At 38.7% G+C, this 288358-nt stretch overlaps 1 protein-coding gene and 1 long non-coding RNA gene across 2 annotated transcripts; both read left to right on the top strand.

Moving 5' to 3' along the window:
• The first annotated feature begins 73458 nt into the window (after positions 1-73458).
• Positions 73459-75205, top strand: LOC101272198 (importin subunit alpha-1-like). The gene is given in 2 exon segments (XM_033440312.2): positions 73459-73596; positions 73599-75205. Coding segments are annotated over 2 exon segments (1587 nt in total). The 5' UTR covers positions 73459-73577; the 3' UTR covers positions 75167-75205.
• A 69299-nt stretch (positions 75206-144504) lies between these two features.
• Positions 144505-278409, top strand: LOC125961423 (uncharacterized). The gene is made up of 2 exons (XR_007472137.1): positions 144505-144987; positions 278257-278409. It is a non-coding gene; the product is annotated as an uncharacterized LOC125961423 (long non-coding RNA).
• The last annotated feature ends 9949 nt before the right edge of the window (positions 278410-288358 follow it).

Genomic DNA, 288358 nt, shown 5'->3' with positions numbered 1-288358 from the left:
TGCGGAGCTGCTTCATCTCCGTGGCCAAGAAGACCCTGAAGGGCAGCCGTTAGAAAGGACGGAGTGCTGCACTTATCCATCTGCTGCCGAGGGACGCAAAGCCCTGGGCCCGGTACTGATGGCTCCAAGGGTACAACATCTAAAACCTCTAAAGCTCTTCTGGCTAACAGGACCGGAGACGTGTTAGGGCAAGAACAGGCAGAGGGGGAATGGGTTTTCCAGCATTGCATACATAAGAATTCGGGTTAGAATTAGATGCAATGAACCAACAATAAAGACCACTCTAAAGCCATGGCTGAGGTGTGCATTTATAATTTTAGTAAAAGGAAATAAAGAATTGGGGTGAATTTTTAATCTCTGAAGCCACTGAGAGTAACTCCTTCCTAGCCAATCCTTTGGGCTCTGTCCAGGCTTCTAACCTCAGTGAAACCCACTGCATTCAAGTCCAGTCAAGTTTTCATACATTGTCATCTGGCTTTTCCATCAGAAAGCACGGGGTGGAGAAAAAGAGGGGCGAAACCCTTCTAATCGTAGAGTGGCTCCACCTTGGTGATGGTCCAGAACGATGACCAGTACAAGAGAATCACACAACCCCAATGGTTTCCTGTGTTCATATAGGAAGAGAGCCAAGTGGTGGTTATTTAATATAGTTCAGTGAGGTTTTTAATTTATAGGCCAGAGCAATAAACATGATGTTGGCTGCTTTCCCAATTTGTTCTTTAGTCATAGCAAAGGAGATTTCCATTAAGGGGATCTAATGCCATCTTGAAGTTTTTGTAAAGTTTAATAAGTAATCTCAGTTTCAGAGTTAAGTTTAATCACCTCTAACCCTTTAATAAGTAACTATTCTTTCCACATAGAGGCCAGAGGAGGTTGTTGCTGTTGTTTTTCTCTGTATTTGGACATTTTGCCCTTTGCAAAATAATCTCAGAGTGTATGGTAAAACCTCCTGGTGCCCCAATCCATGTCCTCTCAGCCAACTCCTGGATTCACAGCAGCTGTAGTTCACTCTGCTCACACCCTGGACCATCCACACCTCTCTGCTGGCCTCTCTGCCTGGAGGCTTCCTTGGCACTAAGGGAGTTTTCTCAGCCTGCATGGTGCATGCAGGGAAGCGTTAACACTCTCAGTAGCAACCTTCACCCAGTGAACTGGAGCCTGTGCAGAGACACCCCTGCTTCCCTGTCGCTCAGTGGGGCACATTTCTAGCAAGACTGAGGCACCAATAATCTGCTCATGTGCACACACTTACTGCCTTCCCTTCTCTCCCTTAGTCCCCCCTCCCTTGTGGCACTTCTGGAGTCACCTCCCAAATAAACCACTTGTAGCCATATCCCTGCCTCAGGGTCGGCTTTTGGAGCAACCCAAACTAAGACAGGTCATGAGCAGAGAAAACTGAGGGTGTTCCCTGAAATGCACAAAACTCAGAGCACGTAAAACAATAAAGTAATTTATGTGAAGATAAAAAAATGGCTGGCAGATGGCATTGCTCTGCCAGAGATGGAAAGTTAAAATAAGTAGCAACCAAATACCAGAACTGTGAATAGAGAGAAAGAAAAACTCCCATCCAGGGGTTGGTCTGTGTTTGAAGCACAGAGAAGGTGTTGGTCCTAGGCAAGGGCAATGCCCCCGATGCCCTGGCTTCTTCTGCTCCCAACTGGTTTCTGTCTCTGGCTGCCCCTTGCTCTGAGTGCCCCTTTCTCTGACTTCTGTCCAGAAAGGATGGGTATAAGCCTGTGCTCATTATTTCCAGAGCAGACAGATTTTCATTAGACTCATGTGCTTTTAAGAGCTGGTGTCAGCCGCTTCTCGTGCCCCAGGTCACATCCTCTTGACCCGAAATTTTACAGCAACCAGCTTGGTGAAGCCATCACCTGACAGCACCTTGCATCAACAACAGCAACTATCTCATGCTTTCTGCCCTGCAGCTTCTCTTTGCCATCTCTTAAGATGCCTTCTGGAAGCCACTTAGTTGTTCTGAAACATGTGCAATCCTGGTAGTGCAAGGTCATGCACACCCCCTGGGGCAACTCTTGATCTGTGGGACAAGGAAGCTGATGGATAATTTCTCGCTCGTCCTTCTGGAGGACGATTTTGAGGTGTACTCTCCGCAGCTTCTTAGAGCGCCCCCTGGAGGATTGAGCCGCAATTGCCCAAGGTGACGCTTGGCTTCATAACCCACCTTCTTTGTTATACCCTTTCGTCTCCTACTCCAGTTCCTTGGGATGGAACCACACAGAGTAAACTTCCTGCATACACACTCTGTGTCCAGCTCAGCTTTCTGGGAAACCCAGTACTTCTTAGGTCCACATTCCAGAATGACGAGGTTCCCCGTTTCGCCTTTACCAATGGTTCCTCAAACACCTTCCCAGCCTGATTGCTCTTCTGAAACCATCCTGATCTCATCTTGGCTTCCAATGAACAAAGGTGTGAACATCTGAAAATTAGATCATTGCTGCTGACTCACTACTGGTAAGGAATTAACCATTCGTAAAGAAATGAAGAAATGTTTAGAACTCTTCTGGATCTTCTTGTTGAATTTTTGAGAACTCTGATAGGCTCATTCCTCAGCTGATGATTCTCCTCCTTTAACTTCCACATTTCCTTGGGATGTACAGTATTTATGCCAGTGGCTATAGATTTTTGTAGGGATTTGTGGATTCAGAAAAATGTTTATTGATATTCACAGCCCTTGGATGGGCACTGTTGAGAATACAGAGGAGCTGAGATGCAGTTGCTAAATTTTAGGGATAATCTAAGGATGAAATAGGAAAAACTTCACACATAATCAGAGCAAGTAAAATACAGAATTCTGTAAGTGTGACAAGTAAATTATTGACAGGATGTTATTGTGGAGAGAGAAATCACATCTGGTCAAAGCTAGAAAGAAGCTGACTTCACAAATTTCTTCACTCAGGGAGTAAAGGATGCTCCTTGATGGATCATGATGAGACCAACAAAGGCAATGGTCAGTTTTGCCACAATGGCAAAAACGCTCGTGCTTGGTTGGCTAAGGCATTTTGAAAGAATATTTTTCAATTTAATTCTTAAACATTTTGGTGGCTCTAGATTTCAAGCTCCAAAGACATTTGAACAAGTGTTGGAATGCTATAGCGTTGAATGACATGTTTATCCTCTTCAAGGTTGAGCTTTAGAGTTATGAAATCTATGTTTTCTGAGGTTATAATGTCATAATACATGCATTATTCACGCATTATAACCCTCCATGCCTTTGGGTGTTTCGGCTTGTTTATGAAAATTTCATTGTTATGCACGTGTAGATGGCAGTTTGAATGACCTAGAAAGAACAAGACATTAAAAGTAATGATTACATATTTCATGCCATCCCTAATTAACTTTGTTTTATTTTCTAAGAGCTACAGATGTTATATTACTCATTACAGTCTGTTCAAATATTATTTATGTCACGCAAATAGGATGTTTGTTGGCTTGAAATATTTAAGCAAATTCTGTGTGCTTCTTTAAATTAAAAAACAGATAGCAGGGTGTATTATTCATTTTTTTGTGTGTCTATAAAATGAGGAGCTAAACTAGTTGAGGTCTTTAATGCCTTCTTAGCTCAGAGTGTGGTCTTCGGACCAGTGGCATCAGCATCACCTATGAGTTTTTGGAAGTGCAGAATCCTGGGCCCCACCCCGGAACTACTGACTCAAAAGCTGCATTTTATCAAGATGTCCAGTGATTCATAAATACTTTAAGGTTTGAGAAGCCTTGAACTACTTTTTTCTAGAGCTTTAATTCTACAGGTTTGAAGAGCTGACATTGGCCTTAATTGCAATAATGTCTGACACATGAGATGCTCTCAAGCCATCTGGTGACCAATGGTACTTAGGTTTTAGAACATATATATTTTGAAATATTAATTTCTAGTATACTTTTAAAACAACTATGTTTTTTTCTTTTGAATGGCTTCCTCCTACACTTAGAAGATTGGCTCATAAGTTTCGGAATATGTGGGCAATCTAAAGAATTACAAATAGAGTAAAATTCAAGAAGAGTCACTCAAGGAAAGATTTCTTAGCAATTCTCAGCTGTAGGTTTTCTGAGAAACATCTGAATTCTGAATATGTTTTCTATTACTAGGTTAAAATATTTTGCTCTATGAACAACATTTAAACTCACAGGTAATTTTCAAAATGCAAAGTAAAATGAGATATCGTTTTCTACTTATCAAGTTGAAAAAATTTGCCAGTATTAAAAAGGTTGCTAATATTCAGCAATCATAAGTAGGTACATAAATAACAACCTGGGAAGATGTACATTTTTAAATGGAACAATCAAGTTTTAGTCCAATATGTGTAGCCTGATACCATTTTATTAATATAAATTATATATATATATTTATAATATACACAGATTTCAGAATAAGCATAAGAAAAAGTTGGAAAGAACAATATCACACTCTTAATGGTTACTTCAAGGATAGGGGATACAAGAACAGACTTTTGAACACGTATATGAAACGACTGGTGGAGGTGTGGGGAGACACTGGATTAGCTATCAAAGGGAATAAAAATACATGTTAGAGTAGGCTGTTAAACCATTATCTTTTTAAAAATTTATTTTAATTTTTTAAATTTAATTTTTTTTATATTGGGGTATAGTTGATATACAATGTTTTGTTAGTTTCAAGTGTACAAAAAAGTGACTCAGATATAGATATACATATATACATTCTTTTTCAGATTATTTTCCCATATAGGTTATTACAGAATACTGAGTACAGTTTCCTGTGCCATACAGTAGGTCCTTGTTGATTATATATTTTATTTAATTAATTAATTAGTTTTTATTTATTTATTTTTGGCTGTGTCAGGTCTTTGGTGCTGTGAGCAGGCTTTCTCTAGTTGCGGCGAGCAGGGGCTACTCTTTATTGTGGTGCGCAGGCTTCTCATTGTGGTGGCTTCTCTTGTTGTGGAGCACGGGCTCTAGGTGCACAGGCTTCAGTAGTTGTGGCACATGGGCTCAGTAGTTGTGGCTTGTGGGCTCTAGAGCTCAGGCTCAGTAGTTGTGGTGCACAAGCTTAGTTGCTCTGCGGCATGTGGGATCTTCCCAGGCCAGGGCTCGAACCCATGTCCCTTGCATTGGCAGGCAGATTCTTAACCACTGCACCACCAGGGAAGCCTGATTATCTATTTTATATGTAGTAGTGTGTATATGTTAATCCCAAACTCCTAATTTATCCCTCTCCCCCACATTTCCCCTTTGGTAACCATAAGTTTGTTTTCGAAGTCTGTGAGTGTGTTTCTGTTTTGTAAATAAATTCATTTGTATCACCTTTTTAGATTCCACATATAAGTAATATCATATAATATTTGTCTTTGTCTGACTTACTTCACTTAGTATGATAATCTCTAGGTCCAGCCATGTTGCTGCAAATGGCATTATTTCATTCTTTTTTATGGCTGAGTAATATTCCATTGTATATATGTACCACATCTTCTTTATTCATTCCTCTGTCGATGGATATTTAGGTAAAACATTATTTTAAATATAGTATACTTGTAGGGTATTTCTTATTCCTACTGGACATCAAGGAAAGCTGCATTCGTTATCGTGACAGATCACTTTGGGGTGGTGTAATTCATTCTTTTCCAACATTAAATGTTTCTGTTTTTCTCATTACTTGTTTGGAACTCAAATATGGTCATATATAATATCCATGTGCTAGATAAAATGAAGTTATATTTAGACTTAATTCTGTCCTCTTGACATCTTTTCTGCTTTCAATACTGTGAGTTTAATTGAACCAACCTTTAACTCTGCAAACTAATATTCATCTTATTAATTTTTTTTATTTGGACTCTTCACTTTTTGAAATTATTTAGCTACTTCTTTGCCAATGGCAGAATCAGGTTTCTAGTCCTAAGGTATAGGACAAAAAGACATTACACAAGATTTTCTGTGAAAAAGTACTCAAGCCAAAGAATTCTCCTCAAAACTAGAGAACCAATGTGAGTCTGAGCAAATCTACCATGAAAAAATTACTGCGGAAAAAATAAAAACAAAAGCAAGATCTTCTAAACTAAGAATAATAATAAGTAGGTATTACTGCCTGAAAGTTTATGAGTCAGCTGGGTGTGTCTTATGGTCTCAGTGGGCTTCCTCATGCATCTGTAGCTGTTGTGGGTCAAGTAGGCCGCTCTGCTGACCTTGTGGTGGCACTCTCCCATGTTTGGGGTGTCAGCTGACAGTAGGCTGGTCTAGCGTGGCCTCAGCTGTACATGTGCTGTCATCCTCCAGCAGTCTGACTGGAGCTTATTCCCAAGGTGCTGGCAGGACTCCAGAAGAGCAAAAGCACAAGCTCCATTCACACTTGGGCTGGGAACTAGCCCACTATCACTTCTGATACGTTCTCTTGGCCTAACCAAGTGCAAGGCCAGCCCAGATGCAAGGCTGGAAAACAGACACAGCCACCTTCTGGTGGGAGGAGTTGTAAAGTCAAGTTAAAAAAACATGAAAGAAGGCTTCCCTGGTGGCGCAGTGGTTGAGGGGCTGCCTGCCGATGCAGGGGACACGGGTTCGTGCCCCGGTCCGAGAGGATCCCGCGTGCCGCGGAGCGGCTGGGCCCGTGGGCCATGGCCGCTGGGCCTGCACGTCCGGAGCCTGTGCTCCGCGACGGGAGAGGCCACAGCGGTGAGAGACCCGAAAAAAAAAAAACATGAAAGATTGGACAATTAAAACACTTTAGTAATTGATATGTCACTACTTGGAATTAAACTCCTTTTGCATTCAGATCCTCTACTTCACGCACCCCAGGCTTTCTCAGAGGCTTGAGCATTCTTCATTAATAGGAAGACTATTTCATCATTTAAAAAATGGAACACAGTCCTATTGTGCAGCAATTCATTGGGGGTATTTTATAATGTGTTGTCTATGCCCCGATGTCTGCATTTCCACTTTGAAGTTTAGAGGTTGTCTTAACTCTGGGAATATTGAATATGTTTACATAGCAACTTACGAACTTTGCAAGAGTCTATACTTTTCAGACTAAAAAAAATGGAAAAAATTAATATTTGCTCACATATTGGTGTTTATAAAACCCTAGTATAACTTAAGAAAGATGGATTTTACATAGCTACTGATAGGTTTTATTATAGTCATGTCCATGTTCAAGAATCATTCTTTGAATGATTCATTTATATATCTGAGATTTGTGAGCATATAAATACAGTCTCATGACTCCATGAAACTTATGTTTATATCATTTCTCTCAACCATATGATAGGCCCTCTCCAGTTAAATAAAACTAGCTGTAAAGGGCATAACCCTTAGGAATAAAAAGCCTTTCCAAATATAGTTTTCTAAATTTGGCAGGCTTATTTCAGAAAATGAATCTTGTTTTTAAAAAAATCTGTGATTTGCTTTTGTGAACTTCTCAAGGCTAACAATGACATGAAATCATAGTGTTTCATAGAGATGTTATTTAGTAAAACTGCTAAAGATCAAAACTTGAGATTGAAAAAAAAATCCAGAATGTATGCATCATTTTTTTTCTTATCCAGCAAACCCTTCATATATAAAGTGAAATGGGGAATTCTGACAATTCTTAAATAAGAGTGCTACTTGATTGAATTTTAAGCCTCGAGTTATATATTGGGATAATTATCACATATAATAAAAATGAGAAAAAATTACTTGCTTCAGTATGTTATATCCTTTTTGGTCAATATGATATGAAATGGGAATTTTGAAACAAGTATAGTATACTGTATTATTAAAGCCAAATTTAGGGGAATTCCCTGGTGGTCCAGTGGTTAGGACTCAGCCCTTTCACTGCCGTGGCCCGGGTTCAGTCCCTGGTCAGAGAACTAAGATCCTGCAAGCCACACGGCATGGCCCAAAAAAAAAAAAAAAAAAAAATTAATAATTAGCTAGTTGATAACTTTTTTTTTTTTTTTTGTGGTATGTGGGCCTCACACTGCTGTGGCCTCTCCCGTTGCGGAGCGCAGGCTCCGGACACGCAGGCTCTGCGGCCATGGCTCAGCGGCCATGGCTCACGAGCCCAGCCGCTCCGCGGCATGCGGGATCCTCCCAGACCGGGGCACGAACCCGTGTCCCCTGCATCGGCAGGCGAACTCTCAACCACTGCGCCACCAGGGAAGCCCTGATAACTTTTATTATAATCTATTTCTGTCAGTGGTCTCTAAGAACAATTAACACAAGAATGCTATCAGCTATTTATCAACAAATGAAAACTTTTGTTCTTAGTGACACAAGTGACACTAACTAAAGTCAAATTTAATTGAGTAAATAAACACAGTGGAAGACAGCTATGATTGAGAACTTATATGCTTTAAGTAATTTTTTAAATGCCAAATAATCTGGATCGTTTACCTCTACAAAATGCCCCATGAAGAGCATAATTCCTTACAGCCTAGTTTTTATAGCCAGGCCAAAAAACAAAAACAAAGAAACAACAACAGAAAAACCTACTTTAATTTGTACACTGTTCTATATATTGATTCAGAAGCTAAATATCAATATCAAATTTTGCCAAGGTTACAATTCCTTTATTTTTTATTATTGTTTTTAATTGTGGTAGGATATACATAACATAAAATTTACCATCCTAATCATTTTTAAGTGTATAGTTCAGTGTCATTAAGTACATTCACATTTTTGTGCTAACATCACCACTATCCATCCACAGAACTCTTTTCATTATGCAAAACTGAAATGCTATACCCATTAAACAATAATTCTCCATTTCTCCCTCTTCCCAGTCCCTGGCAGCCACCATTCTACTTTCTGTCTCTAAGAATTTGACAATTCCAGGTACCTCATATAAGTAGAATCATACAGTATGTGTCCTTTTGTGACTGGCTTATTTCACATAAGATAATGTCCTAAAGATTCATCCAAGTTGTAGCATGTGGCAGAATTTCCATCCTTTTTAAGGCGGAATAATATTCTATTGTATGCATATACCACATTTTGTTTATCCATTCATCTGTCAAAAGACACTTGGGTTGCTTTTACCCTTTGGCTATTGTAAGTAATGCTGCTAAAGACATGGGTGTATAAATACCTCTTTGAGGGACTTAACTGGAGGTCCAGGGGTTAAGCCTCCGTGCTTCCACTGTAGTGGGCCCAGATTTGATCCCTGGTCAGGGAACTAAGATTCCACATGCCGTGCAGCTCGGCCAAAAAAATTCTCTTTGAGACCCTGTTTTCAATTATTTTAGGTATATACCCAAAAGTGGAATTGCTAGACCTTAAGGTAATTCAATTTTTAATTCTTTGAGGAACCAAGATACTGTTTGCTATAGAGCCTGCACCATTTTACATGGCCACCAGCAGTGCCCAAGGGGTCCACTTTTTCCACATCCTCACTAACACTTGTTATTTTCTGGTTTTTAATAGTAGCCATCCCAGAGTGAGGTGTATTTCATTGTGAGTTTGATTCGCATTTCCCTAATTAGTGCTGTTGAGCCTCTTTTCATGTGCTTATTGATCATTTGTATATCTTCTTTGGAGAAATGTCTATTCAAGTCCTTTGCCTATTTTTATAATCAGGTTGTTTGTTTTGTTGTTGAGTTATAGTTCTTTATACACTTTGGATATTAACCCTTTGTCAGATACATGATTTATAAATATATTCTTGCATCTCATGAATTGCTTTTTCAATCTGTTCATTGTGTTCTTTGATGCACAGAAGTTTTTTTTTTATTTTGACGTAGTTTGGTTTATCTATTTTTATTTTCTTTTTTGCCCGTGCTTTTGGTGCCATATTCAAGAATTGTTGCCAAACAATCCATTTATTTTTAGCCAAGTCTGTCTTCTAAGGCAAAAAGATGCTTTACAATGCAAATCAATTGGATAACCTGAATTAGTTTGCTTATTAAAAACACAGGCTATTAAAAATGAACAAAATAAAATTGGCGAGCTGAGGTTTTATTGAAACTTTAGCTTTTGAAAAGTAGTAAATTTTATTTAACTAGTAGATGACTTTGAGGCTTTGAATTCATGTCTAGCTCATGGATCCTTTCAAATTGAAACATAACGGAAACCCTTTGAAGTCAGAGTCTATGTATTAGGTTTCTTTGTTTTGGCAAACCACTTCCTACAGTGAGTAGCAAACAGCCTCTATTCAATAAACCCTTACAATAATAAAATAGCCCAGGAGCGGCTATTGATATTATTTACACCATGTTTTCATTTTATGAATGAACAAATTGAGATCCTGCAGGAAAAGTAATCTAAGTGTTCAATATTGAGTACAAAAGAAGTGACTTGCAGATACAATAAAAATGCACAGGTTTAGAAGTTTGGACAGCCTGTCAGAATTAATTGATAATTAGGGGTAATTGATGCCTGTGGGATGCAGGTGTGCATATGATGTCACCCTTTAATTGTAAGCAGGTGGTGCAATGGAGACATGGAGATAAACTTTGGGTCTCTAAGAAAATTTATTACAAGAGTTTTCCCTCAATTCTGTAAATGGTCTGAAAACGGTCACCTTGTCCCTTGGGGGCTCCCACATCGCATGCTAAGAGATCGTCTGTGTAAATTGCCATCTTGGCTGACCACATTTTATATTTCTAATTTTATTCTGTAAAATTTACAGTATTTTTGACTGAAGGAGGCTTCTGTCATTGGGTTAACATCCTCTCTTTTTTCAGATGGGAGAACAGAGGCCTAGGAAAGCAGTGCCTTGACACCAATAAACTGCTGGTAATGGGTGTGGTAAAGATTCTCATTAGATTCCCAGATCCAAAAGCTTATATTTGTTAGAAATGTCAGCAGAAACAGAAAAGCGATAACAGTTTCACAATCCAGGACTTGAGTTTCCTCCTTGTCTTGTAGCTTCTGAGAGCTTCTCTCCCTCAGCCATCCACAAAGCCAGAGAATCTTTGGTTTCCAACACTCAAATGCCCCCAAACCTAGTCACAAAGCCATGGGGATCCTAGTCATGGTAACTTCCCCTCATCAGCCCTACCTGTCCTTTGGCTGGTTCCACTGTCACCAGAAACAGGTGAGCTGGACCCCTTTCCCAAGATCCTCCACTCTCAGCTGTCTTTGATAAAAGTGGCTTCATTCTCTAAAGATTAGCATAGCTTGCTCCTCCAAGCATTGCTGTTTCTGGAGTCCCAAAAAAATTGTATCAACAAGGTTGCCAATTTTACAAAATGTTCAAATTCATCTGACTTTCCAAATAGTGGACTGGAAATCTCCACTGGAAAATTAGTGGACATCTGTGAGAGTCAATCTGGGGTTGAAGTAAAATTCTGATGTACTGTGAAATCAGGTCAGTGCATTAGGATTATATTTTAATAGTTATGAATGTGCTAATACATTGCTGTTTTTCAGTGCAAATTGGCAACACTCCCAGACTTCGGGAAACTCTGAAGGAAAGAATTTCAAAATTCCTGTCTAACAAATACGTACAAGAAGTCAAAAAAGACATATTAAGAACCTTGTATTAAAGTACACAGTAGGGCTTCCCTGGTGGCACAGTGGTTGAGAGTCCGCCTGCTGATGCAGGGGACGCGGGTTCGTGCTCCGGTCCGGGAAGATTTCACATGCCGCGGAGCGGCTGGGCCTGTGAGCCATGGCCGCTGAGCCTGCGCATCCGGAGCCTGTGCTCCGCAACGGGAGAAGCCACAACAGTGAGAGGCCCGCGTACCACAAAAAAAAAAAAAAAAAAAAAAGTTCACAATAACCCTAGATTTATGAGTTACGATTTTTTTTTTTAAATGAATTTATTTTTGGCTGCTCTGGGTCTTCGTTGCTGCACGGGGCTTTCTCTAGTTGCAGTGAGCACTGCATTATGATCTTAAATGGGGTCTATTTGCACTGAAAAAGGCAACATTGTTCAATGGTGCAAGTAGCAAGGAAAAAATTCATAAGGAGAGAAGCTCCTCTTTCTTCTTAGAATTTATGATTCCAGTGAAGTCATTGTACTTCCTCAACTGTTTTCAAGATTGCTTATTACAGCAAAAATAGGACAAAGAGATGGGAGGTGCAAAGACTCAGATTTCTGTTGGATAGTATAAAGAACTACTTAACAAGAGGCTGCCTTGAGCATCTCATGAAAACTGGGTAAGCAGAAGTTAGAAAACCATCCTTCAAGGATATTGTAGAAGGTATTTCTTAATTGGAGGAGAAGTATACTCAATGACTTTCAAGGTCGTTTTGAATTTTAAGATTGTGCTGCTACTTACTATAAGATAAAGCCAAAAGGAGCCCTAGTTGAATGGCTGGTAAATAATATGCCTTAGAAATGAATTCTCACTACCCGCATTTGGAATTTAGCAGAACTAAATTTGAGTTTCTGGAACCCACATAGAGGCTAAGGGATGTCACAGAGTTGGATGCGAAAAGGGAGCTGCAGGAGCCTGGCAGGGTTTGCAAATCCACTGCCCCGCAGGGCCAGCAAGTTCTCTGAAGGCAGCTGTAAGATAGTCATGTGGTGGAGGCAAGCCTCAAAAGATACGTATTCAAAATGTAAAACACTTTTGGTTTTCTGTCTTATCAAATCCTTACCCTAATCCTTTACATTCAGAACACATAGAGATAAGAGAACTCTGAGACAAATGGCAAAGACCACAGAAGCAATCTTCGTTGGGGTACAACTGCGGCCCATTCCCCCTGAACGTTAGCACAGTTCAATGTAGGAGTTTCCCTGGTATCCAAAAGCTTGTGCAAGGCAAAATCATGTTTGCCTTGGTACGCTTCAGTTTAATCCCACCCAAGGCTCATATGTCATGCCACTTCTCCCCTTTTGCATATGCTCCTCTCTAGGATTCCTGATTCTGGGCAGTGTCTCACATATAGGACCTGGTCTTCTGCCTCCTCTGAATCAAAAGTGACCTAAGCCATATCCTCTTCCCTCTGGGCCTTTTATATATGTCACTGAGTGAATTAAGATTTAAAGACAAAAAGAAACATGCTGTGTACCTCTTCCAGGATGTTTGCAAGATAATTGAGTTTTCTTAGAATGCAACACCATTATCACAAAATCATGCTTCTGTAATTGTAAATCCCATGCAGGTGGTCTGCAGTTAGGGGCGAGAGTCTGACAGTTGAAGGTGTGGTCTGGTTGTGCAGCCCACACCCACCAGATAAGTCACCCCCTCTACATCTAAGTATAAAGTTGAAACTATGTAATGGAGAATTATTTAAGAATCTCTTACTACAATCTTACTGGTTCAACAAAATGTATCTATTTCTTCTGTGGAGCAGCTACTGTTCTCTTGAACAAATGCCATGATTGAAACAGGGATAATATTATACTAAAGCTAACTCATTGTTTTCTAAAAGTTAAAATATTTTTCTTTCTTTGGGCTTTTATTAATTTTTGACACATTTTCCCTATTTCTTTTTTTTTCAGCTTATTGATTGGAAATTGTATATATATTTAAGGTGTACAATTTACTCTCTATATATTGATATAGATGATTTTATATATAGAGAGAGAACATCAAGTTGTACACCTTAAATATATATACCATATATATAGTGAATATATATGTACATTAAATATATACAATATGTATAGTGAAGTAATCACCAAAATGGAGCTAGTTAACATATCCATCACCTCACCTAGTTACCATTTTCTTCTATTTTTTTCTCTTTTTGCTTTGTTGTGGTGAGAACACTCAAGATCTAGAAGTTTAAATATTTATTGTCCTTGGGGCTAAGCTTATTATTCGTCCTTATTGAGTACAGTTTTGTTACCTTTTTGGTAAGAAGTGCATTTAAGTGTTACCTTACATATAGACTAAAATAATTTTTTAGTTTTTTGAGGAGAAATACTTTAAAAAATTAAGATGTCAAAAGTCTATAATTCAGTGGAGATGAAGTATGAAGACAAGAACTTGGTTTTAAGAACTTGTAATCACAACTGCTAAAATTAATTTACCAGAGTCTTCTGCAAACTAACCAGATATTGCTCTTGAGAAAAATGTATCAGTCTACTATAAAATATTTGGATTTATACCATAAAAACCCAAACACAGGGGCCCTATGGTGGTCATTTATCTGACAAAAACCAGGACAAAACTTATCCATCTGCTTCCACTGGACCAAAGCAGTGGAATAAACAAGGAACCAAGTAATTCCAAATGAGTCCAGTTTCAGGGTTTGAAGTGTTATTAGAACACTCTGAACTGCTTCACCTTACAATCTCTAGTGTTCACAGGACACCAAACCAAAAAGAGAGTAAATCTACATTCTGCTATTTCCTATGCTCACACATTGTTTTCACTCCAAGGACCCTTTTGGGTTTCTTTGTTTGTTTGTTTGTTTTTAATTTTTTATTATTTTTTAATTGAAGTATAGTTGATTTACAATGCTGTGTTGATTACTGCTTTACAGCAAAGTGATTCAATTTTATATAAATATATATATATATATATATATACACACATTTTAAAAAATATTCTTTTCCATTATGGTTTATTACAGAATATTGAATATAGTTCTCTGTGCTATACAGTAGGATCTTGTTGTCTCTCCATTCTATGTACACCAGTTTGCATCTGCTAACCCCGAACTCCCAATCCATCCCTCCCCAACTCTCTCTCCCCCTTGGCAACCAGTCTGTTGTTCCCTAAGTCCATGATTCTGTTTTTGTTTCATAGATAGGTTCATTTAGGTTGCATTTTAGATTCCACATATAAGTGATATCATATGGTATTTGTCTTTTTCTTTCTGACTTACTTCACTTAGTACGATAATCTCTAGGTCCATCCAAGGACCATCTTGAAAATACACTGTCCTCTCAAGAACAACTACTAATTATGTTTAAAGTCAAGGCAAAAAACAATTCATAGACGGAAAGAACATCCATTTTTTCACACTTTCTCTTCTACCAAGCCTTTTAGCCCAACTGCCAGAGAAGATTGAAACAGAAGTTTCAACTGTTTATGAGCTGTGTCTAACCAATGTTTGGGAGAGAAAATATCACAGGTAGGACTCCCTAACTCACTGGGTAAATGGGGCTTTCAGTGGAAAACAAAATTGCTTGTAGTCCCTACAGAGGCCACCAACCTCATTTTTGAAACATGGAAGGCAGTGATAAAAGGCATTTGCTTGTTTTTCTCCTCTCACCTCAAACATGCATGTATCACCTCATTCGCAAAAGGGAGAAATAAGCTGAACATTCCACATGCTAACCTTAAAACATACTTCTTAGTTGGGTGGGTGAGGCATCTGGCAAGGCTTCCCGTGTGTCTCCTCCATGGCAGAGGGCTCCTCGCTCTTTAGAAGAAAGAACGGCCCTTCTCTTGGGGCTGGAAAATGGGCAGGAGGCGTCCTGGAGCTGATTCTCTCTACGCTGCCTGCAAATGGCTTCCTAGGAGCATTGCTGAAATCCAGTATCCAGACTGCCCTTGCTGAAGTCATAGTTTATTCCCATCTCCCATTTGAAAATATAGAAAAGGAGAGAGATGAAAATACCTGTGGCTGCTATTAAGTAAACAGCATACAGGATAGCAAAAATGGCCAAAGCAAGTGTGAGATCCACAATGAAAATGATCAGCTTTGTCAACATGTCTGCATTTCTCCTAGTTGACAGAAGATATTTAAAAATTCCCAAAGGCATGCACCATTCACTTATGTCTTTATAAGATGTGGGCAGGAAAAAAGACATTTCTAAACATGTTAAAGTGTGTTGTAATTCCCTGAGGATCTACCAGGAGTGCTGCATAATGAAACTTTTGATTTCCCAACTGATACAAAACAGTGGCTAAAGGTAAAGTATGAGATATTGCTTCACCATGAATACGCTAATGGAGAGATGTCCAAGAATTTTATTTCATCCCCTAACTGTGTAACTGATTCACTTGGATTGTAATTTCCAAGGGTAGGAACACACTAATGTTATGCATTTATAACATACAAGGCTATTATAGAAATCTGATGTTTTTCTTGGAAAATTGAAATGTACCAGTCCAGTGTTAAAGGAAAATAAAGCCATTTTCAAACATGCAAACACTCAAAAAGTCTACCTCTCTTGCGTGTGTTTGGAAAAAAAAAAATACTAGAGGATATACTCCAATAAAACATCTTTACTGAATGTGGAAAACATACACTTTGTATGTAAAAAATTGTGAATTTAACTAAGAGCAATGAAATTAAATCCCAGAATCACAGCTCAGCAGCAGATATACAAGATAATAAATTCAAATTAGAAAAGGAAGTTAGTGGGCTGCCAGAGATAGTCATTAAGAAGACAGTCACTTTCTTGTATTAAATGGTATGATTAGAAAGCGTGATAATCTAAAAACAAAATGGCCAGTATATTTCTTACTTAACAAGGTAAACGAAAGGTAATAAGAGAATCCAAGAAGAACATAAAGTTGAATAATGAAGCCATGGTACTAAAATGAAGCAAACTAAACTGAAGCATGATTCTGAATAAGTGATGGGATATAAGAAACGAGAATCTATTTGTCCTTAATATTCAGAAACTTCTGCTTCAAGTAGCATTAAGTGTGGGATTGCATTTCCAAAGGGTTTAACCACACTGCTTGATTTTACAATGAATATTTTCAAACTCATAATATTCTAAATGCTATCAACTAGTTTTACATTTATAGAAATCTAAAACACAACAAGAATGTTTAAATTACGATAGTGACAGAACAGAATGTTTAGGTTATAAACCTTGACAATTTAAAAGTAACGATATAGCCAAATAAAATTGGGAGGCATACTGAGAGAGATGACAAGAAGTGAAGAAGTATTGATTTCTGTATCTTGCATGTGGAATTCAAGGGATACTGTCCAATAATTGGTGTGAGAAATAAAGATTAGGTATACTTTTAAAAATAATAAGACATAATAATATGTATCCTCACAACTATGTATGCTCTTTTTCACCTAAGGTAGAAATAAATCGCTTCATGATAAGAAATAATAATGATAATAAAGAAGGTCAGTGGGAGAGTTAAAAATACAAATTTAAGAAGATTTGTAAGATAGAATGGGTTATAGAAGGTGTTGAATTCTTTTTTTTTTTTTCTTTTTTTTTTTGGCCTCGACCCACAGCTTGTCTTTGTTCCCCAACCAGGGATTGACCCTGTGCCCCCCTGCAGTGGAAGTACAGAGTCCCAACCACTGGACTGCCAGGGAATTCTCAAAGGTATTAAATTCTTGATTTTCATGGTAGGAAATCAACAGATACTGTTTAAAATTGGTAAATAACAAACTAGACTAAAAGTTTATTATCTAGACCTGTGTTGTCCAATCTGGTGGCCCCTAGTCATATGTGGCTATTGAACTTCTGAAATGTTGCCAGTCTGAATTGATGCATGCTCTAAGTATGAAGTAGACTTAACATAAAAAAGAATATAAAATATCTCATTCATATTTTTATATCGACTATATGTGAAATAATAACATTTTGGATTGTGGGATTAAATAAAATACATCATTAAAATTATTTTCATCTATTTCTTTTTACTTTTTAAAATGTGGCTAGACTTGTTAAATGTGGTTCACATTACATTTCTATTGGATAGCACTCATCTAAAATTTTAGAGCTAAAAACCAGGAGAACCCAAACTAAAAAATGTTAAAAATAGTTCTCTCTGGAGAGTAGGATGGGGTGGAGTGAAATATTTTATATTTTCATTTTGTACCCTTTGTATAGTCTGAATTTTTATTACCAAGTCCATTCAGTATTTAAATAAACATTTACTTAAATACAAATAAAGGATAACGTTCAGTAAATAAAGATTATGATATATTTTAAAAGAGTGGATTAGGTGGAGGGATGAGAGATAGAAATGGAAAGAACAAAGTGAGATGAGTAAAGTAGATTAAAATGTGAAAACAACACAGCTTTGAATATGTAGGGAAAGAAGGAAAGGGTTGGTAGGTAATTATAATTGGGAAGGGAGGTTAAAATTATAAAATGTATCATTATTGATCAATAGTGCACTTTTCAGCTTACAGCTCAATTTTACAAATCATTGGGTAGTTTCCTACAGATTAGATTATGTAAAATAATTAGTAGATGATGGCATTGTGATGTTTAATACAGGTGTATCTAGCTTTATGCTTAAGTAATACATACATGCTCCAATTTAACAAAGAGAGAGACTTGGTTGTAATGGGTCACTTTACTAAAGAAGCTTGGCCTTAAATAAAAGAACCAGCAAAGAACTTCAGAACTATACATCTTTAAATATTATCTTGTAAATTCAAAACCTTTATTTTACAAAGCTTCTAGAGAAGTAACAACATCAGGGGAAGAATGTGGGTTTTCTATTATAATTGCAATTAAAAAAAATTAATAATATTAAATTTACAAACAGCATTTAATAAAATAAAGTGTATATTCAAAATTTCTCAGACACATTAATTATGTAAAATTAATTTTAGTACTAATTGGAAAAAGTATTGTGAGTTCAGTCTTTTCTTCATAACAGAGAGTATGTTTTCAGAGGTCACTTTGGGGAAGAAACTTCTCCTCCATTTCATTAAGGATTTGTTCCATCAAAATGTCTGTAAATTTTTCAGAAGGGTGGGCAGAAATGTAGCATTGATATAAACAAACTGTCATTTTGAATCACTGTTTTTAAATTTTCTCCATAGTGTGATTTTACAAAAGAGAGAAATACATTCCACTTTCATTTTTATTTGTCTTTAATTTCTCATTAGAACATCATTTCTTTGGCTATTGTATTTGTATACCATGGCCTATGTTGACAGATTAAATTTCCTCAGTCTTTGACATATTGAGATATGTTGGTAAATTTTTACAAAAATAATTTATTTTAAAGAATACGTTTTGTTAGGAAAAGGGAAACGGGAGATTAAGGCATTAGAGGACATCAAGAGATTCAAATAAAGGAAGGAATATGGAAAGGGTTGGGCTAAGAGAAGAGTATATAGCAAATCTCACCAGCTCTGCAGGCTTAAAGCTCAGTGTGCCTGGCTAGTGTGAGATCATGAGGGCATAAATTGGAATTGTGGCTTTTTGTGTCTCTCAGTGTAAAAAAGTGAAATGACTTTATATGTAGATTGATATCTGGCTCAAGACTAAAAGAATCAGAGAAATTCTTGTCATCAGACACAAGGATCTCGGGTTCTTATCCTAGAGAAGATTTATGTAGAAATCGTTAGATCTAGAACCAGTCAGAGAAGAGAATAGTGCTTTATCGTATAAAGATGCTTGCTGACATGCATTTTTATTGATGGATAGGTTTCTTCTTTATGAAAATCAGATTTTATTTTGACGGTCAAAAATCACATTCAACTCTTCTTCCTTAGGTACTCCCAAGATACATTTCCAATTATTTAAAACACATTTTAAACCAGCTGCTGTCGAGACTTCAGTCGATTTTGAACTACTGCAGTGTCTCCTGGAGCTAAATCATACATTTAGTATCTCTTACCTTTCAGATCATCAAATCCTATAAGACTTACTATAAATCTCTGCACTTCCACTCCATAATGACCTGGGCAGAAACATTCTGAATTAAATGATGCTATGACTTGATTTATGTACATCTGGACTTTCAACCCAATGGCTTCCCAGCACTCTATCAATCTCCATAAAGTCCTGGTAACATACTTGAAAAGAACTGCAATGCAGTGAGTTAAAAATGAGGCCTGGGTTTTTGCCAATGTTACAAGATAAGAAGCCGTGTGACCTGGCCCATGCGGTGTAGCTGGTGGTGGAGGAGTGATTGTGCTTGCCCTCTGCTGCTTGCCCTCTCTAGTTAACTGCCACAGCCTGAAATGACTTTTTTCCAACATGCCACTGCTGAGAAATGTTGAGAGGAACTTAGGTGCTTGGACTTCTTTACTAATTCTTTTATGATGTTAAGTTGAGGCTGATAGAGCATGCTTGCATTTTTACCCTATTAATTTATTCAGATAGGAGCCTCCCTAAGCGTAATATAATATAATTCAATAAGTCTGAGGATTGTTTTATTGTTCCCAATATTAGGTGACCTTCCTCTCTCAAAAGGGATTAAACCATCTGATCCCACTGATATCAGGCTTGACCACGTGGCTTGCTTTGGCCAATGAAATGTGATCAGAAATGCTAGATGCCAGTTCTGAGCAGAAGCTCTAAGAACAACTGTGTGGTTTCACCATCATTCTTTCCCCACAGCCACTGAACTGTTAGGTCCTTCAACTACTCCTTCAGCCTGAGTGGGTTCTGGATAGAAGAGCCGAAGGTCTATGATTGATGTGTAAAATGATGTGTAAAGTGTTGTAAGCTACTAAGATTTAGGGGTAGGGCATGTCTCTTATAGTGTAACTTAGCCTAAGCTGACTGACACAATCAGCATCCTTTATAGAAACTGTAAGTACAGTCTGAGCGTGAATAAACCAAAAAAGGTCAGCAAAGTCACTCTCTTTGGCCAATGAGAGTGACAATCTTCTTTCTCAAACTCTCTGCATTCCTGGCCTATCCTCCTTGTTTGTCCTTTGGAAAATATTGGAGACTGGGAATACTGCATTCAGGAATGCTAAATGTCTGTACTCGAAGGGCCCTGGTAATCTCCCCTTTTCTTATCAGATTGGAGACAGGTCTGGAGTCCCAAAGTCTGGAGATCTTTCTCTTCCTGTTTCATCACTGATGCCAGCACTAAGCCAGCCACAAAAGACTTCTCAGGCAAGAACTTACAACTGCAGAGATTCTTGGAAGAGTAGGCTGACTCAATTTATAGTGGAGCCTGCAGAGATAAGCATGGGCATGCAAATCCAAACAGCATACTAGTCAAGTGAAGAGAATTATCTGTGGGAGACCAGCTAGACTGGTACAGTCTACATGGCACTTAAGAGTCAAGGGGAATGTAATTCTGACAATCTGGGATTGTCCAAATCAAAACGGAATGTCATTCAGGGAAGACCATCAGGCCACAAATCATTAAGACCTTAGGTCTAAATTTAACTCCATGTTTCATAGCTTATGACATAAACTGTAATGCCCATTTTTATCTCTAGAAATGACTGCACGAGTCTTTCAGGCTGCCTGGGTTTTCATTCCAGCTAGGCCACTTTCTGGTTGTATACCCTTGGGAAGCTACTTAACTCTTTTGTACTTCAATGTCCTCTGTTGGGAAAGGAGGACAATAATAGTACCTACCTCATACGGTTATTGCAAAGATTAAATGAGGTAATAGAGGTAAAATGCTGGAAAAGTGCCTTAAGTACTCAATGAACGTAATCATAATTGGCTATCTTGCCTATCTCAAAAGGTTGCCAAGACGATCAGGTGCCTAGAAAGAACTTTATAAACCTGATGAAGCATTATTTTTCTTGTCTCTTATTTCCACTTGGCGGTACAACACAACTTATTTTTCTCTGACTGGGACTCTTTGAGGGGTAGTGATAATTTAGGATGCTTCATGGATTCATTCAAGAAGACCAAATCTTCTTTTGAGACCATTGGCGTCAGAAACAATTTGTCTCCACAAATCAGTCTTAAAATGCATGTCAAATGTGGTAAAATCTTCACAATCTGGTTGATTATTTGTGTCAAAGTTTTAATCCCAAGGTGACCTTCTTTCCACACCTGGAGCTCTTCAAACCATGAGGACAGATTTCACAAAACTAACACTAAAATGATGAATCCCATCACAGAGAAAAAAGAAACAAATCCATTCTCCATGCACAGAACAATGCTTTCAAGATTCTTTGCTATTTATTAACTATCCATATTGCTCCCCTTTCCTCTAGCATGGCTAATGCACCTTTTCAAAGACATTCTGAATTTCATAAGATTTTATTGAAAATTGCCTTCATCTTACTTTAGGAAGTTAAAGAATTATTTCATACTCATTTTTTTTCCCCAAAAGATAACTGTGGAATAATTCCACCAAAAGTTGTAGAAATCAGATGACCTCTGAGGAGATTTCCACCATTCTGGTTTTTTTTTGGTTGTTTTTTTTGTTTTTTTGTTTTTTGTTTTTTTTTTCAGTACGCGGGCCTCTCACTGTTGTGGCCTCTCCCGTTGCGGAGCACAGGCTCCGGACGCGCAGGCTCAGCGGCCATGGCTCACGGGCCCAGCCGCTCCGCGGCACGTGGGATCCTCCCGGACCGGGGCATGAACCCGCGTCCCCCGCATCGGCAGGCGGACCCTAAACCACTGAGCCACCAGGGAAGCCCTATTCTCTGTTTTTAAAGACCTTTATCCCATCAGGTATTTACCTCTTCTGCTTGTGGATTAAGACATCTTTTCAAGCCAGTTGAGAAATATCAGGTATCTATTGAATAGATATCCTTCCTTGCAACGTCCATGTGAAAATGACATGTTGTCTTTAGGGCACAAAAATTGAGCACTTAAACTCAACTCAATGAGAGAATGAGAGTGATGGCTCCAGTTCAGACAAGAGAAATGAAAAGAAAAAAAAAAAATAAACCACTGCCGTTTCTGGAAGAATTCGGAAGCTAGGGGTATGTTTTTGTCCTGTGTTGTCTTCCTCCTCAGATTTTCCGGGGCATTATACATAGCAATAGCGCCATCTATTGGCCTGTTCTACCTGTTGATTTGCTGTCCTGAAGATTTTTGGCAACTACTGAACTGACAGGTGTGGAAGAACAAAGCTCATGGTTTCACTTTGAACACCCTACTCTTGTTTTCTGCTGAGCAGCTTCATTGTGCAGTTTTACAGTTAGTTCAGTAGCTCACCGCTATTAAAAAGAAATGTTAAGATAAGCCCATTTCTTAGCTCCTAAACTCTCTCTTCTTCAAAACTAAGTTGTATAAGTACCATAAATAACAAATTCTTATTAGTTTTTCTGTTACAGTATAGTGTGAATAAATAAGCCATCTTGGCGGCACATAAACTTCACTGTTTAATAACACTAGCTAATTAACTAACCCAATTCAGTTTTATTCCCTTATCCTCAAGTGTTTCCTGCTTGCAGGAATAGACATAGTAAACTTAGATTTATCAGTTCATATTAACTTCTTGTTTAAATGGAACTAGAGAGTTCACTTGGTACATGCATACAATAGAATCTTGGAAGAACTTTATAAATATATTATTAATTTAAAGATTCCCCCCAAAATAAAATAAAATAAAATGGATGCATCAAGGGGAAAAAAAAAGATCCCACTAGGAGAAAGTATGGAAATTCTGCTTTCTTCCTATTTTTGCTGCATTGTGAAATTGATTGACCAGATGAAATATAAGTCAAAGATTCTTTTGAAGTTCAGTGTAAAGATCTCTGGACCAAGACAGACTTCTAAAGAAATCATCAAAGTGAACGCTAACAACCTCACCGCAGCTTCCTGATGTTTGATTACTAAAAGGCAATGACTCACACACAATAAGGGATTGATGAATATTTGAAAAACAAGGGAAGGGAAGAAGGAACGCAGACAAGGACTATGTAACCATAGTGCATGTAGATCAGGCTCAAAGCAGAGCCTGAGAGAGAGAGATCCATGTGTATATGAAGTACCGAGGGCACACTCTTCAGGAAAAAGCCTGCAACGAAGGAGATAAAGCAGGATAGCAAGGATGTGGTCTTAGGTAAGAGCTAGCCTCTGCCCAAATCCACAGGTGAGCTCTGGAGTATAAGCTGCATCACAGATTTGAATTCCTCTATCAGTCAATCAGTGGTTCTAAGTTTGTCTCTGGTTGCTTAGGGGAAAGATATAAACTTCCTTGGCAAGGCATTCCTTATACATGCTGGGCAATTGTCTACAGGAGTAGCTAGTAGCCATTAACATCTAATATTCATAGCAAATCAGATGGGCACACTGGCTCATCTGAGGCATCTGGGTGGGGCTCTGAAGTATGTTTCCACAGTGTGCCATTTGTCATTAGCTCTACCTTCATAATAAGGGGAGCTCTTGGCAAATGCTGTGTGACATGTTGTTAGTCTCTGACGCTCATCACCCTTATCTGTCTTCATCCCATACTTGCCTCTCCTGTCAGTCCTCGCCTGTGTCCTTTGCCTTCATATGGTCCCTGAGTAGCAGCCTTCTGCTTTCCACTGCAGGGTTGTCTCAAGTCTGCCCTCAGACCCTAGGCCTTCCTCCTCTTTCCTCTTCCCCTTCACTCAAAGGGTCCTGGTTCATACCCTTTCTTGCATATCTAGATATAATCTAATATATTATCAGTCAGTTAGATTTACAGAATAATATCAAGCCAATTGTTTAATCCATAGCAAGCTGATTTCTAAATTTAACCAGACTAGTTAGAAAAAGAATCCCTTCAACCCCGGTGATTAATTAGAGGGTCTTTATTTTCTACCAAAAGTCATGAACAGGGGCTTCAACTGTTTCTTCTGTAAACTATAAGCGCCGAATCAAATTTAACCCTAGACTAGGAGGCAAGGCAACATAGAAAAATGACCCTTAGGCCTAGAATCATATAACTTATAACAGTTTTAAAATAGATGTAAGAAAATTTATCCAAACTACCTCACTGTATTAATCAATGTCTCAACAGCAACCAAATAGAATATTCAAAAAAGGATACTTCCAGAAGATTCTGCTAACAAAGAGGATGTCTACAAAACTGTGGCGGTAGGGAACCATGATAGGGAACAGAGTTGGTTACAGCCGAAACAACAAAAGAAGTGCGTGGTCAACAGAACACAGGAGAGAGTCCTATAGAAATGACTTCCTTTCTGACAACAGGTCTCAAGCTGCTACCTAATTAATACTTATTTTGAATAGGGACAGCTATGTGATAGATGATATTGTAGGGGAATAGGGAAAGAATGTTCTGGGACAGGCTGTGGTTCTAATCAAATCTACCTCTTCCTCTTAACATGTTTTTCTTTGTGCCTCACATGTATGTCTGCATTTCTGGGCTTTAAGAAGTTGGTATGGTTCACAACTAAATTCCTAAAACCTAAGTTCTTATTTGGAATCAACAATCTCTGTGTCTGTCCTCCGTTAGTACTGCCACCAGACTTCCTGTAACTTGTTTTGCAGCTGTGATAGTGCACAGTCATTTTACTGCAGAATTCACAGTTTGGGGCAACTATATATCATAGTCTAAGGTTTGATATCGTAGCTCCTCTCTTCTTTGTTTGTTTTATTTTTAAAAATAGAGATGCAATTCATATCATAAAATTCACCCTTTAAAAGTGTAAAATTCAGTATTTTTTTTGTATGTACATGATGTTTTATAACCATTACCGCTAATTCCAAAACATTTTACGATTTCAAAAAGAAACTTTATACCTATTAGCAGTCACCCCCCATTTCCTCCTCCCATAGTCTCTGAAAACCGCTAGTCTACTGTCACTATGGATTTGTTTATTCTGGGCATTTCATAAAAATGGAATCATACAATATGCTGTATTTTATGTCACTTATGGTTTATGTCACTTAGAATGATGTTTTCAAGGATCATCCGTGTTGTAGTACATATGAGTACTTTATTTTTATTGCCAAATGATACTTCATTGTGTGGATACATTTTATTCATCCACTCATCTTCTGATCAATATTTGAATTGTTTCCATTTTTTAGCTATTATGGATAATGATGCTATGAATATTCATGTGCAAGCTGGTGTGCACATGTTTTCAATTCTTTTGGGTACTCTTTTCTCTTTATAGATGGAATATTGTCCCTTCTGTTTATCATTCTTCCTTTTCTGGTGTGTTTCAAGAGAGAGGAAAAAAATAAAAATGCTTTTACTATTCCTTTACTAATCAGAAATACGCTTATCTTATCTAAACCAGAGATATGAAAACCAAAGTCCAAAGAGTTTACATAAATCGCTCCAGGGCACCAGCCAGTTAGCAATAGAGCTGAAAGTAGAAGTCTCTGACTTTACGAGAGCACTTTATTCCCATTTTCCCTTATGTTTCTCTAATATCTTGATTCATTTTTAATTTAATTTTATTTTATATTGGGGTATAGTTGATTTACAATGTTGTGTTAGTTTCAGGTGTACAGCAAAGTGGTTCAATTATACATATACATATATCCATTCTTTTTCAGATTCTTTTCCCATATAGGTTATTACAGAATATTGTAGAGTTCCCTGTGGTATACAGTAGGTCCTTACTGATTATCTATTTTTTGATTCATTTTTTTCTCTTAAATCCTTCAGTTAGCTATTGTTTCCTAATAAAATACCTCAATACCTAGTGATACAAAACATCAGCCGTTTCTCATTTCTCATGAGTCTTCTGGGTGGTGTTGCTGATCTGAGCTGGGCTTGGGGGGAGCTCCCGCATTCATATCAGCCCACTGCTGGTCTGCTGGGTAGGGTACTGATGGTTGCTGTGCTCTGATACACCTGAGATCTTGGCTGGGATGACTTTTCGCTGCTTCTCATGGCCTCTCATCCTCCAGCAGGCTAGCTTGGATTTGTTCTCATGACAAAGGCAGGGCTCCAAAAGAGAGGAAAAATTCACAAGTTCTCCTGAGGCTCAGATCTGGCAGGCCATTACTTCCTCTACATTATATTGATCCAAACAAGTACAAGGTCAGGCTCAGATTCAAGGTGGGGAAGAAATAGATTCCACCTCCAATGGGAGGAGCTACAAGCTCACATTGCAAAGGGTGTGGATATAGGCAGAGTGAAAAATTGGGGCCATTTTGCAATTAATCTACCACAGTGCTCGTGCTAAGAAGTATCTTGTAATAATCATATGAAAGTTGACAGGGAAAACAGAGTATCAAGCATAAGGTATAGAGTTCTTACTGGAGTAAAATACCTATTCAGGCTTTTCTATGAGCACTTGATTCTAGACAGATTAGCATGCATGATGTCTTCACACCTACCCTGCATTCTCCTGGTCTCCATCGTTGTTTTGATGGTGACTGTTCTATGATATGGAATTTCTGCCTTTCCAAATTCCTCCCATGCTTTGACTACCAAATTTGGACTCTCGTTAGCATCCAGAGTGTCTTCTTATAACACAGTCCTATAATAAATGTACTCAGCTACCCACCATACCCTCCTGCCCCACTGGAGTGAAAGCTCCTTGAGGACAGAGCTATTGCTTAATGCAACTTTGTATCATCTAGCCCAATGTCTAGCACATAGAAGCAGCCTAATAAATGTTTGTGGAATTAATAAACTAATAAATGAAGCCCTAACTGCCTTCTTTAGCACATTGTGGTTTTTCTCCCATGATTCATTTTACAAATTATCTTTAACACTCACTTCACACTTCTCCCTTTGCAGTACATTGTGCACTATGTGTGTGTGTGTGTATAGATACATACACACACTCAGCACACATATATCTTTGTGTGTGTGTGCACGTATATGTATATACATATATTTTATATGGTTATTTTATTATTCTATTGCTGTTTGGCTTCATTAGCTACCTAGTAATAAATAATACTCTTTTTTTAACTCGAATTCTTAATTTATATTCCACTTTTTCTAAAAAGAATTTGAGGTGACATATTTTTCAAAGATCAAAATAGGTCATTATGAGTAAACATTGAAAAGAATAGAGGAAACATTTTATGTTAAAAATGTTCTAGAAACCTGATTTATTACAGGTGTTTTAGCAACTATGGTGAATACAGAAACAAAACTGGAGGTCACATTTTCAGAAAACCTCTTTTAGGAGGAGTTTGTATGAATTCTTATATAAGGAACATCACAGAATATAATAGGTGTCATCTATAAATGTAGTTTTGTAGAATAAGCAGCAACATGTTGCACATGGTCATTTTTCATACTGACCTTTAATTAAACCCAAATTATTAAATCAAAGCTTAGTGAAGGCTTTTCTGTGGAGAGCCAAGCTGGAGCAGTCTAGGAGGGCTTGTCTCTGGAGTATACCAACTCAACATAATGATAGAGTTTTAAGTATATAGGCTAACAAGGAATTGTCAAGGTCCTGGAAATTTTGCCCTCAAATATCTGCAAACTTACTTGTTATTTGAAGGTTTCCAAGATCAACAGATTCAACACTGAACTACCTAAAATGTACCAGAAATACAGGGTTTCATCACTGACTAAAATGTGATCCACAATAAAGTTCAGATACAAATTACTAGGACATGATAATATTGACATATTTTTATAAAATATGTTAGAGGGCTTTATGTTAGAACTTATGTTAGAAGGCTCACTGCAGAATACAAGAGAGTTAAGGAAATGGTTCCAAGGAATATTTCACCAGGTATGTCTGCTCACGTATCTAGATCATGTGTTCCTTATGAGTAAAATTTATTCTTATATCCAAATTGCTTTATGTTTCCCATAATTCAATAATGCAGTCAATGAATCCATGTTGAATGAATGAATCAATCAGTGAAGACCTCGGGAGATAGGATTATGCTAAAATGGGGCCACTGTTGGTGGTAGAGATCTATGGTATTAAGAAGGTGGATGTTATTTTCTTTCTCCCCATCCATTCTCAGCCTCTCTCCTCTGCTCTGCGCCCCAGGAGCCTGATCATTCTGGTTGCATTAGCTGCTTCTCTTGTCATTTGGTGTCCTTTTGGATTTGGCCAATGGAACACTCTGCCAGAGATCACAGTGAGAAAAGAGCTCAGGGCACTTCTTTCCTACTCCCTGATGGCTTTGGTTTTTCAGTTCTGGAAATGGCTGAATCCATCAATAATTATAGCATCCACCTGGCAGCCCATCAACCACAGCTGCATCAGTAGCATCACCACTGCCCTGTATCCTTTCAAACCTGTGAGTGATAGCAGCTTCTTACCGTTGCCAATCTCTGCATGCCTCATCCTTCCTCACTGTTTTTTTTTAATACTGCCCATACCTCTGTAAATAGTCTCTTCCTTGAATCATCTGAATAACGTGCTGATTCCTGCTAGGACTCTGACTAAAAGAGTAGGGGATGCTATATTATAATTGAATAGGAATTTGCAATAGATTATTTGTAAGTACAAGGAAATAGCAATGAGGTTAGGTATGATTTTAAGATTATGTAATCTGGTTGTCTATTTAGAAAATGATGGTGAATCTCGGATTACTTACTTGGCCACTAGAGAGGTGAAATATGAGTGGGGCAAGATTCAGGTATTGCAAAGTAAATATTAGTGGGACTAAAGAGGCAAGTCAGCACCAATCTGGGTGTGTGAGTGTGTGTGTATGAGTGTGTGTGTGTGAATCAGATTAAATGAAGGGGCAAGGAAATCTGGATATTTGTTTTCTCACGAAATATGCTTGAGTAAGCCACTGTATTTTAAGGTACATGTCAGGATAAGAAACCATATGAACCACTTTTTAACTTTTATAACCTGTGACAAGGGATTAAGTGGTAAATATTCATTGAGAATTAACGGGCAAGGTGGTGGCCACAAAGGAGGAGCTTGTGTTTTCTTTTCTTTTGTTTTTCACCAGCCAGAATGTATCTACTTTTCTCTCTCTCCTGGGAGCTGCCACTACCAAGCCTATCAAGACCATCACTTAGAAACTCTATAAAGTAGACAGTTTTTTTCTTTATAACTCTCCAACTGCATCTTTCATAATGTGATTCAATCAACAGTTCAAATTAACGGAGGGAGAGAGAAGAGGAGGGTCTTAGCCTGAAGCCAGCAGCCACTCTGATACCGTCTGGGTCCTTCCTGTGTGCTCTGCTTTCCCTCCTCATTTGAACATTCCTTCGCACCCAGGGTTCTGGTTAGGATGAAGTGAGGTAATCTTACATGAAAGCCCCCAACACTGTTCTCGGGCCAGAGAGGGCTACCGGTAGTTTTCTTTTTTCCTCTGTTGTGATGAACCAAGGTGTGGAGCCTGAGGATAGAGAGCTGAATTTCAATCCAGCCTCTGTCTTATTAGCTCTTGAGAACGTTACTTGATCTCGCAGAGTTTCTGTTCTTCTTCTGGAAAATGGGAGGATATTATAGCACTCCAGTGTGAGAGGACATGTAATCCACATATAATAAACACCATGCTCTTCCAAGTCTCAGTTTTCTTATCAGGATAGTTCTGATTCCATTGGATTTTTAGCTTGGAGTAAATGAGATAATACATGTGAACTGCCCTTCACCCAACCCTCATGATTTTGACCTACTAGTGACAGATCATATGGCACACAGAACAGAGCAGTGGGAGGCAAGGCTCCCGCCTAGTGACACTGAGGATAGTAGGTCCATCAGACTAACTGACATTTCATTTGGTCCTTAAAAAGCAAGAAAGAAATTTTACAAGTGGACATGGGCAAAAGCATAGGCATAAAGGCGGGGAATGTACAAGACCGTGTTCAGACTGACCACCATCTGGGGTCCTTTTTGAGAAATAGTAGGAGAACGATCTAGGGATGATGGCTAAAGCCAAATTGTGGGTGGTGACTTTGAATGCAAGAAAAAAAAAAGTAGGATTTTCTCCATTAAATGGTGTGGAGTCATGGACGGCTCTTAAGAAGGTCAAGGGTATCACCATGTCGATTCTAGGTAGAAAGTTGGACATGAAGAGGCATCATATGGAGTCTACATTTTGAACAAAATCATTCTTCATTTACTTACTGAAATGGGGGAAGTAGTAAGTGACATCCCAGAGTTTCATAAATATGAGTGGAAGGAAGAGGATGGGGGGTGAGTAGAGGAAAGATTATTTTGCCAAATATTGTGCCCTCAAAGCCAGCATGGAAAGGGACATTGGAGTGACTTACCCATGTGTCACAGGAAAAATTCTATATGTTGCTTTGCAGATTATTCGCCATTTGCCCCTTCTTTTCCCCAACCGGATCCATTTTCTGCCTTTCTTTGCCCTTCTCTATTCCCTGGGGGAGAGGAACATTAATTCCTATGGACTTCCTGGCCCAGACTCCACTGTTGTCTGTTTTCTGGTTGGATTTGGGAGAGAGCAGCAGGACATAGGATGGTGGGAGGAGAAAGAGAGGTCAGGTTATTCGTTTCTCTGGCTCTCTCCTGGCTCTTACACGTTTGTGGCAGTGGTTGACAAAAGATTCCACTCTCGTTAGGCTCCATTAACACTACTTCCTTTCTTTGCTCCTTCAGGCCCGAGATGGAAATAGCTTCCTGACAATGCTAGTCCCCTGGATACTGTTAACCTCCCTGTGGGTTCCTGTAACCCCTCCCACGCCTCTGTAAATAGTGTTTTCATTCAAGACCCTTGAACAATCTGTATTGTGTTCTGTTTCCTAAAAGGATCTTGACTGATACAGTTGCTAACCCCTGATCCATAACTTCCTCTGAAACATCACCCTGATGAACGAAATTTGAGAAGGTCTCCAGGGCCCTCTGTATCCTGCCACTGGCATTACTGTCAAGACATTCAGCTGTCAGAGGTTTTCATTTAGCACAAATTATTCCCACTTCCACTTCTTCTGGTCTTGGCATCTCAATAAATGGATTTACAACTTACCCAGTTGTTCAAACCCAAAGGAACTGTTTTTTTTTTTCTTAACGTTTTTTTAAATAAATTTATTTTATTTACTTATTTTTGGCTGCAATGGGCCTTCGTTGCTGCACGCAGGCTTTCTCTAGTGGCGGTGAGCGGGGGCTACTCTTTGTTGCAGTGCACGGGCTTCTCATTGCGGTGGCTTCTCTTGTTGCGGAGTACGGGTTCTAGGCACACGGGCTTCAGTAGTTTTAGTACACAGGCTCGGTAGTTGTGGTGCACGGGCTTAGTTGTTCTGCATGGCATGTGGGATCTTCCCAGACCAGGGCTCGAACCTGTGTCCCCTGCATTGGCGGGTGGATTCTTAACCACTGCGCCACCAGGGAAGCCCAAGGAACCGTTTTTGATTATTCTAGTTCTCTCAACTTCCACTCCCTATCTGATCTATCAAAGTCCTGTCACCTCCTTCTGCAAACTATATCCTGAATCTGCTCATCTCTCCTTATCTCCACCGCTAACGCCTTAGTCCAAGCCTCCATCGTCTCTAATTTGGATGGTTCAATGGCCTCTTAACTGTTCTCCCTACTTCTTCCTTCCAATTCATTTTCTACCCAAAAGCTAGAGTGACATTTCTAGCAAGTAAATCAGATTACATCACTCCCCTGCACCCTCTAAATACTTACATTACCCTTGATGTCAAAGTCTCAGCATGAACTAAAAGTCCTTGTATCATCTACCTCTCAGATAACATCTGTTAGGCCCTTTCCTTTTTCTTACTGGGATGCATCCACCCAGGCTTTCATTTCAGCCTTAGAACACACCACACTTGTATTCTCAGGGCATTTGCACTTGCTGTTTCCTCTACCCAAATCTTCACCCACAATTTGTACATGGCTTGCTCCTTCTTTTCATCCAAATCTCCACTGAAATGTCCCCTTCCCAGGGAGTCTGTCCTAGATCACCCACTATAAATTACTGCTCTTTTTCTGTTACTATCACATCAAGTGTTTATTTTCTTTACTGTTCGGAATTTTTGTGGGGGTTATCTGAAATTTCTTCGTTCCTTTATTATTTCTTTCTTGCCTCCCCCAGTTCCCCTGGAGTACAAACTCCAAGGGAACTGAAGTCTTTGTCTGTCTTATTTACCACTTATTCACCGGCAGTGCTTAGAAGACAGCCCAGTTGTAATAAATGATCCATGAGTGAGTAAATGAGCAAACATCCTATAAATTAAGAAAAAAGCAGAAAAGGAAACTCAAATGGCCAATCAACACTTGGAAAGAAAATCTAATTATTTTCAGGGAGATGAAAACAGAAAAAGCAAAGAAATGCCATTTTCATCCATCGGATGGGAGAGAAAAAAATGTCTGCCAAAACCAAGTCTTGGCAAAGTACTGAAAAAACCAGAACTTTCAAGCATTACCCTGAGAATGTCAAATGGTACATGCATTTCAGAGACCAATTTGACAGCATAAATTGAAAAAGTGCTTGACATTTGACTCAAGAATTCCACTTTCCAGAATTCACACCAGCTTGCATATTTGCATAAGCAGATGTTATGAGAGTGTTTATTACAATATTTTTGTGTTAACAGAAAAAATAAAGCAATCTAAATGTCTACTAATGAGGGAATAAATAAAATGTGGCAGGCATATTTATATGACAAAATACTACACAGGAGCCAAAAAGGGATGACCATTTCATGTATGTGCGTAAATGTATTAATATATACCAATCAAATGTCTATATCACCAATATATAATTTAAAGTTAAAAAGGAAATATGCACCTTGACATCATGTATGTAAATAAAACACACATATATTCTATATTAGTTATTGTTCAGGGTATAAAACATGGAGTGGAAAGAAACCCACCACTGACTGTTGTTACCTTTGGCGAGGGGCTGAGGGAATGGGACTCAGGGGATTTCTAATTGAAAGGGATTACGTTTCTAATGTTTTATTTGTTTCTGAAAGCAAATAAAAGCAAGTTATTAACATGCTAATTCTGGATAATGATCATATGGGAGTTTTCCTATTTTTAATGTCATATTTGATAAATTTCATTTCTAAAATTAAAAAATCAGATATAAAAATGAGGTCAATTATTTGGAGGTGGGAGCAGATGAGAAAGACCATCAGAGAGAAGCAGAGACTGAGTGAGCCACTGAATCAAGCTGCTGACTGTGCACTGCAGGGGGCTGTGGGGAATACTGCTGGCGTCCATGCCCTGGTCCCCTTTGGACCCATCGCCCTCCATTGCCTGTGTCACCTGCAAACAGCTCACAGTCATCCTCCCCTCTGGAGAACTGCCTTATCCGGCGGCAGTCCCTGAGCTGTGCTCTTATACGCTTCTTACTGCCTATGTGAACAGCTGAGATGACAGTATGACAATGGACATTTTATCTCAATATGTTATTAAGTCTTCCAGAACTTAAGATAACTTCTATGAGCTTCGTCTGAGAAAACCTAACCAAGTGAGGGTTTTTTTTGGGGGGTGGGGGTGGGGAGGAAGAATTGGATTAAAAGTAGTTCAAAATGACTAAAAATAAACCCTAAACCCAAGAAAAGGATTTCCATCTCTTGCTATATGTCCCTATATGATCTCAATTGGCTGACGTCCTTAATATGAAACAAATACACCCTTTCCACAATTAGAACAATAACCATAAAAGTATAGAATGCCAAGAACCAGGAGATGTCAATACACTAAATGGTGTGTCCATCATCCATGGACAGAAGATCTGAAATCTGAAAGTGAGTGGGATCCCACGTGGAAGGGAAGCCAATTGCGCCTCACTAAAGAAGGTGCACCTGCCAGACACCCTCTACTACCTAGACCATGTTGCCCAGGGCACCTGTGCCCTGGTAAAGAAAAGCTGTAGCCAAAGACCCCTCACCTTGCTGCTTGGGAAACCATAGTAGCAACCGTATGTAGAAGTCCTTGCATTCGCCCAGATTCATGATACTGATATGTGGTTTAGAGAACTAGACAGAATTGGATGGGATTCCCAGTTCCACCGTTGACTAGCCACTGTGGGCTGTGGGTAAATGATGTAACCTCTCGGGCCTTCAATTTTCTTGCAAGTAAACGTGAGGGGTGTTACTAAAGATTTCATTGAAATCAGGCTTTCCATGGGTCCCTATTAGGCACATAACAAAGGTAGAGCATTTTCCCTGAGCTAACGTGGGTTTTGGTCTGGCCTTGACAGCAACACGCACTGCTCTGTCTGTCCAGGAACTACCTTCATGCGAAAAGAATGGGATGTACTGAGTTCACGGTGAGGCTGTTCTCAGTGCATGGGGGGCTGTGTGTACTGAGTGCATTGGGGCTGAAATGCATGCATGGAGGCCTGTACTGAGTGCATGGTGAGGCTATCCTGCGTGCTTGCGGGGCTATACTGAGTGCATGGTGAGGCTGTTCTGATTGCATGGGGGACTGTGCTGAGTGCATCGGGAGCTGTGTGTACTCGGTGTTTGGGGGCCTGTGTGTATTTACCACATGGGGGGGCAGTACTGTGTGCATTGGGGGCTGTACCGATTGCATGGGGGGCTTTACTGAGTGCATGGTGAGGCTCTTGGAGTGCATGATGGGCTGTGTTTACTGAGTGCATTGGAGACTCTGGGTACTGAATGAATGGGGGGCTGTATTGAGTTCATGGCAACTGTACTGAGTGCATGGTGAAGCTCTTCTGAGAGCATGGTGAGGCCATTATGAGTGCATGGTGGGCTGTGTGTACTGAGTGCGTGGGGGGGCTGTACTGATTGCATGGGGGTTGTGTGTACTGAATGCATGGGGTGCTGTACTGAGGTCTTGTGGGGCTGTTCTGCATGCGTGGCGGGATCTACTGAGTGCATGGGTGGCTGTACTGAGTGCATTGTGGGCTGTGTGTACGGAGTTCTTGGGGGGCTGTACTGAGTGCATGCGGGGCTGTATTGAGTGCATGTGGTGCTGAGCTGAGTGTGTGAGGTGCTGAGCTGATCGCATGGTGGGCTGTACTGAGTGCATGGTGAGACTGTTCTGAGTGCATTAGGTACAGTTTGTATGAGTTAATTGGGGCTGTACTGAGTGCATGGGGGTCTTTGTATAGTGAGTTCATGGGGTGCTGTATTGAGTACATGGTGAGGCTGTTATGACTGCATTGGGGGCTGAGTGTACTGAGTGCATGGGGGGCTTTGTGCTCTGAGTGCATGGTGGCTGCACTGAGTGCATGGGGGGCTGTTCTGAGTGCATGGGGGCTGTATTGAGTGCACGGTGTGATGTACTGAGTGAATGGTGAGGCTGTTTTGAGTGCATGGGGGGCTGTGTGTACTGAGTGCTTGAGGGGCTGTACTGAGTACATGGGGAACTTTGTGTACTGAGTGCGTGGCTGGAAGTACTGAGTGCATGTGGGACTGTTCAGAGTGCATGGGCGGCTGTACTGTGTGCATGCGGGGCTGTACTGAGTGCATGGTGAGGCTCTTCTTAGTGCATGCGGGGCTGTGTGTACTGAATGCATAGGGGCTTGTACTGAGTAGAACAGGGGCTGTCCTGAGGCGTAGTGAGGCTGTTCTGAGTGCATGGGGGGCTGTGTGTACTCAGTGCATGGGAGGTTGTACTGAGTGCATGGTCAGGCTGTTCTGAGTGCATGGGGGGCTGTGAGTACTGAGTGCATGCGGGAATGTACTGACTGCGTGGGGGCTGAACTGAGTGCATGGTGGGCTGTATTGGGTGCATGGGGTGTGTGTGTGCTGTATTGGGTGCATGGGGTGTGTGTGTGCTGAGTGTTTGGGGGGCTGTACTGAGTGCATGGTGAGGCTGTGTTGAGTTCATGGGGGGCTGTGTGTCCTGAGTGCATGTGGGCTGTAATGTGTTCATAGGGGTCTGTAGTGTGTGCATGGGGATTGCATGTACTGAGTGCATGAGGGGCTGTACTGAGTTCATGGGGGCCTTTGTGTACTGAGTGCATGGCTGGAAATGCTGAGTGCATGCGGGACTGTTCAGAGTGCATGGGTGGCTGTACTGAGTGCATGGTGAGGAAATTTTGAGTGCATGGGGGACGGTATGTACTGACTGCATTGGAGGCTGTGTGTACTGAGTGCATGGGGGATGTACTGTATGCATGGGGGGCTGTACTGAGTGCATGGTGAGGCTCTTGTTAGTGCATGCGGGGCTGTGTGTACTGAATGCATAGGGGCCTGTACTGAGTAGAACGGGGGCTGTCCTGAGGTGTAGTGAGGCTGTTCTGAGTGCATGGGGCGCTGTGTCTGAGGGCATGCGGCCCTGTACTGAGTGCATGCAGGAATGTACTGAGTGCATGTGGGCCGAACTGAGTGCATGGGTGGCTGTACTGAGTGCATGTGGAGCTGTACTGAGTGATTGGGAGGCTGAAGTGAGTGCATTGTGAGCTGTACTGAGTGCAAGGTCAGCCTGTTCTGAGTCCATGGGTGGCTGTGTGTACTAAGTGCATGGGGGGCTGTGTGTACTAAGTGCATGGGGGGCTGTACTGATTGCATGGGTGGCTGTGTGTATTGTGTGCATGAGGGGCTGTACTGAGTGCATGGTGAGGCATTTCTGCGTGCATTGTGTGCCATGTGTACAGAGTTCATGGGCGGCTGTACTGTGTTCAGTGTGCGCTGTACTGAGTTCATAGGGGCCTGTGTGTACTGAGTGCAAGTGGGACAGCACTGAGCACGTGGGGTGCTGTACTGAGTTCATGGGGGCCTGTACTGAACGCATGGGTGGCTTTACTGAGAGCATGGGGGGCTCTAATGTGTGCATGGCTTGCTGTACTGAGTGCATAGGGAACTGTTCGAGTGCATTGGGGGCTATGTGTACTGAGTGCTTGGGGGGCTGTACTGAGTGTATGGTGAGACTGTTCTGAGTGTATAGTGGGCTCTACTGAGTGAATGGGTGGCTGTACTTAGTGCATGCTGAGTCTGTTCTGAGTGCATGGGGGGCTGTGTGTCTTGAGTGCCTAAGGGGCTGTACTGAGTGTATGGGGGGCTTTGTGTACTGAGTGCATGGCTGGCCATATGATTGCGTGGGGGTCTGTACTGAGTGCAGGGTAGGGCTGTTCTGAGTGCACGGGGGACTTTGTGTACTGAGTGCATAGGGGCTGTACCTTGTGCATGGGGGGCTGTGTGTACTTAGTGCATTGGGGGCTGTACTGAGTGCATGGTGAGGCTCTTCTGAGTGCATGGGGCCTCTGTGTACTGAGTGCATCTGTGCCTGTACTGAGTGCATGGGGGACTTTGTGTTCTGAGTGCATGGCTGGCTATACTGAGTGCATGGGGGACTGTTGGAGTACATGGGGGGCTTTGTGTTCTGAATGCATGGTTGCCTGTACTTAGTGCATGGCGGGCTATTCTGAGTGCATGCGGGCTGTAATGAGTGCATGGTGAGGCTGTTCTGAGTTCATGAGTGTCTGTGTATACTGAGTGCTTGAGGGGCTGTACTGAGTGCATGGGGGTCTTTTTGTACTGAGTGCATGGCTGGATGTACTCAGTGCATGGGGGGCTGTTCTGAGTGCATGGGGAGCTGTATGTAGTGAATGCATGGGGTCCCGTACTGAGTGCATGGGGGGGCTGTACTAAGTGCATGGTGAGGCTCTTCTTAGTGCATGGGTGGCTGTGTGTGCTGAGTGTGTGGGGGTCTGTACTGAGTGCATGGTGAGGCTGTTTTGAGTGCATGGGGGACTGTGTGTACTGAGTGCATTGGAGGCTGTGTTTTCTGAGTGCATGGGGGATGTACTGTGTGCTTGTACTGTGTGTGCATGGGGGGCTGTACTTAGTGCACGGTTAGGCTTTTCTGAATTCATGGGGGGCTGTACTGAGCGCACGGGCGGCTGTACAGGGTGCATGGTGAGGCTGTTCTTAGTGCATGTGGGTTGTGTTTCCTGAATGCCTAGGGGCCTGTACAGAGTAGATTGTGGGCTGTCCTGAGTGCATGGTGAGGCTGTTCTGAGTGCATGGGGTGCTGTGTGTACTGAGTACATGGTGGGCTGTACTGAGTGCATGGTGGGCTGTACTGAGCGTATGGGGGGCTGTACTGAGTGCATGGGGAGATGTACTGAGTGCATGGGGGACTGTACTCCTCAGCAGAGAGCCCCTTTCTTCCATTTTATAATGTTCTATCTTTGCACATGCTGCAACATCCTTCACCACCCTGGAAGTGCAGCATCACTAAAATCTGACGCTGTATTGAGGTTACAGGTTTGTTTTTGTGATACCCTGCCCAAAACTTTTTTCGTTAAAAAATTTTTTTTTGCATGTATGTATGTAACCATTTGAGAGCTTGTAGTTTCTTTTGTCCTCTGTCTATATATAAAGTAGCACAATCACTATAGCTTATATCACTAACAGAGGTCAGAAATAATGTCTTGGAAAGAAATTCAATTCCCTTTGCTTACTCAGCCCAACCAGAGCAGCTGTACTTTTGCCTGATACAACATATTTGATGGCAAACAAACTGGTAGATGTTATCTCATGTAATTTCATGATGTTGTTTCATTAGTGGATCAAATAGACATTTACTGTTTCTCTCCCAGTTTCTCACCCTCATCCTTACCCCCAAATTTATTCTTTTTCTTCCTCTTTACTATGTTGCTGGAAATATTTTGGCATTTTAACTTCCAGTAGTGCTGCATGTTTGAACATACATATTTGCTTTTTTCCCTCTGTAAATTCTATTAGCACAACAGTAATTTAACTAGCAATTAAAAAAATAAGACCTACTAATATAAATACTGAAGTGGCAACTATACCACCAGAGGTTGGAAGATGGAAAATAGATGGATGGGAGGACCCTGACTTCTCAAACAAAAGAAATTTAAATTACAAGCCTGAAGTAGGGAAAGAGAAGATGCAATCCAGTTAATACCCCATAGACCTCCAACAGATTCAGGAATTGGTAGTGTAGGGTTTTCCTGGAGTGGGAGTGAAGACGGCACCAAGACAGTTTGGTTGGAAGTCTCTTAAGGAAGTTTGATTACAAGATCCTACTGTCACTCCATGTATCTGGGCAATTGCCCTTTTGCAGCCTGGTAAAATGCAAGAAATATAGTCATGGGAGAGGGTAATTGAGAGGTCTCTGGACTGGAGGGGTCTAGGCACAGCTGAGAGTAGAGTGGATATCACAGTGAAAAGAGCAAGGTTCAGGCTCGCACCTGGCATTTGCAGAGCCCAAAGCAAGAGTACCCAGGGGGACCATGGCTCCTGGCCTACCCTTGCCTCTCTTCTCACTCTATTTCCCTGCCTTACTGGCAGAGCCCTGAAGTGAGCTTGTGTGGAGACTCAGTCTTCTGTTGAAGCTCTGTTAAACTCCTTGGCCATCCCTTGGTTTCAGGGGGCCCATACACTGTGTGTGAAATTATTCACCCTAAAAAAAGGACAGAATGAGAGAAGAGACCCACATGGTTCCTGGAAGCAGGATTAAGGTCATGCGGACAAGAATTCTGAAGCATAGTCTAGAAATGACGGACAGGTCCCCTTGACCTTGGGGAAGGACACTACAAAGAATGGCCAGAATAGGATACTTTAAAGAATGTTGCCCAGGCTAAAGTGGTCGACTGTCCCGTACTGATTTTAACACACAGAATCCTGCATTACAGGAAATACCTCAGTCCTGAGCAAAGCATGATTACTGGTTACCCTTCCAGGCTTAAGGGTGAGACTATATTTGCATACTTAACTCTGAGACCCCCAGCCCTCTCTTCCCAGTTAGTTCCCAGAGTGTGGGTAGCAAGACCTGTCTTCCAGCCAGGAAATTAAAAGTTTATCTCTGAGAAAACTGACCTGTCCAAGAAGAAAGAGCTAAAGACTCTGACATTAAGGATTCCAGAGAGCTCCCTTAGATGCCTCTACAGTAAAGCCCAGAGTTGACAAAGCCCACCCACTGGCTCCAAGGCATCCAATCAGCGTTTCAGAACCCTAGGTATAAATATAAGCAGACAGCCTAGGATCACTAGACAGTGGGGATACATTTAGCATGAAAGATTAAGGCCAAAATAAACGGGGGGGGGGAACTACTTAGAAGGAAACATTATGCAAGGAGAAGAAATTTAAAAAGCATCTACATTAATATCTTCAGAATCCTAAAGGAAGATATTGCATTCTTGAATAAAAGAACAGAATATTATAGAAAGGAATCTTCAGATAATAAAAAGAGCTCTTAGAAATTGAAACATGAGAACAGACACAAAACTCCATGGAAGTCATAGAAAATAAAGTTGAAAATATCTGCACAAAAGGAAGAATAAAATGGCAGAGATGGAAAGTAAGAGAAAAAAAAAAAAGGAAAGGTAGAGTACCAGTCCAGGAGGTCTAAAAGACCAAAAAAAAAAAAAAAAAAAAAGAAAAAAAAAGTTGGAATTTCAGACAAAGATATCAGAGAAAGAGAGGAGGAAATCATAATTCAAGAAATTCCCCAGAATAAAGGGATATAAATTTCCAGATTGAAAGAAGCCAGCAAGGGCCAAGCACAGTGGATGAGAATATTACTATGCCAAGACACTGGAGAAATGTAAAATGCATGGGGACAAATAGAAGATTCGACAAGAGAAAAAAATAGTCACAATTAAAGAATAAAAGTTGATAATGGTCTTGAACTTCTCATGGCCAACTCTAGACAGCTATAGATAACACTAGATGCTGTAGACAACACAGAATTGCCTTCATAATTTCAAAGGAAATTTATTTTCAAATAAAATTCTATACCTTAGCAACCTGTCACTTAATGTGAGGTTAGAATATTTTCAGACAGTCAAGGTGTCCAAAATTTTGTGTCAGGAACATTTTGGAGGATGTGCACAACCAAAGAAATAAAGAAACCAAAAAAAAAAAAAAAGATAGAGGGTTAAAAACAGAGAACCCAACTTAGCGAAGAGATAAAGAGAATCATCAGAAGGATGTTGATTTGCCAGGCACAAGGCAACTGTCCTGATGAAAGCATGATGCAGGGTTTTGGGAAAAACTTATTTGAAAAGATGAAATTATTGGATAATGACATATCTGAATAATTAAAAGGAGAGATAAATAAATTGGAGAATTTGAGGTTGCATTACTAAAAAAATACAGAGAGAATTAAAGAAACAAATGAAACAGATGATTATTAATTACAAACAAAACAATAGGTTCACAAGACATGGAAAGTAATTAAAGTATATCACAGGGAGGATCTGCAGAGAGCATTCCTATAATAATAATTGCATATTGTACTAATCCAAATTGGGATATAAACATCCTAAGAGGATGGGAAGAGAGGGGAAAGTGTCTTTGTTGGGGGATAAGGGAACAGTAAGATGCAGGAGAGATCATGCACGATCCATCACTTTCCTTAATAGGAAAACAACAGACAACACCCAAGACTGAAAATTAAGAGAAGGCAATATTAGCATGGAATTTTGAGCAATGTGGATGTCTAAACAAAAAGAATAGATGTAAAAGGATGCAAATATTTGCCTGTTGGAAGAGGACAGTGACTGCAGGGATGTAGGGAATTGCTGTTTCAAACATTGGAAAACTGTCTCATATTTTACTCTTTAAAATATGTACATGTATAACTTCATGAAATTACCCCCTCCAAAAAAGAACAAATTAGGGAATTTCTAAGTTGTAAACTAGTTTCCCTTTTATTCCATATTTTCTTTCTATTTAAAGATTTTTTATACAACCAATTTAATATGCTTTATTTAAATGGATTCAATGGTATTGACTAAAATAGCTGACAGCAAACCATAGTGGTACTATTTTAGCTTTGCATTATGTGTAGTTTATTAAATTGAAAGGAGTCCAATAATGTGGTTTTAACTTTTCATTAGGGAAAGTATGACATTTTTTTAAATGAAGTGTGATGTTTACTTTAATTACCTTTGAGTTCTTGAGCTGAATAAAGTTAAAATTTTGCATATTTGTAATTATAGAAAAGGCACAAGCCTCTTACATAGCCTCATCCACAAGAGGGCAGACAGCAGAAGCAAGAAGAACTACAGTCCTGCAGCCTGTGGAGTGAAAACCAATTCACAGAAAGAGACAAGATGAAAAGGCAGAGAGCTATGTATGAGATGAAGGAACAAGATAAAACCCCAGAAAAACAACTAAATGAAGTGGAGATAGGCAACCTTCCAGAAAAAGAATTCAGAATAATGATAGTGAAGATGACCCAGGACCTCGGAAAAACAATGGAGGCAAAGATCAAGAAGATGCAAGAAATGTTTAACAAAGACCTAGAAGAATTAAAGAACAAACACCCAGAAGAATTAAAGAAAAAACAGAGATGAACAATACAATAACTGAAATGAAAAATACACTAGAGGGAATCAATAGCAGAATAGCTGAGGCAGAAGAACAGATAAGTGACTTGGAAGACAGAATGGTGGAATTCACTGCTGCAGAACACATTAAAAAAAAAAGAATGAAAATAAATGAAGACAGCCTAAGAAACTTCTGGGACAACGTTAAATGCACCAACATTTGCATTATAGAGGTCCCAGAAGGAGAAGAGAGAGAGAAAGGACCTGAGAATATATTTGAAGAGATTATAGATGAAAACTTCCCTAACATGGGAAAGGAAATATCCGCCCAAGTCCAGGAAGTGCAGAGAGTCCCAAGCAGGATAAGCCGAAGGAGAAACACGCCAAGACACATAGTATTCAAACTGACAAAAATTAAAGACAAAGAAAAATTATTAAAAGCAACAAGGGAGAAATGAAAAATAACATACAAGGGAACTCCCATAAGGTTAACAGCTGATTTCTCAGCAGAAACTCTACAAGTCAGAAGGGAGTGGTATGATAAATTTAAAGTGATGAAAGGTAAGAAACTACAACCAAGATTACTCTACCCAGCAAGGGTCTCATTCAGATTTGATGGAGAATTCAAAAGCTTTACAGACAAGCAAAAGCTAAAAGAATTCAGCAGCACCAAACCAGCTCTACAACAAATGCTAAAGGAACTTCTCTGAGTGGGAAACATAAGAGAAGAAAAGGACCTACAAAAACAAACCGAAAACAATTAAGAAAATGGTAATAGGAACATACATATCAATAATTACCTTAAAGTGAATGGATTAAACGCTCCAACCAAAAGACACAGGCTCACTAAATGGATACAAAAGCAAGACCCATGTATATGCTGTCTACAAGAGATCCACTTCAGACCTAAGGACACATTCAGACTGAAAGTGAGAGGATAGAAAAATATTTCATGCAAATGGAAATCAAAAGACAGCTGGAGTAGCAATACACATGTCAGATAAAATACACTTTAAAATAATGTTACAAGAGACAAGGAAGAACACTACATAATGATCAAGGGATCAATCCAAGAAGAAGATATAACAATTATAAATATATATATGCACCCAACATAGGAGCACCTCAATATATAAGGCAAATGCTAACAGCTATAAAAGAGGAAATTGACAGTAATACAATAATAGTGGGGGACTGTAACACTTCATTTACACCAATGGACAGATCTTCCAAACAGAAAATTAATAAGGAAATACAAGGGTTAAATGACACAATAGACCAGATAGATTTAATTGATATTTATAGGACATTCCATCTGAAAGCAGCAGATTACACTTTCTTTTCAAGTGCACATGGAACATTCTCCAGGATAGATCACATCTTGGGTCACAAATCAAGCCTTGGTAAATTTAAGAAAATTGAAATCATATCAAGCACCTTTCCCACCAGAACACTATGATATTAGAAATCAGGTACAGGTTAAAAAACATAAAAATACACAAACACATGGATGCTAAACAATATGTTACTAAATAACCAAGAGATCACTGAAGAAATCAAAGAGGAAATCAAAAAATACCTAGAGACAAATGACAATGAAAACACGATGATCAAAAACCTATGGGGTGCAACAAAAGCTACTCTAAGAGGGAAGTTTCTAGTAATACAATCCTACCTCAAGAAACAAGAAAAATCCAAAATAAACAATTGAATATTACACCTAAAGGAACTAGAGAAAGAAGAGCAAACAAAACCCAAAGTTAGTCAAAGGAAAAAAATCATAAAGAGCAGAGCAGAAATAAATGAAATGGAAACAAAGAAAACAATAGCAAAGATCAATAAAACTAAAAGGTGTATTTTTGAGAAGATCAACAAAATCGATAAACCTTTAACCAGACTCATCAAGAAAAAGAGGGAGAGGACTCAAATCAATAAAATTAGACATGGAAAAGGAGATGTTACAATGGACACCACAGAAATACAAAGTATCATAAGAGACTACTACAAGCAACTCTATGCCAATAAAATGGACAACTGGGAAGAAATGGACACATTTTTAGAAAGGTATAACCTTCCAAGACTGAACCAGGAAGAAATCGAAAATATGAACAGACCAATCACAAGCAATGAAATTGAAACTGTGATGAAAAATCTTCCAACAAACGAAATCCAGGACCAGATGGCTTCACAGGTGAATTCTATCAAATATTTAGAGAAGAGCTAACACCCATTTTTCTCAAACTCTTCCAAAAATTTTCAGATGAAGGAACACTCCCAAACTCATTCTACGAGGCCACCATCACCCTGATACCAAAACCAGACACAGATACGGCAAAAAAAGAAAATTACAGACCAATATCATTGATGAATATAGATGTAAAAATCCTCAACAAAATACTACCAAACAGAATCCAACAACACATTAAAAGGATCATACACCATGATCAAGTGGGATTTATCCCAGGGATGCAAGGATTCTTCAATATATGCAAATCAATCAATGTGATACACCGTATTAACAAATTGAAGCATAAAACCCATATGATCATCTCAATAAATGCAGAAAAAGCTTTTGACAAAATTCAACACCCATTTCTGGTAAAAACTCTCCAGAAAGTCATCATAGAGGGACTCTACCTCAACATAATAAAAGCCATATATGACAAATCCACAGCAAACATCATTCTCAATGGTGAAAAGCTGAAAGCATTTCCTCTAAGATCAGGAAAAAGACAAGGATGTCCACTCTCACCACTATTATTCAACATAGTTTTGGGAGTCCTAGCCACGGCAATCAGAAGAAAAAGAGTAAAAGGAATACAAATTGGAAAAGAAGTAAAACTGTCACTGTTTGCAGATGACTTGATACTATACATAAATAATACTAAATATGTTACCAGAAAACTACTAGAGCTAATCAATGAATTTGGTAAAGTTGCAGGATACAAAATTAATGCACAGAAATCTCTTGCATTCCTATACACTAACAAGGAAAGATCAGAAAGAGAAATTAAGGAAACAATCCCATTCACCATTGCAACAAAAAGAATAAAATACCTAGGAATAAACCTACCTAAAGAGGTAAAAGGCCTGTACTCAGAAAACTGTAAGACACTGATGATTTTTTGAACATCTTTATTGGAGTATAATTGTTTTACAATGTTGTGTTAGTTTCTGCTGTATAACATAGTGAATCAGCTATACATATACATATATCCCCATATCCCCTCCCTCTTGTGTCTCCTCCCACCCTCCCTATCCCTCCCCTCTAGGTGGTCACAAATCACGGAACTGATCTCCCTGTGCTATGCAGCTGCTTCCCACTAGCTATTTTACATATGGTAGTGTATATATGTCAATGTCACTCTCTCACTTCATCCCAGCTTGCCCTTCCCCCTCCCCATGTCCTCAAGTCCATCCTCTACATCTGTGTCTTTATTCCTGTCCTGCCCCTAGGTTCAAATAAACAAACAAATAGAACAGATAGAAAGCTTGAAAATAGACCCATGATACATAGAACTTGATGTACAAAAAAGACAGCACTACAAATGTGGCAAAGCCATCTTCATGAGGAAAGAATAGATTGCTTAGAAATTATGTTGATAAAACTGGTTTACAATATGAAGAAAAATTAAGTTAAATTCCTACCTTACACTAAATACAAAGGTAAGTTTCAGAGAGTGGTAGATATAAATGGAAAAGTAAAACAGTGAGGCTAATGGAAGAAGAAGCAGGAGAATATCTTTGTGTCTTAGGATGGGGAAATGTTTCTTAAACAAGATCCAAAAATACAAAACTTAAATCACTAAGATGTATACTTTAAATATCTTACAATTTTATTTGTCAATTATACCTCAATGAAGCTGATTTTTTTTAAAAAATGGAAAAAAAAAGACACTGATGAAAGAAATAAAAAATGACACAAACAGATGGAGAGATATACCATGTCCTTGGATTGGAAGAATCAATATTGTGAAAATGACTATACTACTCAAAGCAATCTACAGATTCTGTGCAATTCCTATCAAATTACCAATGGCATTTTTTACAGAACTAGAACAAAAAAATCTTAAAATTTGTATGGAGATGCCAAAGACCCTGAATAGCCAAAACAATCTTGGGGAAAAAAAACAGAATTGGAGGAATCAGACTCCCTTACTTCAGACTATACTACAAAGCTACAGTAATCAAGACAATATGGTACTGGCACAAAAACAGAAATATGGATCAATGGAACAGCATAGAAAGCCCAAAGATAAATCCATGTACTTATGGTCAACTAATATATGACAAAAGAGGCAAGGATATATGATGGAGAAAAGACACTTTTTTCAGTAAGTGTTGCTGGGAAAACTGGACAGCTACATGTAAAAGAATGAAATTAGAACATTTCCTAACACCATACACAAAAGTAAACTCAAAATGGATTACAGACCTAAATGTAAGACCAGATACTATAAAACTCTTACAGGAAACATAGGCAGAACACTCTTTGACATAAATCACAGCAAGATCTTTTTTGACCCACCTCCTAGAGTAATGGAAATAAAAACAAAAATTAAAAACCGGACCTAATTAAACTTAAAAGCTTTTGCACAGCAAAGGAAACTATAAGCAAGATGAAAATACAACCCTCAGAATGGGAGAAAATATTTGCAAATGAATCAAAGGACAAAGGATTAATCTCCAAAATATGTAAACAACTCATGCAGCTCAATATTAAAATAAAAAACAACCTAATCAAATAATGGGCAGAAGACCTAAATAGACATTTCTCCAAAGAAGACATACAGATGGCCAAGAGGCACATGAAAAACTGCTCAACATCACTAATCATTAGAGAAATGCAAATCAAAACTACAATGAGATATCACCTCACACCAGTTAGAATGGGCATCATCAGAAAATCTACAAACAACAAATGCTGGAGAGGGTGTGGAGAAAAGGGAACCATCTTGCACTGTTGGTGGGAATGTAATTTGATACAGCCACTATGGAGAACAGTATGGAGGTTTCTTAAAAAACTAAATATAGAATTACCATATGACCCAGCAATCCCACTACTGGGCATATACCCAGAGAATACCATAATTCAAAAAGACACATGCACCCCAATGTTCATTGCAACACTATTTACAACAGCCAGGTCATGGAAGCAACCTAAATGCCTATCGACAGATGAACAGATTAAGAAGATGTGGTACATATATACAATGGAATATCACTCAACCAGAAAAAGGAATGAAATTGGGTCATTTGCAGAGACGTGGTGGACTTAGAGACTGTACTACAGAGTGAAGTAAGTCAGAAAGAGAAAAACAAATACCATATATTAACGCATATATGTGAAATGTAGAAAAATGGTATAGATAAATCAGTTTGCAAAGCAGAAATAGAGACACAGGTGTAGAGAACAAACCTATGGACACCAAGGGGGGAAAGCAGGGTGTGGTGGTGGTGGTGGGATGAATTTGGAGATTGGGAATGACATATATACACTAATATGTATGAAATAGATAACTAATAAGAACCTGCTGTATAAAAATATAAATAAATAAAATTTAATTTACAAAAAGAATTATAGGAAAAATTGATCTTCTAATCAATAGAATATTGATTGTAAGCATGCTATATTGATTGTGCAAATGTCCCTAGTTCTTCATCTTTCCTACATGAATCCTCTATGTAATGTGTCTTTGTAGCAACCCCCATTGACAGATGGAGTCTCTTTCTTCACCCTGGAATCTGAGCTGGCCTTGTGATTTACTTGGCCAACAGAATGGAAGTGATGGTGTGCATGTTCTGAGGGAGGCATGGATGCTTCCACACTTTCTCTTGGACCCTACCACTTCCATGAGAACAAGCCAGGCTATTTGGTGGGACATTGGAAGACAACATGGATGAGAACTCGCTAGTCTTAGCCAAGGCCATGTTAAAACATCCTGCAGCCAAGTAGGTGAGGCAGCCTGGCTTAGGTCAGCAGAAGTGTCAACCCAACCAACTGTTGACTGTAGAGACAGGAGTGAAACCAGATGCAACCAGAACTTTCTAGCTCACCTGAGATCTCAGAGTAATAATAATAAAAAAAAATTGTTGGTCTTTAAGCCACTAAATTTGGAGGTGTTTTTTTACACAGTACTAGCTAACTGATAAGCTAAGAATTATCAACTTGAACTGTATATAAGTAGTCAGCTTTCAAAGAATTAGAACTTAAGTTAAAAATAGCATCTTTAAGAAGAAACTACATATTCTAAGTACGGAAAATAATCTTAAAATGAAAGCATTTCTTCTGCTTTCCTAAGTGTATATATGCACAATTGGGAAGAGCAACCGAGGAGAGATGAGTTGACCTGTATATAGAAGGAGAAAAATTGCTTTAGGCTTAGAGAGAGGTTAACAAGACTAGCTCCTAAAAGGGCAAGAGTAGAAAGAAATCAGAATGGTGAGTGTCCAAGTTGGGATTCCATAAAAGGACTGAGATGTTTAAGATGTAATTTTTAGTTGTTTTCTGTGGGATGTAAAATGTAACATGTTAACCCTCACAACTTATGGTCCCTATGAACTTTCAGTAAAATCTATAATACTTACTCATGCTTTTATGTGACCAGATCCTATATAATTAATTGCAAGGTGTTACAAATTTCCAATCGAGGTTATTAGTGGTGGGAGGACATCTTTTAAAGGACCCAGAAATCAGATGCGGTGGTACCCATCAAAGTGAAATTCCCCCAAATAAAATTACATTAGGAGAGAACTTTGAACTTATTGAAACTGTGAACCAATTTTACCCAGACCACTAAAGGAAGGGAGCCCAACTAATTTCTCAGTTACATAAGGCATCATACAAGGATGTGGGGTATATGGAACTTCTCTGGTGGTCCAGTGGTTAAGACTCTGTGCTTCCACTGCAGGGGGTGCAGGTTCAATTCCTGGTCAGGGAATTAACATCCCACATGCCACACGGTACAGCCAAAAAAATGTAGGGTATAAGAGAAAATATAGTAGAAGTTAAACATACCTGTACTATAGGACCCAACAATCCCACTACTAGGTATTTACCCAAATGAAATGAAAACCTGTATTCACCTGTATTCCAAAACCTGTACAACAGGAACAGTGAGAATTTATAGCCAGGGAGCAGGATGGGGCTCAGTGGATGGACAATTACTAAGATAATGATAATATATCAAACTTATAGTCGCCCCAGACTGGAAACAACTCAAATATCCTTCAGCTGGAGTGTTGGTAAACAAACTGCTGTATATCCATAAAATGGAATACTACGCAGCAATAAAAAGGAATGAACTGCTGAAACATGCAGCAACATAGATGAATCTCAAATACACTAAGTGAAAGAAGCCAGACTCAGAAGGCTACTGTATGACTCCATTTATATAACACTTTTGCAAAGACAAAACTATGGACAGAAAATAGATCCGTGGTTGCCAGGAGCTGGGGATTTGTGTAGAGACTGACCAGAAAGGGATGTAGGAGAATTTTTTGAAGTAAATGACGTGCCCTCCTTATTGACATTGAAGGTGGCTACATGACTACGTACATCTGTCAAAACTCGCAGAACTGTACACAAAAAAGGGAGAATTATACTTTATTTTTTTTAAATGGATAAAAATGTATTTAAGTTGAGACTTTAACCTGAAAGAATTCTCAATCTACTTCTGGAGAGCAGACACTATTGTTATAAAATTATCAATGATACAAGCATAATTGCACTAAAAATTTCTTGAAGTTTATGGGTATGAATTGACAAGGCAAAAAGAGATTTCTGGACCAGAAAAGATTAAGGAATCATAAAAGTATTGGTTGAATTTAAACTGGCTCTAAATGAAGGGTGGGGATTCATAAATGGGAAAAGAGAAAAGTAACCAGAAAGTCAGTATTTTATTCTTGCACCAGGAAGGAAGCCAGTGGGTCTGGAATGAGATACATACGGTTGTGGGGTTATTACTGTTAATAGAAACTGATGCTGCAGTAATCTTGGCATTCTCCCTTGCCAAGCCCCTTTGTCTGAAGCAATTCTCCAGAATGGTCTCCGTGACACTGAGGACACCCAGGTAACTGCTTCTTTCCATATCTATGTAATTCAAAATTGACTTTATTTGGAGACCTCAATTTGCAAGGGTTACATGGGAAACTTGCTTCAAAATCAGGATCCAAAGAGACAAAACTTGAGACTTTGAGAGCAAAGACTTGTTTGCTCCAAATGATAAAATAATAAAAATGAGGGGAGGAGAATTAAGAAATCCAGATGGATCAAGTTTTCTTAGGCTGAGACAATTATCAGTGGCAAAGGAGGAAAAATACATATTTCAGTTAAAACTTATTCTAGAGAATATGTTCATTTATATTGAAGAATTCCAGGTGACAGAATAAAATCCTACTTGGGAAGATAGTATGTTGTCATTTTTAAATTCTCTTTTATTTGTTATGATAATTATCTGTTTCTATTCAGCATAATTTTGTATTTCCACCTAGTTTAGAGGTTAGTTTATTGAGTGTTCTTACCCTGGGCTTATACACGTGAGTTGGAAATTATCCAGTATATCTCAAACTCTAAATGGTTTGGACAGCTCTTCTAATCAGCTTCAGAGTAAAGATTTGTGCCAAGCAAAGCTGGCTGTTGCTCTTTGAAAATGCATTCTCAGTTTGGGTATGCCCCCATGAGCTTTGGTGAGAACAGGATGTTTTCCTGTAATGATAATAGACAATGCCATTTCCAGGAATGTCTGGGTTTGGTAATTTAAAGGAGCAAATGGCCCCACAGTTGCATCATAAGATTTTCATTCTCATTAAATACTCAGGGCCAAAAATCAAGCAGAGTGAGCTGCAGGGAAATCAGGCAATTTATATAAAGCAAAAATAAGTACTGCCTCATTAGCTATTTTTATTATTAATTTTAAATGTCTAGCAGTTTCTCCTAGGCCAAGGAGTAGCCAAAATAATTGCACAGTACCCTGGGATTTGTATTTTAGCTCTTTTTGGTAAATTCTGAGCGATGCTTGTTAGACTGGAATTTAGCAGTAGCATCATTCAGTAGCATATAACATCTACTGCCAGCTGGAGACAGAATGCTGTAACAGGCAAAGATGTGCAGAGTGGGCGGGCCCTAGGAATGGTATCAAGGTTAATTAGTTTAACTTGGAAGTTTTGATGATTATCAGACAGACAAATCTCAAAAGATTTCATAGGCAAGATTTTAGTCCTCAATGATATTCTATGATGATAATCCTGGAAATTATCGTTGACAGCATTTAGAATGAGGGTTTTAGGGCAAAATCTAACAGTTTGAATAACTGTTGACAGCATTTTCCTTGGTACATCATGCATTTTTTTCACTTACAAGAGCATTGCAACTTGCAAAATATTCAAACAATATAAATACATGCAGGGTAAAAATCAGTCTCCTCTCCAACCTCATTATCCCAAAGTAATCATTGGTAAAAATGTTATGTATATTCTTCTAGAATCTTTCCCACACATTCACCACACACACACCAAATAACCAATGTAGATATTACTGAGATGTTTTGTAGAGAAATGGGGATAGATATGTTACATGAATGTTTTATTTTTCGAAAAAAGGATCATTCTCTATAGTTCTGCAACTTGCTTTTACATTTACTAAATTCATGGACATTTTCCATGTCCATCTTCATAAATATAGTTCTCAAAAAATCTGTATAAAATCCTATAACATGATTGTACAATTTAAATATTGCCTTTCTAATGAACATTTAAATTATTTCTAATTATCTGACATCAAACCATGATACAATAAACACTTTATACATGTCTCTTTGTGCAAGTTTAGGTATTGCTGAAGGACAGATTACTGGATGAAGTACTGTTGGGTCAACGGATTTTAAATATTGATTGATAATAACAAGTTGCCCTCCAAAAAGGGCAGGGGAAACCTGAATAAAATTTCTCCCTCACCACAGGTTAATAGGTCAATGAGAGTTCCTTCTTCCTGCCAGTATTAGATACTATTTATTATTTCAGTCAATCTGATTTTTTTAACTTGTAAAGTTCTTCCCTGATTGCTAATGAGGAGGAACATTCTTTTATAGTATATAAGTTTTTAAAATTTCGTTTTCTGTGAATTATTTTTGGTTATCAATTCGTCATCCTTTTCTTATTGATTCATAGGAACCCTTTGCATATTAGGTGTTGTGGTCAGTTGACTCACTTAACTTTCATCCCAACCCACTTCTTGCATGCAAAAGTGGGCAGGTAAACACCAGATTTCCCAGATATTTCTGAAACTTGGGTACTGAACATCATTTAGGAGCCACCAATCAGATGCACTTGCAGAGTATGTTGCTCAGAAGAGATGGAAGAGGCAGGGCCCAGGACACTTATTTCACAGATGTCACTTGTGGAGGTGGTATGGCTTTGGAATCAATGGCTGTAGTTCAACTTTCTAATCTGTATGCATCTTCTTGGTTCATCTGCTAACTTTATTAATGAAGGCAATTCTCCTCATTTAGACAAATGGAACATGGATTTCTATCAGCAGTAGTAACAACAGAGTCAGGGTTTTTTAGCTTCCTGAAGCAGCCACAGAGGTAGCTTCCCAGATCATACCTGGGGCAGAGTAGTTTTGAGGCTGGACATAATTTATTTCTTTTCTTAAATTTATGTTTTATTGAAGTAACATTGCTTTATAACATTGCATTTCATGTCCACATTATATTTCTACTTCTGTATATACCACAGTGTGCTCACCACCAAAAATTTAGTTTCCACCCATCACCATACAGTTGATCCCCTTTTACCCATTTCCCCTCCCTCCAACCTTTCTCCTCTGGTAACCACTACTCTTTTCTCTGTATCTACATGTTTGGTTTTGTTTGGCTTGATTTGTTCATTTATTTGGGTTAGCTGTTGTTTGTTTGCTTTTTATATTCCACATGTAAGTGAAATCATATAGTATTTGTCTTTCTCCATCTGACTTATTTTACCTAGCGTAGCACCCTCAAAGTCCATCCATGTTGTCGCAAATGACAAGAGTTCATCTTTTTTATGGCTGAATGATATTCCATTGTGTGTGTGTGTGTGTGTATATATATATATATATATACACACACACACATTATATATGGAATGAATATCTATTCATTCGTTGACAGGCACTTAGGTTGTTTCCATATCTTGGCTGTTGTAAATAATGCTGCAGTGAATGTAGGGGTGCATGTATCTTTTCAAATTAGTATTTTCATATTTTTTGGATAAATACCCAGAAGTGGGATTGCTGGATCATATGGTAGTTCTATTCTAAATTACTTGAGAAATTCATTTTGCTGATGGTTTCCTTTACAGTGCAGAAGCATTTTAGTTTGATGCAGCTCCATTTGTTTATTGTTACTTTTGTTTCCCTTGACTGAGGAGACATATCTAGAAAGATATTGCTAAGACTGATGTCAAAGAACTCATTCCCCATATTTTCTTCTAAGAGTTTTATGGTTCAAGTCTTTAATCTATTTTGAGTTGATTTTTGTGTGTGGTGTGAGATAGTGGTCTTGTTTCATTTTTTGCATGTGACTGTTCGGTTTTCCCAACACCATTTATTTGAAAATACTATTCTTTTTCCATTGTATGTTTTTTGCACCTTTGTTGTAAATTTATGCCATATATGTGTAGGTTTATTTCTGGCTCTCAATTATGTTCCACTGATTTATGAATCTATTTTTCTGCCAATTTTATATTGTTTTGATTACTCTAGCTTTGTAATATTGTTTGAAATCAGGAAGCGTGATACCTCCAGTTTTGTTCCTTTTTTTCTCAGGATTGCTTTGGCAATTTGAGCTCTTCTGTAGTTCCATATGAGTTTTAGAGATTTTGTTCTATTTCTGTGAAAAAATGTCCTTGGGATTTTAGTATGGATTGTATTGAATCTGTAGATTGTTTTAGGTAATATGAACATTTAGCAATGTTATGTCTTCCAATCAATGATCATAGAATATCATTCCATTTATTTATGTCATCTTCAATTTCTTTCAACAATGTATTATAGTTTTCAGTATATAGGTTTTTCATCCTCTTGGATAAATTTATTCCTAGGTATTTTTTCTTTCTTTGCAATTGTAAATGGGATTATTTTCTTAATTTCTCTTTCTGCTAGCTCACTGTTAGCATACATAAATGGAACAGATTTTTGTACGCTGATTTTGTATTATGTATCTTTACCATATTTGTTTATTATTTCTAATAGTTTTTTTGTGGAGTCTTTAAAGTTTTCTATACCATGTTATCCAAATAGTAAAAGTTTTACTTTTTTCTTTCTAATTTGGATGCCTTTTATTTCTTTTTCTTGCCTAATTGCTCTGACTAAAACTTCCAGTACTATGTTGAATAAGAGTGGGCATCCTTGTCTTGTTCCTGATTTTGGAGGGAAAGCTTTCAGTTTTTTATCATTGAGAATGATGCATTATGTTGAAGCATGTTATTTTTATACCCATTTTATCAACAATTTCTTTTTTTAAATTGTTGTTGAATCTTGTCAAATGTTATTTCTGAGATGATCATATCATTTTTATTCTTCATTTTGTTAATGTAGTGCATAATGTTGATTGATTTGTGGTTGTTGAACTATCCTTGCATCCCTGGAATAAATCCCACTTGATTGTGGTGTATGATCCTTTTAATGTAGTGTTGTATTCCATTTGCTAATGTTTTTTTGGGAGATTTTTGCATCTATGTCCATTAGCCTATACTTTTCCTTTTCTGTGTTGTCTTTGTCTGGTTTGGATGTCAAGGTAATGTTGGCCTCATAAAATGAATTAGGAAATATTCCCTCCTCTTCAAATTTTGGAAGAGTTTGAGGAGGATAGTTACTAAATCTCCTTTGAATGTTTGGTAGAATTCACCAGTGAAGCCATCTGGTCCTGGACTTTTGTATTTGGGGAGATTTTTGATTACTCTTTCAATCTCTTTATTAGTGATCAGTCTACTAAGATTTTCTATTTCTTCATCTTTCTGTCTTGGGATGTTGTATGATACTAAGAATTTGTCCATTTCTTCTAGTTTTTTCTATTTGTTCGTGTTTAGCTGTCCAGAGTATTATTTTATAATCCTTTATATTCTGTGTTATCCATTGTTATTTCTCCTCTTTCATTTCTGATTTCATCCGTGAGAGCCTTCCCTTTTTTCTTAGTGAGTCTAGCTAAAGGCTTGTCAATTTCCTTTATCTTTTCAAGGAACCAACTCTTAGTTTGATTGATCTTTTCTATTTCATTTATTTTCACTATGATTTTTATTGTTTCCTTCCTTCTACACTCTTTGAGCTTTGTCCTTCCTTTTCTAGTTCTTTCAGGTAAAACATTAGATTGTTTATTTGAGATTTTTCTTTTTCTTGAGGTAGGCCTGTATAACTATAAATTTCTCTCATTGAATTACTCCATGACACCTATTTTGAATTCTCTATCATATTGCAATATTCCATGCTTTTAAGTTTGGCCTCTGGAGAATTGTCATTTTCTTTTGTGATACAGTATTACTGTGATTCTTCATGGTGCTTGATGAGTTCTTCTTCTGCTGGTGCATTTGAAGTAGCAAGCATCTTTCTTCTTTAGGTAAAGCTTTTTAATTTTTTTTTTTTTTTACTTGTTTCTAAAGATTTAACAGGTTAGAAATTAGAGGACTTCCTTTTGTTTTTCAGTAGGTGGCACAACAGCACAAGTTTTTAGTTTTTCTTACCTGAGAGACCTCTGGTTATATTTGAGAGTCCACATTTTCCACCCTCCACCACCTCTGTCAGTGCCCTCATTACCACTGCTTGTGCCTCCGGGGTTATTGGTGCCTTGCGGCTGACTCTCCAGTACCACTAGTGTTGCTGCCTGGGGTATCAGGATGGTGGACTTTTCTGCCAGGTCCAGGATCTCCTGAGTCACAGCCTCCACCACTGTGATGGGAGGTGGAGGAGGCTGGAGCAACCAGGGACATGTGGGCACCTCTGCCGTGTCTGGTGTTGTCAGGTACATGGACTCTGCTGCTGTGGGTGGGGCTCAAGGGGTCTGAGTAATGGGTGCCTCTGTGACTGGAGGGATGGGGTCTCAGGTCCACTGCCAGTGCTGCCCAGTTACTTGTGGCCATGTGCATTGTTGTAGCAAGGAGACTGAAGTCATTTGTACCACCTCCCCTGCTGCTACCAAGTTCTCTGGGGCTGCAGTCTCAGCTGCTGCAGCTGGGGCATCCAGGACTGGAGACACTGCTTCCACTGTTCCCCTGCTTCCATCTCCTCTATGTGTTCCAGTCCTCCCACATTTAGATGCACAGATTTGCAGGATTTTCAGCATGCTGGTATGTAAGGCAGAGTCATGTTTCTGAATTGTGAATGTTTTACTGGTTGTAGATTGAGGGGGAGGGATAAAGGGAGCATCTCACTCCACCATGATGCTGATATCCCCTGGAAATAACTTCTACTCTTCTAGCTCCTGTGTTGATTTTGTTTATATCCTGTTCCCCATATTAGATTGTTTTCAACCTAAAACATCTTGTATGGATTTGCTGCCTGCAACTGAAACCTGAATATTACAGAAATAGTATCTGTTTTTAACTTTTCTGTATGTTATATATTTTCTTCAAATCTGTCATTCATCTTATAAGTTTAAATTTACAGAAGATTAAAAACATTTTTACAAAACCAAATCTGGCTATCTTTACCTTTATGAATTTTAAGTTTTGCATAGGAAAACTTCCTAACCTCTGCTATATTTCCTTGTACTTCTAGAAATTTATTCCACCTGGATTTTATATTTTATGGTATGTGTAGGTAATCATTTTATTTTATTGCCCAAAGTGAATGGATTATTGGTCCAACAATAATTTATTTAATAGTCTAACTTTCCCCCATTGAATTGAAATGTCACCTCTAAAGAATAATATTTTCTCATTTATCATGAGTCTCTTTCTGAATTCTGTTCCATTAGTTATTTTTTTTCTATTCCTGCTCAAACACCACAACATTTTATAACCTTAAAATATAACTTTGATTTTAATTTAATAATAATTATATTAAATAATAATGACTATAAATTTACGTAACTAGTCAAGTAACTAGAGTAGCAAGAAGCAGAACTTCAGTGTCTGAAAACTCCTTGAGGTCAATACCATATTTTATTCGTATTTGTATTTAAGAAGACTACAATGATGCCCGCATATGACAAATATTTTTCGAGTGAACAAATCAAACAATTCATCTCTTTTATATAAATCACACAAAATATATAAAATTAACAATCTGATTATTGTTAGTGACTATATTTTGCAGCACATTTTATACTAAGTGATTGTTCAAATCATATCAAGTTCTTGTGATCTTTTATTCAATCATGCTACCTATTAGAAAAGCAGAGGTTAGAAAATCTTTACATATAAATTTTTGTGAGTATCATTAATGGTAAAACCATAAAGAGTCAATAAGAGAACAAAAAAGACTAAGCATCTGTCAAGGAAAATGAAAATAATCTGTCAGATCCCTCAAAATTTGGAGTATTGTGCCATTAGCAAAATTTTTGAAGATAATTCAGTAATGGTAATGACTATCATGATGGGGTTAGGTTAAAAAAGAAGAAAATGCAGAATATATTATGATAAGTAGTCAAGGAGGAATTACTGCAAAGTGTTGTATGTATGTGGAAAAGCATTAGAAAAGAAAATTGGAAAATAATGGACTGTTTTATTGTGGAGGTAATGGGACTATATGTAATTTATAAAAATTTTTTATTGGAATATAGTTGATTTACAATGTTGTGTTGTTTTATTTTTATTAATCCTAGCTTAATAGTACTTATACCAAAAAAAAAATTTAAGCATATTCAAGGACATTGGCTAAAGAAAAAAAACAAAACAAAACTGTAGAGTTATAGACAATCTCATAGTCTGAGTTTCATAGAAAATAAAGCCCAAGGCAAAACTTAGGTGCTAGAACCTGTTTCTCCATACCTTCAACCTGGGCTGGCCTTTTTAATTTTCATTAGCCTATAGAATGTGACAAAACAATTTTGTACCAATTTAGACTGCAAGAGGCCTTGCATGCTTCTGCGCTCTCTCTCTGTCTCTCTCTGTCTCTCTCTCTCTCCCTCTCTCTCCAAACCCTTGCCTCTCTATGTGAACAAACGAGGGCTAGCTTGGTGTCTGATGACCCAGTTGTCCTAATTCTGTACCAGCCAACAACCAACCAACTGCAAGAAGCAGCGTCACTTCCTTGATCTACTGCTGACTGTATATGCATAAGTGTGCCCAGCCAAGACTAGAATAACCATAACTATTCAATTCAGCCCAGCCTAAATTGCTAACCCACTGAATCAAGGGCTAAGTACATAACTGTTGTTTTAAGCTACTAAACTTTAGAGTAGCTTTTATGCAGCAATAAATAACTATTTTATGCAGCAACAACTGACAGAGTGATCTTGCAAGTGAGGAGATCACACTTAAGAAAACCTGAAAAGGTTCATATTTTTAAAAATCCAGAGCACTCTAAATGTGCAGCCTTGCCTATACATTGTATCTTCGAACTGAAAAGTGTTGCTGCAAATTAGTTTTCTAATTAGTCAAATTCCAACATAATGAGTTTTCCAAAAATCTTTCTTTTAAAAGTAATACATGATACTGGCAAGAAGCCTTGATTGCTTTTTGTACTTGAAGTGTTAATAACCTGTTCCCTTGCTTTTCATTCATTATTGCTTAATTTCCTGTGCAGTGGGTGGATTGTTTTTTCATAACAATGAAACCTGATGGAAATGTTTACTTAAATCTGTCATCCCAAACAATGGACATATGTTACCAGTCTTATAGGCAGAGAGAAATTGCTTTCCATCTCTAGGAAAAATACTCATATGAAGAACTATGACTTACTTAAAGCTGTAACACAGGTCTAATGGAAGCATTATTAGGAATTTGAATCATAATTGCTCCAGTATTTTCAGAATACAGTTGAAAGTTTTCCTTTTGCTTTAGAACTATGTGATGAGGTTTGTACTTCTGACCTCTGGCTGGGTGAGAAAAATGAAGACCAATCATGTCAAGACCCAATTAAAGGCAATAAGGAGACCCTTAAAGTGTTCTTCCTAATTAGTTCTAGGTAAGTACTTAAAGACGGAAGAGGAGTGCTATAAACAGCTGCTCAGAAATGTAAGTATCAGAGTCAAGCTCTATATTTTTCACTTCATAGCATAGCAAAATATGTAAGTGGATTTTTATTAACTCAGCAACAAAGTTGGTACAAATTACACTGAAGTGTTTGCATCTCAATCTTGCTTCACTTCAGGGTGTCTCAGTCTTGGCACTATCGACATTTGGGGCCAAGTAATTCTTCATGTGGAGGCTGTCCTGTGCACTGTGGGATGGTGCGCAGAATCCCTGGCCAGTACCAGCTAGATGCCAGTAGCCCCTCTGCACAAATGTGACAACCAGAAATGTCTCCAGACATTGTCAGATGTCCCCTGTGACATAAAAGTACCCCTCATTCAGAATCACTGCTCCAAATCAATATCTTTATGTGGTCCCTAGGGTTATGTTGTGGTTCTTTGAGGGCTGCTGCAGAAAATTATGGGGAAACCAAATAAGTAAAACCCCAGTTTCCCCAGTTATACTTCAACCAGAGATGCTCTAGCTTTGTTCATGTAGTAAGTCAGGCTTTATTGAACAATCTGAAAATAAACTGATGCTAAATCAAAAGTGTTTTGTAAAAATCCCTCTAAATCTGATGTTAGTACAAAGATTCAGATACTGGTAACTAAAAATCACTTTTCCAAAAAAGGTATCTAAATAGTATGCAAAAACCTATCATATTCTAACACTGTTGATTATCCACCTTATGAGAAAATATTTGGCCATGTAATAACCGTGACAGCAACATCATTTATAGTCAATATCTCTAAGAATAAATATAGCCACTTCTTAAGAATTTGAGTTGTGATTCCTATCCTGAAAAGGGATGCCACTGGTCACAAAATAGGCTGATCAAGAGAGTATAGAGGGTTAGCAAACCCATTACAACTGCTACTTACTACATATTACCAGAAAAAAAAAAATTAACGAAGTGAGAGAGTGGCATTGACATATATACGCTATCAAATGTAAAATAGCTAGCTAGTGGGAAGTAGCTGCATAGCACAGAGAGATCAACTCGGTCCTTTGTGACCACCTAGACGGATGGGATAAGAAGGGTGAGAGGGAGATGCAAGAGGGAAGGGATATGGGGATATATGTATACGTATAGCTGATTCATTTTGTTATACAGCAGAAACTAACACAAAATTGTAAAGCAATTATACTCCAAAAAATATGTTAAAAAAAATTAAAACACATTCTCTTGTCCTGACTCAGAAGAATTAAAATACTAGTTTCTACAGTGAAATTCAATCTTATGTGAGCCACAAACCTCTTTTCCAAATGACATTTTATACAGAATCTTAATATACAAAACAGATAAAAGAGGAGTTTTACAGAGTGAAGCAGAAAGTTATGGGCCCAGGGACTTGGCCAGGCACTTACGCTAAGAGCAAGGTTGGAAGATTAAATCTCTACAGAAATACAGAAATGAATGATCTATATATACACTTATATATCCATTTGATGGCTACAATCATTATAAGGTGTTACATATAGAATGGGCCAGTCTGCTCTGCTAGAGTTGCACACCCACACTCTACATATTTATTTGATTTTCTATAAAGTTTTGCAATTATTTTTTTTGTGAATTTTCCTATTTCATTACACATCACAATATTTGAGCAGTGTTCCAGTGGATCACACATAATTAGTCAACCACCATCTACTTAGTGCTATGTGTATTCAGATAATATCTGATCCCTAGTTGACACCATTCTTTCTGGTTATAAAATCAAACTCTGTTCTTTATAATAAAAATAGCAAAGCTAAAATTATTCTTGAATGCCCGATTTTTATTTTATTAAGGTATAATTTACATAGAATGAAACATGTTCTTAAGTGTTTAGTTTGACAAGTTTTGACAATTGACTAGGGCTGTGTAGCCATGTAACCACCACCCAAAGTAAGATATAGAACATTGTCATCACCCCCAGAAAGTTCCCTGTGCCCTTTTCTAGGCAAATTCTTCCCCAGAAGCAACCACTTTCTGAATTCACTCACCAAAAATTAGTTTTGATTTCTCTAGACTTCATATAAGTGGATTCATACAGTACATATTCTTCGGGGTCCATTTTTTCCCGTTGTTACAATGTCTGTAAAATTTACTCATGTTGTTTCATGTATTGGTAATTGGTCCCTTTTTATTACTAAGTATCAATAATATTGAAAGGCTTCATACATCCTTAAAAGATTCTCTTCATGCACTGATTTGTGTGTGTACAAGACACATTTTAAAAATGTAAGATCTTTACCAAAGTGGGCTTTTTGAGCAATTTTCATTCAGATATAGTCTTCATATGATAAACACTCATTTGAAGTTAATCTAGAACAGAGAGAGGGTCTTTGCTTGTTAAGTTGCTTTTGTTTTCCAAAAGCATTTCAAAATCATGATTTTCAAAAATACAGACACAGCACCTGTGCTTAGCAATTTACCACTGCTAACACGATCATCAGCTTTTAAGGCAATTAGCTGTGTAAAAATAATCCACATCAAAGAAAAGAGCCAAGTTCACAGTAGTCAGTCTTCAAAAGCATTTCTCTTTTGTATGACAAGAATGATGTGGGTTTAATCAATAGATGTATCTGATGAGAAAAATTCTACCTCCTTGAACTTTGGGGGTGAAAATTATTTTAACATATCGTTTGGAACTGCTATAAATTTCTTAGTGATAAAATGTGATTGAAACCACATAGGTTTATAGGAACAATCTGAGTGTTATTTTGGGAATACTAATCTAAATATTAATGTTGACAATGTCCACATATTTAAATTGGTCTCTGGGTACATTCATTTTAAGTCAGTTGGCCAAAAAACATTTCTTGGTTAAATGCTATCTTCCAGGCCCAAAGCTACTACAAGTCCTTAAAGATCAATGAATCATGGTTAATGACATATATCTATAAATTTATTACATGTTATTTTTTAGTTGCAGTTTTTTTTTCTGCCCAATTACTCAGGGTAATTAAATTAAACAGAAAGAAGAGATCCAAGAGTAATTTAGTATATGTTCCCGACTTTAAAAATCCCTGCTTGCTTCGTTTTCCAAGGAATTTGGGTAAGTTAAACACAGTTTGTGTATGTATACAAAGAAAGCACAGTCTTTCTCGAGAGTAACAAAGCATGAAGAGAGATTACTGGAGAAGAGAAGAAAACCAAATATTGCTAGAGACAGCACAAATTTTGCAAGTTGGATGAAACTAGAGTAAATTATTATTATTATTTTTTTTTAGAGTAAATTATTTTTTAAAGCTTTCTCTCCCTCTTACAAAATAAGATTTCTCTCCCTCTTATAAAATGGAGAAACTGGTAAAGGTACATATGTCTAATTTCAATATCCAGAAAACAATACCATCAGGTACATTTTCTAAAGCTAACTGGGGCTGAAAGACAAATCTTTGTTTGCATAGTTTAAGTCCCATTTTTGTCTTGCCCTGAGAACATATATTTAAGTCATTGAATTCTTAATTATAAATTAAGAAGATATTATTTCACTAGATTCTAAACATTTGAAGCCTTCTGTATAACTGTCATCTTAGCAGAAAAATATTCTCCTCCCCACAAATTCTTAATCTCATAGTCTATCATCTATCTATCTATCTATCTATCTATATCTATCAATAGATATAGACAAAACCAATTATATTAGCTATTGCTACCTAAACTTCTTAGAACCTAGTGGCTTGAAATAACAATAATTTATTATTTGTCAGGAGTTTACAGGTGGCTGGGTGGTTTTGCTGATAAGACCTAGGCTCAGCAGAGCTCACCTGTGTGTCTGCGGTCTGGCACATGTCATCTAGATGGTTCTGATGATCTTTGTTGGACCCTCTCACATATCTGAACCTCGGTCATACTGAGCCAGACAAGCTCCATGTATCTCTCATCCTCCAGCAAGCTGGCATGGGCATGTTGTCATAGTGAACACAGAGGACCAAGAGTAAAAGTGGAAATGCACAAATGATTTTTCAAGCCTTTACATGCCCCATGTTTGCTAATGTCCCATTGACCAAAGCAAGTCACATGACCAAGCCCTGGGGAGACATTACCAAAGTGGGTAGATACAGGAGAGAGTAAGAAAGGGACTTGAGAACCTCAGTGGAGAAATTCTGGCAGCCTGAAAGAATTCTCAGAGAGCGAAATAGAGAAATAAATGCTCCAAACTCTAGGAGCTTTGCTTAGTCGTTCCCTTAGCTTAGAATGCTCTAGTTTGATCCCTCTCATTCATTCCGGCTAAGTTTAAATGACCTTTCTTGAAGAGGTCTTGCCTCATTACCCTAATTAAAGACACTCTTTCCCCCTTATGACTTTTTACTTAGCACTAACTACCAATAATGAAATAAGAGTATATAATAATATTATTTATTTTCCTTCTTTTTTAATTTATTTTTTGGCTGTGTTGGGTCTTCATTGCTGGTCGCAGGCTTTCTCTAGCTGTGGCAAAAGGGGGCTACTCTTCATTGTGGTGTGTGGGCTTCTCATTGGGGTGGCTTCTCTTGTTGCGGAGCACAGGCTGTAGGCGAGAAGGCTTCAGTAGTTGCAGCACACGGGATCAGTAGTTGCGGCATGCGGGCTCAGAAGTTGTGGTTCACAGAATTTGTTGCTCCGTGGCATGTGGGATCTTCCCAGACCAGGGATCAAACCCGTGTCCCCTTCATTGGCAGGCGGATTCTTTATCACTGAACCGCCAGGGAAGTCCTTATTTTCCTTCTTGACTATTGACTGTTTCTTCTTCTTCCCCACTAGAGTGTCCATTCCAATGATGCTGGGCTGGCTCATACCAGCTCATAAGAACCTACTGTTACATTTCCAGGAATTTTGTGAGTCAGTTGATATTATGTTGGTAATTTGAAATCAATGATAGCAAGAATATTTACTCCTAGAAAGTGGCATAAAGTACAAAGCAGGTCTTTCATTTGGAGAAAGGAGTACAGGGAGAAGGAAATGCTAAACACTTACCAGCATATACTTGTCATGCTTTCTTTGAAAGCAATAGCTTATCTGTCTTTTTCCTCATTTCCTGAGCATCTAGCACACAGCCTTTGCATGTTAGCACTCAATAAATATTTGTTGAATAAGTGAATGAATTCATACATTATTAGACAAGTAAGTGAATGAATGAATGAATAAATGTCATATGGCTGATAGGTAGAAAGTGGGTCTAAATTGCAGGCTTTCTGTGTCCTACTTTTCTGAGGACTCTAATAATCTTGTACTGTTGAGAATCTCAACCTACTGTACTCCTACCACTACACTAAAGTGGGCCTTGACTTGCCCCAGTACAGTCCTCCATGTCTGTAATTATAATAACCTCCTTTGGCCCAGAACTTGACCTTGCAGACCTGGGTACCATAACTGGTATGACTCAATTATCTGCAACTGCTCTCTCCCCAGCCATCCTCATACCATGATGTGCTATGATGTATTTTCTGCTCACCTGGCCACTATAGCCCGGGTAAATTCCAGATTCTGCCTAATTTCCTTCTTGTTTTATGGAGAATTTTTATGTTCACATTTCCACAGGAGACTCACAACCTGATGACCTGTTATTTCCTAAGTATGTCTTGCATTCTTCCATGCTTTCAATCTCCACTGCCACCACCCAGTCTCAGTCACTGTTCTCTCTCATGAAGACTGCTATATTGCCCTCCTGACTGATCTCACCCCAACCACTATTGCCCTCTTCCATCCATTCACCACTTTGGGGCCAGAGAGATCATGTTACACTCCTATTACCCCCAACTTCCACCCACCTCCCCCTCACTTAAAAGGTTTCTCAGACTTCCTCTTTGCCTCAGAAGGAAGTCGTCTCTCTCTAAGAGGGCCAGCAAAGCCTGCATCCTTTGACCCCTACCTTTCTCTCTTGCTCTTGAACTGGGCTCTTTTTGTTCCAGTCCCTGGAGCCTTCTTTTAGGCTCATACCTTGCCATTCTCCCTCTCTTTCCAGGCCCTTTGCACATGCTATTCTCTCCATCTCTCAACCTCTTCCTCTACTTCTCCCCTGCTTCCATTAACTCCTGCTCCTTCCTCATCCTGCATCACCATGATTGACTTTGCCTTCCTGGTTGGGTCCAGTAGCAACTCTAATGTTCTTATAGCACCATGTATCTCAGTTTCTAAAGCATTATTGATAGGTGCTGTTCGTAGTAGGGTCTGTCTTATTAATTTGTATGAGTATTTGGTTGCTCTCCATTTCTCTTTTGTTCTGTCTCTCTCCAACTGTATTATAGAATAGGTGAATAAATGACAAAATGCCACAGAGATCAATATAACTGTGTTCTCAATTATAAGTGGTCTATAAGTGGAGAAATATCTCATTTTATATTTTCTCACGGGACAACAAGACTATGCAAGAAGCAGATTACTCTGATTTCCTTCTGTTCCACTGGTTTCTAGCCTTTGGTATAAATACTCAGTATATGCTAATCTCACCCAAGCACAGCTCAATCCACTGCTTTCCAGTTTGTACCACCCTTGTTACAATGAAATCTCTCTTCTAGGTTCTTCAGAACCCCAGTTTTGCCAAGTCCATACATCTTTGTCATTTCTTATCTTTTACCACCTTTTACAGCATTTGACACCATTTGTTATCTTCTCCCTTTTTTTTCACTTAAAAAATTAATTGTGGTAAAATACACATAAAATAAAATTTACCATCTTAATCATTTTTTTATGAGTATGAACAGTCAATTTTTTACAAAGGGTCAAAGAATTGAATAAGTTGATATACAAATGACAAGCTTATGAGAACATGTTCAACATCATTAATTATCAAGGAAAGCAATTAAAACCACAATAAAATGCCATTTCCTTCACTAGAAAACTTAACCATAATTTTTTTTTATTTTACTTATTTTTTATTTTTTTCACACACACACACTGTATTTTATTTTTACAAGAGATAAATAGACTGACACCAAGCATTGTAAATGGATGACCACAACAAAAGCAACAATGATTGAAGTTACCAAACACGAAACACACTCATACTACGTCATAATACTGACATTCAGTCCAGTAATCCTCCACTGTAACAGGTCCTTTACTTTGCAGTGAAAATCAATTTGTATATTTTTTGCCTCTGAGTCCTTGTGGGATTTTTTGTTTTAATTCAAACAGAAAGTCAGAAAACTTATAATCATCCTCATCAGTTCACTCAGTCCTTAATCATTTTTAAGTGTACCGTTCAGTAGCATTAAATATATTCACATTGTTGTGCAACAAATCTCCAGAACTTTTTCATCCTGCAAAACTGAAACTCAATATCCATTCAACAACTTCCCATCTCCCCTCCCTGCAGCCCTTGGCAACCACTATTCTACTTTCTGTTTCTATAAATTTGACTACTTTAGATACCCGTTATAAGTAGAATCTTACAGTATTTGTATTCCCTTCTTTTAGAAATTATTTCCTCCTTTGCCTTTTACAATATCAGACTGGTCTCTCACAATTCCTTCTACACCCTCTCTCCAGCGTTCTCCTTCTCTCCCTGGTATTTCCCTTCCTGTGATAGTTTGGGTTTCCTGAGACAAGAATTTGTGTGCAGGTAGTTTACTCCAGAGGTGATCCTAGGAAACCATGGTATGGAGTGGGGAAGAGAGACAGGGAAGACAAGAGCTGGTAAAATGTACCTTATCAATAGAAATGCATCACCATTTGGGGCAACTGGAGATCTGTCCCACTGGTGGCTCTGAGAGACAGTGTAGGACACAGCTCAGAGCTGCCCCAACCAAATGGGAGGAAATTGGGCATCCATCTACTGACAGCCCCCCTTCCTCCTGGCTGAGGGTTCTTCCTAGGGGGTTAACTCCATGGTGTTTCCAGCCACCTCCTGCCTGGGCAACCATGTTCCACAGACAGAATGCCTCAGCTAGAGGGTGCAATGTTAGCAGAGGAGATATGAGAGACCCTGAAGATGTCTGCTAATGTCCTCTTTCTTTCCTTGCCCTTCTCATTCTACACATTGTCTCGGCTGATGCATCTCATCTACAACCCAGCCTTTCATTATCTTCTATATACTGAAATCTTCCAAATCTTTGGCCCAGAGTTTCCTCCTGTGATCTAGATCCTTGTATTCATCTGCTTACTAGAGCTTATGGCACCTAAAAATCATCAAAATATTCCTCCTCCTCTAGTCCTTTTTGTGGCAAATGATATACCCTCTCTCTCTGGTGACCACCTTCACCCTTAACTTGGCTAATGGAACTGACTCCCTAGGTCTCATGGGGCAGAAATTTGGCTGTCACCTTGGAGACCTCCCTCATTGTCACTTCCCAGAGCTAATCAGTTATTAGGACCTGTCAATTCTAATTCTTTCAAAGCTCTCTAATCCATCTCTTCCAGCACCGCTGCTGTTTTCTTAGTTCATGTTCTTACCCTCTCACCTTAACTATCGCAAAATTCTCCAAATATGAGCTCTCCTCCTTCAATTTAAACTTCATCCAGTCCATGACTTATGCAGCAGGAAGAGGGATCTTCAATTGTAAATCTGGTCACATCACTCCCCTCTTTAAATCTTTTGATGATGCTTGATTATAGTAGTCATTTAAAAATTATGTTTTACTTTATCAGTTACAGAGAGGCAGACTTTTTATCTTTTGCTAGTTTCTGGAGTAAACAATAGGAATTAACCATTTCTTAAATATTTGGGAGGTAATACTTGTAAAACCAGTTAGACATGAGGTGTTTTGGAAAAGGAGGTCTTTGACAACTAACTTAATTTCTTTAATTCTTACTGATCCATTTCAATTTTCTCCACTTTGGTTATGCTTGCAGTTATTTTTCTAAGAATTTGTTCATTCCATCTAGGTATTCAAATTAATAGGATAGAGTAGTTCATAAGATTCTTTTTTTTATTTTACATTTATGTGCCATGTATAGTCTTTCTAGTTACTTTATGGATCGGTATATTTGCAAATTCCACTCCTTTCCATTCAGTTTTGCCAGAAATCTGTCTTTCTGTTAAGCTTTTCAAAGAATAAGTTTTTTGTTTTGCTTAATTATTACGATTTGCTTTTATTTCTATTGTTCACAATTTCACATATTTCTGTCATTATTTTAATATTTCCCTTGTCTTTGGTTTATTGGATTTCTTCTGCTATTTTTCATATTCTTTATTTGCACGCTTAGCTCACTTTTTTTTTTAACCATTTTTGGTTTCTTGATGTATGTATTAGAGCTATATACTTTCTTTAGGTACTGCTTTTATGTCCTTCAGAATTTGACATGTCTTATAAAAGAGAAAACTGTTTCTCTCTCTACTACACATAATTCCAATGCCAAAGGTGTGAGTTTCTTCCAACATTGACCAATTCTCTCTGACGCCAGCTCGGTATCCTACAATTCTATTCAATTTGGATACTATCTACCTGGAGTTAGCATAAGGTCACACAAGTTAAGGGCTCAGTCCCACAAGACTGTCCCCACTTCAGATACCAATCACAAGTCCAGACCTCTTATACTTTTGACCAACTGACTGTAAACCTTAGGTTCCCACAACTCCCTTCTCATGTTTGATAGTGTGCTTGAACCACTCACAATACTCAGAAAAGCACTTTACTTACTATTAACCTTTTATTGCAAAGGGATACAACTCAGGAACAGCCATATGGAAGAGATGCAGAGGCCAAGGTATGAAGAAAGGGATGCAGAGCCTCCATGCTCTCTCTGTGCATGTCTCTCTCCCAGAAACTCTAAGTATTCACCAACCCAGAAGGTCTCACAATTTCTTCATTTAGGGTTTTTATGGAAGATTCATGACATAGGCATGATCGATTAAATCATCGGCCACTGGAGATTTTTTTTTAAATTTTTGAATTTTATTTATTTATTTATTTATACAGCAGGTTATTAGTTATCCATTTCATACATATTAGTGTATATATGTCAATCCCAATCTCCCAATCGGCCATTGGAGATTAACTCAACCTCTAGTCCCAAGTGGGGCTGAAATTTCCAGCCCTCTAATAACATGGTTGGTTCCCTTGGCAACCAGCCACATCCTGAGGTTAGCCAAGAGCCCCAGCCACTAGACATCTCAGTAGCATATTCAGCAATTCCAAGGGTTTTCGAAGCTGTGTGCCAGGAAATGGGGCCAAAGACAAAATATATTTCTTATTATGTCACAGGAGTTTTTGTACTATTCATTTCTAATGTTTCTTAATTCTGATGTAGAGTAAAGAGATGGAAGTGTACAATCTAACCTCCTAAATCCCCAAATACTGTCAAAAGAGGAATCCCTCTTGAGGTAGATTCCATGAGAACAAAGCAAAGAGATCATAAGAAATACTGAAAGCAAAAGTACCAATTTTTTTCATGTTTTTAAGCATAAGTGATGCCTATTATCAATCCTCATGCCCAGATAAGGGAAGAAAAGAACTTTTGAATGAATGAAAGATGGCTGGTTAGTGACTCTGATTCATTTAAACTGTTTTCTGGGAGTATCACCTTGTTCTGGATACCAATCAGAGATAAACCTTTATGAGACTTCTTTCACTGTTTTTATTATTAAATAAAAGAATTAAAACCTATTTTATCAAATAATACTTTTAGCTATTTGTCTTGATTACAGTAACCTTATCTAGTTTCATTTTATAAACGTTACATTGTTTTTCCTGCAATTAAAAAATTAAATTAAATTATATACTGGTGGTCAGATCAATTTGTTTTTAGCAAATTATGCTATTCTTTTAAATTAAATACATAAAGATAGTTTGATCATGATATCTAGTGAAATTGAAGAAATTTTTTTAAATTTTAATACATGAGTCCTATATCATTATTCTCAAAAACAGAACACCAGACACACAAACATACACACACATACAAACATATATTTCAGAGAAATGTTATGCTATCATACTCCTTGCTTTACAAATAACTTATATTTTAGATATGTTGAATAATTACAAATTAAGTAATGAGAAGCAGGATATTATTATTTTTTTAATAACTTACCATAAAGTCGATAAATTTTTATCATGTCTTTAGTATATGCATTACAAAATGCATTCTGTAAAACAGATATTTCAATATGCATCATAACATCTATTTGTATGGAAAAATGATGTCCCACTTTTTCTGACAGGTAAGATGAGTTTGGCTGATGAGTTTTAAAATGAGGTCTGGCTTTGCCAATTAAGTTATTCAGGGAAGTTTTCCATGAATTAATATGTAGATTTTCATTAAAAAGAAGAATGTATTTAAGGCATGTAATGCCTCAAGACATTATATAAAAATATTTTATTTGCAAAGGTATATAGAAGTTAGCAATATTTTGATTTTCCAAAACTTTTCAGAGTATATATTTAGTTGAAAGAGTAATAAGCTGAGTTAATAGCATTTGATTATTCTTTGTAAAACCTTTTTGCTCTTTGTCCTAGAAACTGAGATATCAAACAGCTCTAGTGATTGGGATAAAAGTACTTTTGCTAGTCTGGGGGTTTCCAATCATGAGCTCTCAGCAAAATTGAAGGAGGAGTTTGTCAAGTTCATAGCTGAGAGAATCATTAAAAGGTTATTCTGATAGATCAATCACAATGTGATTTTGGTGTATATTTGGAAAGTTCAAATAATAAAATGCTGTTGTTAATGCAAAACTCCTTCCAATCCTGTGTTCTTGTTTATGAGAAAAAGCTTTCACAGTGATTATATATACAAAAAGAAGAATAGAAATAGAATCCATGATAGACCCGTGTCCTTTTAGCAATAAAGAAATATTTATCTCCTTCATAAATATCCACAATATATAAATTGAGGAAAAGTCTCACTTATTAAGAAATGAACTTGAAAAAAAATTTTGCTTTTATATGAATACTTATTTATCAAAATTTGTAATAGATTTATAATGTTTTTACCAATTGTGAATTACCATTAATTGCAATACATTTTTAAACATAGCAACCTTTAGGGTCATCAGCAACAAAATACTTTTTTCAATTTATTATACATACTTTTGGTGCTGTGAAGAATGTAGAATGAACAATAAAAACTTTTAAATATAAAATAAATTACTATAGGAAACAGTTCAGTAGGAGAACCATAATAAAAATTTGGTTTTCAGCAGTAAGAGAAATGATGTAAATTTTCTGATTATCATTGGAGAATTTCTCAAAAATGGATGATGTGGGCTTCCCTGGTGGCGCAGTGGTTGAGAGTCCGCCTGCCGATGCAGGGGATGCAGGTTTGTGCCCCGGTCCGGGAGGATCCCACATGCCGCGGAGCGGCTGGGCCCGTGAGCCATGGCTGCTGAGTCTGTGCGTCCGGAGCCTGTGCTTTGCAACGGGAGAGGCCACAACAGTGAGAGGCCTGCATACAGCAAAAAAAAAAAAAAAAGGATGATGCTAAATTTCAAAATACCATTTATATTTAAATCCCTTTGGATACACTTAAAATATAATGTAATAGTTATTACATTATTAGATTCAACTTAAAATATTTGAGGAGGTCTATAGTTTTTCAAAATCCCTTAATTTTAGGATATTGCAACAAATCATTTCAAGACCATTGTCTTGGGATGCCACTTCCAGGAAAACAGGCTTATGTATGGGCAGCATCAGGGCCACACAGCATCCCAGCCATACTGTAGTAAGGATGCAATGAAACTGGGATGAGCCATGGTAGGAGTCCAGACAAAGAACTCAGGAAAAACCTTAGCCATACAAGCTACCAGCACAGCTAAACTCTCATCTCAATTTTCATGTCTCTTCCAATGACATTTCAAGTCCCTGCAATTCATGGCTCCTGCTATTAAGAAAATTTATGCAAAACTTTGCCTTTTTGTGTAAAGCTAGAGTATTCTTTAGCAAGCCTGCCTGAGGTTCATCTTATAGGCCAAGGAAGTGGGTCCAATAGAACGTTCTGTGATGATCAAAGTGTTCTATGTCTGAGCTATTCAATATGGTAGCCACTAGCCACATGTGTCTATTGAGCACTTGAAATATGGCTAGTACAAAAAAGGGACACCATTTTTAACTTTATATAAGTTTAATTAATTTAATTTAAATTTGAAATAGGCACATATGACATGGCTCTCATATTGGACAGAACGGCTCTAGCATAATGTATCTTTGTTTGATTGACTATTTACTATTGATTACAGCTCAGACTCTGCAAAGTTAAATGTTAACTTCTAGAAGACTTATAATTTGCAAATGATTTCTGTACTGTACTACAGGGCAATAAAACAATTTTATTGCCATGTAGTACATTAACCAGTTTTGTATTTAATTAACAATCTTATTTCAACATTTTTTTCTTTCATTGACAATACGTGCTTCAGTCTTTTGAACTCCACTTTGACCCAACTTTACCATCCTGCTGATTATGCCATTAGTGAGTTTCTGCTATTAATTAACATATGTCCCCTATATATTTGAGAGAAAGTAGTGCTTTTGAAGTTTTTGAAAATTATACTCTGAAGTTTTTTGCCATCTGACTTCATGTACTATTTGCTGAGTCCATCTAGTCCTAAGATTTTGCTCCTGGATATAATCCATAAGCAACCTCTAATTAATTAGCTGTTTGGCAACCAGTTCCTGTTTGCATTTGGTAGAGGAAAAGAATATGGATTTAAAAGTCAGAGTAGGTTTTATTCAATAGAGTATTGGAAGTCCAAACCACACAAATCAAACCAGAAAAAAATTAATAAGAGGAATTCAAATTGGAAAGAAAGATGTAAAACTGTCACAGTTTATAGATGTCATGAACTATAGACATGACATGACATAGAAAATCCTTTAGATGCCACCAAAACCCTACTAGAAATCATCAATGAATTTGGTAAATCTTTAGGATACAAAATTAATATATAGAAAATTATTGTGTTTCTATACACTAACACTGAACAATCAAAAAGGAAATTAAGAAAACAATCCTGACACCGTCCTCTGGCTGACTGTGGTGGACGTCTTGAGCGCAGTCGATCCGCAGCCTGTGCGCCCCACACCGCCTCCTGTGGAAGCTTGAGCCAGCTGTGTAGCTTTCTCCCTTTGTCTCATAACCATGTCCACCAATGAGAATGCTATTCACCAGCTGCCCGCCTTAACAGATTCAGGAACAAGGGGAAAGACAGTCCAGAAATGAGGCGGCACCGAATAGAAGTTAATGTGGAGCTCAGGAAAGCTAAGAAGGATGACCAGATGCTGAAAAGGAGAAATGTCAGCTCCGTTCCAGATGATGCTGCTTCTCCACTGCAGGAAAACTGCAACAACCAGGGCACTGTAAATTGGTCTGTTGATGACATTGTCAAAGGCATAAATAGCAACAATTTGGAAAGCCAGCTCCAAGCTACTCAAGCTGCTAGGAAGCTGCTTTCCAGGGAAAAACAGTCCCCTATAGACAGCATAATCCGGGCTGGTTTGTTTCCAAAATTTGTGTCCTTCTTGGGCAGAACTGATTGTAGTCCCATTCAGTTTGAATCTGCTTGGGCCCTCACTAATATTGCTTCCGGGACATCAGAACAGACAAAGGCTGTGGTAGATGGAGGTGCTATCCCAGCATTCATTTCTCTGTTGGCATCTCCCCACACTCATATCAGTGAACAAGCTGTATGGGCTCTAGGAAACATTGCAGGTGATGGCTCGATTTTCCGAGACTTGGTTATCAAGTATGGTGCAGTTGACCTGCTGTTGGCACTTTTGGCGGTTCCTGATTTGTCATCTTTAGCATGTGGTTACTTACGTAATCTTACCTGGACACTTTCAAATCTTTGTCACAACAAGAATCCTGCACTCCCCTTAGATGCTGTTGAGCAAATTCTTCCTACTTTAGTTCGTCTCCTGCATCACGATGATCCAGAAGTTTTAGCTGATACCTGCTGGGGTATTTCCTACCTTACCGATGGTCCAAATGAATGGATTGAAATGATTGTGAAAACTGGGGTTGTACCCCAACTTGTGAAGCTTTTAGGAGCTACTGAATTGCCAATTGTGACTCCTGCACTAAGAGCCATAGGGAATATTGTCACTGGGATAGATGAACAGACTCAGGTTGTAATAGATGCAGGAGCACTTGCCATCTTTCCCAGCCTGCTTACAAACTCCAAAACTAATATTCAGAAGGAAGCTACGTGGACAATGTCAAACATCACGGCTGGCCGCCAGGACCAGATACAGCAAGTTGTATATCATGGATTAGTCCCAGTCCTTGTTGGCGTTCTCTCTAAGGCCGACTTTAAGACACAAAAGGAAGCTGTATGGGCTGTGACCAACTACACAAGCGGCGGAACAGTTGAGCAGATTGTATACCTTGTTCATTGTGGCATAATAGAACTGTTGATGAACCTCCTAACTGCAAAAGACACTAAAATTATTCTGGTTATTCTGGATGCCATCTCAAATATCTTTCAGACTGCTGAGAAACTAGGGGAAACTGAGAAACTTAGTATAAGGGTTGAAGAATGTGGAGGTTTGGACAAAATTGAAGCTCTGCAAAACCATGAAAATGAGTCTGTGTACAAAGCTTCATTAAACTTGATTGAGAAGTATTTCTCTGTGGAGGAAGAGGAAGATCAAAATGTTGTGCCAGAAACTACCTCTGAAGGGTATACATTCCAAGTTCAGGATGGCACTGCTGGGACCTTCAACTTTTAGATTGTACATCTGAGGCATAAAGTTGTTTGTTGTGTACTATGTTTGGTAGAAGTTTGTCTTACTGTTTCTCTACTAAGAACTCTTTACACGTGGTTTGTTATTGTAGCACTTTTTACAAAGGAACTATACTTGAACAGTTCCAAACTGTACATACTGTATGAAGCTTCTCCTCTCAATGGGTTTCTTATTTCTATGTGGAATTTCATATCTTGCAGTGTCCTGTAAATAAAGATTAAATTACACCTTTAAAAAAAAAAGAAAACAATCCCATGCAAACAATAAAAAAAGAGAAAGAAAAAAATCCCATTTATCACAGCATCAAAAAAATTAAATACCTAGGAATGAGTCTAACAAAGGAGGTATAAGACCTGTACTTGGAAAACTATAGAACACTGATGAAAGAAACTGAAGATGACACAAATATATGGAAAGATATACTGTGCTCAAGGATTGGAAGAATTAATATTGTTAAAATGACCACACTACCCAAGGCAACCTACAGATTCGATAAAATCCTTACCAAAATACCAATGGCATTTTTCACAGAATGAGGACAAATAATTCTAAAATTTGTTTGGAAACAGAAAAGACACCAAATAGCCAAGATTATCTTGAGAAAGAAGAATAAAGCTGGAGGTATCAGACACTCTGATTTCAAACTATACTATACAGCTACAGTAATCAAAACATTATGGTACTGACACAAAAACAGACACATAGATCAGTAGAACAGAAGAGAGAGCCTAGAAATGAACTATACTTATAAGGGCAATTAATCTATGACAAAAAGGGCAAGAATATACAATGGGGGAGAGGACGACCTCTTCAATAAATGGTGTTGGGAACACTGGACAGCTACATGCAAAAGATTCAAACTGGTTTACTTTCTCACAATTCAACATGGATTAAAGACTTGAACATAAGATCCAAAACCATAAAACGTCTAGAAGAAAACATAGACAGTACACTCATTGACATCAGTCTTAGTAATATTTACTTGGATATGTTTCCTAAAGCAAGGAAAACAAAAACAACAAAAAATGAACACATGGGACTACATCAAACTAAAAAGCTTTTTCATGGCAAAGGAAACTCAACAAAATGAAAAGGTCTCCTACTGAATAGGAGAAGATATTTGCAAATAATATATCTGACTAGGGGTTAATATCCAAAATATGCCAAGAAGTCATACAACTCAACAACAATAAGCCAAAAAACCTGATTAAAAAATGGGCAAAGGACCTGAATAGACATTTTTCCAAAGAAGACATACAAGTGGCCAACAGGCACATGAAAAGATGCTCAACATCACTAATCATCAGGCAAAGGCAAATCAAAACCATAATGAGATATCACCTCACACCTGTCAGAATGGCTATTACCAAAAAAAAAAAATTGTTTAAAATAACAAGTGTTGGCAAGGATGTGGAGAAAAGGGAGCACTCATGCACTGTCAGTGGGAATGTAAATTGGTGCAACCACTATGGGAAACAGTATGGAGGTTCCTCAAAAAATTAAAAATAGAATTACCATACAATCCATCAATTCCATTCTACTCCCGGATATTTATCCAAAGAAAATGAAAACATTAACTAGAAAAGATATGCACCCCAATGTTCACTGCAGTATTATTTACAATAGCCAGGTATGGAAGCAACCTAAGTGCCCACCAATAGATGAATAGACAAAGAAGATGTGTTATACATATACAGTGGAATACTACTCAGCCATAAAAGAAGAATGAGATCTTGCCATGACAACATGGATGGACCTAGAGGGTGTTATGCTAAGTGAAATAAGTAAGACAAGTAAAGACAAATATTGTATGATTTCACTCATATGTGTAGTCTAAAAAACAAAAAAAGTGGGGCTTCCCTGGTGGTGCAGTGGTTGAGAATCTGCCTGCTAATGTAAGGGACACGGGTTCGAGCCCTGGTCTGGGAGGATCCCACATGCCATGGAGCAACTAGGCCCATGAGCTACAACTACTGAGCCTGCGTGTCTGGAGCCTGTGCTCCACAACAAGAGAGACCACGATAGTGAGAGGCCCGTGCACCACGATGAAGAGTGGCCCCCGCTTGCCACAACTAGAGAAAGCCCTCGCACAGAAACGAAGACCCAACACAGCCAAAATAAATAAATTAATTAATAAACTCCTACCCCCCAACATCTAAAAAAAATAACAAAAAAAAAAATGAACAAACATAATAAGCAGAAGCAGAGTCGTAGAAGCAGAGAAAAAAACAGGTGGTTGCCAGAGGGGAGGAAGTGTGGGGAGGAGAAGAATAGGTGAGGGAGATTAAGAGGTACAAACTTCCAGATACAAAATAAAGAGTCACGGGTGCAAAATGTACAGTGTGGGGAATATCGTCAGTTATTATGTCATACCTTTGTATAGTGACATATCGTAACTAGACTTTCTGTGATCATTTTGAAATGTATAGAAATACCAAATCACTATGTTGTGTAGCAGGAACTAACATAGTGTTGTAAGTCAATTACACTTCAGAAACAAACAAACACACACACACACACTCACAGAAAAAGAGATCAGATTTGTGGTTACCAGAGAAGGCAGGGTGTGGGGGGAGGGAGAATTGAAGGAAGGCAGTCAAAAGGTACAGATTTCTAGTTACAAGATAAATATGTACAAGGGGTGTAATGTACAACATGATAAATATAATTAAGACTTCTGTATGTTATATATGAAACTCGTTAAGAGAGCAAATCTTAAGAGTTCTCATCACAAGGAAAACATTTTTTTTCTTTATCTTTATATCTATATGAGATTATGGGTGTTCACCAAACTTACTGTGATAATTGTTTCATGATGTATGTAAGTGAAATCATTATGCTGCACAACTTAAACTTATTCAGAGCTGTATGCCAATTATATCTCAATAAACCTGGAAGAAAAAAAAAACAGAAACAAAAAAACTGGTGTTGCAATACCAAAAAATGATAACAAGATGAAAGAATTGCATGTGTGTTACAAGCTAGTGGGAGCTTTGGGTTGTTTGGTGGTGGGTAGTCCCTAAATGATTTAATCCAAAAAAATATGAAGTACAAGAGAGAGAAAGAGAGCCAGAAGGAAAGGAAGAGAGATTTACTGCCAGCATGGTCAACAGGCAAAGACTGTGTTTTCATAGAGGAAATGAAGTTTGATACTTTGGAGGGAGAAAAATAGGATTTAGGTGAGAAGGAGAGAAAATGAACCATTTCTCAATGAACGTCCTTTAGGAAAAGCCCACAGCTGAAACTCGGAAAGAAAGGAACAAACCTGTTAAGTTCCTGAAGATGAGGTGTTTGAGGTAATTGTCTTTAGGAGAGTATTCCTTTCCATGAAGAGATGGCAATAAATGTCAACACAACCGATTTACAAAACTTTAAAGATACCTTAAAATAAACAAAGATTGTCAAATAGGAACAGAAAATTAAAGCAGCAAAGACTGTGTGTGTGTGTGTGTGTGTGTGTGTGTGTAAATCAGGATACAATACAAACATCTCTCTGAGGAAGAGACTCCATAAAGATTCCAATCAGCATCTTTAAAAATGAATCAAATAATAAATGAAATGCTGGTAGAAAGCATACTTGTTTGGGGAAACAGGAAGTATAAAACACAAAAGCAAACAAATAAAGGAAACAAAATTAAACAAACAGAACAAGGTATTGGAAGGTGACAAGCCTATGGAAATATCACATATATTTTCAAGGAATTCTATAAAACTCTGAAAGTGAAAAAAAGTTCTAATGCAGCTAAACTTGGCAAAGAGAAGATGAAGTTTAACTTCTGGCAGGTTCAAGAGAAAAAAATCAAGACCTAAGGAGAGCATGGAGCAGTTCCTATAGGAAATGTCCAACCAGAATGAAGGGAACACTGAGCAGAGAAAACCAGTAAAATTACAGTTTATTATAAAATTCAGAAAGACCTCGAGGAAACCCTTGTTTACAAAGAAAACGAATTTGAAGTTTTGAATAATTGCATTGGGCAGCTGAAATAACTGGTAAATCACCAGAGTGAGGAGATAAAATAAATCAGAGATGACAGATGATATATATCTCCTGGATATAATCTTTGTTAACAATAGCTGGAAAAGATTGAGGCCATTTCCCATCCAAGTTGAGCGATGAGGTGTCAACCAGGCATGAGCTGGAAGAACAAAGCCAACACGAGATTTGTTCTCTGCATTCAACAAAGTTCTACTGGAAAATGTATGCAAAACCTTGCAGCACAATGTAGGGATCTTGAAAGCAGATAAAGATGTGGCTTTGTGAAAGAAGCTGATTCAGGAAGAGAAGAAATAGGAAAAGAAAGAGCAAAAACAATTGGCTGCAGAGGAGATGAAAACTTAACCGGTGAAAAATTGAAGAAATGGGGGGGGGGAATTATACAAAGATCCATACACAATTCATGAGAAAGTTGCTTAAGATTAAAATTAATACCATGATATAAAAAGAGGAATGCTTCAAAAACCAGAGACTCTAAAACCAAAACCAGGAAGACTTGATTCTGAAACAGCCCCAAAGAAATTTTCTAATCAGTGGGCAAACTACATGGTGCAAAATAATCATTTAGAGGGCTTGTTGAAATAAAGATGGCTAGGCCCCATCCCTGAATTTCTGATTCAGTAGATCTAGGGTAAGGCCTGAAAAACTGGTTTTTAACAAGTTCTCTGGTTATGATGATACTTCTGGTCTGAGGACCACACTGTGAGAACCACTGCTCTAAACCAATCCCAGTTGCTTTTTAGAATTGCCTGGGCCCCTTGTAGACCTATTCAATCAGCATCTTTGTGTGGGGGGCTCAGGTATCGGTATTTTTTGAAGCATCTCAGATGATTACAACACAGCCAGGGTTGAGGACCTCTGCACTTAGCCACACTGGTTCTTCTGACCAGTTCACTGAAATTGGCAACATATTGCCTCTCATCCCTACCTATGACACATTCATTTCTGATGTCTTTCTTTTCGCTTAACAGAAGAGATTTGCCCAGAACTAAACAAGTCCAATGCATGGGTCTCCACTGAATCTTAGGGAGTCCTGCCTCTGTTTGGGCTTGTTGAAGTTTCATTGAAAAATCCAAGGAGCCACTCTGATGATAGGTCATGGGTTTAAGTCTTTTTGTGGACATACATTTTCATTTCTCTTGCATGCACTTTCTCCCAGGAGGGCACTTACTGTATCATAACCATAAATTTTTAACTTTATAAAGACTTTTTTCCAAAGTTGATCATACCATTTTACACTCCAAACAGTTCCAGTAGCTCTACATTCTCATTAGTATTTGGTGTGGCCAGTCTTTTTTATTTTTAACCATTCTGGTGGGTTTGAAGTGATAACATTTATTATTTTTGAACAATTTTTTTCAATGTATGCTGACCTGAAATTGTCCATATTTGAGCCAAAGTATTTAATGCTATGGTTCGTAATTTTTTTTAAGTTTTCTACAGATGGAAATTAATTTTTGAGCTCCAGTCTCCTTCTATAATATGACCTATTTCATTTTTAATGAAAATAAATAAATTCCTTTCAAATAAAAATAATTTAAATCACCAGAAATAGAAACATGGGCTAGAAGAGAAATTTGGAATACAGAGTGTAAATAGCACTGATTTAAGGTTAGAATTTAAGTAGGAAGCCAAAGGAAGGCTAAAAAAAGGAAGGTTATGATATCATAGATCAGTATTTAATAAAACCACTATTCTGAGAATAACGTGCAGGTTTTCCATGAGCATTTAGTACACAATTCAACTATAGCTTCTTCTGCATTAAAACAAAATGAAATGTTACTCCTTCATTAGACTAATACTTAAATTGTTTCCATTTGTTTCTGCAAAATACACTTTTAATTTTATTTATTATGCTGTTTATTAATTTTTTGGAGTAATATAAATTTAAGAACTTTTTTCATGGGTGTTCTGCATAAAACAATTGCTCAAAATATTTGAGAGAAACGTGTTCATAATCTATAGCAGTGATTCTCAAACTTCAATGGGTGTAAGAACTTGGTAAAAATACAAAGACCGAGGCCCTGCCCTGCTTCAAGAAACTTGATCATGTGTGTTCTTTATTAGCTCTTCAGGTGACGCTGAAACACACCAAAGTTCAATAACCACTGCTCTGCAGCATATTCCAGCATGAGGCCACATGGAAAGAAAACAAAATGCAACTCAATTACGGTGCAGTTGTCAGCTATGACCAACAGGTGGCTCACTCGATCACGACACTGTTCAGCAAAACGAGTTTATTTGCATATCAAGGCATCTCCAGAAAAATAAGTAGTAAGTAAACATAAAGACTACACAAAATGCCCTTTCTTCACTTTCTTTGAACGTGTGATTCCTCACAAGTCTTCTAGACAAACATGTAGGAACTTCCATTCTTGAATCTGAAAATATTTCTTTAGACTTTTTATGTTAGACTGCATTCCTTCTTAAGAAAAATTCAGTTATGTCAAGATAAAATAATCAAGAAAATACTCCATACATTACCCTGCACTTCACTTCACCAAAAGGTCAGAAAGTGATTCATTCCACTCTGGTTTGGGTTCACCGGATAGATAACCTTATAGATTCACATTGGGAATCACTTTAAAGATTAAAAGGCTGCCTCTTAGGCCTGGATTTAATTACAGATGATCAATTGCAGTGATTCTGGCTGCAAAGTTGGCTTGCTTTGAGTTTACTGAAAAAGAACATGCTGTTTAGAATTGTACAGCATGTTCTTCCTGGGTGACAGCTAGGTAGGGATTACTGCTTCACATTAAGCCCCCAGTCAAGGTGGCATGTTCCAAATCATGCAGTGATTTCCCAGATCTCCGCTTATAGGTAGAATTTCAATGCTCAGTTCACTCGGAATTTTCCCACGTGCTCACAATTTCCAAATAAAGGGCTCTAGATAAGCCTGAAGAATATACTTCATTTATTCACCGATCATGGTAAGCATTTATTGACTGCCCGCTCTGTGCCAGATAATGAGTAAGGCCTGAGGATTAAGATATAAAAGATATATTTTAGTCTTGGAGGCAGACAAGTGGTCAACTTGTTATAGTTGTGTGATACTCATCACTTCTGTAATTAATGGGTGGACGCCTGCCCTTTTCACTGTTATATCCTCATTGCCTAGCACAATGCCCAACCCAGGGCATCAACTTAATCAATATTTTCTCAATTATGTAGCTAGTATGCTTTTAGAAGTTATCAGAGGTCATCAAGAGAACACAATGAACAGTTACATAACTCAAATGAGGGAGAAAGATCTTTGGAGAACTTCTCTTGGGTTAGTTTCCTTTGACAGGGTATGTTTACAGAGGAATCCTCTGTAAACATTTCCAATTTTATAGTGAAACTGACATTATCCTGCCCATATGCCCTCAGCACTCATTTCTATTCTACAGACAACTTACTGGGAACACCTAAGACTCAACACTTGAGGGCTGTTTTCCTGGCCTTAGAACACACCCAGTTGCTGCTGGAAGTCCTCCCAAGAGCAGTAACTTCCAGGAGTTGGTGGATAAATACCTCACCCTTTTTCCTTCACAGTTGAGGTAACTCTGAAGTTGTTCTACACTGTCTCTTAGAGCTCCTCAGTGGGATAGAATTTCTCTAATTGCCCACAGTGGTAAGGAACTTGATAACACACCTTTTACTAGATTGCTTCCACTCTGGTTCATTTTCCTTTCCCTTAGCTGTGCTTCCTGGCATCAATTCCCAAAGAAAACTCTCACACTCAAGTTCTTGTCTTAGGGTCTGCTTCTGGGGCAAACTCAACCCAAGGATAAATATGAGCTGTCCATGTACAGATGCATGAGAGATGGGGAGAAGGTGAGCGACATGTGCACATACATGGAAGCAGGAGGGAACTTGAGACTGTGAATAGTTACAATTGGTGGAACAGAGGATGAAAGGTCTGGAAATGATGATAAGGGATCTTGAATGCTAATCCAAAAAATCTGCATTTTATTTTGAAGGCAGTGAGGATCCACTAAAATATTTTTAAAAGGAGGGGAAGGGACGTAGCTGTAAGACACAGAGAAGTGTAGATGAGGCTTCAATAATGAATGGAATAACCCAGGACAAGGGGTACTACTTTTAGAATCTGACAAATTCCTCCACATAAAAATGCACATAAACACATATGCATAATTTGGCAAAGGAATTTCCAGGTGTTCACTGACTGCCTTTGAAGTATAACCATAAATGACCTCAAGGTTTCCAGAAGAGTGGTCAGGAGCTCCAAGCATTGAGTGAGAAGAGGGCTGGGGAGTTTAAGTACACACAGGCATAAAAAAAGTAGAATAAGAAGATGTCACTGGGACAGGAAAAGACTCAAAGCAGAGTTTTACTGGGAGAAAAACAAAAAGATGCTCTTGGTTGAGCCACTTTTGATTAGTAGGCGATGACAGAGAATACTGCTGTCTAGTTCTCCATTTTTTGTTGTTAATCACTCAAACAGGAAAAAAAATGATAACCATCAGTCAGGAAATATTCCATGGCAGAAGACAAAAATGAAAGCTTTCAAGTGAAGTTCAGTTAATAAATGTATTGTTTGGTTCTAACAGTGTTAGTTGTTTGGTTTTCTTTCTTTTTTTAATTGAAGTATAGTTGATTTACAATGTTGTGTTAGTTTCAGTTGTACAGCAAAGTGACTTAGATATATATAGATATCCTTTTACAGATTGTTTTCATTATAGGTTATTATAACATATTGAATACGGTCCCCTGTGCTATACACTAGGTCCTTGTTGTTTCTCTATTTTATATAGAGTAGGGTATATATGTTAATGTCAAACTCCTAATTTATCCCTCCCCCAACCTTTCCCCTTTGGTAACCATAAGTTTGTTTTCTAGGTCTGAGTCTGCTTTCGTTTTGTAAATAAGTTATTTTGTATCATTTTTTTTTAGATTACACATATGTGATATCATATGGTATTTATCTTTCTCTCTCTGACTTACTTCACTTAGTATGATAATCTCTAGGTCCATCCATGTTGCTGCAAATGGCATTATTTCATTCTCTTTTAGGGCTGAGTAACATTCCACGGCATATGGACGACATCTTCGTTATCCATTCATCCATTGATTGACATTTATGTTGCTTCCATGTCTTGGCTATTGTAAATAATGCTGCCATGAATATTGGGGTGCATGTATCTTTTTTTAATTAGAATTTTCATCTTTTCCCAATATACGCCCAGGAGCGGGATTGTTGGATCATATGTTAATTCTATTTTTAGGTTTTTAAGGAACCTCCATATTGTTTTCCACTAGTGGCTGCACCAATTTACATTCCCACCAACAGTGTAGGAGGGTTCCCTTTTCTCTACACCCTCTCCAGCGTTTTTCATTTTTAGACTTTTTGATGATGGCCACTCTGACCAGTGTGAATTTTTTTGGTTTTCCCTAAGTGAGTTGTTAATATTTAAAAGTAAAGTGACTTCCCTTGTGGTCCAGTGGCTAGGACCCCATGCTCCCGATGCAGGGTACCTGGGTTCTATCCCTTGTTGGGAAACTAGATCCCACATGCCACAACTAAAAGAGCATGTGTGCCGCAACTAAGACCCAGTGTAGCCGTGTAAATAAATAAATATTTTTTAAAATTAAAAAATAAAAGTAAAGACATTTTTAGATTTTCTTGAAAAAAAAGAAAACATCTACACCAGCATTCCCATCCAGTTTGCACTGACTAGCTGTTGCCTCCATAAGATGTTGTATGGGATCTCCAACTGAGCACAACTCTTTGACCTGTACTCATTTACTGACCCTCAAAAACTTTTCGATCTTTTTGAATCTTAGGATTCTTACAGTGAAGTCTCATATCTCAAAATTCAACTCCACCATTCATTCACTCAGTTACTCATTAGCATTCATTGAATGTCTGCTCTATGCTAGGAACCATGCTAGAAGCTAGGAATAAGAAAGACAAACATGACAGTTCTTACTCCAAGCTATTTATAGCATAGCCAATAGAAGCCCCGCAAAAATTGTAGACATAGAAAAATCCTGTCGTCAGTTGTACAACACCAAAAGGGTCCCAAGGCACTGTGAATTTGTGTGCTTTGATCACAAAATTCAGAGGTCTACTCTCTCCTGATAAGTCATTACATTCACAGGCTGGGTCAATTATTCAAGGAATAATACAACCATTCATAACTTTTAGGAGTGGAACAAAGAAGACCATGAGTACTAAAGCAAAATGAGAAGGGAATATGAAAGAATACTACAAAGGAAGGCAAGCAGGAAGTTTTCCCAAATGAAAAAGAGAAAGGAAAATGTGGTGGATGCTTTTTGATCACCAGTACCAGCCTGGCGCACCCATGGGCCGGTGTTCCCATATCCCAGCTTCTCTAAATACTGGTTGCTAATGGCTCACAGCAGCTTAGAACTACCTTCGGTCAATGGGAGCCACCCTCTATGGGAGGTTATAAACCAAGAGAAGAAAGATATCCCACAGTCAGCAACTGATGGACTCAGGGGTACAAAAGCCCAGGTGAGAAGTTACAACCCACACTCCAGAACTCCCTGTGGGATCAGATGAGGCCAGATTTCAGCTGAGACCATGTCCTTGCTTACTTTATTTCCCCTGTTCTAACCTGGTTTCCCCATTCCTCTTCTGAGAACTCTTCCTCAATTAATCACCTACTCCTGAATCCCTGGCTCATGCTCTGCTTCTAGGGATTTCTGCACAACATAAAACACAAAGACCAATAAAAACTTTTATTAATAATTGTCTCATTAACAGAATAGCAAAATATGAGATTCTTAGAGTGTAATCAGATTTTGAGAAACTAGATCAGGGTATAACGATATAGTAATGGTACTTCATGATTTATGTGACACAAACTCACAACTCAATTTTTATTTCTCTTTAGGGAAAACAGTAAACCGTCCTAGAAGTTCATATATTTCCATATTAGAGATAAGACATTATTAGCTTTAATTCCAATGGTAAACAATACCAGTCTCCATAAGCTTCTTTTTTTTTTTAACATCTTTATTGGAGTATAATTGCTTTACAATGGTGTGTTACTTTCTGCTTTATAACAAAGTGAATCAGCTATACATATACATATATCCCCATATCTCTTCCCTCTTGCATCTCCCACCATCCCACCCTCCGTATCCCACTCCTCTAGGTGGTCACAAAGCACGGAGCTAATCTCCCTGTGCTACGCGGCTGCTTCCCACTAGCTATCTATTTTACATTTGGTAGTGTATATATGTCCATGCCACTGTCTCTCTTTGTCCCAGCTTACCCTTCCCCCTCCCCGTGTCCTCAAGTCCACTCTCTAGTAGGTCTGTGACTTTATTCCTGTCCTGCCCCTGGGTTCTTCATGACCATTTCTTTTTTTTTTTTTTAGATTCCATATATATGTGTTAGCATACAGTATTTGTCTTTCTCTTTCTGACTTATTTCACTCTGTATGACAGTCTCTAGGTCTATCCACCTCACTACAAATAACTCAGTTTTGTTTCTTTTTATGGCTGAGTAATATTCCATTGTATATATGTGCCACATCTTCTTTATCCATTTATCTGTTGACAGACACTTAGGTTGTTTCCATGTCCTGGATATTGTAAATAGAGCTACAATGAACATTGTGGTACATGATCCTTTTTGAATTATGGTTTTCTCAGGGTATATATATGCCCAGTAGTGGGATTGCTGGGTCATAAGGTAGCTCTATTTATAGTTTTTTAAGGAACCTCCATACTGTTCTCCATAGTGGCTGTGTCAATTTACACTCCCACCAACAGTGCAAGAGGGTTCCGTTTTCTCCACACCCTCTCCAGCATTTATTGTTTGCAGATTTTTTTTTTTTTTTTTGTGGTACGTAGGCCTCTCACTGTTGTGGCCTCTCCCGTTGCAGAGCACAGGCTCCAGACACTCAGGCTCAGTGGCCATGGCTCACAGGCCCAGCTGCTCGGCGGCATGTGGGATCTTCCTGTACCAGGGCACAAACCCATGTCCCCTGCATCGGCAGGCAGACTGTCAACCACTGTGCCACCAGGGAAGCCCTGTTTGCAGATTTTTTGATGATGGCCATTCTGACTGGTGTGAGATGATATCTCATTGTAGTTTTGATTTGCATTTCTCTAATGATTAGTGATGTTGAGCATTCTTTCATGTGTTTGTTGGCAATCTGTATATCTTCTTTGGAGAAATGTCTGTTTAGGTCTTCTTCTCATTTTTGGATTGGGTTGTTTGTTTTTTTGATATTTAGCTGCATGAGCTGCTTGTAAATTTTGGAGATTAAACCTTTGTCAGTTGCTTCATTTGCAAATATTTTCTTCCATTCTGAGGGTTGTCTTTTCATCTTGTTTATGGTTTCCTTGGCTGTGCAAAAGCTTTGAAGTTGCATTAGGTCCCAATTATTTTTGTTTTTATTTCCATTTATCTAGGAGGTGGGTCAAAAAGGATCTTACTGTGATTTATGTCATAGAGTGTTCTGCCTATGTTTTCCTCTAAGAGTTTTATAGTGTCTGACTTTACATTTAGGTCTTTAATCCATTTTGAGTTTATTTTTGTGTATGGTGTTAGGGAGTGTTCTAATTTCATTCTTTTACATGTAGCTGTCCAGTTTTCCCAGCACCACTTATTGAAGAGGCTATCTTTTCTCCATTGTATATTCTTGCCTCCTTTATCAAAGATAAGGTGACCATATGTGGGTGGGTTTATCTCTGGGTTTTCTATCCTGTTCCATTGATCTATATTTCTGTTTTTGTGCCAGTACCATACTGTCTTGATTACTGTAGCTTTGTAGTATAGTCTGAAGTCAGGGAGGCTCATTCCTCCAGCTCTGTTTTTCTTTCTCAAGATTGCTTTTGCTATTCAGGGTCTTTTGTGTTTCCATACAAATTGTGAAATTTTTAGTTCTAATTCTGTGAAAAATGCCAGTGGTAGTTTGATAGGGATTGCATTGAATCTGTAGATTGCTTTCAGTAGTAGAGTCATTTTCACAATGTTGATTCTTCCAATACAATAACATGGTATAGCTCTCCATCTATTTGTATCATCTTTAATTTCTTTCATCAGTGTCTTATAGTTTTCTGCATACAGGTCTTGTGTCTCCTTAGGTAGGTTTATTCCTAGGTATTTTATTCTTTTTGTTGCAATGGTAAATGGGAGTGGTTCCTTAATTTCACTTTCAAATTTTTCATCATTAGTGTATAGGAATGCAAGGGATTTCTGTGCATTAATTTTGTATCCTGCTACTTTACCAAATTCATTGATTAGCTCTAGTAGTTTTCTGGTAGCATCTTTAGGATTCTCTATGTATAGTGTCATGTCATCTGCAAACAGTGACAGCTTTACTTCTTTTCTGATTTGGATTCCTTTTATTTCTTTTTCTTCTCTGATTGCTGTGGCTAAAACTTCCAAAACAATGTTGAATAATAGTGGTGAGATTGGGCAACGTTGTTTTGTTCCTGATCTTAGTGGAAATGGTTTCAGTTTTCCACCATTGAGGATGATGTTGGCTGTGAGCTTGTCATATATGGCCTTTATTATGTTGAGGTAAGTTCCCTCTACTCCTACTTTCTGGAGTGTTTTTATCATAAATGGATGTTGAATTTTGTCGAAAGCTTTTTCTGCATCTATTGAGATGATCATATGGTTTTTATTCTTCAATTTGTTAATATGGTGTATCACCTTGATTGATTTGCATATATTGAAGAATCCTTGCATTCCTGGGATAAACTCCACTTGAACATGGTGTATGATTCTTTTAATGTGCTGTTGGATTTTTTTGCTAGTATTTTGTTGAGGAAGCTTCTAAGGGGCTTCCTGTTTTTGATAATGACAGGAAAGCTGGTTTATGTTGGTTTGTGCAAGGCAGATGGGTTTCAGTCCAAGGACAAGGACAACAACTATTAACTCTGGACTTCTTATTTCTAGGAAATGCTTGACCTATAGATCATCTGGATTCTCACTTAATCATTAGGTGAGGAAAATGAACTCAAAATGGAAAGGGCTGCCAGATCATGTCTTTGTACATTAAGGGAAGTCTTCCTGCCCTTGTGCAAAACATTTAGCCGCTGCCTCACTATCTTTCCTTCCACTGCTTTCAAATTTTTTCCTGCTTCTCTTTCCCCCTCCACTTACTTGACAGACCACACACACTACTGGGAGCGAGTCTGCATTTTAAGAGGACTGAGAGGAATTAGGGTTGAATATTTAGGAATATCTATCTTTTGACCAAATAAATATCAGGATGGTCTTGTTGGTTGCAGTTCCCATTTCAGATATATGTGCACATCTGGAGTATACAGTTGGTTTAACAAGGTAAAATCTCACTTGAGGAATGAAGTACTTGAGCTCCTGATGGAATGACATTCACATTCACAGCAGAGAGAAAAGAAAAGATAATGCAAATCAGTTATTGTCCAATTGGGATTGGTGGACAGCAAATGTTCAGACAAGTCTACAGAAAATTTTTTAAGTTATGAAGAATAATGTAGAACATTTTCAGAAATGTATCAACTCTGTCACCGGGATATATATTAATTCTTAAACTAAAAACATATGTTGGGCTTCCCTGGTGGCGCAGTGGTTGGGAGTCCGCCTGCCAATGCGGGGGGTGTGGGTTTGTGCCCCCGTCCGGGAGGATCCCACGTGTCGTGGAGCGGCTGGGCCCGTGGGCCATGGCCGCTGGGCCTGTGCGTCCAGAGCCTGTGCTCCGCAGTAGGAGAGGCCACAGGGGTGAGAGGCCCGTGTACTTCAAAACATATATATATATATGTTGACAGCCATATATGGAAAACAAATGTTCCTCTCTTACCTGTTTTAGGTAATTTTCCCAATCCTGGCAACCCTACCCACCTTATTCCAATTTTCTCCATGAAGCATACAATAACTGACTTTTATTCATTTATTATTTGTACTCTCCTCATACCCTCCCACACAAACACCATAATATTAGGACTATTGGCTATTTTGTTCACTCCTCTGCACCCAGCAACTAACTGGTTCTTGGCATACAATAGGTGTTTTATAAATATTGAATATTTACCAAATGAATGTACAAATGATAATGGCAACTTCAGATGTATGATTGCAAGTAATAAAAATGTAGAGTGCAGGAACACTAATAAATAAAATAAGAATCTTGAAAAGCATTTCCAGTCTTCAAGAAAATATCTTTACTACATTTTCTAATTATTTAGGGAGAGCACTAATGTATTCCTGCCTTCAGTCTGCTGGATCTGAAAGGAAATTCTGGGAAGGGATATTTTAGTCCAGAAAATATACTGGTTTTTTTTTCTTCTCAATAAGGAGTTCATTTTGCATCCTAACTAAGCAGAACATATAATGTGCATATCATGCGGTCACGCACTGAAGCTTGGAAGAAAATACGAAATTGCCTACAACTGAAACTCGGCAATATCTCTGAGCTGTGAGACGTGCTTCACTTAGGATAAGTCCAGGCTATGAGTGAGAGAAAGTCCGAAATGACTGAAATAGTATATATTAACTTCTCTCTCATGTAACAGAAGTCTACAGCTAGTAGTTCTGTACTAGAAGTGTAGCTTCCAGATCATCAGGGACCCAGGCTCTTCCTATTTTCTGGCTCCACAATGCCATTGGATAGCCTTCATCCCCCAGGTCACCTGCCAGAGCTCAAAGCCCTTAAAAGGATCATTCAAGACCTAAAGAAGGAAAAACGTCAGAAGGGTGACAAGGACTTCTCTCAGAAAAATGCTTCTCTCCTCATAGCCTCAGCTTCCTTTATGCATCCTCAAGTTCTCTACCACATTAGGCTTGCATTGGCGATGCCCTAGTCACATGCAAACCTACCTTCAAGAGAGGCTGGGAATGGTAATCTGACTAAGGTAAGCCAACTGCATTGCTGCCCTAATTGTAATTGTGATTCTATTGCTAGAGAACGGGTATTGGGTGGCAACTGACATGCCTCAAGTAAATTCTTTATCCCCTTTAAGCCTTAGTTTTCTCATCTGTGAAATAGGGATAATAAAGGTGTCGAGAGTACTGTGTGAATTAATGCACAGAAAATCCACAGGACGATGCCCGACACATAGTAAATATGTGATTGTTAACTGATGTAGTTGTTACTCTTACCATCCGTGACTTCCAAGAGCTTAACAGTTTCTAGGGGAGACAAGTCAAGCATGGGACATAAATAAATAGTGGTGAAATCCAGTAGATGATAATATCTCTAAATCAATAGGGCAGATGAGTATTACAGATATGAGCAGGGACTCCAAGGCTGGGGAGATTTTAGCTGTGCCCTATGCAGTATGGGGGGTTGTAAAAGGAAGACAAATTAGGTGCCCTCAAATTTCTTCAAAAGCACTTTTCAAAAAAAAAAAACTTTTTATGCTTGTAATTTAGTTTGCTGAGGACAGTTAATTAACATATCGCCATTGAAGGAAGCCATATTTTCATTTCAAGCCAGCTAGCAGCCTCTCTGTGGTGGGTAGGGAGGAAAGTATTGTTTTGCTCCATGGGGCTCTCTCTCTGGTTTATTCTGCTCTCTAGAAGGAAGAAAGAAGAGGCAGTGAAGGAGCTTTGCTCAAATGGGAAATTTCTTTATGAAAGGCAGTCAGGGGACTAATTCCTGTAATTAAGAACCCATAATAAACAGCTGTGAGATACTCCTACTCTGACAGATGATCTTTCTAGAGCTATATGCTGTTACTCATGTGGTCCATAGACTGGCAGCATCAGCAACACCTGCGAGGTTGTTGGAAATGCAGATTCTCAAGCTCCACCCCAGACCTGTTGAGTCAGAATCTGCAATTTATTAGGGATTTGCATGAGCTCAGTTTGAGACTCACTGGTATATAATAGACTCCTGTTCTCACGTTAATAGTATTTGGGGAGAAATAAAGCATAAACCTATTAAAAAGAGAAAAACAGTGAACACACAACATTTCAAGTGATTCTGGAATAACAAAAGACTTGACATGAAACCTATCTGAACATTAAAACTGTGTGCCAACCTGAGAGAATTTCATTAAAAACAGCTATTGTTTGTTTGCCTAATATCTCTTTTCTGAGAACTGCACCATCTCCTTCTGGCAAATTCCAGTGCTCACTCCATTACATTGTCCTCATATTGTAATCAAAGAAAACCTTTATCTTCTAAGTCAATCTCCAGCCCTGTTCATTAACACAGGCAGGTAGTTTACACTCTCTGGGAGGAGGCTGTCTTTGGGAGAATATTCATTAACTATGAATACATGAAGTTCCAGGTCCTTGTTGGTGGCTTCAGCTTGCTATATTAGCATCATCTTCAGTCCAAGTTTTGCACCTCTCTCTGTCACTGCCCCAGCACCGACATCCACATTTTGGGAACACAATATGTTGAATTGTCAAAGAAGACTCACAAAGTTATAGGTCCTACCCCAAACTAAAACTTACTAATAATTCAAAGGAAGCAGGAAGTCACCAGTCACAGGTGAAACATTCATGTCTTGGAAGAATATGAGACAGTGAGACACACATCCTAAAAGACCATTTTTTTCTCCCTCATTTAACTGAATTTTGGTTTCATATTTAACAGAGAAAATTCTTTCTGAGCATTGTATATGGAGACACTACTCACAGAGACCCATTTCCATGTTAGAAACACCCATGTCACACTCTGTTAACTACAATCTATGATATGACTTTCCATTCTTCAGCCATCCATGACCTATAAATCCATAAATTCCAGTTTTGTATACTGTAATCAAGAGACATCAGGCACGTCCCATGAAAAAAAAAAAGTAAGGACTCTCTGGTACCTTCCACCAATAAACACCATTAGTATGTTTACCAGGAGGTCTTGTCCTCAGGTCATTACCACATTTACATGGAGATTTGACTGAATTCATTACTTCTAGATATCTCTGCTAAGAGGGGAATGGGTTACTGACCTGCTGTTGTTTCATGCCCACTAATAGACCTGGCTGAACTCCTATATTTTCCATTTATCTCAATCAGTTTTGTCAGTAATCTAACCCAGAAATCTCTAAGCCATTCTCAATTCCATCTTCTCCTTCTCCATCTATAACCAATAAATCACTATCACCTACACCTTATATCACTCTTGAATCCATTCTTGTTTTCACTGTCACTATAGTTCAAGTTTTCACAACCTGTTAGCCAAATATTGTGATCTTGTCTTGTCTGTCCATTTCTAATCTCTTCCCCATCAAAATTACTGTCAAAATGGTTTCCAGAGTGATCTTTCTAAAATATAACTCTGATAAACTCTTCAACAGCTTCAATGATTCCTGTGTGACTAACTATTCCTGCATAATCAATCACCAAAACTAAGGGGTTGAATGCAACAATAATTAGTTTTCATAGATCATGAAACCAGGAATGAGCTGGGCTTTCTCATGCATCTGTGTTGTCAGTTGGGCTTGCTGCTCTAGGCTAGCTTGGCTGAGGTAGCTTAGCTGGAACAACTTTATTCCACATGTCTCTCAATCCCCTCCTGGGACCAGCAGACTGACCTGAGCATCTCTTTACAGCAATGATAGCAGCACAAAAGCACAAGCTCCAATGTGAAAATTCATCCTACACCTTGCCAGTATTATGTCCACTAATTTCTCAGAGTTAAGGGATGTGACAGGTGACTGCCCCCATGAGGTCATGTCAAAAATATATATACAGGGAAAGGTGAAAAAATGGGGCCAATAATGCAATCTACCATATCTTCTAATGGCCGAAGGACAAAGTCCAGGCAAGATGCTTGTGTAGCCACTACACACAGAAGTTTCGTCATCTCAATGTTTTCCTCCCAGATGGTTGACTACTCTGACTAGGTACATATGTCTAGCTCTTAACACAAACTGTTAAAGAATATTTGCCCCTCATTCTCCTCAACAAGACAAGGAACTTCTTGAGAGCATTCTTTTTTTTTTTTCGCTACGCGGGCCTCTCACTGTTGTGGCCTCTCCCATTGCGGAGCACAGGCTCCGGATGTGCAGGCTCAGCGGCCATGGCTCACAGGCCCAGCCGCTTCGAGGTATGTGGGATCTTCCCGGACCGGGACGTGAACCTGTGTCCCCTGCATTGGCAGGCGGACTCTCAACCACTGCGCCACCAGGGAAGCCCTTGAGAGCATTATTATGTCTGATTCATCTTTATATTCCCAGACTCTAGTACAGGACCTGAACCCTGAAGCTGCTTAATAAATCTTCTTAAGTTGAATTGAGCAGAATTGAAAATATATCTCCTAGAGTCTGAAGCCAGTTTGTGTTGTACACAGTGTTTCTAGCAGTTCTGAGAAATTCAACGAGGTATGTGGGGAGTGGATGAGGAGATTCTTGCGGAGTAATCCCCTGTCCCTGGGAGGTTAACCTTTAAGAGGGGCAGGTTCTCAGGTTTCAGAGAGATTTGGAGATCAGCCTATTTGCTATGACAAGGAAAAACATGAGGTTCAGTAACAGCAACTGGGGTGGAAATTGGGAATCTGTTCCCAGGAAAAAATTGCAGAGGCCCAGCATCATTCAAAGCTGGAACAGGAAGGATTTGATTCTAAGCACCAGAGAGTGGTGAACACTTCAAATCTCTCTCTCCTGAGGTCAAAATTGATTCTTAAAGAACGATGGTGGAGTCAAATGACCCCATCTCTGAGAAGAGGAGGCAAGTGGAGAAGACACACCAATCATTTTCTGACAATTCTTAAAGCCAGAATATTTATTAACCTTGTCATTAACAATAACATGGTCTAATACCAGGAAATAAGATCAGAATCACAAAGTAATAAGATGTTTGACTGAATGCTGAGTGAATCTCTGGTTGGCCTAGGGGTGAAATATGATCTATATGACATAGTTTGCCAATTCAGTGACAGAGACAGGAGAAAAATAGAACCTACAGTAAAAGACTGTTTTCTACACAACCCCCACCCCCCACACGCAAGCACACAAACTCATACAACTTAAAAGTATTTTGAACAGTCATGAAGAAACTAGGGGCAGGACGGGAATTAAGACACAGACCTACTAGAGAATGGACTTGAGGACACGGGTAGGGGAAGGGTAAGCTGGACAAAGTGAGAGAGTGGTATGGACTTATATATACTACCAACTGTTAAATAGATAGCTAGTGGGAAGCAGCCGCGTAGCACAGGGAGATCAGCTCGGTGCTTTGTGACCACCTAGCAGGGTGGGAGAAGGAGGGTGGGAGGGAGGGAGATGCAAGAGGGAGGAGATATGGGGATATATGTATATGTATAGCTGATTCACTTTGTTATAAAGCATAAAGTAACACATCATTGTAAAGCAATTATATTCCAATAAAGATGTTAAAAAAAAAAAACTTAGAACTGCTGAAAAAAAAATATAAAGCATGCCTAATTAAAAAAAAAAAAGTATTTTGATGAGATGACATTAGTTAATATGGCCAGCTAGGCTTCCTGGCTAGCACGTGCAAAAAGAAAAAAGAAATCAAAGAGCTTATTAGACATGCTTTAAAGAGTCCAACTTAATCATTATTCTAAAAATATAAAAATGGAGTCTCAATAGGAGAGAGGAAAATGCCAGAGCTGATCATTTCTCATAATTAAAAGAACAAAACAAATATTACAGCCTTATTTATAAAATGAATAGGTTATAATATTTAACCTGTTCTGTCCTGAGTTCATTTGTTAATACACTTCTAATGACCTTTTTACTTTCTAGGACATAATAAGGGAATAAGAAGCTGGCTGCTTCTTTAGAATGGATTAATTAACTTAGATTATAAGACCATTCAATCCTTCCTGTGAGAAAGCAGTTTTGTAAGGGACAGGGAAGGAATTCACACATATTTTACACCTACAATGTTGTAAACACTCTTCTGCATGCTTTATTAATTTTGTTTCCTCTTAAACTGCCTTTTTGTAATGAGAAGATCTAAAATTATTTTTGAAATTAATTAATTCATTTTCACAAAGAAAATAATTGCCTGTTTTAAAATGTGTAACTTCCCATAAGAGGTGGCTCTACTGTTGATTCTCTATGTAAAGAACTATAAAAAGTCCTATGTAAAAAGAATTAAAATAGGATCCTTCTTTTAGAGCACTTACAGTCTAGCATCAACTATAATGAAGAGATAGAAATTAATATAATCTATGGGAAAAAAGAATATATGATACAGATGAAAGTCTATGCAATTTCAGAAAAGTAAAATATTCCTTGTAGCTTGGGATTTCAAGGTTGATTCTATGGGACAAAGGAAAATTAAATTGAGACTTAACGGGTTAGATTTGGACATAAAGCAAACACTTCATACATTCAAAGCTAAGGGAACATATGTACGTGTGTGAATTCATGGGTATATACATCTCAATTAATTCTGTCCACAGAAAAGACCTAGAAGCAGTGACAAGACAGTAGCAATGAGCACACATAGTGCCCAGATCTTGGTTTCTAAACACCATTCTCCAACAAAAGCAATCAGTTTCCTTATAAAAGTGGTTTATTCCAGGGCCAAGTCAGGAAAAATACAAGATTCCTAAGGAGCAAGTCCCAGTCCTTGGAATATCTTATAATGCAATAAAATAAAGAAGTGCTTGAAACTTCTTGTTAAAAGGGCACAGTAGCCACCTGAATGAGCAACCAATGGCCAAAACCAGAAGTAGCTGATACGATAATATTACATAACTCAAAAAATAAAATAAATATCCATGAAACTATGGTAACATAAATAAATAATTAAATATACTAAAATGGAGGAGCAGAAATAGTTCTTCTGTATAATCATGATTAAAATGTGCTATTATTAATGCTATTAATATGTTATTAATAATAATATATTAATACACAACATTGTATGTTATTAAATATATTTAACATATAATTAATAAATGTAGAAGAAATGAAGGAAATGCAATCTCACCATTAGGCAAAAAACACAGTAATAATTGTTACAGGCACCATCTACAGGAGGATGCTAAAATTAATGGGTAAACATTTGAGGAGAAATAGGACTTTTGCATGGTCTCAAAGAATCTCTTCCAAGATGGTTATTAATTAAAGAGGGGAAAACAGTAACTTTATAGTAGAGAACAATTTGAACTGACACATCTTGTATCCAAAGGCTCACAGCAACATTGTTGGTAATACAAAAGTATGGGGGGGGAACTCCCAATGCCCAAAGACAAAGAAGGCATCAATAGAGAAATTTATCCAAAAGAATATCATACAGCAATCTCATGGATGAATCTTAGGGACCCAATATTGAGTGAAAAAGTCTCAGAAGACCACATAGAACATGAGAGCCTTCTGAAAAATGTTTAAGAACAATTAAACTAAACAATATGTTGTTTAAGCATATATCCATTTTTTAGAACTCTATATAAACATTTAAAATTTATATAAATTATCAACACAGAGTTGAGGACAGGGGTCCTTTTAAGGGAGAAGGGAAGATGAGAGAAGAAAGAAACACATTGGTAGATGCAAGTGCTTGTTTGTTTCTAGTTGTTGAGTTTAGTGAAGGATCCAAGACTGTTCATCACATCATCTGAGAGTAAGTGAATAATGAATAGACGAATGAATGAAAGACGCCTGTGCATGGATGGTATAGTACATCATGAACCAAGGATTATGCTAAATCCCATCCTGAGCAATTGAGGTCAAATTATAATAAAAATTATAATTTTTAATTATAAAAATTATAGAATACACAGAGAGGGGAAATATCCCTAAGATTATCTTTAATAACACTCACTGTACATATTTACTGAAATTTATCAGCACATGCGTCTCTCCTCACCATTTATTAATCATTCCTGATAGACTAACCATACGCATTGAGTTAAGTAAAAGAAGGGCTCTAGAACAGTTACAGTTTTCTGAAAAAAAAAGTGGAAACCAATGTGTGGCCTTCAACCTTTTCATCCATTTCATACGTGCAAGGTTGTAATCATTTTGAGTAAGTTAAGCCACCAGCAAACCTCAGACACAGGAAACAGTATGTACTATGGGTTGAAAAGCAGGGTCTGTCAGGTAAGCTACTTGCTTGAGAACTCTTTGGAGGTTTGAAAATCGTTAGAGAAACAGAGAGCTCTCAGAAACCACATGCATTTTTAGATCTTTTTTCTTTGAAAACTTACAAAGATATAGTGGTTCAGGAATTTCAGTCATAAAAATAAAAGTCTAATACCCTAACAGGGAACATCTCCTTAAACTGTACGCCTTTGGGGCCTCACTTACCTGGCTGGTCCTAGCCTTGGGGATAATTCTAGAGGTAGTCAAGGAGGTGCGTGGGTGGCTTGGCAGTGAAGCAAAGCTGGCTCACACAATCTATACTATTGTGGAGGTAGACCATTTGTTAGCAATCGCCAAGAAAAAGTAGCAAGTTAATTAATTAAAAGCTGAGTTAGACTTCCAATTTATTAAAGAAAGCATAGCTATTTAATCAGCTTACCAAAAAAAACATGTGTTATCATTGACCAAGTCTGGTTCTCCACGTGTTGAAGGATATGTGCTCAAAGGAAGCAGAACAGTTTATTTAGACACAATGAATGACCACTGAATTTGTAGAATGGTTTCTGTATTCTTAGTTCATAAAGAGTTGATTGTATTTAAATATCAGTCTTAAATGAAGCAACAAGAAAATTCTGTGGACTCTCCTCCCCCTAAAATGTACAGGTGAGTATGCAGAACAGGGTTCTCCCTCTTCTGTCGGCTTTTTCTCTTCACACCTGCACATTTCCTTCTTTGTCTGAGGATATTATCATTTTTTAAAGGTTTTTTCTTTTTCTATTCCCTCACTGTTTCTCTCTCTCCCTCCTCCAGTTTCCTTTTTCCATCTGACCAACTGTTTTTTTCTCCTCTTTCATTCATATTAGAGCATTCCTTCGAATGTCTTTTATTTTTATTGTCTTTTATTTATTTTTATTTTATTTTTATTCTTCTTATTAAAGAAGTAGGGTGTGAGTGGGGCTTATGAAATGCCCCATATGCAAGTCTAAATAAGTTGCTCTGTTTTTTAAGCCCAGCTTTTTCACCTTTCCTTCTGACATAACTGCTGCCTCCAAATCCTAAACCTTCTAGGGTTCCAGAGTGAATCAGCTTTCTTCTTTTGCTCTGTTCTCCTGAAGAGCTGAGTCAGCGGCCACTCCTCCACTGACCCTGTGGCTTCCACACAGCAGTTGAGATTACTCACCTGAGAATGTCCCCTCTCTTGGTCTCCCCATCCTTGTGGGTTTAGGGCTTTTGAAAAATACCTGTACTTTATCTTAGTGAAGCTTCAGGAAGTAGAGGAGAGAAATGCATGTGGCCATGTTAAAATCAAAAGTGGTGGATTTTAACATTGGAAAAACCAACATTAGAAGAGACATTGAGACAATGAGGCTTATCGTCACAAGGAGGGACAAGAAGAGTGTGATCACGCTTACCCTGGGGCTAATAAAATTCCACGTAAGGTGTAATCGTATATGTCTGTGCATCACAGATTTATATTATATTATATATAAATTATTATTAATTTATGAATTATTAATTAATATAAATTATTGTTAATTATATAAATATCAGATTTATATTATAATTTACACCCATTTGTATACATTTTCATTACTTTAATTATGAAATTAAAAGTCATGGTCATAGCACATGTTGAGGAACCTTGGCATTTTGGCAGCACAATGACAAGAGAGGGTTAGGAGAAGTGGGAATTCGAATTACAGGCATCATCAAGTTCAAGTGTGTTCCACCTGGAGAACTTCAAGCAGGCAGATGGGACGTTGCATTGTGAGACATTCAGCAAAGAGCATTGTGCATAGTCTGTGGAGTAGCAAGAGCCTTTGGTTCTAGGAATCAGGCCTTCCATAGCCAGATGCTAATTAAAGAGCCAGGACCCTGCCAAGGCCTTCAGGCTGGGACTGAAGGAGGGGGATGCAGGATAAAAATAAACTAGGCTGAGGTCTGGGGAAATTAGCTAGAAGAAACTGTAAGCAGCTCTTTGCAGGAAACCATGAGCAGCGTGACCCAACTCATTCGGTAGCAACACTAGTCCTGTGGCTGGGACACCATAGAATGGGTGCTGGTGGAACTGGAGGTGAGGGTACTCGAGGGCTGTGACTTGGAGGTTTCACCCCCCTTCAATACGCCCTCCATTCCATCCTCTCTGGAGTTCTTCTCTGACCAGGTCTATCAGTTTTCTCACTTCCGTCAGTGAAGTGAAGTATGACACACTTTAAGTTCCTTCCCTGAAACTTTCAAGCAGAAAACATTGACTATGGTTCTAAGGGTCCAAAGATAAGATTTATTTATCGAGTACACGGGGTGTTAGAAATTTGCTCTCCAAATGTAAGAACCCTTGAGACATGTAGAGAAATCATTCAGTTTGATGTTAAGGAAAATACGACTCTAATCACATAGCCTAAGCTCCAGGTCATTATTATTATGGTATTGCCAATCTAAATCATCTGCCACTTTCAAATGATTGTTGGTTTTGAGTCAGAGACTAATCACCTCTTGGTGTAACCTCTGAAATCGTTTCTAGACCTCCAAAAAGCTAACGTCCACACAGTGGAATATTACTCAGCCATAAATAATGAAATCGTGCCATTTGGAGCAACATGGATGGGCCTAGAGATTATCATACTAAATGAAGTAAGTCAGACAGAGAAAGACAAATATCAAATGTTATCACTTATATGTAGAATCTAAAAAAATGATACAAATGAACTTATTTACATAACAGAAATAGACTTACAGACATAGAACAAACATGGTTACCAAAGAGGAAAAGGGGGGAGGGATAAATCAGGAGTTTGGGATTAACACATACACACTACTATATATAAAATAGATAACCAACAAGGACCTACTATGTAGCACAGGGGACTCTATATTCAAATCTTATAATAACCTATAATGGAAAAGAATCTGAAAAAGAATGTGTGTATATATATATATATATATATATATATATATATATGAATCACTTTGCTGTTCACCTGAAACTAACACAACAGTGTAAATCAACTATACTTCAATATTTTTTTTGAAAAGTAGCTAACATCCAGTTCTCCAAAAACATAACACTGAATTCCATGGCTTTCTAGCTGACACCTCTGTCACATCTGACATTTTAACTACTCACATCCCACACTTGATTGTTTAAATTGGCTTCTTGTCCAAGTTGTCCCCATAGAAAATTTCATTCAGGAAATTTTATTTCAGTAAATGAGTGTTTCTTTTTAATATTTTGATTTTTTTCAAGTTATGCAAAAAAGTCAGGAGCAGGCCTAATGTAAAGTTTGTGGTATGATGGCCAGTTAGACAGCACACATTGTAGAAGGGGTGAGGCATGAGCACTGAGCCAAGCGCAGGCTCTTCTGTGGGCATCGCATGCCATTCCAAGAGGAAAGTTTGGATCCTGGGGGTGGAGGGGGGAGGGGGGGCAGGATATGAAAAAGTTCATCTTCTAACACTGTTACTATCGAGCAGCGAGGCCTGCTTGTGAGTTCATGTTAAGGAGGAAAAAATCAATATAATCAAGGAAAATGATAACATATTATGCTCCTGGTAAAAAGCCAATTAGCTTTGCATATCGTCTCCACCAAAAGTACATCTTATGAATCATGATCTGAGCACTTTACATTTGCCATTTAAAACCCTCACAATCACACTGAACATTATTCCCTTTATAGAAATAAAAGTAAAAACATATTAAGAGCCAAGTAAACTGTCCAAGGGTATCCAAATAGTAAGTAGTATAGTAAAAATTTAAACTAGTGGTTACCAGTGGGGAGAGGGAAGGGGGAGGGGCAATATGGGAGTAGAGGATCAAGCGGTACCAACTATTATGTATAAAATATAATATATAAAAATATAAAATACATAATAGTTGGTACCACTTGATCCCCTACCCCTTTATTGCCCCTCCTCTCTTCCCTCCCTCTTTCCCTCTCCTCACTGGTAACTAGTAGTTTGTTCTCTATATCTGTGAGTCTGTGTTTTTGACCCCAAATTCTGACTGTAACTCCAAAGGCTACTTTCAAGCCATAAGTCACATTGTATTTTGAAGGATAGCAGGATGGCAGCTAATTGCATGAGCATCAATCCACCTCCAACCCTACTCTCCCAAAGATGCCTAAGACTTGCTCTCCTTTTAACTTGTTACTGCTCATTTATACCAATATCAAATCCTGCCCTGTTCAAACTGGGACAACTACAAACACCACTCAAAATATTAGAAGTTTTGTTATGACTTGCCTTAAATGCAAAAAAATAAAGAAGAAAAAAGGAAGAAAAATCCCATCTAAGTCAATATTAACTGTGTTGCCTTTCAATTCAATCAAATTAGAGTTTTTCCCTTATACACACACTGGGAGGAAGTGTCTATATGAGAGAACTGGGCAGATCCGGCATGTACATGTAATTCTAGCTCAGCCAGTTACTAGCTAAACTGGCCTTGGGCAAATCACTTAAAACTTCTCTGAGTTTTTATTTCTTCATCCATAAAAAGATTATAGTAATACCTTCAATCTCATAGCAGTGTGAGGAGAATTAATGAGTTTAATTAATAAGAATTAATAGGTAAAGCACTTAGATGAGAACTGGTAAATATTATATGCATAATAAATTGCTATTATTGGCCATAATTACTGTTTTGCTCTGCTCTCAGCCTATCAACAACCAGTGTCATAGTTGGACCAGCCCTTGGGGTTCTTGTTATGATTGCAAGACACCCTTCAGTAATAATCATCAGGAAACTTTGAAAAAATAAAGGTTTATTACTTACAAGACCTGGAAATTACACAGCACACCTGGGGCCAGACAATGAGGTTGCAGGTAGAGAGAAAAAGAGCTGACCTGGGGTTCTGCTTTTATTGGAATTGAGGGTGGGGGCCTAGGGTTTTGTGGGCTCACAACTTTTGGAAAATTTAAAACATAAAAGGAGGAATTTAAAACATGAGAAGAGAAAAACAAACAAAAAAATCAGTGGCCCAAATGGTGAGTTATCAAAATCATCCAAGATCTCTGAAGCAAGGGAGACTCCGTGGGGGGAAATGGCCTGGCTCTTCATCTAGTCTTGTTGCTAGCAATGTGTGTATTCAAGATTGCCATCTTTGAACTGAGCGCCTCTCTGAAATTGATGTCTCAGCAATCAAAGCTGAAGTCAGGCACTTGCATTATGAAAAAAATTTTTAAAAACTATCAGGGCTTATGCTACAACTACCATGTAGTAAACTTAATATTTTAATTCTGCTTTTCACCAAACAAAAGAAAAAATTATCTTTCTACCATTAATAGGTTTTGGTCTATGTATGTTGACATTTCCATTGAATTTTTAAAGGTCTTGAATAGTATCTTACATTAAATTAATTGCTAAATTAAATGTTAACAAATTGTGGTTTTCTACAATTTGTGACATTCTGCAGTAACTCTGTTAAATAGACCAAAATAATTACATATTGTCAATATGGTACATGCCCACATACTAGTGACAGGTTTGTGTTGAAATATTTCAATTCTCTGTCTTCTACTTACAACCAATTTCACAGGTATTTACCATGTGAAAGGTCTTGGGCTACATATTGAGGAACACAAGGTAGACAAGATGGGATTCCTGTTCTCAAGGAGCTTCAAATCTAGTGAGAGAAAAAGGTTTGGCTTGTATGATAAATTATAGACAGGATGTACTATGTGTCAGAGCTGTGTATTGACAGAAGCTCTAAGAAGAGGGAAAGGAGATAGCATTACTCCAAAGGAAGATGATCATAAATTCTTTTAAAGATTGGGTGATGTTGGGTCTAGGCCTTAAAAAATGAGTGGAGATTGCTGGGGTGCAATTAGAACAGGGCAGGTATTTTGATGCAAACCAGTAGCTTGTTTACAACAGATTCAACCCTAATTGCTTGGTTATTCTATTTGTTTGACATCCATTCCAGGTTTAAATAGTTCGAATATCACACCTGAGGCACAAAGAACCAGTTCCTATTCATGGTTACCTCACCAGTACCTAGGCACAGAGTAAATATTTGGAAGGAATGTCTGAAGCTATGAGTGTGCTCCACTAATCTTGAGTGTCCTTTATGACTGGCATCTAAGGTGTCTGTGTGGACTAGAGGATGTGAAAACATTGGCAAGATAAATTGGCACATGTCACAAAGATATTCCAATTCCAACCTAAGAAAGTTTGACTTTATTCCATAACAAAGGATAATACTGACTTTTTTTTGGTGGAAGAAATTATATGGCCATTGTTTATATTCAAGAAGTTTACTCTGGCAACTATGAGAGGGTAAATTAGAGGGGTAGGATCATGATTTGGTAGAGAGAGGAGCAAGTAACCAATAATAGGTCATTGCCACTTTCTAGAACAGAAATAATGAAGGGACAGATCATACCATAGGAATAGAAAGAAGGCATAAGAGACAGTACAGAAAGAGTCTCCCTAGTATTCAGCACCAGAATGGAGGGCCTTAAGCATTTGATGCAATCAATCTACCATTATAACTATTATTTTTATGTGGTTATTAGCAAGTGGAGGTAAAAAAATAATTTTTTCTCTACCCTTCTAAGTTCTTGGCTGAGACATTCCCTATAATAAAAGAGAGATTAACAAGAGAAAAACAATTTTAATTTAATTTTGTATGTACAGGGGGCCTCAAAGATATAGGACCCAAAGAAGACCAAAGCATATACCTTTTATGCTTTTTAGACAAAGAAACAATAAATATGTGAAGAATTGACAAGACAAAGGAGTTTAACCTTCAAGTAGGAAGGAAACAACAAGTTTTGTTGATAAAGCCTTCTCTGCCCTGAATTCCCTATCCCTGCTGATAAGGATGTCTCTTTGTCTCCTGGTATAGGCAGAGTACCTTTCACATGGTTTTCTGGATCCAGGGGTACAAAGGAGGGTCAACGTGTCCTTCTTGCACTGGCTGTTTCTTAAGTAACTTTAATTTAAAATAGTCAATATGCCAAAGTGGCATATTTTGAGCTGTCTTGCCCTGAGCCCCATCACAAGCAAATATCCTTCCCACTTAGGGAATATCCCAAAATAAGTAGAATGCAGAGCTGAATTCCAACCATGGAAGAGAAAGGGGGTAAGCTTTCTCTTTTCTCTCTCCCTGGCACCTAGGGATGATCATATTACCTAATTTGGGACAATGAAATGCTCCCATCCAGGATTTTGAAAGATCCAGACCACTTGCTATGGCAGCTTGGGGACTGAGAGCCAGAAGACCAATGACAAGTGTCCAGTGGTCAATGATGGTACCCCATGAGGAGCCCATGATGCAGCCTTGGCTGTGTTCTCTTCCCAGACACACTGCTCCCCTTGATGACTGTTCAATTTCCAAAACTGGTTCTCCAGAACTTTTTTTTTATTCCAAAAGCTAACAAATATATTTCCAAAACATTCATTTTTTAATTTAAATTAGTCAAAGTTGGTTTTGGTGGTTTCCACCAAGTCTGTGGCCTGGTACCCCAAGTCTCCCATAAGGCAACACACACAGTCCTGCCTTCTGTCAAAAAACTGACATTACTGTGTCTGCAAGCTCTTAAGTAAAACAGCTACTTCTCCAGGATAGCCAGTGTCAGCTGGGCAAATAGCATCACCATCATATAATTAAGAAAAGGCCCATTTACATGTTTACCAGTCAATTTTCATTCTCAAATCAGAACCTACTAACTCAAAGGAATTTCCCAAAGGAGGAATACATATATCGATTATTCACTCAAAAAATATTGAATTCTTACTGTGAACCAAACTTCTCAGGTTCTGGGAATAAAAAGACAAATAAGATATCATCCCTCCTTTTCAGGAACTCACAATCTCAGTAAGAGACTGATACCAAGCAGGGCACTGTGGGGCTCCTGGGCACAAAGCCTTTCTGTGTCCCCCATTTCTTTGATTATAGGAAATAGCCTTTATCAAGCCTCCATGACCTTCCCTGAGTTCCAATGGGCCGATTCAAGCAGTTGTTAATTAGGGGAGGGAGGATAATCAAGACCAGGGAGAAACAGTCAAGAGAAGCAATAGTGCAGCCTTGGGGCAAGGTCCTGGTTCCCCACCAAGGGATACACACAACAATATCTCTGAGCTGCTTTGCATATACTGAAACCCCCTCCAGGTTAACGATGGTATGCTGCCCACAAGTATGTAGACCCCAGACCAGCTGGAGCCTGAAGGTTCATGATACTGACTCCTATTTACCTCACCACCACCCATCAGAAGAATGTCCACAAGCTGATCACACCCTCCTTGAACCATTACTATAAAACTACTCACTATCCTCTCCAAGTTGGGACACAGTTTTTCGAGGCAGGAGCCCGCTGTGCCCCCTTAGCCTGGCAAAGTAATAAAGCTATCCTTTTCTACTTCACTCAAAACTCCCAAAACTCTTGTCTCCGAGATTCAGTTCAGCACTGGTGTCCAGAGAAGCTGAGATTTTGGCATCAAGATCTAGATGTGAACAAGTAATGGTGGGACCTTTTCTAGGTGTCAAGATGGCGACAGCCTCAGAGAATTCAGAATGTCACAGGACAGGTAACCTCTCAGCGGGGTCTAGAGGATGAGTCAGAAATTTTTCAGATGCATAAGAATGATTTCGGATGCACGCAGCAGTAAGCGGCAGTTTGCAGCAAAGTGGCAGGGAGCAATAGCTGGAAGCAAGATCTTAGTTACCGGACGGGGAGCCCTAACTGTTAGACCACAGAGGCCAGCGGCTAAGGCCTAAACTCCCAGTTCTTGCCTGCCTTGTCGGGAAAGAATTCAGGTGAGGAGGCAGAAGGTAAAGAGAAAAGTAAAAAGTTTATTGGAAAAGCAGAGTATACCCAGAAAGACGCATGGGCAAACTCAGAAAGTGGGTTGCACCTTTGGGAAGTTTAAATCCTTTATAACGGTGCAGTTTTCCAGGTCTTTGTCTTCCTTCTGGCCAATCGTTGCTTTGTTTCCCCTGGCTAATTTGTCTCAGGACCTTCCCCTAGGTGCGCACACACCTCTCAGCCAAGATGGATCTCGACGCAAAGGAGTCTGGGGGAAGCAAGACTCATTACGGCCTGGTTTTGTCCCCTGACTGTTGACCCCCCAAGGAGCCTTTCTGCGCATGTGTAGTGCCTCCTTTGCCCCAAGCAGTGGGAAAGCAGAGATCCCTTGACTTTTTACTCAAACAAGGTTTTGTCCCTCTGTTCTTGCCAGGACTGTTATCTTAAGGCATCCACAAGAGACAAAGCTTGGCTATTTACCCTGTCCCTGTTGTTGCTTCCATTTCAGAGAGTAAACAGGAGGCTGATTTTAAATGTCTAACCTGGAGCCCATCTATCTCTTGTCTCAAGAAATGCAAACAGGAGACTAGTTGTAAGTGTCTGCCCTGAAGCCCACTTTTTCCTGTCCTATGAAATGTAAAAAGGAGGCCAGTTATAAATGCCTAACCTGGAGCCCATCTACCTCCTGCCTCAAGAAGTGGTGTAAATATTCATGAGTGTAAGGAAATGCTTTAGAGGAAAACAAGTTTTGAGTCAAAGATGTGGCCACTCATCCACATTGATTTTAGGTTTCATTTTCCTAACCTCTAAATAGCAGATTCCTGGAGGAATTTTCCATTTAATGAAGATTAAATGAGAAAGCACAGAGGAGGTTCCTGAGACAATGTACGCGTTCACCAAATATTAGTTTCTTTCCTCCGTTTCTGTTACATTTATTTATTATTTTTAACATCTTTATTGGAATATAATTGCTTTAAAATGGTGTGTTAGTTTCTGCTTTATAACAAAGTGAATCAGCTATACATATACATATATCCCCATATCTCCTCCCTCTTGTGTCTCCCTCCCACCCTCCCTATCCCACCCCTCTAGGTGGTCACAAAGCACCGAGCTGATCTCCCTGTACTATGCAGCTGCTTCCCACTAGCTATCTATTTTACATTTGTTAGTATACATAAGTCCATGCCACTCTCTCACTTCATCCCAGCTTACCCTTCACCCTCCCCATGTCCTCCAGTCCATTCTCTATGTCTATGTCTTTATTCCTGTCCTGCCTCTAGGTTCTTCATGACCTTTTTTTTTTTTTTTTAGGTTCCATATATATGTGTTAGCGTACAGTATTTGTTTTTCTCTTTCTGACTTACTTCACTCTGAATGACAGTCTCTAGGTCCATCCACCTCACTACACCACACCAGCCTGTTGCGGAGCACAGGCTCTGGACGGACGCGCAGGCTCAGCGGCCATGGCTCACGGGCCTAGCCGCTCTGCAGCATGTGGGATCCTCCCGGACCGGGGCACGAACCCGTGTCCCCTGCATCGGCAGGTGGACTCACAACCACTGAGCCACCAGGGAAGCCCCCAGCTTTCTTTTGATTTCCATTTGCATGGAATATCTTTTTCTATCCCCTCACTTTCACAGATCATGTTTCCCTAGGTCTGAAGTGGGTCTCTTGTAGACAGCGTATATACGGGTCTTGTTTTCGTGTCCATTCAGCCAGTCTATGTTTTTTTGTTGGAGCATTTATTCCATTTACCTTTAAGGTAATTATTGATATGTATGTTCCTATTACCATTTTTGTAATTGTTTTGGGTTTATTATTGTCGGTCTTTTCCTCCTCTTGTGTTTCCTGCCTAGAGAAGTTCCTTTAGCATTTGTTGTAAATCTGGTTTGGTGGTGTTGAATTCTCTTAGCTTTTGCTTGTCTGTAAAGGTTTTAATTTCTCCATTGAATCTGAATGAGATCCTTGCTGGGTACAGTAATCTTAGTTGTAGTTTGTTCCCTTTCATCACTTTAAATATGTCCTGCCACTCCCTTCTGGCTTGCAGAGTTTCTGCTGAAAGATCAGATGTTAAACTTATGGGGATTCCCTTCTATGTTATTTGTTGTTTTTCCCTTGCTGCTTTTAATATTTTTTCTTTGTATTTAATTTTTGATAGCTTGATTAATATGTGTCTTGGCGTGTTTCTCCTTGGATTCATCTTGTATGGGACTCTGAACTTCCTGGACTTGATTAACCCTTTCCTTTCCCATATTAGGGGAAGTTTTCAACTATAATCTCTTCAAATATTTTCTCAGTCCCTTTCTTTTTCTCTTCTTCTGGGACCCCTATAATTCAAATGTTGGTGGGTTTAATGTTCTCCCAGAGGTCTCTGAGACTGTCCTCAATTCTTTTCATTCTTTTTTCTTTATTCTGCTCTGAGATAGTTATTTCCACTATTTTATCTTCCAGGTTACTTATCCGTTCATCTGCCTCAGTTATTCTGCTATTGATTCCTTCTAGAGAATTTTTAATTTCATTTTTTATGTTATTCATCATTGTTTGTTTGCTCTTTAGTTCTTCTAGGTCCTTGTTAAACGTTTCTTGTATTTTCTCCATTCTATTTCCAAGATTTTGGATCATCTTTACTATCATTCTGAATTCTTTTTCAGGTAGACTGCCTATTTCCTCTTCATTTGTTTGGTCTGGTGGATTTTTACCTTGCTCCTTCATCTGCTGTGTGTTTCTCTGTCTTCTCATTTTGCTTCACTTACTGTGTTTGGGGTCTCCTTTTCACAGGCTGCAGGTTCGTAGTTCCCGTAGTCTTTGGTGTCTGCCTCCAGTGGCTAAAGTTTGTTCAGTGGGTTGTGTAGGCTTCCTGGTGGAGGGGACTGGTGCCTGTGTTCTGGTGGATGAGGCTGGATGTTGTCTTTCTGGTGGGCAGGACCACATCCGGTGGTGTGTTTTGGGGTGCCTGTGACCTTATTATGATTTTAGGCAGCCTCTCTGCTGATGGGTGGGGTTGTGCTCCTGTCTTGCTAGTTGTTTGGCATAGGGTGTCCAGCAGTGTAGCTTGCTGGTCCTTGGGTGGAGCTTGGTCTTACAGTTGAGATGCAGATCTCTGGGAGAGCTTTTGCCATTTGATATTATGTGGAGCCAGAAGGTCTCTGGTGGACTAATGTTCTGAACTTGGCTCTTCCACCTCAGAGGCACATGCCTGATACCTGGCCAGAGCACCAAGACCCTGTCAGCCACATGGCTCAGAAGCAAAAGGAGAAAGAAAGAAAGAAGGAAAGAAAGAAAGAAAGAAAGAAAGAAAGAAAGAAAGAAAGAAAGAAAGAAGAAGAAAAAGAAAGAAAGAGAGAGGAGAAAGAAAGTACAAAGAAATAAAGTTATTAAAATAAAAAATTATTTAAAATAAAAAAATTAAAAAGTAATTTAAAAGAAAGAAAGAAAGAAGAGAGCAACCAAACCAAAATACAAAGCCCCCAATGATTACAAGTGCTAAAAACTATACTAAAAAAAAAAACAATGGACAGACAGAACCCTAGGACAAATGGTAAAAGCAAAGCTATACAAACAAAATCACACAAAGAAGCCTACACATACACACTCACCAACAGAGAAAAAGGAAAAAAATATATATATATGTATAATAAATAAAAAAAGGAAGAGAGCAACCAAATCAATAAACAGATCTACCAATGATAATAAACTCTAAATACTAAACTAAGATAAACATAAAACCACAAACCAGTCAATCACATACAGGAAACCCCAAGTCTACAGTTCCTCCCAAAGTGCACCACCTCAATTTTGGGATGATTCGTTGTCTATTCAGGTATTCCACAGATGCAGGGTACATCAAGTTGATTGTGGAGATTTAATCCACTGCTCCTGAGGCTGCTGGGAGACATTTCCCCTTCTCTTCTTTGTTCGCACAGCTCCCGGGGTTCAGCTTTGGATTTGTCCCTGCCTCTGCGTGTAGGTAGCCTGAGGGCGTCTGTTCTTCGCTCAGACAGGACGGGGTTAAAGGAGCTGCAGATTCGGGGGCTCTGGCTCACTCAGGCCGGGGGGAGGGAGGGGTACGGAGTGCAGGGCGAGCCTGCAGTGGCAGAGGCCCTCATGACGTCGCACCAGCCTGAGGTGTGCCATGCGTTCTCCCGGGGAAGTTGTCCCTGGGTCACAGGACCCTGGCAGTGGCGGGCTGCACAGGTTTCCCGGAAGGGAGGTGTGGATAGTGACCTGTGCTCGCACACAGGCTTCTTGGCAGCAGCAGCAGCGGCCTTAGCGTCTCATGCCCGTCTCTGGGGTCCGCGCTGGAGCTGCGGCTTGCGCCTGTCTCTGGAGCTCATTTAGGCGGTGCTCTGAATCCCCTCTCCTTGTGCACCCCAAAACAATGGTCCCTTGCCTCCAGACTTTCCCCCGGACTCCCTCCCGGCTAGCTGTGGCTCACTAGCCCCCTTCAGGCTGTGTTCACGCCGCCAACCCCAGTCCTCTTCCTGCACTCCAACTGAAGCCCGAGCCTCAGCTCCCAGCCCCCGCTCGCCCCAGTGGGTGAGCAGACAAACCTCTTGGCCTGGTAAGTGCCGGTCGGCAGTGATCCTCTGTGTGGGAATCTCTCCGCTTTGCCCTCCGCACTCCCGTGGCTGCGCTCTCCTCCGTGGCTCCGAAGCTTCCCCCCTCCGCCACCCACAGTCTCCGCCCACGAAGGGGCTTCCTAGTGTGTGGAAACCTTTCCTCCTTCACAGCTCCCTCCCTCTGCAGGTCCTGTCCCTATTCTTTTGTCTCTGCTTTTTCTTTTTTCTTTTGCCCTACCCAGGTACGTGGGGAGTTTCTTGCCTTTTGGGAGGTCTGAGGTCTTCTGCCAGCGTTCAGTAGGTGTTCTTTAGGAGTTGTTCCACGTGTAGATGTATTTCTGATGTATCTGTGGGGAGGAAGGTGATCTCCGCGTCTTACTCTTCCTCCATCTTGAAGGTCTCCTCTGTTATGTTTAAGAACACTTTTCACCAGGGTTGTTCTGTCAGATTCAAGAAGCCCAGTGCTTTTTTTCCCTGTCAAATCAATTTAATACATCACCTGAAAATATTTTTTTCAATGATTATTTAGATAAGCAAAACACATAAGTGGAACTAGTGACTGAAGAAGTATTTAAGTTGCTTATTTAAGAAAATGCTGGAAAAGTTCTTCACACAGTTACCAAAGACAGCATGGGCACACCATCTCCCATCCAGGATTTAGTTTTTGTATTTTTCAACTCCAGAGTTCCCGTTTGGTTCTTTTTGATAATTTCTATCTCTTTGTTGATATTTTCTATCTGATGCAATATTATCTTTGTACCTTCTTTTACTCTTTAATCACAGTTTGCATTCGTTCTTTGAACATATTTATGATGGCTATTTTAAAGTCTTTGTTGAATCTGACATCTGGTTGCTCTTGCAAGTTCTTTCAGTTACTTGCTCTTTTTCCAGCTTATGGGACATGCATTCCTGTTTCTTCGTGTGTCTTGTGATATTTTGTTGGAAAATGGATATTTTAGATAATATATTGTAGTCATTCTGGGTACTTCTCCCCCCTCCTCACCATCCCTACTTCCAGGGCTTGTTATTGTTATTTGCTTATTTATTTGTTTAGTGCCTGGATGGATTATTTGAGTGGAGTCTATTTCCTCCACACAGTGTGAAGCCTCTTATGATGCTCCTGGTGGTGGGGGAGTGCAACTTTGATTAAGACTATAGTCACCCAGAGAGGACAGGGATTTTAGCAGAGCTCTCTTTGTCTCTTTTCCTGACCACACCCAGAGGTTAAGAGTCACTGATTTCTGGTTGACTGCTCTTTTTTTTTTTTTCCAACAGTGGCCTCTGGCATAAATGGCTCTACAAACTAATACCATCAAATCCAGGCTCCTTTGAAAGGTTAGTTACTAAAGTCAGTGTGTTAGATATGTTCTGACCCCAGAGGGATCCTCTCTGCTGCCCCAGTTCCTCTGGCAAACTACTGCTCCCACAGCTTAATATCGATCTCCAGTGACTCTACCAGTCTCCTCCCAGTTACCTCTCACCACAACCTCCATAGTTTTGTTTTTTTTTTTTTTGCGGTACGTGGCCTCTCACTGTTGTGGCCTCTCCCGTTGCGGAGCACAGGCTCCGGATGCGCAGACTCAGCGGCCATGGCTCACGGACCCAGCCGCTCTGCAGCATGTGGGATCTTCCCAGACCGGGGCACGACCCTGTGTCCCCTGCATCGGCAGGAGGACTCTCAACCACTGCGCCGCCAGGGAAGCCCAACCTCCATTGTTTTTGAGAGCACCTGAAGGTCTGAACTTCTCTGCACTCTGTGGCAAATAAAGTCAGTTCCTTGGTGAAGAGATTAGGAGCTATCTGTTTGGGGCTGTACTAGTCTGGAGTGCAGTTTTGTCTCACTGAACTAGAAAGGAAAGAGAGGGAGTGGTCTTAGTTCAAATACTACAGAATCTCACTGTTCTTACTGAATTTTGGCAGATTTTCTTAAACAGATATTTCTTCATTTGCTGTATACCCTTACCGTTTCTAGAGACATATATAATTTTTACCAATTTTCCCGGGGAACAGATCCACAAAGACCCTCAGCTCCTCATGTTGCATATGCAAAATGAATTCCCTTTCATCTAATACTTGTGTCTATACATTCATCTTTGTCTGGTGTTAAGACTGTGACCTCTGTTTTCCAATTTAGATTAGCATTAGATCTTATTCTTTTGCCCATTTTTTTTGTTATTCTCTTTTCACATCTGTCTTGTGTATTCTGCAGATAGTTAGATTTTGTTTCTTGATCCTAACATATGATCTTTTATTTTTAAAATTTCCTTTTTATTGTCAGTGCCTAGGACCATACCTAACATTCATTAGATATCTGTGGAAGAAGGAATTCTTCCTCTCCTGAGGCCTGTGTGGGGAGGGTCCACCCCAGGACTCAGTGAGAAAGCCCAAGGGTTTGCCAAAATCATATATCATTCCCACTGGAAACTCTTAGGACTCACCAAGATCAACCTCATTAAAAAAAAAAAGAAATTAACATCTTTTTGAGGTATAAGTGACAAATGGCCAACATTTAAAGTATATAATTTGGTATTTTGTTATATACAGCAGGAGACAATCACCACAGTCAAGATAGTTAAAATATTCATTGCCCCCAAGTTTTCTGGTGCCTCTTGTGTTCCTTACGCAAGCCATAACCTCTGCCCTCATGCAGCAGTTCTAACGTTTATTGACCATGATACCACATAGATCTAAGCAGGCCCAACTGAAGAAAAATCAGAGATCTATCAGGCCCTTCAGTATGTTATGCTCTAATAGTTTTATCCCCTTAGTTCAATAACTCTTCTTAAGGATTCAGGATATAGCTCCCAATGACCTCACCTAGTACTGGGTAAAATAAATAATGGAATTGTTCAAGTCAGTTCTCAAAAACCAAATCTCATGTATATGATCTTACTACTTACAGAACTGCCACCTGTTGGGACCCAGGACAGGCCACCCCAAAATGTGCCTCAGTGGAATAGTACTTCAAATTAATGTTACTAAAGAAACAGCTGATGCAGGAGGGACACTTTGACCCTCCTTTTGTCTCCCAGAAAGCAGGAAATAAATATCTCACATGAAAGGTGCCCTCCCTGTACCGGAAGATAAAAAAAAAAATCCTTAACACCAGAGATAGGGAATTTGGGGCCAAAATATTTATGTATAAACAAACCTAGTTACTTTTTAAATTTACTACCCCAAGCTCATATTCTATTTAGATTCTTCACCAGCTAAGCAGTCAAAGCCTAAGTTTCTTTGTCCTGTCAATTCCTCTTAAATTTATTTATTTATTTATTTATTGTCCAAAAGGTATGAAAAGTTGCTTACTTTTGCCACTTCTTAGGTCCCATTTCCATGGAACCTCCCACGAATTAAACTTGTTTCTTTTTCCCCTGTTAATCTGTCTTGTGTCAATTTTATTATTAGTTCAGCCACAAGAACTCAAGAGGGGTAGAGGGGGAAATTTCCCCCTCCCCGAAAACCTTGTCTCTCCTGACTTTTCCATATTTTAATATTTTCTGTTTGGATTCAACTGCATGATTCTTTGAAAGAAAATTTTTTGATGGGAGTGATTAGGGGAAAAGAGGAGCACCTTGCTAGGTGCTGCCAGCTGCTAACTCTAGTTCTCTGAAGCCGCCAAAACAAATATATTTTTTAAACTTTCCAGAGCATATTTGTTGAGAAGTGTCATGGCTGGCTAAACTCGCCTAATTGGGATAACAGATGTTAATTTATTTATCAAGAATAAAGTAAAAATCTAAGTATATTTTCCATACAGTGTCCCATATGGATGATACAAACATTTAATCAGTCCAAACAGTTTTTGTTTTATCTGAATATTTTACCTAATACATTATGTATGCTCAAATATTATAATTTTATAGGATTAGTTTTTAAGTAAAAGTAAATGTGTAAAGTATCTCCATTTAACCAAACTTCTCTATTGTGCTTAGTTAATTTCAAATACTGGTAGGAGTGGAAGAGAGAGCTAATATTTGAATTTAAGAGAAGTGACTTTGGAACAAGACCAGAATTGAGTAACTACTCTGTCTGTTACTAGCTTTGTGATCTCAGGCAAATCACTTAACATCTCCAAGGAATGATTTCATCATCTTTAAAATGGAGGAAATAACATCTACCTCACAGGGTAATGGTGAAAATGAAGTGAGACAATATATGTATAATATTTATAATGGGGTCTGAACCATAATAAGTGCTATTTATGTTTGGGATTCTGTATATGGAAATAATACCATTTGAAATGAGTGTTTTCTTTGATGTTATGATTTAAAAAACAAGCCAAGTGGATCATAGATTTGAATTTGAAATTTAGCTTTAAATATACTGATATTTAGGAGTTACTCAGTTTTCCTGGGTCTCTCCCATGTATACACATTATTAAACTGTTGTTTGATTTTCTCCTGTTTAATAAAAGTACTGACATTCAAATATAATTATATAGTTTACATTGTTGTCAAATATTTTTTCATCACTTTAGGATAAAACGATAGTTCTAAAAATGTTAGGCAGGGAAAGTTGAAAATAGTTCAAGACTATTGGCCGGGGAGCTCTGTACAAGAATGTTAAATGAGAAAAAGAAAGCCCACTTTCATTGTTTTATTTCATTCTTCTGAACACTTGCTACTCAAGTAAATGCTCAGCTTTGTGGTCAGAAGTCTTTGTTTTAGGGGGATCTGACTATTTTTCCTTATTTTCCTTAGCCCAGTGCACACATATGAAGGCATCCTGTAATCTGTTGACTATCTGAAGTGGAAAAAAAAATAAAAAACCTTCCCCTGCCATGCATTTTTCTATGCTCGTTGATCCCCAGTACCCTTGAAGCCAAGGTAACCTGGCATGAATAGGCCAGAGAGGGAGAGGTGGTGAGGGAGGATGCTGCCACAGTAACAAACACACACATGAGCTTTCTACTTCCTATGATGATCATGCTCCAGAAATGGTACCCTAATTCCTGAGGACAGGTGTGTATAAAATGCACTGATGGCCAAAACCACAAGTGCGCACTTGTGTCTATGTTCTCTCCTTTCTTTCCCTTAGCTCATGTTACATCTCCCAGCCTCCCTTTCAGCTAGCTGCAGTCATGTGATGAGTTCGAGCCAATGGCATGTGACTAGGGGCAATGTGTGCCACGTCTAGTCTTGACCCATTAAAAAAGTGGAACTCCTGATATTCATCCCACTTTTCCTATTCTCCAACAGAATGAGCAGACTTCAAAAACCTAGATGGGAGACAAACATGGAAAGAGCCTAGATCCCCTCAGTAACTAACTAGGTGTCTGGTCTATTTTAAATAATGCCACCACTTTATTATAGCCAAAAAGGAGATCCTACACAAATCCACCTCTAGATAAAATCAGGAAGAAGGCAAATTTTTTCTCTGATTCTTTGTTTCTTTTTCAACACCCTCCTCCCTTTGATGATAATAATTAACATTTATTCAGTACTTAACATATAACACACATTATACTAATTTCTATACTAATTACAGATATTATCTTTTTTAACCGCTCTATGAACTATATGCAGTATGATCTGTTATTAATCTCATTTTGCAATGGAGGAAATGAAGCACAGAGTGGTTAAATTACAGATCCCTAGTAGACAATGGAATCAAGATTTGAACTCAGAACATTCATGTCTAATAACTAAGCTATATGACTTCCCAATGCATTCTAGGTATCCAGTTTCCTTAGCTATGCAGAACCTTCTACAGAGGTTGTTATCTCAGATGACTCACCAAGCACATAATTTTTCCTCCTCTTATGCCCTTCATAGCACCCTATCCTAAATTCCACTTCTTCAGATATTTATTATACAAAGAAACTAACATATTAATTAAAATTTTATTACTGAGCACTCACTATGCTAAAAGATTAGTATTAACTATAAAGGGCATAGTAAAAATGTGCAGGCCCTGATACTTGATTTCAAGGGGATTTCAGTGTCTTCATCATCTGGCGACTCTACCCTGAACTGGAATCCAGAAAGTTCGAAAGTCCTGGGGTGGGGTTTGGAGTATCTTTGCCCCATTGTTTTGATGAGTGATATAAATCATATCTAAAGGTAGTAGAGAAGTATGTCCAACTGGACTGCAAAAGCAGAGGGTCAGCAGTGAGTAGAGTGTCAGGAGCACATATGCTGAAACAAGTGGGGATTAGAAAGTAGGAGGCGGGAGAACAGGAATGTGGGGGAAGAGGTAGGTGGCTCTGTTGTGATTTCAGAAATGAACTCCTAAGCATGCTATACAGTTTTTCCATCTCCTTGTGTATATCTGTACAGTGGACCTGGATCACTTGAAGGGGCTAGAACAAGCTGAAGTATGGAAAGATATCACTTGTATACAGGGAAAGGTAATAAACTGTGGGGGAGTTCATATAATGTAGTATGAAGGATAAGTGCCTCTGACTGAATGACAGCTGGAAAGATTTTATGGAAGAGGTAACTGTGATGTTAGGCTTTCCTGAATGCACGGGATTGCAAATGTGGATATTGGAAAAAAGGCAAGAAAATGCACCAGAGACAGTGGAACCTGCATCAGCAAAGGTATGGAGGTAAGAAAGTTCAAGATGTCCTAGAGAAACAGCAAGTTGTTAAATTTTTAAGAGTGAAAGTTGCACAGGGGTAGCACGAAGAGATAAAAGTGAGAGATAGGGGAGTGAGAGGAAGAGTTCACAGGTGACTGAGACTTGGAGGGAATCCAGAGTGATGGTTGAGCCTATCAGAGCAGAACTCCTCAAGTGAGAGAATTTAGGCAAAGAAGGAAAAGGGCCAAAGACAGAAGAAAATTTGGGAAGGAACTCTAAATGTATTAGAAAAAAGACCTAAAGATGAAAGGCTCTGAACCAGTGGAATGAAGAAAGCAATGGAGATAATCAACAAGTACTGGGGTAGGAAGAAGATAAATTGCCAAGTGCTGACCAGCACTCCCTCAATAAGTGATCAATCATCCCCAGTGAAGTGACCGGAGCTGTGCCACAAGCTGGCTATAAAAGATTATAAGCCAGAGAAGGCAAGAAGGATTAACAGACAAATGAGGAGGAGAAACTGGAGGTGGAGATGGAGGTTATTACTCTCCAGAGACACGCTTAGAGGCTCAGAAGAGTAAAATGATGGGGAGCAGATGAGTTTTTAATCTAGGGGACAACTGAGCAGGTTTCCAGCCAGGAGAATGAAGAAATGATTGAATGAAGAAATGAAGAAAAAGCTTAACATGCAGGAGGGGGTGGGTAGGAGAAAACAACTGATGGAAGGAGAAGAAGGGATGGTAGTAGGAGAGTGAAACTTAGAAAAGATGGTGGATTAATACAGAAATTCTTTTCGTGGATAAAGTGAAAATGGGGGGAACCAAAATCAGATGACTTTGAACTTAATAAAGTTGGACATCACATCATCTTCAAGGGAGAAGTGGGTGAGGATGGGAGCCCAAGAGAGTGAAAAGTTTTGGCATAAGGTCTGTGAGGAATGTCTACAAAGACTGTACTAGATTTTAATCCATCAATCACAAAGCATTTATAGAACATGTAGAATATGTCACATGGTCTACTAGATATACTTTCACTTTCCAAAGTGCTGGTGGTTACTGCCAACTAGGTGATAGCAGCAAATGTTGTAAAATGTGCTCTCCACACCATTACAGAAATCACTAATAAAAATAAGGAGTGATTTTGGATTTAGGTCCTTAAGGCAACCAGCTTGCTTTCTCTTTTCAGTGTAAAACCAAAGCACTGACAGCTACATTTGGGCAATTTAAGTCAACATTATTTATAGCACTATTTCATTGTAACCTCTATTTTGTATTTCTGGCTATGAGTCCATCTTCTTAGCTTTTCATCATAACTTTCACAGAATCGTTCATGGCTTTATACTTAATAAGTTACTGTCTCATAAAAAAGATATGAAGTTATGGGTATGGAATGTGGAATGTTAGAGAAAGTACCATTTTAACTTGAAGTTCAAAGAATTTGTGGATCAGTGATTCACTCAAAATGCGGCAATGAAAGAAAATTGAGAAATGGGCTGGGAATTGAAAAAGACAAAAACATCAAGATACAGTAAATACACTTAGAGAAATGGTGAAATTTGTAATATTGAAGGAGGGAACTCAAGGACAACAGACACTGTCCGTGCTCCACTAACATCCTTTCGGCATTCCCCTTCCAAATGCACTCTGATGTCTTACTAAGAAAGCCTGAGACTTTCTCTGGCTTCCAGAGCATTATTGGCTAAAGCACAGGACAGGACAGAAGTGCTATGAATTAATGCCCCTGGGAGGGTCCTTCAACCAATAATATATAGAATTTGACACATAAATATTCCAGATTCCTCATCCCCCAGATGAGACAATTCAGAGGCACTTTCTACCCATCTCCCAGAGGACCCCAGCAGGATGAGCCTCAGTTGCCTACAGTGGTAACCTGTTCATCGACAGGTAATGGATTGCTTTCCTTCCCTTCCTTACTTCCCTCTTCCTTACTCATTTTCCACATTTGCTTCCCCAAAACAATGACTTGCATTCAAATCCTTGCTCACGGGGAATTGAGCCTAACACAGAGAGTGAAACCAAATTCTTTTGCAGAAGAGAAAAAAAATAGGGACTTCCCTGGTGGCGCAGTGGTGAAGAATCCACCTGCCAGTGCAGGGGACACGGTTTCAATCCCTGGTCCGGGAAGATCCCATATGCCGTGGAGTAACTAAGCCCATGCGCCACAACTATTGAGCCTGCACTCTAGAGCCCACGAGGTACAACTACTGAAGCCCGCGCGCCTAGATCTCGTGCTCCACAACAAGAGAAGCCATCGCTATGAGAAGCCCGTGCACCGCAACAAAGAGTAGCCTCCGCTCGCCTCAACTAAAGAAAGCCCGTTGACAGCTTACCCTTCCCGCTCCCCATATCCTCAAGCTGTGACAAAGCAAGAGAGAGGCATGGACATATATACACTACCAAATGTAAAACAGATACCTAGTGGGAAGCAGCCGCATAGCACAGGGAGGTCAGCTCGGTGCTTTGTGACCACCTAGAGGGGTGGGATAGGGAGGGTGGGAGGGAGGGAGACACAAGAGGGAAGACATATGGGAACATATATATATGTATAACTGATTCATTTTGTTATAAAGCAGAAACTAACACACCATTGTAAAGCAATTATACTCCAATAAAGATGTAAAAAAAGAGAAAGCCCGTGGGCAGCGACGAAGACCCAACGCAGCCAAAAATAAATAAATAAACAAACAAACAAATAAATTTTTAAAAATGGTCCACATAAAAAAATCTTTAAAAAAATAAATTAAATTAAATAAAATTCTAATATCCTTTAAAAAAAAAAGAGAAAATCGAATCCATCACTGTAGACTACATCTTCTTTGTAAACTTAGTCCACATCCAGTTAAACCATCTATCCAATTCCCCAAAATAGAAATGTAAAAATTATCTTTGACAATTTCCTCTCACATTTTATATTGAGATCAAAAAGTTCTGTAGGGTTTACCTCCTAAATATCTCTCAAATTACTTCTCTCCATCTCTGTTTGCAAAACCCTAGGCTGCCTCATTTCCCCCTTAGACTCTTGCACTAGCTTCCTAACTGGTCTTCTGCATTCATTCTGGTTCTCCTCCAATCCATTCTCCACTCAGCATCCCTAGGTGAACTTTTCAAAGCCAAGTCTGATTTTTTACATCTTGCACATTGCTTAAAACTCTTTAATGGCTACCACAGACTGAATGTTTGTGCTCCCGCCCAAATTCTTATGTCCAATCCTAATGCCCAGTGTGATGGTATTTGGAGGTGATTAGGTCATGAGGGTGGAACTCTCATGAATGGGATTAGTACCCTTATGAAAGAGACCCCAGAGAGCTCCCTTACCCCTTCCACCATGTTAGGACACACTGAGAAGACAGCTATCTCTTTCTACCAGGAAGTGGGATCTCACCAGACTCCAAATCTGCCAGTGCCTTGATTTTGGACTTTCTTGTCTCCAGAGCTGTGAGAAATAAATTTCTGTGTTTTTAAGCCTCCCAGTTTATGGCATTTTATTATAGTAGCCTGAGCTGACTAAGACTGTGGCTTTCCAGCTCTCTTGTATTACAGCCAACACTTCTCAACACAGCCTGCAAGATTTTGCATGATCTGGACTCTCTCCCACCCCCTACATCTCTGGTCTCAACTTCAACCACATTCCCCTTGCTTTCAACTTTCCAGCTATCCAGCCCTTCTTACGTACAATTCCTCCAAATTTCTTGGTCTCTTGTACCATGGTTATGTTTGTAAAAACTGTTTTGCTTTCTTAGAAAAAGTCCTTCTCTGCAATCTTCCCCTCACCTAACCCCTTGCCTAGTTAATGCCTGCTCTTCTTCAGATCTCAGGTCCAGCGTCACTTTTTTTGAAAAGTCCCCAAACATGACTTATTAGGTTAAATCTCTCTATTACGGGCTGTTATCGAACTATGTAACTCTATGTTCACTTTTCACTATTATAATTTTTACATTTATATCCCTGGTTATTTTATTAAAGTTGGTCTCATCTACACTGTATCTCCTATAATACCAAAGACTTTGTCTTTTTTTTTTAAATCACTTTTTACTTTCTAGTTCCTAGCACAGTAATTTGTATCCAGTAACTGCTCAATTTGCTGAGTGAATGAAAGATGAGATAAGCCAATGAATGTATGTGTGATAACTCTGCATTTATCCCTCTAGAAGTAAGTATGTTTTTGTGAGAAAAAGGAACATGGCTTTTGGGGAAGCAGAAAAGTGTACATAAGAAAGAACCGTCAGACAGAGAAAGACTAATACTATATGATAGCACTTATATGTAGTATCTGAAAAAACAAAGCAAAAAACCTCACCTAACCCACAGAAAAAGAGATCAGATATGTGGTTAAGAGAGAGGGGGTTTGCAAGGAAGAAGGAATTAGAGAAAGGTGGTCAAAAGATACAAACTTCCAGTTATAAGGATGTAATGTACATGATGAATATAGTTAAACACTGTTGTAATGGTATACAGGAAAGCTGTTAAGAGAGTAGATCCTAAGAGTTCTCATCACAAGAAGAAAATGTTTTTCTTTTCTTATTATTGTATCTATATGAGACGACGGATGCTAACTAAACTTATTGTGATAATCATTTCACAATATATGTAAATCACCCATCATTCTAGTATATAGCATGATGGGTTCTTTAAAGTTAAATCTATATATATAGATTTATCTTAAAGTTATATAGTGATGTATGTCAATTATTTCTCAGTAAAACTGGAAAAAAAAATTAGAAGAGGGAATTGTATATGAGCTTCCATGTAGGAAAGTATTGTCTTTCTGCACTAATGTTGTAATATTACAGAAGCGAAAATTGTAGTGAGTCAAATCTGCTTGCCTCTCTGACTTTCTCCAGCAATGTGATAACGGTAAAAATAAAGCAGATTACCTAGTGTTGAGGATGGTGAATATAGCAAATTAGAAGCCTTAGGGTATATAGGATGTTAAGAGGTGATTATTCTTGTAATGGATTACTAAAGCATCCCCAATGTTTCTTGTTTTCTCTTTGCCCATTCCTGGGAAGAGATCTTTCCTTATCATAAAACTGTCCCTAATCTATGTTTTAAGAGTTGGTCTCTATTAACAGAAGAACATTTTCTTGAACTTGGAACATTTTTCTGAGAGGATCTAGAGGAATTGAAGCCATCTCCAGAGGCTTCACAGTATCTGAATTACCCAGTAAAGATTCTTCATCTCTATAGTGTGGATGGAGGACGAGAGAGAAACTATTGATGGAGTAGTGAGACCCTGCTGGTAAGTGGTCCAGAGGGATAAAACTATAGAGGGGACCAGGGGAAGAAGCAGGAATGAGGGTGACCATTTACCCTGGAAGGACTGATGAGTAACTTGATGAAAAAAGGACAGCTCTGTCTTTCACTAAGCTCCAGACTCTGTTTGTATTTGTGATCATCTGTTGTGGCTTTATTTTTAGTGGCATTATCCCATGTCTTTCTGTCTCTGAAATTTAGGGACACTACTAAAGGGCTGTGTGAATCTTTATACTCTTGCTGGATGAAAGAGTAAAACTAAATGTGGCCCTTTTAGTCAACATGGAAAGGAAGTTTCAAAAGAAAGGCTAAGAGTTTTAGTGAACTGAGTGGGGGCCTGAACTTGAAATAAGTTTCTTGAGGGAATGGGAGAGAGAGCAGATAAAGGAGTTCTTTTGTAAGACTTAGAGGGAGCTGATTTGGAGACCTAGGAAAAATGATAGTAGGTGAACTATTTCTCAGTATATAATGTAAGGTAGTATACAATATAACGTATATAATATAATGTAATGTAGTATACAATATATACAGTATATAGTATAATGTAATGTAGAAGTCAAGGAAATAGGATCAATGCAACTAATATTAAAGATAAGGAAGACAAGAACAGATGATAATGAGATAAAGTGAAGGAAAAGTATTAACTAAGTTATGAAGGCTGCTGTAAGTATAGATCTGGGGTCTATGATGAAGATTTGGGAAAGAAGATAATTGCAAATAGACGAAGCCAAGTATCTTTATGTTTAAAGTATGATAACTGATATATTATACGAAGAAAGTTCATTTGCTTTACTTGGCACAATTTACTTAGGAAAACTTATAGTTGCTGCCCATTTTCAAGGTGCCTACTAATGAGCATTTAATGCATTTTCCAGAACCTTTCCAGATACAAAGTCTTGCTAGTTTGTCTCTCTTTATTCTCCAAATTTTAAAAAAAGGAAAATACTGAGAGTATTTAAGGAACTTTCTCTCCTAGCATGGAGAATTCACAGCCATAACAAATCTGGAAATAAACCATAAGAAAAAAACTGATCTTCCAGGTCTCCAGCATTGTTATTCTTACAAAAAACACCATTGGTGGACTGGGATAGAGAGAACAGCTCATTGTCACGTGGTATAACTCCATCTGCTGTCCTTTAGCAAATGTCCAGATGGATTCCATTTCTGGGCTCCCAAAAGATGAGGCCAATCAATATGAAAAAGCTGTCTTTGATTATCCACCACAATCACCCAAGGAGAACCACAACTTTCTGTTTTCTACCCATCGTTCTTGTCAAGAGACTCATAGTTTTATTTTCAACCATGAAATCTGCTTCTGAATTTATGAACAATAACAATGCCAGTGGTCTGTTTTTCCTTGGGTTTGTTTCTTATGGTGATACAAAAGTCTAGCTTGAAAATGTCTTTCTTATTCTTTTTCAATATCTTTCACTCAGTTTTCTGAGGAACAATTTATTCTTCCAGAATTGTGGGACTTTAAAATATCTATCATATTATTATTGCTTGAAGAGTACCTTAGATTTAGAAGTCAAATAAATGGCTTGAATGGAAATACCACTCTGATGCAGAATAAGACCTATAAAAAAATTCATATTTGAGAATTTTCCCCTAAGTCCTCATAGTTCTGATGTCATTTCTTTTTCACACAGGCTAAAGTTGTATGACTATCTCTGTAACATTGCTGGTATCAGAAAAAATCCCCTGTAGGATCCTAATTTATTCAGATTCACACACACACACACACACACACACACACACACACACACACACACTCCTTAGAATAGGTCCATGCTGTTTGCCTACTGTATTTTGATTTAACATTTTTTTTCTAAGTTGAAAGATTCTGACCTAAGTATGAATTCAGGAGGGTTCTAAGAAAAACACTGCACTACTTTTCTCTTATGTCCATATAATCACCAGTTAAAGCTAAAACTATCTGCTGGAGGTTACTTACAACTTAAATTTTTAAAACTTCACCTTTCATATTTTTGAATTTGAGGCAGAGAATGATGGCTTTCTCAAATATCTCTTTACCCATTTCTTCAGTAGTGAAGCTTCCATGTTAGTTGGGCATGTGGCCACTTATAATAAAGATTCTTTTTCCAGCCTCTCTTGCAACTAGTTATGGTCATGTGACCAAGGTCTTGGCAATGGGATATAAGTAAAGGTAGGGTGTGCAATGAGAAGTACACTGCATCTCTTCTTCAAACCTTCCTCCTTTCTTTAGGCCTGGAGCCTCAGGAGCCATCACAGACAATAAGAAAACTTTGTGAATAGAAGCCATGCCCAACAGAGCAGCGAGATAGCAATAGCTTGGGTCTCTTATACCATAGAGAATCATTTTTAACTCTGGATTGACAGACTTCTTGAATCAGACTTATTGAATGTGAGAGAAAAATAAATATTTATTTTATAGCCTTATTATTTGGGGGCTTTCTATTACTCATAGCTTATATATATTTTTTTAATTGGATAGTATCCTACTAATAAAAGATTCTAGCAGATGCCATTTCCATCTAAGATCCAAGTATCAATATGTATAATTGTGATGGAAATTTATAAGGAAAATCATTAGGCAGTCAAGATCTTTTTACATGAAGAAAGACCAAAGGAAAATGAAGTTTTGTGCAAGTTATTTTAATCCTTTAAGATGTTTATTTTTTTCAAGTTCTTCTTTAGTATTCCATCTAATGAAACTGAACTTATGTAACTCAGCATGAGAAAATCTGACTTCTAACTGCCAGCACCTGTGATTTTTTTTTTTTTTTGTGCACTTGATCCATCAACAGAACTTCCTCTTCCTAAGGATAAGGCAGGCTGGATGTGTCGGGCAATTAACACACATCCTCCAACTTAGGAACAGCCATGGACCAAAGATGGAAAGGAGACCATTTATAAGTATCTCATGCCCTATCAGGTGGATTAACTCAAAGGCATTTATTTCACACTGATTCCCAGAGTTCCTCACCCAGATTAAGATCCAGTTATCCAGAGTAGTAACCGGCTTGATAACATCCCCTTTATTGGTTGCCTGCTTTTCCTTACCTCACTTTTCCACTCCTACCCAATGTTTTCTGGGTTTGCATCCTCAATAAACAATTGCACGTGAATCTTTATCTCAAGGTTTGCTTCTGGGGCACTGGAACCAAGGCAAAATATTTACATATTGTGGGAATGGCAGCAAAAACATTTATGGCCAGGGGAATGGTGATAAAAATGACATGGAACGAATGCAAAATAAGTCAAGAGTATCTTTTCTCTCTCTTTCGCTTTCAGTCCTCAATGGTAGAACAGAACAAGGCTTAAAAATATCCCTAAAAAGAGCTGGTTAGTAAACAGTGTGCTTGGAAAATATAACCTTAAACACTGGGAAGAGTATGTTCCCACATCCTTTCAGTAATTAAGATGAATTGGCTCCAGGTGAAAGCCAGCTACGTTAATTTCTTCAGGAAGAGTATAAACAGAAATCATTGTGCTTATTATTTTCTCCCAGTATCTACACAGTGCCCAGATATAGAGCAGTTAATGAAAAAAATATTTGTCGAGTGAAAGTGTGGCAGAAAGAGAACTGCAGTAAAGTTATTAGATCTGCTGATCAAACACACTATTAGGGATGGAAAGGCAAACCACAGAGTTGGAGACAATATTAGCAATACATAGCCAATAAAGGACTCCAATCCGGAGTATGTAAAGAATTACAAATAAATTACAAAAGCGCAAGCCCACAGGGAAAAAATGGTCAAAACTACTTTACATGATTATATGTAAATGGCCAATAAACATGAGACAATGTGCTCAACTTCATTGTCATCAGAGCAAAGCAAATTAAAACCACAATGCAATACCATATCTTCTAACTAGATTGGTTTAAAATAAAAAGAGATGATGACAACTGTTGGCAAAGATATGGAGCAGTTGGGACTCTCATATGCTGCAGTTGGATGGATAAATTGGTACAAACATTTTGGAAAAATTCTCTGGCAACATTTACTAAAGCTCAACATATACATTCCCTATGAGGCAATAACTCCACTCCTGGTATATATGTGAAGTGTGTATACATGTTCACCAAAAGACATGAATCAAAATATACACAGCAACTACACTGATAATCATCCAAAACTTAGAACAACCCAGATGTTCATCTACAGAAGCATGAAAACATAAATCATAGTATAGTCAATGAAAATACTCAATTCAGCAATGAAAATGAATGAAATACAACTACACACATAACATATATGACTCCCATAAAAATATTTGAGTGAAAGAAGCCAGGTGAAAAAGAGCTTACACTGTATGATTCCAAATACGTATTGTTCAAAAACAAGAAGAACTACTCTATGCTGTTAAAAGTCAAGATGGTAATTATTCTTGGGAGACATACTGATTTTAAGGGAGGAAGAAGGGATCTTCTCAGGTGCTAGTTGTCTCAGCCATCCCATGATGACCCGTTAGCTTGGGGATTCACTGGAAGGACTAACATGACCCAACATAGTTTCAGTCATGGCTAAGATTTATTACTGCAAAGGATACAGGGCAGGAATAACAAAAAAGATATGTATAGGCAAAGGCTAGAGAGGTCAAAAGCAGGCTTTCTTGTCCTCCCTATGCAGGGGATGCATGGATGCATCTTCTTCTCTAGCTGGGAAGTACAGGAATATGTGTGACATGACCATGCTTAGGAAAGTTGGCTTGAGTCTTGGGGTCCAAATTTCCTAAGTGGAATTGGTCACATCCTAGCTGTGGGTGTGAACCCCAAACCAGGCCCTGGGTACACATCATGAAACTTGATGTTTACTTTAACATACTGGCTCATCTTGACTCACTACTTTGGGCGTATAGACTAGTATCTTTACCCAGCCACTACGTGAACATTCCAGTAGTTTAGTTCTCAGAGTTGACCAAGGGTCATTATGATGGCTATAGATTTAAACAAGAACTGAGTAAAACAGATCTGCTTCATCAACTCCCTCTGCTCACTAGTAATGTTATAATTCTTGCTCTGGGGACTGGTTAGATGGGTAGGTTTTGTTTGTGCTTATGTATGCATATAATATTTCAAACATTTAAAAAAATTAGTCAGGTAGCAGTCCAGACCCATCAATTAGACCCCAACATTCTTGTAAGATTACTGAAACCCTGGGAAGTTATCAAAATAACATTAGGAAACCATTAGGGAATATAAAAAGCTGGGGTAACTCTAAATCTAAGTAGATGTCAAGAGAATGAGGAAATGAATTAAATTCATGACGATGAGTTTCAGAGTATGTTAAGTATGTAGGTAGCAGTAATTTTGTAAAAAAATTTGTATTTGAATGTTTGGCTAATCTTTAATGTGTCTGAAGTGATCAAATAACCAAATGATGAACAAATTTGTAATTCAGATACAATTTTTATGGGAATTTAATTGATTGCACAATCCGTTAAAAGTTACCAAAAACAGGTTTTCAAATGTTTATCTCTTATGTTTTTAACTTTAAAATTGAAGATTAAAATATATGTGCAATAAAAAGTCAACAGGTCTGAGTTCCATTTACTATTTATTAATTTATATGACTTCAGGCAAGCCCTTTAACCTTCAGATTTCTTATTTATGCAACGCAAAAAGTCAATAGCTTCAACAATATAGGAAATGGGGTCCTTCTAGCATTACGAGTTTATGTTTTATTAAATTACCATTTCAGTACCATTGACTAATCCAACAAATGCTTTGTGTATCTAGTATGAACAAGGCACCAGGCTAAGCGATGTGGGCAAATGAAATGCTGGAAAACACAGGATTCTGTCTTCAAGGAGCTCAGTTTGATGAGCAGGGACACAAATAACGCAACTCATAACAAGGGAATGAGATCAGAGTGAGACTGGGGAATCAATGTAGTACCTGAAAAGGGACCTTTATGAACCAGTAGGATTTCAATAGGAAAAGGAAGAGTAAGTTAATGTCAGGGGAGCACTTCAGCAAAGACTTCCATCACAGAAATGCTCATCTCCACAGAAAACAATACGGTCTTGCTGGCCTGAGGATTAAGAAATGAATACGGAGACATGAGGCAGGAAAGAAAGATTGGTACTCAATCATAAAGGGCCTTAACTTCCATGAAATGGAATTTATAGGCAATGAGGACCCAAGAAGTCTTTTAAGATGAAGGAGAACACAGTTAGCTCTGGTTTCAGATTCACGGCTTCCAAATGTCACAGGTTGGGTTCCCCAGAAGCAGACTCTGAGACAGAGGTTGGTGTTTGGGATGTGTATTAAGGAGTGCCCTTGGGACACAACTCCTATGGACAGAGGGGAGGGAAGCAGGATGGGCAGTGGGAGAAGGTAAGAGTAATGCAGACCCAACTACAGTCTTGGCAAACCTCGCAGGGAGCTCTGGATCCAGTGGCCCTTCAGAGTTGCACCAAGTTGGACTGAGGTGTCTAGGGCTTGACAACCCCACATTGATCAGTCACTGCACATGGTCAGCCCCGGGAAGGGCTGTGACCTGATCCAGGGCAGCTCTCTCTGGTTGAAGCAGTCCCTGGAGTTGCTGAAAGCTGAAGCTCATCTACTAACTACACTCCCAGGGGCTGGACAACAAGTTCTTCCTTGAGGGTGGGGCTGGGTGTGCATGACAGCATCCATCACATCAAATGTATGCTTTAGAATCACTCAGGGACCTTTGGAAACCCAGATTTCACTCTGAATTGGTAGACATAGAATAAAGCCAGATGCTTTTATTATAAATAAACTTCCCAGATGATTTTGAGGCACAGAAGTTTGATAATTGCTCTTTTAGATATTCATTCAAACACTTGAGTAAAGATTCTGGGCCAAGCCTATGTCCTTTGCTTGTAGGACATTCCTATGGCTTCAAAGTTCCTTCCTTTGATACTCACAACAACTCCATGAAACAAGCAGAACTGCCATCTGTATTTTGCAGATAAGAAAACCAGCTTAGAAAGCACAAGTTACATGCCCAAGGTCATACAGCTGCTAAGTATTACTCAGGCTCAAACTTGCCTAGCCCTGCTCCAAGCCTCTCTCTCTCTCCCTCTCTATCTCTCCTCTCAATCTCCTTCTTTCCCTCTCCCACTCTTATGCATTTAAAATTTACTACTGTAAAAGTCATTGTTCTTAAAGTAAAGTAAATCCCCTATCATCCTTAGAAACTTCTTTAATGTTATATTGGTGACCCTTCTTATAAAAATAAAATTTGACCCTGTCATGATAAAAATAGATTTCCTACTATATTCTGTCTGGCATAGATGGTCACACGGTGCTGTCTTTGGTCCTGGCAATAGCTTTGCTTTAACTCAAAATACCAGATACTGAAAAGAAAATGCAACTCCCTCTCATATGTTTTCATTAAATAAATCCCTCCTAGATCTTTATAAGACGAGTTGGGTTTTCCAGAAAAAGGGAAGCCTATTAAATTCCCTTCCAAGAGGCAACTGAAGCTTTACGTGGCATCAGTAGGATGTGTTTTTAAATGAAAAAGCAAGTTAAAATGAGGATGGGGTGGGTTTAATGGGCAAAGAACCTGATTTTTTGGGGGGTGGTTTGTTTTTTGTTTTTGTTTTTTTTGGTGTGAGCATGTGGTGCGTTCTTCAGATTTCTGATCAACTCTCTGATCCTGATCCTGTCTAAACCAGTAGATCTGTGCAAAGCAAGGAGAAGTAACCAAAAATCCTTCCAAAAGAATCCATACTACTTTCCATGCTGACAGCTTTACTAAGTGACAAGTGGGTCACAATCTTTCATCACCTGGGCATGGCCCAGGGGGCATGGCCCAGGGACCATGACTAAGTCACTGTAGATGCTGCTGTTAAATGGGGTTGTACTTTATTTTCCATCCTTCAACCTCAATATTAAATAATAGCTTGGAAATGCATTGAGGGATAGCCTTTACATAGTGGTGTTGATGATAATGTTTTTCTTCTTCCAGAAAAAAATCCGGCATTGATATTCATCAGCATGCTGGGCTTTCAGCAGGATGGAAGCAATTATACACACTTGTGTATGAGTGACTTAGGCCTTAATTGCTTAGCTGGCATGCCTTGTAAGTTCTGAGTACCTATCATATATAAGCAGCCAATATTTTAATTTTCCAAAATCTGGCATCTCATTCTGAATTCTTAAGCTTGTTCTGGAGTGAAATTCAACATAAATCATTCAAGAAGATTTCATACAAATTTCACTGAAATCCATGACCTTAAAAGTACATGGATTTCCCTTTCAGAAAGAGGATAGAGCTCACTAAATTGGATAAAGTAATTTACTGTAGCTTGAGGCCACTGGCACTTAGAGCTCAATTCTACAGAACTTCAGCTATACTCTTTCATCAATAGAAATCCATCTTTTCTCCACTGACTTAAAGAGCCACCATTATTATAAATTAAATTCCCATATAGATTTGGATTTATTTCTATACTCTTCTGCCCTATTGATGACTATTTCATGTGTCAATACAAAAATGTTTTAATTTCAATTTTCTTCAGACCAGGAACAAAAAAAGGCTTCTATGAGTATGTCTCAAGGTAGACTCCTTCATCCTCGTGGAAGCCGTCACTCCGTTTGCTTTCTCTTGCACACTCCTGGTTTTCCTCACATCAATTCTCTAGCCACTCCTTTTCCTTTGTAGCCACTTTTTCCTCCATTCACTTCTTTTATATTGGTGTTTGCCTGAGTTCCATGCTTTGACCATTTTCGCTCCATGTAGTGTTCTCAACCATATATCTATGTTTTCAGCTGACAGCCAAACTGTTATGCCTTTCACAGTTCCTTGCTGAGCCTCAGATTTATTCTTCTAAGGGACTACTTGACATCTCTGAGTCCTGGGGGTTTTCTCAGGCCCTTCAATCTCAACACATTAACAAAGTTGAGCCGTACATTTTCTACTCCAACGCATTCTTTCTCTTTCATTAACTATCTCTGCCAATAGCACTATCACCCATGAAGTTATTCTGGTCAATTGCCTGGAAACCATCTCAATTATTGGTTACCTTTATCACTTACATCCATTTGGAACACAACATCCTCCCAATTCTATGGGCTTTTATTTTTTGCTACACCACACAGCATGTGGGATCTTAGTTCCCTGACCAGGAATCGAACCAGCATCCCCTGCATCCCTGCATTGGAAGAGAAGTCTTAACCACTGGACCACCAGGGAAGTCCCTGATTCTACTTTTTAAATGTCTTTTGAATCTATTTCCTTCTTCCCTCCCCTACTTCCACTGTCATATTTGAGCCTTTGATTTTTCTTCTCAGAGGCTGCACCAGCTTACCTGGAGTCTCGCCCTGTTCCAATACATTGCTAGGAGAATGGTGTGTTAAAGATACAGACCTAATTAGGTCATCCTTAAAGTACCTCAGTGTGTCTGAATGATCTTCACGATGAAATTCAAGTGCCAAGGCATGGTATTTGAGGCCCTTCACCATCCAGCCCTTCCCTCTCTCTCCAGACACATTGACCTTGCCCAAGCTTATCAAACACTTGCCTTTCCTGAATGCCTTCTTACGCCTGTGTGCCTTATGAATCTTGCTCCCTCTCTATTTCTCCTCCCCAGATCCTGCCTTAACTCACCTGGCCCACTTTAATTGCCCTCAGGACTCATTTTAAGGGTTATTTCATTTTGCCAGCATTTCCTCATGACCTCTCTAGCCATAGCTAGATGAGGCATCCTACGTCTTTGCTATCGAAATGCTTATGAGCAACCCAACTCTGGCATATAGTTTCTAATATTGATATTTTTATTAGCCTCCTTCAAATAGACTTTGAGCTTCTGGAAGATAAGGATCCATTTTAGGGTCTTCAGTGACTTGCTTAGTGCTTGACATATAGGACTGTGGTGCCCACCATGGGAGCTGTTGGTTACATGTGGCAATTTAGACTTAAATGATTTAAAATTAAAAGTTCAGTTTCTTAGTCACACTAGCCTCATTTCAAGTACTTAGTAGCAATATATGGCTAGTGGCTACTGTACTGGACAACATAGATAAAGAACATTTCCATCATCACAGACAGTTCTGTGGGACAGCACTGATGTAGGAAGAGCTCAGTAAATGCTGGTGAGTTAAGAATATATGAATTATTTTTTAAATGAAATTTTTGTTGAGACACTTGTAGAGTCACATGTAATTGTAAGAATAATACAGAAGGATGAGTCTACCCTTTATCCAGTTTTTCCCAACATCTTGTAAAACTATAATACAATAACACAACCAGTATATTGACATTGATCTTATCCAGATATCCTTCACTGATCTTATTCAGATATCCTCGGTTTTACTTGTACTTATATCTCTGTGTGTGCATGTGTGTGTGTTTAGTTCTATACAATTAAATCATCTGTAGAGGTTCATGCATTCACCACCACAGCCACACCACCACAGCCACACCACCACAGAATACAATTTCATGACCAGAAGAATCCCTCTTGTTGCCCTTTCATAACCACACCCACTTCTTTCTGTACCTCGTACCCCACCCCCCAAATCCTGAAACTACGAATCTATTCTGCATTTATAAAATGTTGTCATTTCAAAAATAGCTGTGAGGGAGATCAGCTCGGTGCTTTGTGTCCACCTAGAGGCGTGGAATAGGGAGGGTTGGAGGGATGCGCAAGAGGGAGGGGATATGGGGATGTATGTATACATATAGCTGATTCACTTTGTTATACAGCAGAAACTAACATAACATTGTAAAGCAATTATACTCCAATAAAGATGTTAAAAAAATCACTGTGATTATTGGTATAAAACTATCTGTTTAAGTTCCCTACATTCAATTATTTGGGACATATATCTAGAAGTAGAATTCTTGGATGCTATAGTAATTCTATGTTTATAATTTTTTGAACAACTGCCATACTACTTTTCACAGTAGCTAAAACATTTTACCTTCCCACCAGCAGTGCACAAGGGTTCCAATTTCTCCACATCCATGCCAACATTTATTTTCTGCTTTTTTCATATATATATATATATAATCTCCATCCTAATAGGTATGAGATAGAATCTCATTGTGGTTTTGATTCACATTTCCCTGAATAGTGATATTGAGCATCTTTTCATGTGCTTATTAGTCATCTGTATATCTTCTTTGGACAGATGTCTACTCAAGTTCATTGGTTATTTTTTAATTTTTGTTTTTTGTTGTTGAGTTTTGGGAGTTCTTTATATATTCTGGATATTAACTCTTTATCAGAAATATAATTTGAAAATATTTTTTCCCATGTTGTGGGTTACCCTTTCACTGTGCTGATTGTGTCCTTCGCTCAGAAGATTTTAATGGTCCAATTTATGTAATTTTTCTTTTGTTGCCTGTGCTTTTGCTGTCATATCCAAGAAATCATTGCCATACCAAACTTCTGATGATTTTACCTTATGTTTTCTTTTCAGAGTTTCATAGTTTTAGCTCTTTTGTTTAGATATTTGAACCATTTTAATTTCTGTATATGGTGAAATGTAATTATTTCTTTTGTAAGAGGATATCCAGTTTTCCCAGCACCATTTGTTGAAAAGACTGTTCTTTCCTCATTAAGTGGTCTTGGAATCCATGTTGAAAATCATTTAACCATATATTGAGGGTTTATTTCTGGACTCTCTATTCTATTCCATTAGTATTTATGTCTGTTTTTATGCCAGCACCACACTGTTTTGATTACTGTTGCTTTGTGGTAAGTTTTGAAATCAGGAAGTGTGGGTCCTCCAGCTTTGTTCTTTTTCAAGATTGGTTAGCTATTCATATTCTTTGGGATTTCATATAAATTTTAGGACAGATTTTTCTATTTCTGCAAAGAAGTTATTGGGATTTTTCTAGGCATTGCATTGAATCCATAGATTACTTTTGGGAGTACTGGAGTCTTAACAATATTAAGTCTTCCAATCCATGAACGTGGGATGTCTTGACGTCTTTCCATTTACATGTCTTCTTTAATTTCTTTCAACAATGATTTGTAGTTTTCAGTGTATAATTTTTTGATCTCTTTACTTAAATTAATTCCTAAATATTTTATTATTTTTCATGCTATTGAAAATGGAATTGTTTTCCTAATTTCAGTTTTGGCTTTTTCTTTCTTAGTATATAGAAATGCAACTGATTTTTGTGTGTTGATTTTGTAACTGCAACTTTGCTGAATTCATTTATTAGTTCTAACAATTTTTTGGTGTGTGGAATCTTTAGGGTTTTCTAATATAAGATCACATTTTCTGCAAACAGAGATAACTTTAGACTGTCTTTCCAATTCAGATTTTATCTCTTTTTCTTGTCTAATTGCTCTCAGTAGAACTTCCAATGCTATGTAGAAAAGAGGTGGCAGGAGTGACATCCTTGCTTTGTTCCTGATCTTAGAGGAAAATATTTCAGTCTTTCACCATTGAAATGTTAGCTGTGGGGAGATTCTCTTTTTTTTTTTTTTCTGCCTATGAGTCTCTTTCTGGGTTCTCTATTCTGTTCCATTGATTTATATGTCTACCCCTCGGCAAATACTACACCGTCTTGATTACTGTAGCTATAGAAAAAGCCTTAGTATGGGAAGAGTGCTTCTTCCCACCTATTCTTCTTTGTCAAATTGTTTAGCTATTCCAGAACCCATGCCTTTCCATATAAATTCTTGAATAAATTTGACTATGTCTACAAAATCATACTGGAATTTTTATAGGAATTTTATTAAATATTTAGATCAATTGGGGGCAAAACTGATATCTTTACTGTGTCTTCTAATCCATGACCACAGTATGTTTCTCCATTTTTTCAGTTTTTCTTTGGTTTATTTAATTTGTGTGTTATAATTTTCAGCATACAGCTCTTGTACATGTTTTGTTAAGTGTATACCTAAGTATTTCCTTTTCTTTGGAGTAGTTGTAAATGGTATTGTGTTTTGTTTTGTTTTGTTTTTTGCAGTATGCGGGCCTCTCACTGTTGTGGCCTCTCCCATTGCAGAGCACAGGCTCCAGATGCGCAGGCTCAGCACCCATGGCTCACGGGCCTAGCCGCTCCACGACATGTGGGATCTTCCCAGACTGGGGCACGAAACCATGTCCCCTGCATCAGTAGGCGGACTCTTAACCACTGCACCACCAGGGAAGCCCTGGGTATTGTGTTTTAAATTTCATTTTCTGCATATATGCAGAAATAGAATTGGCATTTGTATGTAGATTTTGCACCCTGCAATCTTGCTGAACTTTATTAGTAGAGTCTTTGGCATTTTCTATGTAGACCATCATGTCATCTGCAAATAGAGACATTTTTATTTATTCCTTTGCAATCCATTGTCTTTTGTTTTTCTTGCCTCATTGTTGTGGCTGGAATTTCTAGTACTATGTTGAGTAAGACTTGTGTAAACAGACACACTAGCCTTGTTCTACATCTTAGAGAGAAAGCATTTAGTCTTTCACCATTGACTTTGATGTTAGCTGGAGAATTTTTTGTAGATTTTTTAAAAATAAAGTTGAGGTAATCCCTCCATTCCTAATTTGCTAAGACTTTTTAATCATGAATGTGTGTTAGATTTGTCATAGTTTTCCTGCATCAATTGATAAAATTATATTATTTTTCTTTTTGAGTTTGTTAGTATAGTGGATTACAATGATTTATTTTTTAATGTTAAACCATCCCTACATCCCTGGGGAAAATTTCACTTGATCACCATGTATAATTATTTGTATACATTGTAAGATTTGATTTGGTAAATTTTTTTGAGGATTTTTGCATCTAAGTTCATAAAACATATTTGCCTGCAATTCGTTGGTTATCTTTTTCTCCCTACTGTGTTTGTTTAGTTTTAGTATCAGGGTAATACTGGCCTTATAAAATAAGTTGGAAAGTGCTATCACCTATTTTCTAGAGGCGATTGTGTAAAAGAGGTGTTAATTCTTCCTCATATTTTTGGTAGTTTTCTCCAATGAAACAATCCAGGCCTGGAGATTTCTTTTTGGAGAGCTTTTGAAGTATGAATTCAATTTTTATTAATGATTATATTAATAAAATATTAATTTTTAAAAACTATTTTGAGTATGTATTTCATCTTGGTTGAGGTTTTTTGGTAGTGTGTGGTATTGCCCATTTCTTGTAAGTTGTTGAATTCATGAGCATAAAGTTGTTCAAAGCATTTGCCTATTTTCCTTTTTACGGCTGCAGAATCTGTAGCTATATCCCCTATTCCATTCCTGATACTGGTGATTTGTGTCTTCTCTTTATTTTTGTCTAAATAAATTATTTTAATCTAGACTAATTTTAATTATCTATCTCATTCTATTTTTATATTTAACAATGTTTTGATGTCACAAAAAGGAAATGTATTTTGAGATTTTTTTGGAGAAGAAGAATGACTTGTTTTTAAAATATATACATTCATTATTAAATATTTCAAACAGTTCTGAAAAATATAGAGGAGAAATTATATAAACAACCAAAATCTTTCCATCAGAAATATTTCTTGGTTTATAATATTCCACAAATCTTCCTGTAGAGAGAGAGATAAAAGCATAAGGTTGTAATAAGTAAGATAAACTGAAAGATGTGTTTTTAATATATGGATGGTACTACATTTGTTATTTTAAAACTAAATTACATTTAATCTTATTAAAATCAAATTTAAAAATAAAAGGAAAAGAAACTGAAGTGTTCCTATAGTATTTTCTAAACTTCAGAAAAATGTTTTTTTCACAAGAGAGATAAGCTTTTAAAATATTTCCTTAAAGACAAGAAAAACAGACTCTGAAAAGTCATGATGAAATTGGAGGTGGTTTTTTTGTACATGATATACATATATATCTCTTATATATATCAGGTATACATGAAGCATGTATACCTGTATGCTTCAACATTAATAATATCCATCGACCTCTTGCTAAGGAAAATGAGGACACATAATTTTCAGTGTTAGATTTATTTTAAAATAGATATGATTATCATTGTCCCATTTGATCATGGCTTCACTATTCTTAAGATTTGTTTTTAAATTTACCTCTTTGTTGGGTGAATTTCATGATGAAGTGTTTTTTTTGTCCGTTTAAGGTTTATATCTACTATATATCCTAATGTGTTTTATGTTTGGGAACAATTGACTCTTGCCTTGAAAACTTGAAGAACAGCCTGACTAGGCAAAACACACCTTCCTGGGTCACTGTTTCTTTCCCTCAGCACATTCCCTCAGGCATTACATGATTCTGTGAAGCAATCTAATGCAGCCTGATTTTCCTTTTCTTGTATGTTAATTACCTTTTCGGCCTGGATGCACAAAAGATTATTTGCCTTTGAAATTCTATAACTTCACCAGAGTCTATTTCAACTGTGTTCTTTTGTTCAGCAGATTTAAGACTCTTTATTTCAGGAAATTAGCTTCTATTACTTCTTTAATTTGTCTATTCCATTTTATTCTGTTTTTGTTTTCTTTCATTTTGTTTTTGTTTTTCCTCAGTGAAGGTTGTAAAAACTGGTATCCTGGTAAATGAAAATAAACAAACAAAAACCTCTGATGTGCAGTGTCTGTCAATTTATGTGGTGTAAATACTCCCACAATGGTTAATTTTAAACTACCAATATGATGTTATTGAAAATGGAGTTAGGAACAGGTATGTCTAATCAGCTCTTGCAAGCTGGTTCAAGCCTACATATGTACATGTGTTAGATCTCCTTTGTTTGACTTCTATATAATTTTCCTACAACTGGTTTTATGTTCTTTTCTTTTCTTTTTTTTTTTTGTAGTCAAGAACTGTCCATCTATCACTGGGTTTCAGTTGTGTTTAGTCTTATTTCCTATTTTTTAAAATCTTTTGACCAGTTTAATAATTTCCTTTTTATTTCACCCTGAACTCTGCCAGTTTCCCTTTCATTTTGGTCATGTTGTCTCTTCTTTAAACCCTTGTATTTCTTAATTTTTTTTTCCTTTTTTTGTTAGATCATATTATCTTTCGTTACTTTAGAACATTGGGGAAATATTTATTTGAACTTTTGTTCTGTTTCCTGGGAGTAATTCTTCAGATGCATATTCTTCTTTTTATTTATGTTCCTTTAAACATTCATTTCCATCCCCTATTCTTCCCTACCCCCCCCACCCCATTATCTAAGCACATGTCTGGTTCCTTTCTGGAATCCATGCTGGTTCCTTTATAATCATGATTCAGCTTTGAAGGATTCTAGCGAGCTGCTGATGAATAAAGAGTGAGGGTAAAGAGTGAGCTGGGGCAGTCTGAACCTTGATTCCAGAGTGCTATCTTAAACATCCTTCTCAACCAATTTACTAGGTTCTCTACCTCTCAGGTATATCTTTTCATGGTTTTTGTTAATAAAGTTGGTTGAGATTAGTTTCTTATGAAATATTCACTAGTAGGTAGCTTTATTATATTAAAACCCCACAAACTTCTAGTTATTATTTAACAGTTATCTTCCCTTCCAAAATTACAAATTGCAAATATAGATTTTGATAGTAGACAAAACAATGTCTTAAATATTAGAGAATGAATACATGCCAGATTAAGAGATCAATTTCACATACAAAAAATGTACAGAGCCAGATACTTAAAGAGACAATGTACTCCTGTTTGTTCCCAACAAGGGGACTTCTTGGGTAAAATCTGAAACTGTCCCCCCCCCCCCCCGTGGGCAAGTAGAGACTGAAAAACGGGGCAGAGTAGTCCAGATTATTAAGATTAGTAGGTGGCAAGTTTAAAAACCAAGGGAATTTACATACGAGGCTTGTCTTGGGCACGGCAAGATGAGCAGAAATCTGTACTAGACCACCAGAATCTTAAAAGTTTATATAGAGGCCTTATCTGGGTTTGAGACAGGAGGGGAGGGGGCAGGGCACAACATTTAAAAGAATAACCATTGAGGACATGACATAAAATGGTTAGAAACAATTAGGCCCCAAATGGCAGAAGATTGGACTTCCAGTGGACCTTGAGCCTCATTATACGTTCATTGCAATGCATTAGCATCTAAATGACAGACAGGTGCCATGACAGTTCCAAGGCTGACCATAAAAGGCCAAAAAGTGGGCAGTGGCCTAATTCCTGGAAATCCCCGACCCTTCCCCAAAGTAGTTGGAATATTCCTCCCACTCGTTAGCCTATGAAATTACCCAGCCCTTTAAAAACTAACCACCCCCCGCACCCCGGCACAGCTCTCACATTCTGAGACAGACCACATTCTCTCTATGGAGTGTGTATCTCTCTAAATAAATCTACTTTTTTAAAAATTAATTTTTATTGGAGTATGGTTGCTTTACAATGTTGAATTAACCCACTGCACAACAAAATGAATCAGCCATACATATACAGATATCCTCTCCCTTTTGGACTTCCCTCCCAATTTACTTACCACAGTGCATTAGGTAGAGTTTCCTGTGTTGTACAGTATGTTCCCATCAGTTGTCTATTTTATACATGGTATCAAAATGTATATGTCGGGCTTCCCTAGTGGTGCAGTGGTTGAGAGTCCGCCTGCTGATGCAGAGGACACGGGTTCGTGCCCCGGCCCGGGAAGATCCCACATGCCGTGGAGCGGCTGGGCCCGTGAGCCATGGCCGCTGAGCCTGCGCACCCGGAGCCTGTGCTCCGCACCGGAAGAGGTCACAACAGTGAGAGGCCTGCATACCGCAAAAAAAAAAAAAAAAAAAAAATTCACTTAAAATGTATATGTGTCAATCCCAGTCTCCCAATTCCTCCCACCCCACTCCTTTCCCCCTTGGTATCCATACATTTGTTCTCTACATCTGTGTCTCTATTCCTGCTTTGCAAATAAGATCATCTATACCATTTTTCTAGATTCCACATATATGCATTATTATACATTATTTGCTTTTCTCTTTCTGACTTACTTCACTCTGTATGACACTCTCTAGGTCCATCTACATCCCTACAAATGACCCAGTTTCATTCCTTTTTATGGATGAGTAATAGTCCATCGTATATGTGTACAACATCTTCTTAATCTATTCCTCTGTTGATGGACATTTAGATTGCTTCCATGTCCTGGCTATTGTAAATAGTGCTGCTATGAACATTGGGGTGCATGTGTTTTCTTGAATTATGGTTTCCTCTGGGTATAGGCCCAGCAGTGGGATTGCTGGGTCATATGGTAGTTCTATTTTTAGTTTTAAAGGAACCTCCATACTGTTCTCCATAGTGGCTGTATCAATTTACATTCCCACCAACAGTGTACGGGGGTTCCCTTTTCTCCACACCCTCTCCAGCATTTATTTATTTATTTATTTAACATCTTTATTGGAGTATAATTGCTTTACATTGGTGTGTTAGTTTCTGCTTTATAACCAGCATTTATTATTTGTAAATTTTTTGATGATGGCCATTCTGACTGGTGTGAGGTAATACCTCATTGTAGTTTTGATTCGCATTTCTCTAATAATTAGTGATGTTGAGCATCTTTTCATATGCCTCTTGGCAATCTGTATGTCTTCTTTGGAGAAATGTCTATTTAGGTCTTCTGCTCATTTTTTCATTGGGTTGTTTATTTTTTTTGATATTGAGCTGTATGAGCTGCTTGTATATTTTGGAGATTAATCCTTTGTCAGTTGCCTCGTTTGCAAATATTTTCTCCCATTCTGAGGGCTGTCTTTTTGTCTTATTTATGGTTTCCTTTGCTGTGCAAAAGCTTTTAAGTTTAATTAAGTCCCATTTGTCTATTTTTGTTTTAATTTTCATTATTCTAGGAGGTGGGTCAAAAAAGATGTTGCTGTGATTTATGTGAAATAAATCTACTTCTTACCTATCACTTTCTGCCTCTCACTGAATTCTTTCTGCAGCCAGACTTAAAGAAACTGAGCTCCAGTAAGTCCTGAGACGAGTTGTGCGGTTTCAGTTGGAAGATTGTGGGTTCGAGTCCCTTATGAAGTGAGGTTTCAGGTTCAGTCAAATACCCCATTCTGATGGTCCCAACAATACATTCTCTCTCATGTGTCCTTGGAACCGGCTCCCACTGTGGGAACAGCGGGAAGGGTGTACATTTCAAGGGCATGGGAGGGGGTGAGGAGCCTCTGGTCATCCAGATCCAGCTCAGGGGTTGACCTGAGGTCGTGTCCTCTCAATTACCTCCTCCAACAACTCCCAATTGCTGATTACAGGTTATTTTCCAACTTTTAGTACTGAGCATTGGAGAAAGTCTATTACCTATTTAAAAATAAAGTTTTGGAATCCCTCTGACAAATTAGTGCAGTCCTAGTTTGTGTATTCAAAATTGATATAGTCAATAAATATATTAGTGTGTAGTGGACAAAGTAACGTATTCCCCAGATCCCCTTAAATAAAAGACCTGTTACTCCGGCTGTGGAACTACTGCCAGAAGAAGGCCTCCAGCTGTTCTCTTCTTCAGGGATTGTCTCAGCTTCAGGGAGCTGCCTTGTCTCAAGTTCAAGTCCCTTGCAAGGCAGCTCAAACTCAGTAATTAATGTTATTATATAAAGGACTGGACAACTCAAACCAACTCAGGACAACTCTGAAGGGTCATCCTAGCTCCAGAGCTCCCTGGAGGGCCCAAGACTGTTACTGGCCAAGTTATAGCTTGACTTCTACCTCTACCCATCCCTGCCCCCTATATCTCCCACCCACCAGTGTTGGTCCTTAGTATCTTGCCTGCTAAACTCTCAAGAAATGTCATTGTCTGTATAAAAAAGAAAACCCCTAGGATCTAGTGCAATGCAGTGTTTACAGAAATAGTATTACTATTCATTTAGAATGTTTACCTTGCATAACTCCTAAATGAATTTGAGGCAACTAACAATAATCATAGTATTTAACCAGTAGACACAACCACAAAAACACAAGCTTTATGTAGGACAGGAAAGATAGTTTAAGTCAGTGAAGTTCAATATTTCAAAGCAAAATTTTAATTGATTGATACCAATCAATCACAAATAAACAACACCTCTATAATTTATGGGTTTTGCATCTGTGCAAGAACACATACAAGAAAGTAAAAAACAGAAAATATTTATGCAAATAATTGTGGGAGTGGGAGTGGGGGTGGTAGGTGGGTAGTTAGGGCTATGTGTGCGACTTAGAAAATAAAGAGATGGATTTAGAGACTCCTATTCCTTTAAACAGAAAAACAGGGTATGATATACCAGGACATATTTCTCCTTTATACATAGGAATATTGAGGGAGAAAAATAATCCTCCATTTATCATATGGTTCCTGTTTTGATATGACAGCTACTACCCAGAGGGTACTGAGCAAATGGGAAACAAGAGGGAAATGATAAATATTGTACCATTAACTAGAAAACTGTTGAGAGTTATTGAGTGTAACAGGGTACCCACAGATACAAACCTTTATTTTTAATCTGCTATCCAGTTGTGGGATCAGATACCATATCGCTAGCTTCTGAGGGTATTATTGGGGCAGTTAAGGACAGAAAAGGGAGTGAATTCTTCATTTCCGAGGTTGAAAATGCACGACTGGTTTTGTGAATCTCTCTCATTGTAGCCTGTATAGTAAATATTCTTAAAGATGTTGGAGCCTTCAGGGGTTGGGAAGAGAGTGGGCAACCGAGGGATTTAAGATGAACCACAAGGTATCTTTGCAAGCTTCAATCCAAACATCACTCATCAGAAAGCACTGTCATCTCTTGGTACATAAATGCCCTATTCTTATCATGCTCTGTCAGTCTTCTTAATTGGGCAAGCCCAGCCTTACCATTACATGTACAATAAATTGACACTTTGATGCCCAGTCTGAGCTTTTGTCCCATATCAGAAAAGGCAGGGGACAGTCAAGGCAGGCTGTTTCAGACTTGAGTAGAGGCTCAACTAGCAACTAGTTTGCTACCCAACTAGCAAAGTAAGCATGGACAAGTCCAGCTTCCCCTAAGCCTCAAATTCTAAGTCAGAAAGTATCCAGTTTGTGCTGGGCACTCAGACCCCAGCCCTACTGAGATTCCTCCCGGGTGGGCACAACATCCCGAGGGCATCTTCACTTGTTAGATGCCAAACCGTCTGTAGGTAGGAGGGGCCTCTGTGGGTGCCAGCGAACGTTTCTGGGGTGGCTGACTGAAGGAGGGCCACTCAGAGGTCACAGAGAGAGGGATTCTCTCGATCCTTGCTGCTCGGTGTGGTCGGAGGACCAGCGGCATCAGCGTCGCCTGGGAGCTTGTTTGGCCAGTAGAATCTCAGACCCCAGGCCAGACCAACTGAATCCGAATATGCATTTTAATTCCTAGGCACCTTGAAGTTTGAGAAGCACGGGTCCAGGTGATAGCAATGAGGCTAGCGGAAGGATCTGCCTCTCAGCCCCGCCCCTCCTCCCTTTGCTCTCCCCTTAAGCATAGCTCAGCTTTGGTCCTGCACAAAATTTCTGCAAACCCGGAGTGTGTGGGGAGGAGGCGTGCAGGAGCTGCCGGGCCGAGGAGGGCAGAGGCGAAGTGTGAGCGGATGGGCGAAAGGCGGCTTTCTCCAGCTCGGAGCTCCGCGACGTGGAGACACTCCCCCGACCCTCCCCCCGACCCCTCTCCACCCCCACACCCCGCAGCTGCTACTGCCTGCCTCCAGCCGGCTGCCACGAAAACCCGGAACAGCTGCGTGCGCTCCTGGAAAGTCCTCCTAGTGCTAAGCCGGGCAGCTGGGCATGCTCAGTAGCTGGGGGAGGCTTGCGTGGAGAGTAGAAAGCTTTGGCTTAGCCTCCCACCCCCTCCCGCTGGCCCCGGCCCCCCTTGCCGCTACCCTGCCAGTAGTAGTTGCCCGGCGTGCGCCCGGGGAGACCCGGAACATGGCGCTCCGAGCGTTGTAGAAGCCGAGGAGGAGAAGGGGATGAGGCACCGCCGCCGCGCTGACAGCCAGCAACCAGGTAGGCAGGCGCGCCTGGCGGGGCTGCCTGGGTGGATACGGGCGCGGGGACGGGCGCTTGCGGGGATGCGCACGGCTGGGACCCGGGCATCTTGGTTTGCCGGGAGAGGATGAGAAGCGGACGTCTGTGACAGCGCGCAATTGTGCATCTCCTAGGAGATGCCAAAGGCTGGGGACCGGCTGGCTGGAGGAAAAGGATCTGGGGACGCCCCCCGCCGCCCCCCACACCCATGCGCTGCCATCCAGCCTGGGCTCTCTATGGGTCAAATAAAGGGTAGTTCTTTTCTGCTGGGCAGGAGGGCGTGGGGGAGAATCCCGGATACCAGTCCTGGGAGTGCACTGGTCCCCCGGACCGCTGGCAAGCCCAGCACCAGTTCTTTGTGTATACAGCCGCGCACGCCCGGGGGGTGCCAGGGTGCCTGCTTCCCCCGAGAAGTGTTGGACATATTGCCAGGGCAGGATCCCCATTTGGTTTTTGTCTCTTGGCAGGTGTAGACTGGAGGATGCAATAGCTGAGCCTTTATGGGGCTGTGTTTTCCTTTGTTACTTGCCTTGGTGTATGCGTGTGTGCGCGTGGTGGGTTGTAATGGAGAGAGAGAACTTCTGCTCGTGGGCACGGGTGTGGACAAAGCGTGGAAGAGAATCTAGGATCCAAACTCTTGTCAAAATTGCCTGCGATGTCGACCTCCTGGAGGGTAAACTTGAAAAGTCCAGAGATCATCAGTGCCCAGTTTGAAGGAGAAGCATGTTCGCCTTTCTTAAACCCATGTGTGTGTATCTGGAGCTTTAAACATGGGACGCGAGGCAATTCAACATTAGGTATCAATTAAGGGAATTTGAAGCATTGGGGTTTTCTATGCTGATCTTTTTTTTTTTTAAGGCCAAATTAATTAAAAAAAAGAAAAGTTGGCACAAAGCCAGAGGAAAGTGTCATCGTTAATAGTTAATGACAGTTTGGAAGGCAGAATACACTTTTGGGGAAATCAGGAAACCTGGCATTCCACAGGGTTCGACGAAGAAATAGCCATAGGGTCTTAGGTAACTCACAAAACCTCTCAGTGCATCCCTTTCCTTTCTGGGGTTAGGTAGATACTATGTTAACCTGAGTCCAGATGGACTAGACCACTCTTTAGAAGTCCCTCCTACACTAGAATTCTATGAAATTGACACCCCATAATAACAGCTCTGCACCTTACATTTGTATGTCTGTTTTATTCAGCCCAACAACTCACTGAGTTAGGGAGGAAAGGTAAATTTAGAATATGCTTTTATTTTTTGCTTTATAATTTAAGGGATGGACATCTGCGACATCTGAAGTTTAGAGACACTTCCCTCCGTACTTACAGTATTTATTTTTATGGGCTCCTTAGGTGGCAAGAATGAGTTAGTATCATCAAAATGAAATGGGAGATGCTAGAAGAAAATGCATTTAATTAAAGTAAAGCCATAAATGTCCAGTCTGATGATAATACCTTGACTTGGAATACATATGTGCAAAGCAGACGCACTGCTAATGGAAGCAGTAGAAGTTGATGGCAAATTCATTGATAGAATTGCTCTTATAATGACGTTTTTTGTGCTCCTCTGTGAATGGGTAGAGACTGACTGTACTAGGTCCCTGAACTTGTTGTTTTGCTAATAATATGAGTTTTAATTGCAGGCACTGAAAACAGTATGACTGTGCCTCCCCCCGCTCCTTCACTTTGCTAAAATGTTGCAGGTGTAAGAGGCAGGTGTTCTAGGCTGTCTAGTCACCTTGGTGATGAGACAGCTGAGTTCGAGCTCTGACGCTTTCATATTTAGCTTTGTGATCTTGGGCAAGTTATTTAACTTTCCCAAGCCTCAGTTTCCTCATCTGTAAGACAAGTCTAGAACTAGTAAGACTTAACCTTAAGACTTAAATGGGTAGGTGTGTGGATTACTCATAATCTAAACCACAACCAATGGTGGTGATCGTTATAAGAGGAAGGGAAATGGAGGTTTGTTTAGCCCGTACTCTGTGCCCTGTATTAAGCTAGACAAGTTCAAACATGTGATCTCATGTAATCTTCCTAACTGTATTAGTTTCCTGGGGCTGCCATAACAAATTACCAAAAACTAGAGGGTTTAAAACGGCAGAAATTCATTCTCTCACAGTTCTGGAGACTACAAGTTCATAAGCAAGGTTTAGGCAAGGCCATGCTCTCTCGGAAGCCTCAAGAGGAGGATCCTCTCTGGCTTCCCCCAGTTTCTGGCAGACACAGGTATTCCTTGATTTGTGACAGCATAACTCTAATTTCTGCCTCCATCTTCACATGGTGGAGTTCCCCCTTCTGTAAATAAGGACACCATTCGCATTGGATTCATATTGGATTTAGGGCTCCTCTAATTCGGTGTGACCTCATCTTAACTTGATTACATCTGCAAAGACCCTATTTCCTAATCAGGTCACATTTTTAGGTTCCGGTTAGGTATGAATTTGGGGGGGACACTATTCAGCCCGGTACACCCTATTATCTATATTTAATGACAATATTATTATTATTATGTCAGCCTACCAGCAGGATGTAAAGGTAAAATAGCATGGGTTCAGAAAAGACTTTAAAGCTTATTTAATTCAGCTAACATATTTGAGGTTTTATATACCCAAACATGGTAGGGAAGAGCAGCATTCAAAGGTATCTCATTTATACAAATGTCACTTGTCTGGAAACCAAGTCAATCCAGGGTTTCAATCTTGTACAGGTAACACACCTGACATACCCTGTCCCAAATGGATTTGTTAATGTTTGCCTTCCTCCCTTTTTTCTACCCCACAAACGCAATGCAAACAAAGAGCAGAAAACCATATTAAACAACAAAAATAACAGCAGTAACAAAAACACCCCGATCTTAACACCTTCCTAATCTTTCTTATCCTGGTAAATGGCACCACTGTCCATGGAGTTGCCAGAAACTCAAGAATCACCTCTGATACCTCTATTCCCTTTGTACTCCATATCAAAAACTATCACAAATTCTTGCAAATTCTGTCTTCTACATATATCTCTAAAATCTTGATAGATTCTTCTTTCCATCCCCACTGCCACCACCATCAAACTTCAAGTTGTCTTCATGTCTCACTTGGTCCACTAGTATAACTTTCTAACAAGACTCCTGGTTCTCTGCTTGGCCCCTCCAATCCTTTATCCAGAACAGATAGAATCATGTCAGTCCCCTGCATAAGATGCATTCATGTACCTGGGACAGTTTCCAGAGACTCTTGGAGCCTGGGGGACTTGGCTGGCCTCATCTTGGGCATCTCTTCTTCTTACTCCTGTCATACTGACCTGTTTCTTGAACATCCCAAGCACTTCCCCCTATACTTTGCCAGTCCAAGCTCTACTCCCGCTTTGGGCCTCCTTGATCTCCTCTCCTCACCAACCCAAATCTATCATCACCTTTCTACTTTTCTTCCATAGCACTTACCTCAATTTGCAGTTTCCTATTTATTTCTTTGGCCATTCATTTAATGTCTAAGCTCTGTGATGGCCTTTTGTTTTGTGTCTTTCATGTAGAAGATGCTTAATAAATGGTGAATGAGTGAAGGAATGAATACTCCTCCTCACAGCATTTTTCTGTGCCAATTTAAAGATATGATTTTTTAGAAACTTTTTCTTTACTACTTATATAAAAAGAGCAATTTAGAAACTCATTCTGACTTTTTCTTGGCTTTAACAAATGCATCTTCGAAGAATTGATTTTAAGTGGGAAGTTAAGAATTGAGTCAAAATATTTTCTGGCAACTGAGGCTTTTGTAAAAATGTCAGTCAACAGAATTTCCCAAATATTTGTTGGACATTTACATTTTCCATGCTAGGCCCTAGGAAGACAGTGGTGAACCAGACTTTTAGCCTTCTAGAGATTAATAGTAACAATAAATAATCCTGATGTGTAATTATAATAATTAATAATATTATATATTGAGCTTTTGTTATATGGCAGGTTCTCTTTCATCCCTATTCCTACTCATTACTACAGATGGCTCTCCAGTCTTTCCCAGTAATACAGAACCCAAATTAGATGCACAACAAATATTTGATGAATTAATAATTAAATACTATTATCCTGATCTTTCAAAATAGGAAACTTGCGCTTCTCTGGGGAAAAAAGAATCTGCTCATATATAGAAGTGCATGCAGTTGCTTTCTGAATATATCTAGGTGGACTCTGTTCTACTTTAAAAATTATCCTGCCTATTGTCTCTGGGGTTAAAAATAAGAGACAGATTGCTCTTTATGTGAAAACAGGTTCCTGGTGTGTTTCTTTGTCTTCCACAGTTGTCAAAATTCTTAATCACCAGCTGAATTGTTTTATCTGTCCTGTTTAATCCAAGTGAGAATTGACTTAATCTCTCTCATTTAGAGCCCTTTTTGGTAGTTTTGAATAGCAAGACTAAGTACCTGAGGGAAATGAAGGTGGTTCAACATGGGAACACAGGTTACATTTTGTATTTCTAGGGTGGCCTCAATTTCATGTCATTTTAGTAGTTGCATAATAGGTGATTTGTAAAAATAAATAAAAGTATCATTTAATGAATATGCTTATGTATTACTTTTTACCTAAGCAAGGAAGAAATCAGACACTGTATCTTGATTTTGTTTAAAAGCAATGGATATACAGTTGAGTCAATTAAAACCTAAAGAAACTAATAAGAGAGGTCAGTAAAGTGGTTGGTTATAAAATACATGTTCAGAAATCAAGGATTACCTCCAATGCCAGTATTTACCAACTAAAAAATACAGTAGAAAATGACTCTGTTCATGAATCCACAAAAATATATATTATCTAAGAAGAATAGGAAATGTACATAAAATATCAATACTTGGAAAAAAAATCTAAGGACTCACGTAGGAAAGCTATAAAATTTTACTCAGACACATAAAATAAGAAACAAACAAATGAAAACATGCCTTATTCTTGGATAGAAAGATAGATATTATGATACGGTTATTTTTCCAGCATAATTGTATAGTTTTATTGCATTGGGATTCGGGAAAATTTGTCAAAATGATTCTAACATTCATCTGGAAGAATAATTGTATGACATTAGTCAAGAAAATTTTGCAAAAGAATATATATGGAGGTTGGGGTGGGTTGCCCTTCCAGAAATAAAAATAAATCTGATCATTGAACTACAATCATTATAGCAGAATAGTACTGGTGTAAAAATCAATAGATAGCTCAATGGAATAGAATAGTCTAGAAATAGACTCAGGTAGTTTTTGGAAACAGAACTGTGATGGAGAAAGCATTTTGAAACAGGAATATTTGACCAAAGAGTCAAGGAAATTGGCTAATTATGTAGAAAACATTCAAATAAGAACCTCTGTTTACATGACTCACTAGACTAGCTTTCCAAATTGGAAGGTTTATCTGCCAGGTGAGAAAGCCAGAAGAAAATATGTATTAATTTTAGGGCAGTAATTTTTTAATATAAAATTAATGGAACGAATCATAAAGCAAAAGATAGATTTGAATATATTTTAAACTTTTGCATGCAAAAAAATACAGTTTAAAGCAAAAAGTAATCATGGAAAAGAATATTTTCTGTCTCTGAGCATGACAGAACAGTTAATATAATAATCACAGTGAAGAACTCTTAGATATCAGTAAGTAGAAAATAGAATTGCCCAAATATCTGAATAATTAAAAAGAAAGAAAAATGCTAATATACATATTTAATAAATATCCTTACAATTAATCACAGAAATGGAAATTAAAACAAAAATGCGATGCCATGTTTCATGGATTAAACCAGCAAAATGTATATACGTATATATAAATAAAAATAAATAAAATACTTAGTACTGGCAAGGACACAGTGAGAAGGACATTCACATTACTACTGGTGGAAGAATTACATGATACAACCTTTTTGGAGAACAATTTAAAAATATATGTCAAAAGCTTTTAAAAGTTCAGATTATTTGACACACTGTTTCTCTGGCTGCTTCTTTTAGTTTTTGCTAAGGAAGTAGATGCAGACAAAAACTTACATGGAGAATTGTTTGTTATAATATTCTAAAATAATAAAAAAATTGAAAACAATCTATATAAAAATTGGGGGTGGGGACTTCCCTAGTGGTGCAGTGGTTAAGAATCCGCATGCCAATGCAGGGGACACGGGTTCGAGCCCTGGTCCAGGAAGATTCCCACATGACGCAGAGCAACTAAGCCCGTGCACCACAACTACTGAGCCTGCGGTCTAGAGCCTGCGCGCCACAACTCCTGAGCCCATGTGCCACAACTACTGAAGCCCGCGCACCTAGAGCCTGTGCTCCACAACAAGAGAAGCCACCGTAATGAGAAGCCCACACACCATAATGAAGAGTAGCCCCCACTCGCTGCAACTAGAGAAAGCCCGTGCACAGCAACAAAGACCCAATGCAGCCAAAAATAAATAAATAAATAAAATTTATTAAAAAAAAAATTGGGGGTGGGTTAAAGGTATTTTAAAGTCCCCCAAGTGATAGACTATGACACATATTAAAAGTGATCATTTCAAAGATTATGTAATAACAAGGAACAACCTTCACAACAATTTTAACTGGAATTAACCAAATGCAGTACTGCATTACAATGATATGTGTTTCAGAAATATCACCGATAGGCATATAAAATTTGGAAAAAGGACTTCCCTGGTGGTGCAGTGGTTGAGAGTCCGCCTGCCAATGCAGGGGACACGGGTTCGTGCCCCGGTCTGGGAAGATCCCACATGCCGCAGAGCGGCTGGGCCCGTAAGCCATGGCCGCTGAGCCTGTACGTCCGGAGCCTGTGCTCCGCAACGGGAGAGGCCACAACAGTGAGAGGCCCGCGTATCACAAAAAAAAAAAAAAAAAAAAAAAAAAAACTGGAAAAAAAAACAAAGTTAGGCATTGTCTGGGCAGTAGAAATATGGATGGCTTATATTTTTTATACCTTTCTGAATTTTTCAAAATTTAGTCAATGATAACATATTGTGAGTTAGAAAAAAACACTGTTTTACAAATATGGCAACGATACACATTTAGGTTATAAGGATTCATTTATGTGACATCCATTGATTATGTCTTATGTCAGGGGCTCTGCCAAGTGTGTCAGCAATGACTCTTAGTTTGCATGCAAGTGAAAGAAACTCTGTAACTGGAGCAAAAAGAAGTTACTAGAAGGCTATCAGATAGCTAAAAGAATTGCCAGGAATGGGGGTGTCTCCAAAAACCACCACCACCAGCAGCAAAAAACAGGCTTGGAAGCAAATCAGAGCCTAGCCAGCTCTAGAGTCTAGATATCATGGACTAGAGAAACAGGCTCCAAACAAAACAGTTTGCCCAGGCTAGGCCCCAGCCCACCGTTTTTTGTACTTGGAGCTTCCCCCTGCCCCATCCCCCAGTTCACCTGGCATCAGGGAGAGGAAGGCACCTTGACTTGCAGTCCCATGACCCTTTTGCCAATGAGAGAATCAAAAAAGACGGTATGGGTGCTAAACAACCAAACCCAAGCCAGACCAAACAAAAAGAATAAAAATGTTCATTAGCCCAGGGCTTGGGGACCAACAGGGTTGAATAGCAGGCATCCCCACCTCCCCGCCTCAGAGGGAACATCTGCTGAAAGGTAGAATCACAAAGAACACAAGGTTTGTGGTACAGTGTGCATGATGGTGCCCCACACAGGAGATGCTATTTTCTCCTGGAGTTAGCAGGACATGTCCTGAGGAAGCTGGCTTTTCAGACTTGATCTTCATGTATGGGCAGGATTTTGGAAGGGAAGACACCATTCTCAGGTGAGACCAGAGCCAGTGAAAGGATGACCCGAAAGAAACAGTTTAGGGGAAGCAAGAGATATAGTTTGGAAATGGATGGGGCCCCAGCACAAGTCCAGGCTTCTTTTTATTCTGAATTATACTACACTGAGCAAGTCCTATAGTCATGTTTGGGTTTAGTCCACTGTGAATACTGGGCTCTGGGCTCAAGTAACTTTTGACTTGTAATATTAAAAAATCACCCATAGATCAGTCTCATCATAAATAGGAAATGTCTGTGGTTGTTCAGGTTATTCTCACGTTCACATTGCTTTTATAACTGTTTATAAACTTTTCCCTTAGGAAAGAAGACTTGCAAATGGAAAGCAAAGAAAAAGGTAATTATTCGTTAATTGCACTAAAAACAAGACAGAGGAAATCTTAAATTACCAAGAGGGGCCCCTGGATACTGCCTAGTAAAGAGCTCACCTGATGTGTTCTTCAGCCTCTGGGTACCTTTCCAGCCAAGCCCTCCTGCACCACTCAGAGCCCATGTGCTACCTTGGCCCCCACTGTGCCCTGCTTTGCATAGCTGGGACCTTGGACTTTCCCTCTCATGAGGCTCCGGGGCCCCAGGTGGGTCAAGGAAAGACTGTTTATTAGTGGGAGGTGTGGATGGAGCTCGTGGTCCACACCCAGGACCTCAAGTCCAGGGCAGAAAGAGCAAGGTGGCAGGGTGGGAGACTGGATCCACTTACTTAGCCACATCCTGGGATTCCAGTCTTCTAAGTTTTTAATTTTTTTAAATTTTATTTATTTTTTTATACAGCAGGTTCTTATTAGTTATCTATTTTATACATATTAGTGTATATATGTCAATCCCAATCTCCCAATTCATCACACTTCAGTCTTCTAAGTTTAAACCTGGCTTCTAGGTTGTTTTGGAGACATATTTATCAGGCTAGGCGGATAGAACCTATTTAACAATTTTTAGCTTGATTTATCATATTTAAATATTTAGATATATAGCCATTGAGAGTCCATTGGTGCTGTTGCCCTCTCAAATGTTAGGACTGGGCCTGCTTGGGTAACTGTTTTAAAAAGGTCACACTCAGTTATGCACTCACGTACACAGACACACACAAAATTTGCTACTCATGCAGCAGCAATGTAGATTATAAGAAAAGTAGCTTGCACTCCTGTGATTATAGCTAACATGTTGAGCAAGATGTGTTAAGCCCTCATCCAAGTATTTTACCTGTGTATCTTTTAAGATTTTTTTTTTGATGTGGGCAATTTTTAAAGTCTTTATTGAATTTGTTACAATATTGCTTCTGGTTTTTTTTAATGTTTTTGTTTTTTGGGGGTTTTTTGGCCATGAGGCACATGGGATCTTAGCTCCCTGACCAGAGATCACACCCGTACCCCCTGCACTGAAAGGCGAAGTCTTAACCACTGGACCGTCAGGGAAGTCCCTACCTGTGTATCTTAATTAATCATCATAAGAGCTCTATAAAGTAGGTTACTCAAGGCAAAACGTCATGCAGAGGAGTCAAACCCTGCCTCATCTGAATCCAGTGTCCTTATAGACTGTTGCATATGGCAACTCAGTAGTTAAGAAGTTTTGTTTGGAGTCCTTGAACCTTCAATAATTTAAGAATCGCTGGATTAATCAACCCTCTTTGACTCTCAAATCCTCTGATTTTGCATTTCGGTTCATGTAAATTTCCCCAGGAAAAGAAAAGGGAAAGGCATTCACTGCCTTGATGTGTTCAGTATTATGATTAACCGTATGATCAAAACCAGAAATCAATCTTTGGTTGCGTGTATAAAAAGCAAATTTAATTTACATTTTAAAATAGATGTCAGTTATGGGATTCCCTCTTAACAGTTTTCAAGGAAATTGCCATTTGTGTCATTGGTGATGAAGGTAAATTTTCAGTGAAGAGTCCCTTTGTCTTTCCTATAAAGCACAGTTCATATCCCTAAACCTCCATTATATCACTGTCCCACTGAATCAAGATGACTTTATCCCAACATTTTTGCTTCCATCACTCTTTTAATAAATTACAGATGGAGGGAGGATGGGGGAGAGCTCCGTCACTCACACCTTCAATCGCAAATAGATCTGTGATAGAGTCAGCAGTTGTTAGCTTCACTTCTCAATTCAAATTCACATTCAAGCTTGACATGCTATTTAAGAAACTCTTTAGCTGTTTTCTAGATGGAACATGATACCTTTGCTTTTAAGGATGGTCATTTGTGTCATGCAAATGTATTTCCCAGCTAATTGTTCTTTACTGTCAACTGAATTGCCCCCTTAACAAATTTAGCCCCACTGCAGTTTACTGACCCAGGAAGAGAGCTTCTTGGAAGGAAAGAGTAGAAAACTTATACTTCATTTGTTTCAAAGAAAGCTTCTTCCTCCAAAGTAGGAGCAGTTGCTACCTGGGTATAATTTAACCTCTAAAAATGTAAACACTGATGGAGGAGGGGAGTTAAAGGGAAGAAAATCTTACAGAAACTGAATGTAGGGCTTTCTTCCTGTGTGGTTTTTAGGACAACGTTCTTTTTCTCTAGATTTTAGAGATATGGAAACAAAAAGATTTTTCCAGTAATATTTGAAGAACAATTATTTATAACTTGAGTTAAAGTAGTTTGTTTTACCCTTTATGAGAGTTTTGAAGATAACAGCTACCTCCAAATTGTGTCCTGTCTTACTGCTCCAAGCTGGCTCTATTCTCCCTTCTCCTCACACCCAAGGAGTCCCTAAATCTCATCAACTTAACTTTCTTGAACGTGCCCTTCTCTGGCCCCACTGTCACTCCCCATATCATCTCTCAGTTAGACATGGTGTCAGCTTCTGATCTGGTCTTTGTCTTCATTCCCACCCCAAAATGAACATCTTATCATCTGATGATCAGCTTCTCATTGAAAATTTCCTACCAGCTACCCCCCTCCCCTTCCAAATTCTTCCACATGGTTCTGGGAAGCCTCTCAAAGCACTCATTAGAATGTTTTTGCAGGTGTTTTCTAACTTTATTCCTTTCTTGTACTAGACTGAGAACTCCAAAGAAGATACCTTGTTTCTTTGACTTTGTGTCCCTAGCACCTAGCTTTATGCATACATACATAGGTCAGGTCTTTTTGAGTTTGTGGATGGATGGATGTTACCTAGGCTAAAAAATGAATCCAAATGCAAAAGAGTAATTCCATGATTTAAAATTCTGGAATGGAACCTAGCAATGATCTGATCTAATACATTTCCTTAAAAAAAAAAAAAAAAAGAAAAGAAAAAGAAAAAGTTGTATGCTAGTAATTGTTTTCTACTTTCTGTAAAAGAAAGACACATGGAAGGAAAGATTAATGCTCTCTGTTTCTGGATAGAGACAAATTCTAATATTGGTTATGGATATAAAGTAGACATTCTGAATAAAGTAATGAAGCAAACCATAAGCTAGGAGCCAGCTTTCCAACAATAGTGTAAATAAACTGAGCTTCTTGAAAAACATTGAGAATAATTACCTGATTACTAGATGCAACTTACACTATTGTTCCATTGTCTCAAACCTGGTATAGATATTCTCGGTTGGTGATGTGACCCCTGCTTGAACATCAATTGATTTTTATTCTGAAACCTGGGGTTTCATTCAGTTATGCCCTAGTCTTTGGTACTTGTTTCCATAGTGACAGATGCGCTATGAAGTGAGAAAAACCAGGAAGGCTTGGGATGGAAATTAATCAAAGCCAGTGGTCCAAGCAAGGGGTTCCTTAAAGTGGGATCCAGGGTCTCTTCAGGCTTCTGGTCAAATGTATTTGTGACAGGATTCCCAGAGATAGAAGATTCTAGGGTGATAACTGCAAGGATTTTAAAGGCAGCATATAGATAGTCTCTATGATAGCAGTTTGTGTTTACTTTTGCTTGGGTTCCTGCCGTAGTACCTACGTTGGCATATTAGCAGTCTACACTGGTTGAAGGAAACACTTACCGCCAAGAGCCCACTAACAACTAGGAATCAGGGAACAGCAACTGGAGACTTTTACTATCTGTGAAATATAGTTGAGCTGTCCTTTAAAAACTGGAAGGTATAGGAGAGCACTGTGAATTCTATTAGGTACTAAACATTTGACAATGCCAATTTAGAGCAGAGTTTCTAGTCTTGTGGCCTAGACGTGTTATGTTAGGCACACATAGTGTGAAATTGCTCTGAAAAATCCAGATTTCTGGCTTCTCTTACAACAAAATCATACACAAATACAAAATTTGGCAACACTGACCATGTTTGGAGTCTTCACTTTGCCACAGTCCCTGCCACTCCCTACTGTGTATTATCAGGCCATTTTACTTGTTTGTGTTACCCTTTTGGTCCTTGAAGCCTTTTGAATTTGTAATCTTTGGATTAGAGGAGAGGATTGCTCTATGTTTTGGGATCATTTTAGCCTTATATATTGTTCCTTCTTCATCCCATTTCCTGAAAATATGAGCCAATTTTTTAAACTATAAGGTGAATGACATTTTAGAAAGATGCATTTGGGAATTACCTGGTGGTCCAGTGGTTAGGACTCTGCGTTCTCAATGCCTAGAGCCCAGCTTCGATCCCTGGTCAGGCAACTAAGATCCCACAAGCCGCGGTGCGGCCAAAAAAAAAAAATCTATCTATATAGAAACACGCATTTAAAAAATTTCATCCTAGAAAAGGAGTCTAGAGTTAAGCCTCCTGTGCTGGTATGAAATTTATTCAAGAGGATAGAATTTGGGGCTATTTGGTGGGAATATTTGCATAGGTAAATAGGCTTCAACAACTAACTTTTTCAATGTTTTATCAACACTGGATGACTGTAAAAAAAAAAAAAATCCTGTTTCGTTTGAATTAAACCAAAATGGAAAAAGAAATCATATGGTCTTGAGCTTGCACTGGAGCTGGGATTATCAAAACTCAAAGGGATGCTATCATATTTCATAGGATATTATCATCTGGAGAATCTAAAACATTCAGAATGCAAATATACCCACAGAAGTAAAGTAGAACCTTATAAATGATATGCATTCTATAGAATGGCTGGAAAAATCTCAATATCAATATTGGAATCACCTCGGGCAACTGAGAATAATGATATCCCTATACCTTACTAAAAAGTAATGAAAAACAAACGAGATAGAAAATTCCAGAGTTGTTCCTAGAGTTCTTATTTGCTTGAGCTAGAAGAGTGAGAGAAGACTTTAGAAAGTGGTTCCCCCTCCATTTTTTTTTCCCCAGACCTCAATTTTATTTTAAGCACAGAGCACAGACATTGCCTCTCATTTAGGGCAGTTTTCTACATAGACCAGGGTATGCAATGACTGTAGATGTCACTATAAAACAGAAAACCTTAGGCCTAAGTTAATCACTTAACTGGTAGGATTAAAATGAAAAATAATTGGATCTCTCTATTAGGATGGTGTCTGCTTGCTTCTGCTTTGTCTTTTGTCAGGCTAGATACAAAATAGGAAACAGATATTACAGTGACCATCCCCAGCTAGTTATTCATCCATTCAACAGACATTCATTGTGCACTAGTGTGTTTATTTGGGGTGGCCCTTAAGCACGTGGGGGCACATCAGTGAACAGAGATGAAAGTTCCTCCTGTGCAGGGAGAGACGGACAGTAAATAATAAACATCATAAGTATATGCATAGAATGTCAGAAGGGGATCTGTGCTTTGAAAAAAGTAGCTGATAAGGGGGATCAGAAGTGCTGAGATGCCGGCAGGAAGGGGTGCAGTTTTAAATAGGTGGAGTTGGGATAGACCACATTGAGAAGGTGACATTTGAAGGAGGGGAGGGAAGTACGTGTGTAAACTACCCTGTGATTCATCAGGAAGAGCATCACTGGCAGAGGGAGCCCCAGGCAAAGGCTCCCAGCTGGGATGCCTGGCTGGTTGAGAAAGTGCAGGGAGGGCAGTATGGTTGGGACAGAGTGAATGAGGGCGGGAACAGAAGGAGATGAGGTCAGGGAGGTGAGGAGTCAGAGCCAGTAGGGCCTTAGAGGCAGAAGTAGACACCTTGGGCTTTTCTCTGACAATGATGGGAACCACTGAGATATCTCAGCAGAGGTCAGGATCTGACATAGTTTATAGGAGTCACTTTAGCCTCTCTTGAGAGGGGTAAAGCGTGAAAACGGAGAGATGCTGTGGTAAATTCAGGTAAGAAATGATGATGAGTTGACCAGGCTTGTTGCAGTGAAAATGGTGAGGAGTGACCCAGTTCTTACATATCTTGAAGGCAGTGTTTCCTCAGGATTGGGTATGAGTTAGGAGACAAAGAGAGGTGTCAAGGATGATGCCAAGGGTTTTGGCCTGAACAACTCTAAGAATGGAATTATCTTCAGTTAAGAAAGGGAAGACTGGGAGAAGTATGCTTCTGGGGGAGAAATCAGTTTAGTTTTGGACATGAGACATCCACTGGGATGGTGAAGTGAGTATCTGTGTACTGGCAGTTGGAAGTCATAGGCATATGGACTAAAAGCGCTCGCTGTATCCATACCTGTTGTCCCCTTAGCCTGTTCCTGCAAAACTTCAGAGATCTTTCAGAAGTTGTGGTCAAAGACCCTATCCTTTGCTAGCCAAATGAGAGTGTATCGATTGGACCATCAATTGGTGTAGACAAGGATAGCACATGTACGATGGGTAAAAGGGCATGGAGCCAGAGTAAGTTGCACTCAACGTCATTTCCAAACGGATGAGATAATATAACTATAGGTGCTGAATTGGAGGCTTAGATAATTAAGCATGCAGCTGATAAATGCATCTAATGTTGAAAAACGGGACAGAAGTAAGGCTACAATTGACCTTGTGATGAATCAGAAAGGATAAAATATTCCCCAGGAGTAAATCATTTACCCATGTAATGCAATTGCATTCTTTTAGGGCACTGGTGAACTAGTTGGTTAAGTCATCTCCTCCCAGGCATTAATGGAACTCTGTGTCCCAAATAATGTGGCTCATGCCATGATCATTTTTAAGGGAACAGATATCGTGAAAGTAGGGAAAGTTGGACAAAATATAAATAAAAGTTATATCTATTGGCATGGATAATAAACGTGATTTTGAGTCTAGGTCTTGCTAGAAATCCCAGACTAAAAATAGTTTTGCATGGAGAAAGAAGAGTGTGTAACAGGTATGCTGAGGGCAGAGAGACAATTCTTGGTCATCTTTATATGTGGGTATACAATAAATGTTGGTGAATTTTAACTGGGTGTTGAAATGTACTTGATCAACAGGAAGTGAGGAATGGACATTGGGAAGGCAGTTAGCAGGCTGTAGGGGGATTTCAAAAATAACCCAGATGGTTCCCTTGATGAGAATGTATTAGTTGAGGTGGTTTAGGATGGTTGGGAAAGTATTTTCAAATCAGCCTTCTGCTTCAAACAATTGTGGGGCAACAAGGGGATCCAAAGTTGACAAGGTCTTATCAGTGATTGCCAGTAGGATATTCAGGCTTAGCAGACCCCAGATCATTGTACTCTTAAAATAATAGCTGTTAATCCTTGGATTTGAGATACGGTTTTTAAGAAACTCATCCTCATTGGTATATCAAGGAGCCTTCTAGATTTTTCTCACACCAGACAACACCTTGGATGCTGAAGTTTTGTCACCTGGAGCAGAGAAACCTGTAGAGAATCCTTTCATAATTTCTGGTGTTCCTAAAGGAATGAAGAGAAGAAATTTGGGGAGAGCTGTCAGAGCCAGTAGAAGAGTGGTCCTGAATAGGCTTTGGATCATCAGTATTGAGCCCTTATTTATCATCTTTGGTGGCTCAAATTGTTGAACCTGAACTTGCCCTTCCTAGTCAGAACTTCAAGGCTCACCATCCAGTTCCTTTATATTCAGGACCTCCGTGTTGTAAAACTTCGGGGTGCATCATTCCCATCTGGTCCATGTGAACGCGGCCTCCTGGATTGCTGTAGTCCACAGCCTGCATGGCATTCTGCAGTGATTCTGCTTGTATTGCCATTGATTTGGTCCAGACTTTGTAGAATGGATCAGCATGCCTTGTAATTGTGTGTTTTCTGTTCTCTTTCTTCCTCTCCCTCTGGACTGTGAGAGGCTTGAGGGAAGAAGCTAGATTTTATGTGTTTATAATAAAGCATCTCACATGACACCGTTCACATAGACTTGCTCAATAAATCTTTGCTAAGTACAGTTGACCCTTGAGCAACACAGGGGATAGGGGTGCTGACCCTCCACACAGTCAAAACTCTATGTATAACTTATAGTTAGCCTTGTTTTTTTTTTTTTTTTGGCTGCAGTGCGTGGCTTGTGGGATCTTAGTTCCCCAACCAGGGATTGAACCTGGGCCCTTGGCAGTGAGACCATGGAGTCCTAACCACTGGACCACCAGGGAATTCCCTAATCAGCCCTTTTTATATGAGTTGGTTGTATCCAAGGTTCTGCATCCCTGGATTCAACCAACTAATACTAGGACTGTAGTATTTGCTGTTGAAAAAAACCCAGCCTGTAAGTAACTCATGTTGTTCAAGGGTCAGCTGTACATGAATGAATAATAATACTGTGACTTGTTGAAACTTGACTACTTGTTGGGCTCTGTGTAAAATATTTTACCTGTTCATGTCCCTTAATTAAAACAGTGAGCCCCATGGGGGTGCACATTGCCTTCATTTCTCCTTTGAGGACACTGAGATGGTGAGCAGGTGTATAAGGAGACAGTGAGTGAAGACAGTTCTAGAAGGTGTAGCTTAAATAGGATGTTGGATTGAGAGAGAGCATTTTATATAAAAATTGATCGACTGGAGCATGTTTAAATGTTGATAGGATGGATTCAGTTGTGAGTTGGAGATGGAACATGCAGTTGAGAGACCTGATCATTGATAATATTTAGAGATGAACCCGGAGGACAGACACATGGAGAAATAGACAAAGATGTTTGTTCTCCTGGAAGAGGAATAAAAGAGAGGATGGGATAGATTCTGGGAAACTTGGTGGTGGGAAGCTGAAAGTTCCTGTCTGAAGGTTTTTCTTTTTATCTTTGAAGGAGACAAAGTTATCTATTCAGTTTGAGGAAGAAGGTTGTGGTGGTCAAGGCAAGGGTGACAGTAGTCTTCAGGAGAGTAGAGAGGGTATGAAATGTTCTCTGCAGAAATCCAGAGACTGAGTCAGTCGATCCAGAGACCTAGCATCTTCATGTACTTCCGCCAATTCATATTAATGAAACTGTGGCTGCAAGTTAAAACTCTAAGTGTGCATTTTCTTTGTATCTACCAGAAAAAAGAAGTTTGGCCCAATTTAATTAGAATCTAATGTAAGAGTGGCCTTCTGCACATAGGAGAGGTTTGAATTTTATCAAATGCATTTTAAGAAAATAAGCTTTCCTTCTCCTGATCTCTACCTCTTGATTCATTTTCATGAAAGTTGAAATTATCAGGAGGGATTCCGGGTGTATTCCCTATAGGCTAAAGTTGCAGCCAGATGCTATGGGAAGTAGAGAATGAATATCTTTAACAGGATTCTTTTGCTTGAAAGAGACTCAACTCAAAGATCCAAGTCAGAGGGTACCAAGCAAACTAAGAAGTTATTCATCTGTATAGCTGAGGAGTCCAGAAATACAGCTGGATCAGGAGCTCAAAAATATTATTATGGTGCCAGTTTTTCCCCATGTCTCAGCTCTGCATGTTTCTTTGTGGGCTGCATTCTCAGGCAGGTTCTCCCATTCTGCTGACAAGATAACCCCTCTCCTAACCCCCACCCGCACCCCTACTGCTCTAGGTTTAGTTCCTACTAATTTCAAAATCCAGAAAATGCTTACCAGCCCAAGAATTCCACATCTCAGGATTGAATTTCAGTAGTTCCGGTGTTGCTTTTGTAGGTCACACGACAGTGCCCATTCCTAGTCTAATTCATGTCACCTGAGGGAATGCGTTTGTTTTTCATTGACCCCCTTGAGAGGGAATCCAAACCCATCCATGGAGTCAGAAGTCAGGGGTAGAGTTTCTTTTTCCCCAACCACCTGGATGAAGAGTGGAGATAGAGAAGACCCATAAGTGTTATCAGGATGCCTTTATCAGAAGCAGGAACAGTGGATGTGGTCATGAAAAAATTTTTGTTTCTTAGCGTGAATAAAAGTAAAATTTCCCAATGTAATTATGTTCTTTCAAAGTTTTCTGGCCCAGTGAAATGTCTCTGGTCACATAGTTTTGGCAGCCCTGATTGATTGGACTGATTGTATTGGAAAATATCTGTTTTTCCTGGAAATAGCAGCTTCCAAAGATACTATACATCCTTTTCCCTCATCCTCTGGTAATCTTTGCTTTTCATCTTGGTGTCCTAATTTTGCCATTGTACAGCTGCTTCTATTTTGGAACCTTGGTAAGAAATAGATTTGTGTGGATATACTGATTTAGTATGAAATTATAATAAAAAGTCATTTGCATATTCAGAATCTAACTTAATGGGAGGAAAATCAGTGACAATTGCAACCTAAATGTTTCTCAGGGAAATGAACTTATGTGGGTTAGCGGGGGCATATTGACTGTCATAGGAAATAACTCGAAGTATGTACACCCAAGCCCTCAACTTCCCCTGATTCTTTCTTTGGCTTTCTCACGCAGAGTATATTTTCCTCTCTGTGATTTGCTATTGTGTTGCCCTGTATAGCTTCATGTTTAATTAGGTTCAACTTTTGAACAAGACCAATTGTGAAGCACCTTTGGCAACTACTGTTATTTCAGCTGTTACTATTTAGTTGAAATGATGTCCAGTCCCTTTTTTGTATTATTTCTACAGTCCTATCTGCCAGCCTGGGTTCTGTTTCAACATTGTACACCTACCATTTTGTTTGGTTTGGGATGTTCATGAATTCTTGAGAAAGTGACAGACTTGGAATTCTCTCATTCCAGCCCCTCTGAAACCATAATGTTTCCAGTCTTTTTCATGGAATTTTATCAGATATGTACTTTATGATAATTTCATCTGTCCATTCAGAGATTAAATATTAGTGGTCTTAAGGACATCAGGGTCTATGTGAATCTGTTCAGGTGTATTTGCTTTCCCTGACATGGTTTGCGTTGTTGGTTCTTGTAGACCCCTAGTCTCCTGTAAAACTTGGCCCTGTGAGCTGCTGGTCCCATGCTGATGGATTGACAGTTCAGATCCCCCTCTTTCTCTTCCTTTTACCTCCTGTTGGGTTGCCTTCTTGAAAATACATATATTCCACCACTTTCTCCTTCAATAAAGAGAAGACTTAAGTTCTCCTCTCTTTCCAGAAAAAAAAATTTTCTGAGATAATTTTCTTCCAGACCAAAGGGCATATAAAGAACAGTGAGTAGAAATATATTTGAAGGGAGTGTTCATTCTGGATTTATGTTTTTCTTTGCTTTTCTTTTCAAAAGAAACTCAGCCTTGTTTTAATTTTCACAACAGAAGCAGTTGAATATTTGTTTTAGAAATGCCAGCTGGGGACTTCCCTAGCATTCCAGTGGTTAGACTCTGCGCTTCCACTGTAGGGCGCACAGGGGTTTGATCCCTGGTCGGGGAACGAAGATCCCACATGCTGTGGGCATGCCCCCCCCCCCCAAAAGAAAGAAAGAAGTGTCAACTGAATTTTATGTGACAAAGGTAGCTGATGACCCCAGCTGCTCTGTGACCCTGTAGGGAAGATTTTACTACTAGAGTCTGGTAGTGTCTGTCCTCACCTGGTTCGACCACTTTAACTCAGAATTAACAGCTTTGGAATCTGATATAAAGCGCAGGGACCAACCTAGTATATAACTCTGTACTAGCCACCACAGTTAACTAAGCGAACTCTCATATAACAAAGGCAATTTGTGTCGTGGGTAAGACTTTGGATTCTGAAATTGGCAGGCACGGGTTCTAGTCCCTGTCCAGACTGTTAATAGCTGTGCAAATTTATCAGATTTATAAGTTACTCTGAGCATTGATTACCTGAGCATTAAAAAAAAAGTAATAGTACGATTAGGGACCTCATTAGGGTCGCTGTGGGTAACCAGTATCCCTGACCCTAAATGTGACTCTGGCTTACTTTCTACACATTTTTTTTCACCATCTGAGATTACCTTGTTCATCTGTTTATTTTTTTAAATATTTTTCGTCTGTTTGTTTTTATTTTCTGCCTCCATCAGGGCCTGGAAGAAGGGATCAGTAACTATGTGTTAAATGAAGGAATGAATGAATCAGTCATGCTTAGCACAGAACAGTGCACTTAGTAGGCACTTAATAAATGCACATTTTCATTTGCTGATACCTGAGGCTCTTCTATGTGTAGACTTGAAAGTTTTCCATTTGGATATGACTTTTTTATTGTCCAGATTTACAGTCATGGAAACTTGGTTTGAAGTTGTAGTGGTTTTGAGCTTCCCTTTCTACCACAAGCTGTTATGTTGAATGCCCTCACTTGTATATTTTTTAAGGTCATATTAAACCACGACTTTGTGTCAATAAAAGAAATGCCAGAGAAATCAAGAGATTTGTTCAGTCAGGAGCAGTTAGTAGCAGATACAAGATGAAGATTCAGGTTTTCCTACCTGCTCTTCTCCCCATACTGCACGTCTGTGGAGTGAGTTATAGTAAAATAATAGAACCAGTAATAGTAACGGTAATGGTGGCTAACCTTTATTTCATTCTTAATGTGGCAGATATTATGCTCACAGTAACCCCACGAGATGAGTGCTGTTGTAATCTCCATATTTCAGATGATGCAACTGAGGCTCTAGAGAAGTTACTTACCTAAGGTCACACTGCCACTTCTGAACCCAGTGAGATCTCTCTCCAGAGTCTGCCCTCCTAACCACAAAGCACCACTGACCCCAGAGTACCAATCTCCTGTAATTCAGAACTTCCATTAAATCAGACTGACCTTCACACCGCAATGACTCAACCAAGGTGTTCCACTGAAGTGTGACTTTGAGGTCCCTGAATGGTGTGCATACTTTTGGCTTCATAAGAGCAGTCTTCACAGAGTATGTCTGGCATGAGAGGCTGTGTGCCTGGCATCACAGAGGGGAAACCCCAGGAAGCATCTTGTTGATTTGGGTTGTTTGAGAGGCAGGCAGGAGCTGTCATCTGTCAGGTGAAATAGAATTGTGTTGGATCTTATTTTCCCTGGAGTCGGTTGATGGGATTAAACTTAATTACCATTTTTTGCAACAACATGGATGGACCTTGATATCATCATACTAAGTGAAGTAATCCAACAGAAGAAAACAAATATCATATGGTATCACTTATATTTGGAATCTAAAAAATGATACAAAGGAACTTATTTACAAAATAGAAATAGACTCACAGACGTAGAAAACAAACTTATGGTTACTAAAGGAGTGGGGAGGGATAATTAGGAGTTTGTGATTAACATATACACACTACTATACATAAAATAGATAACCAACAAGGACCTACTGTGTAGCACAGGGAACTCTACACAATATCTTGTAATAACCTATAATGGAAAAGAATCTGAAAAAGGATATATATATATATCTATATATACATATATATGTATACGTATAACTGAATCACTTTGCTGTGTACCTGAAACTAACACAACATTGTAAATCAACTATACATCAATTAAAAATTGAAAAAGTTTAATTACCAGTTTAGTAGGCAGAAGAAAGGAAACTTTTCAAATAGTAGAGCCAAAAAGGGTTGCTACAGTAGACCTTTCATGGTCGTAAGGACTTATTTTTGAATCACTAGGACCCTCAGGAAGGCCAGATAATTCAGGACACAAAGAATTATAATAGAGGTGGGACCATTACCTGAACAAAATTATACCTGAATAATGGTTTGACATATGAAAATAACTCCTTTCCCTTGAAGGAGTTGGGGGCAGCAGGGGTCTGGCTTAGAGGGTGGAGCAGTGAGTAAGGTCAAAACCTCATTGTGAGAATTTGGAGAGCTGCTCTGGGAGGACAGGGTGGCCCCGTAACATCACCTGGACCCTAACGGTGCCTTTCTTCCCAAGAAAGCCCAAACACTTCACAGATGCATTCCAGTTTTCACTCCCTGTGTTCACAAGGAATGGTGGCAGGTATTGATATTGTTTTCCATGCAGATGTTAAACCGATTTATATGGCAAATCGTATAGATAGCAAAAGTATCACACGACTCCCAGGTGACCACCGTCATGTCATTGCTGTTGCCTAATGAGTGCTCACACATGGAGTTGGGAGATTGAGTCCAAAAGTGATTCAGAACAGGGAGATTCTGATTGGGAAGGCATTTTAGTAAGAACCTATATTTTCACTTTTTATATAAGCTGAAAGAGTGACATAGATAACAAGAAGTCCAAAGGAATTGTTTGACAAGGTAAATTAAAAATTCTAATTGATAAAATAATAGTGTTGTGGTAGGTTAACTGGCAACACTTTTTCCTTTCTCAAAGATCTGCAAACTAATGGGCAATTCCTGGTATCTTAAATTCTATGAAATAGGAATGAGATATTAACAACAAGCAATTTTTGAAGACATGCTAAGCACTATGTTAAATCCTTTATATGCATTAGATCATTTATTTTCTTATTCCCATTTCACTAATGATGAAACTATGGCTTAAACAGGTAAGGAAACTCACAAATGTACAAATCATTTCATAACATTTCCTATGTAGAACTCTTCAGTGGCTTCGAGATGGATCTGAATAAAATAGAAACTGCCTACCTAGCCGGTGGTGCCCTTCTGTGACATGACCCCTGTCTACTTCTCCCCGTCATCCCACGCCTTCCTCTGCCTGGCTCCCCTGTCTGTGCTCACGTGGTTACACTTGCTCTTCTCTCTGCCTGGAATGTGCTCACCCAAGAACTTGACTTATCTGGCACATTCTTATTGTTCAGGGCTCAGCGTCAGTGCTACCTGCTCAGAAAGGTGTTTCTGATGTCAAGCCTCAAATAGCCAGGCAATCCCTATCACATCGTGTGGCTTTGTTTTAATTTTATTTAAAATGTTTTTTTTTGTTAAGAATGAAATAATGCCGTTTGCAGCAACATGGATGGACCTAGAGATTATTATACTAAGCTAAGTAAGTCAGAAAGGGAAATACCTTATGGTGTCACTTATATGTGGAATCTAAAGTACAACACATGTGGAATCTAAAGTACAACACAAGTGAACATATGTACAAAATAGAAACAGACTCACAGACATAGAGAACAGACCTGTGGTTGCGGGGGTGGAGGAGGGAAGGATTGGGAGTTTGGGGTTAGCAGATGCGAACTAGTATATATAGGATGGGTAAACAACAAGGTCCTCCTGTATAGCCCAGGGAACTATAGTCAATATCCTGTGATACACCATAATGGATAAGAATAAGAATATACATGTATAACTGAATCACTTTGCTGTACAGCAGAAATTAACACAACATTGTAAATCAACTGTACTTCAATAAAATAAAACAAAATTTTATTGAAGCTTAACATATATACATAAGTACACAAATCTAAAGAATATAACTTGAATTTTTGCAAAGGGAATACATCTATGTTCTAGCCCCAGATCAAGATGGAGAATGTCACCAGCACCCAGAAGCCCTCCTGGTGTTCCCTTGTAGTCACTATGTGCTCAGGGTAACTGCCAGCCTGATCTCTATCAGCAGTGACTGCAATTGGAATCACAGAGGAAGTCCTTATTTGGGCCCGGCTTCTTTCCTTCACTGTTTCATTTGTGAGATTCTCTCATGTTTTTATATGTAGAACTAGTTCACTTATTCTCAGAACTGTATAGGGTTCCACTGTGTGCATATACCAAAACTTATTTAATCTAGTCTGTTGTCGATGGGCATTGACTGGTTTTCAGTTTGGGGCTATTAAAAACGATGCTGTGATGAACATTCCGCCATGGGAACTGATTTTAATTTTGCTAGAACTACATGGTATGAACTATGTGGTATGCATTTATTTAAACTTTTTCTAACTCTACTTCCGTTAAAATATAGTCTTATGAAGGTAAAGACCTGTTTATATTTTTGTCTTGCTTGTGTTTATTTTTCAGCTTTATTGAGATAAAATTGTTATACAGATATAATCTGTATCAATATATACATATTATTATCTGTAAATATACTCCAATGTATCTCTTTGTTCTTTGCATGAAACTCAGATTTCTACTGTGGTTTCCAAAGTTCTACATACCCTGGTATCTACGTACTGCTCCAAACTCTACTCAGCCCACAGTATTTCTACTGTGGTTTCCAAAGTTCTACGTACTGCTCCAAACTCTACTCAGCCCACAGTATTTCTACTGTGGTTTCCTGGTATCTACGTACTGCTCCAAACTCTACTCAGCCCACACTCTTTTTCATACCCTGTATCTCTGCCTCACAGAGCTTCTTGTGGTTTCTCCAGAATCTCAGGATTCCTTGCACTTTTAGGCCTCTTACACTAATGGACCTTCTTGATGGGCTCTACACTCTGATCTTTGCCTGGGAAGCTCTTCTTCTCATACAGATCTTAGCTTAAATGTTTCCTCTTCGAAGCAGCCACATAGCACAGGGGATCAGCTCGGTGCTTTGTGACCACCTAGAGGGGTGGGATAAGGAGGGTGGGAGGGAGGGAGATGCAAGAGGGAGGAGATATGGGGATATATGTATATGTATAGCTGATTCACTTTGTTATAAAGCAGAAACTAACACACCATTGTAAAGCAATTATACTCCAATAAAGATGTTTATATATATATATATATATATATTCCTAATAAAAGGCCTTTCTTAGATATGTATATCTTACAAATATTTTCTCCTAGACTGTAGCTTTACCTTTTATTCTCATAACAGTATATTTTGTTTTAATACTGTGTCACCAGGAAGAGCAATGGTTAGCACATGTTGTGCTCAGGATTTTTGTTGAAAAGCAGATTTAATGAGAGGTGGACCCCTAGCAAGTATCTTAGATTCCGAATCAGGTTTGACCAACCCCAGAACCTTTCATCTTAATCAGTGCATCTTATATATAGGCATGTATAATATAATGAAGTATATTATGTAACATATATTTACTTGAAGGAATTTTTGACATAAAAGAGAAATAATAGCTAAAATCTTTTGAGTGGTTATTATGTGCCAGGCCCTGGTTTAAGCACTTTTCATTCATTAAAAATATATATACATATATTTGAGATAGGTGCTGTAATTGCTATAATTTATCCCTATTATAAAAATAAGGAAACTGGTGCTGATGGAGATGAAATTACATTGTCCAGAGTCACTAAGAGGGAAACTGGTGCAGCCAATGTTTGAACAAGACATTCTGACTCCACAGGCCCATGGAGGGTGGGATGTGCAGAGGGGATGCAGAGGGCTAGAGGGAGCATAGTAACTTTTTTCATTACCCATCTTCACATTGCTTCACTGGCTGTATAAGCATATGATACTATTATATTTTCGAAGGGTACTTAAAGATAATATTTTAAAAGAGATACATGTATTTAGGTTTTGACTACATAATTTAAAGCCCTAGATAGACATGTAGCTACAGGAATGGCTGAGTTTCCAGCTGTAGAGGCCAGCTTGGTTGACTGCAGCCATGGTCATTCGGTTCTCTGGGCCATTCGGCCTCACAGGGTCTGTACCCCACACCAGGGTGGACGGAATCAGCCTCTTGTCATAGTGACTCCTCCCCCTTTCTTGTCTCCATGTTGTTAGACCTGAAGATTACTAATGGTTTTCATTGTTCCAGCACTTTACTATACCATTCTTTATTAATAAAACAGAAAAAGCTTCTCTGTCTCTCAGTCTCTGTCTGTCCCTCAGTTTCTGTCTGTCTCTGTCTCTCTCTCTTCTCTTTTCTCTAAATTTTTGGAACACATTTCTTTTGGAGGGGATGGTAGAGAGGGAGTGTATAGGACTTTTAGTAGCTTTTAAGGGTTACTGAGTGGTCTTTGGTAAGTCTTATAGAAAACTGGATAAGTACATTTCAAGAAATCAAATTTGATCACATTTGGGGGCAGATGAATTTGTAAGGAGGGGATCATTGGCCAGCACTTTGTAAACAATCTAGTGCTGATTTACTCAATTTAAATATTCCACAGTCATTAAGAAGATATTCAAGTAGTGTTAGGCAGCACAGAATGTATGAAAATGTGCAGCAAATCATGCTAGCTCTATAAACCGTTACACCGCTTTCATTGCTGATGTGGATACCAGATGTCTTTCGTGAGCTGCTTTTGGTAGTGTTTTCCATATCAGTAGAGTTATTTGAAGACTTACTTCCTGAATGTCTCCAACTCTTTATGTGTGTGTATGTGTATATGTATGTGAGTGTGTATACAGTGTAACTTAACTTTGCAGATCTTTTGTCTATGTCAAGAAATGGAGAAACCTGACTTTACAAATTTTTGTTAGTCTGTGTTAAAATGATTCTCCATTGGGATATTAATAGCAGGTAGAGTACATTTTACAAGGAGATAATTTGAACAGCAACTAGTTAAATAAATTGACTAGCTACTAGTCAATAGTATTATTTCAAATTTGGTATCAAGACTTAGAATTAGAAATTGTAGTGTCTGGAGATGTCAAAAAAGAAAATATCTGGAAAATTAAGTCTAGTAAATACTGTCTTTTCATAGACTCTTGGTTTGCCTTGCTGATATTTGTGTCTTTTTAAAGGAGTAGCCGTCAATTTTGGCTGCGTGTTGGAGTCACCAGGGAAGCTTTATAGAGTCACAGACACAGAAAACAAACTTACAGTTACCAAAGGGAAAAAGGGGGGGGAGAGATAAATTAGGAGTTTGGGATTAACATATACACACTACTGTATATAAAATAGATAACCAGCAAGGACCTACTGTGTAGCACAGGGAACGATACTCAATATTTTGTAATAACCTATAAGGGAAAATAATCTGAAAAAAATATGTATATATATATATATATATATGTATATATAACTGAATCACTTTGCTGTAACCTGAAACTAACACAAAATTATAAATCAACTATACTTCAATAAAAAAATTTAAAAAATGATGTCTGCGCCCCATTCCAGGTGATTCTGGTTGAACTGAGCTGAGTTGTGGTTAGGACATAAAGATTTGTGAAAGCCCTCCAGGTGCAGAGGAGGTCACGAATCACTGACCAAAAGGTAGGGGAAGCAGTGAGGGACATCTGTGACCATAGACTCTGACCAGAAAGGGTAAGGTGGGGAAATGAAACCAGTGAATCTTGGGAGGAAGTGGCTATCATTTTAGCATTATAAGACAGACCTTTAGTGTCATGAAATTGCTTACAGAATAGAGAGTCGGGGGATAAATAGGATTCTGTGGCCAGGGGCTTCCTAAAGTTTGACAATTCAGCATGAGGAGGCTTCCTCAGAATAAAATTCTGACCTTGCGACCTTTCAAGCAGGGTTCTCCAAAGGTAGTTCTCGTACCTGGTGTGTAAGTTATGCACAAAGATGTTAGGTAGTTCCGTAGCCAAACCTTTCAAAATCGTTAACAACCATGCATTTATTTAATATGCACTAAACCTACAAGAGGCACATCAAATCTGTGTTCATGAATCTACTTGCAATTTAAAAGTGAGTAAATTTTAAATTGGTTTAACTAACATTATAAATAAATAAATATACAGGTGCTCTAGGACAGAAATATAAGGAAGATAGGATACGAATCAATTTAAAAATGTGAGAAACATTGAGCCAATAAAGACAATCATCTTAAAAGAATAAGATGACAGTTCCAGAGCTCAGAGTTTTGAAGGAATGGTGCTCACCAATGTGAACGGCCCAGGAAACAATGACAAGATCATGCCATGGAACTTCAAGAACAGCTTTTCTAAAGACTTGTTTTCAAAAATACAAAGAAGACAATGAAAAAACTCGAAGAAATGCTGTGCTCAGTGAGAAGAAAACCTAGGGAACAGATAAGCCTACTTCTGAAGAGGCAAATGGTAGAGCGTAGAGAATAGGAGAAATCAAAATCATTCAAATCAAAACTATTCCCACGTCTGACTTTTCCATCAAGTAGAATGAACTGGAACCAAATTAAAGCCCAACTTAGATTAGACAAAGGTAGGATCCAACTATATAATTGGATTATTCAATTAAATCCCTGATGGGAGGAAAAAATGAAGTTATCTACCATTCAGTTGCCTTGGCTGTTACTTGACTTTTTAAAAGTAGGTATTTGTGGCCCCATGTTATGTTCTTCTTTCCTCTTTTTTTTATTTTTTTAAACATAATTATCCCCCAAACCCTGAATCTGAGTCATCATCATTATGAGGCTGCCAGAAAACATAACACAATTTTGGATTGCCTCAGCAGAAAAATAGCATCAGTTTTTCTTTGACTGAATTGTTCAGCAAAACTATCTATTTTTCATGGTCAGTTTACCTTCCCAGAGTCTCTGATTTGAGAGATCTGGTGTGAGGCTCTGACACCTATAGTGTTATATAAGCATCATAGATGTATCTGGTGCATATCATTCTAATGTTGGTTAAGAACTTGGAGGTGATGGGGATGAGGTTTCTCTCACTGGTCAAGGTACAGATCTCTCTTCTGGGATCACTTGCACGGTAGAAAGAACAATATAATGAACATCCATATACCCACCACCCAACGTAAGAAATAATATATTACTAAATAGTTGAAGTCCTTCTATGTGTTGTCCCCAAATTGCATTGCCTTCTTTCCCCACAGAGATAATCACTCCTCTAATTTTTTAATTAACAGCTTTATTGAGATATAATTAATATTCTATACAATTGAGTTATTCAATTTAATGTTCAGAGTTGTGCAACCATCACCACAATCAGTTTTAGAACACTCTCATCACCCCAGAAAGAAACCTAGAAATCATTAGCATTCATTCTCCTTTTCCTCTCACCCCACCAAACTCTCAGCTCTAGGCAACCATCAGTCTACTTTCTCTCTCTACGGATTTATCTGTTTTGTGTTGATCCTACTTATATGAAGTGTACAATCTGTGGTCCTTTGTAATTGGCTTTTTTCACTTAGCATACTGTTTTTAAGGTTCATCCATGTTATAGCATCTACCTGTTAGTAAATGATTGAAAAATATTCCATTGTATGGATATACCACATTTTGTTTATCCATTCATCATTTGGCTGGCATTTGGATTATTTCCACTTTTGGCTACAGTGAATAATGCTTCTTTTATGAACATGTTAGTACAAATTTTTGTGTGGACATATGTTTTCAGTTCTCTTGGGTATATACCTAGGAGCGGAATTGCCAGGTCATAAGGTTACTCTATGTTTAACTTTTTGAAGGATTGCCAAACTGTTTTCCAACTTGCTGCACCATTTTACATTCCCAACAGAGTTCCAATTTCTCCACATCCTCATCACTTTTTATGATCTTACTGTTTAATTCTAGCCATCCTAGTGGGTATACAGTGGGATCTCATTGCGTTTTTGATTTTAATTTCACTGATGGTTATTGATTTATGGAGCATCTTTTCACATGCTTATTGGCAATTTATATGTCGTCCTCGGAAAAATGTCTATTTATTTTTAAATTGGATTATTTAGGAACTCTTACAACTCAATATTTTTTGAGTTGTAAGAGTTCTTTTTATACTCTGGATACTAGACCAATATACCATTATCAGATATATGATTTGCAAATATTTTCTTTCATTCTGTAGATTTCTTTTTCACTCTCTTGATAGTGTCCTTTGCATAAAAGTTTTTGATGAAGTCAGATTTATCTGTTTTTCCTTTGATTGTTTTAGGTGTTATATCTAAGAAACCGTTGCCAAATCTGAGGTTGTGCAGATTTACCCTGGAGTTTCTTCTTTGAGGAGTTTTAAAGTTTTATGGTAGCTCTTACATTTAGGTTTTTTTTTTTTTACATTTAGGTCTTTGATACATTTTTAGTTAAATTTTGTGTATGCTGTGAAGTGATGATGGTCAAATGCATTCTTTTCTTTGTGGCTATCTAGTTGTCCCATCACCATTTGTTGAGAATACTATTCTTTCTCCCATTGAACTGTCTTGGCACTTTTCTGGGTATATACCCAAGAATTGAAATCAGGGTCTCAAAGAGATATCTGCATTCCCATGTTCATTGTAGCATTATTTACAATAGCAAAGACATGGAAACAACCTAAATGTCCATCAACAGATGAATGGATAAAGAAGCTTTATTTTACTTTGAAAAAGAGGAATTCTGTCTTTTGTTATAACATAAATGAACTTGGAAGACATTATGCTAAGTAAAATAATCCAGACACAGATGAACAAATACTACATGATCCCACTTATATCAGGAATCTAAAATTGTCAAACTCAGAGGTAGAGAGTAGAGTAGGTAGTTACCAGGGGCTAGGGAAACTGGGGGCTCAGGGAGGTTTTGGTCTAAGAGTACATAGTTTCACCTATGCAAGGTAAGTCCTAGGGATCTACTTAACACTACTGTATTGTATACTTAAGAATTTAAGAGGCTACATGTTATATTAAATGCTATTTTTGAAAAAGAAACTTGAGGTGATGGTTAAGGTTATGGCATAGTATGTGATGGTGGTTTCATGGGTGTATACTTAACTTCAGAATCATCAAGATGTATACATTAAATATGTACTGCCTTTTTGTATGTCAATCATGCCTCAATAAAAAAATTTAAAGACATGTCAAAAGATAAAATTTTTAAGAAAAAAAAAAGAATTGACCATAGATGTATTATTTTTCTGGACTCATTTTTTTTCCACTGATGTACAATCATCCCTCAGTATCTGTGGGGGATCGGTTCCAGGAACCTCCCAGGGATACCCAAATCCATGGATACTCAAGTCCCTTATATAAAATGGAATAGTATTTGCATATAACCTATACATGTCTTCCTGTGTACTTTAAATCCTTCCTAGAATACTTATAACACCTAATACAACATAAATGCTATGTAAATAGTTACCAGCACATGGCAAATTCAAGTTTTGCTTTTTAGAACTTTCTGGAACTTTTCCCCCCAATATTTGTGATCTTCTGTTGGTGGAATCTGCAGATATGGAGGGCAGACTGCATATATCTGTCCCCTGGTGATTTGAAAGATTACCGGGAAGTGCTTTGTTCACACATCTACACGGTTGATCCCTGGACATTCAGAAGTCTGAGAAGGTTCTTGGAAATCTGCATTTTATATAAGCACCATCAGGTGACACTGGGATGGGGATTAAGAAATCATGATAGTGCTTCTCAAACTTTAATGAACATATGACTTCCTAGGGCTCTTATTAAATGTAGATTCTGATTCAGTAAGTCTGAGTAGGGGTCTGAGATTTGCATTTCTACCAAGTTCCCAGGTAGTGAGGATGATGCTGGCCCACAGACCACACTGTTAGTGGCTGGAGCCTAGTAGGTCTCGCACAATAGCCATGACCCAGGCTTTCCAGGTGGGCCTCTGGAAGCATGTTTAGGCTTAATTGGATACGTGACTTTTCCCCATATTAGTCTTTGTCTTTATTTTAAGGCAACTGAGATAATATACTTCTCCAGCTGATATGTGGTGCCTTCCATGTCAGATTTTGGGAGTAGGTTGTTTTTTTTTTTTTTTTTTTTTTTTTTTTGCCGTATGTGGGCCTCTCACTGCTGGGGCCTCTCCCGTTGCAGAGCACGGGCTCTGGACGCGCAGGCTCAGTGGCCATGGCTCACGGGCCCAGCCGCTCCGCGGCATGTGGGATCTTCCCAGACCAGGGCACGAACCCGTGTCCCCTGCATTGGCAGGCGGACTCTCAACCACTGCGCCACCAGGGAAGCCCGGGAAGTAGTTTTTGAAAAGCCTTCAGGACTTTATTTCTGGGCTTACAGAAAAAGTCATGTGGAGTTAGGAATGCTTAATTGAGAAAGGGATTTATTGGTTTCTGAACAACATACTGACTATAATGTTCCTATTTATTTTAATCCTACTTTTCCCCAGAAGGTGTCTGTTGGCAGGTCGTTTTTGTCTTACAGCTGATACTTTAATGCAGATATAATTGCATCATGTTTGCCTGAAAAATGGGTTTAGATAAATCACAGGTGCTAGATGATACCACCTTTTCCAACATCCACTTGATCTGACTTTATTTTAAAGATGATGTGTTTTGAAGCTGTTCTGTTATCCTTAGAATCTTCCTAAATTTTTTTTTTTTATGTTTGCCTTTAGCAAGTCATCCTAATTGTTTGGTTGTAGAATGTCTCCATTTTCACATAAGGAGCATTTGTCTTTTTCCTTTTGCAGGAAAACTGTTTCTCAAGTACTTTGGTGAGGCTTGCACTTTGCAGTTCTCAAATGTGTGCTCAGCTGTGCTCTTGCATATCATTTCATGCTCTCTGGGCATGGTGTAGTAAGTGGCCATGGATTTCCTGGTGAAGGGGTTTTGTCGTTTCAGGCAATTGCCACTGTTAATTCTGGATGTCATTTTCTAGTGAACCCACATATTAAAAATGAGCTCTTCTTGTGCAGTGTTTGCTTTCATAACAGTGGCAATGTTCTGAGTTAGGAGCATTTGATTTTTTGTTTGTTTGTCCTTCATTGCTTTCTAAATGTTTCAGGAAGATTTGGTGCTCTTCAAATAATAGTGACTTAGGGTTAGTGGTTTGTGGTTAGGGTTAGATTTCTGATTTGAAATCTTTTTGATACAATATCTTAGCAGCTCTGTATTTAGCCTGTAGTTGAGGCACGGATTGGAACTTCTATTTTCTTTCATTTTTGCTAAATAGTGTTTTTACTATAAGAGTGCTGCACGCACATGTTTAAAATATCAAATGATACAGGAGGGGATAAAATGAAAATTAACCCCCACGTTCTAGCCCCATCTCTTCTGTTGGTCACCACTATACTTTAAATCAGGGGCCCCCAAGCCCCGGGCCACGGACCGCTACAGGTCTGTGGCCTGTGAGGAACCGGGCCGCACAGCAGGGGGGAGCGCCGGGGGAGCCAGTGAAGCTTTATCTGTATTTACAGCTGCTCCCCATTGCTCGCATTACTGCCTGAGATCTGCCTCCTGTCAGCATATGGTGAGTTGTATAATTATTTCATTAGCTATTACAATGTAATAATAGAAATAAAGTGCACAATAAATGTAATGCACTTGAATCATTCCTAAACCATCCTCCCCCACCCCGGTCCATGGAAAAATTGTCTTCCACGAAACCAGTCCCTGGTGCCAGAAAGATTGGGGACCACTGCTTTAAATGATATCTTGGATATTTTGACACTTTTGTTTCTTGATTGTTGCAGAATCTCTTCAATCCCTGATCTGAAAAAATGGGGAATTTCGAGCAATTATATTATCTCCTAACTTTCCTACCTGCTCCAACTCCCAGTTTCTCCACTTCCCAAATTTGTATATTTCTTCTTGATGATTTTAGAATAAATACTTAAATCCTATTTCTTTTTCAGAGTTAAATTTTTAAAAAAATATCTAATTTTTGAATAGGAAACCTTCATGTACTTTAAAAATCAAAACATAAAAATATCTTCCATTGAGACTCCTTCCCTCCATACCTGACTTAAAAATTTATTCTTCTCCAACAATAATTTTTGGGATTCCCTTCCAGATGCTTTAATGCACGTAAAAGCAGGTACATGTACACGCCATGTTCTCCCGTATTTGGTGATGTCCACATTGAGCTTTGTTTATATGCAGATCCTCTTGGCCTCACCTGTCTCTTCTTCTGGTCACTGCATCGCCACCAGCTCCTTATGGCCTCCAGCCACCATCTCACAAATTCAGCCTGGCTTCATCTGTTATGCTGGAGCCATATGCCTTTTGCCTCCTTCGTTTGTGTCCAAAACATTGGGACTCCAGGAGATCCTACTTATTGCACAGAAATGCATACCCAGAAATAGGGGAAATTAATGCCCCAAAGGACTAATCTTTGACCATTAAGAAACATGAGCCAGTTAAATTCTTCCCCAGACAGACTGTCCTAAGAAGCATTATGGCTTCTCAGAGGATGGTCCCACGCAATCAGGAGAAATCATTTACCCTTAGTGGTGGCCCATACCATAAAGCGTTTTTGTATTGGCTCTTGTTGCTTTTCTGCTTTAGTTCCCATGTTGTTCACCCTTGCTTCCTGAGATTGCACTCCCTGATCAAGCAGCAACACACAAACCTTGGCCTCGGGCCCTCCTCCTCCAGGGTATTTTGGTGGCCTTCGGTTGGAGTTACTTTTATAGGTGGAATTAATTAATTTTACCTTAAGCTATTCAAATTGAAATACTTTAATTCATACTGGCCTTTCCTACAACTAGCCTGAATTAATAAGGCTTTAATATTCTCAAATGTTGAATTACAAAGCTTGCCCACATCACATTTAATTAAAATGAATCCGAAATCATGATGGGGATGAAGGGAAGAAATTTTATTTTTCTATCTGGCAGACAAGGTTTACCCGGTTATGTGTCACACACACACATACACACACACTTTTAAAAAAATCTATCTTCTGTTGTTAGGGAGCTGAGTAGCAGAGAGATTTTTTTTTAAGTGATTAAGAAACTCTTTAAAAATCTTTGTCAGAGAAAGACAAATATCACATGATATTGCCTATATGTGGAATCTAAAAAACTGGTACAAACGAACTTATTTACAAAACAGAAATAGAGTCATCAGATATAGAAAACAAACTTATGGTTACCGGGGGAAAGGGCAGGGAGGGATAAATTGGGAGATTGGGATTGATATATACACACTACTATATATAAAATAGATAATCAACAAGGACCTGTATAACCCAGGGAACTCTACTCAGTACTCTGTAATGACCTATATGGGAAAAGAATCTAAAAAAAGCAGATGTATGTATATGTATAACTGATTCACTTTGTGTACACCTGAAACTAACACAACATTGTACATCAACTATACTCCAATAAATTTTTTTAAAAATTCTTTGTCTAAAATTTTGCTACTTAAGTACAGAATAGGAAAACCTTCATTTAGAACATAGCAGGATATTGTTGTGGGGTATGTAGGATGTACTAGCTCATTATTTTTGTCAAATGAAAATTCAACGTTTCTGAAATTGACATTAGCATATACCCTTAGCTGAGTTTGAAAATTTGAGACTTTTTGTGGACAAGAAGAGGAAGAATTAGCTGGGTGTGCTGTGTTGTCCCCCACAATGTATCAGTGTTTCTAGTTAGTGGCCCTTTTCTCCTTGTGGGTGACAGTGAAGGAAAGAGTGACCTACTAAATTATTCTCAGCCATGACCCTTCTTGACAGAGGTTATATATACGGTTTTCATGATTTGTTTTCCCATAGAGTCAATAGTAATGTTGAAATCTCTACCCATATCCTTTTTCTTTACTAATTCCATTCCATTTACTACCTTATTGGAAAAATAAGTTTGTAAGTATAAACTGCATAATTAGACATCCCCCTCTTATCTAACTGTTCTAATGTTAGAAGACTTTTCACACTCTTCTCCAGTCTTTGAATTTTCAGAACTTGTCTTTATAGTCATTTCTTTCACTCTTTAGTGTCTGCAGTGCCTTTTGCTTCTCCCAGTGGGCTCTGTCCTTACAGAGTTGGAAGCATGATATAAAATCTCCAACTCCTTAGTGGAAGGAGGTGTATTGATCACAGAGCCCAGTTCTGTTTGTGATGTTAGTTTAATCTTTTTAGGAAAAGATCAGGTTGGCAGTAGGTTGACATTTGTGACTTAGATTTACTTCTTTTTTTTTTTTTTTCTTGACTTAATAGAAATTTATTTTCTTCCAGTTCTGGAAGCTAGAAGGTCAAGGTCAGAGTACAAGCATGGTTGGGTTCTGATGAGCACCCTCTTCCAAGCTTGCAGATTTCTTGCCTTCTCACTGTGTGCTTGTATTAACTTTCCTTGGTATGTGCTTGTGGAGAGAAGTAGAGAGATTTCTTCTTCCTTTTTTTTTTTTTTTTAAATTGCAGTATAGTTGTTTTACAATGTTGTGTTAGTTTCCACTGTACAGGAAAGTGAATCAGCTATATGTATACATATACACCCTCTTTTTTTGATTTCCTTCCCATTTAAGTCACCACAAAGCATTGAGTAGAATCCCCTGTGCTATACAGTTGGTTCTCATTAGTTATCTGTTTTATACATAGTACTGTATATATATCAATCCCAGTCTCCCAGTCCATCCCACCCCCTCTTCCCCGCTTGATGTCCATATGTTTGTTCTCTATGTCTGTGACTCTATTTCTGCTTTGCAAATAAGTTAATATATACCATTTTTCTAGATTCCACATGTATGTGTTAATATACGATACTTGGTTTTCTCTTTCTGACTTACTTCACTCTGTATGACAGTCTCTAGGTCCATCAATGTCTCTGCCAATGGCATGATTTTGTTCCTTTTTATGACTGAGTAATATTCCATTGTATATATGTACCACATCTTCTCTACCCATTCCTCTGTTGACGGACATTTAGGTTGCTTCTGTGTCCTGGCTATTGTAAATAGTGCTGCTATGAACATTGGTGTACATGTATCTTTTTGAATTATGGTTTTCTCCCAGTATATGCCCAGGAGTGGTATTGCTGGATCATATGGTAGTTCTATTTTTAGTTTTTTAAGGAACCTCCATACTGTTCTCCATAGTGGCTGTATCAATTTACATTCCCACCAACAGTGTAAGAAGGTTCCCTTTTCTCCACACACTCTCCAGCATTTATTGTTTATAGATATTTTGACGATGGCCATTCTAACTGGTGTGAGGTGATACCTCATTGTAGCTTTGATTTGCATTTCTCCAGTAATTAGTGATGTTGAGCATTTTTCATGTGTTTGTTGGCCATCTGTATGTCTTCTTCAGAGAAATGTCTATTTAGGTCTTCTGCCCATTTTTTGATTGGGTTGTTTGTTTTTTTGATATTGAGCTGCATGAGCTGTTTCTATATTTTGGAGATTAATCCCTTGTCAGTTGCTTCATTTGCAAATGTTTTCTCCTATTCTAAGGGTTGTCTTTTCGTCTTGTTTATGGTTTCCTTTGCTGTGCAAAAGCTCTTAGGTTTAATTAGGTCCTATTTGTTTATTTTTGTTTTTATTTTCGTTACTCTAGGAGGTGGGTCATAAAAGATCTTGCTGCAATTTTTGTCAAAGAGTGTTCTGCCTATGTTTTCCTCTAAGAGTTTTATAGTGTCTGGCCTTACATTTAGTTCTTTAATCCATTTTGAGTTTATTTTCATGTATGGTGTTAGGGAGTGTTCTAATTTCATTCTTTTACATGTAGCTGTCCAGTTTTCCCAGCACCACTTATTGAAGAAGCTGTCTTTTCTCCATTGTGTATTCTTGCCTCCTTTGTCATGGATTAGGTGACCATAGGTGGGTGGGTTTATCTCTGGGCTTTCTATCCTGTTCCATTGATCTATTTTGTGCCAGTACCAGATTTACTTCTTAGAAAGTAGATTGTGGAGATAACAAAGGCGGTTAGGCCATAATCCGTCATTTCATCAGCCACAAAGATGTTTGAAGTAAATCTACCAAAAGAGCCACAGTGACCTGCATCAATATAAATTAAAACTCTAGGTCTGGTATTACACATTCATTTCTTACTTACTGGTCATATTTATCATTCTATCGAAACTAGTTCTACCTCAAGAATATTGGGAAGTAGAAGGTCTCTGGGTACATTTTTCTTGTCATCCCATAGGCACAAAGTTCAAATTAATGTTAAGTGACACGATAAACAGTTGTGAATTTCAATATAAGTTTTTTTGATAGTGGTTGGATAACACACTCAAAGTTGAAAGAACAAAAATGACCTTTAACTCTATGCTAAATGAGTTCTAATCCTTTGGTTGGAAACCAGGCTATGTTAGAAATGTAAATAACAGAAACAAAGTGAGTTTGGAACCCTCAGAGCATCCTGAATCTCAAAGTTAGAGAAGAAGGTAAAGATTCTTGTTCTAGCCTTTAGCTAATGCCATATAACTTTGGCTTTGAAATCCTAGAGCAGTAGAGAAGAAAGTTCTATTTTATTAGGATGTATTCTTAGAGATGTTATCTCCTTATAAATTCTACCCTTGAATCTTTTTTAAAGATTTGCAGCGATTAAGTCTACACTGTCTTTCATTTGTCAGTTATTCACATATTTCATTATGGGTGTCATGCTAGTCTCTTTCCTAGCATCTCTTCTTCCCTCCACAGACGTCTCCATTTTAGCCCAGGTATTCCCAAAACATTCAACTATATTTCATGTTTGATCTCAGGAAGGCACTTTATCATTACATTTGTACTCTAGATTATAAATCTCTTTCTCAAAGTGTGATATCCAGGACTGAAGAGAAGACCCATGTGAATCTTCCCAGGACAGAATTGAATGGGAATATCACTGCAGTAGCACGGGACACACATTCCTATTAATAGAGCACAGCATACTATGAATTTATTGCATGTTCTAATGTCCCTAAAACTCCCTTGTCTCCTACAGTTGTGAGGTGCCCCCACACTGTTCTTAACACAGTTCGTTTTAGGGACGTAAGTGCCATAAAAGATAAGCAAGCACAACGTAAAACTAACATAAAAACAAATGAGATACCATTTTCACCTATCAGATGGACAACAATGAAGAAAATTGTTGGGTAACCATACAGTGCTGTGGGCATTCTTTTCTCTGTGGACCTGTGAATGGATAGGTGAAGTTTTTAGAGGGCCATAGTGTAATATGTATCACAATTTAAAACATACACGCCTTTCCTTTAAGAACAATACTCTTTAAAATATATTTTTTCTAAAAGGGGCCAAGGTGTATATAAAGGGTGTCTCTGCTGCTTATCCAGTTTTTATTCCGTGGATCATCAGTATATTCACCCTCGCAGATATGCTTTCTTTTTTTTTTTCCTCCCTCCTTTGTATTTACAAGGCAAAACAGGGTCTCCCTAGTTTAGTGGTTCTCAGACTTTCCAGTGTATCAGAATCATCTGGAGGGCAGGTAAGACCAGATTGGTGGGCCCTACCCCAGGCATTGCAAGATAAGTAATTCTGGGGTGGAACCCAATAATATGCATTTTAATAAGTTATCTGGTTGATGGTGGTGGTCTGGGTTACACACATTGAGGACCACTGCCCTGGATGAACCCAGCTCTTCATGAGTGTTACTTGAGAGAATCACAGCTGGCAGGTTGGTGTCACTTACAAATTCATGAGCCCCAACTTTTTGTTTTTTAATTGAACTATAGTTGATTTACAATGTAGTGTTAGTTTCAGATGAACAGCAAAGTAATATATATTCTTTTTCAGGTTCTTTTCCAATATAGGTTATTATAAGATATTGAATATAGTTGCCTGTGCTGTACAGTAGGTCCTTGGTGTTTATCTACTTTGTATATAGTAGTGTGTATCTGTTAATCCCAAACTCCTAATTTACCCCTCCCTGCCCCCTTTCCCCTTTGGTAACCATGAGTTTGTTTTCTATGTCTGTGAGTCTATTCCTGTTTTGTAAATAAGTTTATTTGTACTACCTTTTTAGATTCCATGTATAAGTGATATCACATGATTTTTGTCTTCCTCTGTCTGACTGACTTCTCTTAGTATGATAATCTCTAGGTCCATCCATGTTGCTGCAAATATCACTATTTCATTCTTTTTTGTGGCTGAGTAATATTCCATTGTGTATCTATCCCACATCTTCTTTATCCATTCATCTGTCAGTGGACATTAGGTTGCTTCCATGTCTTGGCTATTGTAAACAGTGCTGCTATGAACATTGGGGTGCATGTATCTTTTAGAGTTTTCTCTGGATATATGCCAAGTAAAACACTACCAGGCAATTCTAGCAAGCTTCCTTTTCCATTGTCTACAAAGAATTTGACATCTAGCTTTTCCCGGTCAAACTTATCTCTTCTTCTCACAGGCACATGAGTGCAAACCCCGTAGGCTGATAACTTGCCTCATGCTTTCTTGAGGGGAGAGAAAACACCATCGGGAAGATTGCTGACATCTTATCACAAATCTACAAACCAGCTGGTGTCCGAGTTCTGTTTCTTCTTCATCTTTCCTGTTCCCTGAAGGGAGTAAAAGACAAACTGTACTTTGAATCCCATACTTTCTAACCTTCTCCAGATTCATTTGTTTGCTTGGTATCCCCTCTCACTTTATTGGATTATTCCCATTAATACGCAAAAGTCTACTAGGATTGTCCATTAAAATTATACTCATAGCAACAACCATGAACTGTTTTGACCCTACAACTCCTACAGTTACCCTACTTTTTTCTGCAGACTTTTAAAGTGAGACTTCTCTAAAGAATTGTATGGATATATCTCCTCCTACTTTCCAGTAACTGGTTAGCACATTCCAATCTTGTTTTGCCCCCCAAATGCCTCTGAAATGGATTTCCCTGTCCTCTCCTGACCTCTCAGTTTTTAATCCTCTTCTTGTAACATTTGACCCAGTTATTCTCCCCAGTGACCCCTGTGCCAGAACAACCTTCTGTCAGTGATCTCTACAGGTTGTGTTCTTCTCTTCTCTCAACCTTCTTTTCCTATGTAGTCTTACTGAAACGGAGCAGGACCCTGTGGAGCCCTCCTGGGTACAAATCCTTTCCATGTCCCGTTTCTTGTTTGTAGGAAATAGGCTTCATTCAGCCTCCTAGATCTTCCCTGAGTTCCAAAGGGCAGATTCAAACAGTTGCTAATCAGGGAAGAGAGGGGATGCAGAAACAAAAGGAGGAGAATGTGGAATCTGAAAAATGATACAAATGAACTTATTTACAAAACAGAAATAGACTCACAGACATAGGAAACAAACTTATAGTTACCAAATAGGTTTCGGGGGTGGGGGGGATAAATTAGGAATTTGGGATTAACACATATACATTACTATATACAAAATAGATAAACAACAAGGACCTACTGTGTAGCACAGGGAACTATACTCAATATCTTGTATTAAAGTATAATAAAAGAAAATAATCTGAAAAATAATTTATATATATGGTGTATGTATAACTGAATCACTTTGCTGTACACCTGCAACTAACACAACATTGTAAATTAACTATACCTCAATAAATATAAATTAATTACAAAAACAAAAAAAGAAATAATTGAGCAGCCCTGGGGCAGGGTCCTGGTTCCCCCTCAAGGATTATACAGAACAAAATACCTGTGAGTTCTTCTGTAGGAACTAAGGCTCCCACCCTGGTAGAGGATGGTAGCTTCAGGCTGAGAAGAATTTCTGGAGCCACCCTGTTACCTCACCACCAACCAATCAGAAGAAGGTCTGCATACAGTGGAAGATAGCGAAGACTCTGACCCCCTCCCCAAATGATTCTCCCTTTAAAAACTTTCACGGTAGAGCAGAATCTTTGGAGTTGGTTTCGGTCTTCTCCCCAGGTCCATTCCTGCTAGCACTTGTCTCTGGAGTATTGGCTTTCCAGTGGCGAGCAGCTGAACCTGAGTTCAGCCACATTACACATCTCTCCTTGGATGATATCCAACCATCCATAAGTTGACGAAGCTTTTATTTTATATGTAGCACAGACCTTTATGCTGAAATCTGGACTGTCACATTCACACTTACCTAATTGGCATCTCCACTTCGTTGTCTAATAAGAAGCTCAAAACTGACATATTCAAAGTAGAACACTAGGTTTTTTTCCCCAGCCCAATTTCTCTCCCATCTTTCCCCTATTTGAGAAAAAGGTAATCCCAGTTGCTCACAGTTCAGCAGGAGTCCTTTGACAATTCCCCATCTTATCAGCCATACTTAATCCATCACCAGATTTTGACTTTACTCCACAGCAAGTCTCCTTGCTTGCCTCTCTCCAGTCCATTTCCCCCATAGCAGTTAGAGGGATCTTTTAAAAATGCAAATCAGATCATGTCACTCCCTCACTTACCACTTTTTGGTAGTTTCCTACTACATTTGGAATAAAATTTAAAGTTTTCATCTAGCATCCTACAAGATTCACTCATCTCTTACCCTGCAGCCAGGTCCTGGTCTATGTTCTCTGTACATTCATTGTTCTTCAGTTTCCTAAAAACAAGATCGCTCACTGGCACCTTTACATTAGCTGTCCCCTCTACTTAGATGTTACCTAAACCTTTGCAACCTGCCATCCTTTAGGTCCCAACTGATTGCTTATGTCCTCAGAGAGACCTTCCTGCCCATCTGATGTAAGTCACTTCCTTCTCTTTTCCTTCTCCTTCTCCCTCATAATACAAATTAAAATTTGGAAGGATATGTTCATTTTTGCTTTCTTGCTTATAATCTCCTCTAGTACTTCATGAACTCTGAGGCTAGAGATCTTAACTGTTTTGTTAACATCTAAATCCCCAGAATCTAGCTCATTGTATGGTACACGGGTGCTCAATAAGTATTTGTTGGGAGACTGAATAATGTTTATTGGAGCATTGCTTTTAACAGCAAAAAAGCTGGCCACAAGGTAAAGTTCCATCAATTTACAATTAAGTTATAGGACAATCCAATCTCTTTATAAAGAGAGAAGTACATTTATATATGCTGATATGGGCAACATATTTAAGAAATAGTAAGTGGAAAAAGCCCATTGCTAAATATGATATAGACTAATACCAAATTTTCTTAAATGCATCTTCATATTTATATCTGTGTCTCTCTGTCTTTCTGTCTTCCTATGTCAATTTCCAGGATTTCTACAGGGATTTCTTCTGGAGAATGGCAATATCTCATCCCTTTCTTATCCCATCCCTTTCTGAACTATTGGATTTTTAAGTTTTTATAATTTGCAAATATTCCTTCTATAACATCTTATTTGAAAACAAAGACATTTTGAAGTGGATTACAAAATAGTGTGTACACTATATTCATTGCCTATAAATATTTATTCATCATCTATGTACCAGGCACTGCTAGAGGCTTCATATACAGAAGGATCCATCTTTTCCTCATAATTGGCTAACTAAAAAAAAAAAAAAAAAGTAAATATTATGAGGGTTTTTCTCCTAGGGTGGTGGAATTATGGTTGGATTTCATTGTGCCTTCTTATTTCTAAACTTTTGATGGTAAATATGATCAATGTTGTAATTATTTTAAAAGACACTTAAATACTTCTATGGCAAAAATACTCATTAATCATTGTAGAACGGTTTACTTGGCCAGGTGCACACTTTTCACTTTGATGGAAAAATCATTAATTGTGTAAATACCTTTGGTATAGAGGCGGTTATACAAATGTGTAGTACTTATAACTCAGAAAGTTTATAAATATGCGACAGTTCCCTGTAGGAAACACGAAACTCAATCTTGCTTTTCTTTGCTTAGAGACTGATTTATTTAACATGGCCTTAATGACACGTTCATCCCGGAAAATGAGTGCCTGAGGAGATTCAGGGTCTCCTGATAATTAGTTAATATTTGTAACACACCTCTGAGCGTACTTATGGAAACCATTTTGAATCCAGAAGGGCAAAGCTCTCGAGGTGATAGAAGCTGAATTTTTAGTGGAGTGTGTCCATTGGGCGTCTGGGGAATGGAGGGAATGTCATAGTTTCACGGGGAAAGAAGGTAAAAATATGCAGTAGGAAAGGGAAGACCTGGAAGAGTGGGAATGAGAGGAAAAGCCATCCAGGGAATCTCATTTACTGAAGTCGTGATTCTTCTTTTATTGAGAGTGTGAAACTTGGAAGAGAAAAGAAAGACATCTGTCAGATTTGGGAGCTGTTCAATTGGAGAAAGAAGAACAAACAAAACCCAAAGTTAGTAGAAGGAAAGAAATCATAAAGATCAGAGCAGAAATAAATGAAATAGAGACTAAGAAAACAGTAGAAAAGATCAATGAAACTAAAAGCCGGTTCTTTGAAAAGATAGACAAAATTAATAAAGCTTTAGCAAGCAAGACTCATCCAGAAAAAAAGGGAGAGGGCCCAAATCAATAAAATTAGAAATGAAAAAGAAGTTACAATGGACACCACAGAAATACAAAGGACCATAGAGATTTGGGAGCTGTTGCTTTAAGGAAAAACGAAGTGCTGACTTTCAGCAAATATCTTTATGACCAACTTTCCAAAGATGGGGAAGCACATTGTGTCCACGTTTCTTCTCCAGTTCCTTGCTCTTCTCTTTGCCAGTGAATATTTTGTGCACTTGACCTTAACCACACTCTCCCAAGGTCACAGTTTGGATCCTGTCCTGATGAGAAACACCACCACCTTCAGCATCCCGGTTGTCTACATCCTGCGCTCTGACCGAACCTTCTATCCTCATTCACCTACTATGTCTCCTTCATCAGGACCACCAGTCTGTGCATCCACATTTTTCTTATTATGTAGCCATGTCCTATTTGTCTTCATTACTTATGCGGAGATTCAGTGATTTACATCCACATCCTTGCTACTTCCATCAAATCTTGTGCCTCTTTCTCCCTCTGAAACTAGTCTCAGGATTCTAGAACACTCTGAGTCATCTCTCTTACCACCTTCACGGACTAACCTGTAGGTAATTCTAGGTAACCTATTGGTGTAGATAGCCTGACCCACATGTTATTTTGTACGAGCACACGTGGATGTTCTGTTAAAATCTTATCTTTTAAAAACATTTATGTGTTTACTCATTTGTTTTGTGCTTTTGCTACCAAGGAGTAATATTCACAAGGTTAAGAATATATTCCATATCCCCAGGAAGGTAGCCCCATGTACTGCAGAATTAATACTGAATTATTGAATAAATGAATGAAATTAGCCCCAATGAAAGCATGGAGAACTAGAGGGAGTAACTCTAGCTACTGTGATATGATTTCTTAAACTCTCCTGTCTGGGTAGGACAAAACGACATCCTTATTGTGCTAAGAAATTGATGAGGCACTATCACAGTTATTTAAAAAGTGTTCCCCCCTGAGTTTTCAAAGCTCTCTGGTGATGCAGTAGAGCAAGCTTGATTTAGTCCTTTTTCTCTAAGCAAGCATCATCTCAGTTACCTGGGGGTTAGCTTTCTGCCAGCATACTTGATTGATTGAGTCATACCCTGCTTGATTCCTAGAAGGATTTCAGGTGCCAACTTCCACTTGATCCGAGGTTAATGATGTCTTCTGTAACCTAGAATCTCTCACCTAGTCTTGCTTTCTGAAAACACTGCATTGCTGGGATTCCTAATAGAACATGTAGTAAAATATAAATGAGTTGTCAGTCATCTCTGAAATGGTAATATGTTCTCCATTCTTCTATTCAAATATGTTTCTTTGGGCTTGTTTCTTTGAGATCTGCTATTAGGTATTCTCAAAAGAATTGCCTCCACTTATGTTTCTTGAAAATTAAATTTGAGACGTTTTCAAAGACGTGTCTGCCATAAATTACCATCCCACTTAAAAGATGCCTGGCAATTTTTGGAAACATCTTCAGGTGAAAATGACTCCCTGAACTGTTCATGGGCTCAGGAGTATAATTCCTACAAACAGCACTGCTGAAAAGCACTTGATCCATGGCTCTGCTGTAGAACAGTTGTGACTTCTTGACACAAGATGTTGTCGCAATCCAGGGGCCAGGACCAGGGATTTTGTTCGCCATGATTACCAAGCTACTTCTCCCCCTTAGACATGGTGTCTTGGATTCTGTGACTTTCTTGTTACTTGGAATGGATCCTTTAAATACTCAACACATCCTCATTTATTTTCCCTGCTAATGTAAAGCTGTCAGAAATATTTTCTTTTCATAAATCGTTTATTCATTTATTTATCCATCTAATAAATAAGTAAAATATATACAGTATACAATGAGGGGGGATCCAAAATGGTCATCAAGCCCAGTCCTGTCCCTCAAGGTGCTTCTAGTCTAGCAAGGGAGATGGGCCAATGAATAAATAAAGGCAATAGTATGATAGAGGTTCTGAGGTAGAAAAGACTCCTCCCTCCAGAATGTTTCTGACTTTCTTCACTGTGAGGGGTATGCAGGCCGAAGAAGCTTCATAAAGAGGGTTTCACTTGGATCAAGTCCTTCAAGACAAAGCCTTCCAAAGACCGACCTGGGAGGGGGCCAGACCCAGGGGAGCCAGCAGCTTAAGCAAAGCCATGGAGTCAAGAGGGAGGGGTCCCCAGGAAAATTGCTTTTATGAGGCCCGTGGCTCACCCCCCAAATGCCTTTTTAAAGGAGTTTGCTTTATCACCAGCCCACAGGCTTTAAATAGAAAGCCAGTTTCTGCAAAGTGATTGTAAGTCTTTTTGGTTTAGGCCCCAGTGTCTTATTTGACGTTGTACTTTTTAAAATACTTTTTTTTTTTTTTTTTTTTTGCTGTACACGGGCCTCTCACTGTCGTGGCCTCTCCCGTTGCGGCGCACAGGCTCCAGGTGCGCAGGCTCAGCGGCCATGGCTCACGGGCCCAGCCACTCCGCGGCATGTGGGATCTTCCCGGACCGGGGCACGAACCCGTGTCCCCTGCATCGGCAGGCAGACCCTCAACCACTGCACCACCAGGGAAGCCCTTAAAATACTTTTTAAAAACGGATCGGTGGGTTGTGTGCGCCTGTTCAGCCCACCCCCCAAATGCCTTGCTGCTCTCAGTGGTTCAGGTCGACATGCAAGCAGGGAATTTGTGGTATCTGTCTAGGGCTTGGTGAGGTCTGGCCTAACAGTTAAGGTTTTAAAGTCATCTTCAAAGGAGTTGTGGCTAACAGCGGTGGGTAGGCACAATACAGTGAGAAAAAGTAGAGAGAATGATGCTGAATATTGGACTCCACTATCTTGTAACATGCCTGAAAATTGATGTCTATGAGGGAGGAGAAAATCTCTGGAGAAAGTAGGGTGTGGGAGACAGCAAATGCAGCCCGTGGTTCCCAGTGCTGCTGAGAGGCCAGGAAAGATGAAGACCAGATCCCACTGCTTGTAGTAAATAGGGAATCAAAATCGCCCCTACTGGAGGAGAAGTATCAAAGGGCAGTGGGAGTGGATGATATAGAATGAGCTATCCCCAGAGAAAGCTGTGCTCCCATGGAGCTTGATGGTAAAGGGGAGGATAAGTGGAGTGATGACCAGATGGGATTTTGGAGAGAACCAAGAACTCAGCTGATAAAAAGAAATGGACCGGGCTTCCCTGGTGGCACAGTTGTTGGGAGTCCGCCTGCCGATGCGGGGGGCGTGGGTTTGTGCCCCCGTCCGGGAGGATCCCACGTGCCGCGGAGCGGCTGGGCCCGTGGGCCATGGCCGCTGGGCCTGCGTGTCCGGAGCCTGCGCTCCGCAGCGGGAGAGGCCACAGCAGTGAGAGGCCCGCGTACCGCAAAAACAAACAAAACAAAACAAACAAACAAACAAACAAAAAAGAAATGGACCATGTTAGTGCCTCTGGCTCATCACTTTACCTCTGCCACAACATGCATCCAATCAGAAGCTGCCGCTCAGCGGTAGTCATAGATGGTGACTCGATTCTTAACTCTATTCTGTTAAGCGTTCACACATTAATTTTTTCCATTTTTCTCTTAGCCTTGATTGGACTTGAGACCAACTCTAAATTCGGAGAGGTACTCTCTCCCCCTTTCCTCATCCTTGTTCCAAGATCAGACTATACGATACTAGAAGTCTTCATCAGTGGCTTATTGTAGCAACCATGCTCCCTTAGGTAACACTCCAACACGAGCCTTCTGCCTCCTACTCCCTCGTGTCTTGGAAATGGTTTGTCTCTCCCCTTTCTTCCTCTGCCCACGCTTCACCTCAAAATAAAAGCCTTGGGGCTTTCCTGGTGGCGCAGTGGTTGAGAGTCCGCCTGCTGATGCAGGGGACACGGGTTCGTTCTGTGGTCCGGGAGGATCCCACATGCCGCGGAGTGGCTGGGCCCGTGAGCCATGGCCGCTGAGCCTGCACGTCCGGAGCCTGTGCTCCGCAACGGGAGAGGCCACAGCAGTGAGAGGCCCGTGTACTGCAAAATAAATAAATAAAATAAAAAATAAAAGCCTCTGTTTCCCAGGGCCCCTTTTGCACTATTTGCTCTGTGATAGGCAAACACATTGGTTCTGTATAAGATGCCACAGCTTAATGGTGTGGCATGGTTTGTATCTTCACCTTGGTCCCCAAAGCCTTGAGCCAAAGTTGGTTGTAGGAATTTCAAACCCAACAACATAAGCGGTAGAGGAAGTTTCGGGGTACAGTTTACTCTGCTTTAGCATGAGGCAGGCTCTTTTAGCTGTCATGGGCAAGCCATTTGGAAGCTCCAGTAGAGAGCTATGCTGAGGAAGAAGTTCCTTAAGTTAAATTCTCTGACAGCTCCTTCCTAAACTTATTCAAGCTGATGTGTATTCATTTGCTTGTATCTTAGGTATGCAGAGACCTCCCCCCACCCATTTGCACCAGTATCTTTTTGCGAATTCATGTGGTTAGGGTTATGGGGAAACGAGCCATTCAGTCTTGCTGGTATTTTTCCTGGGACAATTTTGGGCTGATGCTAGCCCCTAAAGTCCTCCAGAGTGACTTCGTAACAGTCTCTGGAGGTTAAGGGAGAGGAGTTGCTTTATTTCAGCCTCTCCTGGAGCCTCAGTAAGAAATTCAGAAGACAGTTGCTTGGCTCTCCCCAAGAAATCCTGGTCTTCCCTGTATTTATACCGCTGTATATGGCACAGTGCCAGCAGCATCTACTGAATGCAGTGAACCCTTCACAGTCTGTGCAGGGTCTAGCTTGTGGTGTTTTTGAAGTCACCTTTAATACTACTTCCTAATGATGGAAAAAGTAAAAACTTTATATAAGCCAGGTTTTAGGAAAAACAATGGAATGGCTTAATGGAAACTTTTTTCTTCCTATTGGAAGACTTGAAAGTTAAGTGAGTTTTAAGCTTAGAGTTTAAGTGCTCACACCTTGAAGAGCCTAGTTTTTCTTTTTTTTTTTTTTTTTTTTTTTTGCGGTACGCGGGCCTCTCACTGTTGTGGCCTCTCCCGCTGTGGAGCACAGGCTCCGGACGCGCAGGCTCAGCGGCCATGGCTCACGGGCCCAGCCGCTCCGCGGCATGTGGGATCTTCCCGAACCGGGGCACGAACCCGTGTCCCCTGCATCGGCAGGCGGACTCTCAACCACTGCGCCACCAGGGAAGCCCCCTAGTTTTTCTTTTTGATCTGTGAGGGCATCTGGTGTGTATTCTGAAGGCAAGAGCAGTTTGATAGCCATCTGTTCCCCAAGAAATGAAGCCTGGCAGCAAGATGAAGCAAAAATGACACCTGCTTGGACTAAGGGTTGTGAATAAGGCAGAACCTCTGTCACAAAGAGTGTTCCATAAAGAAGAAAGACAGCAGAAGACATCTTATAGAAATGTTCAGAAGTACCCAGGGTGTGACTGCAGGCGAACTGGAACATACTTCTACAAATAATTGATTCATTCAGCCCAAATTGCATACTGTGAACTCTACTGCAGCTCAACTACTAATGCTCTTAAGGCCTTCCAGTGGCCTTATTGTAGTAGGTTCAATTCCAGAGGCCCATTGTATTAGGGGCATCTCAGTGAGTAGACCGAGAGATCTGAAGACGGGGCCTGGATCTTAGTTCACCTGTATATCCTTCTGCATCCTTACTTTGTGATTGGTTGTTGAAAGCTCTGAGACCTGGGGTTTACCTGCATGGCTGTGTGTGTTTCCTTGCTACCTGGCTCAAGGTACGTTTTACCCCTTGGGTTTAACTGTCTTCTCTCTGCTTTGTGATGATAGGATAATGCTGGGATTAAGCTGGATCTTGGAACCTCTTTAATATGTAACATATCAGGAAGGACTTTCAGTGATGGATGGGGTTAGGCATAAATTGGCCCCAATATAGTCATCCTTCAGTATCCATGGGGGATTGGTTCCAGGACCTCCTGCAGATACCAAAATCGAGGATGCTCAAGTCGCATATAGAACAGTGTAGTATTTTCCTATAACCTACACACATCTTCCTGCTTACTTTAAAACATCACTAGATAGTTAGAATACCTAACACAATGTAAATAATGTGTAAATAGTTGCCAGCATGTGGCAAATACAAGGTTTGCTTTTTGTAACTTTCTGGAATTTTTTTCTGAATAGTTTTGATCCATGGTTGGTTGAATTTGCAGATACAGAACCGCACATGTGGAAGGCTGACTGTATCTAATTTCAGCATGGGTGAAAGCATAACAGTGGATTGGATAGGAGCAGAGAACAGGAACGGGCAGGGCACTTCCTATGATGCCTTTTGTGTTTTTTGCAAAGCGGGAACCAGGTTTATCTCTGCGCTGCACCTGCGCAGCAGTACCTTTAATAGTGGACGGAAACTTCTTTTAAATCTCATGTTGAGGACAACTCTATGGTGTTTCTCTCCCCTGCTTTGATCACATCCCCCAACTGAACTGGGATTTTACCACAGCTGAAGTTGGTTGACATTTAGAATTTGGGTGGTGGCGCTGGAGGGAATTCACCCTGAGCCCGATTTAAAGCTTGTCTGGGTCTGTAATGACTTGAGGATGTGCCCTGACAAACTTTATGGAAATCTGTTTCAGGCTAGAAACCGGCATCTATTGTGACAAAATGCTCATCAGGGATAGAGCTCTGCCTTTTGGTTGGGGACACAATTTCTGCGGTTCCTTGGTTGAGTTTCCCTGTAATTCTCAGTTTAATATGTCTCAGAGTTGCTGTGCATTAGCACGGAAGTAGCTGCCACTTCCCCATGATTAAACCTGCTGTGAGGCATCAGTGATATAAGATCACATTTGATGAAGTCAGTGCTTCCTTTAATTTATGTTTGCTTAGAGAAAACAAATATTTTAGTTTTTCTTTCCTGTAAATAGCACTGGCTTTGGTTTGTGTATTACTCCCCCCACTCCACTCCCACCCCTCACGCAGAGCAGTGTTTTAGAGTGAACTCACTTTCAGCCATTATTAAAAATTACATTATGTAAATGTACAATTAAACACATTTTATTTGAAAAAGTAATAAACACTCAAAACCCACCGCTTACTCATTACTTACTACATTTTACTGTTATCTATGCTCTTGTGGTTAGTTACCTCTATTGTATGTATGGGGGAAATACTATATAATGGTGTGTTTTCTGCCCATCCATTCCCAAATCTGCGTGTAGCAACATCAGGAACTTTTTTTTGAGAGCCAGTTGTTAAACATTTACCAGCACACCACTGTAAATGTACACACACAAACATAATCTTTCTCTTTCATATATATCCAGATCCTTTCCATAACCATGCAGAGTAGGTATCAGTTCTTCTATTTCATAAATAAGAAATTGAGACTTAGAGAGATTAAGTAACTTGCCCAAGGGACCATTCTCATCCTTCAATTCTCCTACCTCTCCAAAATTGAAAATCAGTAAGCCTAGGGAATGATTAGGGAAAATGGAAGCTGTACTTTGGATTAGAAGTAAAGAGCAGAGATTTGAAGGGCAAGGGAGCACCCTGTGGAAATCTAGGGGACCAGCATTCCAGGCAGAGGGTACAGCCAGTGCAAGGGCCTGGAGGTGGGATCATGCTTGCTGTTTATGAAACCAGGCAAGTACCTTTCTTCTCTCTGCCTTATTTTTCCTATCTGTAGAATGGGTCACGTCATGCTTAAGGTGAGAGTAAAGGATGGTGATGTGTGTGAATTTGATGTGTTATGTAAGTCATGGTTAATAAAGCTAAGCCAACACTGTGGCTCCATCAGTGCTCTTTTCTTTTGACTTAAATATAAATTTAGGGAAGAATAATTTATTCTTGCTATTTTTAGCAGCTGTACCATGCGTTATTCGGAAGCACTTAAGTACACCCATATTTAAACCTGTGTAAAATCCACAGAGCAGTGCAGCTTAAATTCATTTGGGATTTCTAGAACCTGTCTTTAGCTGTCTTACTGGCAGTATGGTGGACTCCCAACAGGACACTCTTTTGTGACACTTTCCAAATGGCCAGTATGGATCCTATAAGACAAAAAAAAAAAAAAAAAAAAAAAAAAAAGAAAAGAAAAAGAAACATATTCTGTATTTTGAAAATCCAGGTCTCTCTGATTTCTACCAGGCATTTCTTATTCATAAAATAGATTACTAAGTCCTCTTATCCACATTTTGATTATATAGGCATATCTTGGAGTATAGTTAACGGTATCATATAAAAGTAATGAGCTTCTGTGGCTTTGGCAATGTTCTGTTTCTCCTTACAGGATTGTGCTTAGTTTATCAAAATTAAACAGGTTGTACACTTAACATTTTGTGTCCTTCTCTATGTGTGTGTGACATTGCAATTTTAAGATTTTTTCTTAAAAAAGGAGTAGGGTTTCAACAGAGGGGAAAGTTTGCTCCACTGGACCATGGAAGCAAGACACAAAATGAGATGAGGCTAGAGTTAGGACGGACATGGCATGTTTGTGTCATATGGAGGGTATGGATTATTGCACAATAGTAAACATTCATCGAGCACTTACTGTGTCCCATCTGGAAGGTACTGTGGGCTAGGTACTCTAAGTCAGTCACAATCTATTGATACTTCTCCCTTGCCTTCCTTTTCCATCAAAGTTGGAAAGATCCAACTTTTCAGCTTCCCATCCAGTGAGGCACAGTCATCTGTATGTTGAATGGACTTCTGGAAAAGCCTTTTATAAATGGGTAGACTCACTGGGCTTACCCCCTAATCTTTCTGTCTTTTGCTGTCTCTTTTCTTCATCCTGCTGGAATGGGGCCATGGTCCCATGGTCAGCAATCTTTCAATCATGACATGACAAGCATCATGCAAAGGCCTATGCACTAAGAATGGAGGATGGACAGATGGGCAGGGTGAAGTTCTCTGGACCGCTGTGACTGAGAGGCAGGCTGGGTGGGTCAGTCCATTTCAGGACACCATTCTTTCTGACCTGTAGACTGCCCCATGAGTTGCCCTTTGGACATTTTGACATGAGCTACAGATGTGCTACTTTCTCCAGTAATTATTTTGGTGTTGTGTTGCCCTACTGGACATAACGCTTGCAAGCAGCAACACATGACCGTATTAACCAGAGTTTTCTTGATGGCCAGCTTTTTCGAAGTTACTATCAGAAAGTTTTTGCTGATTCAAACACTTTCCTCTGCTACTCCTTGGACTTCTTTTTTTTCCTGTTAAGATATTAATTTTATGTCATCCTAGTCTTGGAGCAATTCTTTATAAAATGAAACATTTTCAGCATTTCCATATCTGGAGAGAACAGTCTTTTTTACTCGGAGACTTGGTACTTTTCCAAGGAGATATACTCAGAGGGAAATGGAGAGGCTAGAAAAGAATTTGATAAACTTGAGAAGTTGACAAAACAGATGCTGTGATTCAGCTGAACAAGCACATTTTATCACAGCCACTTTGAAGCTGTAACATTGAAATTCTTTGCTCACTGTCACTCATCACCAAACTTTTGTTGGTTTGCATTTATTGTTGTACTCATAGAAATAGTATGTGAGTATCCTAAGGCACAGTGATAATTTAAATAATATAAACATGGTTATATGTTAATTTTCCAACTTGGAGGAGAAAAATGATTTCAATCTGTTTAATTATCGAAGAATTTTTTACATCCTTTCCTAGAATACTTTATTAATGTCAGGAATGCTCATAATGATCGTAGGAAACAGACTGCAGAAATATCTAGGGATTATGATATTTAGTAAAAGGTATAAGTTTATGTGTTTTGAAAGCCAGAAGATACAATGAAAGTTAAAGTGAATCTAGCATAATATGAAGACTTACTGAAATTAAAATAAAGAAAATGTTCATTTGAAGCTGAACTACATTTAGTTCAATTTAACATGCATTTGATCAATCTATTCCTTTATTCATTTGTAAGTGTAAGAGAGTTTAGGTAAGGAGGACTGGGAAACTCTAATCAGTGGTGGCTGCATGTCTGTTAGGCTCCTTCTTGCTTCTTCCATGTGGTCCTGCCTTCTACTTCACAGAGAAGGCAGCCCATCTGTGATTGACTTCTCTGTTCCCTGAGGCTCATATATTAATAACATCAACCTCCTGCAAACCATGAGCCTTTGATGTGATATACTTCACCTGATCTAGGATTTGGCAGCTCCAGATGAGCCCTATATTTTGCTGGTGTATTCAGTGTTTCTCTTTCTTACCTTCTTGTCCTCAACCCACAAACTCTATCAAGTACTACTTGCCTTTCTCCTCCAGCAACTGCCCTCTCTACCCCTTTTCTTCCAAAGATCTTAATATGATCCTGTTTTCTCACATTCTCTCTCCAGCCTAGGACAAGGCTTTTTTTCTCATTCTTCCTTCCAGAACTCCATCTGCAAGCCCAATGTCAGAGTTCTTAGCAAATGTGAAAAATAACCTAAAAATCCAACAAAATCATTTTAATCCTCAATCCACCTGACCACTCAGGGTTCTCCATCACTGCCTTCCTTCTTCTCTTTCCCCTCACCATCACTTTGTAGTTTTCTTCACTCTTTTTGAGATAGGTTACTCTCTCCCTCTATAATTGTATATAGCCTGATGGCTCTCACGGTGCTCTCTACAGTGTTGATCACCAAATCTATGTCTCCAGCTCCAACCTCTCCCCTGAGCATCAAAGCCATATTTCCAACTTGTGTTGGATGTCTCCATCTGGGTGATAGCTTAAAAATATATCCAAAACTGGATTTATTTTCCACCCACCTCTCATCTTGGAAGCTACTCTCCAATCCCCAATCCTGTATCTCAGCAGTGGCAGCCCCAAAGCAAAAAATTAAACAAGCTTCTGTGTCATAATGTAGAAATACAACAGGAATATCAGGAATAGTCCTTTTCATTAAAGTTTAAACCAGCAAAAACCTGCACTATCTATATTTTTGGCCTTGTCTGTGATTCCTGTGGTTGGCTGTGTCATTACAGAGGACACTGGCATCTGCTATTTAATTTTATTTTTTACCTTTTTGTGGGACTTAAATTATGATTTATTGTAGAATTGTTGTTGATTGATATACCCTATACTTGCCAAAGTCTTACATCATAGTTTGATTCATGCATTGAACAGCAATTGGCATAGTTAGAAGAATTTTACAGATGGAAGATTCTTAGCATGATTAAACCTATTAAACAAGGAGATAAAAGCTGTTTTGGCCTTCAGGATCTTTGAGAGCGTCATGTTAAATGAAACCCAGCTGACAGAATGCTTCTAGCTTTTCTTTTTTACAGAGAGTTATAACATTGTATTGTAAATTAAAAATTGAGTCCCAGGGTTAATAAATTTAGGCTTGATTTAGGTTGTCATATATGTATGACATATATATACACACACACACATACATATATAAAATGATATTTTGTTGGATATATTACTTGGTGCCTCTCATGTCAGTACTATTTATTATTTGTCTCATTTCTACAGGTTGGCCAAAAAAAGAAGACAACCATGCGTACCCTCTCTTTAGCTTTGTGTTTGATGACCGGGGGCCTCCTTTGAGACTCTGTAGTCATCATAGGACTTAGCACGCTGTAATTCAATTTCTGATTTATAGTCAGGCTTCCAACTGGACTGAAAGTTCCACTTGAGAGCAGATGCTGTTTCTTTTATTACTGAGTCCACAATGCCTGACGCAGAGTTCCCGGGGAAGAATCACATTTTAACATCCCTGAAATCAAGATGTATCTTATAATCAATGGCATGTCATAGTTTTATGTGTCATATCAGGATGATGGTATGATTCACAATTGATGGTGTCTGAAATTCAGTGAAGTGTATTAGAAGGTGGTAAGAGCTTTGCAAATGAGAACAGGATAAGAGGCGTTAGGTGAGCTGGGGTGGAGTAGGGTGGGGGAAGGGAGAGATGCAGTGTTAAATAAGATGGTAAGGGTGGGCATCATTGAGAAGATGAGGTCAGAGAAAAACTAGAAAGAGGTGAGGGAGGGAATATCTGGAGGAAGAATTTTCCAGGAAGAGGGAATAGACATTACAAAGGCATGAGTGCATCTGACATCTATGGAGACCATCAGGAAGGAACAGTGGCTGAGCAGGGGGAAGAGTAATAGGAGATGGTCTCAGAGAGAGAATTGGGGGAGGGGTGGAGTGGAGTGGGCAGTAAGTCATGGAAGGTTCTGAAGGTCATTGTAAAGACTTAGACTTTCACTGAGTGACATATGGGGCCCATGCAGGGTTCTGAGCAGAAATTTGCATGACTTGATTGGCATTTTTTTCTTGTTTTCAATTTATTCTGACTGATGACTGATAACAGACTACATAGGGACAAAGGGAGAGACTAAGAGACCTGTTCTGAGATTTTACATTGATCTGGGGGGCAGAGGATGGTGGCTCAGAACACACGGAGGAAGTGAGAAGTAGTTGGAATCTGGATGTCTACTGAAGCTAGGGCCAAGGGACTCTATCTTCCTCGAGCGACTAGATGTTGGTGTGAGAGAAGGAAAGGGTCAAGGATAGTGCCAAGGTTCTTGACACAAGAAACTGAAAGGAAGGAGTTGCCCCCATCTCAGTGAGGACAGCTATGGATAGAACTAGTTTGGGAGAGAAGATCAGGAGTCCAGGTTCAGACATGTTGACTTTGCGTTGTCTGTTAGCTGATGGCAAGTGATCCAAATGATGCCAAGGAGGCCGTTGGGCATGAGATTCTTGGTGTTGGGAAAGAGGTCTAACCTTGATACTACTTAACTACAGCATCCTGATTTAAGGAAATGTAGTACATGGTATCTGTGATACCTGTTATAACTTACTTGCTCCTCCAGTCTTCATAACAAGAAAGACAGCATCCTCTTAATTCCCACTCTCAAGAGAGTCTTCTCTGGGGGAACTGTCTTATTTACACTTGACCCAGACAAGCTTTTCTGAAATTTCTCCCTTCATTTTTTTATACCTTATTTTAGACAGTTGTCCTTTCTATCACTGGTAAATTCATGAAGGATGATGTGCACCTTTCTCCCAGGCTTACCCAATTCTGTCCCTAAAATCCAAAATTGAGACAGTGATGTACTCTGTTTAGAAATGTAGTCCATTAAGATTTAATAATCTGGAAAGAAGGCATTTCATTTGCCCAGTGCTATACAGCTATATTTGTAAGTATCAGTGATGGCTGCCAATTTAAAAGAGGACTTTACATTGTCCATTTCAATTCTTACCTTTATTCCTGAGGATGCACTGTTAGGCATGGTCATTTCATGAAAAAAGACACAAAGTCTGAGACCTCTGTCAATAAAGGAAAAATCATCATCATCATAATAGCCAGATAAGTAAAGGAACAAGCATGTTAGGGTTTTGATGATGTATGAGAAGACTAAGTTATGACGTACTGTGTGATTATAACCTTTAAAGTACATGATTTATGGATGGCATACACTCCAAGGAAGTTCAGTCTCTATCTGCTTAACGTTCAAATGGTTATAGCGTGTGAAAAGGCTTGTTCAGAGAAAGCTAATATTCAGTGATTGTATGGCTTAGACTATCAGTCTCCAAAGGGGTATGTGTAAACTAAATAATATAATGGGTGTGGGAAGAAAATAACCAAGATGTGTAGTTGTACATATTTTTTTTACCTAAATACAGAAATTAGTTTTTCTAATATTAAAAATACAGATTAGCACTAATACAAATACGCATTTCTAAATGAATGTAGATGTATTGATGGCATATGCCCAATTTTATTTCATGACGTGTATAGCATAAACATCTCAGCATCCCTCAGGACCTAGATAACATTTTGCTTTTGATTGAGAAAATATTATTTTAGATTCAAATTGGAAGTAAAGTTAGAGGCAGAATGAATTAACTTTACTTTGAATATCAGAGCTGAAGAAGCATCAAGTGAGCTATTTTCTAGAGTAAATATTGGCCTTTCTAAATTGTACTTTATATGTCCTATTTCTTTCTGATATAATTTTCCTAATCTGATTTAGTGCTTGGAGAAAGTGAACCAGAGGTGAAGAGGGTTCTAGAAGAGTTATTTAATGTGTATTTTTTCATCTGTTTCATCTATTAGCCCCATGCTAATAGAAACTCACTAGGAGCTACATTTTCCCCACAAACCCAGAAAAGTCATTGTTAGTATTTCAATGGCTTGATCTCCAGACCATGCAGAAAATGTACCTGATTATGTCAGTAGTCCCACGAGAGATTCTCTTACAAATGTTGCTATTGAGAGTTGGAAGTCTAGTTTAGTATGTGGAAACATGCATTTTACTGTAGAATATATGTATTGGAATGGATATCGAGTACAAATTCTTTTATGTATTCAGAATTCATGCTTTTTGTGTGCTTTGGGCTATTAGTAAAGAGCATATGATTATTATAATAATTATTTTTGGTAAGGATGCATGAATACATTTGCCCTTTGCTGCTAATTGGAAACAAAGGTCTTTAGTAGATAATCTTATGTGTTTTTAGTTGTAATAATGACATGGCTTTAAGGGGCTACTATTAATTTCACCTGCAGTATTAAATCTGGTGTAAATATAATTAAAAGAAAATATGTAAAAATGAAATATATACACATATATAAAGAAAATATTATAAGGTGTGAATATATATAAAGTAGGGACTTTCCAATGTCTCCCTTCACTAATGTCAAGTTCTTAGAACTGATGGTAAGAATTATAATTTATTAATTTAATGTAATACCAGCTGAAATGCTAATGTAATTCTGTGAACTATCAAATCTGATTCCAGAACATATCTGGAAAAGAACATTCCCCAAACAATGGGAAAAAATGTGGGATTAAAAAGTAGTAGTGAAGAGAATTAACACAGGCAGATATCAAAATTTACTATAATAATTTTAAAAGGGAGGTATAAGAAAATTAAACTGTATCGTTTATGGATATATATCTATGAATGTGTATGTGTGTATACATATATACCTACACACATATATGCGTGTATACGTGTGTACTTGTGCGTGTGTGTGTGTATTCAGGATAATGGTTACATGTAGAGGAGAGAAAAGTTATAAATAGGAAGGGACATTTGGAGGGCTTACAGGGACTCCTAATGTTGCCTATCTGAACTTGAATGGTTACCTGAGAATTTACTTTATAACTATTCATTAAACCGTATGTGTGTAATGAATGCCCTTTTTGTGTGTATTTTATATTTCATAATAGAAAAAGAGTATGATCTAGACACAGAAACAGACCAATATATCAGTGGAAGGAATTGTCAGTCTAAAAGTAGACTCATGTTTATATGAGAATTTAGTAGAGGTATCATTTCCGATTAGTGTAGAGACAGTGAACAATCCAGTAAGTGGGAAAACTGAACATCCATGTAGAAGATTATCTGTGCTTCATTATGTATACTAAAATAAGTTGGTCAGGTTAAAGAACTAAATGTGAAAAATTCAAAACAACAAAAATATAAAGGTATGAAAAGATAACATTGGAGAACTTGTGTTTAACTTATCATGATTATGAACCTGAGGTATTAAGATACAAAACCCCAAAGCAGTATATTAAAAATGAAAACTAACACATTTAGGGTTCTTGTGGTTAGTATTTTAGGTAATAATTGTATAATTGAAAATTAACGTACATCTTAAAAGGAACTTTACCTCAATAAATCTAGCCAGAAACTTGCTCATCTTCATACCCACAGAGCTTCACATAAACATCTCTGCCTACCCGAGCCTTTCTTACCCCGATGCAGGAAATATTATTCCTATCTGATCCCTGTATTTGTGCCCAGATTGCCCATCCTCAGCTTGGCCATTTCCTTTCACTGGATTTTTCTCATCATACATGCTCATACGAATACCTCCCATCTCAAATGGGCAACAATGACAAAACACCATCACCATTAATGACCCTGTCATATCCCATGCTAGCTTCCCTTGCATTTCTGTTCCTCTAGCTAGGATTTTAGGAAGACACATAAAAATAATGCCTCTACCTCTTTCTATCCATTTACTCTCTGGGTTATACTAACTGGGTCTTGGTTTCCACCATTTACTGTAACTGATCTTGTCAAGGGAGCCAGCTAACTCCATGCTCCCCAACCCAGCGAACACTTCTCTTTTCTCCATCTTCGTGTCTCACGTGAAATAGTAAACCCACAGAGATGCCTTCTGTGTCCACCCTACCTAAAACAACACTAGCACTTTTCTATTTCTTTTAATTCTTTGATTCTTCCCAGCACATCTTTATACGTTACATTGCTGTGTGACCAATTACCTCTATGTTTACTGGCTAAAAACAATAAATGTTTAACTCATAGTTTCTATGGATCAGGAATTCAGGAGAAACTTAACTGGATGCCTCTAGCTCAGGTTCTCTCATCAGGTTGTATTCAGGGTATTGATCAGGGCTACAGTCTCTTCTGGAGGGTATGACTGAGGTTAGGGGGTCTAGTTTCAAGCTCACTCCCATGGCTGTTGGCAGGAGGCCTCAGTTCCTCACAACATGGGTCTCTCCACACGGCTGATTGAGTGTTCTCACCACAGGCCACTGACTTTCCCCAGAGCCAGTGATCCAAAAGAGACAGCCATAGTCTGTTAAGACCTACTTTCAGGAGTGACACACCACTTCTAACTTATTCTATTTGTTACTAATAAGTCACTAAGTCTAGTCCACATGCAGGGGAAGGGAAATTAAGCACCAGTTATTGAAAAGAGCTTCAGAGAATCTGGGGACATAACTTAAAACCACCACATTCCCAAAGAGAATACAAGCTCCAACAGTGCAGGGAATGGGTTGCTACTGACAGTTATGTTCTTAATACCTGGAACAGTGGGCACTTTGATAAACATCTGTTTAATGTATAAATGGATGGATATCCTCTTAGGCAACAAAAATGTAGGCTGTGGAGTAATCTAGACCTAGAGTATAGAATACTAGCTCTGAACTTCAGGCACATTAATTTCTAGGAGGCTCAGTTTCCTTATGTCACCTATGTTATAGTAACACCTGCTTGGCAGGGGTGCTCTGAGGATTAATGAGATTGCATATGCAAAGCATTTTCTCCAGTGTTCGTCACAAAGTAAGCATTTGAATTTTAGTGTACCTGATTTTTTCCCCTTCGTTCTACTTTTCCCAACACCTTCAATGATAATCATTTCTTTACTCTGTGATGTCAAAAATTTAACTCTTCTTATGATGAATTACTTGTTCAGTTTTTAAAGAGAAATCAGTTTATATCAGATTGGAGGAACTTTGGCACTGATGCATAATCTCTACCTATTAGGTCCTCCCAAGAGAATTATAATATGTGCATAGAGGGGAAAATTAACAAATGTGTCAGATGGAAACACAATTTGTTAGTGTAGGGAGACCTACTGCAATTTAGACCCAGTATTTTGCCTAAAAGAAATGAATGTGATAATACTTTGTACTTGAAGGAAAACCGAAGGATTCCTCTGTAGTTATGACATTTATTCCTGTGGGAAATAACAGTTACTTGAATCACAAACTGCAACAAAGACTTCCTCCAGCTGTCCTTAAACTTAATAACATATGAGTGAGTCTACTGATGCAGTTATTTTTTTTTCTCTCAAAAAAGAATTTTTTAGGTGTAATTTCCGTTAAGGAAAAGCAGATATCTAAGTTTTACAGTTCTATGAGTTTTCACAAATGTACAGGTATATATAGCCCACACCCCAGTCAAGATAGAACATTTGTATCACCTGAAAATATTCTTTATGTCCCTTTCTAGTCATTCACCAGCCCTCCAAGGCAACTACTGATGTGATTTCTGTCATCATTAGTTTAGTCTGTTCTAGAAAGTATGTACTGTCATGCCTATTACTATGCCTCTGAGGTCCACTGTTGTATATTATCAGTAGTTCCTTCCTTTTTTCTTTCAGTCGTATCCAGTGTGTGGACATACCACAATTTGTTTATCCATTCATCGGTTGAACATTTAGGTTGTTTCTGAGTTTTGGCTATTGTTAATAAAACATCTGTGAACAGTTTGGGGCATCTTTTGTTTCTTCGGGGTAAACACTGAGCAGTGTAATTGCTGGGTAGTAAGGTTGGTGTTTAATCTTATAAGGAAAGGCCAGGCCATTTTTGAAAGTGGTTGTACCATTTTATACTCCCACTAGCAATGTAGGAGATGTCCAGTTGCTCCACATCCTCCCTAACAGTTGATGTTGATTGTCATTTCACTTTCAGTAGGTGTGATGTGGTATCCTACTTACGTGCGTGCTCCCATTTTCTCCAGTCACAGCTTTTGCCTTAGTTTCTCAAGAGAAATGTTGAACTGTCTCTGTTGCCTCTTCCCCACCAAGCTCTTCTAGTGGGGAGTGTTCCCATGGGAGGATGAGGTGTTGCACTGAGTGATGGGTTCCACCCCAGGGCAGGTCTCCAGTTGCTGGGTACTTCCAGACTCATACTTTCTTTGTACTGCAGTGGTCTCAGCATTTGCCAGAATAAGCAGGTCTGACCCTATGTCCTTCATTGCTTTGTGGATCTCCTATTCCCTCCTTATGCTCACTCCTTCAAAATATAACCTTCTGAGACATAACTCTTCCTGGCTTTGTCCAGCACAGAGAAAAGAGCAATAGAACAGAGTAGCTGCAGAGCGTGGGCTGAGGACTGACTGCCTCAGCACACGTCCTAACTCTGCTGCTTACCAGTGGTTGAGCTTAGACTTAACCTCAAGCCTCGTTTTCATCACCTGCAAAATGGAACAACAACAATAACTACTTAGTAGTGTTATTGTGAGAATAAAATAATAAAAAGTGTTATAGTGAGACTAAAATATGCAAAGCACTTAGCCACCGACAGCTCAGGGCTCAACTCTGCTGTCTGTTATTGCCATGGTGGCTGCTAGAACACTGTCTCTCGTCACTTCCGGTGTCTACTATTGATAACTTGGCTGTTTACCACTCTTTGCCCTTGCTTAGTACCTGCTTTTATCTTTGTTCTTGTCTTTCTATGTTCCTTTTCATATACCTCTAACCACTTCAAGTCAATGTGTAATTCAGGCTTTGGGCTTCTCTTTTCCTAGGAAACCAGTTATAAACGTGTCAAGTGGGAGAAGACAGTAAGAAATCATTTACCAGACTCCCATGTACTGTCTAATGCTTATCGTGTAGAGTTTAGAGAGAAAAATGTGAGGAAAAGCCGCGTCTCTATTATTGTTCGAGTGCAGTTCGGTGGTCTTGCATGAGTTTTGGGGCAGGTTGTAGTTCTTTGGGCAAAGCCAGATCATCTTCCAGACAGATCCTCATGGGTGACCTTCCAAATACCTTGTTGAATTCACTATAGCCCTCATTTGGTTTTGAAGGGCGAGGAATCTGATTTCTTAGCATGCTGACTTATCTATCTCAGTTTTAGTTTTCCCTGAAGACCCTTGGGGAGACAGTACAGGGTATGCCTCAGTTTTCCCACTGAGGGGTGAGGAAGTTAGGATATTTATCCACCAACGTTTGCTTGGTTGAGAGTCACTCTTGGATGAAGGTGTTAACTCCCTGGCCTGTCTAGCCTGCCTTGCACACAGGCTGAGAACCTCCCCCTGACCCACCCTCAGGCCGAGAGGAGCAGGAATACTTTGGCAGGTGAGGAAGGTCTGCTGATGGGCCCAGGGATGTGCATCTGCTTCATTATGTCTCAAACACCAATGCACATTAACCACATTCCCCAAGAACAGAGACTGATGTGTGAAAAGTAATAAAGCTGATGTATGAATATTTGATGAGAAACATAACCACCAGAAATTCCAACCTCTGTGTGATCTGACACGGGTAGCCTCTCTTTGTGGTCATATCCCGGGGGAAGCCCAGGTTGTCTTCACAAAGAGATTGTGGCTTTCAGAGGTGATGACATGAGTTTCTTGGCTGGTGTCATTGAGCTTTGTAGACCAATGGCATCCATCCCCGAGGTGGCATATCCCTCTAATGGGGATGGGTGGAGACTCCTGCAAAACACTCTTTCTTGGATTTGACTCTGTTTTTCCTTTTATAGACACCTTGCTGACCATTCTCCTTTTCCTAATGCACAATGTAATTCCTTAGCCATAAGCATTATATTTATAAACATAATCCAATTATACCTTTCCCAGGTCACCTTTAGATTTGAGGGTCAACAGTAATCTCTTAGTCACAGCTCCGGATGGCTGCTCTTACCCATTACTTTTGGATTCTTTATCATTTTCTTACTAGAGGTTAAATTTAACTTCAGTTTTAGGAGATTCTTTACTGTTAACTCCACAGAGCTTTGTGCAAACATTTTCTTGATAAAATTTGGAGAGTTAGTAAGGAACCAAGTGAGCACTACTTTATTTTTAAAAAGGAAAATCATTCTTGACACTCTGCTATAATGGAAAGAATGCCAGCGTGCATTAGGCTGACAACATGAAAGTGGCAATATGCAACCACTTTTTTTTTTTTTTTTTTTTGTGCGGTACGCGGGCCTCTCACTGCTGTGGCCTCTCCCGTTGCAGAGCACAGGCTCCGGACGCACAGACTCAGCAGCCATGGATCACGGGCCCAGCCGCTCCGCGGCACGTGGGATCTTCCCAGACCAGGGCACGAACCCGTGTCCCCTGCATCGGCAGGCGGACTCTCAACCACTGCGCCACCAGGGAAGTCCTGCAACCACTTTTGACCTATAAAATGTCAATTTCATATGGTTCAGCTGACATGAAGACAGTAATCTTCCCTTTTAAAAAGTGAGTCAGAATGTCAGCATTGTAGCTGTGTGGCTTTTGGGAAATCCTCCCACCTCTTTGATTCTTAGTTACTCATCTGTAAAATGGGTTCAGCTAGAAATCCAACAATAACAGTCCTTGATTTTATGAATCTTAAAGGAGGCAGGAAGGCTCCTGGATGTGGGTCATTGCTGGGGCTGCCACCAGAAATTTGTTCAAGGATGTTTTCCCTTCTTGCGGATATCTTGCTTTCTTACATCTACAATCTCATAAAGGAAAGGGATGTTCCCAGGTCTATGTTTATACCTAGGAGCTCTCCTCCATCCTCTCCTAATCCTTTTTAATCTCTTCCTTACTAGACAGTTTTATCTTTCCCTTAAGACAGCTCTAGTCTGAGTTGTCTGTTCCCATAGCAGCCTTAAACAATAGGGGGACTGTCTCTGCTGTTTATCTGTCTTTGACAACTTGCTCCTCCATTTATCCTACTACTGGAGCCCCCTGTGGCAGTGAGGATAACTTCTCGAGGGCCCTTGTGCCCAGTAGTACCTCAACTCAACAATTCTTTAGCCCCACTGTGACCTGAAATCCATCACTCCTCTCACCTCTTCACCAGCCCTTGTCCCCTTCCTGTCCTCATTTTCCACCCTCCCCTGCCCCGTGCCAGCTTGGATTCTAGTTGCCATAATTATAATTCCTCTCTTGCCTGTACTTTGCACACATTGCCCCTTTCTCTTTTCTTTCTATTCACTTGTCAAAAATCTAACCCTGATTATATTCAACTCTTTGCTTACTTGTTGCCTGCACTCGCCCAGCTAAACACAGCTGGAGAAAACCCATCATGGTAGCTGGTTTCCCTTGACATTCTAGACCATTCTAAAGCACTCATGAGTCCTTTGAGCTGCTGGTGAGTCTGATGATTTTCCCAAGACCATTCGCTCTCCTGTTCTCTTAGGCAACCATTTCAAACCTTCTCCTCTCTTATCCCTCGTTCCCACCTGTAGCTGTTATTCTTGCTTCTTGTTTCATGAAGAAAAAAGAAGCCATCGGAATAGAACACCCTCACGCCTTCCCCATCACATTACCAACCTGGCGTCTTCACCCATGGTCTCTGCCTTCATTCCTTTTGCTCAGAAGGAACTTTCAAGCCCTCCTCTTCCGAAGTGGAGCGCCATCCTTTCTTGCCTGCTCTGGCAACTCCTTCCTCTGCCCTGAATCAGTGTTGCCTTTCTGCATCACATCCATGTGCTCTTAATTTTTCTCCATCTAAAAAAGAAATTCTCTTGACTTTCGGCCCCTCCACCTATCACCCCATTTTCTCTTCCCCTTTAGAGCAAATCTCAATAGAATGATTCACACATTTCTGCAGATCACATCTACTTCTGGTTTCTTTATACCATATTTAGTTTTTAAAAAAGCTGTTTCCTCTCGAAATAGTTCATCTCAATACCAGAGGTCACATCACATGGGGAGTGGCTGCTTGGGAGTTTAAAACAGATGAAAAGAAGAGGAAACACAGCCAAATATTTAGAGAAAAGGTGAAGCTGTTCCATTCCATTACCTTTGTGGAAATGTTTCCATTTGCTCTGTACCTTGGATGTGCTCTCTCTGGCCCACAGCTGAACTCAAGGCACATGAAGTCTGTTTAACGGCCTTGAAGGAAAGCTTGGAGCCCGTTTGTTCTCTTAAATCTCTTTGGTTTGCAATTGTCAGGTTCAGTTTTGAGGGGAAGAGTTCAGAGCCTCATTGAAAGTAAAAAAAGAAGGGGAAAAGCTTTAGCCAAATCTGGTAAACTATGTCAAAGTCTTTACCCTGCAGCAGTGGCAGCAAAGAAATATTTTTAGTACTGATGGCTGAGGGGTAGTGCCTGTCACAGGGACACCTGTGTGCTTACGCAGCCTGGCAGGGATGTCGCGGGACTAGCATAAACTCTGCCTTGTATTTTGATGGCATGTTTTATTCCATGGACAGACTTTGCAGATAATATTCACTCTTCCGATTATGAGAGAGGAAAGCCTCATCCCCACGTCCTTGGAAGTGTGTCCTGCTTCAACGCCTGTTCGTTTCTGCTGGGTGCCTGTATTGTCACTTCTCTAAGAAATGTTAATCATGCTAGATTTGCTCTGCTGTGCTTCTGCTTAGTCAGAAGTTCAGTCCTAATAAGTTGTAGCTCTGTTTTCTTACTGTGTTAAAAGGGAGGCTTGTCATTGGGTTATTTTTGAAAATGTTGATAAATTACAGAGGGATTTCTGGGAAGGTGTCAGCAGTTTAGGGAGGCATCGTTTATCATCTTTTTAAAATCCTCTTACAAAAAGAGGACAATGAGGTAGCAAGACTGAAAACCCACGGACTATGTTTAGAATAAACCTAGGTGACATAGGTGAATCCCAGTGCCAGTAGGACAGGAAACTCCCCCAGTGCCACCAGACCTGCCTGGCACCCATATCCGGCAGGAAGAAAGAGGGAAACCATGGCATGACTGTAGGACACAAAGGAGAACAAGGAAACCCAAAATGAGCCAATAGGTACTTGGTGGAAAGCTTAAATATTGCCTGGAGATCTGCATTCCTTCTTTATTAATTTATTTAAAAAACATTTATTGATTGTCCACACTCTGCCAGACTCAACTTTAGACACTATAGAGTCCACATTGAATGAGGTGGAAAATGTCTCTCTACTGTTTGTTTTGATGTACAGCTCATGTCCTAGAAGAGAAACAGAGAGTCAGAGAATATAATTCCAGAGATATAGGTGTGCTCTTGACAATAAAGTAGGGCAAGAGGAAGAACTAGGCGACAGGAGTGAAGAAATGCTGTTATTACAGAATAAATATAAATAATATTTATATATAAGTAGTAAAGGTAAATAGTTTTGTTATTGAGGAGGTGACATTTGAGCAGATAGGTGAGTCCTTGTGGGACCTGATTTGATAAATAGAATGACCAAGGTAACCTTTGCTACAGTCTGAATGTTTGTACCCCCCAAACTTCATATGTTGAAATCCTAGGTGGGGCCTTTGGAAGGTGTTTTAATCATGAGGGTGGAGCCCTCCTGAATGGAATTACTGCCTTTATAAGAGAGCCTCCATAGAGATCCCTAGCCCCTTCTCCATGTGAGGACACTGCAAGAAGGTGCTGGCTTATAAACGGGAAGAGGATTCTCACAAAAAAGGCACCCATGAGGGCACCTTATTCTTGGGCTTCCCAGCCTCCAGAACCGTGAGCAACAAAACCCTGTCGTTGATAAGCCACCCAGTCTGCGGTATTCTGTTATAGCGGTTCCGATGGAGTAAGACACCTTGTTGATTATCTGTTGCAGTATTGAAAACTATTGAATAGGTTAATCATTCTGCTTCGCAAGCCTGACATTCAGATTGTTTTCTTCATTTAATACCAAAGGCTGCCTCCATCCAAAATCAGAATGAATAATTTTGATGACATGACTACTGTAGGCCAAACAAAAATGATATTTATTAATTCCAAAACAAGAGATCCAGAGGACTTACAAGATTGGTGCAGCGGTTCAACTTTGTCCTCAGGGATCCAGCTCTGCTCCACTCTGTGTTGGTTGAGATGGCTGCCGTGGGTCTAGGCATCCAGGTCTCACATAGACATGTCTTAATGTAGGAAGGAGAAGCAAAGTCAGCCTCTTCTCTTTTCTTTTGTCTCTTCTTTCTCTTATCTTTCTTTATTAAAAAAAAACATTTTATAGAAGTATATTATACATACAGAAAAATGTACATATTTTAAGTATACATACGTTTGATATAGTCTCACAAACTGAATGCATCTGGGAACCATCACCCAGATCAAGAAACACAATATAAATAGACCCAAGAAGTCTCTCATAGGTTTCTTTTCCATAACTACCTTCTCCAAGTGTAACTAGTTGTATAATTTTAAATTTCTAACACCACAGATTAATTTTTCCTGTTTTGAACTTTCATCTAAATGGAATCTCATCTAATATGTCTTGTGTTGGCTTCTTTTACTAATTATGTTTGTGACATTCCCAGCCATTTTTTGTGTGCAGTTGCAAGTTATTATCATTGCCTTATAGTATTTTGTTGTCTGTTCTGTTGATGAGCATTTGAATGGTAACTAGTTTTGGGTTACAGTGAAGAGTGTTATAATGAACATGCTAGTACATATCTTTTAGTGAGCATGTGCATGCATTTCTTTTGGATATATATACAATTTCATTTTTAATAGGGAGAGAAGTCTTTCTTGAAGTTCCATATCCAATTTTCCCTCAAGTCTTATTGTTGAATATTGGGTCATAGGCCCATCTCCTATTTGTAGAAGAACCTGGAAAAGAAAATAGTCAGTTATGTGCTGTTTAAATGTTCAACAACCAGCTCTCTGCATGAGGGTGAGGGAAATGGGGCCAATGTGTACCATTTTGCCAGTTTTTTGGGTGTAATACTCTCTTCATGGCCAATTTCAAGGTAACAATGTTACATCAACCAGCTTGCAAAGCAGCTCTCGTAAAACAGCTCCAGGATACCACTAACCTTCATTGTCATCTGTTATACTGAAGTTTGGCTGTCAGAGAAAAAGGGGAGAGGGGGAAGAGTAGGGAAGGTTGTTCTGTAGATAACCAGTGTTTTTGCATCAATTGCGTTATTACCATGGATAAAATAATAAACCACCATTCTAATACTAAGGTGGTTCTGTAAAATTCTGACTATTGACAAAAATTGGCTTTTAGAGATATTAGGATAGACTAGACTATGCTGTGGTAATAAACAACCCCAAATCACAGCAGCTCAGCACATAGAGGTTTATTTCCCACTCATGCCAAGTCTGCTGTAGGTCAGGCAACTCTTCAGGGCAACTGTTTCCAATGCAATGATTTAGCAACCTGGGCTGCTTCTATTGTTCTGACTCCTCATTTCAACACTCAGTCTCCATGGTCACTGCTGAAGCAAAGGAAAGAGATGAGGGTTATGAATTTGTAGGAACTTCAGCTCAGAAGTGACTTGTCACTTCTACTCACGGCTCATTGGTCAGAACTAGTTACTTGGTCCCTCCCCACTGCAAGGGCAACTGGTAAATGTGAGAAAGCATGTGGATATTTGATGCACTGTAAACGTCACTGCCACAGAGACCATTCATGCCATTTGTTATTTTTATTTTTTTTAATTAATTAATTAATTTATATTTTTTATTTTTGGCTGCATTGGGTCTTTGTTGCTGCGCTCGGGCTTTCTTTAGTTGCAGTGAGTGGGGGCTACTCTTTGTTGTGGTGCGTGGGCTTCTCATTGCGGTGGCTTCTCTTGTTGAGGAGCACGGGCTCTAGGTGCACGGGCTTCAGCAGTTGTGGCTCATGAGCTCTAGAGTGCAGGCTCAGTAGTTGTGGCGCACAGGCTTAGTTGCTCCGCAGCATGTGGGATCTTTCCGGGCCAGGGCTTGAACCCACGTCCCCTGCATTGGCAGGCGGATTCTTAACCACTGCATCACCAGGGAAGTCCATTTGTTATTTTTAAAGGACTTATTTCAATTCATATCTGTGCATTTCCGTCCTTGCATAGATCTGAATTATCCTAGAAAAATAACTGACAGCTGTACTCAAAGAATTATCCAATAGTGTTGCATTTTCTCAGAAACTGAAGAGGAAACTATTAAACCGTAACAGGATCAATCCTGATGAAAACTGTTTTCTGTATATGAGTTAATGGGCTTTTGCATTGGACTTTATCTCCACAATATATAATGCTTATTTTGCAAACACCATAGCAATAATTGATCTAGGCAAGAGTCAGCAATGGATGCTAAACACCAGCTTAAAGGTTGTTGAGCAAGAGAATATTCACATAGTCTTCAAAGTGTCACCCACAGATTATCTATTGCTTAAAAAGGGGAAAAGATACCATTGAAATGGAGAGATTTAGCAGACACTGCCTTTTCCAACTGATCAAATTTAAAATTGCCAGTAATGGGGCAAACTGAAACCACGTGCTCCTTAAGATGCATTAGGAAAAGATGTAATGTTAGCTAGGCAGTATTTTTGCCAAAACTGTTAAATCTGAATGCAATCATGAGAAAAAAAATCAGGAAAACTAAACTGAGGACCATTCTTGAAAAATCTTGGCTGTACAGTACTTTTTTAAATTTAATTTTTATTTTATATTGGGGTATAGTTGATTTACAGTGTTGTGTTAGTTTCAGGTGTACAGCAAAGTGATTCAGTTGTACATATACATATATCCATTCTTTTTCAGATTCTTTTCCCATATAGGTTATTACAGAATATTGAGTAGAGCTCCCTGTGCTATACAGTAGGTCCTTGTTGATTATCTATTTTATATATAGTAGTGTGTATATGTTAATACAAACTACTAATTTATCCCTCCTTTCCACCTTTTCCCTTTGGTAACCAGAAGTCTTCAAAGTCTGTGAGCCTCTATTTGTTTTGTAAATAAGTTCATTTGTATCATCTTTTTAGATTCCACATATAAATGATATCATATGATATTTGTCTTTCTCTGTCTGACCTTATTTCACTTAGTATGATAATCTCTATGTCTGTCTATGTTGCTGCAAATGACATTGTTTCATTCTTTTTTATGGCTGAGTAATATTCCATTATATATGTGTACCACAACTTCTTTATCCATTCCTCTGTCGATGGACATTTAGGTTGCTTCATGTCTTGGCTATTGTAAATAGTGCTGCAGTGAACATGGGGTGCGTGTATCTTTTCAAACTATGGTTTTCTCCAGCTATATGGCCAGGAGTGGGATTGCTGGATCATATGATAGCTCTATTTTTAGTTTCTTAAGGAACCTCCATACTGTTCTCCATAGTGGCCGCACCAATTTACATTCCCAACAACAGTGTAGGAGGGTTCCCTTTTCTCCACACCCTCTCCAGCATTTATTGTTTATAGACTTTTTTATGGTGGCCATTTTGACTGGTGTGAGGTGATACCTCACTGTAGTTTTGATTTGCACTTCTCCAATAATTAGTGATGTTGAGCTGCTTTTCATGTGCTTTTTGGTCATATTTATGTCTTCTTTGGAGAAATGTCTATTTAGAATATGCTTAAAATGTCACTGTCACGAATGCCAACACACTATCCCAGATTAAAGGAGTTTCAACTCCTTATGTATAAATGTAGTGTGTGGTAGTGGATTGGATACTGGGAAAATGAAGCTATAAAGAACATTATTGGGAGAATTTGGAGACTTTGACTATGGACTGTATATTAGATTATATTGTATCAACATTAAATTTCTCAGATGCAGTCAGTATACTGTGGTCATGTGGGAGACTGGCTTTAGCCTTATGAGAGATCTACTAAATACTTGTGAGTGAAGTGTCATTTTGGCAAGTAACTTTCAAATGATTCCCCAAAACGTATATGCATATGTTTGTATGTGTGCATGCATGTAAGTATGTGTGTAATTATGTATACATATAGAGTACACATACAGAAAGAGGCAGAGAAAGCAAATGTGGCAAAATATTAACCTTTGAAGGCAGGTGAAGGTTATATGGGTATGAATCTTCTACTCTGGCAAGTTTTCTATGGTTCTGAAATGTTTTGAAATTAAAAAGGTGAGAAAATACCATGCATTCCATTTCTTCTGTAGTTTCATGCCTCCATTTATTCTGTAAAATTTTGGCAAAATGTCAGTCTTCTTGGGATCAACTTCACTGTATTGTTTAATCTATATTTGCCTAGAAATCAGGTAGGAATTTAATTTCAAGAAGAGGGATTCTTAGCAATCACCACCCTGCCTTGAAGAGATGCCTGGATCAAGGGAAAGAGCCGCACAGAAGCGGAGAAGACCTTATGTGTGTTTGGATTAATATGGCATCATGCCTGGAAGATGATGTTGGTTTTCCTATGATAAACAGTGACATTAGGAAGAGTAAAGCTGAAGATAACTTCCCCCTTTATCATTTCTGTCAGTTCGTATCAGCCTATATTATTACCCACAATCGGGGGGAGAAATCTTTGTCTAATTGTTTAGTGACACTAGTGATACTTCATATGCTCATGCTGTAAGGAAAACTACTTAACATAATCTGCAGTGCTAAATGAATGAGCTGTCTTTTTAGAACAGGCCCTGTAATTTCGAGGGAAGAGTATCAATGTCAAATGAGATGAACTTCAAAAAGAAGCTGAACTCCGATAAATATGCATTTTCTCTAAACCATCAAAAACTTGAAATTCTGGGACACTTTCTGGCCATTCTGTCAGAGTCGGTTGATGGATTGTTGAAGCAGTATTGACTATTCACATGGCTTTTGACTCCAAGTTCGAATGGGAGAACAGCAGATCTGTGTGGGATAGTTTTGCTCAGAATTGAAAACAAGAGCCATTTTTTTGGTTGTTCCCAGAATGGACTGTTGATCAAACTTATCATTCAACCCTCAATACTGGGACTTCTGGTGTATAGCATGGATAAATAAATGATAATGTTTTAAGACATTTTTATTATTTTGTCATTGCCCTAAAAGTCTGGAATGAGCTATTGAAGCTTCTCTCTCTTTTTTTTTCCTGTTTCTTTTCTTTCTTTCTTTTTTTTTTTTTGAATTGGGGGGTGTTCTACTTTTTGAAACATAAGAAAAGCCATCATTATTTGCAGTGAATATGCCTCATATGGCTGGAACACTCTGGCTGCCACAGATAGTCCATAAAACCACATGGAAAGGGCAAGCACACTGTTTGATTTAATTACAAATATTTAAATACCTTTCAATACAAGCCCTGGGAAAAAAATGGGGGCAGAGGGACACTTCCCAGTAGGGGAGCAACTTATTACAATATGAAGCTGTGTACTTACCTAAAAGTTTTATTTGACTAAATGGTTCATAGGTGGATATTAAATAGAGAATGAAATGGTTGGTATATATTATGACCTGAATGTAACCTTGGGTGTAGAACTTAAGAGTCTCCTGGTGTCCTATAAGATGATCTCCGTGACCCAACATTCTGTCACCAGGGAACTAATCTTCTTGTCTCCAGGGAGTCATTCCCAGCTGTGTTTGGGTAAACATTGTAACAGCACTACTTATGGGTTTAACAGAAGACCCCTGTATGGGACCAGGAGTGCCTCTTTTCTGGACCTTGTACCACGGACATCATCTCTCCTTATTCAAGGTGTAGCGTTGTGTAGAGCAGGGCTACTCAGAGTGACGTCTGTGACCAGTAGCATCGCTTTCACCTGGGAGCTTGTTAGAGATACTAATTCATGGGCCCCACTTACTGACTCAGAATCCCTGGGGGTGGGGCTCAGAAATGTGTGTTTTAACAAGCTCTCCAGGTAATTCTGTGAAGTCTAACAACCTTAGATTTCCAATAGGTGTGAGGCCACCATCAGCCTTACAGCTGACTGCCTCTCCAAAGGTAATCATGATAATCTGTTTACCCTGCCGCATAGAAGTTGTTTCCTGAAATGCAAATGGATGAATACTTATCTATAAACTGTGATTGGAAATAGGTTCTTACAAACCTAAATGTGCTACAGAGTAATTTCCTTAAAGCACAGTATTATCAGATGTTTAGCAGTGAAAAGACAGTAAAATAAAGAGGCAAAGGTAGAGTCTGCTTTTGTAACTCCCATACTCTTTAGACTCCCCCCCTCCACCCCCTAGGTTTCCCTGTTATAAGACACAGTATTAAGTGAAATCTTCCTCATTTGAATTATTTCCTATAATGGTTGCTCGCCTGCTTTCTCATTAAAAATTCTTAGGCTCTAAGCAAAGATGACGTTAAGTGTGTAGGTCCTCAAGGGACTGTATTGTGGAAGGAGTCACAAAGGGTTTGGTCCCTTTTGGAAAGCAGACCTAGACCCAAACTCAGTGAGTGCTGGGACCTATTTCTTGGTTGGGCAAAGCTTTGCTGCCTTTTCTTTTCCTTAGACGTGGCCTCCAGGCAAAAGACAAAACACTTCACAGAGAAGGGAGCCTGTGGACCTGACCGGGGCATGTCTTGTCCTTATTAGGGCATGATTTTATCCTGCGTGGATAGGACACATTTGATTTTGATAAGCTTTGTTCATTTTAGTTCCCCCCAATTCAGGGGTGTGCTGGTAAATGTTTAGCGAGGTACGCTCCAGGCCAGGAGGCCCTGAATTATAACTTAGGTTGATGTTTGTGATGTAAATACTCCCACCACGGGGCCAATTTCCAACTGTCAGGGTGATGTCACTGGAGTGGAGCTGGGACCACAGGCTGTCACTGTCCTGTGCCAGCTGGCCTCAGCACACCCCTGCTCAAAGGCTCTCTTCCCAGCACTCTCATGAGACTGCAGAGGATGGGAATTGAGCTTGCCCTTGGTGGACCTCAATAGCAGGGAGGAATCACGGATGCCCAGGCTTGGTGTGTGTGGAGCAAGACAGATCTGGTGATCTTCAGTAGATGAGAAAATATTCATGTGTTCGAGCCTCTGCCTTTCCATGCTAAGTTGGCCCCAGTGTTGGGAAGCTATAAGATGCTGGGTTCTATGTTTCTGTTAATAGCATGATGAGTTCACCACAAAGCAAGAGGCTAGGAAGGACATCACATCTCAGGCTGTTGGATAAATGACTCAACAACACCCTTTTTCCCACCTAAGCCTGCCCCCGGAGGAAAAGGCATGCATGGACACACTTCCTTGTCTCAGAAAGCTGTTGCACGCATTTGCTCTCGTAGAAAAGTATAAAAGAGGCTGCATCCAAGTAAGACTATGAAGAAGCTCCCGGGGCAGAGCTTCTGAAGCAAACTCCTCCTCCTCAAAGAATCCTGTTATTTATAGACCAAATGCAGCCAATCTGCATATTTACTTTTGTTGGTACCTGAGTTCAATGTTTGATTATTCTTGTTGCCATAGGGCTTAGAGCCTAAAATGCTGTGATGATGGGTTATGTACTCTAAGGTAATAAAGAGGGGGTGTATTTTATCTGGGGAACTGACTTATTTATTACTACCAGAGTATTTGGAGAGAAGAGGAAAGGAATTCAAATAAAAGTTTAAAAACAGACCAGCATGAAGATGCTCTTGGAAGACATAGAATGTTGAAGGTTTATTTTTAGTAAATTTGCACTGTTCTTGAAATCAGGCCATTTCACACAGGAGAAAATGATGGGGCATCTGGCCTAAGGATTCAAATCCATGTTGAAGGATGACAAAACCCTCCATTCAATCTCAGAATCTCTGAACTCTGGTGTTTTTTTTTAAAAAGTCAAATTTTGCCAGACAGAACCAGAGAAGAGAACAGAGCTATAAAAATTTTCCTAAAAACTGAGTTGAGTGCAATCCAATAAAAGATCTAGGAGGAAAAAAAAAACCTACATTTAGATTTGGTGGAATTGAACATATGTTTTCTTTCTATATTCACATGTTTTGTTTTTATTCTGTCTTTGATAAAGCAAGAACAATAGGTGTGATGGTCACGAAAGCTGTTACTTTACTTTAGCTTTAAGGGGTTGTTAGTTTTATTTCAACTCTTCATAAACTGCCTTTACAGGTATGGAACGTGTCTGGTAGGTTTTTCTCTGTTTTATTTTGTCTTCTCTGTTGTCTTCATTTGGGTTCTCCCCGATGCAGACCTTGAGAAAAGATTCTAATGCGAGTATAATTTCTTGGGGAAATAATTTCAGGAAACAACTGGGTGAGGGGAGGTGAGATGGGGAAGGGAAAGAATTCAATGAGGAACGTTACTGAGGGAGCTGGCCTTGTGGGTAATGGTGGCTCAGTCCTGCTGGGGAACTCCATGAAACATTATAGAATGCGCCTCTGAACTGTCCCAAAGGAAAGTCAAGAAAGCTGGTGAATTTATTCAGCTCACTTTCTACCACTGGTTCCGTGCTGCTTCCAGGGTCCTTAAGGATTTGACAGGACCACCTTGTCCTGCAAAACGGGCTCAGTGAGTTCCCACAGCCTGATAGGAGCCCCCTGGGTAGAAAGTACAGGTGTTTGCAGTAAGGAGCCTTCACTCTGTAGAGTGGGGACATTCCTTAGTGCAGCACTGTCCAAAACGTTTATTCTGAGCCACTGTTGTGAGGTACCTGTGTCACTTAAAATTTTCCAGGAGCCACTTTCAGAAGTAAAAAGACACAGGTGAAATTAATCATAATACCTGTTTTTAAGATAGTACATGCAAGATATTATCATGTCAACATGTAGAAAATATAAAAATGATTGAATCTTTTTTGCCCAAATCTTTGAAATTTGGTGTGCATTTTACATTTAACAGCACTTCTCGCATCTCAATTCAAATTAGCCACTTTTCAAGTGCTCAGTAGTCACATGGGGCTAGTGTCTACTGTATCTGGCGGTGCTGGGAAAATGTGTCAATTACTGTAACTCCCCAAGTCAATTCCACCCAGTAAGTCAAGGAACCAGGGCTTCCCTGGTGGCGCAGTGGTTGAGAGTCTGCCTGCCAATGCGGGGAGCACGAGTTCGTGCCCCGGTCTGGGAAGATCCCACATACCGTGGAGCAGCTAGGCCCGTGAGCCATGGCTGCTGAGCCTGCGTGTCCGGAGCGGGAGAGGCCACAACGGTGAGAGGCCTGCGTACCGCAAAAAAAAAAAAAAAAAAAAAGGAATCAAACACGTACTTTCAGTTTTGGGCCCAACTGGTGCTTTACTTTCTCAACTAGATTATGTTCCTTTGATTTCTCAAGATAGAAAAGCTGGGAAATACTGTCTTCTGCTTATTCTACAGAATTATGTTGATTAGTGAGATTTTGAAAACTTGAACATTTTTAATGTCTTTGCAAATGCATTGCTGTTATTTTTGTTAATAGATCAGTATAGGGTTTTACTAGTAAAAATTAGGTCCTCATTTATCCTGTTTTCTCCCTCTGCCCACCAAATCTTTATTGAACACCTGTCTTGGGTCAGGCACAGTTATAGGCCCTGGGACCCTTCAGTGAAGAGACAGAAACTCGGCTTAATATTTTGCTGAGGAAGGCAATGGTAAACAGAATACCATATAAATAATAAGTGCCACAAAGAACAGGTTCTTTATTTTTTTTTAACCTTTGAACTTAAATAGTTAAAGTTTAGCTTTTATTGCTTAATTATGGCATAAAACAAATGTTTCTGGGTTCATAGGTATGTAGACATCTTAAGAATTGTAATTATTCTAAATTTATTCAATATGTCTACAAAGACATTTCAGTAAAACAATCTTGGAATTCATTCTTTAAAAGATATGCATTTCTTGGAGAACTTGTGATTGCAACAATATTGTTTTTTTTTAACTTTTTATTTTATATTGTAGTATAGCTGATTAACAATGAAGAACAGGTTCTTTAAAAAAATAAAACTTTATTTTTTAGAGCAGTTTTAGGTTCACACTTAAGAGAAAGGTACAGAGATTTCCCATGTCCCCTACCCCCACACATGTACAGTCTCCCCATTATCGACATCCCCACCAGAGTGGTACCTCTGTTACAACTGATGAGCCTACACTGACACATCACAATCACCCAAAGTTCATAGTTTACATTAGGAAGAACAGGTTCTTAGCAAGTGGTTTTTGCAGCTTGTTACTAGGCTTTATCTTACTTTAATCAGATGCCATATATAAAAGTCAGATATCATAGGTAAAAATAAATAAGTTGGTTAGTGGTTATTTAAAATCCTCTTAAAAGAGGATTTTGCATTTTTCAGAACTTTTTACCTCATGGTTCCTTTAATTAGAGGGACGCTTGATAGATTCTTTCTTTGAATTAATTTACAGGGGACTTCTAGGGATTTACCTGTACTGTAAAAGAAGTTGCACAAAGTCTGCTTAGGAGGATATAGTTACACTGCTGTATTTTGCATCCTTGGATGTCTAATTTATGGGCAGTTCAAACATCCTACTTCTGCACGGGCTGTCAGATGCATGGCTGAGTCACTGCTTTTGCCATCTTTCTGGCATGAACTTTATAGATCTTTGAAGAGTAGTAGCCAGCAGGTCAGGTCAAAGACTTTACATTTCCATATTTCCAGTTGAACCCTAGGAGGTATTTATTTGAGCTGCTAATGTGAGCAAGTCTATGAGTTCTCTATGAATTAAGGTTGTTTTATTCATTGGGTGAAATGTGAAAGCATTTAATTATTTAAAGACTTGGTGTTTTCAAAGCATAATTGACTTTTGATGGTTGAGATGCAAAAGAAAAAGATGTTAACTTGAAGCAGTGGCACTTGCAAAGATTGTACTGCAGTAACTGCATATGCAGGATATTTCTGGATTTATAATATATTAAGGCTAGGAATGTTCTTTCAGTAAGATTTAACTGGCTGAGTAAAATAGTGTTTTATTACATAATAATTGCCTCTAAGGGGTGTGGGTATTTCACGTGGCTATTGGAATCATTTTAATGTAACTGTAATTGAAAAGATTACATTTACTTTTTAAACATCTTTAACACATCAAATTGTGTCAGTTGATTCAGTACTTAATATCATATGTTTTGTTTTCACCGAGTTAATTTTCTGGGCTAGATTGCTTCCTGAAACTTAAGCCATTTCTCAGTAGACAAAGGTGGCTCTTGTGTTCCTTCCTGTATGTCTTACTTCCTAATTTTTTGATGGTTGCAAGCAAAATAGAGGCTGACACTGGCTATCTTAAGCAAAAAGAAACTTCTTGGAAAGACCGTGGGACTAAGAATTGACAGAAGTCTTTAGCCTTGAGCTTTGCAAACAGGAGCCAAGGGCATACTAGGGGTGGCTTAGGTTGGGGTCCCTAGAAGCAGAGCACGAGAGGGAGAGTCTTGTGCAAATGACTTACTGAGGGAATGTTCGCTGGAGAAGGCTGTAAGGGAGTGAGGGAAATGGGATAGGGCAGGAGAAGGATTTAAGCAAAAAATGAGGTCTCAGGCGAAGGTCTAGCCTCAGCTTGGTTTCACAGGGCTCTGATGCTCAAATATCATCAGAGAATTGTTCCACTTTGAGACAAAGGGCAAAGCCCATATCAGTCAGTCAGGGGCTGTGGACTGCATCTGTTACCAAACTCAGGTGTGGCTGATTGCCACTCAAAAGCCAGTAATTCGAGAGGCAAGTGTCAGTCAAAAGGAAAGGTGCTTTAATCAGAAAAGCCGGCAATCTGGGGAGATGGTGGACTCGTGTCCAGAGACCAACTCCAAAGATTCTGCTCAGCTAAGACAGTTTATAAAGGAAAAAATAGGGGAAGAATCACAGTGAATCATCGAGGCAGGAGTTTGGATTCTGCATCATTCTCCATGCGTGTGGACTGGCTGTCTCTTCAGATGTTCTCTTGCCCACGTGATCTGCCTGCAGGATTCCTTAGGGGGCTGTTGGGGGTAGGGAAGTAATCATTCTTTAATTACCTAATTCTTCATCCTTACTTCTTTTTATCTAGGTAAAGAATAAATAGGTTAGACAAGGCATGGTGTACATTCAGGAGAGCATAAGTCAGGAGTTAGGTTAAATTGCCTAGTGATCTCATTCCTGTAATTAGGTTCTTTTAAGGTTAGCAGGGAACAGAAATGAGCAAACAGAAAAGGGACAAAAGAGCTGCTTTCACCTCTAGTTGGAGCATAGCCTCCCAGGTAGTGATGTCCTGGTAAAGTGGCTCTCTGGAGCAGTGGGGAACCAGATTTATAGCATTTGCCAATTTCCATGGTGTAAATACTCCCCCCCCATGGCCTTTTTCAAGCTACCAAGGTGAAATTACTGAGTGTGGAGCTGGAAAAAAAATGTGCACATTAAACTCTTATGAGCTAGTATGAGCTGGTTCTAGGAAATCACTGTTCTTAGGCATCTCCTGAACGGGGGCCAGGGGTTCCTGTCCTCTGAGCTTGGTTCTTGGGAGGGAGGGACAACTGTAAACTGTTAACAGCCAACACTCACAGCAGCTGGGGAGAGGTGTATCCACCCATGAAAGATCTGGGAACCTCTACCAGAGGCTGACATGATATAGGGCACTTGGTGAGCATCACACAGCAGGAAGAGGAAAGTCTGCTCAGTGGCAGGCTCCTACTGCTGCTGCTGCCTCTTTAGTTGCCCCCTAACTGCCATTGCATGTGCTCAAAAATGCAAAGTCCTTGAAGAAAGTATAAACTGGTCCTGCCTAAGGCACATGCTCCCTCTGGTTGTACCAGGAAAGTATGAGGAAAGATTTAGTCCACTGTGCTTCAGTAGTAGAAGGGAAGCACTAATTCCCTCCAAGACCATTCAAAATTGTTGGGGGGGGGGTGGTTCCCCCCAAAAAGGAGGCTGAAAACTCTTACTGATGGTAAGTGGAGGCTGCATAGCATCAGTGATGAAAATGTACCACATGTGGAGTAGAAGTTGGCAGAATTATGACAAAAGAAAACAAACATTTATTATTTTTTATTTAAAGCCAATATCTATTTGCCAACAACTATTTTTGTTACTCAAAATACTGTGGCAGAAATTGTGGCCTCCTCACTAGCCTTTCTCCCAAACTTCCTCCTTGACGGCAGAGTCCGACTGTCACTAAAGAAGCTAAAAAATGCTGGATTTTGACTTTCCCAGCATCGTTTGCACATAGGACATGGGCACATGACCCAATTCTGACCAGTGGGTTCTGAGGGGAGGCCTTTTGGGAAGTAAACCTTCTGGGAAAGATTTACCTCCCTTATAAAGAGAGAGACATTCATAAAGGGAAACTCCAACACCTTTTCCTCTTCCTGCTTTGAATGAAGTTAGGCCAGAACTTGATGCTTGGAGCTGTGGTTGTCATTTTATGGTAATGAGAGGAAAGTCAAGAAAATCACAGAAAAGCTGACTGTAACTCTAACATTGTACTGAAACCACCTATTTTTGGTGTCACTATTACATTAGACTTTAAATACTCTTATTACTACTATTCTACTTGTATTTGGGAGTTCAGTTATTTGATATTTTATGTTGCTTAATTTCAGAATATCCTAGGGGAGATATATTCTTATTTTCATTTCACATTTAGGGAAACTGAGGCAAAAATCAGCAAACACCTTGACTGAGGAATGACATAAGTTGAGACTTTTCTGTTTGACATCAGGGGCTGAGATCTTTATACCAGACTACTTTCTTATATAGTAATAACATTCCCCATCAACTATGTTGTGTGTGATACAGACCTCGGTCAGTTCTTTTCCGTGCTTTGTCCCTTTATTCCCTACAGTGAAACCTGAGCTATCCAGAAATCAGTCTTGTAGAACTATCAGGCTGAAGGTGAGGATCACATCTCCTTAGGAAGAAAACCAGCTCTGACAATAGAGCAACAATCCAAGAATATGAAATTCCACTAGAAGAGCCCCGAACAAGAGGGTGGGCAGCTGCTTCCAACTTGGCTCAGATCAGCTCTGATCCAGGCAGGAGACAGGTAATTCATGGAAGAGAGTTTCAGGTTTTAGTGGGAGGAGGCTTTCCCTGCTCAGTACTTCTCAGAATTCGTGGTTTAAGTGAGGAAGTAGTGGTATTTGATGGGAAAACTCTCATGTTTACAGAAAACTCAGTACTCCAAAAGGGCACACTACTCAATGATGTCAGCCATCTGAAACTTTCCTGAACCTCCACACTAGTTCCATAATTGCTGTCCTCCCTTCTTTGATTTTTGCTTTTGGTTATGTCTTCATTACAGACTTAAAATTTTCCCTTTCCTTTTCTATGGTGGTTCAGATTATGTAGGTGGAGAGCAGGGCAACAGTTACTCCCTCTGAGCACATACCCAAATGTGGTATTTAAGAAAAAAAAAACAACTTAAGGTAACATATTGGTGATATGAAAGTTGTTAACACAAAAATGAAGATGTTAGAGAAAGCATTGTCAAGCACGTAATTGAAACATCTTAGGCTAGAACTTGAGTCCTGCAGAGAAAAGTATTCGAAGGACGGTGTGACTTTTATGTGCTTACTTCCCCACCAGGTGACAGTTCAGTGCCCCCTCCCATCCTGCACACCTTAGTATTATGACATGGCTCCTTTTTCACCACATCCACTTTTTCTGCTTTCAGGAAAGTTCGTAAGAACCTAACTGTTCCTCAGTGCCTTTCTTTTCATGTTACTTGAATCTCTGGTGGGATTAAACTGAGAAAATATTCTGAGATTCTGAGATTTAACTTTGGAATTTTCCTGAGTGGCTTTACGTAGCATCCTACATGAATTGATGATGGATAGCAAAGATCCAGGACCGTGAATGTATCTGTTTTCTAGGCGTGATGCTAGGGGGGCTGTAATGGGGGAACCTAGGAAACTGAGTCCTCCTTTCTCATTTATACAGGGTCAGAGTTGGGATTCTCATCAACCCCATATTCCCTTTTTGTAGATGAGTAAATTGTGGTACAGACAGATGAAGTGATTTGTCCCAGGACACATTATGGCCCCAGTGTTCATCTCTGTGGTCCTCCTCCCATGTTCCCTCTTCTACAACAGTCTGTAGGTCAGCATCGATTTGAGACCATGTTTTCAAGAGGCCTTGGAAAATAAACAATGTGCTATGCTTTTCAGGAGTTTACTTTTTTTCTTATTCTATGGATAGCCCTAAGGTAATATTTATTATAATCAGAGAAAAGTCACACAACTCAAGCATATACTGTCATGTGTCACTGGAGGGTGGGTCTATATTAAGATATATGACAGACCAGGAAATATATGATAAATTCCTGTTCTTTACACTTCACCTTAACTAAGAATGCCAAGAATGCAAGAGTTTACATGTTATCAAGTTTTACAGAAAAGTGGCTTTTAAAAAAATTCTATCAATTAACAGACTTCTTATTTTACCTGCACACACACTCATTACCTGCTTCTTCTAACGCTATCACTTCATGAAAGGTGATACTTTGAAAAGAGAAATCCCAATGAAAAAAATCCTTTTTCTTTTAAAAGTATCACCTTTCATGAAGTGATAGCATTAGAAGAAGCAGATAAGAATGTCCCACAATGATCTGACTTCTGCCCAGCTCCTGCCTGACCTGCCTCCTATGAAGCCCTGGAGCATATCAAGCCCAGTCTGTCTCAGGGACTTTAAAATTGCTGAACCCTCTTCCTGGTATGTTCCTTCTCCAAGTTTTTCATACTACATTTCTTCTCACACAACCACATCTCCTGGGTACTTCCTTAACCAACCACGGCAAGTAAGACTCCCCTGATTACCTTCCATTGTATTGCTTTGTGCATTTTCTTAATACCGTTTGGTTTGTCAATTTACATGTTTATTTCCTATTTCTTCCACCAAAATGTGTGCCGTATAAAGTCAAAGACAGTATCTGATTATTCACATCATTGCGTATACTAGTTGCTTAATAAATGTTGATCTCCTACAGAGCAGGCTCTTACATACAATTTTTACTAAATAACAAAACTGAGGAATATTTGTAACCTTCCTTTTAAAATATTTAAATTTTTTTTCTATATTTTCATGGCAATATACTCAGTTGCACATCGGAAATATTGATCATGATGAATGATCTTTTATTATGGAAATGGAACTGGGATGGTCCAAAGAATTAAAAGTGGGTGCATCTGGTGCTGCATGTATAGTGATGACATTTTCAAAAGCAATGTATTAGTGCGTTGCTTAATACAATGCAAGTAAACATTTTCAGAAAGGGGTCTTTACCAGATAACGGCCTCCGTATTCAGAGTCTCATTTTCCAAATGGAGAAGAGAGCTCTCTGAAATTGAATTATATTCATGCTTCAGAGAGAAATGAAATCTCTCCATCACGGAAAATGGGTATCAGGTGCTTTTGATTTCCTTTTATCAGCTGCTAATCGGAAGAGATGAGGAGAGAGAAGCAAGCTAATAAAGAAGCTCGCCGTTTCATAGGCAGTTGTATTGTAGGAAGTTCTGTGATTGTTAATTAGATGATGGCCTTGGGAAATACACTGTGAGAGGGAGAAATGGAGGAGACAGTCATGTATTGCAAAGCCTCTCCTTGGGTCCAGAACATCTAAAAGTGTTTATGCTAAAATGTTTTGAGTCATAAGAACTGCATTTTGAACAAGAGACATCTGGCATTTTGAAGATGATAGAGGACCTTTATACATATAGATCCTCTAGATATTAGTAATGATTTGCATGTATACATTAGTAACTGTTTGTCATCTCTTAAAATCAATAGTTTGGAAAGACCTTACAATGTACATTTGTAATTTGGGAGGGCTGCCAAATAGCTGCCTCCTTTTTCTACCTGGAGAATTCCTTCCTTCCTGAGTCTTTAGAAGCCAGAGAAGCTACTCAGTCTCCCAGCCTTCTTTGCAGCCAGGGCACAGGTAGAGTTAGTGGCAATTGGGGCCACAGGGCCGGTAGGAACTAGTGCAGATGGAGGTGGCATTGCAGTATGTGTGACAACACATGTATGTCCTCACTGGGTAGCTTGGGTGGAATTCTAGTCATCGTCCATCATAGCCTCCTTTGGCTCTTCCTGATTCTTTCCTCAGGCTTCCCAGCAGTGCTGTGAGCTACCAAAAGATTCTTTTACTTTTTAATAAAGCAGGTAACTTTTTGTTGCTTACACATATGCACCACAACTAGCTCACTTCAATAAAAGATGCTAACCATGCAGTAGTTAGTAGTGATATTTCATCAAATATATAGTCCCTTTTATGATTAACAGTCATGTGTTAATGTTACCCAGTACCACGCAAATAATGAGAATTGTATTTAGGAGAACTTATATGTTTGTTTACATTGGTTTCCCAATTCTTTTTTTACTAATAAAAAAATTATAACTGTAATTTAAAAATTAGAACCTCTTTAGTCAGTGCTATGCTTCGCTCTGTTTATAAAGATGTAGCTTTTTTCTTAGAGTTTCATTAAATAGATTTAGTCTATTTAACCATTTTCTGTTGAGTCTGATCATTCTCATTGTATGTTTTAGGAAGTATCAGGAAGCCAAACATTTGCTGCCTCCATCAAGAGAGTAATTCCCTCTGGAAGAAAGTTTGGACAGAACCTGATAAAGGTTAATGTATTACATAGTTAAAAGTCTAGGTGGCTCAACAACTGTTTGTTTATTTAAAATATTTTATTGGATACTCGCTAAAGCCAGGAATTATAGGGCACTGGAGAGTTAGAACTGAATAATGTTTGGGTAATTCTTCTTTAGGAAACAGCTCTCAGGAGCTAATAGTCTAGGGCAATGGTGCTCGAAGTATGGTCCAACAGACCTGTGCCAGCCACAACTGTTACTGGAAAACAATGGATTAAAGAACTTGTATCAGAATGTAAATCATTCTGCACACTGTTTAGTCTAGCTCGTGTTTCTCTAGATAAAAGGCTTTGAAAGTTAGTGACTTAAGAACTTGCCCAAAGATGTAAATTATCTTGTCATGGATCATAACAGTTTTGTGGATCGGTTATTTTGAGTAGCAGTAATTCAGTGGATCATAAATATTATAAAAGACAGGAAATGACAGGTGATTTTATCAATCCATGGAACAGCAAAGTATGACCTCATATTAACATTCGTTTCAAAACAAACATTTAAATTAGTACTTATTATAGGACCCTCATTATCTTCTTTCCATAAGTGAACCTTGCACAGGTGCCATGTACAAAATAATTCGCTGGATTTTGTCAGATTTACAAAAATATCTGAGATAACCTTGGACATCAAGATTTTTAAACCTCCCAAGTGGGAAAAGACATAAAAACAATTGTATTCGAACACCAGATATGGTGAATGATCTGTCATGTTTTTAATAAGAATTATAGCACTTTAGAAAGCTCTGTCCATACAGTATTTTAAATGAATATTGGATAAGGTGACTTTTAATTTTTCTTAGTTTTATATATGGGAGTTAGTAGCTCTCCGTATATTTTTAAACTATTTTCCCCTGATCAAGAGAGAATTTTATTATATTATAAAAATAATTATAATAATAAAGGTAAATAATAATAATAAAGTTGACATTAGCTTTTTTGTGCAGAGCTAAGGGGTTATTTCCTAATATTTTCCCATCATTCATTCAAATAAAGCAACAGATCTAAAAACTAAAAATATGTTTTGGATCACAGTTAAACTAGAGATAGCCAAAACTAACCTATGGTATTAGAGGCCAGAAGAGGGCTTATGTTTAGAGGATATTGGCATGGAGAAAGCACGAGAGAAACTTCTGAGGTGCTGGAAAAGTTCTAGGCCTGTGCTATGCAAAATGGCAGCCACTAGCCTCTATGGCTATTTAAATGTAAATTAATTAGAGGGCAGAGAGCAGAAGCAAGAAGAACTACAGTCCTGCAGCCTGTGGGACAAAAACCACATTCATAGAAAGACAGACAAGATGAAAAGGCAGAGGGCTATGTACCAGATGAAGGAACAGGATAAAGCCCCAGAAAAACAACTGAATGAAGTAGAGATAGGCAACCTTCCAGAAAAAGAATTCAGAATAGTGATAGTGAAGATGATCCAGGACCTCAGAAAAAGAATGGAGGCAAAGATCGAGAAGATTCAAGAAATGTTTAAAAAAGACCTAGAAGCATTAAAGAACAAACAAACAGAGATGAACAATACAATAACTGAAATGAAAACTACACTAGAAGGAATCAATAGAGAATAACTGAGGCAGAAGAATGGATAAGTGACCTGGAAGACAGAATGGGGTAACTCACTGCTGCAGAACAGAATAAAGAAAAAAAAAATGAAAAGAAATGAATACAGCCTAAGAGAGCTCTGGGACAACATTAAATGCAACAACATTCACATTATAGGGGTCCGAGAAGGAGAAGAGAGAGAGAAAGGACCCAAGAAAATATTTGAAGAGATTGTAGTCAAAGACTTCCCTAACATGGGAAAGGAAAAAGCCACCCAAGTCCAGGAAGTGCAAAGAGGCCCATACAGGATAAACCCAAGGAGAAACACACCAAGACACATGATAATCAAATTGGCAAAATTTAAAGACAAAGAAAAATTATTGAAAGCAGCAAGGGAGAAACAACAAATAACATACAGGGGAACTCCCACAAGGTTAACAGCTGATTTCTCAACAGAAACTCTACAAGCCAGAAGACAGTGTCATGATATACTTAAGGCGATGAAGGGGAAGAACCTACAACCAAGATTACTCTCCCAGCAAGGATCTCATTCAGATTGATGGAGAAATCAAAAGCTTTACAGATAAGCAAAAGCTAAGAGAATTCAGCACCACCAAACCAGCTCTACAACAAATGCTAAAGGAACTTCTCTATGTGGGAAACACAAGAGAAGAAAAGGACCTACAAAAACAAATCCAAAACCATTAAGAAAATGGCCATAGGAACATACATATCAATAATTACCCTAAACGTGAATGGATTAAATGCTCCAACCAAAAGACACAGGCTTGCTGAATGGATACAAAAACAAGACCTATATATATGCTGTCTAAAAGAGACCCACTTCAGACCTAGGGACATTCAGACTGAAAGTGAAGGGATGGTAAAAGGTATTCCATGCAAATGGAAATCAAAAGAAAGCAGGAGTAGCAATACTCATATCAGATAAAATAGACTTTAAAATAAAGAATGTTACAAGAGACCTGGAAGGACACTACATAATGATCAAGGGATCAATCCAAGAAGAAGATATAACAATTATAAATACATATGGACCCAACATAGGAGCACATCAATACATAGGAGCACATCAATACATAGGGCAGCTGCTAACAGCTATAAAAGAGGGAATTGACAGTAACCAAATAATAGTGGGAGACTTAAATACCTCACTTACACCAATGGACAGATCATCCAAAATGAAAATAAATAAGGAAACAGAAGCTTTAAATGACACAATAAACTAGATAGATTTAATTGATATTTATAGCACATTCCATCCAAAAACAGCAGATTACACTTTCTTCTCAAGTGCACACAGAATATTCTTCAGGATAAATCACATCTTGGGTCACAAAGCAACACTCAGTAAATTTAAGAAAATTGAAATCATATCAAGCATCTTTTCTGACCAAAATGCTATGAGATTAGAAATGAATTACAGGGAAAAAAACATAAAAAACACAAACACATGGAGGCTAAACAATATGTTGCTAAATAACCAAGAGATCACTGAAGAAATAAAAGAGGAAATCCAAAAAATACCTAGAGACAAATGACAATGAAAACATGACGATCCAAAACCTATGGGATGCAGCAAAAGCGGTTCTATGAGGGAAGTTTATAGCTATAACAGCCTACCTCAAGAAGCAAGAAAAATCTCAAATAAACAATCTAACCTTACAACTACAGGAACTAGAGAAAGAAGAACAAACAAAACCCAAAGTTAGCAGAAGGAAAGAAATCATAAAGATCAGAGCAGAAGTAAATGAAATAGAAATAAAGAAAACAATAGCAAAGATCAATAAAACTAAAAGCTGGTTTTTTGAGAAGATAAACAAAACTGATAAACGATTAGCTAGACTCATCAAGAAAAAGAGGGAGAGGACTCAAATCAATAAAATTAGAAATGTAAAAGGAGAAGTTACAACAGACACTGCAGAAATACACAGCATGCTAAGAGACTACTACAAGCAACTCCATGCCAATAAAATGGACAACCTGGAAGAAATGGATGAATTCCTAGAAAGGTGTAACTTTCCAAGACTGAACCAGGAAGAAATAGAAAGTATGAACAGACCAATCACAAGCAATGAAATTGAAACTGTGATTAAAAATCTTCCAACAAACAAAAGTCCAGGACCAGATGGCTTCACAGGCAAATTCTATCAAACATTTAGAGAAGAGCTAACACCCATCCTTCTCAAACTCTTCCAAAAAATTGCAAAGGGGGCTTCCCTGGTGGCACAGTGGTTGAGAGGCCACCTGCCGATGCAGGGGACGTGGGTTCGTGCCCAGTCCGGGGGGATCCCACGTGCCACGGAGCGGCTGGGCCCGTGGGCCATGGCCGCTGGGCCTGCACGTCTGGAGCCTGTGCTCTGCAGCGGGAGAGGCCACAGCAGTGGGAGGCCCGCGTACTGCAAAAAAAAAAAAAAAAAAAAAAATTGCAAAGGAAGGAACACTCCCATTCTCATTCTATGAGGCCACCAACACCCTGATACCAAAAGCAGACCAAGATACTACAAAAAAAGAAAATTACAGACCAATATCACTGATGAATATAGATGCAAAAATCCTCAACAAAATACTTGCAAACAGAATCCAACAACACATTAAAAAGATCATACACCATGATCAAGTGGGATTCATCCCAGGGATGCAAGGATTCTTCAATATATGCAAATCAATCAATGTGATACAGCATATTAACAAACTGAAGAATAAAAACCATATGATCATCTCAATAGATGCAGAAAAAGCTTTTGACAAAATTCAACACCCATTTATGATAAAAACTCTTCAGAAAGTGGGCAGAGGGAACCTGCCTCAACATAATAAAGGCAATATACGACAAACCCACAGCAAACATCATTCTCAATGGTGAAAAACTGAAAGCATTTCCTCTAAGGTCAGGAACAAGACAAGGATGTCCGCTGTCACCACTATTATTCAACATAGTTTTGGAAGTCCTAGCTATGGCAATCAGAGAAGAAAAAGAGTAAAAAGAATACAAATTGGAAAAGAAGAAGTAAAACTGTCACTGTTTGCAGATGACATGATACTATACATAGAGAATCCTAAAGATGCCACCAGAAAACTACTAGAGCTAATCAATGAATTTGGTAAAGTTGCAGGATACAAAATTAATGCACAGACATCTCTTGCATTCCTATACACTAATGATGAAAAATCTGAAAGTGAAATTAAGGAAACACTCCCATTTACCTTTGCAACAAAAAGAATAAAATACTTAGGAATAAACCTACCTAGGGAGACATAAGACCTGTATGCAGAAAAGTATAAGACACTGATGAAAGAAATTAAAGATGATACCAACAGATGGAGAGATATAGCATGTTCTTGGATTGGAAGAATCAATATTGTGAAAATGACTATACTACCCAAAGCCATCTACAGATTCAATGCAATCCCTATCAAATTACCAATGGCATTTTTTACAGAACTAGAGCAAAAAATCTTAAAATTTGTTTGGCACAGAAAACACCCTGAACAGCCAAGCAGTCTTGAGTGAAAAAAATGGAGCTGGAGGAATCAGACTCCCTGACTTCAGACTATAGTATAAAGCTACAGTAATCAAGACAATATGGTACTGGCACACAAACAGAAACATAGATCAGTGGAACAAGATAGAAAGCCCAGAGATAAACGCATGCACCTGTGGTCAACTAATCTATGACAAAGGAGACAAGTATATACAGTGGAGAAAAGACAGTCTCTGCAATAAGTGGTTCTGGGAAAACTGGACAGCTACATGTAAAAGAATGAAATTAGAACACTCCCTAACACCATACACAAAATTAAACTCAAAATGGATTTGAGACATAAATGTAAGACCGGACACTATAAAACTCTTAGAGGAAAACATAGGAAGAACACTCTTTGACATAAATCACAGCAAGGTCTTTTTTGATCCACCTCCCAGAGTAATGGAAATAAAACAAAAATAAACAAATGGGACCTAATGAAACTTCAAAGCTTTTGCACAGCGAAGGAAACCATAAATAAGATGAAAAGACAACCCTCAGAATGGGAGAAAATATTTACAAATGAATCAAAGGACAAAGGATTAATCTCCAAAATATATAAACTGCTCATCGAGCTCAATATTAAAGAAAGAAGCAACCCAATCCAAAAATGGGCAGAAGACCTAAATAGACATTTCTCCAAAGCAGACATACAGATGGCCAAGAAACACATGAAAAGCTGCTCAACATCACTAATTATTAGAGAAATGCAAATCAAAACTACAATGAGGTATCACCTCACACCAGTTAGAATGGGCATCATCAGAAAATCTACAAACAACATGCTAGAGAGGGTGTGGAGGAAAGGGAACCCTCTTGCACTGTTGGTGGGAATGTAAATTGATACAGCCACTTTGGAGAACAGTATGGAGGTTCCTTAAAAAAACTAAAGATTGAATTACCATATGATTCAGCAATCCCACTACTGGGCATATACCCAGAGAGAACCATAATTCAAAAAGACACATGCACCCCAATGTTCACTGCAGCATTATTTACAATAGCCAGGTCATGGAAGCAACCTAAATGCCCATCGACAGATGAATGGATAAAGAAGACGTGGTACATATATACAATGGAATATTACTCAGCCATAAAAAGGAATGAAATTGGGTCATTTGTTGAGACGTGGATGGATCTAGAGACTTTCATACAGAGTGAAGTAAGTCAGAAGGAGAAAAACAGATATTGTATATTAATGCGTATATGTGGAACCTGGAAAAATGGTACAGATGAACTGGTTTGCAGGGCAGAAATTGAGACACAGATGTAGAGAATGAACGTATGGACACCAAGGGGGTAAAGTGACGAGGGGTTGGAGGTGTTGTGATGAATTGGGCAATTGGGATTGACATGTATACAATGATGTGTATAAAATTGATGACTAATAAGAACCTGCTGTATAAAAAATAAATAAAATAAAATTCAAAAATTAAACAAAAATAAATAGAGCAGAAATTACATATGTAATACCCTTGGCAGGTAGATTGCCCATGAATATTTCCAGCCACAGGGAACATACTCCATCCCAATTAAAAAAAATAAGTAAATTAATTAAAATAACTACAATTAAAATTTAACTTCCTCGGTTGCACTAGCTACATTTGTTGTGCTCTGTGGCTAATGAATTGGACAGTGTATAATTATTTTGTCATGGAAATTTTCCATCCTTGTAGAAAGTCCTGTTGGATAGTGCTGTGTTCAGTCTTGGTCTGGCTTGTTACTTGGGTGTACAAATTTGTCAGTAGTCATTGAGTTGTACACTTAAGATTTGTGCACTTTACATGAAAAGATGCTCAGCATCACTAATTATTAGAGAAATGCAAATCAAAATTACAATGAAGTACCATCTCACACAAGTCAGAATGGCCATCATTAAAAAGTCTACAAATAACAAATACTGGAGAGCGTATGGAGAAAAAGGAACCCTCCTACGTTGGTGGGAATTTAAGTTGGTGCAGCCACTATGGAAAACAGTATGGAGGTTCCTCAGAAAACTAAAAGTAGAATTACCATATGATCCAGCAGTCTCACTCCTGGGCATATATCCGGACAAATCTTTATATATATCACCCAGAATATTTCATAACTGCATTCATGAATTAGGTTGATCATTTTGTAGCCCATTAGCCAAACTGCATTTTAGATATTAAATTGACCATCTACTGTCAGCTAAATGTAACAGCTGTAAAGGGTTGTTTCCTTCTTGTGGGATTTCTCATTTCACAGAGAAAGTGAGTCACCAATGTTGCAGTCCATCTTCTTATAACAGGCGTGTGAGAGGACAAATGTATTTTATATGCTAAAAGTGAAAATTGCTTTTTGATGTAACGTCACTCAGAGTGAAATATGACCTATAAAAGGGTAAGTGCACCATTTTAAGCCTTTGACTAAATGATGATAATTTAATAAGAAATGACTTGGTACTGACAGCTTTCAATTAATTTCTGAAATTGAAAGAAGAAAAAGAATGAATAACCCCAAATGTTAGATAATCAATATTACTTATAGTTAGCTTTATAACGTATGCTCTGCTTAATTTTGACTTGGAATGACTTTATTTCAAATCAGATACTGAGGACGTACTTGGGAAACCTGACTTGGGAGGAACAAAGGGTCTGTCTAGTTTCCTCTCTATCGCCATTCACCTGCTGTTGGAACCGCTTTAGCTCACATCATAGGCAAATAGATTGCACATTCCCCAAGAGGCCTCTCAGTATGGCCAGAAGGAGCTGATTTTGCTCAAATCACAGAAGCATGGAAAGCAAAACTTGATATTGAGAGCAACTTAGAAACAAAAAAAGAACCAATGCTGAATGCCTGAGGCATGCCAACGGTTAACCCAAGGGCAAGAGTAGACCGGTCAAGTCACAATGGAGATAACATTGAGCTTATATGGAATATGATTCAAGATGGCGGCTCCATCATGCACATCTCACAAGTGTGAAAGAGTTCTGCTGTGATGTTGCCTGTCATCAGGGAGATAGTCAGAATGGTCTGCCAATAATCTATTCAATGCATAATCCACCCATCTATCCATTTAATCACCCAGCATGAACTTGATGTTTTTTTTTCCCAAACACTTTAATTTGTTAATATTTTAGTTCTACTATCCATTCTTTGGGCATAGGTTAAATGTCCATGAAGGACTGTGTACTGGAGATGCTAATGTAATCAGAGAAGTTCTTGCTTTTCATAAGCTTACACTGTCTAGTTCTTACATTAAGAGCACAGCTCGGTTTTTCCAGTTGAGTGAGCTAATAGTGTAAATTATTCTAAAAGAAGCCATATTGCTTTCTTGCTTCTAGGTAATGACTAATGTTTCAGGGAGTCTTTAGAGTATGTATTAATTTCCTGTGACCACTATAACCAGTCACCACAAACTTGTGTGCTAACAGCAGTAGAAATCTGTTCTCTCCCCATTCTGAAGGCCAGAAGTCTGAAAATCAGTGTCCATGGGCTGAAATTAAGGTCTCACCAGTGGCACACTCCCTCCTGAGCTCCTAGGGGAGGATTTGTTCCCTGCCTTTTCCAGCTTCTGGTTGCTGCCAGCACTCCTTGACTTGTGTCTGCGTCACTCCAGTCTTCAAGGCCAGCATCTTCAAATCTCTCCACATGGCCTTCTTCTCTGTGGGTCTAATCTCCCTCTTCCTCCCTCTTAGAAGGACACACATGATGGTATTTAAAGCCCATCTGGCTAAATCAGGACAATCTCCACATCTCAATATCCTTAACTTAATCACATCTGCAAAATCTTTGCCATGTCAGTTAACATTCACAGGTAACAGGATTTAGAATGTGGATATCTTTCTGGGGGGTCATTTCTCAGCCTCCTGAAGACTCCAAGGAATTAGAGCATTTCCCTTTAAAATGTTGTTTATTCTTAGAGAACAGATATTGTGTCTAGCATATTGTTGTTCCACAAAGGCTCATGGACCTCACCCAACATCAAGTATTACTTATAATTAGTGAAGAATATGAGCAAAACAAAAGTACCTTCTCGGCATCCCTGCATCTGTTTCTGAAAGGGCCTTGAACCTCGGATGCAGCTTCCTAAAACTCTGCATTTTGGTTTTGGAGTAACTGACAAATGCTACCTGAAAGTGTGATACAAGTTAGTTCAGGTGAAGCCGTTTAGATTTAAGGTGTCTCAGTTTTTTATACTTGATTAGTCACAGAGGTAGAGAGCCTGCATGACTAATATCTGCTCCAGCAGCCTGTATCCCATCAACACATGAATTCCAGGTTACTTGTATGAAGCACTCAAGGCAGACCAGGAATAACCTGCTAAAACCTTAGATCCTGGGTTATCTTCCTGCTAGTAAATCCCTTCACAGTATTTACAAGAAGGTCTGGTTTTGTGAAGGCCAGCACCTCCTTGGCGAAGTCCTAAGGAGGGAGGGAGCTAGAAGTGATAGACCTACAGTTAATTCTCTTTTCCCCACACATGTGTTATGTTTTAGATTTATAGAATATTCACTTTTGAAACTTTATCATCTGGAGGTCAAGTATGTAAATAAATCAGAGAATCAAATTATTTTCTTAGGTCCATCCTGAAACGATTGCTGGTGTATGTCTGTTCTCTATAACAGGAGTGTAGAGCAAGCAGCAAAAATGAAAGGCAACCATGTAAGAGCAAGGGTTGTGGGCATAATGTCTGCTGTTTGAACAGAACCTGGTATATTTGCTTATACTAAAGATGCCTCAGAGACTTCAGCTAAGAGAATGATCATCAGTGTGTGTGATTTATTTATGAGATATTTAGATGCCTTTATTGCATGAGATTAAAAACAATTAAAAACCTACTTCTATCTGATGAATGAGAGAATTGACTTGGATCAAATAATGGGACTCCTATTTTTATTTCTGGGCAGGTCTGCTTTAGTTTCACAGTTCCCTTTGTTATGGAGACAATAGTACAAGTAAGATGGTTCTCTTTCACTGTTTATTTGGCTTTTGCACAGAAGAAAGAGTGTATACTTGGCACCTAGTATTTACCATCTGTCTGCTGGTTTCCTTGCTGTGAACAGATTCACAGTAACGTGTGGGTGTGTGGAGAGGAAATCGTTATTAGAATCCTTTCTAAGAAGGTCAACTCTGTGTGGCATCTGAATGCCCTTGGGTGGTAAGGGTTGGCTAACACATTGCTTTATTCAGCTCTCCTTGCTCTGTGCCTTAAGGACACCTGCTCATCATAAGACCCCTGCTGGCCTCCAACTTGGCTTCATATCTTTGAAGGTAGGATTTAAAGTGAGGACAAAAGGGCAGGATCTGAGTAGCTACTTCCAATATTGACCTAACATTTTTCTAAGTATTGCTTTCAGGAAAAGAAAGAGGGAGGATTTTTTTCTCTGCTGGATCATTGGGATCCTACTTAGTGCTGCTTGAAGAGGTGGACATATCGAAGATGCCGTGCAAGATTTCCAGAGACCTCCAGGTCTTAACTGGTTGCCTTATCATCCCCCTCAACAAAGACCTTTGCCCTTAGCAGCTGTGCTCATGATAGAGCCTGGCATTTTGTAGAGCACCTTAGGGTTTTAAAAGCAATTGTATAGACGTTATCACATTTGCTCTTGGAATAATCCTCTGAAGTCATTTGGACAGGTGTGAATCTTCAATTTATAGATGAGAAAATTGAAGCTAAGACAGGTCAGGCAACTTGCCCAGAGTCATGTCATTCTTCTTTTTTTCCCATTGGTAACAGATATTTTTTAGAAGTTTTTTTTTTTAATTGAAGTATGGCTGATGTACAATATTATACAAGTTACAGGTATACAATACAGTGATCCACAATTTTTAAAGGTTATACTCCATTACAGGTATTTTGCAATATTGGCTATATTCCCCATGTTGTACAATATGTCCTTGTGGCTTATTTTCTACATGATGGTTTGTACTTCTTAATCCCCTACCCCTATCTGGCCCCTTCCTCCTTCCCTCTCTCCAGTGGTAACCACTAGTTTGTTCTCCATTTCTGTGAGTCTGTTTCTTTTTTGTTACGTTCACTAGTTTGTTGTATTGTGTAGATTTCACATATAATTGAGATCATACAGTGTTTGTCTTTCTGTCTGACTTATTGCACTTAGCATAATGCCCTCCAAGTCCATCCATGTTGTTGCAAATGGCAAAATTCCATTTTTTTTTATGGCTGAGTAGTATTCTATTATATATATGTATACCACATCTTCCTTATCCATTCTTAATCAACAGAGTGGAGGTTGCTCATTACTTTGAGAGCTTAATCCAAAAGTCTTACAAGTTTCCCCTACTATGAGAAAGTAGAGCATTCCTGTGAAACCTTTCACAAACCAAAATGGCGTAAAGCAAAGAAGCAGCTACCTCAGGACACATCTGGCTAACAAATGCACAAAATAAATCAAGATAAAGCACACATGCTCACAGACACAGTTCACAGCTCTGGTAGCTGGATGCTGAGATGCTGAGTACAGTTCCTGGGGAAGGAGCTTGGGTGCCCCGCTTGTGGGGTGGACAGCTGCTTCTATAACAATTCCCCTGCAAAACAGATGCTGAATGCTATTTTCATTTTTGGCTTTTTTCGTAAAAGTGAAAATTCTCTTCAGATTTCTTTTGACTAGAGATAACAGTTACTAACAGAGGTCTTTCTTAAAGCAAAGTGGCGTAAGACAAACTTTCAAAAAAAATTTAAAAAGCGGGGGTACCTGTGTTAACCATTACAAGCATATTGAAATTCCCTCAGGGACCTTGTGGATAACATAAGTAAGTAAGTTTGGTGGGGTATGAAAAAGAATGGTGGTCTCAAGGGTGATCTAAATGAGGGTGCGCAGTTCTACAGGGTGTTTTCTTGTCTGTCTCTCCCTTCTTTCCCTTTTCCTGCCTCCCTCCCTCCCTCTCTTCTCTGTCAGAAATACTGGAGCCTTCTGGGTCTCATGGAATCATACATTTGTCACTCCTGTCTTTGAACTTTGTAGACAGTTTGAAGTACATAAAATTGTAAAACGATGGTTATCTGGCAGGGGATCTTGCATGAATAAGGTTAACTAGAGGCTGATTGGTGGTACTCTTTGGCAGTATAGTCTGTGATAGATATGTCCGAAGTGACAGGGAAAAGATTTTGGTGGGTCTGCCCAAGACCTTATGTTGGTTCAGTTGCAGAGGCTGAGCTGTATGGCACCTGAGAGACCATCTGTTGATACTTAAATTCTCATTTTCAAGCATTTCAGAGGGTGTGGGTTCTAGCAGTTATCTACTGCCACAATACTGCATAACAAACACAAAACCTCAGTGTCAGGCTGCAGTAAATGTTTATTGCTTATGGGTCTTGGATCATCCAGGGGTCTGCTCAGCAGCTCTGATGATTTTGGCTGGCTGTTGGCTGATCTTGGCTGGCCTCAGATGGGAGTGTTGGCAGCTCAGTGCTGCTCCACTTGTCTCATTTCCCAGCAGGCTAGCTGAGGCATGTTCCCAGGTTGAGGGTCAAGTGCAAGAGTCCAAGGGGAAACAGACAAGGTCTCTCAAGACCTAGCCTTGGAATCGTAAGCTGTTACTCTGTTGGACAAAGCAAGGCACCTGGGGTGAAGAAATATACCTCACCTTAGGGAGCAACTCCAAAGTCACATGGCAAAAGGTATGGGTAAGAGGAGGGTAATTACTAGCTAATGGCAGTATTACTAAATTTATCAATCACAGTTTCTAACAGGTTAGGAATAGAAATAAGATAGAACCAGGTCTCTTGCCCCACTCCCAAATTAATGGCTTTCATATAATTTCCAGAGAATCTCAATTTGTCTTAGACATGCTCCTCCCCACAAATAAGCCCCAGGTATTTAGAGCCTTATGTTCTTACCAACAAAGAACATTAATAATTTCCCTCTAGACTCAATATTTGGAAATTGTTTTGTAATTTGTAAGAGTTCTTCATTACTTGTCTCTTTAAAAATATGAAACATGTACAACTGCCAGATAGAACTTCTGGTTGGTATGAGATACTGAACTTAGCAAAAGCTAGCAACAGTAAAGACCATCCATCACTGCTTCACTTAGCTTGGACCTGTGTTTTCAGACGTAAATGCCCAATCGTGGACAGGCCTTAGTGATTCTCGTTTCTTCACTGATTCAAGGTTGAGAGTCGTGGTGACAATATATGCTTCTATCTTGAGCATTTTCTTATAACCAGACCCCTTTGAAGACAAAACATCCTTCCCTGCCATCAGTCACTCAATCTGGGGTTCCCTCAAATTAGGCTTGGAAAATTACTGATTACAGTTGTACCTCGGAAGTATTGTGGGTGTGGTTCCAAGCTATTGCAATAAAGCAAATCATATGAATTTTTCAGTTTCCCAGTGCATATAAAAGACATGTTTATGCTTTACTACAGTCGATTAAGTGTATAATAGCATTATGTCTATAAAAACAACATATATACCTTTAGAAAATAATGCTGTTGGAAAAATGGCTCTGATAGACTTAATGCAGGGGTGCCGTGAACCTTCAATTTGTAAAAAATGCAATTTATCTGTGAAGTGCAGTAAAGTGAAGCACAAGAAAATGAGGTATGCCTGTATTCATAAAATATTGATTATTCAGTCTCAATCACAAAGGTCATTATCCGAACCCTGCTAACAAGTTGAGGCAGAGGTACAGGTTCATATTAAACACTGTCAGGTAGCTTTTGGAAAAAGACTGTTTAAAAATCAAGAGAAAGGGTAGGATAAATTAAAATATCACTCTCTTGGGCAGATAATTTAATTCAACTGTTTCTGAATTTCTGGGGATTCTAAATTCAACTTCCATAAAATATGCCAAGGGTGGTGGTAGAAGTTTTATCATTTGCAGCTTAATACTGTATTTCACAAGCATAAATTGTGCCCCAAATGTGTACATGTTTCCTTTTATCACTGTATTTCAGAAAAGGTCAAATATGTTGATCATTTTACCCAGCTGGAATATTTGGTTCTTTGTATGATTCTAGCTAAGTAGGGAAGGCAGTGAGCACTTAGAAAATGGTTGCAAGCTGTGATTAAAAAAAAACAAAAACAAAAACAAAAAAGGCTTGGGTTGATCCAATTGCAGAAAGAAGAAATTTTTGGCAAGATGTGGCATCGTGGTATTTGAGGGACTTTGCATATATTACAAGAGTATTGCAAATAATGGATAAAAGTACTTGAGTGTTTGTGAGAGGAAGATTAATCCCTAATGATAACTTTTAAAAGTTATCATTCACTTCTTAATTGCAATTATAGGAGTTAGAGCAGTGCTGTCTAATAGAGCTTCCTGCTTTGATGAGGATGTTTTATATCTGTGCTGACAATACAATAGCATTAGCCCTATAAGGTTAATGAGCTTCTCTATGTAGCTAGTACAGATGAAGAAATGAATACTCTTAAAAAAAAAAAGGTTTATTGAGGTATAACTGACATATCAATACTCCCCACATTTAAAGTGTATAATTTGATACATGTTGACATACGTGTACAACTATGAAACCATCAACATCAATCAAGACAGTGAACATTTCCACCCTCAAAAGTTTTCTTGTGGCCTTTTTTAATCTCACTCTCTCACTCATTCCCCTCCCTTTCCACCCCTACCTCTGTCCCCAGGAAACCTCTGATCTTATTTCTGTCACCATATATTAGGTTGCATTACCTACAGTTTTATATACGTGAAATCATAACAGTATGTATACTTTGTTGGTCTGGTTTCTTTCACTCAGCATCACTATTCAGGTTCATCCAAGTTGCAGCATGTATCAAGAGTTCATTCCATTTTATTGTTAAGCAGTAATCTGTAGTATGGATACAACAACAGGTGGTTTATACATTTAGATGTTGATGGACATTTGTATTGTTTCCAGTTTTTTGGCTATTACCAATGAAGCTGCTGTGAATAGGCATGCATAAGCCTTTGTGTGGACATATGCTTTGACTTCTCTCATGAGTGAATACTCAGAGGAAATCACTGGATCGTATAGCAAGCATATGTTTAACATTTTAAGAAACTGCCAGACTGTCTTCTAAAGCACTTATACCATTTTACATTCCCCCAGGAGTATATGAGAGTCCCAGTCCTTCCACATCCTTAACAAGACCTGATATGATTAATCTTCTTATTTTGTTTTCTTGCCTCATTGCTCTAACTGGACTCTCTAGAATGATGTTGAATAGATGTGGTGAGAGAATACATCCTTGTCTTGTTCTTCATCTTAGAGGAAAAAACAATCAATTCCTTTATTTTTAAATATGGTGTTAGCTCTATATTTTTCATAAATGCCCATCATCAAGTTAGGTAGTTCTCTTTTATTCCAAGTTTGCTGAGATTTTTCATCAGGAATAGATCTTAGATTTTGTTAATGCTCTTTATGCATCTATTGAGAATATAAGTTTTTGGCTTATTAATAAGATGAATTACATTGATTTTTTTCAAATGTAAACCAACCTTGCTTTTCTGAAATAAATCCTGTTTGACCATGATGTATCATCCTTCCAATATACTGTTGGATTCATTTGGTAAAATTTTCATTAAAATTTGTACATCTGTGTTAATGATGGTTGTTGCTGTGTAGTATCTCTACTGGGTTTTGGTAACAGTGATGTTTGCTTAATACGAGTTGGAAAGGATTCCTTTATTTCCATTTTTCTGAAAGAGTTTGTATAGAATTGATATTGTTTCTTCTTTTAAGTGACTGAAAAAGTTCACCAGTAAAGTTATCTACACCTAGAGTTTTCTTTGTTGGAAAGTTTTAAATTACAAATTTTGATTTCTCTTATAGATATGGTGCTGTTATTGAGTGGGCTTTGGTAGTTTGTGTCTTTCAAAGAATTTACCATTTCATCCAAGTTCACAAATTCATTGTCAGAAAATTGTTCATAACATTTTTATTATCCTTTTACAATTTAAAAATTTGTAGTGATACCTCCTCTATCATTTTTAATATTGGTAAATCAAAAATCATGATTGGTAAATTGTGTCATATCTTTTTGTCCTGATCACTCTTGCTGTCTGTTATCAATTGTGTCAATCTTATCAAGAACAAGATTTTTTTTTATATCTTTATTGGAGTATAATTGCTTTACAATGTTGTGTTAGTTTCTGCTGTACAACAAAGTGAATCAGTTATATTATACATATATCCCCATATCCCCCCCTTCTTGAGTCTCCCTCCCTATCCCACCCCTCTAGATCATCACAAAGCATAGAGCTGATCTCCCTGTGCTATGCAGCAGCTTCCCACTAGCCATCCATTTTACATTTGGTAGTGTATATGGGTCAGTGCTACTCCCTCACTTCGTCCCAGCTTCTCCTTCCCCACCGTGTCCTCAAGTCCATTCTCTATGTCTGTGTCTTTATTCCTGCCCTGCCACTAGGTTCATCAGTACCATTTTTTTAGATTACATATATGTGAGTTAGCGTACGGTATTTGTTTTTATCTTTCTAACGTACTTCACTCTGTATGACAAACTCTAGGTCCATCCACCTCAATGCAAATAACTCAGTTTCAAAGAACCAGATTTTTATTTTATTCATTTTTCTCCATTGTTTTTATGCTTTCTATGTATTGACTTCCACAGTGATATTTATTATTTACTGTCTTCCACTTTGAGTTTTATTGCTCTTCTTTCCCTAGTTTTGTTAAGGTAGAAGGTGAGGTCATTGCTTTGATACCTTTATTATGTTCTTTTATTAATAATTTACCTATAAAGAAGCCCCCTAGGTACTATTGTAGTGGCATCCCACAAATTTTTGTGTGCTTTTTAAAACATTTTTATTTACTTCTGAGTATTTTCTAATTTCCCTTTTGATTTCTTCTTTAACTCATGGTTTATTTAGAAGTATGTTATTTAGTCTCCAAATACTTAGGAACTTTCCAGAGATTTTTGTTATTGTTTTCTAACTTAATTTCATTACAGTTAGATAACATACTTTGCATGACTGAATCCTTCTAAAATAATTGAGACTTGTTTTATAACTCAGAATATAGTCTTATTTGGTAAGCATTCTGTGTTTTCTTGACAAGAATATGTATTCTGCTGTTTCTGGTTAAAGTATTCTATAAACGTTAATTAAGCCAAACTGGTTATTAGTGTTGTTCAAGTCTTCTATATCTTTACTGATTTTCTGTCTACTTATTCTGTCACTTACTGAGATAGCATTGTCTTTCTACAATAATTATAGGTTGTGGATTAATAAAAGATTTGTATATTATTTTCAGTTCTGTTAGTGTTTGCTTGATATAGTTTGAAACTCTTTTTAGATGTATAAACATTTAGTACTGTTAAGTCTTGTTGAGTGTTCCCTTTTATTGTTATGAAACTACAGTTTCATTCTTGGTAATATTATTTGCTCTGAAGTCTACTTTGTTTGGTATTAATATAACACTTTAGCTTTCTTTCAATTAGGTTCAGCATATCTTCCATTCTTTACTTTCAATTTATTTGTGTATTTACCTATAAAATGTATTTCTTATAGGCGGCATATAGTTGGGTGTTGCTTTTTTATCCAGTATGACGTCTCTGTCTTTTAATGGGTATTTAAGCCATTTACATTTAATGTGGTTAGGTTTAAGCCTGTCATCTCTTGCTATTTTTTATATATTTCCTGCTGCAGAGTGTTCTTTTTTCTTTTTCTTTTTCTTTATGGAGGGGGCTGTCTCAAAATACCTTTATTTCACCTTCAATTTTGTAATATATTCTTTTGGATGGAGAATTCTAAATTGGTAGTTCTTTTTTCCTTTAACTTCTTTAAAGATTTTACTCCACTGTGTTCTTGTTTGCATTCTTTCTGATAATAGATACAATGTCATCCCCATCTTTGCCTCTCCATATTACTGTGTCTTTTCTTCCCACAGGCTTTTGCTAAAATTTCTCTTTATCACTATTTTTCAGCAATATCATTATGATATATCTTGGTGTAATTTTAAATTTTTTGTGTTTGGGCTTCATTGAGCTTGCCAAATCTGTGTATATAGTTTTCATTGAGCTTGGAAAATGTTCAGTCATTATACATTCAGATATTTTTTCTGTCCTTTATTCTACATCCTTTCCATTGGTGAATCCACATACACTTATTTTAGGAAATTGTTCCACAAGTCGCTGGTATGTTGTTGTTAATTTATTTGGTATCCTTTCTCTATGTGTTTCATATTTTTAAAATAAATATCTTCCTTCCTTCCTTCCTTCCTTCCTTCCTTCCTCTTTCCTTCCTTGTTGGGTCTTTATTGCTGCACACAGGCTTTCTCTAGTTGCAGCAAGTGGGGGCTACTCTTCATTGTGGTGCTCAGGCTTCTCATTGCGGTGGCTTCTCCTGTTGTGGAGCACAGGCTCTTGGCATGCGGGGTTCAGTAGTTGTAGCCCTCAGGCTCTAGAGCACAGGTCAGTAGTTGTGGCACACGGGCTTAGTCGCTCCACAGTATGTGGGATCTTCCCAGACCAGGGCTTGAACCCATGTCCATGGGTTTGGACCCATGATTCTTAACCACTGTGCCACCAAGGAAGCCCATGTGTTTCATTTTTAATAGTTTCTACTGCTATGTCCCCAAGTTCATTAATCTTTCATTCTGTAATATTTAATATGATGATAATCCCATCAATTGTGTTTTTCATTCCACACATTGTATTCTTTATCTGTAGATGATTGATTTGGGGCTTTTTCAAACATATGGAATGTAGTATAATCACTGTTTTAAAGTTCTTGTCTGCTAATCCTAATATGTGTCAGTTGTGCATTGGTTTTGATGAAAGGATTTATTTTCTTCTTATTGGTCATATTTTTCTGTTTCTTTGCATTCCTGGTAATTGTGGATTGAATACCATTTTTATGCTTTATCTTTTTGGGGGGTGCTTGATATTTTAGTATTCCTATAAATATCCTGTGGCATACAATTATTTGGAAACAGTTTAATTTTGGGGGTGTCTTTAATATTTATTAGGGGCAACTTCAGCAGTGCTCAATCTTTGGCTAATTATTACTGACTACTGGGGCAAGTACTTCTGGAGTAGTTTATCCAGTCAATGTCTCATGAATCTTCAGGCTTTCTAGTCTGGCTGATAGAAACAGGAACTAGTGCTAGTCCTGTGTGAAGGCTGGCCAAAATCTACATATTTTGGGTGAATCTTTCCCTAGCCTCAAGTGGTTTCTTCACGTGCTTACACTGAACAGTACTCAGCTGAATACATGAGAGGGATGTTCTACAGATCTCTGAGTTCTCCCTCTTTCTCTTTCTCCCAATCCTTCTTCCCCTCCCTTCCCCCCTCTCTTCTTACTCTGTGTACTCCCCCTCCCCTCCCTCTCTCTCTCCCCTCTCTCCTTCCCTCCCTCGCAAAAACAGTTTTTGGGAAACCAAAAATTTCATGTGTCTCACTTTATTGTGATAATTTTCTTTGTTGCCATAGTCCAGGACTGAACCCTCAGGATCTCCAAGCTATGCCTGTGTACAGGAGGATGGGCCTAAGTTATATGCAAATACTATCCCATTTTATAGTTGGGACTTGAGCATCCATGGATTTTGGTATCTGCAAGATCCTGGAACCAGTCCCCTGTGATACTGAGAAGAGACTAAAGTTTTGCAAAATGGCAGTTCACTTACCACTCCTGAGTCACCCCGTGGGGAAGCCCATTTCTTCCGTTCATTGTCCCATGACTCTTGGGTCCTGTATCATCCTCTCTCGCCAGCTTGCATGTGAGTAGAGGCTGATTACCTCTACTCTTCCTTCATTTCTACAAAATACTTTGAATGCTAAGGGAATGCTAAGGGAATGCTATTTGCTAGCAGACTTTCCTAAAGATTCACAGAGAGAAATTATAGCAGACAATGAGAGAGAACTTTGAATTCACTGTTAGTTATTAATATCTCTAGGTGCAACAGACGGTTTAGCCACAGCGAAATTCTCACTGGCTGTGTGCCTACGTTGTTAACATCGATTTTGCTGTGTCCTGGCATTTCTCTCCCACTACCCCTCACCCCCACTGCCCATATGTCTATAGGTCTGTCCCCTTGCTTTCTCTTTGTATCTGTTTATATCTTTCTCTTTTGTCTCTCCTATCTCCCACCCTCACTCTGTTAGTCTGTGTGTCTCTCTCTGTCTCCCTTCTCTCATTGTTCTCTCTCTAATTTCTTCAGTTGCCTACTTGCTGTTTCCAAATTCCTTTTACTCTTCCATGGAGGCCAGACCAGCTCTCTGTCTTATCCCAAACTTTACACCTTTGGCCTAAAGTTTGCACAAAAGACATTCAGTATGGTGCTTCTGTTCAACTAAGATCCAAAAATTTCTCTAGGTTTCCATCCTTCCTAACACAAAGCACTGTCAAAAGCTTTGCGGTCAGCATTTCTTTTAGCATATCTGAGATCAACTTCATAGGTAGGGTGCCTACAGTAGCCTTAACGGGTGACATTCCCTTATTTCAATAGGAAATCCAATAGAAGATTCCTTAGGACACTTTTTTTTTCCTCCATGGTGGTGTTTGGATGCATTTCCATATTTGTTAAAAAGAGAACCATCCCTACATAAATGACTCTACCTTAGTAAAGCGTTCAGAGTTGGTTTGTTTAAACCAGTGTAGGTAATGATACAAATGAACTTATTTAAAAAACAGAAACAGACTCACAGACATAGAAAACAAACATATGGTTACCAAAGGGGAAAGAGAGTGAGGGAGGGATAAATTAGGAGTTTGGGATCAGCAAGTACAAACTACTATATATAAAATAGATAAACAAGAAGGTTCTACTGTATAGCACAGGGAACTATGTTCAGTATTTTGTAATAAACTATGATAGAAAAGAATATGAAAAATCTGGTATACTTTGCTGTATACCAGAAACTAACACAACATTGTAAATCAGCTATACTTCAATAAAAAAATAATACAAAAATAAAACCTGTGTAGGAACTCTTGCTGCAGGTCTTTCTGTCCTGGCCTCCTTTACCACAGTGCTATACTTCTGAACAGAAGGCTCAGTTTTGATGTAGTGGGTGGGAAGCTTCCTGAATTCTTGTCAGCCTTTGAAACAGGTCATCAGGTCAGTAACTAAGATTGACAATGTTGTGTTCTCCATCTCAGCATCAATGTCTATTGCCTTCATCACATTGATCCTAGTGTGTAAATATGTATTCATTTGTATAATTTAAATTGCAGATTATCTTCCCTATTAAACTATTACTTTTGTGAGGCCAAAGGACCATATCTGATTCATGTGCAATTCACTATCCTGTCCTGAACCCAAAGTCTGCCCTGTTAAGCCCTTGATAAATATGTATCGTTGAATCTAGTTCTGAGAAAGTATGTTCTTCCAGGCACAACGTAAAGCTCAGTAAAATAGAACCAAAGGGTTATGTTTGCAGCCAGTACCAACGTTATTAGTGAGTACGAGGTAAAAGATGATATTTCTTCCAGATTTTTCTACTGTTCTAAGGTCGTAAATAAGCAAAGCTGATAATTTGTGTCTCTATGCAAGCGACTTTTTTTTTTTTTCTTAAATAAGAGCATTACAAAGCTTTGAGCTAACTGAAAGAGTGTTTAGACAGAGGTCTTATTATGTGGGTGTTGGTGGTTTGATTGAGGGGGATGGTGTGGTGGGAGGAGCACATGATAGAAGTTGCCAACAGATCAGCTCCAGGGTAAAGTGCCCCTGAACTCTCTACAACCTTTGGGAAGCTGGCTGTGTAGGAGAGGGGAAACGTGTGGGTATATATTTACCAAGTGGGATTAGCAGATCTATTGTAAGAATCTGATCTACAATGGGCCCACATGAGTTTATTATATCACCAATATCTGACAGTAGTAATTATACTAGTATTAGCGTGGAAGGAGGTAGACTAAAATATCAACAATGTCTTCGGTCCTGGGATTCTGATTGACTTTTTCCTGCTTTGTATTGATGCTTTTATGTTTTTTCCAGTTTCTCTACAATGAGCACCAGAACAATATATAATCAGTTTTTTAAATGTGTAACTTTTGCCATTTACATTTGGTGCAAATTATATGTTTTACAATCTCATGGAATACAAATTAAAATCTCCCATAAGAAGCACACACTCTAAGTATTACTGAGTTATCAGGTATTTGACAGCCTTAAGGCTTCAAACGTTTTATTGATGTTAAAGTATATAAGCTGTTTAAAAATATTTTTCTTAAAATGCTTTCAGAAAAATATTTAATTTTCTGTACAGCTTTAATTTTTGCATCAATGTTTTATGGCTTATTAACATGCAACCCGATCTCTATACCTTCTATTTGACCTAATTTATAGATTAATTTTTTTTAATGAACTCATTTGACCCTGGAGAAAATCCTCGCATGTCAATTCTTAATGTAAATGAATCCTGCCCTAAAGACTAATAATTGCTTTCGAAGCTGATTATAAAATTGTGCTATTAATTTTGACATTTTATATTCACTGCAGACTTCCTATATTATGTTTTATTATCCAATGTTGCAGGATGTCAATAAATGTTTCATTATATGCTTGGGATGTTTAACTAAAGCTTACTAGGTTTTATTTTGGCATACTTTTATGTCCCAATAATTTCTCTATCTCCAAAATATTTGAGTTATAAGTGAAACAATTTCCAATGATATACTTCCTCTACACCAGTGGTCCCCAACCTTTTTGGCACCAGGGAACGGTTTTGTGGAAGACAGTTTTTCAGTTTTTCCACGGAGGGATGGTGGGGGTGGGGATGGTTCAGGCGGTAATAGGAGCAATGGGGAGTGGCAGATGAAGCTTCACTCACTCGCCCACCGCTCACCTCCTGCTGTGAGGCCCGGTTCCTAACAGGCCACAGACCAGTACCAGTCTGTGGCCCAGGGGTTGGGGACCCCTGCTCTACACTGCCAAGTATCTGCTTTAAAACTAGCATATTTAAAAACTAAAACAAAACCCAACTAGTTGGTATGAATTTTTGTATTGCTAATATAATTTCTCTCAGATTCTTCTTGGAAAATTCATTAATCCATTATAGTTAAAATCTCATCCTTTTCTTCTCTTGTTACTGTTACTCTTAAGATCTTTAAGTTATCACCATAAGTCATTGAGTACTCTAGATTTGTAAAGCCCAATGTGGGAGCCACTAACAACCTCTGGCTGTTGAGAACTCGAAATGTGGCTAACCCCAACTGAGATGTGCTGTAAGCATAAAGTGTACAATGGATTTCAAAGATCTATTATGAAAACGTAAATGAAGATATCTTGTTGATAACTGTTGAAATAATATTTTGACTATGTTGGTTTAAAAGTGCATTATTAAAATTTTATGTTTCTTTTACCTTTTTAATGCAACTATTAGAAAATTTAAACTTACATTTGTGACTCACATTTGTGGTTCATATTATATTTCTCTTGGGCAGTGCTACTTTAGTACTTGCTTCTTCTACCAAAAATGTTTTGGTGAATGAAGCCCCCAGTTTTTGTAAACAACGTTGAGATTTTACAACGTAGTATCCACCCAAGCTTTCTACTATTATATCAGTGTCCACTGGACCTCACTGAGTTGCTTCTTGCTATATATTGTGCAGGGAGTTCCCCTGTTCTGGCCTTCGAGTTTTGTTTCTGAGAAACATTTCCTATCATCCATTGACACACATGAATCCCAGCATTTTTCATTGGATGAGGCTGAGTCCCGATCTAATAGATCAAGGGTTAGCACAGAAAATCAGCTGGCAAGAATTTGAACTCAGCAATGAAGAGCTTAATGAAATAGACAATCACTTTCTTGGGCTAACAGTGCCTGCGGGGTATGCATGTGCACGTGTATTCATTCCATGGGAGTCAGCATCCTGGGTCAGAACACCTCCACGTTATATTTTCTCTAGATTTTTGTTAAGAGCTTTTACCTTTAACAAAGAATCTTCAGAGCCTATGACACTCGTAAGCACGCACATATTTTTACTTTTTGTTAAAGGTTTGTGATGCAGAATGAAATGATAAATACCAAAATTTAAAGCATGGACTTGAAATTCTTGAGTTTCTTATGTAATGGAGGTATTGTTTAAAAGTAGAAGTCTCCATAAAAGAAGTGTCTCTTTTTAAAATTTTTTTCTGAAAACATAACAGTAGAGTACCAGTTATAAATTGAAGTATCTTCCTTCATGGTAATTTTATTGATAAAAGCTGCCATTTAGCTTTAAAGTAGTAAATATAAAAAGATCAAATTGACTTATACTACTTTTTTATTGGTGATATAAACTATTAATTGCTCTTGTGTATTTTAATTGATAGGTTGTTATTTATATATTAATACTTACCATATTTATTATAATTTTAAGTCTGCTATTATGATATATCTGTAACTAATTATTTTATATGTACATTATTATAACTATTCTTAGAATAATGTGATTAGCAGTAGTCTGAAACTTCAAATTCTCTAGATATACAGCCATATGCATATATATTAAAAGAAACGGTAACATGGATTTTTGCTCTTTTTTCTAATAAAGTTTGAAGCTAGATTTATACTGCTCATTTTTAAGGGAAATGTTTCATCTCTAAAGGGATTTCATTGAACTTTCAGCAGCACTTGACAATAAAGGAGGCTGGCATTAACTTAATTATCTTTAAAATGCTCTAAAAAAATCCATTATTTCAGTTATTTCCTTGGTTTCCCATGGATATTTCCACTGCTGTCCTGAGCCACAGGCCTCCAGCTCAGGTGGTTTGGGTATGGTATGAGTTTACAAAGCAAAATATACAATTGTCCTCTAATGTGCTCCCTTTACACAAAATCCACTAAGTTAAATGAATCTCAAAAGACAAAGTGAGATTGAAAGATCATCTTTCTTCCTCTTTCAAAAATGTGGCTTGTAGAGCAGGTCACACATTCAAGTGCTACAAGGGCAAGACAGATGACATAAATGTGACATAAATGGGTGACACATGATGAGTGGGGATTGTAGAAAAGTAGACAGCTCATGCCCTTTATGTATCACTTAGGAATTCTACTTGGTGGCAAGTAAGACAGACTGAAAATCAGAGTGGTTTAGGCAAGATGACTTTTCTTTCCTTCTTATAAAAGAGGACCTCAGGAAAGAGGTCTCAGGCCACAGCAGTGACTCCACGGTCATCAGAGATGCAGGTCCTAGATCAGGCCACTACCACTGAATAGCAGACCACCCCAACTCTCTGTATCATAAAACAAGAAGAACAACCATTACTGGTAAGTCTACAGATCAGCTGGGAGAGTATTCTGGTCTTGATTGGTGTTTCACCTGCACCTGCAGTCAGCATTGTATTGAGTAAGTAGCTCTTTTCATTTTGATTGGGTTCTCTATTTTATTTGGAGGCCTAGCTTTAGGATGTCCTCAACTAGGACTAATGGGTCCCAGTTCATATGACTTCTCATCATTCTCTAGCATGGGATATTTCACATATCTGTGGAAGGCTTCCAAGGGAGAAAGTAGAACTACTCAGGGCCTGTTGAGGTCTAGGTTCAGAACTGATACTCATGAACTTCTACCACATTCTCTTGGCCAAATCAAGTCATAAGGCCAGCCAAGATTAGACAGCTTGGGAAACAGGTTCCACCTTTTGATGGGAGATGTTACAAAGAGCATGAATATGAGGATGCATGAAAAATTAGGCCACAATAAGTCTATCATAAACTTCTTCTATCTTTGAAACCTACATGAAGTGAGGATGCATGCATGACTCCTGTCTTCACCTCGTGGTCTAAGATAACTGCTGAAACTCTAACCATCATATTGATTGTCTGGGCAGGAAGCAGTAGAAAGAGGGAAGGGTAAATAGGACTCATGCCAGACTTCTGACCCTTTCTAATGAGCTTTCCTTAAAATCTCACCAAAACAGTGTGTTTATACATCATTAAGTATCCCTGGCTAAAAGAAAGACTAAGAAATGTGTTTTTTTTAACCGATATTTCATGCCAAACAAAATCAGGGTCATGATACTATCAAAGCCAATATCGAGTCAATAACCAGAAGTATCAGACGTACTATCCATAAGTACCAATTTTCATTTTGTTTTGATTGATGGGCAGTGTAATCAAACATCCTGACTTTAAGAAAACACCCCACAAATACAGAAAATTTCTGTAAAATTTCCTGTATTTTATATGTTGGCACCTAATTTTACATAACCATAGCACAATTACCAAAAATAGGGCTTAAAATTGGTACAAGACTATAAACTGGGAGTTGACAAGCTTTTTCTGTAAAAAGCCAGATAGTAACTATTTTAGGTATCTGCCACTACTCTGTAACTCTGCTATTGTATCACAAAAATAATCATAGACAATGTGTAGAAATTGAGAGTGTATCCCATCAAACTTTATTTCAAAAACAAGTGGCAGACCAGATTTGGCCCATGGGCTGTGTAGTTTGCCAACACTTGCTATAAACTAAGGTACAGACCATATTTGATTTCATCAGTTTTCCCACTAATGTTTTTTGTTTTGGTTTGGTTTTATTTCCATTACTCTAGGGGATGGGTCAAAAAAGATATTGCTGTAATTTATGTCAAAGAGTGTTCTGCCTATGTTTTCCTCTAAGAGACTTATAGTGTCTGGTCTTACATTAGGTCTTTAATCCACTTTGAGTTTACTTTTGTATATGGTGTTAGGAAGTGTTCCAATTTCATTCTTTTACACGTAGCTGTCTAGTTTTCCCAGCAACACTTATTGAAGAGACTGTCTTTTCTCCATTTTATATTCTTGCCTCCTTTATCAAAGATAAGGTGACCATAGGTCGGTGGGTTTATCTCTGGACTTTCTATCCTGTTCCATTGATATATATTTCCGTTTTTGTGCCAGTACCATATTGTGCTGATTACTGTCACTTTGTAGTATAGTCTGAAACCAGGGAGCCTGATTCCTTCAGCTCCATTTTTCTTTCTCAAGATTGTTTTGGCTATTCGGGGTCTTTTGTGTTTCCATACAAATTTTAAGATTTTTTGTTCTAGTTCTGTAAAAAAATGCCATTGGTAATTTGATAAGGATTGCATTGAATCTGTAGATTGCTTTGGGTAGTATAGTCATTTTCACAATATTGATTCTTCCAATCCAAGAACATGCTATATCTCTCCATCTGTTTGTGTCATCTTTGATTTGTTTTAGCAGTATCTTATAGTTTTCTGAGTATAGGTCTTTTACCTTCTTAGGCAGGTTTATTCCTATGTATTTTATTCTTTTTGTTGCAGTGGTGAATGGGATGGTTTGCTTAATTTCTCTTTCTATCTTTCATTGTTAGTGTATAGGAATGCAAGAGATTTCTGTGCATTAATTTTGTATGCTGCAGCTTCACCAAATTCATTGATTAGCTCTGGTAGTTTTCTGGTGGCATCTTTAGGATTCTCTATGTATAGTATCATGTTATCTGCACACAGTGACAGTTTTACTTCTTTTCCAATTTGGATTCCTGTTGTTTCTCTTCCTTCTTTGATTGCCGTAGCTAGGACTTCCAAAACTTTGTTGAATAATAGTGGCAAGAGTGGTCATCCTTGTTTTGTTCCTGATCTTAGAGGAAATGCTTTCAGTTTTTCACCATTGAGAATGATGTTTGCTGTGGGTTTGTTGTATATGGCCTTTCTTATGTTGAGGTAGTTTCCCTCTAAGCCCACTTTCTGGAGAGTTTTTATAATAAATGGGTGTTGAATTTTGTCAAAAGCTTTTTCTGCATCTATTGAGATGATCATATGGTTTTTATGTTTCAATTTGTTAATATGGTATATCGCATGGATTAATTTGAGTATTTTGAAGAATCCTTGCATCCCTGGGATAAATCCCACTTGATCATGGTTCATGATCCTTTTAATGTGTTGTTGGATTCTGTTTGCTAGTATTTTGTTGAGGTTTTTTGCATCTATATTCATCAATGATAGTGGTCTGTAATTTTCTTTTTTTGTAGTATCTTTGTCTGGTTTTGGTGTCAGGGTGATGTTGGCCTCGTAGAATGAGTTTGGGAGTGTTCCTTCCTCTGCAAATTTTTGGAAGAGTTTGAGAAAGATGGCTGTTAGCTCTTCACTAAATGTTTGATAGAATTCACCTGTGAAGCCATCTGGTCCTGGAGTTTTGTTTGTTGGAAGAATTTTCATCACAGTTTCAATTTCGCTACTTGTGATTGGTCTGTTCATACTTTCTATTTCTTCCTGGTTGAGTCTTGGAAGGTTATACCTGTCTAGGAATTTGTCCATTTCTTCATGGTTGTCCATTTTATTGGCATGGAGTTGCTTGTAGTAGTCTCTTACAATGCTTTGTATTTCTGCAGTGTCCATTGTAACTTCTCCTTTTTCATTTCTAACTTTATTGATTTGAGTCCTCTCCCTCTTTTTCTTGATGAGTCTGGCTAAAGGTTTATCAATTTTGTTGCTCTGAAAGACCCAGCTTTTAGTTTAATTGATCTTTGCTATTGTTTTCTTTGTTTCTGTTTCATTTATTTCTATTCTGATCTTTATGATTTCTTTCCTTCTACTAACTTTGTTTTTTTTTGTTGTCGTTGTTCTTCTTTCTCTAGTTCCTTTAGGTGTAAGGTTAAATTGTTTATTTGAGATTTTTCTTGTTTCTTGAGGTTTTCATTTCAGTTATTATGTTGTTCATTTGTTTGTTTTTTCTTTAATTTTTCTCTTTGTTTGTTCTTTCATTCTTCTAGGCCTTTGTTAAACATTTCTTGCATCTTCCTGATCTTTGCCTCCATTCTTTTTCTGAGGTCCTGGATCATCTTCACTATCATTATTCTGAATTCTTTTTCTGGAAAGTTGCCTATCTCCACTTCATTTAGTTGTTTTTCTGGGATTTTATCTTGTTCCTTCATCTGGTACATAGTCCTCTGCCTTTTCATTTTGTCTATCTTTCTGTGAATGTCGTTTTTGTTGCCCCATTAATGTTTTTTCTGTTCAATCCAAGCCCCCAAATCACATTTAGTTGTCTACTTAATCTCCCCCAGTTTAACAGTTAGTCATTCTCTCCTTATCTTTCCTGAACTTCACACTTTTGAAGTTTGCTAGTCAGTCATTTTGTAGAATGTCTTGGAATTGTCTGATGGCCTCCTGTGATTAGACTGAGGTTATGTGAGTATATGCATGGGTTGTTATACATACATATGTTTCCTAACTCTGTCCACTGAGAAAGCCTAAGCTCAGTGACACCCCGGTATCAAAGAGCATACCTAGCATCCAGATCCTTGATTTTTAAACACCATTTTCCAACAAAAGGATCTAGAGCTCTTTGGAGAAGTAGTTGATTCCATGGCTGGGGCAGGGAAAGGATGGGAATTGCCTGAAATATTTGTGTTGTCAAAAAGTAAGGTAGCACTCAATAAAGGACAAGAGCATGTCAAAAGGACACATGAACCAGGAGGAGTTCCAAATGGCCAAAACTGGGACATTGTGAGCAGCCAGATATATAATGAGAGTTTTGGATTATAACTCCTGGAATAAGGTAAGTACCCCTGAGTCCTTGCTCATATAAATAAATACATACATACATATACATACATGTATACATATATAAATAAATGCATAAATAAATGGGGTGAAGGGATAGTCTCTTTTATGGAAGAATTCCAATTAGTAAATGGAAGTAAATACATTCCAGTGAAAGGATAAAAGAGGTAGAAAATTACCATTAGGCAAATACCACTGTGATAGTTGTTGCAGACACAATCCACTGATGGATGCTAAAACTAATAGGCTAAAGTTCGTGGAGAACAGGATATTTTCATAATCTCAAAGTATCACCCCCAAGATATTTACTAATTACAAAGGGGAGATGATAGTTACATTTCACTATGTGGCAGATACACCTTAACTGAATGATCAAGCTTAACATCACCAGTAGTAAGATATATGAACATTCTGTACCCCCTCGTTCAAACATTTTAAATATCAATTTGGTTAAGCAGTGAGATTTTGGCTTTATGTCCTCAGTTTGCAGCCTCTGCCATAGAGTGTACCACTGACAATACTTGATTGGCCACTGCTTTGTCATTGCTTAAATAAATAAATAAATTAATTAATTAAATTATGTTTTCTTTCCTCTTAGAAAACACTGTATTTTCTGGGGAATTCCCTGGTAGTCCAGTGGTTAGGACTCCACACTTCCACTGCAGGGGACATGGGTTCAATTCCTGGTTGGGGAACTAAGATCCTACATGCCACTCAGTGTGGCCAAAAAAATAAAAAAGAGAAAAGAAAAGAAAAGCAAACACTGTATTTTCTTCTTAATTAGAAAAAAGTTAAAGTACGACTCAGTCACAGTAGGCTAAATGAAGTGTACATATGTTTGGTATTCTATTCACTGAATTCAAAACCTAGGGTTGGTAGAATTTCTAGAAAGAAAACAAAGGCCATACATCTTTAGTAACTATAGTAGATTAAAAAAATTCAAGAAGACTCTAAATGGTTACATCTTTGGGTCTGTCATTTAAAACTCATAACTTATACTTTTACTATTCTGTTGAATTAATTGAACATGTTCTGGGGCATATCTCTTTAGTTTCTAACGTATATAGCGGATTGTTCTGCTATGGGCACTAACACTTTAAGTACTTGATAAAAATCCATATGCTTTCCTTTTCAGCCATATAATCAAAGTTTTATTTATATTTCTTTGCTTAGAATAATTCCTGTGCTCCATTTTGTCATGCATTTGGTTAACATCGGTTTCGCTTAGACTCACTTACCCTTATCAGGATTTCAATTTATTGAAACAAACCACCCAGTTGAAGATGAATTCCAAAAGTGAAATTGCTGTGTAGCCATCACAAAGGGAGACAGGGTTGCTGAGGCTGCTGCGTTTTCACTCTGACATTTCTACTTCGATTGAACTGTAGTTGTGCTTCATATATACATTTTAATTGACTTCTTAAATGTAAACTTCTGAGCAATCATACTGGGGAAAAGTAACCAATGGCCCAGTAAACAAGATCCATAAACCTAAAGATCCATGATTTTAGAAGGTGTGCCTGTGGATACAAAATTAGGTAGGAATGTGAATATTTAGAATGAGGTAATAAATCATAGCAAAGTATTCAGTATGAAGTTAACAAGCTAACAATGCAAACATCACAAAATCAGAAAAGCAGTATATTTTTACTAGTAGATTGCCACCCCACCTTTCTAATATCTTGACCCCCTATACATTTTGGTGCAAAATGCTTTCATTATCTCTTTACTGTTAAGTATAAAAATTATTTTGAAACATCCTTCTGTAGAGAAAATAGAAACATAATACAGCTTTCCCTTTAAGATGTCTGATTGAAATTTATTTTTACTGACATCTAGAAAAGTTTATTTGGGCATCACATGTTGTTATCAGTAGCGGCATGTAAACTTTTTTAGAATTATCAAATTTTGGAACACCTCTACCACATTTCTTAAATGTGTGAGTCCTAAGATTTCAGTGCATTTGAAGTTTGCTTGTACAATGACTAATCTTAATACTCTTTAAATTGATGAACCACATTATCAGTGACTTGTCATTGTCTTCCTTGTTTGACTGTGATGAATTGTATGTTATCTTCATAATCTTCTTTTGTGTCAAAGAATGGAAATATTTCCTTGTGTTCATGTGATCCACTCATTTTTATCAATTGAATTATCAAACAAGAACCAATCCTTTACTGCTATTCACCATTTTCCTCCTAATGCATGCTTTGGATGTGGTCTGAAAATTATTTTGGTACAAAAGGCTTCTTCAATGTCAGAATAATTTCTGTTGATTTAATCAAATGTTTGTTTCCTATTCAATTTTTTAAAGTTTTTCTGCCATTCTTAAATAGAGATGATATAAAAGGTATATTTCTTATATGATCGAAGCAAAGAGGTTTAATTTCTCACTTGTTTTAATGGTACCTTCAAAACAACTGTCCATATGCTGTTTAAATGGTATGTTCAAACTATATCAACTTTCTATACGAAAGTTTTATGAATCTTTGAAAGTACATTTCTGCATACTTAATGCGTTGTTGTGCCCATGTGTTAAGGCTTAAGAAGCTTTATAATAGGCAGACTTCCGCCATGCATATATACCAAGAGCTGCAGGCACACTTACATTGTAATATGCTTTCAGGTCCTGTATCTTTGTACTATGATGCTGAGTCACTCAGTACGTGGAGGTGTTGGAGATTTCCTGGATGCCCTTGCTGTACTTGGGACGACTAGAAAAAACTGAACTGTAATGGAAATTGATCGCAAAACACATAAATATATCCCACTATTACAAACCAAAAGCATTTCCAACTCAAGTTCCCCCTTAGCTAGAGCCCCCAAATAGCTATAGCCACCGCAACTCCGTGCAGCATATAGAGAAGTGTAATGTAGGAAGTTGGAATGCAAAGAGACAGCTCTCGTAACCAGTTGCTGTTAAAATATCTTACTTTTGCATAATTTGCAAAAATATATGATCATGTGAACATATTGCTAGGCTCCTTCCCAGGGCCTTGATGTCCATGAACAAGTGAGTGGCCTTGAGCCTTTAGTTTTATTGGCTTCATGATACATTTATCTCTGTTCCTTACCTTGCAAGGAAGTATCAGAAAGCAAAGGCAGTGAAGACATTGATGATGAACTAGTGGTGTTGAGTGAGTGTTGTCAATTCAAAGAAATCCTGAAATTCCCTTAAATCTTGCACTTGAGAGAAGTTTCTCAAATATGACAATAATCTTTAAAAATATAATTCTCTAGTACCAAAAACGTTAATAAACTTTCTTAAAGTATAAATTAAAAAAAAAATTTTTTTTCCACAGTCAACCAGGCTGAGCTTTTCTTGAAATGATCCAAGAGGGAGCCTGGATTTTGTGGTTCATTCATTTATTTATGATTCAGTTTCTGTTATGAATTTCTTACTACCAGGACCATGCTATTTGTCTCCTTGTGTCTCTCTTCTGCATCAGCTAGCCTGGACATGTTTTCATGTTAATGGCAGAAATGCAAGAAAAATCAAAAGAGCACAAGCACTTGAAAATATAGGGAAGCTTCTGTGTCCCATTGGCTAAATCAAGCCATGTAACCAAAGCTAGAGTCAGAGAGGAAGTGGCCTAAAAAGTTATTTGATGAAAAGCATGAATACAGTGAAAGATGAGGAATTTGGGCAAATTTTTTCAACCAGTCTATCCCGGCGTCTAAAACTGAACCCTTGATTTTCTTGAACCAACATATCGGAAAAACCCAAACGAACTTTTTGGCCAACCCAATACTTGCTATGGTCTGAATGTTGGTCTTCTACGAAAAGCATGTGTTGACATTATAACCTCCAAAGATGATGGTGTTAGTAGGTGGGGCTTTGAGGTGGTGACTAGGTCATGAAGGTGGAGGCCTCATGAATGGAGTTAGTGTACTTATGGGAGAGATCTCACTGAGCTCCCTAGCTCCTCCCACCATATGAGGATGCAGCCTGGAGGAGAGCCTTCACCCAGTTACGCTGTTGCCATCCTGATCTCAGACTTCCAGCCTCCAGAACTGTGAGAAATACATTTCTGTGGCTTACAAGCTACCCAGTCTGTGATATTTTGTTATAGCAGCCCAAAGGGACAAAGGCAACATTTAACTCTATTCCTCTCCAGCTGTCTCCCAGCTCAATAGGTGGCATCGCTGTCCACCCTACTGCTCAGGTGGAAATACCTTCTCTTGCACCATAGCCAACCCATCAAAGAGTCATCTATACTTTGAAAGTATATCTAGAGTCAGACCACTTTTCGCTGTCCTGACCACTGCCACCCTAAGTGCGAGCTGCTACCATCCTTCACCTGTGCTCCCTAACTAGCCTCTTATCTAATATTCTTGCTTTCACTCTTAACCTCCTGCAATGTTTCCACCCCACCTAGGGACAGTTTTAAAGTATAAATCAAAATGTCACCTTCTATTCAAAGCTCTCCAATGGTTCTCCCATCAGATTTATAATAAAATCCAAAATGTTCACCATAGCCTGTTAGACCATCCACGTTCTGGTCACTGGCTGCTTGTTCTATCTTATATTTATACTGTTCTTTTCTTGTGGACTCTATTATAGCCACATGGGCCTTCAGTGTTGTTCTCTGAACATTCATGACCTCAGGACATTTGCACATGCTGTCTCTGTAGCCTGAAGTACTGTTGACCCCACTGTCTATAATGCTCATTTATTTACCTCATTCAGGTTCCTCCTCAAATGCTACCTCTTAGGAGTCTCTTATTTGATCGCTTTTTCTAGTAACTTTCTGTCATTCTCATTGCTGCCCAACTTTTTTTTCTTCATAGCACATGTTTCTCCTGGATATTACAGGCATACCTCAGGGATATTGTGGGTTCAGTTCCAGATGGCTGCAGTAAAGCAAATACCACAATAAAGCAAGTCACAGGAAGTTTTTGGTTTCCTAGTACATATAAAAGTTATGTTTATTCTATACTGTAGTCTCTTAAGTGTGCAATAGCATTATGTTTAAAAAAAAACAATGTACATACCTTAATACCTTAATACTTTGTTGCTAAAAAAATACTATCCATTATCTGGCAATCCAGGGTTGCCAGAAACTTTCAACATGTAAAAAACACAGTATCTGTGAAGCATAACAAAGTAAAAGCACAGTAGAAAGAGGTTTGCCTGTATAATGTGCACTTGTTGAATGAAAAAAAAATAACCTAAAGGAAGTGGAATAAGGTTCTAGGAGCATTACAACTAGCATGAAGATATTCCCAAAGTAAGTCATGGTATCTGGGAGAACTGACAGCACAGAAAAATCTTACTATTGAAAAAGTAGTGTCTACCATTTCTGGTCATTTAGAATGTAAAGTTTGTTGTGTTTCTAGTCATCCTCCATTTTCTGGAATATACCTCCAAGTGTATATTAGAAATATATAGACAAATATGAGTTGTTTAACAGCAAGCTAAGTGCTCATCAGCAACACTCTTGCTTCCTCCTAACTTTAAACTCAGGCCACACAGGGTGCTCTGGCATGCTAGGAAAATTTGGAAAACTTGATTGAGCCCAGCTTCTTCAACTGGACCAAAGCAGAAGAGCTCATGTCATTGTGGGAAGCTTTAAATCAGGATTTTTATCCTTTTGCTGTGCCATGGACTTCTTTGGCCGTCTCAGGAAGACCAGGACCCAATTTTTAACATGGTGTTTTGTTTATTTAGTGAGATGAAATTCACAAGACATAAAATGAATCATTTTAAAGTGAACAACTCACTGGTATTTAGTACATTCATAAAGTTGTGCAACTGCCACCTCTATCTAGTTTCAAAACGTTTCCATCAATCCAAAATAAAATACTGTAGCCATTAAGCAGTTCTGTTTATTCCCTTGTCCTCCACGCCCTTGGTAACCACCAATCTGCTTTCCCTTTCCATAGGTTTTCCTATTCTAGATATTTCATATAAACGGAATCATATAATATGTGACCTTTGGTGTCTGGCTTCTTTCATTTAGTATAATGTTTTTGAGGTTCATTCACATTGTAGCATGTATTAGTATTCATTCTCTTTTATGCCTGAATAATATTCCATTGTATGGATACACCACATTTATCCATCCATCTGTTGATGGACGTTTAGGTTGTTTCCTCTTTTTTTTTTTTTTTTGCTATTGTGACTAACACTACTACAAACAATCCTGTACCAATATTTGTTTGAGTACCTATTTTCAGTTCTTTTGGGTATATACTTAGGAGTGGAATTGCTGGGTAACCACAGTGGCAAAATAATGCTTTAAAAGGCATAAAGTAAAATACCTAGGGTTATAAAGGAAGCCAAGTATGCTGACATTGAGTTATCAAAACATTAAATAGGGCTTCCCTGGTGGCCCAGTGGTTAAGAAACCACCTGCCAATGCAGGGGATGTGGGTTCGAGCCCTGGTCTGGGAAGATCCCACATGGAACGGAGCAACTAAGCCTGTGCACCACATCTACTGAGCCTGCGGTCTAGAGCCCATGAACCACAACTGCTGAGCCTGCGTGCCACAACTACTGAATCCCATGCGCCTAGAGCCCATGCTCCGCAACAAGAGAAGCCACCACAATGAGAAGGCCACGCACTACATCGAAGTGGAGATTAGACAGTCCTCATATTGCAGAGACATCGTCACTAGGTTTTGAGCTGTTATCTTTGTTTTCTGTATTAGATTAAGTAAAATTTTGTATAACTCAGTTAGGAATTAAAATAACTTTTCTAAATCTAATGTTGCATAGTGCTTTAGACTATCTGAAGTTCTTACACATGCATCACCTCATTTAATCCTCTGAAAATTGTGAGTACCTGCTCTTGTCTGAGTCCAAGCTGTCATTACCATTGGTTCAAGACAAAGAGGCCCAGACACAGAATGATTTAGTCAATCAAGTTCAAAAAGCAAGTATGCACCAGTGTGTCTAGAACTTGGGGTATCTAGCAAATAAAAACTTTAAGTGCTTTTTCTGGTTGGAACAGAAAAGCAACATATCCAAATTTAATTGTTCACTTGGTTTTTCAGCACAAGGTACAGTTACTCCTAAAATAAACGCCAATACATTACAAGCCGCTCTTCCAGATGAAATGAGCATTAACATGAGAATATTACCTATAGTTCATAGTTCTGAAAAACTCAGTCCTTCCACTGGCTCAGGGGAAATGTCTCATAGATAGAGGCCAGACATTCAAACAGGATATTTTCCTATAGGAAAAGGTGAGATTGTTTTAAAAAATCATTTTATTAATACCTGAAAAGAAAAATAAAATAGCGCTCAATCTATATCTGAGGACATCCAAAGAAAGGAAATAGTTCTGTAGGTTCCCAAGAAGTTTCTCTCGAGAGAGTTCAATGCAGTTGAACAAGGGTGGAAATAATTACTGCAAACGTGCAGTCCCATACATCACGGTTATCTTGCTTCGAAGGAAAGAAAATCCCTTTTTGAGAGGATTAGGTTTTCTACTCCTCCCCAAAGTCATTTATTCAAATTTTAGTGTTTCTATTATATTGGCTGCTTTCTCCCGTGGAAGCAGAACACACCTTATTCCAACAGTTAAGAAGGAGGAAGGGATGCGGGGTTCTGGCTATAAATATTTTATTATATAGAGAGACAAAGATCACAGAGGGGCAGATGAATAGCAGGAAACAAAATGTGATGATGTTTTCAACTCCTCAGAGGAAGCTTATATTAAGCCATCTCTGCCAGCTTGTTTTCTGCTTGGCTTTTACACTGTCAAGCCTGGTAATAAAACCCTTTGTGCACCTAGAGTTTACCTATTAGATGAGGAGCACAGCATCTAGCTGAAAGTATAGAATTGTCTCCATTCTAAAGTATATACAAAGTGGGCAGGGATCAATTAGGAGTTTGGGATTAACATGTACGCACTCCTATATATAAAATAGACAACAAACAAGGACCTACTGTATAGCACAGAGAACGATATTCATTATTTTGTAATAACCTATAAGGGAAACAAATTTGAAAAACAATATATATGTAACTGAGTCACTTTGCTCCACACCTGAAACTAACACAACATTGCAAATCAGCTATACTTCAATTAAAAAATAAAATAAAATTGAAATTTTAAAAATATACACAAAAACTATTTAAAAATATCACAGTGGTAAAGACAATATTTTTCAAGAAGTATGATCCATATTAGTTCCTTGTGGAAAGGTTCTATTCTAGTTTTAAAAAAACAGGTTAAAAAATTGTGCCTTAGGTTTTCTCCATACAGTCCATTTTTTCCTACTCTTACCTCAATGCCTTGGAATTGTTGGAAGATTTAGCCTGATGGGATTTAGCAGCTTTCATGATTTCATAACCTATTGGAGTTCCTTTGGCCAGAACTCAATATTAATGAGGCCAAAGTCATAGCCTATTCTCATAGAGGAAAAAAAAGTCCTGTTTTGCTAACATAATAACACAGACCACATTTTTTCTTTTTTTTTGCGGTACGCGGGCCTCTCACTGTTGTGGCCTCTCCCATTGCGGAGCACAGGCTCCGGACGCGCAGGCTCAGCGGCCATGGCTCACGGGCCCAGCCGCTCTGCGGCATGTGGGATCTTCCCGGACCGGGGCACGAAACCGTGTCCCCTGCATCAGCAGGCGAACTCTCAACCACTGCGCCACCAGGGAAGCCCCAGACCACATATTAAACCTACCACTCACGAATTTGCGTTTCTTGTTACTAGGAGAAGTGGATGAAAGCGTGAATGATGCAACAAACATTCTAAGGTTACAGGGCTGCTGGGACCCATTTCATCCTGGTCTAAACGACCTTAAAATTCATAGGCATAAGTACTTTCATCTTTGAATGAGAGGAGAAAAAAATGTGCAGGAACAGAGCTGTTTGTTCTAATATAGCTGATGGTCAATCTTTGTTCTGTTTTACATAAAATAGACTCTTAGAGATTTTGAGTTATATATTATAACACATACATATCACAGACATAGACATTCTTGTTTTGATGGTAAGTCAAAATGTGGGTGAACTATAACTTTTTTTTCCAAATTACCCACAGGTAACAGGTCACTATATTTTGGCTTTAAGAGCTAAATTCAGTTGTCTACAGTGCTGCTTGTGTTGGTATTGTACTTAATAAAAACAAGAACTAAGTTTTTTTACCATTCACTGTTGGCCAGGTACTTTACACAGGCCATTTCCACTTTATCATGAGGACCACTCTAGGTTACAGAAAATAGTGTCCATCTTCACTTTTCAGATGAATAAATAAATTTGGGCAATAGTGAATTGGCCCAAATCATGCAGTTAGTACAAGGTGGAACCATGGCTGTAAATTTCAAAGCCAACCCCTTCCTCTTGAAGGTTAGAAATGGAAATATGAAATTTAATTTGCACCTGTACCTCATATTAAGATGCACATTATCATCAGGTTCAGAATGGGATAGCTGTTACCTGAACATTCACATTGCTTTTTTTAGGTCAGTAGTGGTGATATGGCTTTATCAGAGACATATAAATAAAGGTTTCTTAGTGGGTTGTTTAAAGAGAAAGAAATTTGAGAGTTTTAGTGATGATCTAGGCACATATTAAAGTAAGTTAATGGCATCTGTTTTTCTTAGTGTTTTGCAGAATAAATAGAAAATGAAAAGAAATGCTAAATTTTACAAAATAAACTCAAAGCAAATATTGGTTAATTATATGGAAAATGTAATATAACGGTACTAATAAAGTATAAAGTAAGATGCATTTCATTCATTTTATTTTTCTGCATCAAGGTATTACTTTTGTAAAATATGTTGATTTATCTTATTGTTATGCAATAGACCCATATGGTTTTATCAGTCCTGAAATCGTATTTCCTGACAAGGTGACTTATCTTCTGATACTCTGAAATATATGAAGAGAATCTCACAAAGCTTTAAAAGGAAATTGTGTCTACTTATATTTTAGCTGACTTATTAAAAATTTTTATTTTTTGGCTGCGTTGGGTCTTTGTTGCTAGAGTGTGGGCTTTCTCTAATTGCAGTGAGTGGGCACTACTCTTCGTTGCAGTGCACAGGCTTCTCATTGTGGTGGCTTCTCTTGTTGGTGGAGCACGGGCTCTAGGCGTGCGGGCTTCAGTAGTTGCATCATGCAGGCTCAGTAGTTGCAACACGTGGGCCCTAGAGAGCACAGAGTTTCAGTAGTTTCAGTGCATGAGCTCAGTAGTTGTGGTGGGTAGGCTCTAGGGCGCGTGAGCTTCAGTAGTTGTGGCGCATGGGCTTGCTCTGCGGCATGTGGGATCTTCCTGGACCAGGGATCGAACCCGTGTACCCTGCGTTGGCAGGTGGATTCTTAACCACTGTGCCACCAGGGAAGTCCATTTTAGATGATTTTGAACACATAAGAAGTGAGCTTTCAGAATCATCCTTCTATTTCGTGTCACGTACGCAAAACATTGCCTTTGGCAAATCCTACTGATCCCAGCAATGGTAGTTTAAAACATAGGTCGTGCTTTTGCAGAGGTGATTTTACCAACAAATTACTTTCCATGAACTACAACTAAATCAAGGTTAAATTTAAACAGTTTAAAATTCTGAGAAGTAAACTTAATTGGAAAAATTTTGTAGCAGCTTTAAAACATAAATCTGTATTCCTAAGGAAGTCTTCCCCCCCGCACACACACGCACACATACACACACTGTATTTTATTTTTTACAAGAGAGAAATAAACTGACACCAAGCATTGTAAATGGATGACCACAACAAAAGCAACAATGATTGCAATTACCAAACACGAAACACACTCATACTATGTCATAATGTTGACATTCAGTCCAGTAATCCTCCACTGTAACAGCTCTTTTACTTTGCACTGAAAATTGATTTGTATATTTTTTGCCTCTGAGTCCTTGTGGGATTTTTCTTTTTTTATTCAAACAGAAAGTTACAAAAATTATAATCATCCTCATCAGTTCACTCAGTCTCATGTAATTAATTTTTATCTTGATCTTTTGTTAGCACTTTTATGAATTCATCAGTTTTCCATTAGAGTTCTGGAAATGCTTATTCATTCAGTTCAGCAGTATAGTTAGTTACCAGAAACCTGTACTTGTCAGAGTCTTTTCCATGAATTCCTTGAAGATGAAACCCTTTTATAGGAACATTTTTGCAAAAGCATCAGAGTACACCCAGAACTGTCTGTAAATGACAAAAGACTTAAAAATGACCAGGTTAAAGATTTGATGAAAGTTCATAATAATGCAATTGACAAGGAAATTTAGTTATTTCTGAGATATACATTTTAAAGTAATAACTGGAATTATGACTTATAACATTATACCAGAACATATACGATTTTCAGAAATTTCATGTAATGTCTGAAACATTTATATTAACATATTTCCATATAAATAACCCAAAGAAAGTTTAATATTGTTTTTTGTTTATTTTTTTATACTGCAGGTTCTTATTAGTCATCAGTTTTATACACATCAGTGTGTACATGTCAATCCCAATCGCCCAATTCAGCACAGCACCATCCCCACCCCACCGCAGTTTTCCCTCTTGCTGTGCATACATTTGTTCTCTACATCTGTGTCTCGACTTCTGCCCTGCAAACCAGTTCATCTGTACCATTTTTCTAGGATCCACATACATGCATTAATATACGATATTTGTTTTTCTCTTTCTGACTTACTTCACTCTGTATAACAGTCCCTAGGTCCATCGACGTCTCAACAAATGACTCAATTTTGTTCCTTTTTATGGCTGAGTAATATTCCATCGTATATATGTACCACAACGTCTTTATCCATTCGTCTGTCAATGGGCATTTAGGTTGCTTCCATGACCTGGCTATTGTAAATAGTGCTGCAATGAACATTGGGGTGCATGTGTCTTTTTGAATTATGGTTTTCTCTGGGTATATGCCCAGTAATGGGATTGCTGGATCATATGGTAATTCAATTTTTAGTTTTTTTAAGGAACCTCCATACTATTCTCCAAAGTGGCTGTATCAATTTACATTACCACCAACAGTGCAAGAGGGTTCCCTTTCCTCCACACCCTCTCTAGCATGTTGCTTGTAGATTTTCTGATGATGCCCATTCTAACTGGTGCGAGGTGATACCTCACTGTAGTTTTGATTTGCATTTCTCTAATAATTAGTGATGTTGAGCAGCTTTTCATGTGCTTCTTGGCCATCTGTATGTCTGCTTGGGAGAAATGTCTATTTAGGTCTTCTGCCCATTTTTGGATTGGATTGTTTGTTTCTTTAATATTGAGGTGCATGAGCTGTTTATATTTTGGAGATTAATCCTTTGTCCTTTGATTCATTTGCAAATATTTTCTCACATTCTGAGGGTTGTCTTCTCGTCTTGTTTATGGTTTCCTTTGCTGTGCAAAAGCTTTGCAGTTTCATTAGGTCCCATTTGTTTATTTTTGTTTTATTTCCATTACTCTAGGAGGTGGATCCAAAAAGATCTTGCTGTGATTTATGTCAAAGAGTGTTCTTCCTATGTTTTCCTCTAAGAGTTTTATAGTGTCTGGTCTTACATTTAGTTCTCTAATCCATTTTGAGCTTATTTTTGTGTATGGTGTTAGGGAGGGATCTAATTTCATTCTTTTACCTGTAGCTGTCCAATTTTCCCAGCACCACTTATTAAAGAGACTGTCTTTTTCCATTGTATATCTTTGCCTCATTTGTCATAGATTAGTTGACCATAGGTGCATGGGTTTATCTCTGGGCTTTCTATCTTGTTCCATTGATCTATGTTTCTGTTTTTTGTGCCAGTACCATATTGTCTTTTTTTTTTTGATGATGAGAAACAATGCCATATTTTATTTTATTTTGCGGTGCGGGCCTCTCAATGTTGTGGCCTCTCCCGTTGTGGAGCACAGCCTCCGGACTTGCAGGCTCAGTGGCCATGGCTCACGAGCCCAGCTGCTCCGCGGCATGTGAGATCTTCCCAGACCTGGGCATGAACCCGCGTCCCCTGCACTGGCAGGTGGACTCTCAACCACTGTGCCACCAGGGAAGCCCTATTGTCTTGATTAATGTAGCTTTGTAGTATAGACTGAAGTCAGGGAGTCTGATTCATCCAGCTCCATTGTTTTCTCTCAAGACTGCTTTGGCTATTTGGGGTCTTTTGGGTCTCCATACAAATTTTAAGATGATTTGTTCTAGTTCCGTAAAAAAATGCCATTGGTAATTTGATAGGGATTGCATTGAATCTGTAGATTGCTTTGGGCAGTATAGTCATTTTCACAATATTGATTCTTCCAATCCAAGAACATGGTATATCTCTCCATGTGTTGGTATCATCTTTAATTTCTTTCATCAGTGTCTTATAGTTTTCTACATACAGGTCTTTTGTCTCCCTAGGTAGGTTTATTCTTAGGTATTGTATTTCTTTTGTTTCAATGGTAAATGGGAGTGTTTCCATAAATTCCCTTTCAGATTTTTCATCATTAGTGTATAGGAATGCAAGAGACTTCTGTGCATTAATTTTGTATCCTGCAACTTTACCAAATTTATTGATTAGCTCTAGTAGTTTTCTGGTGGCATTTTTAGGATGCTGTATGTATAGTATTATGTCATCAGCAAACAGTGACAGTTTTACTTCTTCTTTTCTAATTTGTATTTCTTTTATTTTTTTTTTCTTCTCTGATTGCCATGGCTAGCACTTCCAAAACTATGTTGAATAATAGTGGTGAGAGTGGACATCCTTATCTCATTCCTGATCTTAGAGGAAATGCTATCAGTTTTTCACCATTGAGAATGATGTTTGCTGTGCGTTTGTTGTATATTGCCTTTATTATGTTGAGGCAGGTTCCCTCTATGCCACTTTCTGGAGAGTTTTTTTCATAAATGGGTGTTGAATTTTGTCAAAAGCTTTTTCTGCATCTATTGAGATGATCATATGGCTTTTATGTTTCAATTTATTAATATGGTGTATCACATTGATTGATTTGCATATATTGAAGAATTCTTGCATCCCTGCGATAAACCCCACTTGATCATGGTGTATGATCCTTTTAATGTGTTGGATTCTGTTTGCAAGTATTTTGTTCAGGATTTTTTCATCTATATTCATCAATGATAGTGGTCTGTAATTTTCTTTTTTTGTAGTATCTTTGTCTGGTTTTGGTATCAGGGTGATGGTGGCCTCATAGAATGAGTTTGGGAGTTTTCCTTCCTCTGCAGTGTTTTGGAAGAGTTTGAGAAGGATGGGTGTTAGCTCTTCTCTAAATGTTTGATAGAATTCACCTGTGAAGCCATCTGGTCCTGGACTTTTGTTTGTTGGAAGATTTTTAATCACAGTTTCAATTTAATTACTTGTGATTGGTTTGTTCATATTTTCTGTTTCTTCCTGGTTTAGTCTTGGAAGGTTAAACCTTTCTAAGAATTTGTCCATTTCTTCCAGGTTGTCCATTTTATTGACATAGAGTTGCTTGTAGTAGTCTCTTAGGATGCTTTGTATTTCTGTGGTATCTGCTGTAACTTCTCCTTTTTCATTTCTAAGTTTACTGATTTGAGTCCTCTCCCTCTTTTTCTTGATGAGTCTGGCTAGTGGTTTATCAATTTTGTTTATCTTCTCAAAGAACCAGCTTTTAGTTTTATTGATCTTTGCTATTGTTTTCTTTGTTTCTATTTCATTTATTTCTGCTCTGATCTTTATGATTTCTTTCCTTCTGCTAACTTTGGGTTTTGTTTGTTCTTCTTTCTCTAGTTCCTGTAGTTGTAAGGTTAGATTGTTTATTTGAGATTTTTCTTGTTTCTTGAGATAGACTTGCATAGCTATAAACTTCCCTCTTAGAACTGCTTTTGCTGCATCCCATAGGTTTTGGATCGTCATGTTTTCATTGTCATTTGTCTCTAGGTATTTTTTGATTTCCTCTTTGATTTCTTCAGTGATCTCTTGGTTATTTAGTAATGTATTGTTTAGCTCCATGTGTTTGTTTTTTTTTTTACGTTTTTTTCCCTGTAATTCATTTCTAATCTCATAGCTTTGTGGTCAGAAAAGATGCTTGATATGATTTCAATTTTCTTAAATTTACTGATGCTTGATTTGTGACCCATGATGTGATTTATCCTGGAGAAGATCCTTGCGTTCCTTGCGCATTTGAGAAGAAAGTGTAATCTGCTGTTTTCGGATGGAACGTCCTATAAATATCAATTAAATCTATCTGGCCTATTGTGTCATTTAAAGCTTCTGTTTCCTTATTTATTTTAATTTTGGATGATCTGTCCATTGGTGTAAGTGAGGTGTTAAAGTCCCCCACTATTATTGTGTTACTGTCTATTTCCTCTTTTATAGCTGTTAGCAGTTGCCTTATGTATTGTGGTGCTCCTATGTTGGGTGCATATATATTTATAATTGTTATATCTTCTTCTTGGATTGATCCCTTGATCATTATGTAGTGTCCTTCCTTGTCTCTTGTAACATTGTTTATTTTAAAGTCTATTTTATCTGATATGAGTATTGCTACTCCAGCTTTCTTTTGATTTCCATTTGCATGGAGTATCTTTTTCCATCTCCTCACTTTCAGTCTGTATGTGTCCCTAGGTCTGAAGTGGGTCTCTTGTAGACAGCATATATATGGGTCTTGTTTTTGTATCCATTCAGCAAGTCTGTGTCTTTTGGTTGGAGCATTTAATCCACTCACGTTTAACGTAATTATAGATATGTATGTTCCTATTACCATTTTCTTAATTGTTTTGGGTTTGTATTTGTAGGTTCTTTTCTTCTCTTGTGTTTCCCACTTAGTGATGTTCCTTTAGCATTTGTTGTAGAGCTGGTTTGCTGGTGCTGAATTCTCTTAGCTTTTGCTTGTCTGTAAAGCTTTTGATTTCTCCATTGAATCTGAATGAGATCCTTGCCGGGTAGAGTAATCTTGGTTATAGTTTCTTCCCTTGCATCACTTTAAGTATATCATGCCACTCCCTTCTGGCTTGTAGATTTTCTGTTGAGAAATCAGCTGTTAACCTTATAGGAGTTCCATTGTATGTTATTTGTCGTTTTTCCCTTGCTGCTTTCAATAATTTTTCTTTGTCTTTAATTTTTGCCAATTTGATTACTATGTGTCTCGGCATGTTTCTCCTTGGGTTTATCCTGTACGGGACTCGCTGTGCTTCCTGGACTTGGGTGGCTATTTTCTTTCCCATGTTAGGGAAGTTTTTGACTATAATCCCTTCAAATATTTTCTCTGGTCCTTTCTCTCTCTCATCTCCTTCTGGGACCCCTAAAATGTGAATGTTTTTGCATGTAATGTTGTCCCAGAGGTCTCTTAGGCTGTCTTCATTTCTTTTCATTCTTTTTTCTTTATTCTGTTCCACAGCAGTGAATTCCACCATTCTGTTTTCCAGGTCACTTATCTGTTCTTCTGCCTCAGTTATTCTGTTATTGATTCCTTCTAGTGTCATTTTCATTTCAGTTATTGTATTGTTCATCTCTGTTTGTTTGTTCTTTAATTTTTCTAGGTATTTTTTAAACATTTCTTGCATCTTCTTGATCTCTGCCTCCATCCTTTTTCCAAGGTCCTGGATCATCTTCACTATCATTATTCTGAATTCTTTTTCTGGAGGGTTGCCTATCTCCACTTCATTTAGTTGTTTTTCTGGAGTTTTATCTTGTTCCTTCATCTGGTACATAGCCCTCTGCCTTTTCATCTTGTCTGTCTTTCTGTGAATGTGGTTTTTGTTCCACAGGCTACAGGATTGTAGTTCTTCTTGCTTCTGCTGTCTGCTGTCTGGTGGATGAGGCTATCTAAGAGGCTTGATGGGAGGGAGTGGTGGTGGGTAGAGCTGAGTGTTGCTCTGGTGAGCAGAGCTCAGTAAAACTTTAATCCACTTGACTGTTGATGGGTGGGGCTAGGTTCCCTCCCTGTTGGTTGTTTGGCCTGAGGCAACCCAGCACTGGAGCCTAGCTGGGCTCTTTGGTGGGGCTAATGAGGGACTCTGGGAGGTCTCATGCCAAGGAGTACTTCCCAGAACTTCTGCTTCCAGTGTCCTTGTCACCACGGTGAGCCACAACCACCCCCGCCCCCGGCCTCTGCAGGAAACCCTCCAACACTAGCAGGTAGGTCTGGTTCAGTCTCCCCTAGGGTCACTACTCCTTCCCCTGGGTCCCGATGCACACACTACTTTGTGTTTGCCCTCCAAGAGTGGAGTCTCTGTTTTTCCTGGTCCTGTCAAAGTCTTGCAATCAATTCTCACTAAGCTTCAAGGTCTGATTCTCTAGGAATTCCTCCTCCCATTGCCAGACCCCCAGGTTGGGAAGCCTGATGTGGGGCTCAGAACCTTCACTCTGGTGGGTGGACTTCTGTGGTATAAGTGTTCTCCAGTCTGTGAGTTACCCACCCACCAGTTATAGGATTTGATTTTACTGTGATTGCACCCCTCCTACCATCTCATTTTGGCTTCTCCTTTGTCTTTGGATGTGGGGTATCTTTTTTGGTGAGTTCCAGTTTCTTCCTGTTGTTGATTGTCCAGCAGCTAGTTGTGATTCTGGTGTTCTCACAAGAGGGAGTGAGAGCATGTCCTTTTACTCCGCCATCTTGGTTCCTCTCCTCCTAAGGAAGTCTTAAATGTCCTTCAAGTGCATTAGAAAGTAGATACTTAACATATGATACCTGCGCTGTTTATGTCACAGAGTACTGGCATTTTTACAGAAGATATAAGTCTCTACAGTGTGTACATTGTGTACTTACAGTTAACTGATGAGTATAATGAAATAAAAGCAGGTATTTCTTCTTATAATCCCAGGAGAAAAATGGAACCATCTTCTGGGAGAAGTTTGGGTTGTGCCATCATGGATAAGGTAGACTATTAACCTATAATTATCTTCAAAGAAATTTTCTTTGGACTTGTCTGAACATGGGATGAACAGTGAGTAATATTGGGCAGACAAAAAGAACTAGGCTCTGGAATTTGTCCTTTTCAAAGGATAGGAGAGAATAACTGTTTTCAGTTTCTGGATCTTTCATGAAGCATATGAAATCTGTATTAGTCCCTTTCTACCCTGTCAGTAGTATTTATTTTTTACTCATTTAAATGGCAGTGCATATAATTCAGCAATGTGTATTGAGTCCGTCCTCCTTATTCATGGATTTTGTATTTGCAAGCTCACCTTCTTATGCTTTTTGCATTTCTGTGCTTTTTGTTGGTGATTTTGCTTTTGGAAATGGCTCCCCAGTGTAGTACTCAAGTACTGCCTAGTGTTCCTAAGTGTAAGAAGGCTGTGATGTACCTTACAGAGAAAATGCATGTCTTGGGGAAGCTTCGTTCAGGCATGAGTTACAGTGCTCTTGGCTGTGGGTTGAATGTTAACAAATGAACAATGTATACTAAATGAGGTGTCTTTAAATGGAAACACACATAGAACCATACAGTAAGGTTGTGTATTGATTGATTGGTGCAAGTGTTGGGGCCAGAAACTAGCAGAAACCTAATCTTGTATTTCCTCTTAGAACAATGGTTCAGCATCACTAATTTAGTGTTGGTGGCAACTATATAGAACATAACTACTACAAATAATGAGAATCAACTGTATTAAACCTGTTTAATAACTAGTTAGTGGATGAGGCCCTAGAGATTTGCAGGCCATAGGCACAGTTCCTGTCCCCAGAGGGCTCACCATCGATGGGAGAGATGGACTCACAGTGGAATGATTAGAGAAAGTGCTGTGACAGATGCAGGCAGTGCTAAGGGGAACTTGACTTTGCCTGGAGCTGTCCAGGTAATAGCACACAGATCAGTAGCTGCATGTCCGAGAAAAGGGTTGAAACAGAAAAGAAAAGACGTACAGCATGGAGAGACGTGAAGTAAATGAGGTTTTATGTTTATTTTTAAACAGAGCATAAGTTGGTGGGATTCTGACTCATGTTGGTACCATGTTGTTTCAGAAATACACTGTGGCAAAATGCTTCGACCTCTTGCCAAAATGAACACTGAGGAAAAATGAAGAACGGTGAAGAACGCCAACGAAAAGCTGCAGACCAGAAATAGCCACACTCCTCTGGAGTCTGATTCATCCACAGCCATCATAAAAAAAGGTTGGGGAATAAATTACATTACGTTTTTTTCCCTTTAAATTTTTATTTTAACTGATACAATGGTGAGAAGACAAAAAAGTACCTTTTTTTATTCAACATATACTTATTGGGTGACTTCTACATGCTTGCATATTGTTCTAAGCAATTAGGGATACAATAGTGAACAAAAAAGACAGGGGTATGGCTTTGAAGGAGCTGACATTCTAGTGGGAGGAGGAAAGTAAGTAGAATAGGCCCTCTGTATTCTCGGGTTCTGCATCCTCATTGAATCTTTGGATGGGGAACCCAGGATACAGAGGGCCAACTTTACTGTGCCATTTTATATAAGGGACTTGAGCATCCGTGGATTTTGGTATCCACAGGGGTCCTGGAACTAATCACCCCGGACACCAAGGGATGATTGTAAATCAATGCAAAGGAAACTGGCAGCCATTTATAATGTTTATAAACATGATAAACATGTTAATGAGGTAGAGAATGAATAAAGGGCCACTTCCATTTGAGTGTCAGAGCAGAACACTCAGAGAATTTTTAGTTGAATGATGGAAAAGAGCCAGCATGGTAAAAGTTTGAAGATAGGACCTTGCATGTGCTGTGAATCAGGATCCAAACAGATATGTTCAAGGCTCGATCGGAAGGGAGGCCTCTATTGCTTTGAGAGGGTATTTGGAGAAGCATGATGTAGAGAAGTCGGAGAGGCTTTAGACATGGAAAAGTATCTTGATTGTACTCCAACGAAGATAGAAGCCATTGGAGAGTTATTAGAGAAGTGAATTTATATTATATTTTTAAAAGGCCATCCTGCTTTATTTAGCTAAGGGGTAGGGGGCTCAGTAATAATGGAAAACAGGGTGCCGTCACCTAGGCGAGAGATGATGATGAGTCGGCTTAGGGACCTGGCATGGGGGATAGATGGATTTAAAATAGATTTTGGATCTCCTTCAACCAGATGAAACTAGATAATCAGCAATGCTCTTTATGAATCCCCAAACATAATTCTAATTGTCATATGTAAGGTATGCTGTCATTTGTGTTTTAATGTACAGTAGTCAACTGGTAATTTTTTTGCTGTTTCAAAGAACAGCTTATGATGTATATATTTGCAGCTTCTGAAACTGAGAGGGGGTTGATGTCACACTGTGAAAAGACATAAAATTCTGCCCTGAAATCTCATGATCAAGGCAGGTTATCTTGCAACACTTTGAGACTTGAGCCTTCCAGACGTTTTTGCAACAACTCTCTTCCTTGCTGCATGGTTTCTGACTTCTGAGAACAGTGTTACATGAGCCACAGAGAGGTAGCTCATGTGAAGGGTACCCTTCTGGATAATGAGTTTTTAAAGGACTAGTAGCTTAGGTTAGTCAAGCATAACTCGAAGACTAAAACTTTCATACTGGATTATTCCTAGGTGGAACACTAAAGGAAAAATGAAAATACTACTTAAAATTGGTGTTTTAAGAAGACAAGAATATGTAAGGGATTAATTTCCAAAATATACAAACAGCTCCTACAGTTCAATATCAAAATAACAAACAACCCAATTAAAAAACGGGCAGAAGACCTAAACAGACATTTCTCTGTAGAAGACATACAGATGGCCAACAGGCACATGAAAAGATGCTCAACATCGTTAATTATTAGAGAAATGCAAATCAAAACTACAATGAGGTACCACCTCATACCAGTCAGAATGGCCATCATCAAAAAGTCTATAAATAATAAATGCTAGAGAGGGTGTGGAGAAAAGGGAACCCTCCTACACTGCTGGCAGGAATGTAAATTGATACAGCCACTATGGAAAACAGTATGGAGGTTCCTTAAAAAACTAAAAATAGAACTACCATATGATCCTGAAATTCCACTCCTGGGCATATATCCGGAGAAAACCATAATTCAAAAAGATACATGCAACCCAATATTCATTGCAGCACTATTTACAATAGCCAAGACATGGAAACAACCTAAATGTCCATCGACAGATTAATGGGTAAAGAAGATGTGATATATATATACAATGGATATTACTCAGCCATAAAAGAAAGAAATAATTCCATTGGCAGCAACATGGATGGACCTAAAGATTATCATACTAAGTGAAGTAAGTCAGACAGAGAAAGGCAAATATCATATGATATCACTTATATATGGAATCTAAAAAAATAATAGAAGTGAACTTATTTACAAAATAGAAATAGACTCACAGACAGAAAACAAACTTATGGTTTACCAAAGGGGGCAGGAGGGGGAGAGGGATAAATTAGGAGTTTGGGATTAACAGATACATACTACTATATATAAAATAGATTAAACAGCAAGGACCTACTATATAACACAGGCAACTATATTCAATATCTTGTAATAACCTATAATGGAAAAGAATCTGAAAAAGAATATATATATAATATACACACATATATGCATGTATGTATAACTGAATCATTTTGCTGTACACCTGAAACATTGTAAATCAACTATACTTCAGTTTTAAAAAAAAAGATAGGAATATGTGGATTCAAGCAATGTTTGCCAGAGAAACTAATGCTCCCCACAGACGGGGCTTCATGTGTTGGAGTGTGTGACCGTTGAGCAAAGCTCACAGGGGCTTGGTGGGAGGAAAAGGAATTATGCAGTGACTTTGGCAGGTGGGTCCAAGATTTCAAGCCCACAGCCACTGTTGGAGCATGGACCGACTTCAAGTCTGTGTTTGGAAGGGTTTTCATGAAATGGAAACCCAGCCAAATGGCGCTTTAAGAGCTCAGCAAAGTACTGAGCCCAGCTTTCCAAGAATCATAACTTTTGGAAACAGTTCTAAATTTGTGTGCCGTAGACCCTTCCTTCCTTCACTCCAAACCCCTATCAAAAAGCTTTAGTTGTCAGAAAAGAGCCTCAGTGCAGCAGTTATATAGTGTCAGATAATTGTAAAGACTCTTGAGATGCCACAAAGTATACACATAAAAGCAAAGAATAGGGGCCAGCAGGAGAAAGCAAGCTCAGCAAACATCTGAGAGGACTGAGACTTCCAGGTACAGCCCCCACTCCATCACACAGGGTGTACTTTGTCTTCTGATCATGAACCACCAAGATACATGTGTCTCAGAAGAGCCAAGGCTCAAACTCACTGAGGGGTATTTTATATTCCACAACTCAGGTAGCCAAAAGCAGACTTTGCAAACAGGTAAACAGGTGCAAACCATCAATCCGTACAGTTTCAAGAAACAGTATAGATAAGCTGGTACAGGATGCCTGGGGTGGGTTTCGACTTTTAACAGCACATTAAAAATCACTAGCTAATGCATTTCACCTCTGTCTTGGCCAAGCATCAATCATGGTTTCAGGTGCCCTTCAAGATGAGCACAGAGTTACCCAAGATTAACTACAAGTTAACTCTGTCCTCATATACTCAGAGAATTGAGCTATGATGAAAACATCCAAGAAGACTAAAGATGGCACACCAAATTCTGTGCTTGTTTTTGTCATCACTGGGCTGGATACAACTCTTTGATTAGCTGGAGAGATCATTAAAAGGCTAGGCTTTCAAGTGGAATTCAGAATTCCTGGAAGAAGTGGTTAGATTCTGAAGCAATAAGGGTAAAATAAAACTAAGAGTAATATTGTTTTAAGTTGATTTCCCTAGAATCAGACGGTGATTCTAAATTTGGATACTGGTGTGTGTTCGGGGGTGATGCTAGTATACCTTTGTAGGGGAGTAGGGATGTGAGATGGGGAAGAGAAGAAATAAAAGGTGCTTTATCACTGCTGTGACCAAGGCACACAATCTCACTAGGTAATTCTGGGATATAGTATAGAACCTACCTTGGATTTATCCTAACCAAGGGCAAGAAAATTGGGATACATAGCCACCTTCTTCCATCTTCCATGGTTGAGGGCTGCTCCTCTGGGTGGGAGTGAGGGGTGTTAACTCCCTGGCATTTGTGGCCTGCAATGTATGTGGACCAAGGAAGCCCTCAGGCAAAGAGTTCCAGGTGTTTCCATTGGAAGCCACTATCAGATCAGCATGCATAGAAATGATGATGCCAAGGGGTTATGGATGGAGCATCTACAGTTTCTCCTGCAAGACGTGACAACAGTGATGATGATCATGATCCTATTAACAGATCATAGATCATATTAATTAATCATATTTGCTGAGTAACTCTAAGCCATGTACTATATACTCAATGCTTTATGAACATTTTATCATTTAATTCTTATTTGTTGAGCACTCACGCTGTGCCAGGTTGGGGGCAGAGGGAATATATATCTTATCACCACAATCCTGCAGCATATACATTATTCTAGCTTTCAGTTTATACATGGGCAGATAAAGTTGAGTGAGGTTAACCAAAATCTCTGGAGTAACACATAGGAAACAGAGTTGGGATTCAAATTCTGGTTTGTCTGCCTCCAAAACAATCCCTTGACCATCATTATAATCCTTAATTAATTAATTAATCATTGATGTTTTTCTGACACACATTTATTGAAAAGTTGGCAGGTGCTATTAGGTTTGGGGATACAAAATAAAAATTGCTCCTGTTTTCAAAGAGCTGGAACATTTGTGGAAGAGAAACACAAGAAACTATGTAGTGATATAAGGGGCTTTGATGTAAGTATGTTGCAGCTATTAAATAGGATCAAGAAAGAATATACGATGTTGCCACATAACAAATAACTCCATAACTTAGTAGCTTAAGACAATAAGCAGTATTATTGCTCACGAGTCTATGGTTGACTTGAGGAGTTCTGACCTGGGCTAGGTTTGACTGATCTCAGCTAGATTTTCTCACTTGTCTGCAATTAGCTGACTGGTTGGCTAGGGGTTGGATAGTCTGAGATGGCTTCACTCGCATTTCTGATAATTGATCGGAAGTAGCTGAGGCAACTCAGCTCTCCAGCAGGCTAGCCCAGGCTCGGTCATATGGGCTGAGGAAGGTTTAAGAGAATGAATGAAAGTGTGCAAGGTTTCTTGAGGTCTAGGCTCAGAACAGTCACTTCTGCTTCATTATATAGACCAAAGCAAATCACAAAGCCAGCCCACATTTAAGGGGTGTGGAAATAGATCCCACCTCTTGGTGAGAAGATCTTCAAAGTCACATACAGGAAGGGAGATTGCAATTTACCAAGAGCAGAAGCATCTAGATTGAAACATACAAGGTGAGTAGGTGTTCCTCAGCCAAAATAAAGAAGGAAGCAAATTTAGGAAAAGGATTGTAGTATGTGCTTAAAGACACACAAAAAGATATCCCATGATGCTGTCAGGTAATTTGGAAGTGAAGGCATACAGGGGTGAGGGCAAGAGAAGGGCCAAGAATTGCACACAGAAGGGAGCAAGATTAAAGACTAGAAATACGTAAAATGTACCAGAATTCAGGAAGATGAAAGTTAACTTGCAGGCAGAATAATAGGATTTGTATTTATTTCAAAGACAGAGAGGGAGGGAGAAAGGAAAAAGGAAGGGAGAAAGGAAAAAGGAAGGAAGTACTTTGGTGATTGGAGAAAAAGGTGAGATTCAGAGTGGGCATGAATGTAAGAAAATTTCAGTGTACAACTGTGTTTGTGGCTTCAGGGAGGTAATGCAATGATGCAGATTACGTGATAGAATCTCTTCCTGTGATGCACCTTCTGTAAGCATCTTCTTCCTAAGCAAAATGAGTGGGTTTTAGTGGAAACTAATAAAGAATTTTTGGATTATGGTCCCAAACTGAAATTCCAAGGCTCTAGACTCTCCCAGGGTCAAGTTTCTGGGGCAGGTTAGGAACGTTTTTATAGAGAGATCTGTGCATGTGTGTTTCCACTGGGATGTGTGTGTGAAATGGTAATTTTCAGTTCATGGATTTCTTCACTCTGAGACTAGACGGTGTAAATTAAACAGCAGCCCGATTCTGCAGTGTTCCCTAAGCTTTTATTGTTCTCCTGGACCTGTGTTTTAAGTGTAGTGCTCTCCCAAGTGACCAGGTGCAGCCAATAGTAGGTGAGGCTTAACAGGCTGACATTAGCATCCCCAGCTCCTTGGAGGCAGAATGGGAATTTGACTGCAGAAATACATGCTGGCAAGACCCATGAATTGAGAGCCCGGGGCCAAAATGCCCACCCACCCTCATTGGCTTGGGAAATGTATTACATTCATTCTTCTCTCCCAGATACTGTTGTTAATCCTTTGTTCTCTATTTCTAAAAAAGTGAGATAAAGATGAATTTTTTTAAAAAGAGGTAAAATAAACAGAAAATAACATAGCCAAAAAGGAAATAAATAACACCTTTAAAGCTGACAACAAAGATACAAAATCCAGTGAACACTCTCTGGGGATGTAATAACTGATTATTTTTCTTTGGGGAGAAGGGAGCCTCCCATTCCATTTCCTCATCTCCCCTCCAGAGGTAACCACTATGCTAAATTTGTCTACCATTCACCATTTTCTTGCTTAAGAAGAAACTGGACCAAACATGAATATATCTCTATGAAATGTTGTATTTTTGCTTCCTTTTGAGCTTTATAATAGTCTTATAGTCATATAGTCTACAGATTTGCTCAGTTTATCTAATGGTTGTTTCTAAGATTCATTCATATTGTTACATGTAGCTGTAGTTCATTTTCACAGCTAAAAAACATTACATTGTGTGAATGTTACAATTTATTCTCTTGTAGATTGACACTGCTATTATTTCCATTTTCTGCTATTATGAAAATGATATTGTGATCATTTTTATATATCTCCTGGTGCTTGTGCAAGAGCCATTTAGGGTTATATACATAGGAATAGGTGGCTAGGATGTAAGATATACTGGTGACCAGTCATCCCAGTTTGCCTGGAACTGTGGAGTTTCCTAAGATGCAGGCTTTACAGCGTTAAAACCAGGATTGGCATGAGTGGCCACCTTAAATATGTATGTGTTCAAATTTACAACATGATACTAAACTCTTTCCCAAAGAGATGGTAGCAATTTACACTCCTGACCAGCACAGCAGTAAATGAGAATTCCCCTGGAGACCCAATCTCCCCATGCTTGGTGTTCTCAAGATATTAATTTTTGCCACTCAGTTGAGTGGCAAATGGTGTCTACCACAATTTGAGGTCCCTGTTTACTAATGAGCTTCAGATCTTTTCATGTTTTGCTCTCCGTTTGTGTTTTCTCTTCTATGAAATGTCTTCCACATCTTTTTCCTGTTGGTTGTTTTGTCAGCCACACCTTAGGCACCTTTGCATATTCTCTTGGGTTTACCACCACCTGGAACAGGGTTTGTCACAGTAGCATTAATGATGTTTTGGGCTGAATAATTCTTGTTGGTGGGGGACTGTCCTGTGCATTGTAGTATGTTTAAAGTTATCCTTGGCCTCTACTCACAAGATGCCAATAGGTTCTCCCATTTGTGACGATAACAAAAATATCTCTAGACATAAAATATCTCTAGTTAAATGTAACCCTGGGGGACAAAATTGTACCTGGCTGAAAAGCACTGACCTATATCCTTAGTAGCTTGCTCCTGGGGGAGAGAGAAGTAGCAAGGCAGATAAATTCCCTCTCCATGTGTCTCTCTGGTGGCCTATTCCATGGCATATGTCCCTGAACAGCATGTTTAGAGATTTCCCATGTCCCTTAGCAGATGCATTTGCTGAGCTCCTGACTGTGTTTCTTCATGGTTTATGTGGTGGCCAGGACAGTAACATAGGACTTTGTCTTACTTCTTATCCTTCCCTGCCTCATTTCTTTTCTCCTTTCTCTCCTACCTTGGGATTGCATCTTCTGATCAAGGTATTAGTGCTTGTCCCTAGGAAACTGAACTAAAACAAGTGGTTGTAGAAAGGATACCCTGTGGATAGGATTTTGGAATTGGATCACTAACCTGTCTGAAAGCAACAGGGACCACATTTTTGTGTAGTAATTGGAGTAAAAATTAACCCTGGTATATAGCAGCTTCATGATTATTTAAGCTTTCACCTGTAGTAAATTGAGACAAGACTTAGGTAGTGGTCAAGTGTTGAGATATCTTAATAGCTACAACATGCAATGATAATTATACAGATTGTATAATTAGGTATTATACAATATACACCTATATATAATTAGGTGACTACTTTTTACCTGCCAAAAAAGTGTTAGGCTGAGGGTAGTTAATTGCCAACTTGCCAACTTAAGGAACATACTGAAGCCAGAGGGCATCTATGGCAGCTTTCAAGGAGGCTTATCTTTGGCCATTGTGATGAAATTCAGACCCAGGATCTGACTATTAAGTCAGCAGAGCTGTAAAGGAGACTAAATAGACAGCTTTGTAAAGTCTCCTATTTCACACTCAGGGCCCTGACAAGGATTCTGAGACCTGGGATGAGTTCATTTGGGTGAATGAGCTTGAGAACCTTGAACTCCTGAATATCCCTAAACCATTTTGTAAGACAGGAGCAGTCCGTTCTCCCTTGACGGAGAACAACGTTTCCCACCAAATGGCTGTACAGGGACATCCCCTGAAGCCTCCTAAGATGATTCTCATTCTTCTTAAGATCTCTCTCTGCCACTCCTCATTTCCTCCAAGCTGATAACTAGAGTATAGTCTCAGCAGAGAAGTACCAGCCTTTCTGCAGGAAGAAGTAGCATACCCACTGAAAAATTGAAGTACCTAACTGATATGCACTCTCAGAACCAAGGAAACCCACATGAAAGCAAACTTTGAGTGTATGGTGGGGAGGGTGAAACCCACATGGAGCTGGAACAGGGAGGATTTATTGATATAGGGGCACTCACTAACTCAAGAGTCAATCTTTTGTCAAGGATTCTTTTTTTTTTTTTAACATCTTTATTGGGGTATAATTGCTTTACAATGGTGTGTTAGTTTCTGCTTTATAACAAAGTGAATCAGTTATACATATACATATGTTCCCATATCTCTTCCCTCTTGCATCTCCCTCCCTCCCACCCTCCCTATCCCACCCCTCCAGGCGGTCACAAAGCACCGAGCCGATACCCCTGTGCCATGCGGCTGCTTCCCACTAGCTATCTACCTTACGTTTGTTAGTGTATATATGTCCATTCCACTCTCTCACTTTGTCAGAGCTTACCCTTCCCCCTCCCCATATCCTCAAGTCCATTCTCTAGTAGGTCTGTCTTTATTCCCGTCTTACCCCTAGGTTCTTCATGACATTTATTTTCCTTAAATTCCATATATATTTGTTAGCATGCGGTATTTGTCTTTCTCTTTCTGACTTCACTCTGTATGACAGACTCTAGGTCCATCCACCTCATTACAAATAGCTCAATTTCGTTTCTTTTTTATGGCTGAGTAATATTCCATTGTATATATGTGCCACATCTTCTTTATCCATTCATCCAATGATGGACAGTTAGGTTGTTTCCATCTCCTGGCTATTGTAAATAGAGCTGCAATGAACATTTTGGTACATGACTCTTTTTGAATTATGGTTTTCTCAGGGTATATGCCCAGTAGTGGGATTGCTGGGTCATATGGTAGTTCTATTTGTAGTTTTTTAAGGAACCTCCATACTGTTCTCCATAGTGGCTGAACCAATTCACATTCCCACCAGCAGTGCAAGAGTGTTCCCTTTTCTCCACACCCTCTCCAGCATTTATTGTTTCTAGATTTTTTGATGATGGCCATTCTGACTGGTGTGAGATGATATCTCATTGTAGTTTTGATTTGCATTTCTCTAATGATTAATGATGTTGAGCATTCTTTCATGTGTTTGTTGGCAGTCTGTATATCTTTTTTGGAGAAATGTCTATTTAGTCTCCTGCCCATTATTGGATTGGGTTGTTTGTTTTTTTGTTATTGAGCTGCATGAGCTGCTTGTAAATTTTGGAAATTAATCCTTTGTCAGTTGCTTCATTTACAATATTTTCTCCCATTCTGAGGGTTGTCTTTTGCTCTTGTTTATGGTTTCCTTTGCTGTGGAAAAGCTTTGAAGTTTCATTAGGTCCCATTTGTTTATTTTTGTTTTTATTTC

Source organism: Orcinus orca, chromosome 16 (assembly GCF_937001465.1).
Source record: "Orcinus orca chromosome 16, mOrcOrc1.1, whole genome shotgun sequence".
Lineage (NCBI taxonomy): Eukaryota > Metazoa > Chordata > Mammalia > Artiodactyla > Delphinidae > Orcinus > Orcinus orca.
Note: the sequence above shows the minus strand (reverse complement) of the source record. Positions and strands in the feature narration are given on the sequence as shown.